Below are 283,028 nucleotides of genomic sequence, written 5' to 3' on the forward strand. Positions count from 1 at the left end.
GGACACCTTCCGGTTTCGAGTCTGCTTCCTTACCCACTAGGCCACCATGGTGGAAAACTGTAGATTTCTATGCTCTTCTTGTTCCCACTTTTGTAATGATTTATTTAGTTAGTAAATGATTCTCTGTCTGCTGTGATTGTTGGTCTAATACAGTGGGGGGCAAAAGGTATTTGGCAGCCACAGATTGTGCTAATTGTCTCAATTAAAAAGATGAGAAAGCTCTGTAGGTACACTCGGAGGTACACTTCACACACACACCTATGGAGGACCTGGAGGAAACCAACATGTGGAGAGTCTGCAGGGATTCAAACTCACAACCTTGGAAGTGTGAGGCCACGCCACTCCACCCAGCCAATATCAATCAAGTAAAAAAATTATATTAAATGTCAGTTCACCTGATATATGAATATAAATCTAAGGGATCATATTTGTTTTACAGCCATGTATTTATTTAAAGCAAATATGTTGCTCCCTTTGAGTAATTTACTGCATAAATATACCATTCCTACTATATGTACAAACTTTATGTAAATCTTTACATATTATTAATGCTTTTAAATTAAACATGGGCTATATGTGCAAGGACATTTCCACTATCACACTTGAAAAAAATGTGCTTACAAGAGTAGAAAATATCATCAGTGAAAAATTAAGGGCTAAATGTGCACACGAGTCACTGACCCTGTTCATAAAAAGACTACAAATATTAGTTCATCTTTTGTACACCTCTATATTACATAAAAAACACATGTTGGATCAAACTTCATAGACTAAAAATGTCTAAAAATATATAAATTAATATGCACAGTTCCACACTATTTGGAGGTGCATCTACTCTCCATATGGCTTAGAAGAAGTCGTGTTAATTACAGGTACAGTCTATTGGTGCTGTAATTCTCATGGCCGAGACCTGTTATGGTTCAACAGAAAAAAAACAAAACAAAACAAAAAAACACTAAAATACAGGACATTTAAAAAGACGAAGGACAAAACAATTGAACCAGTGTCCCTTCATGGGGTGGTATGTGTCCAGTTTGAACCCACAAACTTGCAGTTAGAAGAGGTTGTTGAATTCATTCAGGACGAACTCAACGATCTGGTTCTGGCAGACCATGTACATGGCGATGTTGGCCGACTCCACCTCCGGCCTGAGCAGCGTCGGGCCGAACACGATGGCGATGTTTTGCACCGTCATCCTGTTCTCCTCTCCATGCTCGATCACCCTGGTGGAGAGTAAAAGAGGAGGAGAGGAGGAACTTATGTATAAGAAACTAGAGCAAAAACAGACAGGAGGAGGGAGGGAGTTTCTCAACAACACAATATGCCCTGCGTCCACAGGGTCCGGTTTTAGAACCAATATTAATTCTAAATAACATAAATGAGTGTAAATGTTCAGCCCACGTTCTGAGGTTATTATCATAGTACGTACTTGCGCAAGTGCTTGAAAAGTGCTTCCATAGTTTTTATATTGGCAGTGGGCAGGGACTGAACCAGCTCAGTCATGTAGCCGAGTCTCTTTTCAGGATTAGGAATTTCTGAGGGAAGAGAACACACAGGTCACGCATCACAGCGTCTGTCACCAACACTAATGTGTTTTTTCTAGCAATGCTAACGGCTTCACTTTGTTTTAGTTCGGTAAGACAATTAGTTGAGACCTGCATGAGTATTTATTTCTGACAACCTTGAAAGCAAACATGCTAGGTCCTCTTTACACAGGTCTCAGCACCAGAGAAAAGGCCTTCATACGAAGGAAAGTCCATAATGTGGTTATGATGAAAGCCAGACTGAGGTGGCCTTACTGATGCCAGCGATGAAGTTGTTAAAGCGACTGAAGGGGAAGAGCGGTTCCTGGAGCTCCCTGAAGAAGAGTTTTAGAGCACCTGTGATCACATGGATGTCCCAGTGACCCTCCTCTAAGTCCAGGTCCTCTGTGGGCACAGAACAATGGCCGGTCTGTCAGAGCCAGACACCAGCCTGTACTTTTTGTGAAATGCCATGGTGGTCCCTTATATACTACAATTTATATTGCCATACATTGGTAAATATATTTCAATATATGAGAAACTTCCCAATACAGGGAGTGCAGAATTATTAGGCAAGTTGTATTTTTGAGGAATAATTTTATTATTGAACAACAACCCCAATGAACCCAAAAAACTCATTAATATCAAAGCTGAATGTTTTTGGAAGTAGTTTTTAGTTAGTTTTTATTTGTAGCTATTTTAGGGGGATATCTGTGTGTGCAGGTGACTATTACTGTGCATAATTATTAGGCAACTTTACAAAAAACAAATTTATACCCATTTCAATTATTTATTTTTACCAGTGAAACCAATATAACATCTCCACATTCACAAATATACATTTCTGACATTCAAAAACAAAACAAAAACAAATCAGCGACCAATATAGCCACCTTTCTTTGCAAGGACACTCAAAAGCCTGCCATACATGCATTCTGTCAGTGTTTTGATCTGTTCACCATCAACATTGTGTGCAGCAGCAACCCAGCCTCCCAGACACTGTTCAGAGAGGTGTACTGTTTTCCCTCCTTGTAAATCTCACATTTGATGATGGACCACAGGTTCTCAATGGGGTTCAGATCAGGTGAACAAGGAGGCCATGTCATTAGTTTTTCTTCTTTTATACCCTTTCTTGCCAGCCACGCTGTGGAGTACTTGGACGAGTGTGATGGAGCATTGTCCTGCATGAAAATCATGTTTTTCTTCCTGTACCACTGCTTGAAGAAGGTGTCTTCCAGAAACTGGCATTAGGACTAGGAGTTGAGCTTGACTCCATCCTCAACCCGAAAAGGCCCCACATGATACCAGACCAAACCAGTACTCCACCTCCACCTTGCTGGCGTCTGAGTCGGACTGGAGCTCTCTGCCCTTTACCAATCCAGCCACGGGCCCATCCATCTGGCCCATCAAGACTCACTCTCATTTCATCAGTCCATAAAACCTTAGAAAAATCAGTCTTGAGATATTTCTTGGCCCAGTCTTGACGTTTCAGCTTGTGTGTCTTGGTCAGTGGTGGTCGTCTTTCAGCCTTTCTTGCCTTGGCCATGTCTCTGAGTATTGCACACCTTGTGCTTTTGGGCACTCCAGTGATGTTGCAGCTCTGAAATATGGCCAAACTGGTGGCAAGTGGCATCTTGGCAGCTGCACGCTTGACTTTTCTCAGTTCATGGGCAGTTATTCTGCGCCTCGGTTTTTCCACACGCTTCTTGCGACCCTGTTGACTATTTTGAATGAAATGCTTGATTGTTCGATGATCACGCTTCAGAAGCTTTGCAATTTTAAGAGTGCTGCATCCCTCTGCAAGATATCTCACTATTTTTGACTTTTCTGAGCCTGTCAAGTCCTTCTTTTGACCCATTTTGCCAAAGGAAAGGAAGTTGCCTAATAATTATGCACACCTGATATAGGGTGTTGATGTCATTAGACCACACCCCTTCTCATTACAGAGATGCACATCACCTAATATGCTTAATTGGTAGTAGGCTTTCGAGCCTATTCAGCTTGGAGTAAGACAACATGCATGAAGAGGATGATGTGGACAAAATACTCATTTGCCTAATAATTCTGCACTCCCTGTATATTTCCAATGCCTTTTTTAAAATATATAACATTTTCAGTATATATACAGTAATAATATATTAAATAGTGTAACAATGTATTTATTCAATATATGAAAACAGCAATATTTGCAATATTTTCATATATTGTCATTTATCCTATTTCATGTCTTATATATATATATTGCTTACATATAAAATATAGTATTATAGAATATATCAACATATATTACTATGTACAATTAACAATTTATGAATACACACAAAATATAGTGTCACATAATATATTGAGAAATATATTTTTGTTGCATATGGGGTCAACTGTACCATGGTCTGCTTTGAAGCGGAGCTTCTGAATGGTCGCCAGATTCCCGCTGACCCTGTAAATCCCATCGATCCCCAAACCTGTTTAATCCAACAGAGGAATCCACTGTCAGTTCTTTGAAAGTCATCAGTAAATCCAGCACTGGAGAAACCCCCACCTCTTTTCTCCACAGTCTGGATGCACTTCTCCACAAAGCTGGGCACATTGGAGTGTTCCTGGGCACATAACGAGGCCAAATGGCAGCCAAACACATTCTCTGGAGAAACAAGGACGGTAAGTGAAATTCAACCCTGAACTGCAGTGCCACGGTCCACAAGTACAATTACAGGGAATATATCACAATTTATACAACTGCACACATATTTAATTTACATGCACACATCATGGACATCAGTGACCAAAGATATGATTCAAAGTTAAATACCAAATTCTTGCATTTTAATACTTAAAATGTATTGATTGTGACTCCTCCCCACAACTAATTTTTCCAATCTCTCTCATTCATGTTGATTCCTTCTCTACAACATTAGAAGATTTCACCTTTTTATATTAACACAGGCTACTCAGATACTTGTCCAATCTCTGGTCATCTCCAAACGGGTCTACTGTAACTCCCCCTTGGCTGGCCTTCCTCTTACTGCTCTCTCACACCACTCCCCTGCTACGTTCCCTCCACTGGCTTCCTGTAGCTGCCCCGCATCAGATTTAAAATCCTGATGCTGGCCTACAAAGCCAAGGAAGGGTCAGTAACCTCCTACCTCAGATCTCTCCAGCACTGCTTCACTGGTACGATTGTTGAGCAGTGGGCAGCCATGACAGGCGCCCGGGGGAGCAGTGTGTGGGGACGGTCCCTCTTCCTCTTACTGCTACTCAACCTCCCCAGCCGAGCAAAGTACTGTCCCCACACCCTGCTCCCTGGGTGCCTGTCATGGCTGCCCACTGCTCACCAAGGGTGATGCAGAGGACACATTTCGTTGTGTGCACCGTGTGATGTCCTGCAGTGTTTGACAATGACAATAAGTTCACTTTCACTTTCAGAGGTAGGTCGAAAATGTAAAGATTATTGTGATCTTTTAACATTAAAATGCAACATGTTTAATTTTCTTGTCGCTCAAAATACTGTATATCACAAACGCCATATAAGCTATTCAAAGCCAGGTAGGCCACCCTTGAAATGGTAGTAGCCTAGTGGGTAACACACTCGCCTATGAACCAGAAGGCCCAGTTTCAAACCCCACTTACTACCCTTGTGTCCTTGAGCAAGACACTTAACCCTAAGTTGCTCCAAGTCGCTCTGGATAAGGGCGTCTGATAAATGCTGTAAATGTAAATGTTGAAATCTGATTGGCCACGCCCCCACCAGAGCTGTTAGTTTGTTAAATTAGACTCTTGGGGAAGGAAACACTTGTTTGTGATATTTGGTGTTTAATGATTAGTAATTTTTTTTACATAGCATAACAGTAAAAACAATATATGCTGTGTTATCTTCATTTTATATGTTAAAAAACGGTTTGGGTTCTGAGTTATTAATCTAGTGGTATTTACAGATCAGGTCCTATGCCATTGAAGTCCACTAGGAGAGAATGTAAACTTCTTAACACAACTGCTTAATTTAAAACATTATTTTAAATGAAGGCCTTTTTCAAAAGGACACTATCTATTAATGAATAAAATGCACTTTACTCAGACCAACTTATTGATCACTTACTATCTGTGTAAGTGATAAAAGCATCTGCCAAATGCTTAACTACACCTAAATAACAAATGTCAAGAGATTATATTGTGATTGGTCACATTAATTACATTTAGTACTGAAGATAAAATAATTCTGAGCCACTAAGGCAACATATAAATGTTTACTCTATGAATAATATGTGATTTAACTGATCAGCACCTTTGATGTAGCCCTTTTCCTTCACTGACTGCAATGTGGGTCTCTTGAGGAGGAATTTCTTCAGCTTGCTGCGGACTTTCTTCTGTTCGGCATCTGAGGTAGAGCTGCTGAGTTGGGTCACCGAGACTGGAGAGAAACACGGGACATTACAGATGCAGGATTAATATTCTTCTGTTTATATATTCTTCTATTTTAAACATGCGAGTAAAACAATAAGGTGAGAGCCTGGCCAACACTAGGTGACGGGCTTTGTCCATACCAGAAACTCTCTTCTTCTCCCCTAGGTTCAGGAGTCTGTCATCCTTCTCTGGCTTCTCATTTATTTCCTCTTCCTCTTCAGGCTGCTGCTGCTGCTGCTGCTGCTGCTGCTCCGGCTCCTGTAACCGTGAGAGACGCTGCTGAGGGGTTGCTACGGATCCCATTTTTTTTCTTTTGGAGCTAATTTACATTCCGATCATTATCATCATCAGTAAATGGGAGTGAGCACAACATCTCTGCTCTCACTGGTTGGACCAAATTTTCATGCTTGTGTATTTCATTTGCATTTCAAAATGGAGACCGAAAGGCCAGGGTGGCAAAAATATATTTTTCAATCCAGTTTTTATTCAAATTATTCAAATGCTGACACCAGAGGGAGGGGGGGGGGGGGGGGGGGGGGGGGGTACCTACCAGCTGCTTGATTGTGTCCATGATGACTGTATACCAGTCCTGGATGATGCTCTCAGTGTCGTACTGCATTAGGAAATCTGCTCCATTTCGGCTTTTAAGCTACAGAAAAAAAAGTATAAAATCTAATAGAAACAAACTTTGCCAGCCTGCCATGACCTGAAAGAGTTAAAAGCACCTCAACGTACCTCCACGACATTCTTCTTGCTGGATTTTTCCTTGGCAGCCCAGCCAATCACTGCCCCCCTCAGGTCCACCGTGAACTCGGGAACGATCTGATTACTGCGGCTCTGTGGAGAGGAACACACAGGCTCTCTCACAGCCACCATTGTGAGGTGCAGAATGGAGACAGTGTGGCCTGGCAAACTGAACTGGGTGGTCGCCAGCGCCCCCCGGCCACTGAGGACGGATCTCTAGACTCTCACCATCCCTCACGCCTGTCCCACGCCTGTCCTGCCTGTCCAACGTTGTCAAAAAACAACGACACCAAATGCTATTTAATCCACTAAATCGTCAGGTGTTTTCTCCCTAAACTATCACAGCAAAACCGCGTTCCTGTCGTTCCAGACCTCACCTTTACTGACAACGAGATGCCTACTGATTCTAAGAAAAAGAATTCTATTTTAATTCCATAAAGGTTCTCCACAGTTCCCAGTCCTATTTATTTAGCTCTGTCAACAAGAACGATTCTTTCTGTGCTGCACCGAGCTGTGGAGATAACATGATGTGTTCTTACAGAAGATCCAGTCGCAGTCGATCTCGGGTCTTTGTGAAACGTCAGAATTCCACCATGCAGCACGGTCCATGACTGGGCCCAGTTTTTCCTGGGGGAGCCAAAAGCCGTCAGAAAAAAACGAACCAGAGACCAGCACACACACGGAACAGACATGACGTTAACAGGAATACACAGCACTTACCGAACTTTTTTACCATTCTCAGACACCTTTGTTTTGTTCAGAATCCCTGCTTTCTCCAAAGTCAGTGTCTAAAAAAAAAAGTTAAAGATTTAAAAGTTAAAAATTATGTGGTGTTGAGGGGTCAAGAGCTATTGATGAGTTCCTTCAGCTGCCCAAATTTGATCTTTATTGATTAAAACCAAATCAAGTGACATTAGGCCAGCAGAAACATGTCAATGAAGGGAACACTGTGAACCGTCATCACTGTGTACATCACCGAGCTACACCAGCCACCACCATCCATCACCTTCTCAAACCAGCACACCTAAACCACCATCAGACAGACAGACAGCCATCAATCTTATCTAAAAGGGCGTCCTGCCCATTCTAAAGAAGATTGGACACTGCAGCCAAAGTATGTATTTTATGTTCCCCACACCAATCCCCAAACACATCGGTTGAACATATTTTGGAACCCACAATGATTGGAGGATTTTCTGGGTTCTCACTAGATGCACGTTTCTCCTGTTTTGGAAGGAAGAAGAAGGCAGCAGCAGATATGAGGACAATGGTGCTTGGGTGGACAGTTTGTTTGTCTGGATTGTGCTTATGCTGGATTGTTATTATGCTTACATGGGGCTGCATCTCTGGAGAGTTGGACACATCGCTTCCGTAGTCCGAGAAGTTCCCCCTCTGGAAGGACTGGGACTTCTGGAGCAAACGGTGAACAAACAGATCAGTTCCCAGGTGGAGGAAATGTGCTCTCAAAAAAATGAGGTGAAATATGGAACTCCAAAAACCTCAACTACTACTTTCTGTCCATCAACCAGACATACCAACCAATCAGTTTCTACCTACCATTAGCTGAGAAGAAACAGTTTGGTATAAAAATGATAGTTGCACCAATGTTCACCCTGTTCGGCTTATTGCCAAATAACATGTGGGAGAATAAATAAGTTGCAGAAACGTACGTCCTCCTGTACAGGTCCCATGCTGTGCCTCCAGTTCTTGAGCACTTCTACTCCATTGTTCTCCGTCGAGCTCCCGTTCCTCTCAGAGCACAGCTCAGCACTATTCACCTGGAGAGAGTTACACTTTCAGCATAAGCTTTTTTTTTTAGGAGGTGCTGTGCTGTAATGACACAAACCACACAATAAAGACACCACACACCACTGCAGAAAATGAATAATGAAGGAAACATTATAACACATAACAACAAAGCCTCAGCCGCAACACACCTCCGGCAAATTCCACTGTGACCGGGAGCCGTCTCTCAGGTAGTAATACGTCTGACCCCGATCGTCCAGAGACTTAATCCACTGTCAACACAGCACGGTTTCATATGAATTCAGACGAAGAGTCATGCGTGCTTTCTCACCTGATCTGGGTTTAGGGTGGTGTACCTGCTCATGGGTGTGTTCACTGGTGAAGATCCACATGCCCTCCTGGTCGATAGTCAGATTCCAGCCTGGAGGCGTGCTGCGGTCCAGGGTGGCGCGAGGAATGACCGCCCGGGTAATGTGGCCCAGGCTGTAGTCCGACTGGCCGGGAGGAGAGATTCTGGAGGAGAAATCTTCCTCAGCTGGATAGTCTTCCTCAGGCAGAGGGGGCTGTGAATAGTGAGGAGTAAGTTGACGGGTGACATTCTTCAAGGCATTTTATAAATAATTTGAAAAAAGCTGCATATTTCTCCCCATCCATACTTCTCTCCTGTTCACAACACAGTGCACATTTACATTTAATTTGCATATTAATAGACATATATTTTAAAAATGAATAGAAGTGATGAGTAGTGAACACCTGGATTTTGACAGGGTTCTCATACCGGTTCATCCAGGCTGGTGCCCTTGCTTCGTGGGGAGTTGGCCACACCCTCTGGAGGTTCCCAGGACGACTCTCCAGAGGCGTGGTTGTAGAAATATGGCATCCCAGTATTTTCATCCAGTAGCTTCTCCCAGTCGGATGTGCGCCAGGCTGGGGGCGAGGAGGTCAGTGGTGGAGATGCGATGTAGGGGGGTGAAGACAAAGGCTCCTCCACAGAGCCCTGGGCCTCCATCGGTGGGTGTGTCCAGGTGGTGCGCCCTGTGGCTGGATGGTAGTAGAAATCCTGGCCACTCTTGGGCTCAGTGTGAAGCTCCCATCCTCCTGTGTCCTGCTGGGAAGGTTCTGAGGGGGGCGCGGCCGGGGACTTGGAGATGCTTCGACGGAAGGCACCAATGTTCACGTACACGGGATTATCATCCTCAGCCTAACAATCAGGGGACAATCAGGTTAATGGTAGAACCTCCTTCACAAATGCATTTAATATGAAACAATTAATAATCTATTATTGATAATAAGATAAAAAAATGAGACAGGATAAATAGGGATAAGGGTCTAATCATTCACCGTGCACACACCTAATATTACATATTCATTGGCTTGACATCAACCCATTAAAACTAATTTTGTGTTCCTAAAACCCTTCTTGAACCCTGTTTGAATATATCCTGCCCCATATCTGTAATATACCACGCCTCTAATATATCCAGTCCTGTCAACACAATACCCGCATAGAGGCACACTGTGCCAAAGGACAGAGTGAATAAGAGGAAATACAATATTTCCAGTCCTTTTGTGTATGATACAGTATGACCAAAGCACAATAAATACTGGACGCCACAACTAAATACGACAATAAATAACCTTCGATATAATATTTAACATAAAGTCTGCATATAGACCATAATAAGCGCAACACAGCCATTTCATCAATCAGAGTAATCTTTCATAAAAACCTTGCAAAAAAGTTTATATCAAAGCAAACAGGTGCGCACACACGCACAACCTACAAACCATTTCCTGCCTGCCCGGTGTACGAAGTGGAAAAAGAACACACAGCTGCTTTTAGTTTAAATGCAAAACATAGACTTTCAGCCAGTGCATATATTTAGGTGTCTTTTTTAAAACACATTTGCCTGTGGGAGTGTGTGTGCATGTGTGTGTTGAGTTTCTCTTCCGGTGTACTCAGAATTCAGGAAATAGAATAATTTGAGCTGTCAACCCACCATGCATCTAAATAGATCTGAACACACAAACAGAATGATAGATATCTGAATAAGATGAGTCCAGTTAGCATCAGCAACTTGTGAGTGAGACTAGAGGGTCTAAAAAAAATAACATCACCGCTTTGAAAATAACCATATTAATCAGTTATTACATGGTTGTAAAAACATGAAAAGTATTCAACATTTTGGCCACTGCAGATCATTTATTATTCCCCTTTTGTTTTTGTCTTCTAACTGAAGGTAAGACAGGTGACACGGGTGGCACAGTGGTGAGGATTTGCGGCCCCTTGAGACTTCGTTATAAATGCAGATTAAAGAACAACACACAGGACCTGCATGCTCGATCTGAACAGGGAGCTGCCAGCGCCATGTTCCTAATGAAGCCATAATAATAAGTACAGGAAGTAAATCAGGCTCCAGTCTAGCTTTACCCTGTGCAGGGTTTCAGACGAGGCAGTGTGGAACAGTCCCAGGCCATCTAGGGTCAATGTTTAACATTCTAGCATCGGCCGCGGTGTTGCCATACACATCCTGCCCATCACAGCACTACACCCACACGTGCCGAAGCCCAGGTGAAGCACCGCGTGCTGTAATAAACACTAAAACGTAACATTGAGTGGCTGGACAGTAATAACACTAAAATCTTCTAGACCCACCTGGACGTCCACAGGGTTACAAGGCGTGAGTGGTGGCCTGCTGCGCCACCGCCGGGTCCCTGAGTGGTAATCCCCCATGCCTCATCAGAACAGCTGATACAAGATCAGCCCAAACTCTACCTCTCCGATATCATAATTATATCAGACTCGAGCAGAACAAGGCAGAATCTCTCTCTCACACTCCCTCCCTCCCTCCCTCCCTCACATCCTCACTCACACTGCTGTCACCGGTGAAGGCTCAACAACGGACAAAAGATGACAAGACAACAGGCAGTGTGAGAGGGAGGGTCAGAGAGGGCGAGCGAGCGAGCCAGGCGGGGAGGGAGGGTAGAGAGTAGAAAACAAGCCCTCACTCACTTTCGCTCACTTCCTGCCAACTACGAAAGAGGAAATGTTGCCATAGAAACAACAGTTCAGAGAATGCCCTTTATCTGACCAGTGGCAAATTCAATTAATTGTTCAGGTCACAGCTGAACTCTGAGGACAGTTCCTCTTCTATTTGGTTTGGAAAGTAAAAACTTCATAACCCTCTCAGCTCACAGCACAGCCTCAGGCATGTGTCAGGAACCCGACAAAAGTGATCCTCAGGCTGACTGGTGACCAAGCAGATCTGACTATGTAGATTTATTACTCGCTTTTACCCCCAAACATTAACAATGCAACGTCACATTAATGCTGTAATGTAATGTTGAATTAATGCTTCAACATTTTGAATATACATTTCAAATTATCTTTTTACATTATTAATAATTCAGAATTCAACATGTTGAATGCTTCAACATGTGTAATTAAGAAAGTGAAAGTGGTGACACAATGGTGACATAATGAAATGTGTCCTCTGCTTTTAACCATCACCCTTAGTGAGCAGTGGGCAGCCATGACAGGCGCCAGGAGAGCAGTGTGTGGGGACGGTGCACCTCAGTTGCACCTTAGTGGATCGTAATTCGAACCTGGCAACCTTCTGATTACGGGGCCACTTCCTTAATCACTAGGCCACCACTGCCCCCCCAAGAAGAATCCAACATGTTGAATCAAAAAGAATCCTACATGTTCAATTCAGAAGAATCCAACATGTTCAATTCAGAAGAATCAATTCAGAATTCAACATGTTCAATTTAGAATCCAACATGCTGAATTATCGGTTCAACATGTGTAATTCAGAAAGTGAAAGTGATTGTGAAACAAAGCACAGCATATTGTGCACAGTACAAAATGTGTCTTCTGCTTTTAGCCATCACCCTTAGAGAGCAGTGGGCAGCCAACATGCAAAACCTCTACATGAACGCAGCAAAATTAACGCTGTATTATGTCAGTTCTACATCACGTTACATTAAAGTTGCAACATGTTAAATTAACAATTCAACATCAGGAATGCTGCCCTTTCTGACCTCTCTATTTACCTGGGCATCATGCTACATTGTGTATTTTGCACAATTTAATGGGTGGTAGTAGCCTAGTGGGTAACACACTTGCTTATGAACCCTGAGAGTCTCCTGGGGCACTTTCCCTGTAACTACTGATTCTAAAATGCTCTGGATTAGGGGTGCTGATAAATGCTGTAAAGTTACAATTGTACTGGACTGTAACATTTAACATTAACACTGCAATATGTCCATATGATTATGTATTTATAAAAGTCATATGAATAAATACTAAAAATGTCACTAACAAAACTTCAAACAAGCAAAAATATTCTACATGCAAGTGAAACATCAGTAAAAAACACAAAACACACACACACTATCAGTAAGCAACACTTCCTGTTACAGCTTGTTTTAGATATTGGGGGACTTGTTGGCACCTGTCAATCAGTCTCAGTTAAATAAAATACAAATCTTCTTGCTTGCGTGTAATCAAGCAAGACTGATAAAGAGAGTTATTAATGAACATAGAACAGAAAAATTCAAATGCACCTCAATTTGACCAGTCCTTCTATTCCTGTTTACCCCATGATCAGAGCTTTGACTATCTCACTTTTTCATCTGGCATGAGGCTTTTTTCAGGCCATGTTCAGGGAAGGTGAGCCAGGATTGATGAGCTCGGGCCCACAAAGTTCCTGGAGCAAACCACGAGTAAGGTGCTGAGCATGCTAGGATAGAAGGGTGTTTTGGTATTCAAATCTACAGAGAAAACAATAGTTTTGCAGTTCACTGCAGTCAGATGGTTTATTTCATCATGTTAGAAGTTTAATGATTGTACAAAAGTTTATGGTCACCTTGTTTTATTCAATTTTACAAAAGACTTGTCTAGTCTGAATTTGGTCAATTTTACAGCTGTTTAAAGCGACAGGCAGCATCATTCCACTGATAATGAGCCCTTCTACATGTATCTATTTCCAGCTACAAGCATGCCACAGTTATAGTTTAATGGACAAAATGCTTGTAATCTATAAAAAATCTTTTCTCGTCTGCATGGTCTTCTGACGTTCCTGGAAACCCCTGGCCACAGCTCACACTGAACTACATCTGTGACCTGGCATGAACATCTCAGAGTAACCCAGCGCTGACCAGGGCAGGATGGGTTCACCTTGCAGAGCCTTGGTTCCTCTCAAGGTTTCATGCTTTTTCAGGGACTTTTTTTTTCTTGTCACTGTCACCTTTGGCTGTTAACCAGGGGCCTCCAGCTGCTGTTCTACTATGTTTCGTGTTGATGTGTAGCACAAATAAATCTTACCACAGCAGCCACTTTATAAAATAGGTTTCTTGCTGTTTGGAATACATAAGCGTTTACGTACATTACACAGACGATAAAGGCTTGCTTCTCCAGAACATATTAAAGTATAAAACATTACAACCACAACAGTGTAATGTGTGTGTGTGATATATATACACACACACACACACACACACACACACACATACATGACAACATTCAGCAAGTCTGTAACATTAGCCAGTACTTGAGGTCATTAATGAAAGAAAAAAAAAATCCCCCTCTGACACCCCTGGGCCGCAGCGTATTACTGTGAAAAAAAAGATCTTCACGCCAAACTCCATTCAGTGCGATTTGAAAAGCTGCTTCTCTGTTTTCTGTTGCATTTGCATTCACTAGACAAATAGTGTCTGTGTGTGTATGTATGTGTGTGTGTGTGTGTGTGTGCGTGTGCGTGTGGAAAGACAGGCGTTCCTTGTGTTTAATATGGTGAATAAATAAGGAAGTTCACTCACTACAGTGCAAAACTAGCAGCTGCAAATGCAAATGTGCTTATTATTTAACCCCATTAACCACCAAACAGAAAAGAGGCTATACACACACACACACACACACACACACACAGAGCCCATTGAGAGGGTCTGGCCCTGCCCATGGTGTTACATCACCAGACGTGGTTTGGAATCTTAGATTAGCCCAGGAGCACGGGAATCCTCTAGACCAACCAGGACGGGCTGAGGACTGCAAGCCGTGACTTGGTTTCTTCAGGAGCCTTGAGGAGCCTGCGCCCAGAGTTCTCCATGGTTGGAGGTACATTGCACAGGTCCAGTTCTACAGACCACAGACCTTTACATTTGGTCACTGTGTGTGTGTGATGCATTCTGTCTCCATCATCATCATCATCATCATCTTTTTCTGATGAGGGGAACCTGCCTCTGTCTCCTTCTGCCACCAGCGCTAATTAGAGAACAAACGCTGTGGGCAGCATCACATGACCATTGATGTGATGAACTGCAAGATCCTATTGAGTATATATAATGGCGGTCTGTGTCTGCGTCTGTGTGTGTGTCAATACAAGACTGACAACCCCCCATCGTTGCTACACACAGCACAGCTGCAGAGAAAGAAAAAGGCCTGTTGGCCCCAGTGGTAGAACCTGCCGGAGCGGTTCTGCAACATTCTGAGCAGGCAGTACTACTGTATGTGCGGTGACTGTACCAGGTACAACCATCATTCCGATAGCATAACCGATAACATTATTATTATTATTCTCACTCACACTCCATCCCGGAACACTGGGCACATTATTATTATTATTATTATTATTATTATTATTATAGAAGAGCGTGAGTGGATGTGTGAACAGAGGCCGTTGCGGCTCATGGAGCTCCAGTCTGGTCATGTGTTCTAACTGCGAGATCTTCAGCCTCCTGCCTGAGTCAGACACACAAGCTACACGATCTTCTCACCAACCACCCAGATGCCAGCTGGATGGCAGCCCAAAGCCCAAACCTGCGAAGATGACGAAGAACCGGATGCAAATCCACACAACTCATACCACCGGTGGACTTGCGTTTAACCCACAAAGCAAAAAGTACTGTTGCTACGGCTACCACTCATAGAAACTTTATCCATTTCTATTTAACGTCCATTGCACCTGTGATAATGGATGATATGCATGGAAAACACACGCACAGAAGGTGTATCATGTGCTGCAACATGGCACAGGCATGACATGGGCTGCATTAGCATGAGATGACCTACATTCTCGGCCCAGGACACGGTGCCCACCCTGCTGAATGGCATGGTGCAAAGCAGCGGTCACCATGGAAACCAGGACCCCACCGGGCACGGGTCCAGCGCGCTCCGGGATTCCCACAGAGGCACTTTCTTTAAAACTAGTTTTCTTCAAAACCAAAGCCTCCATCGCGGTCCGCTCCTTATCACTCAGGTTAAACACGCAAACACAGAAACTTCCCAAAGTCCATAAACCCGGGCGCTCCGGACCGTACCTTCACACGCCGGGTCTCCGCGCTGCCCCCGCGCCACACTCCTCCTCCTCCTGGCGACCAGGCAGGTGGTGCAGGTCGGGAATCCGTCCTTTGGGAGTGGCTGCTGACGCGAGTTAACCCTCACCCAGCTGTCCACGCGGGAGAGAGGAGAGGAAAACGCGGACCCCGCCCACCCTCCATCACGACCCCGCCCACTCCCGACACGACCCCGCCCACCAGGCGCGCAGGACATTAACATGCAGGCCAGCACATCGCAATGAACCTGCACAACTTCTTCTCTTCTTTTAGTGGCCTTTGTTCTCTTTTTAATCATATTTGCATCTCTACACTTTTCGGAAACACACACACACAAACACACACATGAAGACGGCTGGGTTCCCGCTGTAAATGTCTAATGTCCGGTTTAAACTGTGTGTAGAACATCAGTAGAACAGGAAACAGCGTCACCGTGTGTCACCATGTGGTACCACATGAACCTGACAGGAACCGTCCTAATTCATCAAGTGTGTAAAGGAGTCTCCCAAAGCAGAATGAGAGGATGGAGGACTCCAGCGTACCTGTTCCTTCGCTGGCGGTTCTCCTGCTGGATGCTGCAGGGTGGAGGCGTCCTCAGGATGAGGACAGGGCAGCTCCGGCATGTAGCTGTTCAGCCCTGGAATTGGCTCATAGATCCAGTCGTCTAGGAGATCCATCAGGTTCTGCTTAATTGTGAGTGGAGGTCCCTCATCATTGCCCTGTTTGAAGAGGTGTGGCTTCTGAGAGTTGGCAGGACCTGCTGCCGGCTTTGTCACGACAGAATACGTTTCTGTGACAGGTGACCCTGGATGAAGGGTCCTGGTGTGATCCTCCTCATCCCACTCTGGAGGAAGCGGGAACCCTGTGAATTCCAAGGACCCAGACATGTCCACATTATCGTAGACGTTTTCTGTGTTGTAACCTTGAGTTGGAAACAGCGTCACGTCCTGGCCTTCAGGCTGACCCGCGTTGTCTTTGGCCATCTCCAGGCTGGTGAACTCTGAAGGAGGGTCCAGTGACACAGTTCTTATCCCAGAACCCAGCTCTTTCACGTACCTCGCCGGGATGTAGAAGGCCTTGGTTTCTGGGTCTCTACGGACATGCCACCAGTGGTCATTGGTCCTGGCCACCAGGATGTAACATTCGTTGGGTTTAATGGTGACCTGCTGGCCATCCTTGGTGGTGTAGTTGTATTCGAAAAGCACTTGGACGAGCTCGCCAGAGGACATTGTTACCCTTGGTCCCCTCCCAACCGTCCGTCAAAAGGCTCTTCTACTGCGGGCCTGAGGTCATGACGGCACCTGGACCTGAGGAACACAGTTCAAAAATATATATATATAAAAAAAAAAAATTACATGCAAATTAATTTGATATAAAGTGTGTGTGCCATAAACTAGAATGATCAGAAGTAATTGTTTGCTTCAGACACTGGAGGTACTGGGTTGAGTTCACATCCCTTCAACAATCACCAGGCACAGAATTTCAATATGAAACAAAAAATTAATTCTAATAATAAAAGAGATTTAGATCAGGGTGCTGTGATAATGTAGATGACGAGGAGAGCTCGAGCTACATGAGATGCTCGAGCTGATAAGAACATTGCTTCTTTTCTTTTATGAATTGTGGTCACAGGCCTCCCATTTTTATAAAAGCCTCTTTGTATCTGCTGTAGCAGAGAATGAACTCTGCATACAGCGTTAAGTTTAATATTCCTGCGTCCATCCTTCCTGCTTTTTCGGAGAAGGTCTGCAGGGTATCCAGAGACAAACGTGGGACGAGCAGAGGAATGTGGAGAGACCAGGGCAGCGACTTCACTGCCGAGGCCTAAACCAGGACACACTGGAACGTACAGGTGCTGGTGAGCCTTGGCTTCTGAGAACAGTGGAGGCCTGGCGGAGGAACTCAGCGCAGCTGGTGCTGTTTGCAGTGGAACGCCCAGACAAACCCACAGAACAGGAAAGCCTGCATCAGCACGCAGCTCATGCTGTAATCTCAGTTTGCCATATAAGGTCCTGGTTGCTATGGCACCGCAGCAAATGTTCACTTCCCATATATTGTGTTCAAAACAATGCAATAAAAAAAGTGATCAAGAGTGATCAAGAGAAACATTTTACCATTGTCATGCAGAAGACATTTTATTTTAGAGTTGCCATGATGTTATCTGTCCCACAACACACACTGAACATGTAAACTATTATATATATTTTTTAATGCAAATGGTGAAATCCACATTTTGCATTTTCTAATGATATGGCCTCCCAGCCATTTGTTACTGAGGGTATAAAATTGCATCTATATACACATAACAGTCAATAATTAATTCAAGTTGAAGTTGTAAATCCAACTTTCTGGCCTCTGACCCAGTGTAAAAGATAAAAGTTACTGTGGGACTACATTAAAAAGTATAGTTTTCCATATCCATACCTTTTAATAATGAGGCTTGAAGGAAACCCTGACAGTTCTGCGGTTCTCCTCCTGCTCTCACGTCTTCATGTCTTCTCCTTTGTAAACAGAGTGCTGAGGGTATTACACACGTTCTCTCAAACCAGACTTCTCTCTTACTTCCTGTTTTACTGGGTCAGGCAGGCGGGTGACAGAACGGAGAGAGTGACAGGCCGGCAGGAGGTGCGGCCGACGGGCGGATCGGGAAACTTTATTTTAAAAAAATGAACTCTGCATCTATGGAAAGCTGTGATTATGAGCCACATGTAGTGAGGGAATTATTTGGACACACAGGAAACATTTCAACAGGTTGGTTTGCTTAAAAAGCACATAAAAAAAAAAAAAGAAGTCAGCTGTTCCATCAAATCATTTCCTTTTTTTTTTCTTTTAAACTAAAAATGCACCTTTTTAAGCAACAGCAGTTATTGGCTGCAGTTCATGTCACCATTTACACACCAGTGCTGTTCAAATGCAGACTTTTTCCATTCCAGTCCAGAAATTCCATGCCAGGAATAACCGGTTTGGTGCAGACATCACAATTTCCATGGACCAGAGACAGACACCAGACCTGGAATTCTGTATTAGCCAGTGATCCCACAGCGGTTTATTAAAACTACTACTAATAATAAAGAACTAAACCATAACTTCAAAAAAGGGCGTGACCGACACTCCACCCTGCAATTTACGGGGCATTATATTCTGCTGGTGCTTCCCTCCCACAAACATTTCACACCCACAGTGAGCAAATCCACTATATGCATTTATAGTCATTTACTGTTATTTTATTCTCACCCAAAAAATGTAAACAAAGAAAAAGAGAAACTTCCTTCACAAATTCATGCAGATTTGTTTAATTAACAAAAAATCTTTTGGACATAAGTTTAACAGAAAAGAAAAAACAAAAAAACAAAAACCCATACACACACAAAATTAAAACCAAAGGATTATGAAGAGAAACAATAAGGGAATAAATGGATGTTAAAAGGCTGTAAACCGAATGTTCCTCTTCCTTATGTGTAATATATATAAAAATCAATTCATTATAATAGGGCAGTTTTTGTTAAGACCAAGACACAATAACTACTCTGAAAATGCAAACGATTAAATAACAATCATAAAAATGCCTGTAGCTACTCAAGACCTCTCCAAAACAAAGCTTTTTCATGTGCGCTAAACAGAAAATGACCTGTGTTTGTAAAATTTTTCACTCAGCTTTAAAATGAAGAATCAAGCTTTTTATAAATCCTCAGTTTATGGGAAAGTGCCGCATAAATATATTTGCATGTGATCCTTTGGTTCGAGTCCATGAAAAGGTCTCCAGTACAGAAGACTGTAGCGCCCCCTACTGAGAACATAAATCTAGAGATGAAGAAATTCATGCTACTTGTAAAGAAATGAAACAATGTGCTTCCCCCCCTCAACTTCTGACCCTGAGATCTTTTTACAGAAAACTGCGTCAATCATCATCTTCGGGTAAAAGAAAATGTCCATACACAGATCAAAATCAATAATCATTCATTAAACCTTCTCTATGGTTTTTACACTCCTTTGTCAGACCTTTTTCAGATTCTGCGTGATTCCCATCCTGGAATAACATAGATTCTGTAACAGGTCAGAGATCAGGGTGGCCAGTTTTACTTTATTCCAGGATGAGCAGCAACACAGATTTAATAGAGCAGGAACTCCTGTATAAATAAAGGCGTTTCTATTTTAAAAAATTCCTGCACTGACACGCACCGCTCCTCGATCCCACCAGCTTTATGATCATCGCTGGAACTCGTCCTCATCCTGCCAATATGCTACACTGGTTTCAAAGCACCGAACGATATGAAAGCTTAACAAAGTTACAAAAAGGTCACATAGTTACAAGTGTGCAGTTTATAAGGGAACATAAATCAGAAAGATCATTGTTACATGAGATTCGATTAGTTTAGATGAGTTTTTGGCACACAGAGCTACAATCAACATGAACAGTGTTTGTAAGATGAACTGAAAAGGGTAAAAAAGGCACCAATGTGAAGATCTGTTTAAGTGCTAATTAGTTTCTCTGACAATCCCTTCAATTTAAAGGTGATTACCGCAGTTCAACCCTAATTGCCATTACACCTCACGGCAGGGTCACATGAAACTGCGAAATACAGTGATCGATGTCACGTGAATAGCTGCTGTTAGAACAGGAACACAGAAACACACACCACTGTGCGTGAGAAGAGTGTGTTGGTGCGTGAGGGACAAGAACACTGTAGCGTTGGGTTCTGTGCATCTTGGCTGAATTGTGTTTATCTTCAGGTAGGAAGTAAACACTTTGGATCCACATGGGGGCAGATGTTCAAATATATATTTACATGTAAATAAAGTGCAGCATGTCAGGAAAGAGCAATTCCAGGTGTTCCAGGAATTCAGCAGCTAGAACCGAAAGAACAGTCAAGAGCATTCGTTTCCATGGCAAGAGAAAAGCTGAGTGAAGCTCAGCATTGTGCAAACTCTCCTGTTCAAGGACTGTGTGTGTGTGTGTGTGTGTGTGTGTGTGTGTGTAAGAGCACTTGGGATGGGCCATGAATCTCCTGGTAACATCAGAAAGGAGCTTCAGGAACAGTGATGGTGCTCCGCGGCGCTGATCTTCTCAGTCCTGCAGCTCCCTCTCCAGATACCTCTGCATCCGTGCACAGCGTGGACAGGTGGGGCAAGCGGCCTTACAGGCGGAGTGGAACACGGACTTGCACTCCTTACACCTGATAACAGGAGACGCAGAACACTAACGTCAGAACACGTCTGTAGTCTGAGGAAGAAGAACAGGGGTTCCGCTGCGGAAAAACCTTCTGTACATCAAACCAGATCATAATAAAGCAAAAAACTGGATTTAAAGCGTCCAGGAACTGTGTTGGGTACAGAGAGGACAGAGAAGCTTGGACATCCTACTCCAGGAGGAGGGACTGTTCTGAGTTTCAGATTAGGTTCAGATTCCACTTTCTCCCATTTCAGAAATGCCAGAGGAACTGAGAAAATACACGGAACCTGGTGGTGGTGTCAAACTGAAAGGGGAAGATGATGTTGTTGGCGTTGCAGATCTGGCAGATGAAGCCCCGCTGGGTGCAGAGGTCACAGTGGTGCACGTGAGTGGAGGACAGCTGAATGAGTGACAGCAGGAAGGTCTCGTACTGTCCATCTGCTATCTGTGGTGGATAATAAATAACAGATAATAAGGAACAGAAGTGACACAGAGGGATAGTTGTGACCCCTGAGATGCCCCTTTGAAATGATAATATTCCACAAGTTACTAAATAAAGGATTTTTTGTTGGTGCTGGTGCATTAATGACCATTTTAAGACACAGATTCCATCAAAAAAAAAAATTGGAGTAGATAAAACAGCAACATACATTATTTCCCATATTTAGACCATAATGTCTCTCCTTTACATTTACAGCATTTACCAGACGCCCTTATCCAGAGCGACTTACAATCAGTAGTTACAGGGACAGTCTCCCTGGAGCAACTTAGGGTTAAGTGTCTTGCTCAGGGACACAATGGCAGTAAGTGGGATTCGAACCCGGGTCTTCTGGTTCATAGGCGAGTGTGTTACCCACTAGGCTACTACCACCCCATCCTTACTAGGCTACCTTGATCACCTGATAACTAGATGTTCACATTCAGCACTGAATAACCTTTACATCTGAGAATTCAGCTTGAAAAATGTGGGTGAATATATTTTTTCTAATTATCCATCCCAAGCAAACTTCTTACCTGCTGTAGGTCCATCACACTGTACAAGTGAGCAGAATCCAGCAGGTAGGTCCTCTGGTCCAGTCTAATTGACAAGAACACACACACATCAACACACAGCGAAACCACACACACACACACACCATCTTCATAAGAACACACGCACACACCGAGGCTGGATTTTCCTGAGGACTCCACTGCGACATATCAGTAAATAGTCTCCGAGGAGGCGGAGTCTCTGCCGGAGCTCTCTCACTGTCGCCATGGTTTCTGTATGGTCAAACAGGTCAGGGTTCAGGAGGTCGAGGTTCAACAGTGGCTCGTGGCGAACCTGAGCCAGCAGCTTCATGGCCTGACGAGAGACCTACACATGATGTATGGTTGAGGATTAAATTGGGGGAAATCAGAACTGTATTTATTTTAAACCAAGTATTCATGTTATATTCATTCCTCTTTAGAGAATATTTAGATTAACTTGTGACATTCTTATTGTATTACTCATGTATAGAAACTACAACAGAGTGAATAAAAAGATTGTATTCATAGTTGGGGGTGAACCAGAATCGATCACTTCATTGATGGTAACATGGAAGCACGTTGTAAGTCGCTCTGGATAAGGGCGTCTGCCAAATGCCTTAAATGTAAATGTCACATGTTCAAAAAGTAGGCGTAGTTAACCCGCTTTCTATTCCTATTGGTTGCGCGTTAATGTGTCACAACAGCAGAGGTCAAAGTTCACCAATATTCAACTTTGACCACAGCGTCTACAGAAAGTCGTGAAGCAGAACCAGGTCACAGTAGCAGAAAACCTGAATCCACGGGAGAAGCAAAAGCGCGTTCTAACCTCTCGCGGTGTCAGGTCCCAGTTGTGCACCATGCGGGAGGGGATGGCAGTGAGGTCGCCACGGTGACAGGAGTCACAGTAGTACAGGGCTGAGAACTCGCAGAGGCGGGCCTTCCTCCGAGAAAACCCGATCTGCTTGGTGCAGCCTACACAGCGCCAAACCGAGGCGAGGCGAGAATAAATAAATGAATACATAAATAATATAAAAACCATAAAAGCATCCTGGCAAATATACTGTCTCGCTACGAATGTTTCAAAGGCAGAAGGAAATGTTTAGAAATGCTTAGTTAATGCCTTCAAACGCATTAATGTTCAATAGAACAGTGGAAATAACTTTTCCCACCTTTAATGTGACCTATAACCTGTACTATTCAACAGAAAGCTACCTAATGTAGAATGTAGAATAAGCTGGTTGCATAAGTGTGCACGCCCTCAAATCTGCTATTTTCATTCTTTCTTACGAGGACCTGACTGGGTGAGAGACGTTTTCTGAACATCTGCTGACCACCGACCTGCACACTTGAAGCTTTGGGTGTCCAGCCCCTTCTCGGTGGGGACGGTGAAGAGGTGTGGCATCAGTTCTCCCTCCCCCTTCAGTCGGTGCTGCACCAGCCGCTGGACACTTCCACCGTCCCTGGCCCCTCCCGAGCCCCCCTGTACGCCCTCGTCCTCCTCCGTCTGCAGATAGGAGTCCAGCGCCCCACGGATCAGCCCCCTCCAGGCCCGCGCCTCGTCCCCGTTCTCTGCTCTGAGGACCGTTGTCTCGCGGCCGGTCAGCACTTTGAAGAAGGCGGGGCCACCCAGTAGGGTGTCGGGCACCACGTCCCGCACGCTGTGGATGGGGTGTGAAAAGAGTGGGATCTTGTGGCCGTCCTGCCATCGGAAGCCTCTCAGCGCCTCCAGAGAGAGGGACAACAGCAGGGGGGTCCAGCCATCACCCAGCTGCTCGTCTCGCGGAGCCTGGTACACCAATGCCTCTTTGATGGCCTCAGGCTCTGGCGAGGCAGGGCGTGTCCAGTCCAGCGGCGAGGGTGGTGGGAGGAGCTCGGGCTTGCTTTCGGGGGCCGAGGGAGCGGGGACGGGTGGCAGAACTGGACACTTGGCGCTGGGAACCTGAAGCACCTCCCACTGCTCGTTGCAAGTCGATGGGAGGCGGCACTTGCCCACGGCTTCCGCGATTCGCTCCACCCAGTCCTCAGCCTCCCCGCGAGACGCGGCCCGCAGGTAGAGCTTCTTGCCGGGGAAACAGATGTGGAAGCGTCCGTCGGCCAGCAGCCGGACGTCCTCGCAGCGCAGCAGCGAGCAGTTCTCGCAGCAGGAGCGCTCCTCCTCGTTCAGGTAGAGGCGCAGCTCGTAGGGTGACAGCTCGCAGTAATGTCCCCTCCACATGCCCATCGCGCTGCGCGACTCCAGCTGCCCCATCATCAGCAGCCCGCGAAATGGGTTGGGCTGGCCTGAAACCCCAGACACATCTTTCAGACAGAAAATCATGCCAGTAGCCGTCGTTGATTATAGTGAAGTGATGGTGCACACAGTGAAATTTGTCCTCTGCTTTTAACCCAAATCACCCTGAGTGAGCAGTGGGCGGCCATGACAGGCGCCCGGGGAGCAGTGTGTGGGGACGGTGCTTTGCTCAGTGGCACCTTGGCAGAACGGGATTCGAACCGGCAACCTTCGGATTATGGGGCCATTTTTTTTTTACTCTGCAGACACTGTGAGATCCAGATGCTCTTCCAAAATACAATATTAACTGTATTTTATCTTAAGTATTAATTTTCCTTCCAAAGCTCTGTTATTTATATTCATATATTGAAGTCTTTGTCAATGTTAACAGACTCATATTAGCTATACTGCAGCAGGCCACTAGAGGGCGACAGTGATATTTTCAGATTCTTATTTGTGAGTCATTTCCATGCATGTGCTGCAATTAGTGAACTGACAAGCAGATTACTGACAGACAGAAGGCTTGCTTGTTTATCAAATGAAATAAAACACGTCTCCATTTTCACTAGGCTATTCCAGATTCGGTATTTTTAAATTTACGGAGAGCTCCCACTCTCAGAACACGCCCGCTGGCGAGCACAGAATTCAGCCACCTAGCGCCATAGACGTCCATTCACTTTCCATCAGGGGGCCGGAAGTGGAACTTCATGCACCACATGCACCTCAGCGTGACTCAACAAGGCTGAGGTTAGTGTCACAAGGTCCTGAGCTACTTCCTGAGGAACTTGCCACCCCTCTGACCATCACATTCTCAAGCAGGCAGCAGAGGACACCACTAAGGTTTTAATGTAGTCCTGCTACACTAACTGTGGCAATAATTGAACGAATTTATCCCAAATTGAGATTTCATCAGCCTTGTACGGCAGAAAGAAACGCAGAACTTTCCGAACCACGGTGACCAGCATTAAACAAATGAAAGACCACACCACACAGAGCTGGACCGATCCCTCACCACGCTGGCGGCCGTGTGACACCGAGGGAGGTGACCGCAGGGACTCTGAGTCAGGGCTCCCATTCATGTCAGCGGCGGTGCCAACGGAGGACGTCTCAGTCTCGCTCAGTTCCGGCTTGGTGAAGTCGTCTTCTGAAATCCACGAGGGGGAGTTCTGAAAGCGGCAGAGGGGTCATGGTCACACGTGTCCCGGGCAGGGAATGGCATCGGCGGCTGTGCGTGCGTGACAGTAACTCACCGGCAGTCCTGCGCTCAGGGACACGCCCGCGTCGCCAGACGCCTGTCTCCCCGCTGTGAACCGCTGCCGGGGCTCGCTGCACTCAGACCGGTGCGGGCAGGTCTTCGGAGTTGCCGCAGCAGTGACCTGCGAGTCAGAGGTCAAGGTCGAGGACAGGGTCACCGAGGTCTAAAGCAGGTTCGGGCGCGTCCGTCCTCACAGTCGCTGGCTGGTCGCTGGCATCAGAAGATCTTTGCTCCACCTGCGGCACGGTGTCCTTTGCATAGGTGAAGGTCAGCAGCACACCGGTGTGATCACGTGGATCAGAAGGCACATCGGCCGTGGACTCGGCGGCCGCAGGGTCGCCGTGTTTCCGTCCCCTCGGCTTGGGGCTGGGGGCCCGTCGCGCGGGGCTCTTCGGGCGCATGTGCTGCCTCACCACCTCCACCGCGGTGTCCAGAGGCGCCGGCGCGGCGGGTTCTGCGGCGGGTGGGAGCAGGAGGCGCGTGTCGATGGAGGGAGGGTCTAAGGCGGGGGGTGGCGGGAGGTGTGTGTGGTTATCTGCGAGAAGCGGCGGTGAGCAAGTGGGGTGCGTTTCGCCCTCCGAGCTCTCAGACAGGAGATCTTCTCTCACCGAGTCCTGGATGATCTCTCTGTGGAGTATAAAAGTTAAAGTTAAAGTGTAGTGATTGTCACATGTGATACACAGCAGCACAGCACACGGTGCACACAGTGAAATTTGTCCTCTGCATTTAACCCATCACCCTGAGTGAACAGTGGGCAGCCATGACAGGCGCCCGGGGAGCAGTGTGTGGGGACGGTGCTTTGCTCAGTGGCACCACAGTGGTACCTTGGCGGATCGGGATTCGAACCGGCAACCTTCTGATTACAGGGCCACTTCCTTAACCGCTAGGCCACCACTGCCCCTAATTGTTTAATAAAACAATTAAAACCGGTAAAGCTGCTCCAGAATGCTGTGTTTGTGTGTGGACACTCACTTCCTGTCCTCACCCCCTCCGCTTCCCTCAGGGTGACCGGCCCAGTCCCTATCGTGGCCCTGCAGGAGGCTGTCTGAGCTCAGGCTGGAGGACAGCGCCGAGGAGCCGGTGGTCTCCAGGCTCAAGCTGGAGGAGTTCAGGTACGGCCTGCCCGCAATGTCTCCGCCTTTGGCCGCGTCCGAGCCGCCCGAGGACTGCGACGCCGTGTCCCAGGACTCCTTGCGCCTGTCCGTGGCGAGGCCGGCCGGGTCGCGGCCTTCGTCCGCGAGCGGCGCCGCAGGGCACAGGCCAGCCAGCACCAGCGGGGTGGTGGTCCACTCGTTCAACATGGCGGACTTGTAGGAGAGCTGGAAGGACAGGGAGGCCAGACCCTGCAGGAGGCTGAGCAGCACCTCGCGCTCCTCGGGGTCCAGGAGCAGAGCGCAGGCCTGGTAGAAGCCGCCCAGCTTGGAGCTCTCGCGCAGCAGCGAGGTCAGGTAGCACTCCAGCAGGCCGTCGTTCAGCGCCAGCCGCAGCCACGCCCGGCACCGGCCCACGCCGGAGTTCACGAAGCTCAGGCTCTCCAGCTCCTGGATCACGTTCCTGGGGTACAGTCGCGGCACGCAAATCAATGAGATCTCGGCAAGAAAAAAAAAAAAAAAAAAATCAAAAGTTCGAACCTTGACCCACCGGTGGGTGACGGACTTCAGCAGGCCCCAGAAGTCTGGCTGCGGGAGGCCCGCCCCTTTCCGGCCGCGGCCGCCGACCTCTGACCTCACATGCTTGCTCTTGATGCCGTGGATGAAGACCGCCTCCAGGGCACAGCACAGGCGGTTGGCCTCGGTGTCCTCGCTGGTCACCATGGCGTCCGTGGTCACATAACGCTTGTGGAGGCCTTTCAGCGACTGGGCAAGTTCCTCCTTGATCCACTACGGCAAGAAGTTCGAGACAGAAGTTACGTCATCTTACGCGGGGACCGTCCAGCCTTACTGTCTTCTGCTGATTAACAGGAAGACGCGCAGAGGAAAAAGCCCAGTGACGCGTGAAGACGCGTCACCTGATGTCAGCTGACCGGGCCAAAGTGAACACAGCCATGCAGGCGCATCGATAAAGTTCTAAAAGGTCCTACAGTGCTGGAACCAGGAAAAGGATTTCGTATTGCGGACTGGGCTCACGTACTCAAAAAAAAACAAGAAGAACTGATTACGGAAAAAGTTCCGATCGGTCGAATTCTGATGTACATCTTCTCGCCCTTTTAACGCGTTCAACGTGAAATCAATAAGATTGATCGGGTGAGTCAGCGAGAGGGACCTTTACCTGCTTGACGTCTCTCGCCTCTCGGCCCGTCTCGATGGCGAGCATGATGCCTTCACGGAGCTGCACGGTCCCTCATGTCACTCTGTGAAAAACAGAAGAGCGTCTGACTCAATATCCTGCACCGCAACGCCGGTGAAGTCAGAGCGTCGTCACGTCACGGAAGTGCCTGGCAAACTATTCGCTCCACACTGGAATGAGGGCCCGAGGCGGCGGCCAGAACTTCCTCCTGCCTGGAAGTCATGACCGTCACACCGAGGACCTCGACACCCCCACCCGGCAGCCACAGCCACCAAACACGGGCCGGCACCAGGTCCACTGCGGGGAACCGGGTCCGTGTTTCACCGCAACACTTCCACGGTCTTCACGATCACCATAAACTCGTCAATAGAAGGACAAGAATCCAGGTCCAGGTCGCTCTGCAGGTTTTGCCAAGATGAAACACGGCAATTTTATTATTTCTTTTTAAAATAAATAATTACCAGCCAACCAATAACCAAACCCGCACAGTTAGAGTCACGCAACGACCGGCGGTGTGACGCGGGGCGAGCAGATCCGCCCGAGGAGGTTCTATCCCACCAGGCGGGTCCCACAACATGCAACCTGGCAAAAAACATGTAAAAAAAATGCCCTTTTTCACCTCCAGAATCCCAGAACGGCTGCGATTGTTGTGACGATTTCTGCTGATCACAGCGCAGCTCCGGCTGACGGTCAGGAGCGTCGCGTAAACAAAGTGAGCGGACGGACGGCGAGTTCGGTGCGGACTCCTTACCCCAGTCCGCCTCGCTCCTGTCGGCCCGGTTCCGTTTCCGGGAGTAGGGGAGGCGAAGCCGTCCGCGACGCCGAATCACGAGGGCCGGGATCGGCCGGCCGCTCCGGGATCCTCCGGTCCACCTATAAACCCCTCAGCCGCCAGAGGCGCGGGGCATCTTGGGAGGAGCCGGTCGCCTGTTGGAGGGCGTCCGTGCTGCGCAGAGGCTGCGCAGAGGCTGCGCAGAGGCTGCGCAGAGGCTGCGCAGAGGCTGCGCAGAGGCTGCGCAGAGGCTGCGCAGAGGCTGCGCAGAATCCGACCAAGTTCGTTCCGGCGACAGTAACGCCCACTCAGGCATGCTGAGGGTGACGTTCCACGCTGCTTTCCCACGGGCGAGGCTGCGTGACAATGCAGGAATTGCGGTAGTAGCCTAGTTGGTAACACACTCGCCTATGAACCAGAAGACCCAGGTTCAAATTACTTCCACTTACTTCCATCGTGTCCCTGAGCAAGACACTTAACCCTGAGTGTCACCAGGGCGGACTGTCCCTGTAACTACTGTCTGTAAGTCGCTCTGGAGTCTGGTAAATGCTGTAAATGTAGATTGAAGGCGTCGTTCAACGATTGAGTGAACAGCCAGAGATATTAAGCCCATCGTCAGGTCGGTGGATGGGCTGCAGGACGGGGGGGGGGGGGGGGGTGTTTCTGTTATTTAATTTGTTATTAATTTCTCAGCCACATACATGTTGAAATTGGAAGTCGAGCTTTATTGTCAATTCAGATATATACGTGTTAGACAAAACTAAATAGTGTTTCTCAGGAACCTGGTGCTACATTTGAACGATTAGACAAGGGGACATACTGACACAAAGTGACCGTGTGGGCACACAGACAAACTTTTAACTGCCATAAATGTAAATTATCTCAAGTTGTTTAATTTATTGTGTTTACTTATTTTCTTCATTTTATAAACATTGTTTCGTTTATGGGTAGGAACCAAGTTATATTCCGTGTTGCACACAGTCACATTTAAGTGACGCAAAAGGGTTAAGAAGCTAGAAGATGCCGTAAATTAAAGAAGGCATAAATACGTTGTTAAAGGTGAAAGTAAGCTGTGAAGAAGAGAAAGAAAAAGTTGGAAGTGTTTCGTGTTAGTAGCCTAGTAGTGGTGGTAGTAGCCTAGTGGGTAACACACTCGCCTATGAACCAGAAGACCCGGGTTCGAATCTGAGCAAGACACTTAACCCTAAATTGCTCCAGGGGGGACTGTCCCTGTAATACTGATTGTAAGTCGCTCTGGATAAGGGCGTCTGATAAATGCTGTAAAGTAAAGTAAAAGTGTTAAGTTTTGTTCTAAAGCAAATTTATTCCCTCACGGTTACGTGCAGCCAGCGAGGTACGTTTAACTGTAACTTTCTGTTTTATTGTGCATTTGTCAATTTTAGTTTAAATGTTTATTTGTTATATTTACATTGATCATTCTGTACATTTATGTAATGACAGTTTGACGGTGGATTTATGGTGGATTTTATGGTGGATTGGCGGAGAAGTTTAACAAAGGAATAAATCCATCTGTGACTGATGAACCGCGGTGTCGTGTATTATCTGGAGGGAGTAAAACAAACTTGCTGCATAAAGTGCAAAAAGGGGACACGGGCAGTGCAAGAGTAACACTGTAACACAACAATGACACAGAAAGCGAAGGTGAAGTGCAAATACTGCAAAGTGTAACAGTGCATTAATAGATAATATTACCATGTAACAGAGGTAGTGTGTGTGTGAGAGTGTGTCAGACCAGAGTGGAAAGTTCCTGAGTGTTCAGGCGTCTGATGGCCTGCGGGATGAAGCTGTTGCAGAGTCTGGCAGTGAGGGCCCGAAGGCTTCGGTACCTTTTTATGGATGGTAGGGGGTGAAGAGTGCATGTGAGAGTGCACGGTTCGAATCCCAAGGTGCCACTGAGCAAAGCGTCGTCCACTGAATGAGACAGAGTGCCGGAAATCATCACAAAATGGGTGGAAGACCAGGGCCAGGGCCTTTCCTCTGCCAAAGGATGAGAATTACACCTCGTGTTACACCTTATTACACCTCGCACTGCACCTCGTATACTCCGAGCCTCCAGTACTTCTCGCCTGATCCCTCCATTGCTGAAGGTAAAAGGAAGACGCTCATCTAGACTCTTCTCCGTCTTGGCCCCTCGGTGGTGGAATGAACTTCCCCTCGAGGTCAGAACAGCTCAGTCACTGAGCACCTTCAAACGACAGCTCAAGACCTTCCTCTTTAAAGAATATTTAGATTAAATTGTAATTTTCTTGTTGTCGAACTTTGTGTACAGAATCTACAACAGAGTGAATAAAATAGATGTATTCATAGTTGGGGTCCTAGTGAACCGGAATTGATCTCTTCATCGATGGTAACTTGAAAGCATGTTGTAAGTCGCTCTGGATAAGGGCGTCTGCCAAATGCCGTAAAATGTAAATATCACTATGAAGCTCCATTGACATTGCACAGCAACCTCTTTTGACTCTCTAGTATTCCAGAAAATCTGTTAATTTTTTGGTGTCAAAAAGACTTGGACTGCTCCATTCCGACCACAGTCAGACGGTCAAGTGGAGCGACTGGACTGAAACAGAATCAGCTCCAAAACACCCGAATGCTGGCACTGGGAAACCTTGATGATTTCGTATGCAGTCGTGGCTTACAGGGCCACAAGACACAGTGCGACTCACTTCATCGCTAATTTTATGATATCTTGCCAGGAGCTGGTTGAAGCAGTGGACCTCGTGGACCTTGACACAGCCCCGACTGCCCTGAGCATGTTCAGTACCACCATCAGAGGCTGGTGCTCACCATCAGATCACCATGGATTCGTTCCACTGACAACATTTAAGATAGTGGGGGTGGTACACCTCCAATTCCGGGACTGAGACCTCCGGACAAGTCAATGGGTGACTTAGAGAGCCCGTTAATTTGCAGACATTTCTAGACTAGACCAACATTAAAGAATTTATGAAGGAATAGGCATTTTTAATAATACATTTATGCTTGTTAAATACTGTACAGTTATAGTATCATGTTATGGCTGTTGAAGGTAAGGTTTTGTCTTAAAACAGAATATTCATGATTGTGTGCGTTCTACCCCAGTATATATCCTGGAGGGTGGACCAATCCAATTTCACTTATTTCACTTTAACAAATGCAGTATTAACTGCTGCTCTTGTAATGGACTGTGGAGAACAAGTTGCCCTGAAAAGGGACCCTTTAAGTTTAATGGGTGCAGCGTGTTTTAAAGAAAAGCTGAAAAGAGTAAGCAAAAAAGTAAGCACAGCCTTTTAAGTGTACCTGAAATATTTATGTTTCTTTTCTTAAGATCAAGGGCCCTAGTCATCTGGTGTTTTTATTCAATCCATTCATTTATTATAATTTCTAACTTTTTTTTATGCATTTTGGATTTTATGTTGTTATTGTTCTGTGTTTCACTGCTCAAATAAACCTACTGTTGAAATTATAAACTGATCATTTTTTGTTATTGGGCAAACTCACAAAATCAGCACCCACTGTATATATAATAAAGGGGTCATAAAAGTACTAAATAATCATTGTTCCAATGATTATTTTCTGGCAGGATTATTTTTCTGTGTGAGAAATACAATGTGTGGTGGGAGTGCGTGACAAAAGGCTGAAAAGAGTGACCGTCATACTCAGTGCATGGCACTTGAGAATGTAATCACGAATTTGACTGCTGATGAACTGGAAAGCTTGACATTTGTTGAAAATTAAAAGAATAAATCATATCTATAGATAAAAAACAGGTGTACATAGGGTGGTAGTAGCCTGGTGGGTTAGACACTGTACTATGAACCAGAAGACCCAGGTTCAAACCCTACTTACTACCATTGTGTCCCTGAGCAAGTGGTGGCCTAGCGAGTAAGGAAGCGGACCTGTAATTGGCAAGTTGCGGGATTAAATCCCGACCCGCCAAGGTGCCGCTTGATCAAGGTACTGTCCCCACTCACTGCTCCCCGGGCGCTTTAATGGCTGCCCACTGCTCACTAAGGGTGATGATTAAATGCAGAGGACACATTTTGTTGTGTCACAGTGTGCTGTGCTGAAGCACTTCACAATGACAATCAATACATTTTTTACAAGTAAGCAAGTAAGCACTTCCCTTCAGGCTGAGGAGGTGGAACCCGCATCACTCCACTGCATGTGCCATGATGTCATATTCCCTCTAGGGGGCGCCATTCGACAGAAAATAAAACAGCCTTTCCGTAACCACTGGAGAAACTGCACCCTAAAAGTGAAGTGATTGTCACATGTGATACACAGCTGCACAGCACACGATGCACACAGTGAAATTTGTCCTCTGCATTTAACCCATCACCCTGAGTGAGCAGTGGGCAGCCATGACAGGCGCCCGGGGAGCAGTGTGTGGGGACGGTGCTTTCCTCAGTGGCACCTCAGGGGCACCTTGGCGGATCGGGATTCGAACCGGAAACCTTCTGATTACGGGGCCGCTCCCTTAACCGCTAGGCCACCACTGCCCCCACCACTACACTGCAGAGGCCAAACACCGGCGGTCAACACATGTGCACTACAAACCGTGAAGCAGGAAACTCTGGGCTGTTTCGTGACATTATGGGGGGAACCCAGACACCCTGAGATGAGCAGTGAACAATCGTCCGTCCAGCAGCCCCGTAAACTCCGGGAGGGAATGTTTTTGTAATGGCTGAGAACAGGATGGGAGTCTGGCAGGACAGTTAAACACCGACCAAAACGGGCGGCCAAAAAATCACTTAGACTGATAAATATTGAGTATAAGTTTCTGTCCCTTCCAGCCGTTTCTCTCCTCTCCTGCTCCGCTTTTCACCTCATCCTGCTGCAGAACCATTACAGACGTAGCCGACATCCGGACAAAATAATGCTGGGCGGGTTCTGGTCGGAGAACTTGCTGGACCGTGTCCCTGTGAACTGCGCCAGGGGGAGACAGACACGGCGAGAAGCACCGGGCCCTCCTGCTGGGTGACATTCTCAAGACGTTAATTCCTAAAGTGGGAGCTGTTTAACGGAGCGTCGCGTAACACAAACAGAGATACATACTGTATACACTGGAACCCGGTTCCACAGCCTCGCCGCTCGAAAATGGCTGTATATCACCACCAGAAATATTTATGCTGCCTTACTGGGAGCGATGAGCACATCCTTGGAAGAATTCCGCCCTGTTGCTTTACCCAGGAAAAGCGCTGTAACGCCTGAACCTGGCTGTTCTTACTGTGTTCTTTCATGTTCACGTGCCACCAGACTTTCTGGTCACTATCTCGCAGCTCCTGCTGGACAGGATGGATGCTGGTCTACTGACTGCACTGTGGGATAAGAGCAGGAACCCGTGACATCATGGAGAGAAGTGGCAAGTTCACTTCTGTTTCAGCGCGGCACACAGGCCTGAGGTTCGTTGTGTGCACCGTATGCCGTGCAGGGTGGTAGTAGCCTAGTGGGTAACACGCTCGCCTATGAACCAGAAGACCCGGGTTCAAATCCCGCTTACTACCATTGTGTCCCTGAGCAAGACACTTAACCCTAAGTTGCTCCAGGGGGGGACTGTCCCTGTAACTACTGATTGTAAGTCTCTCTGGATAAGGGCGTCTGATAAATGGTGTAAATGTAAATGCATCACTTCACTTTCAATAGTCCCTAAAATTCATGGTCTTGACCCACCAGTCAGTTGAAAAAGTTCTATTTTTTAAAGCAGCTCCAAGGCTGCTTAAGGCAAAACAGCTTCTTTTAGCCCTAAATAATGGTCGTTATCATTTCAAGTGAGAAATGAATAAAATCAAAGGAACACAAATGAGCACCATCTGCATGAAATGAATGTCCAAGTCCCAAACAAGCCTCTCCTATTCTGCTGAATTTTTGGAAGATGACCGTACTGTATGGGTTGTGCAAGAGGTGAAAAACAGGAGAATTAATTCTGCAGCCTTATCTGCTGTCAGGAGAGAGATGAACGTCCAGAAATTTCATGTAATGTTTATTCAGAGGTTCGGCGGGATGAGGGCTGTCAGAGTTCACGAATCTGAACAGGCCAAAGACATTCATTTTACACACAGTCATGACTTCATTGCATAGCTGCTCCACAATCATATTTTGATGAATTTAACAATTTTAAAAATTCTTCTCCGTGTCATGTTCTCCCTTCTTTATAATGGATAACTGACTCCACCGCCCAGAGGGAAGAATTAAGTCGAACAGCATTTTTTTCTTCTCAAAGGTCATGCTTTTCACAGCTGAAAAAAGTGCAGGGTGAGCCGTGGTGCATGGTAAGGGCCGACTCGGAAACTGCCCATCTAGGGATGTCTGGGTACCTTCACTGTCTTGGAAGGGGACTGGCTTCCACGTATAAATGAAGACCTGAGTTCCAGTCAGAAAAGAATTTGTTTGCAACGTTGGAATAAGAACTTCAGAACTAGGACTGGAAACCCATGTTCTACTCTACACGGATCCTGTAGACAACAACAGACAAGTTTACTGACATCACAATAACGTTTAAAAATTTGAATAAGATGCTTAACACAAAGGGTGTCTGGTTAATTTAGTTATGCTTATGTTGAACGGAAGACAGGAAATTAAATCTAAAGGTCTATTCTAGGGTTGTAGTAGCCTAGTGTGTAACACACTCGTCTATGAACCAGAAGACCCAGGTTCAAATCCCGCTTACTACCCTGAGCAAGACACTTAACCCTAAATTGCTCCAGGGGGACTGTCCCCTGTAACTACTGATTATAAGTCGCTCTGGATAAGGGCGTCTGATAAATGCCATAAATGTAAATGTAAATTCTGAGCAGTGATTTCTGCAGAAAAGTGCCCGGTCAGGCATGTAGCTGTGCCTGATTGAACGGCAGACATGACCTTTTCTGTAGTCTGTGTAGATCGGGCAGAATGTTGTGTGATGTGGGTTTATGATTTTTCCCACCAGACAGAGATCGTCGCTCCAGTATGCGTGAAAGACTGTTGCCCAGTGTGTTAGACGATCAGCGTTTCTCTGTTTTCCTTAGATACACGCATCCACCCACAAATCTCCGAGCTCGGACCCTCCCCAGCGCCGGAGGGGACACAGCTGCTGGTCAACAGGGATCTCCATACGCACATACACCGTGACCACTGTAAGTCCCAAAACCAACTTGATGAAACAAGCCATGTTTTTTATGTTTGTACCAGTGAAAGTTGCTATGGCAACAAACGTAGAATAGCATGAATCTGCAAGGTCAGAGGTCATCCTGACACTGGCGATTAATCAACAAAAGCCTGTTTCCTTTCGCTTGGTTTATCTGGCTGTCGGGGTATAAAATTAGCCATTGCTTATGTTAGGACTCTCCGCTGTGCTCTTCCCCTTCAGATCAGCGTTCTGGAGAGAACTGCCTGTTTGCTTGAAGGGGAGAAGCTGGCTGATGTTCACGGCTGTTTCTGGTCATCTGGGCTGGATGTGTTGCTCTGGTCAGAACTTCCCATCCTGGGAAAGATTGAACTTATCTTTTTTGGTAGGAATTCAGGAATGTTCCAGCACTGACGGCAAAGCTCAACAAACCAATGGGTCATTCAAAATCAGAGAAATTATTCCAAAAGTCTGTGGCTGTATATATACGTTATTCTCTTCCTGATATTTAATGCTGATTAATGGTCACATTCTCTGAGGAAGTAATTACTGAAGCACAGGGACGTGGTTCCATTCCAAACATCTGAACAATTTCCAACAGCAACATTTCCCCCCAGACTCACAGTGCTGCTCATGGAGGGCGCTGCAGCCTTACAAATGCCTGTAAAACAACGTCCTGCAATCAGTGGGAACACGGCCTTAAGAAAATGGAAAAAGTTCTGGCCTACGACCCACAACAACATGATACAGCTGGCGCTGTTCAGATGATCTTACTGGAGCTGAGATAAGTGTGAGATATGTGATACGGGGGTAAATTAAAAAAATTAGGTTTACTCATGTTCCCGTCACAATCTATGTTACTGAAAAACTCAGAAATCTGAACTCATGTCATTTTAGGGGCAACAAAGACCTGTTTTTTTTTTTTTTTTTTTTTTAGCACAGTTTGCTTGTCCAACCTCTTCTGACTTGACAAATGCCTTCTCTTGTAGGGGGAGTTGCACATGGTCTGTCCCACGATAGCAATGATTACTAGAACAAAAAATATATGCCAGGCAACAGGAACATGATACTCATTTCATCGTGGAACATTTTCATTTAGATTGATTATTTAAATGAATGTGTGCAATTCACAAGCTAATGTGGAAGCTGCAGATACCGTGGTCAAAATTTCTCAGTCCCAGAACATCCTCTGAAATGGACTTGTACAACCTTCCTAATCCTCAGATCTCCTTTTGCAGATTCGTTTGCTTACATCCAGAGGCCTTCAAAGAAGCTACACCATTCATACTGAGCGGATTCAGAAGGAGGACCCACCTACCACAGTCAAGAAATCCATTCTCCACCAATCTAAATGGAAACATTAAGTATTGTCACATGGAATCAAAAGATAAGAGCACAGAAGGAAGGGTGGGCCAGCTTTCTGAGAGGGTCTGGATGACGTCCATCCCATGCCCTCCAGATTCAGTCTCCTCTGCTGTTCCACATGAGAATGTGCAACTGGAACACAGAGCGCATGGATGGGAAAGATAAAATGGTGACCTCACTCAGTTGCTGATCTTCATGACAATTTACTGGTTCACGGGTGCTGATGTTCACCAGCCGACTATAAAAACATTAGTGCGGCTCCATCTCCTGTGGTTTCACACAGATGAAGCTTCAGGTCCCTGCACTGAAGGATGGTACTCTATTTGGAGAGAATACAGGCTCCACAGAGCTCACTGGGTCATCCCATGTTTGAGTGCAGGCGGAGACAGTGGACTTTTTTTTGGAGGTAGGACACCTCGGGTTGATCAAATGGTTCATTTATGTGTGTAGGAGAAAGTTATTTATTTATTTAATGAATTGCAATTCTGCAAAAGGGGAGGGGCTTAACATTAGAGGCACACAGAGGGAGATACTGATCAGAGGTCAAAGGGTCAGGTAGCTTGGTCTCATGTACCAATTAAAAATAAATATTTCTACTGGCCTTTTGTCTCTTTTTTGACAAACCCCTTCAGCTGTCCCATCACAGTAAGATATGTCTTCTTCCTTACAGACCAGAGAGAATTATCTTTAGCCTCTTGTAAATAACGATGAAAGATCATGTTACGATGATCGAAACTCATGTTGTGAACAGAGTGAAAACCACCAAACAGAAATCTGACCAGAAGTCTCACTACAGAACGCGTCTAAGGCGGACCGTCGCCCTGCCTGGGGGAGGAGGGACTTCTGCTTCATGTTGTCTGGGGCTCTCAGCATCTCTCCAGGCTTTTGCTGCTTAAAAGCCTTTGTCTGTTTAGACGGTGGCGAGTTTCCGCCGGTGTCTGGAAGGGTGTTGCGACAGACTGGGCCGGTGAATGAGGATTAAACACGAGATTCTACGCACCTCAAAGAGTCTTCATGTCTGATATCGGACATGTCCAGCTTTGTGGATATCCGGCTGTTCGCGCTGCTGCTTGTCACTGCTGTGTACCTGGTGAGATCTCAAGGAAAGAATGGCAAGTAGAAGTTTTTTGTCATCAGAGGGACATCGGGGCCAGACGGTATTTGGATGGATGTCAGTGGCAGAGTGTTATGTAAAGTCTCTGGGGAAAATGCTGCCTGTACATACTGGCGCAGAGCTGAATTGTTAACGGAATTTTGTGCTGTACCGCTTCCAACCACCAGGTGGCCCTCCGTGTGTAGAAGTTTCCAATTCGGTGGAGACGATTGTGTATTAGAAATAAAGAAATATAGAAGTACATAATTGTGGTTCTCACCGTTCATTTTTATATCAGATTTTAAATAATTATAATGTAAGTAATTTTGGGTTTTTTTGGTTTATTTTTTTATCTGGTCATTGCCTCCTGTTTTCTGAATATTTTTTACTCAAATATGAATGAATATGTTACATATTAAAATATAATTGTTACTGAGATGATGGTATACACATTTTAGCTGCATTCTAACTTTTCTTCTGCTGAAAAGATCTTGTGAAAAGAAAAGTGTGTTTGATGTGCTCTCCACTGACCACAATTCATAAGTCATCTATGATTTGATGACAATGAGTATTAATTTTTCTACCAGTTAGTATTGTTCTATAGGCTCTTTGTGGGTTCATAGTGAGATCTGACCACAAGCAACTTTAGAATTGTCAGTTAAGAAGTGCCTCTGAAAAAAACAGTGCCTCTGATTTCTCATGTTCTTTTTGTTTTTGATTAATTACAGTTCAGTACACAATAATTAACCGATTCATGCATTGAAAACATACAGTGGATTTAGACATTATTTAAATTTGTAGCAGCTATCACAAATCAACCCACACACAGACTGCTTTATTGATGAATAATCGACAGGAGCTGTCTATGGTGCTGAGGGAATGTCTGTATCAGTAGAAATTTTATTTAATTTTGGTTTTGTTAAAGACATTTAAGACATTCATATAGATGGGATCATCTTCTGTCAGGTTCCGGTCCGGAAGGGGGTATTCCACATCCGAGGTTCGGGTCGGAGTTTCGTGTTGTTTCCAGATTGTCTGCCTGTATAAAGCTGCCCTGTTCATTTCTGTTTGCCGCCAGGTCGTTGTTTGGCGATGTTTCCCCTGTCATGTACTCCATGTAATAAATGCCTGTCTCGTGACATTGTGCATGTGTGTCCTCCTTTCTCGCCATGTCCAGCCATTGTGACATGTTCAGATGCCTAAATTGTAATAAAATATTAATAGTAATAAAAAATAACAAAGTATTTGAAGCCTGTGTAACTCCTGTACCAGGCCAGAGAAAATGGAGGATTGTCACATTTGCCCAGGGACAAACAAAATGGCACAAAACCGTTCCATTCTGAGATGGATGAGCATGCACAACACCATGACATCTTTATATTTGAGCCAGAATTCCCAGTAGCCCTTGTACCAATATACTAAACAGCTATTTTTAATGAAGTTATACTGTAACGTGGGATGTTTCCACCTGGATGGCCCTCATGCAGCCATTGATGCTTTCTGATCCTGCATCCCGAAACCAGTTATTTAGATGCTGGGTGGTGGAACCGGTTAACGTTTTTACTTAACAGTCCTCTTCTCATTACAGGCACCCATGATGCTTTTTTTGGTTTGGAATGTTTTTTTTTGTTTGTTTTTTTTTTACAGCATTTATCAGACGCCCTTATCCAGAACGACTTACAATCAGTAGTTACAGGGACAGTCCCCCCTGGAGACACACAGGGTTAAGTGTCTTGCTCAGGGTTACCCACTAGGCTACAATCACCCCGTTGAATGTTGAGCAGAATAGTCTGCTGCAAACCAGCTAATTCACAGTAACATTTCAACCATTTATCAAATCCAATATAGAGTAGTTGATCTTTACCATGACGCCACCACTTCACTAAAGATAAGTTGCTTTGGCCTGTATTTGGATAGGAGCTCTTAGGGGTCATATTGTGGCTAGAGGGAATGGTTTTGACCTTCAGATGAGATGCCTGCAGATGTCATCTCACCTCATAGCTGGTGTGTGTTTACTATGACAGTCCTGCAGTAACACAATCTTATCTTTTTTTATTTAGGTCAGCTTGATGCACAGGTGGGTGTATGTTAATTTCTACATTTAATTATGTCTCCAATGAACAAGAACAAAAAGGCCCTATTTGTTCCTCTATTGTGTGCAGGGGCCAGTCCATCCTGGACCCAAGGGAGAGCGGGTAAGAGATGCTTTCCGTGATCCATATGCCCAAGCATTTCATATGAAGCAGTCACATGATCTTCATTTAATAATAATTAAAATAACTGTCCATTAAACCCACATGATTCGTTATGTCAGCCATCTCAGTCATGCAGACAGCTTCAGGGTTGTGATATTCTGGACCATCATTAAAAAGGTCATGTGTGTGTAGATGTTTTGTGTGTTTCTCGTGAGATTTCCTTCTGGGTGTGGGGACATTTGACCCTGTGGTCTTGTTTTATAGATCAGTGGGTCATTGGGTTTCATCTCCCTCTGCATCATGTGAACAGAGCTGAAATGTGCTCAGTGCTGCACTGTATGTGGCTCTGCAGGATCAGATGTGAAAGCTGGTCTTTAGGAGATCCTCACTTCAGTTCTGTGAGGGTTCAGTGAGGTTCTTCTGCGATGAAATATTTCAGGTCTGATCCCTGATGTTCCTAATCAACCTCACTCAGCCGCAGCTGGTCATGTGACCTTGTCACCATAAAACAGGTTGCATGATGTTTGAGTGAGTGATGATGTTGTCACACCCAGGAGTCTTCTCAGATTGGAAAAAAACACATAGACTTGTGCCCAATTTTCCAGGGTCCACCAGGGCCTCGTGGTAGAGATGGTCTTGATGGACAACCTGGACTTCCGGGACCTCCTGGCCCGCCTGGATCTCCTGGCCTAGGTGGTGTAAGTACATCAGAATGAATCTGGTTCCTTTTGTGGTTTCAAATCTTTGTAATGGTCAACATTACAGTCTTAATTATCTGTCAAACCTTTTATTTTCAGAACTTTGCTGCACAGTTTGCACAGGAATTCTTCACAGGATCAAATGACAAAGTAAATACATTTATTCTCGTCATCTTTCATTTCAGTCTTTTATCCATCTAACACTGCTGTCCACCCTTTGTTTTCTTCTGGTGGTGCATTGTGAGTAAATGATTCCGTTGTGTGAAATTAATAAATGTGAAAAAAAAAAGTGCGGTTAGCAAGAACGTGATAAGCCATGAAGAACATCTACAGCATGTGTAGCAAGAATTTCAATTAATTTCAGTGATTGGGCATCATGTCCTTTACTGCAATGAGTTCCATGTCTCTGGTTTCCTAGGGAACTGGTGGTAAAACTGGGTCTGGCGGTCATGGTTTCCCTGGCCCCCCTGGTCCCCGAGGACCTCCTGGACCCCCTGGAAATAATGTAAGTCTAACCTGTGTGAATTCGAAAAAAAAATCTTTTATTTTTTAGTTTGTAAGTTTAGGTTCTACAGTAATTGGTTGGATGCACGTAGTTCCATAGCCCATCAGATCCATTTAGATCCATGATGATGGTTGGATGGTTGTATTCTTGGATTGTGGTAGGTTATCTGATTATTTTAATATTTCACGAATGGTTGTATGGTCTATTGAATGGACTCCTCAGGGCCGCCCTGGTCCTCCTGGTTACAGTGGCGCTCCAGGAGAGCCTGGACAGCCCGGTCCTGTTGTGAGTAAAACCTCTTGCCTGTTCATTTCTTTAAATATCTGAAGACTTTTCAAGAAGGTGCCAGGCTGCTCATGTGTCTTTGCTTGTAGGGGACCCCTGGTTCTCGTGGCCCACCTGGTTCTCCTGGAAAAGATGGCGAAGATGTACGTTTAAATGTTTTTGTATCGGTCCTGTTGACTTTTAATTCAGCTTCAAAAGACCGCAAATGTGCGTTCAGTATAGGTCCCGGAGTTTCACTCAGATATTTTACTTCCATTTTTTAGGGGGAACCTGGTAAAGCAGGTCGCCCTGGTGACCGAGGTTCTCCTGGTTTTCAGGTGAGTCTTCTCTCAGTTACAAGTAATGTCCATTGACCCTCAAGTGGAATTTTCAGTTGACCTGTGCTTTTCACCCTAGGGCACTCGAGGTAACCCTGGACTCCCTGGTGTCCCTGGGATGAAGGGACACGCTGTGAGTATTGCCACATTGGCTCTTCTCCGAAGGTTGTGACTTTTTCAAATGTCACTGGACGATTACAGGGTTTTAACGGCCGACCTGGAGCTAAAGGAGACACTGGGCGTGCAGGACCGAAGGTGAGCTCTGAAGCTTCATATGTTTACTCAGAAACCCATCACTGACTCGACTGAACCAGTGGATTTAACTCCTTAACTCCTGCTCAGGGTGAGCCTGGACCCCCTGGAGAAAACGGGAGACCTGGTACCATGGTGAGCGCCTTGGTTCTTATCAGATTTTACACCTCAATGATCTGAATAAAAGTCTCTTTTGTTATCCACACCTTCAGGGTCCTCAAGGTCTTCCGGGCGAGCGGGGTCGATCTGGTCCCCCTGGTGGCCCAGTAAGTTGCTCTGTTATGAATCACTTTTAATAATCAACCCTAGCCTCCCTGAAAAAATCATTTGTGTCAAAACATGACATAAGTGTCCTGCTCCCAAAATGAAGATGGAGGAATGAGTGATGCATGAGATGTTTAGATCGTTTATGAAAATCCCCATCACCACATCACATGCACAGAACCAGCAGTAGACACCTATGCAGATGATACTCGTCACCTGTAGGAGCAGAGAAGCAGCACCATCTGGGAATGGTAACAGGGGTTGAAGTGCCCCAGCTGTGTCATGTCTAGATGCTTTCAAATGTGGCTCATGGAACCAAACCAGAATTTGGTGAGTGGGTTAGAGGACCTTCCAGCTGGTGTTTGTCCATGCTGAACTTCATCTAAACAATTCTGACAATCGTGAAAATGAAACTGAGACTGTTTATTAGCTATGTGAATGAAGTTGTTGTACGAAGACAAGTTAACTGAATATTCCTTTGTTTCTTGTGAAAGTGATTAATTAGTGAGAGTAGCGGTTTCTTTGGCCATGAGCAGAACGTCAGTAAACGTTTACTAGCTGCTGCTGGTTCACAAACAAAATTCCTAATCTTCCAGCATGTCACTGATCACTTGTGGAACACTGTCCAGTTCTTCCATGTAAATGGTTGTGGAGACATGGACTGATTCCCACAGGCTTCTGTGCTGAAGTCCTTAGTAACATGCTTATATGTCTGGTCTTCTTCTATTGTGGTCTGACATCTCTGCCTGTCTGGGCCATTTTTTATGACTGTTCCCATGAAGAAATAAAAAATACATGATCAAGGGATTGTGAGGCTTTATGCTATACTTTCTTCTCCCTCTCTTAATAGGGTATTCATGGTAATGATGGCGCTCCTGGGCCTGTGGGACCCCCAGTAAGTCCAGAATATACAATATATACATCAACAAACCTGCATTGTGCAGCTACCAGAATCTTGCTATTAACACAATAAGAAATCTAAATACTCTTTCTGATGCTTGATTTCATGTTGTTTCTGTCTTTTTCAGGGATCCACTGGCCCCAGGGGTCTCCCTGGATTCCCAGGTGGTCCGGGACCTAGTGTAAGTCAAGCATACAAGCTCATCCCCAGGTCTGAGCACACAGCATTTCTTCATTGCCATGTTTCACAATGTAGGGACAGCCAGGTACAAAAGGTGGTCGTGGACCTGAGGGACCGCAAGGAACCCGTGGTGAGCCTGGTCACATGGGACCTGCTGGTCTTCCTGGGATTGCTGTACGTTTTCAGGACTAGAGACAAGTTACATGCACTTACAGAAGCAAGAAAAGAAAAAAAAATTTGTTTTTTTTTAACGCCTGCTTACCTCTGCCACGCTAAAGGGCAAACCTGGTTCTGATGGTGTACCAGGAGAAAAGGGTCCGTCTGTAAGTAAGGGTTGAAAACCAATCAAAAAGTCAATGCAGTGTTTTTTATAAAATATAAATAACATTGATCATCATTATTATAGGGTCCTCCTGGTGTTTCTGGTGGTCCTGGTTTTCCTGGTGATGTTGGTCCCCCAGGAACTGCTGGTCCAGTTGGTGGCCCTGGACCCAAGGGTAACAATGTGAGTGCTAAACAAGCTTTGGATCCTAATACAATTAAATACTATAATAGAAATTATGTCATTGTGATACAAAGCAAGCACAGCACATGGTAACACACAACGAAATGTGTCCTCTGTGTTTAACCCATCACCATTTGTGAGCAGTGGGCAGCCATGGAAGGTGCCCAGAGAGCAGTGTGTGGGGACGGTACCTTGTAAAGGTGACCTCAGTGGTAACTTGATAATTTGGGATTTGAACGCAACCCTTTGATTACAAGCCCACTTTTACATTTATGGGATTTTAGCAGATGTTCTTTCAGTAGTTACAGGGACAGTCACCTTGGAGACACTTGATCAGAGACACAATGGTAGTAAGTGGGGTTTTGAACCTGGAACTTTGTGTAGTATCTAGTAGCCTAGTGGGTAACACACTCGCGTATGAACCAGAAGACCCAGGTTCAAATCCCACTTACTACCATTGTGTCCCTGAGCAAGACACTTAACCCTAAGTTGCTCCAGGAGGACTGTCCCTGTAACTACTGATTGTAAGTCGCTCTGGATAATGGCGTCTGATAAATGCTGTATATGTAAATGTCCTATTAGGATGTAAAGTAGGGGGCTCAGGACAATCCGCTGTGGAGAGCCAGTGCTTAGTAAAATATGTGAAAATACTCAATCTGTTCTGTCCACTGTGCACAAATTAATGCCTGTGTGTTCCAGGTGTCTCAGAGTTAGTGGACATATCATCCTCAGTGGAACGATTCAGTTTTAGTGGGTCTAGTGAAGGCAGTATAATGGATTGACATTTATATTAATACGACATGCGTGTATGATTTAATATTGTTTGTCTCAGGGTGATGTGGGCCTACCAGGGCCTAAAGGAGAATCAGGTGTTAAGGGAGAACCTGTGAGTACATCTTACTCTGCAGTAATGTTTCCTGCACTGTACACTGTACGATGACCTGTTCAGACAGAGCACAATGTTCCTCTACTTATCAATTTTCTCAGGGGACCAGTGGACCGATGGGACACCCTGGGCCTTCAGGGGAGACAGGAAAACCCGGTCCACGTGGAGAAACCGGAGGCCCTGGAGCACTTGGTTTCCCTGGACCACTTGTATGTATCTCCAGAAGTTCTTGAGAACTCCAAAAATCAAATGAAATGTTTAGATGCTCATGAATGTTATATCGCTCTTTCAGGGCTTCCCCGGAATACCTGGGCCACCAGGTCCAAATGGCGGTCCTGGTCTGAAGGTAAGCTCAGGATTTTATAAGCACTCACTTGTTGCAGGCAATGTAGCTGTTTGCTGTCTTTTCTGTTCCTCTCCTCAGGGCTGTAGTTTAGACAGAGCTGTCTCAGGTCCTGAAGTTGTGTGGTGGCTACTGAGCTTAGTAGATATTTCTATGAACCTTCTAACAGAACTTCTTTAAGCATGAATAACATTAGCAGTGACCAGAATCCTCTACAAGGTCAGTTCTATCTAATAGCTCTTTATGGTAAAAGAAATAGAGAGCGAGCAAGAGAGAAAGAGAGAGAATAATCTATTATCTACACCTACTTAATCAGCAAATCTTTGGTGCTTCACTATTGTCAGGGTCCTACTGGAGAGACGGGCAGTCATGGTCCTGCAGGACCGAGAGGTCCGACTGGTGAACCAGGCCCTCATGGAGGTCCAGGGCTCCCTGGAGCAAAGGTGAGGCTTTGTTCTTCTCCTTTACATTGCTGCATGCTGTTCCCAGTTTCACCTGCTTTATGTTTTTGCTGTTGAAGGGAATCCCTGGCAACCCAGGTAGTGCAGGTCATGATGGAAAAGTCGGTGCCCCTGTGAGTAAAAAAACCTTTACCTGGATTGCATGAACATTTCTATCATTAACAAATACAAGATGGGAAGTAAAGATAAAAAATGTACAGGAACACTATGAAGAACCTTTTCTCTGTAATGCGCTAGGGACTGCCTGGGAAAGATGGCAGCCCTGGACCTCCGGGCCCTGCTGGATCCAGAGGCCATCCTGGACTGATGGGGCTACCTGGGCAGAAAGGAGAGACTGTAGGACTTCACATGAAGCATTGATTCATGTTTGATTCATCGATGAATGTAGACTAATTTGAGTTTCTCCAACATTCGCAGGGTGAATCTGGGAAGAACGGTGAAAAGGGAACTCAAGGCCCCTCTGGGGGTAACGTAAGCAGCGCATTTAAAAAAATCTTTTGTGTTGTTATCATTGTTAGAATTTCTTTCAATTATTTTATACCAGGTGTTAAGATTTGAACAATGCATTTTTTTTCCTTCGACTTAAGGGTCCTCCTGGTAGAAACGGGGCACCTGGACCTCCTGGTACTCCTGGCCCACCTGTATGTACCATATATTACATTCATCCTTCTCATCAACAAACGCATAAGAAATGTATAGAAATATGAATAAAGATGTAGAAATGATCAAATGAATCTTTACTGTAGGGAGCTGCAGGAGAAAAAGGAATCCAAGGACCTCCTGGACAACCTGGAAATCAGGTGTGGAACATCACTGAATCCATTCAGAGAAACATGTACTTGCCCCACCATACTTTACTGACCCTCTTCTAATGCAGGGGTCACCTGGAGGTCACGGGGCTGCTGGAATACCTGGGAAACCTGGTGAAGTGGTGAGCTGTAAGACTGGGTGGGTGGTATTGTGATTACATAGCTGATGATGACCACTAATCATCTTTTTGAACAGGGTCTTCCTGGTGATGGCGGCCCCTCTGGACCAACTGGTCCCAGAGTGAGTGAAAATAGAAATTATTACTCAATGACATTTCAGTTTTTTGCTGTTGCTCTAGTGAGAACTGATGAACTTTTGCTATTAGGGTGATGTAGGTGTCCCTGGTGAGATTGGAGCTCCTGGACTTGATGGACTCCCTGGACCTCGTGGACCCCCTGGTGCCTCTGGTAACTCAGGTCCCAAGGTAGAGTTCTGGTTCATATAAGTTGGTTCAACAGAGTTGCTCGAGTTAATCAAGATGATGCACACTGGCTTGATTTTCATCTTCAGGGTACAGCTGGTGAGCCTGGTGCTCCTGGCACTGCAGGAGCTGCAGGTCTCCAGGGACTGCCTGGAGAGAGAGGCCAGGATGGTTTACCTGGGCCTAAGGGAGAAAAGGCGAGTCCCTCAATCTTCAACATGTTGTGATTGATTAAATAGAAATAAGTTTAGCATTTAAAGTATGTTTGGTTTTGTCAGCCATGTGTTTACAGAAACTAGAACATTAGAATGTAGTAACCATTGTTATGAAATCCCATTAGGGCGGCATTGGACCTAAAGGTGAAGATGGTGCACCTGGCAAGGAGGGCCTTCCTGGTCTTACTGGACCCCCTGGAGTATCTGGCCCTCCAGGTGGACCTGGTGAGAAGGTACGAATATTAGTGCACAGCAGGATACTAAGTTCTCTCAACTCCTGAGCTACTTTTCCACCTGTAGATTTGGATTCTTTTGTTGTCAGGGAGAAGTTGGTCTTCCAGGTCCTGCTGGTCCTTCTGGTGGCCGTGGAACTCCTGTAAGCACATAATTCATCCTACCTCTTTAGCCCTCAGTGTTCTATGGAGGAGCTATTATGCTTTCCTGTGACACCTCACCTAAATTGGGCACAAGTAGATCTTACAAATGTTCTGTAAAATTTTATAACTCATCTCTAGGAATACGCACATCGTGGGCATCAATGTCATTGATATTGTCTTTCCATGATTCCCTTGAACTGTGTCTTTTCTGGTGAAGGGGAAGGCATTTTGGTATTTGGTATCTCTACAAAGTGTATTTGTAGAGATATTTATTCTTTGTACCCTTTAGGGTGAACGCGGGGAGCCTGGATCTGCTGGACCTCCCGGCTTCCCTGGAACCACTGTGAGCATCCCACATTTCTAGTTAATTTAGTCAGACAATATGTCTGCAATATGTCTGAACAGTCTGCAGTTACAGAATAACATTTCTGAACTAACCCTCCAGGGTAATAATGGCTTGCCTGGCGAAAAAGGAGAGAATGGAGAAACTGGACCAAAGGGTGAGCCCGGAATCCCAGGACCTGATGGTCCTGCTGGTGGCCCAGGAGCTCAGGTACTTACATGGCACTGTTCTTTGACCACTTAACACATCTCTCTTCTTAGCTAATTCATGCCACATATTTTCTCATTTAGGGTGCCCATGGTCCTCCTGGACCAAAAGGTGCAGCAGGGACACCCGGACCTGCTGTAAGAACCGTGCTTTTCTGCAAAAGATTTTCTGAGTTGGGTATCAGAGCTTGGGATTGACGCTTTAAATATATGTTGACAGGGTAATACTGGTCTCCCTGGATCTGTTGGTCATCTTGGACCTCCTGGACCTGCTGTAAGTCTTCTAATTCCTGTTGGCTAGAAAGATTTCCTCTCTGTTAAAAGCTTAAATCTGGAAAAATCATCATCAGTGCCATGTCACAGGAGGACGAGGACCCAGGCACAGAGTTTTACCGTTTTTATTTTCTAAATAGGACAAACAAACATAAAAGAAACAAGCTTTGGGACATGGGGAGTGGAAACGTGAAGTTGAAGGTTCACACTCCTATAGGGACACTCAACACACCACCACCTAAAAAAACAAACATTTGACTCATATGTCCTTTTACAAAATCAAGACAAAACCCAAGACCAAGATTTACTATCTGAGTGGTTGCCTGCAAAAAGCATCGCCCCTCAATTGGCGGTTCGGTGTTTATTACGGGAACCGAGAGCACTGATGCAGGCATACTGAAACAGGGAGGACGTCAGGTGCGGGGAATCAAGGCAGCATGAGCCCCAGGAAATGTCTTGTAATGTGTAGCTATCCTTTGGATATCTTTATTAATTGCACTTTTACATTATTTATGTTTCAGGGTCCCGTTGGTCTGTCAGGCCTACCGGGTCCATCAGGAAAACTGGGACTGAGGGGTCTTCCAGGTGAAAGAGGTGTACCTGGTAGTCCTGGAGAAGTTGGTCTTAATGGACCTCCAGGACCTAAAGGAGAGAGGGGTGCTCCTGGAAAAGATGGGTCTAGGGTGAGTTCCACAGGTTATAAGAAGCATCTGCAGAATCATAAGTTCACAGATATCTGCTCAAGAGAACTTTGTACATGAAGATTTTAGCATAGGTTTAACAAGCAAAATTCTGCAGGGTATTCCAGGTTCACTTGGACCTGGGGGTCTGATTGGATCAAGAGGTGATATTGGTCCAACTGGTATGAGAGGAGAACCAGGAACACAAGGAGAGCCAGGACCAGCTGTGAGAATTCAAACTCCCCCATTTACATTTACAGCATTTATCAGACACCCTTATCCAGAGCGACTTACAATCAGTTTTTACAGGGACAGTCTCCCTGGAGCAACTTAGGGTTAAGTGTCTTGCTCAGGGACACAAAGGCAGTAAGTGGGATTCGAACCTGGGTCTTCAGGTTCATAGGCGAGTGTGTTACCCACTAGGCTACTACCAGGCCTCAGGCCTCCCCCCTCAGAATGGCCTAATGACATTCCTGGCCAAGTCATTGGATAGCATGTACCTTCTGCTGCATTTTAGGGACTACGAGGACCACGTGGACCTGTTGGTGTCATGGGAGAGCGAGGCCCTGCTGGTCCAGCCGGAGCTCCTGGACTTTCAGGTTCTCCTGGTCAACCAGGCCAAGAGGTGAAGAATTAAATATTGCAATAAAATATTTGACAAGGAATTTTACATTATAGGAAGTTTAGATTAAAATCAGAAAAACAGAAACTGTCTTCAACTGAAATGCAGAGATTGCTCCATAACATATGCAGTGTTGTAAACTTGTAGGGATCTCCAGGACATGAGGGTGCTCCTGGTCCAAATGGCCTCCCTGGTCCTAAGGTATGACCGTTTAACCACCAAAACGAACACACAGCACACTGAACAACAATCTTTTTTTCATGATTTTGTCTGTGTGAAGGGAGATCGTGGTGAACCAGGTAATCCAGGTGGCCCTGGTGCCCCAGGCCATCCAGGTCCTCCAGGTCCACTTGGACCACCAGGCAAGACAGGAAATCGCGGGGAACCAGTAAGATCACAGACCATGACATACTTTACCGTAATATTTTAAAATATTAGCATTTTGTATTAAATGGAAGCAGCAATGTGTTTGTTTTTTCCTCTCTTGTCTAGGGTTCTGCTGGAGCTCCTGGTTCTCTTGGTCATCCTGGACCCAATGGTGGCCCTGTATGTCCTCTACCCTAGAATGTGACAGCTCCCTTTCCATTAACTTCAGTAACTAGTTCTCATTCATTCATTTTAGGGGCCAGCTGGTCTCCCTGGTGATAAGGGTGAGACAGGAGAAACCGGGGAAATGGGTCATAATGGATTCAAAGGATTCCCAGGCATTTCTGGCATGATGGGACAAGTGGTACGCTAACTGCAGCATATGCATACAAACCTACTTTTGTCTCTATCTTTGTACTTATTAGTCATGAATAATTCCAACCATCTCCACACAGGGCATACCTGGAGAGGTAGGACCTGCTGGTGCTACAGGTCCTTCTGGGCCCAGAGTAAGTGGATTGAAATGCTTATTACATGAGCCATGCTGAACAACATAATCCTCTTTGCTCATTAATGCGTGTATCTGGTGTATCTGTTGGGCAGGGTCCTCCTGGAAGCAATGGTTCTCCTGGTAAGGATGGTATGAATGGTTTGCCTGGTCCTATTGGTCCTCCTGGACAACGTGGACGTAAAGGAGGCACAGGACCTCCTGTGAGTGTTATACCTTTATTTGCATTCATTCTTATTGCTACAAGTACCATTCCTAGTATCCGATGGCTGGTAAATGTGGTCTGAAGGTAGGTTTCCAGGACAAAACCTGTACACACCCGTTCTCACAGAGGTATTGTTGCAAGACCAGGTAGATAACATTTATATGGACTGATCTTGGTAATTATTCTAATTTTAGGGTTCTCCTGGTCTTCCTGGACCCCCTGGACCACCCGGCCCTGCAGGAAGCCATTATTATCCTCCAGGTCCTATTCCCTTCCCAGACCAGACCAAGGGTGTTGTAGATCCTGATCCTTATCCAATGTACTACAGAGATGATGCTAATGTAAAGTCTGAGTCTAGTACAAGCATGGAACCAAGCCTGCAGGCCATAAACCAGCGAATTCAGACAATCCGCAGGCCAAATGGGACCAGGTCTAACCCTGCACTCATGTGTCGTTTCCTCAAAAAGTACCAGTCCAAGATCCAGAATGGTGAGTTCTTGTTCACCAGTTCTCTTCTCCTGTTCACAAATGATTGCAAAGGTCTGATGTATCTTTGTGAAATCTTTTCTGTGTTAGGTTTTTATTGGATTGACCCCAACCAGGGTTCTCCTCTTGATGCCATCAAGGTTCACTGCAACATGGAGACTGGTGAGACCTGCCTCTACCCTACCCAGCCCAGCATTCCTCTGAAGAACTGGTACATCAGCAAGAAGAGCAACGAGAAGAAGCACGTCTGGTTTGGCGAGTCCATGTCTGGGGGCTTCCAGGCAAGTGAAATGATCTGCATGTCGTTGTAACACAGATCACAACCTGCACCAGAATTCTTGCCTTGTATTACTTTGTCATCTTTTCCCTCTTCGCTCTGTAGTTCCAATACGGAGGTGATGGTTCTGATCCAGAAAGTGTCAACATCCAACTGAACTTCATGCGTCTGATATCCAAGAGGGCACACCAGAACATCACCTACCACTGCAAGAACAGCATTGCCTACATGGACCAGGCCTCTGGCAACCTGAAAAAGGCCCTTCTACTGCAGGGCTCCAACGACATCGAGATCAGAGCCGAGGGCAACAGCCGCTTCACGTACAGCGTTGGCGAGGATGGCTGCTCGGTCAGTTTCATCCGCTCTCTCTCAAATCAACATGCTGAAACTGGAAACTTCTCATGGACACAATCAACTTCAGGAATTGTCTTCTACTGATTTAGCCTCTTTAACTTTTCGTTATTATTTTGCTTATTTTTTTGATCATGTTCATGTTTCTTTTTATGCTCATCTCTGCAGTCACACACTGGCACATGGGGGAAGACCGTCATATTCTACAAGACAACGAAAACCTCTCGACTGCCTATCCTCGACTTTGCTCCTGGGGATGTGGGCACTCCCGAGCAGGAGTTTGGCCTGGAAGTTGGCCCTGTTTGCTTCCTGTAGAGAAATGTTTGGACATTTATTTGGACTTTTTTTTGGATCAACCCACCGCTTCATTGAGGAGCACTACCAAGACACCACCAAGTTCTGCTGGCAAAAAGAAAATAATATATACCAGCAAATCCCAGACATTGATTAAAAAAACTGATGTAATAAATGAAGAGGGTTTGTTTTAATTTGGTTTTAATAAGTGGCAAACATGCAAATGTGTTCTGTACTGTTTTCTTGTGATAAATAAATTTGAAAAATGATGGTCAAGTGAGTTATTTAACCATGAATACAAAACATTTGAAGATGCACTGAATTATTAATCCGCACAACAGGAAGAGTTTATGTTTCCCCCTATTCTTTATGCACAGGTTAGACTCTGCGGCCATTTACATTGGTAGATTCTCACTGAAGGCATCAAATCTATGAATGAACGCATGTGGAGTTATGTACTTAACAAAAAAAGGGGAAATAACTGAGAACATGTTTTATATTCTAGTTTCTTCAAAATAGCCGCCCTTTGCTCTGATTATTGCTTTGTACACTCTTGGCATTCTCTCGATGAGCTTCAAGAGGTCGTCACCTGAAATGGTTTTCACTTCACGGGCGTGCCTTATCAGGGTTAATTAGTGGAATTTTGTGCTTTATCAATGGGGTTGGGACCATCAGTTGTGTTGTGCAGAGGTCAGGTTATTACACAGCCGACAGCCGTATTAGACAACTGTCAGAATTCATATTATGGCAAGAACCAATCAGCTAACTAAACAAAAACAACTGAACAACTGTTAAGAGGAGACTGCACGAATCAGGCCTTCATTATCAAATAACTGCCAGGAAATCACTGCTAAGGAGAGGCAGCGAGCACAAGAGATTTGTTTGAGTCAAGAAACACAAGGAATGGAAATTAGACCAGTGGAAATCTCTGCTTTGGTCTGATGAGTCCAAATTTGAGATCTTTGGTTCCAATCGGCGTGTCTTTGTGAGACACAGAAAAGGTCTGGATTAACACTAGAACTCCCAGGTAGGCCAAATGGCCCCTTGATTTGAAACTATGAACTCAATCACGATAGTTGGCTCCCATTTATTTGTAAATAGGTGGCTCATTGGAATGTATCACTCCCCATCCCCCCGTAAAAAAAACGCGTAAAAAACATTTGGCCCCATGTAAAAATAACCAAGCCAAATGGCCCCTCTCTGGTAGAGCTAGTCTGGAGTTAGGATAGATAGTCTAGGATAGATAGTCGGATAGATAGTCTAGTTTGATTGATTGATTGATTGATTCCACATGCCTGGTTCCCACTGTGAAGCATGGAGGAGGAGGTGTGATGGTGTGGGGGTGTTTTACTGGTGAAACTGTTGGGGATTTATTCAAAATTGAAGGCATACTGAACCAGCATGGCTACCACAGCATCCTGCAGCGACATGCCTTGCCATCCGGTAGTTGGACGAACATTTATTTTGCAACAGGACAATTACCCCAAACACACCTCTAGGCAGTGTAAATGCTATTTGACCAAGAAGGAGAATGATGGAGTGCTGCGGCAGATGACCTGGCCTCCACAGTCACCGGACCTGAACCCAATCGAGATGGTTTCGGGTGAGCTGGACCGCAGAGTGAAGGCAAAGGGGCCAACAAGTGCTAAACACCTCTGGGAACTCCTTCAAGATTGTTGGAAAACCATTTCAGGTGACGACCTCTTGAAGCTCATCGAGAGAATGCCAAGAGTGTGCAAAGCAGTAATCAGAGCAAAGGGTGGATATTACACTGCCATCACTGAATTCATTACATCCATCACTATCTGTTAACCGGCTGCCAGACCAGACTACAATGCATCATTCACTCTGCCAAAACAGTCCAAAAACCATAGTACAGCTCTCAAATTATCCCTCTCACCCTGTTCACAAACTCATTCAGACTCTCCCATGTCCCATCAGGACGCGTCAAGGACAGTTTCTTCCCCATTGCAGTTCACGTCATCAGTAATGCCTGGAATGTTCCCTGACTCCTACCCCTCACCCTGACCTGAGATTTTGCACATCTATACAATTATGCCATGTCTCATATTTACATTTGCAGTATTTCTCAGACACCCTTATCCAGAGCACCTTACAGTCAGTAGTCACATGGACAGTCCCCCCCTGGAGACACTCAGGGTTACCTTGCTCAGGGACACAATTGTAGTACGTGGGGTTTGAACCTGGGACTCTGTGGTCTTCTGCTTCAGAGGTGAGTGTGTTTATTGTAAATCCACCCTGTACACCATCCAGCTCATCCACATTCCTGTCACCATCTTCCTGTTATTGTATATTACACCAGCAAACTACTCCTGCCACGTGTTATAAAGGTAAAAAACATTCATATCCTGCTGGCTCTTTACACTCCTTAAATCTCATATATCTACCTATATCTACCTATACATGTAAACACCATTCTGATTCTGATAAGGAATGCAGCATAATGATGTACTCAGACATAAATTTTAACACAAAGTTATTTGGTGGAAATAAACACACACACACATTCATTAATAACTGTGTAGTGCAGCAATATACACATCAGGCTGTCTAGTGGATCTGAGAATTGAACTACAAAAGGTAATGGAAACAAACTCAACAATGATCAGCTGATTGGATGTCCAATAAAATGAACATCAATGTTTCTGTTTAGTCTACCAGCCTGCTAAGCATAATGGCGATGTCATGATCCTGAATTTTCAGGGTGCTCTGGGTCCGAGTTCCGGGCCGGAGTTTTAGTGGGCAGTCATGAAAGGCACCCAGGGAGCAGTGTGTGGGGATGGTACCTTAATCAAGGGGACCTGAGTGGCACCTTGGCAGATCGGGATTTAAGCTCGCAACCTTCCGATTACTGGCCTGCCTCCTTACCTGCAAGTATACCACTGCCCCTGTGTTCTTTGTGCGTTTTCATAATTTCCTGATTGTGTCCCTTTTACGTTTAGAATAAATGGATCCTTTCAATGTCCCTGTCCTGCCCGGTTACTGTGTATTTTATGGTGCCTTGATTGACCACTGTACCTTTTAAAAAAGACACTTCAGAGAAATTAAACCCTTACTTTAATTACGTGTTTTTAATTCATTATGAACATGACTTCAAATGATTTTTGTTGGTCTAAAATTTTTTGTTGAGATGTGTGCTTCTCAGTTTACTTTGCCAGAGAAATTGCAGTTGATTTAATTTCTAATACAATCAAAAACTTACATCAAATATTGTCCTGTAAGAGCACAGAGCTTTCAATTTCAACAAATCCCAAAGCAGTATTTTAAACCATAGTCGCTTCATATACACATGTACTATTATGTATCCTAAAATCCTGCAGAAGCACTCTTCCAAAAGATTAATCTAAAAGATTATTTCAATCCCATTTTTTTTTAGTTGTACAATTGCCTCCATTTCTTCCTGCCCTGCACCGAGTTGTGTTTTCCCCCCAAGAACATCCCATAGAACTGCTGAATTGAAATGTGAGGAAATTGACAATGTGCAGCTTGATTTATCCATCCCTTCACAGGTGCCAGTATAACCAGGTTAAAAAATCTTCCTTAAGTTTTTATCTGCCCTGGTTTATAAGACAGTCCTTCCAGCCCCCTAGTGGCTGGCCCCTCCCTCAGCCTTGAAGGAGGAACATCTCAGAAACGATCTGGCGCTCCCAGCATCTTCTCTAATCTTTGGTATACAAGAGCTTGGGTCACTTGTTCATTTGGACCGTGGGGCTGTCCGTTAGGGTCTGGATTTACACGGGCTGGATTTTTACATGATTACCACTTGAGGAAATTCTGGATCCTCCTTGCTGCAAGGAGTCTTCATGTCTAATATTTAGACATGCTCAGCTCAGTGGATGTTCGAGTAGGGCTGTTGCTTGCCACAGCGGCTCTTCTGGCAAGGGCACAAGGCAGGGTGGATGATGGTGAGTATGACTTTCATTGAATTGAGAGGATGAGGGGAACTGCATGTTGCTGTTTATTAATTTATAATTTTATATAATGCATTCCCATAAAAGGACAATGCTCCAATGACAATGACCTGATTTAGGACATTGAAAGCTATTGTTCTACTAAGAGCCTTGGTAGTTTTAAGTATTTTACTTGCTCGAAATCTTGTTTATTTTGTACATAACTAGACTGAGTAATGAAGTCTGGAAACAACAGTTGTGTAGCGCCACTGTCAGGTTGAGTTTAAAATTGCAACCCCAACCATTGACATCCCAGAAATAATGTTACTTTTCTCTGGTTTGCTTATTTTTTAAAAACTTGATGGGAAGATTTTGAAGAGTTAATTGAAGCATGATTGTATTATTATTGCAGGATGGGAACTGGAACACTTCAGAGAAATCTAACCATTAATTTTATTATGTATTTTTCATTAAGAACATGACTTCAAATGTTTTTTGTGGGTCTACACGGGACTCCAAAATTTTCGTTGAGATGTGTGCTTCTCAGTTTACTTTGACTGAGAAATTGCAGTTGATTTAATTTCTAATGCAATCATATCCTTACATCAAATATTGTCCTGTAAGGGCACAGAGCTTTCAATTGCACAAATCACAAAGCAGTATTTTAAACCATAGTCGCTTCATATACTCATGTACTATTATATATCATAAATTCCTGCAGAAGCACACTTCCAGAGCTATGTTGAAAAGATTATTTCACCTGAGCTTAACAGTTTATTATTTTCCATCAGGTTTGTGCCATTACTCAATTCATTACCCAGTCGCCAAATCACAGTGGTCTAAATAAAATAGGGATTGCTCAAAACTGCTCCTTCTGTTTTTGGACTTTTGCAACGCTCTACAAGAAATGTCTGTCAGTTTGTTTTCAGCTCATATTTAATAATATATATTATTAATATATATATATTACTGTATTGTAGTATACTCAGTGAGAACACAGGCTGCGTATGCAGTTGAGGTGTATGGTTTTCTTGTTATGTAGCACCACCGTGTGGTTGAGATTTGTGGTGCTTGACTAATTAGCGTCAGCCTTTATAATAAAAAAAAACTGTACATTCTTATTTTTTATCTTTTTACGTGAATAACTATATTTCATTGTGATGACAGAAATAAGAAAGTCCTTTACCACAGATGCTGAAGTACAAGCTGTCATAATTTCAGCAGGATTACTGTACTTATTTTCTACTACTGCTGGTGACTTTCAGGCACTCTGGGTAGCTGCACAATGGATGGACAGACCTTTAACGACAAAGATGTGTGGAAACCAGAGCCCTGTCAGATCTGCGTGTGTGACAGTGGGTCTGTGGTGTGTGATGACATCTACTGCGAAGATCTAAATGACTGCCTCAACCCACAGATGCCGGAAGGGGAATGCTGCCCCATCTGCTTTGACGGTATCCTGGCCTCCTTCTGTTCTCTGCACAGCACTTTGTGCCAATAGAAAACGACTGTGCTGCTTTACTGATTTGATCTTATTAAATTCAAAACATACATAAGCACAATTTTGATTAACATTCTTAAATAAACTGCATAATCTTATTAATGTTCTTTCTGTTGATCTTGTAGATATTGACCCTACAGAGGTTAGTAGCTTCATAAAAATTTTTGCCTAATGTGCGCGTTGCTTGCATCATGCATGCATTGGGTATAAAAATTAATAATTGTATTATGTATATGACTAAACAAAAGAACATGGAGTTTATAACAAAATGTATGGTGTTTGTGTAAAAGTGAATTGAAAAAGAATGTTGCTGAAGTCCAAGAACATACTCTAAAACATAGTCAAAGTCCATTCCTTTCAATTGCAGGAACCAGATCAGAAAGTGCCTTCTGGACCGAAGGGTGATCCGGTAAAGAATTTTATTTTATTCCAGACTTTCATTCAGTTATTTTTTTTCGGTCAGTACAAAATGAATTCATAATGCATTTTGTGGAACAGAAGTCTTCATGATGATGAAAGAGATAACAAATGCCTCAAGTTGTTGTTTATGCTGCAAACAATGCAAGATTTGCTTAACAACTGTCCATTTTACAACTAACTGAATATTACACATGTGGAACCCACAATCCATAATATATTCCATATATTTTTACCAAGAAGATATTCAACAGAGACGACATTTTCAGTTGTTGGTCCATCCTCTCTAAAGGGATGAAGAATAGTGGCTTCATCCTCAACCTTAAGAAGACTGCAGCAAGACATCACTGCAGAAAGTGCAGCACGAGCGGCAGCCAATCAAATCAATATGTACAACTTTCCCGAATTCCGAACGGTTTGGCCAATCAGTGGGGTTTATTGCCGCGGCGAATGAGAAACAATGTTGGGTTGGCACCCCTGTGTTCCTTGCACGGCAAACATGCCCATTTTGAAATACTGATGTGACATGTAGGCGAGTGTGTGCGAGTGTACACAAACAGGGTTTTATTAAAAAACATTAAATAACAAAAGCAGACAGACTGACAATGCTGAATAAACAGACACAGATGAATCCGTCACCCTCAGAGCCCAGAGCCAGATTCAGAGTAAACACAGATGAGATGAACTTGTGACGGTCCTCGCATAGACCTGGTGGTGCAGCTGATCAGGACAGACAGACAGGTGGGTGCAGGTGATGACAGACAGGCTGAATCTGTGATAGAACAGTAAACAAAACGTTTACATCATTTTAATGCATTAAATTAATATAGCTGAGCTGCAGGTGGCATTCTAGAAAGCCACAGGAGATGTCCTGCTGGATCTGGCCACCATCAACACTGCTGGACAAGAAGCAGGTGGCACTTAATGATGAAGTATGTGAGAACTAAACACTGGACAGGGTGCCTTTAGATTTTGCTGTAGCTTTGTATGGACTGTACTGACATGTAAATCTTTAAACCTACATACTTGTTTTGTTGCGTTTAATCTCAATACTTAAGGACTGAAGCCCAGGGATTTTCTTTTCTTTGTGGTCTACAGAGAGGCAGGTCAGGTTCTCAAATGGTTCAACCATGAGGACCCATGACAGGAAAAATTCTGAAGCCGATAAAAGCCATTTGTAAGCGTGACTGGTAACTATCATACATTGTTAATGCCTAGCTGGGGCAGTGGTGGCCTAGCGGTTAAGGAAGCGGCCCCGTAATCAGAAGGTTGCCGGTTCGAATCCCGATCCGCCAAGGTACCACTGAGGTGCCACTGAGCAAAGCACCGTCCCCACACACTGCTCCCCGGGCGCCGGTCATGGCTGCCCACTGCTCACTCAGGGTGATGGGTTAAATGCAGAGGACAAATTTCACTGTGTGCACCGTGTGCTGTGCTGCTGTGTATCACATGTGACAATCACTTCACTTTACTTTAAAATTGTTTAGGGTCCACCAGGTCCTCCAGGAAGGAATGGCATCCCTGGACAACCAGGACTACCTGGTCCACCTGGACAACCTGGACAACCTGGACCTCCTGGCATTGGTAATGTGAGTAATTCCTTTCTTTTGTTTTTGCATTTTGAAATAATGTTATATTTTCAACTCTGTTGGAATGCACATATTAAACCGACTATATACCAGGTTTCCTTGTAAATGGAAGTTTTGTGGAAGAATACAAGGTGGTATTAGGTGATATTATCACCATCATTATCATCATATCTTCACACCTATATTAAATGATGTATATTATCCACATGTCATTAATCTTGAATTTAATGTTAAAACTTTACAGAAACTCATAAGTCCTTCCCAGTCCTGCAGTAATTTCCATCGTTTGATGTGGGTTCAGGTGTACCAACAATATAAACTTCTGCATGGCAGTATAGGGTGAATTAAACTGACCCATAAACTGACCCACAATTAAACTGACCCATAATGTCATGAATCAGTCCTGATTGATGGAAGCCCTGGATTTTTCTTATTTAAATACTTTTTCAATTTTTTACATAATGTTTCAAATGTTGTATTACAGAACTTTTCTCCTCAGTACGGTGGTGTAGATGTTAAGGTAAAGTACTGGCTCTTTTCAATATTCCTGCTGCAAATTTTTCGTGCATTTGTAATGAGTATATAGCCATTTTCAACTAAAGTCGCACCTCATTGTCTCTTTTTACTACTTCCTGTTGGTTTTAAGGCTTTGAACTGACCATTTAGAATAAATGTTGAGATTGATTCAGAAATATGCAGTGATGAATTGCTGTACATTATTCAACCCACCACTGTACACTTGATAATTTTTTATCATCACACAGGGAACCGTGACCATTGTTGGAGGCTTTCCGGGTCCCCCTGGTGCATCAGGTGCCCCTGGACCCCCTGGTCTCTCTGTAAGTTATATTTTCACTTCTTGACAAAATATTTGCATGAGCTTAAATTCAATTTTTTTGTTTTTTCGCATTCAGGGTTCGCCGGGACCTGCTGGTTACCCAGGATCCCCTGGTGAGCCTGGAGAACCTGGCCCTGCTGTGAGTAACTGTATGCAACTGTTAAAATCTCAAGGAACATTTATTTTCGGTGATTCCTGATATTGGGCTGCTGTATTTACTTGCAGGGTGCTGTTGGTCCCATGGGACCCCCTGGTCCTCTTGGTAAAAATGGAGAAGAGGTAATTTTCTTATTGTGCTTGTATTTGTACTTATCTTTCTTTCTTTGTGGAAGAGGTATATAGCTGGATTCTGTGCACTTCATGTTTGTGTTCCATAGGGAGGGCCTGGTAGAGATGGACACAATGGTGAGCCTGGTTTACCCGGGCCACAGGTGAGTCCTAAGTACATATGGCAAGCTGTAGATATTTGATTTAATAAAGAAGTAACAATGAAAATAAGAATGCATTGTTCTCCTCTTACCCCAGGGTGCTCGAGGATTTCCCGGGATGCCTGGAGTGGCTGGCATGAAGGGCCACAGGGTCAGTATGGAAGGTCAAAATCCTCCCTAGGTTATTTAATGAAGCCTTTAATTGCCTGATGATTTTTCTGTTCTTGTAGGGTTTTGATGGATTAGATGGACCAACTGGAGATCGAGGTCCTGCAGGGCTTAAGGTACATTCTTATGAGCATTGGTTCTGTCAGTATTTTCATTCAGATTTTTAATTGTTGTTTTGCTCTTGACCTGTGAGTTTTTTTTTAAAACCTGTGTTTTTTTTCTGTAAAAAACTGTGTGTGTGTAACTGTTGTGTTTCTTTTAACCTGTGTGCAACTGTGTTGTTTTGTTGACCTGTGTATAGCTGCAGTTTTACATTACATTTACATTTAAGGCATTTCGCATTAATTTTGCTGTTAACCTGTGTGAAACTATGTTGTTTTTCTGTTAACCTGGGTGGGTGTAACTGTGTCATTTTGCTATTGACCCCTATGTGTGTGTGGGTGTGAGAGACTGTGTCATTTTGCTATTGACCTTTGTATGTGTGACTATATTGTTTTGCTATAAAATGTGTGTAACTGATGTGTTTCTGTTAACTTATGTGCAACTGTGTCATTTTGTTGACCTGTGTATAACTGTAGTTTTGCTGTTAACCTGTGTGTACTTTTGTGCAGGGTGAGCCCGGCTTCCCTGGTGAGAATGGCATTCCTGGTCCAATGGTTAGTGTTCCAGGTGAAGGGCCTTTGTTGATGTTCTGGCTCTAATTTGTTACACTCAATCTGTGACATGTCTTCTTCAGGGACCTCGGGGTCCTGCTGGAGAGAAAGGTTTTCCTGGACCTTCTGGTCCCGCTGTAAGTACCTGTCAGGAACTCCTCACACTGTCAACACACAACAAAAGATCAAAAGACAACTGACCAAATGAGGATGGAACACGGCTAGGATACATTCATACTGATCAAAACATATGGAAACAGTAAGGGCAATCAGGAAACACAAGACCAGGCAAACATGAGAACCGGGACACATCTGGATCATGGCAGTACCTTAGAAAGTGTCAGTGCTCTGATACCACATGTAGGTAAATGTAAACAATGTCATTTTTTATCTATATAGCATGTTTCTTGTCTTGATTGTCCTATTTTCAAATGGCTAACAGGGTAACCGTGGAAACAATGGCCCCCCTGGTTCACCTGGACCTCATGTAAGTGAGACACTCTAAATAACAATAATTTATTTAATTAAAGTTTGACTTTTTTACTTTCTTAATTTCCTCCTAAGGGAAATGCTGGTTCCTCTGGACCCTCTGGGTTCCCTGGTGGTCCAGGACCTAATGTAAGTTTAAAAAGACACATTAACACACCTACAAACATAAAACGCACCTGCCACAATTGTGTAATATTTTGCCATTCCTGTACCAGGGAGAGCCAGGTTCCAAAGGAGAACGTGGGCCTGCAGGAGCTCCAGGGAGCTCTGGTGAACCTGGTAAACCTGGACCTGCTGGTCTGCCTGGGAATTCTGTGAGTGCTATCCCAGCACAGCCTCAGACTTCTTATCTTCAGAGATTATAACTCATGCACTACCCTTGTATCCACATAGGGAAAACCTGGAGCTAACGGTATCCCTGGACCCCGAGGAGAACCTGTGAGTAGAATGTGGATTCATGAGCTTCTGAAGCACTTTACTTTAAAGTTGTCATTTTTGTTCTTCTCTACTGTCTCAGATATAAAATATTAAATGACATAAAAGTTGCTTTGTTGGTTGGTTGGTTAATATTGATAGGGAAGTCCAGGTATAGCTGGCGGACCTGGCTTCTCTGGAGCACGTGGTCCACCAGGCCCTGCTGGTGCTATGGGTGCACCTGGTCCAAATGGGAATGTTGTAAGTAACCACATGATATAAGGATAGTTTTTCCTCAGTTACATTGTATACAATTACATATTATCTCAAATAGCATGGTTATTTTAGAGATGTACCACTTACATATATATACAATTGTAGGGGAGTGGTGGTCCCCCTGGTGCTAGAGGAGACCCTGGCCCTAGAGGAGAACCAGTAAGTACAGATTTGTCCGTCTGTCCCATGTAGAATACCTAATGTCTAAGTCCTCCAAATGCTTAAATCTACAAAGGGTAAAGCTGGAGGGATGGGACCACCTGGAGCCCAAGGTAAAGATGGACCCCGAGGACCCCGTGGAGCCGCTGGTCTCCCTGGAAAGGATGGACCTCCTGGTTCCCTAGTGAGCTGTTTTCTTAATGTTTACTATCTACTTGTGAATAGACTTCCATTCCATACTTAATTTATTATTCACATAATTTATTTAACTATTCTTTAGGGTCCAACTGGCATGCGTGGTCCCCCAGGTGGTGATGGGCCAATGGGTGAAAAGGTAAATTAACTTTTAATACAATTTAAATTATATTTTCAACTGTATTGTGAGATCTCTACAAAATCATAATTCATCTTCATAAAACAGGAAATCAAGTTAAATAAGGCAGTATCTAACTAAATATGTAACTCTGAATTTTTTCTTCATTTATTCTGTCCCTAGGGTCCCCCGGGAGAGAGTGGTGGACCTGGGCCCGGTGGAGAAAAAGGTGCCACCGGTGAGCCTGGTCATCCAGGAGAGCCTGGACAAGCAGGAGGCAAGGTGAGGCCTGTTGCTGAAGTCTTGTCCTGCTCAACACTCCTTTCTTGTCCAGCTCTTGTCGGGCCGTCTCCCTGTCTATCTGTCAGGGAAAGTGAAAGTATTATGACACACAACAGCACAGCACACAATGCACACAGTATAATGTGATCTCTGCATTTAACCCATCCCCTGATGGTGTAGTGGCATTTGAATCGGCAACCTTCTGATTATGGGTTCCCTTCCTTTCCCGCTCGGCCACCACTGCCCCATAACAGTATTTTCAGCATGTCTCTGTCTCCCTGCTTATTCAGGGTATCCCCGGCAGCCCTGGAGCCCCAGGCCATGATGGAAAAGTCGGCCCTTATGTGAGTTGGCATGTACAATTCCTAATTCCTAAATCCTGACTACTTTCTGGATTTAGTAATAAAGACTGCTGGTGTTTCAGGGACCTCCTGGACACAGTGGTCGTCCTGGAGCCCCTGGGCCTGCTGGAGCCAGAGGCCATCCTGGACTAATGGGATTCCCTGGACTAAAGGGAGATGGTGTAAGTTAGAGGAAATACCCTGTTTAGACTTTTCCTTGTGTAATACATACAATCATGCAATTAATAATTAGCTTTTCTTTTGTATACATGCTTTTTTGAGATGAACTGGAAGAGTGCATGGTATCTTGTGATTTTCGCATATGATGTTGTTAACATTCTGGAGAAGAAATCAGCAAAATTTTGAAAATATTGTTCTCTTCATAGGGTGATAATGGGAGGCCTGGTGATAGAGGACCTGCAGGTCCTTCAGGTAAAGAAGTAAGTATTGCATTGTTGATGGAATTTCAGCTTAGTGTGGTGGGTCAACACTTTGACGTAATTCAAAAAAATATTTGCCTTGTTACTTCATCATCACAGGGTCCTCCTGGCAAAGCTGGTGGAGTTGGTGGTCCTGGTAACCCTGGTCCCCCTGTGAGTATCTTTTTTGTTGTTTTACAAAAAAATACAACCAGTAGTTACAGGAGACCCCCTGGGACACAATGGTAATGAGTGGAGTTTGAATCTGGGACTTTGTGGTCTTCTGGTTCATACGCAAGTGACTTAACATCTAGTCTACTAAACCCCTATCATTATTAAAATATAACAATGTCATTATGTAAGTACTTGTATGTTAATTGTTAATACTGTTACATACTGTACAGTCTCAGCCACTTCCTGCTTTTCATTCAGGGCTCAACTGGGGAGCGAGGAGTGCCAGGACTTCCAGGCCAGCCTGGAGGACAGGTAGATACATGCACACAAAAGGAAACACACTCTTTAATTCACACATATACAAATTTCGTATTTATTTTTTACCTTGTTTTTTTGGTCAGGGTCCTCCTGGACTCCCTGGTCCCCCAGGTGAACGGGGCAGCCGCGGTGAACAGGTAGATCCATTTAGTCATTCTGTTGCTGGTGTGTAACGTGAGGGCGCATGAAGGGCATTTTTTCTTGTGTACATGGTGGAAATGTCATACGATCAAGTCAAGGTTATTTTACCTCTAGTCTGTTTTTATCTGAATAGGGTCAACCTGGAGAGGCTGGTGGTCCTGGACCTGTTGGCTCTAGAGTAAGATAACCCCAACTTATGTTGAGCCTTACCAACTCTTCGTAATGCTCTAAACTTCTGCAGCTTTTATAAACAACCAAAACATAGAAATCTATCCCACTTTAGGGTGAACGAGGCCCTGCTGGTGAGCGTGGAGCTCCTGGCAAAACTGGACTGATTGGACCTAGTGGACTTGATGGTGGAGTTGGCCATGATGGTGCACCGGTAAAACAGGAGTGAAGAATTTTGGAAGTCAAACAAACCAGATTGTGCACGTGTAGTGTGTCCTGTCACTATATGAATATTTCCTCATGTTCTCATTCTTTATGTCCATAGGGTCCATCTGGTCCTCCTGGTCCTCCTGGCACCGCAGGACCACCAGGACTGGCAGGCATGCCTGGAGAACAGGGCAGTAATGGGTCATCTGGCCCAAAGGGAGACAGGGTAAATATTCTTTTTTAAATCCACTTTAGCCATTCCTGTATTACTGAACCTCACAATTTGACTAAAGAAGGACAAAAAACACAATATTGAACATGCATTTCTCAACTAGACCATAGCTACTGAGATTCAGCTGTCATGGACTCTTTATATGAGGAATCATAATATTAAATATTTTATATACAGTTTATCTAGCTTAACTGAACAGTTTGTCTTTTGTTGTCCAGGGCGAAACTGGGCCTCAAGGTGGTGACGGCATCCCTGGTAAAGATGGCCTTGCAGGGAAAATTGGCTTCATTGGACACCCCGGCCCCTCTGGGCGGACTGGTGAAAGGGTGGGTTCATATCTCTCATGTTTGCAAGTGTCACTTAACTAAGATTCTTGCTGCAATTTGTGAATTCCTATCTCCCAGGGTGACGCTGGTCCTCCAGGGCCTCCTGGATCTGTTGGTCCATCTGGTGGACGCGTAAGTAATGCCACCCCATGGACATGGTCAAAAAAAAGACTTTTGAGAAAATACTTTGGATGTGTGCATGCATGTAAACATGCGTGCTTATGGACATGTGTGATATTTTTATCAATCTGGCAGGGTGAACGTGGTGAACCGGGTTCTCCTGGACTCCCAGGATTCCCAGGACCCCCAGTGAGTTACACAATTTCTGCATAAAATATAATTACTTTTTGCAGGTCTGATTTGTGACATATCATATTTTTTTAGGGTGCTAGTGGTCTGCCTGGCACCAAGGGAGGGCCTGGAGAGACAGGACCAGTGGGCGATGCTGGAACCCCAGGCAATGCTGGACCATCTGGTCCCCCCGGACCTCAGGTACATGTCCAAGAAACATTGGGGTTCCCCAGTTAATTTGCATTTTTGAGGGAATTTAGCTGGCTTGTTAAACAAACTTCCCTTCCAGGGTCCACCTGGTGTCACTGGAGCAAAAGGCCCCCGAGGTCCTGCCGGTATACCAGTAAGAACAAACTTATCTGTTTTTTTCCAGTTTCAGAAATGCACTTATCTGTTGTGACATTATATCATGTTTTTATCCAAAAATAGCTGATACTAGATCAATATATTGAGGGGAGACCAGAGTTCAAGAACTTTTGATATATATCTGCAACTCCATGTCACATATTCCCCCCTGGTTCTCACCCGTTCATAATAAATTCACTTATAGGAACTGCTGTGTAAACATGTGGCAGCACATGATTCAACTTTTTCTTTGCAGGGTTCTCCAGGTTTCCCTGGTGGTGTAGGCCGGGTTGGACCTCCTGGTCCTAGTGTGAGTGCCACAAATCCAAGCTCCAAGCTCTTTTAGTAAATATCTTGTAATATTGCAGCATGTAAATGCTTTTTGACGTGCCCCTGATCACCATTTCAGGGTCCCTCTGGACCAGCAGGCCCCTCTGGACCTTCTGGAAAAGAGGGATTGAAGGGTCTCCCAGGTGACAAGGGCCAACCCGGTCCCCTTGGAGCATCTGGCCACCCCGGACCTCCTGGGGGCCCTGGGGAGAAGGGTGCTCCTGGGAAAGCAGGCGACGATGTGAGTACACCAAATCTACCAGTCATATTCAAATGGTGGAATTCCAGTAGGATTCTGCACCGATGCAGTGGAGGAAATAAGTGAAAGTATTCAAGAAATTGATAATCAAAATCAAATCTAACCGTGAGACCAGTGAATTTCTAATTTCCACTAGTGTGTGTGTGTACTGAGCTTTGTCTGTATGTACAGGGATTTCCAGGCCCCATGGGGTTACCAGGAGTTCCCGGAGGTCGTGGAACACATGGTTTCCCCGGGGAACGGGGACTAAGGGGGTCTAACGGCAGGCCTGGGCCACAGGTGAGAGTGTGTAAAGACATGGAGGAGACCCTGTTGTATAGTTCATCCATCGCAATATTTCATCTTACTACAGAGTAATTGTTCAAAGGAGATGCATCTTTGACAATCTTTTAAAAGACCTCATCACCTGACTATCAAACCTCAGTTTTTCAATGGAAAAATCCAACAATACAAACCTCACATATGAAGAGCAACACGTTTTTTGTTCTTGTAGTTCACTTGTTTTACCCGATTGCTGCTTGTATTTACCTATGATTATTCATATTTTCACCCCTACAGGGAGAGCCTGGTCCAGCAGGACTCTCAGGCCCTGCTGGTGAGAAGGGACCCATAGGAGCCCGGGGTCCATCTGGACCTCCTGGTCCACCAGGTCAAGGCGGTCGTGATGTACAGTGCAGGATTTTTTTCTGTATCATACCAACATTCACGCAATCTGTGTGAATTAAAAAGGGTCTTTGATGTTTTCCTGAAAACAAAACATTCACTGCATATTAATGAATGTAATATTTTTGCAGGGACAACCTGGCCCTGAGGGTCTTCCAGGCCGAGATGGTCCCCCTGGTGGAAAGGTCCTCTTTCCTCTGCTTTCTAATGCAAAGATTGGAGAATTGGGGTAAACTTTGCATATCTGACAGTTTTCTAATTTTTCACATTAGGGTGACCGGGGAGAAAATGGACATGGTGGTCCCCCGGGGGCACCTGGTCCTCCCGGTGTCCCTGGACCTCCAGGACCTGCGGGCAAGGCTGGTGATCGTGGAGAGACTGTAGGCGTAGCACCTTTGAGAAAACATCGCCATCCGCTCATAGAACTGAAACTGCATGATGACTCTCTTACTCTCTGATTGTTTAGGGACCTCCAGGTCCTGCTGGTCCAGCGGGTACCCCTGGCATCAACGGTGGCCCTGTATGTCATATTAAAAGTAAAACTGATAGTCCAACATTGTGTTTCCAAGGCCATTCTGAATGCTGCTCTTTTGTTTTCCTCAGGGTCCTGCTGGGTCTCCCGGAGCCAAAGGTGATCGTGGAGCACCTGGATTTAGAGGTTTAAAGGGCCACAGTGGATTTCCTGGCCGTCATGGTATGCCTGGACCTTCTGTAAGTAGAACCTGCCTCTCCCCATATTAAGTGTGTAGCAGTCACCCTCAGTAGAGCATTGTTGAGATGGTGTACTGGCTGAGGTGACTGATATTCGTCTAATTAGGGGCCACCTGGAGAACAGGGACCAGCTGGAGCTGCCGGCCCTGCTGGCCCCAGAGTAAGTCATGGCACAATAAATAATCAACACTATCATTATCTGTTTGTGTTTGTTATTTTTTGGTTATTTATTGGATTGATTAAATTTCATTTCGTTAGGGCCCTGCTGGACACACTGGAAGCCCTGGTAAAGATGGCATGAACGGTTCACCTGGCCCTGTTGGTCCCCCAGGTCCCAGTGGTCACCTTGGAGATATGGGAGCTCCAGTGAGTCTTAATTTCCCTTGTCCAGTAATCTCAATATGTTGTAATGTGTAATAATATCTGACTTAATGTGAGGTCAATCTGCATTTTATCTGAATTTTTTTCCTTTGATATTTTACAGGGTCTCCCTGGTCCCCCTGGACCTCCAGGCCCCCCTGGGCCCATCATCCCTATCAACCCACCATTCCCTATTCCATCCAACGGTAAAGGTCAGACACGCTCCAGCTATGATCCCATGCCATACTATCACAGAGCTGATGACAGCGGTGTGGTAGAGGATGCAAAAATGGGCGCCATGTTGAAATCACTGAGCCTAGAGATTGAGAACCTCCGTAGCCCTGATGGTACCCAAAAGGACCCTGCCCGCATGTGTGATGACCTCAAAATGTGCCACCCAGACTGGAAGAGTGGTAAGACTTTTTGGGTTGGTTTCCAATTCATAGATTAAGCCTAGTCCTAGACTAAAATAGAATATTCTCCATTCAAAAAAATAGGACTAGGCTTCACTCATGAACTCATGACTGACCATTTGCATGGCCTTGATAAATGTCTCCTTGTTTTTAAAGTGTCACTGAAATTGTAGTTAAACTATAATAGCAAAGGTCCAAAGTTAAGTTCTAGTTAGCTAACTAATAGCCAATAACCAATATTAATCTCTTTATTATTATGTAATCTATGAATGAACAGATTTATAATTATTGGTAATAGTATTGGTAAAGTATAGTGGGTTCTCACATCTAACATGACTGGGGAAACCTTTCATTTTGTTTAGGTTTATGGCATCTTCCTATTATTTTCTGCTGCTGTAGGTCTGTATTGGGTCGACCCCAACCAGGGTTCTCCTCTTGATGCCATCAAGGTCCACTGTAACATGGAGACTGGTGAGACCTGCCTCTACCCAACCCAGCCCAGCATTCCTCTGAAAAACTGGTACAGTGGCAAGAACATTAATGAGAAGAAGCACGTCTGGTTCGGAGAATCCATGCCTGATGGCTTCCAGGTAGGACATGGGAAATCCTCTACTTCTTTAGGCGTCTAAAGATTTTGAGATTCTACCTCCTCATTGACTTGCTGCTCCTCTCTGACACCAGTTCCAGTATGGATTTAAGGATGCGGACCCAGAAGATGTTGAAATGCAGCTGAACTTCATGCAGTTGGTTTCTAGCCGGGTGTCCCAGAACATCACCTATCACTGCAAGAACAGCGTTGCCTACATGGACCAGGCCTCTGGTAACCTGAAGAAGGCCCTGCTTCTGAGAGGTTCCAACGACATTGAGATCAGAGCCGAGGGCAACAGCCGCTTCACGTACAGCGTCAGCGAGGATGGCTGCATGGTACGTTTCTTTCTTTCTTAGATCTCTGTGCTTTCTTGTGTCTGAGCCCTCTGACTTCATTGTTTCTCCTTCTTCTTCTTTTTCTTCAGTCACACACTGACACATGGGGCAAGACAGTCATCAGCTACACAACAGCAAAAGTGCCTCGCCTGCCGGTTATTGACATCGCTCCCATGGACGTGGGGGCTCCTGGTCAGGAGTTTGGAGTGGACATCGGCCCTGTGTGCTTCTTGTAAAAAAAAAATGGACATCTTCTTTTTAATCCTAACGAAATATGTTGCTGCCGCTGAAAAGAAAATCTTGAACTATTGAGTAAATCATTTCTCGTGGAGACATCAATCTATTGCATTGCAATAAAAAGGTTGTGCATTTTCTGGAAAGCCAACTGTACATTGTCATAAAATAACATGAAATTGTTGAGAAAGAAAAAAGCTTTCTGACCAGTGTAATGAAGTTGTGTATGATTGCCCTGTGTCATTTGTTCACTTTGGCTAAATTGTGTTAAAATGGTGCTAAAAAATAAATTAATTTCTAAGAGTAACAGACAACTGACACATTTAATCATAAGCTTATGCCTTTTTACCTCACTTGACTTTTTTATTATTATTATTCATTCTGGTTACATATTTCTGTGAAAAAAATTTTTTTCTATTGTAACACAGTGACTCTATTTTGTAAGACATGACTGTTCCAGACCACACCATTTTACCATAAGGTAGACTCTGCATGTAGAAATTCCACAACACTTCAGCATTTCCACAAACAGAAGACACGGAATAAGAATTTTCCCTTAATCACAGTGAGTCCAAAGCTTAAAACCAGCACTGTCCTCTGCTTCCACCCCTCAGATGGTGCAAATATTATTGAGCTTCTGATGGCATTGATGAAATTGATTAGTTGTCACAGCACCCAGTGCACACAGTGAAATGTGGTCTCTGTGTTTAACCCGTCCCCTGAGGGAGCATCAACTGCCCCTCAGGTGCCACTGAGGTGTCACTAAGCAAAGCACCGTCCCCACACTCGACTCCCTGGGCGCCTGCCGTGGCTGCCCACTGCTCACTAACGATGATGGGTTAAATGCAGAGGACACATTTTATTGTGTCACTGTGTGCAGTGCTGCTCTGTATCGCAATGACAATCACTTTCACTTTCACTTTGGTGGTTCTGGATTTGAATTGGCAACCTTTCTTTATCCTCCAGACCAACCATGGGATCAGGCTAGAACTCTTGACAGGCCCCTCCCACCTCAGCAGAGAACCAAGCGTATAAATAAATGTGAACCTCAGACATCTGGTGGTTGTGCAACATGGAGCACAGAAGAGCTGTAACTGCCCTGTTCCTGCTCCTTGTTCACTTAGATGCATCATCGGGGGGAAAACAAGGTAAGATCATATTTTGTCCTGTAACACGGCTGATCTGATTAGCAATTGAAGTCTTTTTTTTTTTTTTTGAAGATCTCTACGGGAAAATGCTGACTTTTCCAGCAGTGTCTGAATCTGCTCATGTGAAAGTGATGCCTGACCTCAGCAAGGACCTGGACGCTGTGACCGTGTGCATGCGGTTCTTCACTGATCTAAACAAACAACAGAGTCTCCTTTGCCACCCCTGACAACCCAAATGCATTCCTGCTCTTTAAGCCAGAGAACAACGTGTTTGAAGTAGACCACACTAAAGGCTTTGTGCTGTTTTATGGTCTGGAAGCTAAACTCAATCAGTGGAACTCTATCTGTGCCACATGGGAGTCTGGAAATGGAATTGCTCAAGTCTGGGTGAACGGGAACCCCAGCGCCAGGAAAGGTCTGGGTCATGGCTTGAAGATATCCGGAGCACCCAGCATTGTCCTGGGTCAAGATCAGGATTCCTACGGCGGAGGTTTTGACAAAGCGCAGTCTTTCGTGGGAATGATTACAGACGTGCACATGTGGGATTCGGTTCTCTCCTACTATGACATTGCATTATATAAGGCCAACTTACTGATGAAGAGTCCAGGCACCGTGATCAACTGGGGTGCCCTGGACTTCAGCGTTCAGGGCCATGTGGTTGTGGAGGACCAAATCAGTGCCACGAATGCTTAACTTCCCAGTCCAATTAGCAATCTTTATTAAATATAATCCCATCATACAGTTTTATCCATCAATCTGACTGCACCTTAATTGGGGATTATGTACTGTTTGTTTTGTCTTGAGAAACTGATGGAGATTCCATCGTTTCATGAACTCTGCATCATTCCTGTGCCCACTGGTAGTATCAGTGAGGCCAATTGTTTTGGGATTGTTTGACCAGTGGTCACTACCCACTTTCATGTTGTTAACATCATATTCAGTGTGTATTTGTTGTGGTGTACATAACAATAAACAACAATAAACAGCAGTATGAACTCTAGCAACTCGGTTCCTCTGGGTTTTTTCCACACTCCCTGCTCCCAGATAAGGGAAACTTTAACCCATTAGAAATGCATGTTAGAAATGCATGTCTGAGTACATGAGGACTCCCGTGAACATGAAAGTTCTTCTGGGCATTTTCTGGAAATGACAATAGTGATTTATTAATGAATTGTCATACTGTTAATTTAAAATTGGTCCCGGTTTTATGAAATCGTTTGTTGTAGTAGTTTAATTCAAAAGCCCATTTTGATTTAATTTGGTTGATACCCAATTATTGGGTATCAACCAAATTATACATTTATAGGGCCAGTACCAGTCCAGTACAGCCAGATACAGCTGAAGTGTTGTCTGTACATCTGTACATCTTCACCCTTCAGTTCTTCAGTTGAACACACCCTGTACAGAGCACACAGCAGAAACAGTGAGTAAAGTATCAGGAGTAAGGAGGACCCAAGAAGCTGAATTTGGAGACTGACGTTCCTGGTCTGAAGAATCAAACAATGCAGAGTTCTACAGAGGCAGGGTTCAGATCTTTAATCACTGTTCTTCAGGAAATCTCTTTCTGCTCATATCAGATCTGCAGGTTGAGGATGCTGGATGGTACAGATGCACAATAAATAAAAACCCATTCAGAGATATTAAGCACCTTGTACAGAATGCATTGCATTGTGAACTGCACAGTAGCATGGCGGTTAGTGACATGGACTCACACCACCATGGGTGGTGTGAGGTTCCTCCCACAATCCAAGGATTCCTCGTTCTTCGTTCTGCATTTGGATGTGATGATGAACATTTCCATGTTTCATATTTTAAAATGTTCTTGTTTTTTATTCTGATCTGTTTTAATGAAAGACTTTATTGATGAAAATGTCATTAGAAAGACATGCTTTATATATTGTTCTTGATACCGCTGTGCTATGAAAGATGAGTTTATTGCAGTTAAAAAAAGTGAAGTGATTGTCACATGTGATACACAGCAGCACAGCTCACGGTGCACACAGTGAAATTTGTCCTCTGGGCAGCCCTGACAAGCGCCCGGGGAGCAGTGTGTGGGGACGGTGCTTGGCTAAGTGGCACCTCAGTGGCGGATCTTGGCGGATCAGGATTCGAACCAGCAACCTTCTGATTACGGGGCCGCATCCTTAACCGCTAGGCCACCACTGCATTATCTGGTCTGTTTATTTGTAATCAGCAGACTTGATATCTTGCTGAAACCAGGAGTAATATCCAGGAGTAAATGAACCAAACATGTAGATATCCAGCTTACTTTTATTGAAAACTGATTCCTTCCAGAATGAAAATATTTCAGTACATCATAGTGCTTAAAAACCAGAGTACTGGGAGGAGGTGTTGGTAAGATGGAATGCGCAGTGGCACTACCTGTGTTCTATATCAGAATCTCAAAACCCAAAAACTTTATTCATCCCAAAGGAAATTGCTTCTGATGTGGTTGGGACAGTTTTTCATGGACCTTAATATTCGCATGTGTTAATTGTGTTGACCCTTTAGGGAAAGAGATGCAGAAGGTTCTATTTTTTTATCCTCTTGACATGGTGACTGCACCGTTTACCATAATGGTGCTCAGAAAATTGATGAATGTGACATGTTATATGGAGAAAAGCAAAGGAGGCTCCAATGTTGACAATGATGTTTTGACTTTCCCTGTGGAGTCTAATTCTGCTCACATGAAAGTTATCCCTGACCAATACAAGGACCTGGCAACCTGAATGCATGCTGATCAACATGTGTTTGTAGTGGACCTGGTGCATGTAGCATTGTGTTTTTTTAATTCTCACTGAGATGCACCTGACACCGTCAACAATATGAAAGTGGAGGATCCAAATCCCTCTTCAAATTATCGAATCTAATAATGTAGTTCAAAATATGCCTGATTAATTATAGATTCCTCGTAGATGGGCATCCACTGAATTCGGTAATAACACACACATTAAAAAAATCTATTTTAATCACATTTAATTAAAAAAAAGCACATTAATAAAAGTGAATAATGCCCTTCATAATAAATTAATGTAAGCTTCAGTTTTCAGAACAGAACAAATTATGATCAGAGTGCTTCACTGCAATAGAAAATCTATTATTAATTATGATATAAAGAGCAGTGGGGTTAAAAGTTGTACAGAGAGAATAAAATGTGCTGCAACCTCACAAATGCATGTGAAGGTTTTCGTCTTGTGTAGGATGGTCCACAAACTGCAACTGAGTTCCTCGCACCTCACTGTCCTGCAGATGTGGCTCCAGCTGCTGGGGTTCAGTACGGGTTGAGCTCCTCCGGGGGTGGAGTGGAATATGATTCATATCCTCCTATGTAGGCAGTGACATTGCTGCTCTGGTTGCCCCAGTCACCGCTGTCAGCTGCCAAGCTGTGGTTGAAAAACGGCTCACTGGAAACAGAGACCATCCTTAACTGTGCTGTCAACTTGTTTTTTGTGCAGAACTGCTATCCATCATGAAATGGTACCTGGACTGCATGTTTTGTGGGATTATGCTCCATGCCAGGTCATCGTCGCTGTCATAACGCCTGGGGTTGTCGAACAGATACGCCCGCGATGAGAAAGCATGTCCTGGGATGCCTGTCACACTCTAGATGAACAAATTAAGAGAAAGCAGCACGATGCAGCATCTTATTCCATCAACACAACAGCATCCAATCGGTTTACAGAAAACCTTACTATGTCCAGAGCTGGCCTGCGAACTCGGAAGAAGAAGACCACGAGAGACGTTGGTAGCAGCTCCCATACAAACAGGACCACTCCGAACACAATGTAGCCAGCATCCCCAAGAGTGGAGCGCAGGTCAGCCTGCAGCGATCACAGATAACATTTACATTTACATTTACAGCATTTATCAGACGCCCTTATCCAGAGCGACTTACAATCAGTTATTACAGGGACAGTCCCTCTGGAGACACTCGGGGTTAAGTGTCCTGCTCAGAGACATGATGGTAGCGAGTGGAGTTTGAACCTGGGAATTTGTGGTGTTCTGGTTCAGAGGCGAGTGTCTTATCAACAAGGCCACTACCAACCACCATAATATTTCAGTATTAATGATCTTCCAGTCGACTCTTTCTCAACAGAGTCAAAACAGCACAGACAGCAACAGACTATTAGAGACAGAGAGGGAAACTGAACGTTATAGAAGACTCAGCCACTCAGTAGCTGCCCTCAGAAACGGTGTAGAAAAGACGACGCTCAGTATCCTTCACTGTCTCTGGGCGCCTTTCATGGCTGCCCACTGCTCACTAAGGGTGATGGGTAAAATGCAGAGGACACATTTCATTGTGTACACCGCTTGCAGTTCTTCACAATCACTTCACTTTCACTTTTTTCTCCTGAGCTGAGCTGAGCCTCTCATCACACCCCTACTTTTGGACAAAAATATTAAATTGAACAATTTTTTTTTTTGCAAATTTGTTTTGTATTTCTTTTATAAATGCAAATTTGTTCAATTAAAAAATGAAGAATTTTAGCTCTGTCAGTTTGTACCTGAGAGCAGATTTCACGGCTGGACTGGTGGTGAAGTTAAGCGCTTTGTCATTACCTGGTCTGATACGTTGTACCAGTCATAGCCGAAGGAGTTGATCCTCAGGATGTTGGTGAGAGCGAGGACCACCAGGTTGTAGCAGGCCCGCGAGGTGTACAGCAGGATCACGATGGCCCCGATTATTGTCACCTGGCACACGGAGGTTCCCTGCAGAAAAAAAGTCTGTCGTTCAGAGAGGGACACTGGGCCACATGATGGCGCCACATCTTCATCATATTGGTCGTCAGGGTTGGTCAATGTTGTGACCCACGAGTGAGAGCTACCTTACTTCTTGTTGGAACCTGTTTATGATCCTTGTATAATAAAGGTCTGTTGCATGAGGAAGGTGAATCTTCACTCGCCCATGCATACAGCATACTCGGCACGACTAATGCAGCGTTGCTAAGCAACCCTCTGTCTATGCAAACGAGTGTGAAATCAACGTGCGCGAACCCACAGCTGCATGCATCCCACAGTGTTTAACAATAAAATACCTTCACAGATTTCCCCATTTCGCCCACCTTGGACTCCAAATAGATATTGGCGAGGGACATCTTGGCTATCTTGAAGAGATAAATGGCGAGGGACACAGCACACAGGACAAACAGCGTGTCGTTGATCGCCACCCGCACCAGAACTATTGTCTTGGTCTCTGTCTTGGTCATCTTTACCAGCAGGGCGCAGGTCAGATTCACCACGAGGAACAGAAGGCTGACGGCGAGGAACACTAGGTACAGAGGCAACCTGGGAGACACCAAAGAACGGAAGAGAAATGAACGGGTGTTCTCGGAGTTTTAATGGAGGAACGCGAGCCGGCTATGCTCGCTCCTCAGGCTTTGTGTTGATTGAACTGAGGCACCGTAGGACATTCACCCGTTTCGCATTGTGGTCAGATCCGGCCTCCCAAAAAACCTGCCGAGAATGTTGACCTTTTCTTAAAGACGCACATTTTTAGAATAACTGAAGAACCGCGAGGTGAACATCTTTCAGCGGCCCAGTCAGATTCCTCCTCTTTTGAAGTCCTGTTTTAAGCCTGTGTGGAATGCCGGAGAAGGTAGTCACCGATGATGATCGGTGCAAGGCCCCGGCAGAACCGCGTGTTTAATCCGGTTCATGTAAAGCAGTCACATGACAAGTATCTGTATCTGTACCTGTACTTGAGAAGTTCTGGTGAATACTTGGACTTTGCCTTGAAAAAAACCTGTTGAAGGACAGAAATTAAAGTTGTGGTTGGTTCATATGAGCACAGAGGAAATATTTGTACTACTATCAATGCATTTTATGATTGTGTATCAAAATAAATGTAAAATTGGAGAATAAGCATTATTCTTGCACAGACTTACATACAGCGTCTACACAACAATACAAAAGTATTTTTAACGATTACAACTGCATTTTCATGTCTGTATTGTAATTGAATGGGTGATCGTAATCACTCTGATCCTGATTAACTCAGGATTGGTTAGTTGAGTAAATCTCCAGCAAGGTCTCCTGTTTAACCAATTCTACCTTATTAACATACAAACACAGAAATAGTTAAAGAGAAAACACATTTCATGTTGCCATTTACTGCTGATCAGGAGTTCTAATGAACGTATTGATTGATTGATTCATGTTTATTTGCCCTCTACGGTCCATGCAGAAACTGCTTTTCTGCATACAGCACTGCACTCTTTAATATTCAGTCATATATTCAGTGATATGTCCTTTCTCTTCTGCGTTTGTGTGTGTGTGTGTGTGTGTGTTTCAGTGCCAACTCAACTCACTCAGCTGTCATCTAGCATTAAACAGGAAGCACCTTGATGTGAACTGTCTTGGTGGAAGTTCACTGTACCACAACACACAGGGCAGAGAACAAACCCCACTCTCACTTCTCATCAAACACGTCCCCGCCACACTCTCCAAAACTTAAAGGCCAAACTCCGCTCGGCCACGTCAGTCAGCAAGGTGTCTGCAGAGGGCCGAATTTGTACCTGGGCGAAGTAGAGGTTCATGAGGCTGAGCGTGAAGAACTGCAGGCAGACTGGGCAGCAGTAGAGGAGCCAGAATGTGAAGGGTCCCAGCGTGTTGGCTGTCACGCAGTCCCTGAAGTAGAAGGAGAAGAGGACGGCGCGCAGCGCGGCCCACAGCAGGCACAGGAAGAGGAAGACCGTCTGGTAGCTGAGGCGCTTGTGCCGGTAGCGCAGCACCAGCCACAGCTGGGCGTAGACGAAGATGAAGAGCAGCGAGTAGAAGACGGTGTAGGCCACCGTCAGGCCCAGCTTCACGTAGGGCGGCACGGCCGGACTCAGGGTCGGAGGGGGCAGGGACTCGTTGGTCCCACGGTCCCTCACCGGAGCCTCCATGAGCCCTGGCTGTGCAGGGAAGGTCCCTCCCGCTGCTGCTGGAACTCCGGCTTCCTCCTAGTAACTTCTCCTCTCCTCCCCTGGTGCGGCGGACAGCATTTTTGCCGGAGAGGCGAGGGAGGTGCGGATGGAGAGAAAGGGACAGGCCAGAAAGGGACAGTGAGGGAAGGAAGAGTGGGAGGAGAGCGAAGGAGAGAAAACAAGCTCGACACTTCCTGCTGCAGCTTTGTATGCGCCGGGGCTGGATCACATGACCTCTATTCACCAGGCAGGAAGCAGCTCAGAGTGAGGAGGGGGAGGTGCCCAGACGCTGACGCACTCGGCTCTGCCTTTAACCCCGCAGTGGAGCCTCCTGGGAAACTCTGCTCCTCTCCCTTCATCACAGTTATGAAAAATCGTGGTCAGTGCAACAAGTGATGGTTAAAACTCATTTGAAATGAGGCTGTCAAGTATTTTAAAACAGTTCAACCCATGAGACGTTTCACTGCAGCTTTTTCTCAAGAAGAACAGCATCATGGGTCAACATGGGTGGTAGTAGCCTAGCAGGTAACACACTCGCCTGTGAACCAAAATACCCAGGTTCAAACCCCACTTACTACCATTGTGTCCCTGAGCAAGACACTTAATCCTAAATTGCTCCAGGGGGGGACAGTCCCTGTAACTAATGAGTGTAAGTCGCTCTGGATAAGGGCGTCTGGTAAATGCTGTAAATGTAAATAGTCTCATAGTCTCAGCCATCAAATGTGGTGGAGTGCACAATAAACAATTCGTACGCAGCGAGTTTATTGCGGCACGATGCTTGTCATTCTGTTAACCTTTGACCTCACAAGCCCTGTTTGCGTTTCTTCTCCATTTTACATTTTAACATATTTGTTAACGTACAGAAGTGGATTTTTTTTATCTGATATTTACAATGATTTACTGCAACAAATTCATAAATGACAACCATTACATGCATAAAGAGCTAACTTTTTTAAAACATCAACTATTTATATGCACTGTCATATGCACCATAAAGCTGGATAATAAAAATGTCCACACACTTTCATGGATGGACAAACAGATGTAAAATCTGTGTTTTCCCCACATGGTCAGCCCTGGGAACCCAGTTTGCCTAATAAAGGTCATGTCAGACCCTCAACTGAAGGTTCTCAGACAAGATGGCAGGAGCATTAGAGCCGTAGGTTCTGGATCCAGCTCCTGTGAGTCCAATTCATCAAGTGGCTCCTGACGCAGGTCATCCTCACGAAATACTGACAGACATTCATGAGAAATGGCCGCGTTTGCCTCCAGTGTTGTCTCAGAACAAAAATGGAAACTGTACAAACCCAAGAATTCATCGCTAACTACAGTCCAGTTTCGGTTTCTGTTCAAACATGAAACGGATTTCAAACGCAGCGAGCAAACAGATGCTCTTCTAGCCTCTGTGATAATGTGGTCTGTTTTTTCTTATCCGTCGAGTCCTCAGTGGACAGCTACACTGCTATCTGTACCGAGATTAACCTCGTTTGACGGGTGGTCTTAACAACGGCCGGAGTTTTGCTCAAATAAGTGAAAGTGCACTTATACTTCAACAAAGCTTTTTTTTTTTTACTATTTTTAATACAGTCATAAAAACTGGGCCATCTTAAATATGTTAACAATATTATTAACAATATTATTAAACATCCTTGCATTTCCTGCACAGTGCAAAGATTACTGCAGTGCATTTATGCATGCAGTGTGTGTATATTACTGTATCTTTATCTTTGGAGTGGGATTATTGTTAATTATTTGGGTTTTGTGTGCTATGAAAGTATAGAAAAAGTAATTTCTAGTGACTATTCTAGAGGGTTTTTCCTGTTCTTTTTAAAAATTATGTAATGATGGAAGCCAAACTTGCTGCACAACAGAAACGACTGTTCTGAAGGTAATGGGACAGAATCCCACACGATGGCAGCATAAACAAAATATTACAGAAGGGCTCAGATTTCTTTTTTTTTCAAAACCTTCCTGAAATTGAATCTGCTGGGCAGAACAGAGGACTGTTGCAGGTCGGGTCCCAAGTTGCATGAGTTGAAATGAAGCATGGTGAACATTTATGTTTGGCCTGCATAAGCATGAACAATCAATGCTTGTTTTCTTCATTAACCTCAGAATGCGTAACCCATGCGGCCACCCCTGGGCCTTGTGATATTGTCCTCTACTGATGAAGGATGACAGGGAGAGCATGGGCCAAGAACCAGGTCAAGTTCCATCAGCCTGTTGGAAATCATCCAGCTGTCCAGATACAAGGACAAGGCCAGCGTTTGTTGAACAGCGTTCCTTTGAGCAAATCAGCCTTATGCAGCTTGTGAGTGAATTATGAGTGTCAGATGGAAAAAATCACCAATGGACCATGGACCACAGGGTCAGTTCCAACCCCTGCTTCTTTGGGTCTTATTATGATGAAAATTCAATAACGGTGACCATGCTGATGCAGTGGTGGTTTTGATATGGGCGATATGGGCGATATGGGCGTCATCACAGGTGTCGTTTTTTTTTTGCACACTCCCATGCTGCCCTGACAGCATGATTGTATGGCCACCGATTGGTTTTCTTTTCCCAGTTTGGTCGGAGTAAGGGCCACAGAGGGAGGGGGCTGGAGTAATAACCAGTCACAAAATAAATCACCACGCATAAGTAGCTCCTTACTGGAATTTTCTGCAGTACCCATATATCTCCGGTGTAGTTCAGTGAGGCTTACAGCCAGGAAATCTGTTCCAGAAATAAAGAACGTTTTAAATCTGTGTGTGGTTATTATCTCTGTGCCCACTCAAAATGATGAACTATTAGAAAAGGTATCAAGTGTTACCTGTCTGGCCCGACACTTTTTTCACTGGATATTTCACACTGGATATTTCATCTGAACATAGATTTATGATGAATATGGACATTTCCATGTAAAATAAATTGTATTGCAGGTGGAACAGACAATTCGAACTCTAGATTCTATCACACCCATATAAGCGGGATGTGAGCGCGGTCCTCGGTGCACCTTCTTACTGCTGCTGCTGGGCTGAAGCCTCACACCTGTCTAAAGCAGAGGAAGGTTGACTGCTTCCAAATAAAGCACATTTCATTCATAATATTGTCAATCCCAGCTCATTATGTCACAATTAATTTTTCCTGGGTTGTGCAAAATCGCAGAAAAAAAAATACAAACCAAATCTGCACACTAAAGTGTCTATACATTTACACTGGGGTGATCCTCGGGTTGGAGGATGGGTGTAGATTCTGGTCAAAAGTCCTGTATATGTTAGCCTGGTTAAATTCAGTATGGTTCAGACAACAGATTAACAGATTTTTACAATACATTTTTTTTTATTGTTTTTATTTTTACAATAAAACATATAATTCTTAATATGTGTGTGTTTGGTGGGGTGTTCACCCAGGGCACCAAACCGGCCAGGAACCGCCCGTGTGCTGATGTGATCCTAGGCCATTATTTATTGAATTATGTCCTTTAATGGTACTGATGATTAATGCAAAAGACCTGGATATACAGTAGATATTTACAGTAGCTGTTTATTCTAGTAATATTACAGTAATATGTTTATTTACAGCTGTTTATTCTAGTAATATGCGAAACGTTTCTGGAAGAATCCGAGTAGAGCTCCTTGTACGTGTTCTAGTAATCAACCCCTGATCTGTTTTTTTTTATTTTGTATTTTTTTTGGCGTGAATTCTGGATGAATTCTGGAGTAATGTCTTCACCACGTTTTTTAACGGGTGACACATATTCCGCATCTGTTTCTTCCATTCGCCCCTTCGACTGGAGATGGGAGGAAGCGGGCGGGGGACCCCCGCATTCCCAACGTTTATTTCACATCCTTCATTTTACTCTCAGCCCGTGTAACGCGTTATGAAGTGTGATGGACGCGCTATTACGTACCACAGGAGCGCGCAAAGGCGCGTTACGCCGTGAACCAGACAGCGCGCATAAAAACAACACTTTTAAAGCGAACCGTCCTGTTCTGTGATCTCAACCCCCCACCCCCGAAATAAAAAGGAACTCCTCCCCCAGCTCGGCCCCATCCTCCTGTCAACTTCCACCGAGTTCCTCTGCTGCGTAACGCGCACATTCCCAAATCCCAAATCCCAGTCCCCTGGACCGCCATGCTTCTCCCGCGGCCGGATCTGCTGCTCTGGGCCGCGTGTCTCGGCTCCGCGCTGCGCCTCGCCCGGGGCGTCGGGCGGGCCGAGATGTTCCCGTTCGGCCGGGGCGCGGGGGACCAGCGCCTGGAGCCCGGGAGCGACCGGACGCGACAGCTGGCCCTGGACCAGCCGCTCATGTTCTACAACGGAAGGTTCGACAGGATCTACGTGAGTACATTTACATTTTAGACCTACAATCGGTAGTTACAGGGACAGTCCCCCCCCCCTGGAGGGTTAAGTGTCTTGCTCAGGGACACAATGGTAGTAAGTGGGATTTGAACCTGGGTCTTCTGGTTCATAGGCCACTACCACCCTCGCTGCCATTATTCCGTCCATGCATGCTGATGACTGAATTAAAGTAGGCGGATGGAGATCAAAGCGGCTTTAACGTTATTTTCAGCAACATTCTTTCAGATTGTGTCTGGAATACGCAATTTACAGATTTATTAAGTGGAAGATCTGAGTTTTTCAATGATATAACACTGTCCCATACTGAGGTCGAACAACATCTGAAGATTCAAAAAAGATGAAACCAGGCCAAATACAATTGTGCAATTGTGCAAAATCCTGAATCACGAATCATGAGCCCTGTTTTTCTAACGTTGTGTGTGTTGGGTCGAATCCGGATGTAGTTTTGGGGCTCTTGAGGAATCTCGTGTTACATTAAACCCAAGGATAATGAAGGCCAAACACTTTTTGTGGGACGCTCCCAAATGCATTTATATTACCCCACCCCCACTCACAAATATTAGAAATAAAATGTAGGGGAGTTCCCTTCCTGTTTACAGTGCTGTGGTACGGGTTCAACCTTCACTTGGAATAATTCCATTCGCTACGGGCACATTTCATTCTGCTCGGTTCATACAGTCATCTGCCATAAATTAGTCTACAGCCTGTAAAGTCAACACCTGCCTGAACAGTCTGTGCCCTGCAGGGGAACACGGGTCCTTTCTGGGCCAGACATGAAGTTCTGTCTGAAGAAGTCATTATGAAAAATATATTCGCAGAGAAGAAACCAGGAACAAGAGACAATGTCTTCAGCGCTGTATCGTGCATTCAAAAATACCAACAATCTATCATAATGAAGAAAATTGTGCTATGGATTCAGTTTTGAGAACTCTGTAATCTTTGACATGAAGCAGAACCTGCTTCTGGAAGGCTCATCCTGTGCTTTTCCAAATAGCTTTTCCATCCTACGCTGCACCTGGAATGTGTCTCTCTAACATCAGAGGGATAGTTTTTTTTTTTTTTATTATTTACTGAATCCTGTCGTGTTCTGTAATGAATACAATTTCTTCTGCATTTCAGATCAACACCAACGGATTCATTGCCACGGCAGAGCCAGCGAAAGAGTCTGAGTACCTGGGCAGGATGCCCGCCAGTTTCGGCATGGTTGCCGCTCTGCAGGGAGACCTGGACACGAGTGATGGCGTGGGCGGGGTGTTCTTCCGTCAGGACTCCAGCCCAGCCACGCTGCAGCTGGCCAGTGACCACATCAGCAGGGCTTTCCCGCAGGATGACGAAGTGTCCCCCAGTCACACCCTGGTGGTCACCTGGGTGGACGTTGCTGCCCGTGAGAGCCCGAGCCGCGGAGATGGAGAGGTCACCAGGGTGAGGTCAACAGGGGGCGGGGGGGTAAAAAGCCTGGAACTTGACACTGAACATTTCCCGATCCTCCGTGCAGAGAAACACCTTCCAGCTGGTCGTGGCCTCTGTGGAGTCGGTGTCATACGCCATTCTGCTGTACCCCAGGGACGGCATGCAGTTCCTGTCCACAGGCCTCGCTGGCAGCAGCACGCTTATGCAGGCCGGCTTTAGCAAAGGTTTGGAGGCGTCTCACCCCCGGTTTTCAAGCACGAGCCAGTACTACCGAACCACAAACGATGATGAGGCATCAGTGCAGGAGCTGCCAGAGTGAGTATAACGTGTCGACTCGGCATGCCATGGAAGGCGTGTCTGCCATGCAGGGAGCAGACGAGCTGCAACCAAACCGTAGAAGCTTAACACTTTCACGTTCAGGAAAATTGGACGAGTGGATTTGGTTGGTTGGCGCTTATTTTTCTAACCTCTCTGCCTGAAGTAACTTTAAGTAACGGACACACAATTCTGTTTGTCAGTGCAAGATGTCTCCCCATTCAAAGCGAACGGGAGGCTTGTATAGTGACGCCTTCAGTGCAAATTTACGAGACGTAACATGATGTCCTCAGCCTCTTTTTACCCCACTTGTCTCTGTAATAGTTTTAAATATCATAGAAGGTTTTTGTCTTAACAAGTAGTCGATTAATCGTAATGATTAATCACGATTAAACCTTTACTAAATGTCACATTTCTTTGTCTATTGACAGATTATGTGTCATTTAGATTATGTGTCATTAGAACTACTTGAAACCTGTGGGATTTTGTGTTTGATTCTTGCATGTGGATTAATTAGTCCAAACCAGCGATCTCCTTACAGACCTTTAATGATATCCTGATGGATCTGCTCATTGTTGCAACATTAACATTTGCAGCATTTATCAGACGCCCTTATCCAGAGCGACTTAAAATCAATAGTTACAGGGACAGCCCCCACCCTGGAGACACTTAGGGTTAAGAGTCTTGCTCAGGGACACAATGGTAGTAATTGGGATTTAAACCTGGATCTTCCGGTTCATAGGCTAGTGTTGTTACCCACTGGACTACTACCATGATCTACTGTAGATGGTGGTCCAGAGTTTGGTTGTCATCCTGGTTGTATATCTCTGTCTTACAGGAAGACGAACTCTGGAAAACGTGGCGTGTGGGTGTACGAGATCGGGACGTACCCACATTTCACGTATGTTGTGCCAGGGGAGGTGACCGACCTGCCGCCTGAAGAACCTGACGAGTCCAGTTACTCTGGCCAGCAGCAGCAGGTGGTGGAATACCCCCCTTACCATCCCAGTCCAGAAGATGAAACAGCAGTGGAGCATTCCCTCCCCATCCAGACCGTCCAGTATCAACCACACAACCCCCAGATTCTGGACGTGGAGGAGAGCGTTATTCCGGTCAAGGGTGGGTTCTCTGACTGCTGTTCTTCGCCTGGTATCTTCTGACCCCGCCGTGACGGTTGTTCTGTCATGTGCTGCAGTCTTTTCATATGATCTGGAGACCTGCAGCAACAACAGAGACAAGTGCTCAACCTTCGCCGACTGCCGCGATTACGCCAGCGGGTACTGCTGCCACTGCCGGCCAGGTTTCTTCGGGAACGGGAAGCAGTGCATCTCTGAAGGTGGGTGATGCATGCGCTCGGTTTGGTACTTCAGTGCCGCTAAGACGATTGGTTGCGTTTCCCTCGACAGACAGGCCCCAGGTGATGAACGGGAAGGTGAGCAGCAGGGTGTTTGTGGGAAACTCGCCGTCCCCTGTGGAGCTCTCTAGCAACGACCTCCACGCCTACGTGGTGACAAATGACGGGCGGGCCTACGTGGCCATCAGCCACATCCCTGCCAGCATAGGCGCGTCACTTCTGCCCCTTCCGGCCATGGCGGGGGGAATTGGCTGGGCCTTCGCCCTGCAGCACCCCGGCTACAAGAACGGCTTCAGCATCGCCGGTATGACGCACGCTTGGCCCCACGCCCCTCCGCGTTTAATGTTCGGGGGTTATTGATGTCCAGAGCGATCGGTGTCATGCCGCGCCCCATTCACGCACATGCAGGCGGAGAGTTCACGCGCCAGGCCGAGGTCACCTTCACCCCGGGCGGCGAGAAGCTGACCATCACACAGGAGTTCCGGGGCATCGATGACCACAACCACCTGCTGGTCAGCATCAGGCTGGAGGGCAGGATTCCGGAGGTCCCACAGGGGGCAACAGTGCAGGTCGAGCCCTACTCTGAGGTTTACCACTACAGCCACGCCCGTGAGTAACAACATTGCTGTCGCCCCAGCGCTCTTTGGATCCTGCCGTCTGTCGGATGTCATTCTTGTGCCATTGTTGCGTCTCAGATATAACGTCCTCCTCCACCCGTTCCTATGTCGTCACCACGAGGGACGGCGCCACGCAGAACCGAAGCTACCAGTGGAAAGAGACCATCACCTATCAGCGCTGCGCCCATGATGACGTAAGCGCCATGCACCCGTCCCAGATGCTGCGCGTCGACACCTTCTACGTCACGTACGACGCAAACGAACAGCTGATACGCTACGGCACGCGAAACAACGTCGGCGACGTCAGTGGTGAGGATGTCCTGTACACAAAAACGACATTTTACTTTCCACAGATTCAACGTAAGGTAAGGTTCGGATGACCTGAGTAGAAATTTCCTGCTGTTAGGCGGTGAGCAGGACGAGAATCCCTGCTACACTGGGAGGCACGGCTGTGACACCAACGCGGTGTGCAACCCTGGACAAGGCCACCAGTATGCGTGCCAGTGTGGCACCGGCTTCACCGGGGACGGCCGAGTCTGTTACGGTACGCAGGATCCAGCGCCGCCCTTTTAAATTTTTACCTTTTGATTCCATTTCCCAATCATGTTAGAAGTCCGGCCTAATTTTGAGCTCCATTTCCCTCCCTCCCCTGTTCCTTCCTTCGTTTTTGCATGTGATGCCCTCATACAATCAGCTCTGCTTTTAGGAGGGTCACCAGACAAAATATTTAATCAGATTTCAATGCTGCCGCCATTTCCTCCCATCTCCGCCGCTCGCAGAAGGGGTGGATCAGTCCCTGTCGGAGGCCGAAATAGACAGGAAGTTGGAAATGGGGCCGATTCTATCTCAAACGTGTAATTATGCGACGCGATGGTATCTGCGCTGGTGGGCAGCCGCACTCAGCGCTGTGTTCTGTCTTCCTGCAGACATTGACGAATGCCGGGAGACCCCAGACACTTGTGGCCATCATGCCATCTGCAACAACCAGCCAGGAACCTTCCGCTGTGAATGTGTCCACGGCTACCAGTTTGCCAGTGACGGACAGACCTGTGTCGGTTTGTGCATATTTGGACATATTTTCTGCGGAAACGGATCCGTTTTTGGCCCCCAGAACCCTCCCCTAGCGCATTTTTAGCTCCCGTTTTAGACAACGGCGACTGAGCTGTTCTTGTTATGTCTGCCTTCATTGTTTGGTCTGTGCATTAATCAGCAGCAGGATGTTGCCGTCCTGCGGCGTGGTCCAGCATGTTCCCGCTCCGCTGATGGTCTGCTGTCTTCTCCCCCGCAGAGGGCGACCGGCCACTGGACCACTGCCAGGCGGGGACCCACGACTGTGACAGGCCGGAGCGGGCGCACTGCAGCTACACCGGGGGCTCTGGCTACGTCTGCTCCTGCCTGCCGGGCTTTGCGGGAGATGGGCGGAGATGCCAGGGTCAGTAATGTGTACATTAGGCCTGCAATCTGTGCCGATAGGATCCCACCCGACCCGACAAGTACAACTTTTTAAGAAGCTGTCTTTGCGTGCGCAATGAGCACCAAACTAAGAGGGAAGGAAATGTGCAGGGAAATTAGTAGGTTTAAAAACCTAATCTCTGTTTCACCTCCTCAGCATCCATTTTCACATCTTTCTTACGATAATTCAAAAATGCATCATCTGACAACGGTGGCCAATAATTGAAAATTGTCACGACTGAAGGGCTGACGGGGGAAGGAAGCGCAGGAGAAGGACATCTTGGAAAAAACAGGGATTTATTAACATGCAAAAAAACACGAAGGAAACTCAAATCTGGCAGGAGGGCCGAACAGAACACAAAAAAAGCTGAACATGCAGGCGTGTAGCATAAGGCCAGGAACAAAACCGACATACACAGAAGGGTGAGTCCACATTAATGCAGCAGCGTTGTCCTCCCTCCTTCCTTATAACAGCCTGTCCATGATTAGAGCCCTGTTGTCAAGCTGATTGGTGCAGTCAAATCAAATTGGAATTTCATGAAAAATTGACATTCAATAAAACTGTTTAACATGCAAAATCACCTAAAGAAATTTACAAGAAATTTACAAAATGTATCTCAGATTTAAACGATAACGAGTTGCCTCAGTTTTCTTCTTGTTAACATTGAAATGGGTCCCAAATACCTGAACTTCACACAATGGTGACTGAAACAAATTGGCAAAAAATTATTAGGAATCATGTATCTGAAATGCAATTCATTCAAATGATTAAGGTTTTAAATATTATGTTATGTTCATGGATTATTATTATTATTATACGAACTTGTTGAGATGATGAGGACCATCTTTCTGAGAAATCAGTTAAATCCAATGTACTCCATGATTTTATTCATCCACTTCCCCAAACTGGACACAGTAGTTAGTAGCTGTGAATAATAACCCCAAAAGACCAACATTCTGCAGACATTGTGGTGTGTTGCGGTGGTGCTGCAATCAGGATGCCTGACTTCGCTCTCTCTCCCCATCTGTCAGACATCGATGAATGCCAGCCTGGCCGCTGTCACAGGGATGCTGACTGCATCAACACGGTGGGCTCCTTCACCTGTCGGTGCAGAGGGGGTTTCTATGGCGATGGGTTCTACTGCTCTTCAGGTAACTTTTATGATAAACCAGGCATGGAAATCCATATTTTACATGGAACAGTACATAATGCATCTGTTTCAAGCTCAATACCGGTGCCTGCTGAAACTTATCTTCACCCAGGAATGCAATATGAGAGAAAGTGTGAGTGTGTTATAAAAATCATTTCCTGGTGTCTTTGCTTCATGTTAAATGTTTATTGGATGGAAATGTTTGTGACGAGCCTTCCCACATTATCCAGTCTCCGAATTACTTGACTGACCGGTCTAATTGTACCCTCAGAACGTGAGAAGACTCGCTGTGAGCTTCACAGAGAACAGGCCCTTAGCGCCACAGAGTCTGGCCCCAGAGGGCCACGCCCCTCTCCTGGCCAGTATGTGCCAACGTGTGACGTGGAGGGGGCATATGAGTCCATGCAGTGTCACCAGAGCATCAGCCAGTGCTGGTGTGTGGATGAAAATGGCGATGAGATCGCGAACAGCCGCACTGGCCATGGCGCCACACCCAACTGTGAGTCTGATCATTGCTGCTCATTTCTGATATCAGCAGTGAAAAATAAAACCAAATATTGAAATCCTGCCACATTTACAGGTCATTCAGGCGGTCATCAGGTGAGGCCGACACCGAGACCGGACGTCTACCCTCTGCCCCCTGGCACCAACCTCCTGTTCACCCAGAGCGGGAGGATCGAGTTCATCCCTCTGGACGGATACGACATGAAGCAGAGCGAAGTGAAGACTGCGCTGCACCTCCCAGTAAGAAATTAAAGCGCTCAAGTGTAGATGGTGCCAGACATAGCTTCCAGTTCCTAACGGTGACAAATAACCAAGTATTTGTCCAAGTTAGAAATAATTGGACAAAATGAGTGGAAAAATGACTGCTTTCAGATCTGGCCATGTTGTCTTCATCAGCTGCAGATATTTAATCGCAGGATCTGCTCAGTCCCCAGCATTTTGTGCAGACCACAGGCTGCTTTACCCACAATGCCGTGTGGTCTGTTTGCTTAAGATGTTGGCGAATTGCACAACTCCTTTGTTTACTGCGTCCCCATTCGGGGAATGGAAGCATGGAGTCATCTGTGTGGGTGGAGGGCGTTTTGTTTACTGCAGGTCTGCGTTCTCAGAGACCTCAGTCTGGGGCAACTCAAACCCCAAGGCTTCAGCCTTGCGAGGACAACGTTGTTTTAGGACGAAGCCGAAATCTGCCGCTGCTCTGACCTTTGGAAATGAGAAACATTTGTCCATGAGGAACGTTCTTGCTACAGATGTCCTCGACTGGGCTGTTTAAACAGGATGGTTATGAGGCTCGGTCATTCCAGCTCCTCCATAGAGAAATACTCATGGCACGCGCTGATGAACTGAGTGGTGACATCAAGCATAATGTCGACATAACTTCGGGAAAAAAAAACGTTTCTGACTTCTGGGAGGGGTCCAAAGCGAGCTGGGGAGAAGAAGTGGGCCCACAATCCCCTGGTGCAACACTGGAGTTGGAGCCTAATTAACTTACAGAGAACCTGGAGGGATGAACAGGTCATCCAGGTCTGGTTTTCATTAAATCTTTAGAGGCACTCACTCAGGTCTGGCCAAGAGATGATACGTGGCCTGTGGCCTCCATATCCCCAGGTTTTTGCTGCTGCCCTCCACCATCTCCAGAACAAATATCGCAGCTTTGTAAGACCTGGCTCTTGTTTCCTTGTAGGAGAAGGTGGTGGTGGGCGTGGCCTATGATTGTCGGGAGAAGATGGTGTACTGGACTGACATCAGCAGCCCCTCCATCAGCAAGGCCAGCGTGCAGGGAGGAGAGCCCATCGACGTCATCAAAACAGGCGGGTGAAACCTCACCAGTTCCTCCGGAAGAACGCATTTTTATTATGCCAGAATAATGATGGTGAAATCTCACTGTATCTTGAGTTTCCCTTGTCACAACATCATTGCCTTGAGATCTGAAGAAACTCTTATTTTCCCCAAAAAAACATTATTCCCTGGACACGTTTTTTCCTTCGTCTTCACATCAAGGCCGTGTAATTTAATTAATTAAATAAATCTGATTTCTAGGCGGTGTGAATGCTTGTTAGAACACTGTTTTTCATGATTTCCTCATAATAAAACTTTGTCTGCAGCTGTTGAAAGCAGAGGACGATTAGGATGGTGTTTCAAGGTCTTCACATATTTGCTTTTTATCTTTTTTTTTTAGATCTGGGAAGTCCTGAGGGCATCGCCCTCGACCACCTGAGTCGCACCATGTTCTGGACAGACTCCATGAAGGACCAGATCGAGGTGGCGTCTCTTGATGGATCCCAGCGCCGGGTGCTCATTAACACCGACCTTGTGAACCCCCGGGCCATCATAGCCGACCCCATCAATGGGTGGGCAGCTCTTTTTTTACAGGGGACAGATAGCTTCCTTTAGGTCTTTACATTTGTTATAAACCCTTACATTTTCAAATTCCTGCAAATAAACAAGGCTGCAAAAAATACTGACCATTGGGAGCGACCCGTCCTGCCAGAAAAAACAGGGACCAATGTTGGGAATGTTGAGTATAACCAGAAGAAAAATAGATCCTTGCCAGGTCATCTTACGGTCATTATTTTAACCTGATTTAAAAAATATGTTTTTATGAAAGCTAATTCCTACACAAACATACAGAAAAAAACACGCCTTTCTATTGTTGACTTCCTAATGCTCGTTTTGAGTAAATCCAAGAGTAGAGATCAAGCGTCATCTTACTGAGCTCCTATGTGTCTCCTGTCAGTAATCTCTACTGGGCCGACTGGAACAGGGACGCCCCCAAAATCGAGACGTCACACATGGACGGCACAAACCGAAGGCTGTTGGCCAGCAGTAACCTGGGGCTGCCCAATGGCTTGACCTTCGACCCCCAGACCTCGCTGCTGTGCTGGGCCGATGCAGGTGAGGTGTCTGAAAGCCCCCGCCAGGCTGTAAGCGTGATGAATACCCAGCTGCTGAGCCTCAGAAAACGAACTAAGCATTTCAGTCTTGAAACAGCAGGAACTTGCAATGTCTGGAGTGGTATTATTTATACAGTAATGATTTAGGAATTCTTTTCCATCATAAATTCCCGAGTATTTCACTTTTATTCAGGGACACACAAGGTGGAGTGCATGAACCCAGCTCAGAGTGACCGCAGGCAGGTAACGGAGGGCATCCAGTACCCGTTTGGCCTCACCAGCCATGGGAAGAACCTCTACTACACCGACTGGACACGGTAATGTGCTGGAAAGCTCTGATTAGTGAAACTGAAGTGATTAGTTGTCACATGTGACACAGCACAGCATCCAGTGCACACAGTGGAATGGGTCCTCTGCATTTAACCCGTCCCCTGATGGATCAGGGGGCAGCCATGACAGGCACCCGGAGAGCAGTGTGTGGGGACGGTGCTTTGTTCAATGGCACGTCTGTGGCATCTTTGTGGCTCGGGATTCGAACAGGCAACTTTCCGAAGTTAGGCAACCACTGCCCCAAATAATCAGTGGGGGGTGAAGAACAGTGCAGTTTCTGTGCTCGATGGCATTAAAAAACAACGTGAAATATTTATTCAAAGCCTACATTGCCTTTTAGACATTTTACCCAGCCACGTTCTGCTAAAGTGTCACTTCAGGGTCAAGCAAGAAGACAGGTCAAAGTTCAAATGGCCGCACATCAAACATGAGCAGACCTCCATTCTGTTCAGTCTGTTGTGGGGGAGGAATAGGAATGGAAGTGTTTTAACGCTCCGCATGTTTGCCATCAGGGAGGAACAGGGGGAGGTCAGGGGGTCTGTTTAGATGATAAGTGGCCCCAGATGCCTGTGTCTAAGTGAGGTTACCAGTACCATATCCGACATGATGGCTTATCACAGTCAAATTGAATAAATGTAATGTAATGAGATATGAATCTCGTATGAAAATGACCTTTTTCCTGCAGGAATGCAGTGATCGCTCTGGATCGTTATACTGGAAAAGAAGCGAATGAGTTCCAGCCCCAGAAACGCTCTCGCATGTACGGCATCGCCACTGCCTACGCCCACTGCCCCTCCGGTAAAGTAACGCCCTTTCCTCGTTCTTTTGATTCATTTTACTTAAATGCAAACTCACAGGGTGGCTCTTGATGTTGTTTCTTCCTGCCTTATTTAGAATGAAGTTTAGATTATAAAATCTAAAATATTGTTGTTAATACATGTATCTGTGTGTGTGTGTGTGTGTGTGTGTGTGTATATAATTTCCAGTTTTATAGGGGTAGCAGAAAAAGCCTTTTCTGCCTTATAAGGTCATATTAATGTCACCATAATGAATTCTCTGTTTAGGCCAGAACTATTGCTCTGTGAACAACGGAGGCTGCACGCATTTGTGCCTGGCGACCCCTGGTGGCCGTGCCTGCCTGTGTCCCCACAACGCCGGGGACCGGTGTGTGGAGGGGAACGGTCGGTACTGAGGGCCACACGTCTGGAGAGACTGGACCTCAATGAGACTGAATCCCACTGGACACCACAGCTAAAAAATTATTTTGTGTAATAATTCAAACAGAGAAATTATTTTAGAGCCATTAGTAACACCACACTGTTTGTACATAAAAGCGAATCTTAAATAATATCACCTGGTGCTCTGGAGTGGAAGTATAGAGATATAAAACTATTACTGTGAACGTTGCTTTATTGGCCTGCTGTGATCATACATTTACTGATGTTTTGATGTGTAACTGTCTCTGAAAATGCATTTCAGCGTCTCTGGAAGGATTTGGAATATCAGCGCTGATAACGGGTTTCAGCAGCTGCATTCGAAAAATGCCCCATACAGCTGTAATAATAAAGGATTTTTGTACAAAAGATTTCCCCTGACTTTTCCAAAGACACTAATTACAGTAATGTACAAGGCTTCTGAGAGGAGAAGACCTTCATCTGGCTGGGAGTAGACCAGCGTCTGCGGCTACAGAAAATGCATACAGTGGGAGTGGAAGGTTTATGGATAAATAAAGTGGAAAGAACAGAGCAGTAGTAAAAGTACAAATAAAAATATAGAAAAAAACAATCAAAGTAGTAAATAATTAATAGCTCTAACAGGTATAGTAAAGTGACTATAGATCAAGTGATTTGTAAGAGTGACATAGTGTCATAAATAGAAAGAGAGGCATCAGCATGAAAACCCACATTCAGTAGCAAAATACATGCCACCTGATGTTCTGAAGCCTGAATCGGCCATGCTCTGCAGATGCCACTGCAGAATCTGCTCATCCTCCCCCACCGTGGACGCGGAGCCAGAGGTGGGCGGGTGGGCCGGGTCGAGAAAGGTCAGAAACAGCCACATGGTTTCATTGTGTAATTAACACTGAGTGCAGGTGTGCCTGTGTGGCATACACCAAATCGGCCATCAATCATTTGCAAAGCACATTTTAAACTGGTCTCTCACTGAAGGTTTATGAAGCAAGATTTTCAGAACTTTGATGCCACGGCGTTTAAACAGCCACACATGACATGGTTTTTAGGAAGACTCGTGTTTGATCATTAATATCATAGTTAAAGGAGACATTTAGAATTGCCTACAGACCGCAGTTCCTCATTAATAAAATACAATACAATATAGTACAACGCCATTGTATTGTACTTATCTTGCCCTAACTGTATTTGTATAAATGAATCAGGATTAATGATTGTTATTATTGTTATGGTGGTGAAAGGCGCGTCACGATCTGCCCCAGCGTCACAGCGAAAGCGACGCGCCGTGATGAAAGCGCCTCTGTTGTCAGGAGTCCCCGCCCACGAGAGGGGGACACGATTGACGTCATCTGAGTGATTGGCGCGCGCGTGCGTCCCCTTCCAGGCGCTGCCTTGACGGACGGGCCCAGATCGCGCTCTCGACCAATGGGCGTGGCGGGCTGCGCACGGTGGGCGGTGCTTCCTGTGCTCCGTGTGTTTCGTTCGTCGCTGTCGCGAGTGGACAGCCTGCTGCCCTGCGTGCGTCTGCGGCGATATTAGGAGCAGGTATGCGTGTGCGTGTGCGTTTTGTCCGGGATTAATTGTATTATTACACGTTGAGAAAGTGCGTTTCGGCGGGTTCTGCTGCAGCCCCGGCTCCGGCTCCGGCTCCGGCTCCGGCTTTTCTCCTCGCTTGTTTTCTCCGCCTCACGCCGCCCTCACCGCCGGTTGTCTGCAGGTTTTTTTTTTTGTTGTTTTTTTTTTTTGCGCCGCGGTACCCGGGCGCCGCAGTGTTTAGCCGGTTAGCGTTAGCCAACTTGACAGCCAACTCTGGATGTGCGTAAACCAGGCGGGTCTGAGGGACGTCACACTATAAAACACACTTTCTTCTAAAACATGGATTCACAGTAATTAACTGGCGTGGAGGAAAAAAAGTGCTTCAAAGTACGAATTCAGAATGTAAATATCAGGGATATATGATGATATTATTATTGTTATTATTATTAATCTTTTATTATTATGACTGAGGCGTCTGCTCCTCCACCTAACTGGCCCCATGTGTCCCCAGCAGGGAGTCACCTGGATCCTTGGTCCACCACCTGCAATGGTGCCCCTGATGAAATGCACCCCGAGTCCCCACGCCGTCTAACCGCAGCCGCGCCGCACCGTCTGGTAGATGAGGAGGGCCGAGCAGCTGCCTTGGGTCCCACCCTGCGGTGGCCAGAGTTCCGCCAGAGATGGCCGGGCAGCAGCGGGATCATCTCTGCCTGGCCTGGGAGAAGTACATGGGATGCCGTGCGGGGGGAGCTGACCTGCAGGTGGGCATCTGTAGATGTAGACCGGTCTCTCTCTCTCTCTCTCTCTCTCTCACTCACACATTTACATTTTCAGCATTACCCAGACGCCCTTATCCAGAGCGACTTACAATCAGTAGTTACAGGGACGGTCCCCCCCCTGGAGACACTCAGGGTTAAGTGTCTTGCTCAGGGACACAATGGTAGTAAGCGGGATTTGAACCTGGGTCTTCTGGTTCATAGGCGAGTGTGTTACCCACTAGGACACACACACACACTCTGTCATTACATGAGTCCCTTCTACAGGGATTTGGTTGAATTCACTTTTACTTTTCTCCTTGCGGTGGTAATTTATTATAGGGGTCATGCCTACCAAATACAAGAGGAACCCCGAAAAAGTGTTTAAACACACAGCTGCAATTTGTTGAAACCAGCGGTGAATCTGAATTTGGCTCGTTGTTTTCCACGTGGCTCCATCATTCCCTGTGTTTTTGTTTTTTTTTATTGGGTATAAATAGTTTATTTCCTTCTGGTGTCCGGATTTATGATCCTGCTAAACATTTTGAAATGAAAAATTCAGCTTGCTCTTGAGCCGGGAGCCCAGCAACCCAAGCATGATTATGCGACTTGACAGTGGCCCTCGGTGACGTCGCGTTCAGAGAGAGACGTCTCCGGTTTTATTCAGGCCGCGGTGCAGCCAGCGTCACGGCAGCAGGAACCGGGTTTTGAGTCGGTTCTGGGATGAGATCACGCCCCGAACCCTTTAAGGTGCCACCGATCCCATGCTGAAGCTGGCGGGGGGGGATCAGATTTATCGCTGCGCCAACCGGCCGGTTACAGGAAGCCGGTTATTTTAAGTTTCTTTTCACTTCATTCTCTTGACTGGAGGCCGAGCTGGAGGTTCACACCCCCCTGCCTCTGCCGTGATGCGGCGTCACGAGACGTCTGGCGAGACGCTTTCAATCAGCTTGTTCTCCTCGCCCCGTGCCGTATTGTGGCTCTTTAAAAAATTAATACCCCGCTTTGGCGGCACCGGCCGGCGCAGCGTTGGCTGGCCTGGCTAAAGCCACATGGTTTGTCACGCTGGTGACCACGTTCTCACACAGTTCACTTCTTGTTTCGGAGATAATGTGACATGGAAGGTCGTTGACCCTTGATGCATTCCTCGTCTGTGGTGCAGTTTGGTTGACGCGTTTTTCCGTCATTAGCCCCGAACAAAGCGTCCCTGTCACCAGGGTTCACCTCCGGGGTGACACTAGTCTGGAGGATGACCTCTCCCTGCCCGGTCGCCATAGAAACCCGAATAAAACAAACCAGATGCCGGTCTTTAGTAATTACATTTGAGGAATTCGCTGTTTGGTAGACTACAACTTTTTTGGTCGACTACAACTTTTTTCCCGAAACCAAATCAGCTGCCAGATGTGTGCAGCTCATCTTTCATCGTCTTCTGAGTGAAATGTTCGTGAGATAAATGATATTAGAGATTCGGGACCAGTGCTGCTGCGTATATTGTATTGGGAAATGGGGCACTGAGCAAAGCACCGTCCCCACACGGTGCTCCCCGGGCGCCTGTCATGGCTGCCCACTGCTCACTCAGGGTGATGGGTTAAATGCAGAGGACAAATTTCACTGTGTGCACCGTGTGCTGTGCATCACAAGTGACAATCACTTCACTTTCACTTCACTTCGGAGCAAAACCGATGCAGCACAGTGACCGACCGTGTTTTGGTGCATTATGACAAAGAATGTGAACTTGGAGGTTCTGTTTCTGTGATGTTTTGCAGAATGAGTCTCGGTCTGTGGCGAGAAGGTGAGCCTCAGGCCTGCACCGCACCGCAGCGCTGGTGGTTGATAGATGTTCCACCGTCTTCTGCTCATCGATATAACACCCCGTTGTGTGATTAATTCACGAGGGCGGGATCTACTTCTGCTTCTGCCTGGTGTCTTTCTCCTGTTAAAACCGGAGTTCCCTCCTCACCCGTCCGAGGCGCCTCAAGGCGGGGATTCCGGTTTCGGACAGTGATTTTCTGTCACTCGTCGTCCGTCTCTCTGCGGCGTCTGATCTCCGCCTTCGCACGGTCACCTCAGTCACCTGCCAGTCAGGAGGAGGGATGTTGCGGCGCGGCGAGAGAATGTCTCGGTAAGCGCAGATGTTCATTCAGGACCGAGTCAGATTCGCACCACGCCCACCTTCATAACATTTCTCGCCGCTTGGCCGCTTGTGCAACAGGCTGCCTGTCCGTGTCCTGTTGCAAACGTGTTTCCTGTGGTTGAGATGGAACCTACTTCTCTATGGGCGTGCACGAGTTCCCAGTCTAACTGAGCGGGAGAACGTTAGTGTAAAAAACGATTCAAATTAAGCAGAGGATGAAGAGGAAGAAGAAGAGCAGAAATTGACCAGTGACCCCTTTTCTCCAAAAGTTTGACTGTTGTAACGAGATGAGGTGAGCAAACCTGCAATCGAGGGGAAACCGTCTGCTGGAGTTTGTGGAACGGCAGGGTGGGGGCTTTTCAGAGTCGGTCCAGCGGGGCCCGGGGACGCTGGGGACCTGTGAGAAGCGGATAAGTCCCCATTTTCCAACTGCAGGATGCAGTAGAGCGAAGGGCAGGGGGAAGTGGGCGAGCAGAGGTGTTGAAGGAAGCGGCTAGTTTATAACATGACATAAAGAGATGTGAGAAGACGATTACGTGCTGAGGTGGATGTGAAATGTCACCGAAAGCGCAGTTCTACTCTTTTAAACTTCTTATTAATATGGGCAACTGTGTTTTTTTTTTTTTTTGCATTGATAATGTATAGATATGCATTATATATGACATTTATGTATTTATGCATGTGCTGCTCACCTGTCAGTTTGGGATCGGACTAATTGACTCTGCTGAGTGAATAATTGATGTCTCTGTGACCTGGTGACTTTCTCGTTCCTGCAACTCCTTAGAGGAGTGTGTGTGTGTGTGTGTGTGTGTGTGTGTGTGTGTGTGTGTGTGTGTGTGTGTGTGTGTGTGTGTGTGTGTGTGTGAGTGAGTGTGGAACGTCTGGAAGAAGTTGCAGTAAATGTCTTTTTACTTAGAAGGTGATTCAATACAGGCCAATATTTTAATATGTGGATGGCGCTGTCAGGCGGATGGACAGACGGAGAGACAGGCGGCGCTGTCAGGCGGACGGACTGAGAGACAGTTTTTTTTATTTTTCTGTGGAGTAGCATCATGAAAAAACTTCTTTTTATGTATTTTTGTGTCTGTCACTCCGTGATGTGAGGTGCTGTGGTACTGTGTTTTTTTTTTGTTTTTTTTTCCAGCAGGAGACGTTAATCGTGCAGATGGTGATATTAATGTTTAAATCTGTACTGTGTGATATATATAAAATTCTAAATTCCTGAGTAAACCTCATGACACAGATGTTCCACCATGAGCAACCACATACACACACACACACACTCGCAATTAGATCAATAGCATAAACTGGAAAAGAGGGTTATGTAACCATGTCCAGCTTCTACATATCAGGCGGCAGTCACACCACCCTCATGGTCCATTACTGGAGTAGAAGGGAACAGGTTCGATTATGGAGTCATGTGACAGGCTGGAGCAGAGGTTGGTTGAGGTTTTCATTAATTAATATCTAATATCTGGGACTTTAAATGTTTTAATTGCAATGTTGAAAGGTCTGGGTTCCTAGCGGATAAGGAAACGGACCCGTAATCGAAGGGTTCTGGGTTCAAATCCCGAACCACTAAGGTGCCACTATGGTCCCCTTCATCAACATAACGTCCCCACAACCTGCTCCCCGGGCGCCTGTCATGGCTGCTTCACTTTCACTTCATCTGTCATAAAATGCATACGTGTTGAAGCTTATTGCATTATTTCTAGGTGTAAGATCTTTTCAGGAGACTTGAGTAGCTGTCCATGTTTCCACGTCCCCTCATTGTGCCGGATCAACATGGACCAGCAGGTTCGGCAGCTTAATGCATCAAAATAATTTAATGTACAATGATGTGAAAGTAATGCAATCTCAACCACTATACCTTTAAGACAGACCAGAAATCTGTCCGTTTTCCCCGGTCACCTCAGCCACCAGCAGCGCCCTGTCGATCACGCTGATGGAAATCCCCGGATTGACCTGGACGCTGGTTGGCTTGGTCAGTCACATGCCGTGGCCAGTCTCATGGGGTTGAACAGATGAACCAGCAGATTTATTCCTGTCCTCTCTTGTCATATTCATTCATCTTCGTGTGTTCAGATATGCTGCTTCTGCTTTGAAATGGCTGAATTATCTGTGTAAAAGTGGTTTAATATGTCTGTATCGTGGTACTCATCTTATTGAACCTGAAGATTATATGAATGGCTGCCCTGGTGGAACAGATTGTGATGAAATGCCGGGAGAGGAGAAGACCGTGAGACGTGAAGCCTGGTTCTCATGACCCCCAGATGAACAAATTAAATCTGGATCTCCACATCAACCCGTGACACTGTGTTAATCTTGATTTATGGTGTAGAGTTGATACCGACTGAGTTCAGGGTTCTTACGGTCATTAAAAACCTGAGAAAAAGGCATGGAATTGGAAAAAAAATGAATTTTTTACAAAATAAACATATAATGTCATTGAAATCTGAGTGACACACGAATGTATAATGAAGTACATAGTTCCTGTAATGTTTTTTCCTACATTTACAATTACGTTTAAAACTAGTGCAGCTGTGTAGTATCTTTGCCAGCTTTACGTACTGAACCACGTCACTTGGTACTGCGTACGTTGCTTCCAAATTCCAGCACCTCCGTAGCAGCATGTCTCCTTTTGATTATCTTTTCCCTAACCAGACGGGGCCCGTTTTACTCAGACTCGGGCTTGCGCGAACTTGGAGGAAGAAACGCTGTTAAGCGTTTTCAGGGTTTGGTTTAGGTACATTTTGTTTAGCGATATATATTTTTTAATTTGCACAGGAATGTAAAAATGTGTAAGAACCCTGTGTAGAGCGGAACGAGTCACCGATCTACGGCCAGATTAGACAGTGATTGCGTCCCTGAGCAAGACTCGTAACCCTGAGTGTCTCCAGGGGGACTGTCTCTGTAACTACTGATTGTAAATCATAATCTGTCACTGATGTGATATGTCTGTCGATCAGAGGACGGTCGGGTTTTGAAATCATGGCCCTGGCTGCAGGAAGTTGTCCATACTTGTGGTGTCGTGCTCTAAACTGGTATTAGCATGAATATCCAGTGGACATGTCTACCATTGAAGAGGTCAAGAGGCCAGGCGGGCGTGTCAGTCAGCTGTAGTTAAGGACCATCGTCATGTTGGATTTATTCTTCTCGTGTGGTAAATAAAATCCCCTGCTTACACACACACACAGCCTGATAGGAAGCTGCGCGTCTTCATGCCTTGTCTCTTTTCACATGATGACCCCTCTGCTCCAGTAAGGCAACAGCTGTGACAGGAAGTCAGGGAGGAAGGGGTAGAAGAAGGCTATTAAGGTCGAACAAGTGACGATCCTGAGCCTCGCGGATGCAGACATTAGCATTTGAGGACATGGTTGTGTCTCCTCAAGAGGTTCACCAGGACAGGGAAGCACACGTCTTTCACAGCCACTTGTATTTGTCTCCTGTCCCCAGGTCAGCCTTCAGAGTCTGGAGAGCTTCCTCTGCCTGTTCCACTGTGTGCGACACCTCCAAGAAGCAGGTTCCAAGGATGCATTAAAGTTCTGGTACGTGTAGATTGTGATGTTCATCATGATTTAATGGTTATAGGGCAGTTATTCCATCTAGATGATAATTAATCATTTATTTTGATTAATCATTATTTTGGCTGAAGGCAGGGAACTGTGTGCTAACTTCTCTCTTTCTCTCGTCACCCATTCTTGTGTCCTTTTACTTTCTGCATCGACGTCAACATCACTTCCACCCTGCAGTTCATAGACAATTTTAGTGCCTCAGAAGCGTAATTGTTAGTCCTCATCCGGAAGCTGCTTTGGATAATCGAGTGGGATGGAATCTTTTTATTCCATTTTGAGGGATTAAATGAGATGCACCAGCAGGGATTTACTGTGTCCTTCTGAACTGTCATTAAAGACCGCTAGTATTCTATCTTTAATGCATATATGTATATTTAAAAAGAAAAAAACTGCACCAGCGACTGCGTCTAAAGGCCGGAATGTGAAACTCGGGTTTTGAAAGCAGAAGCTGCTTGTTTTATGCAAATCAGCAAAGCTTAATGTCATGTTATATGACGCATTGTAATAGATTCACTGATTCTATTTTTTTTTTCAGTAGAAGTGCAATTCTGCCTGGGCTGTTTGCAGACAGGACTAACATGGCTACTTCCTGTTGTAAAGCAACACATCACACAGTGATGCGCGCCCTACCCGCATTCTCTTTGCACCTCAGAATTTTTATTTATATACGTGTGTGTGTGTGTGTGTGTGTGTGTGTGTGTGTGTGTGTGTATATATATATATATATTTTTTTTTTTTTTTCTGCAGGGTTAGCCATAATTGAAAAGAAACGACATATGATCAATGTGGACGAGCGTGTTTTAGCCCTTTTCTGCTCTGTTCATGACCACAGTCCTGTGATTATGAGCAATTTCTATTAATAACAAAGAAACGGTTAACAGTGCGGTGCTGACAGGCTGGATTTCCACCAGGCCGTGTCCTGACCCCTTCAACTGTGTCCCCCTCTGCTGAACGGGGTGTGAGGAGGACGTGTCTCGGTGTTTGTCCGCTCTGGACATTTGGGTTGAAAAGGCCAGAATGGTTCCTTGTCCACATGACACCTGCAGATAAGAGACGCGTTTGTGGACCACATGAGATTAGAGAAATGTTTATGGCTTTGTTTACGGTCGAAGCGGCCATGTGACGAAGTGGGTGAACGGGCCTATTGTCACGCTGTGGTTTTCCCGTGGAAGTGTGAAATTAAGACGAGAGGAAGCGAAATGCTTTTTCTTTAAATTCAATCATTTGTCATGTTTGTGTTAGCATCAAGACTGATCTTTTTACTACACAGTACAGTACAGTGTGTATCTGTGAGTCCTGAGAAACTGGAACTATTGATTATCCAGATGTCAGCTGGTTTTTCACAACATATAACACACACACAAACTAATCTTTAAATGAATTGTGGGGTAGGACTGCAACTAACAACTATTTTAATAGTCCTCTTGTCAATTACAGTTGTTTATCATTTATAAAATTGGACCTATTTAGCTACCATTTAGGATGTGGTTATTTAAATTATGTTGCAAATAATAAAGACAAGAAATATTTTAAATAAAGTTTGCTGCTGAAATTATAATATTTCAAACATTGTATCTAAAAAAAAAAGATTTTGGTAAGACAAGGACAGACACATTAGCAGCAGCAATAAAACAAGTTACAACATAAGGTTGTTTCAATTACAGTTTTTTATCTACATTTACAAATAAATAAAATACTATTCACTGACAAAAGTGTTTACTTATGTTTAATTGTCGATTTCTGCTGAGCGTGTTGACAAATCAGTGTACCGTGCTCTGATGCACACATGACACCATAATTAACCGTTCAACAGTGCTCATCCATCCATTTAAAAGGTTTAGATGAAAACATTTCAGCGTTTGTAATTTGTATTTTACTTTTAGCATGCTTCAGAAGTTGCGTTTTAATGAACCGCAGGCCTCCCAGTTACAGAGTCGCCGTAAGAGTGTGCTCCAGAGCTGATGAAAGCCCCCGGGCTGTGTGCAGAGGGGCGGGGCCCGAGGCCAGAAGCTGCAGATGCCCGGGGCGCCTGGTCATGAGTTCTCTGGTCAGTGTCGGTGAGTGGGGTAAGATTAGCGTGGAGCTGGTGTGACCCAGAACTGCGAGAGGCTGACCGGAGGTCAGCCCCCTTCTGTCCCCGTCCCAGCGCCATGTGACATCACAAGCTTTCATGTGATGCGCTGATCAACTCAAAATCTGGAAAGTTTCCATTCGAAATTCCGCTTTAATGGAATTTGTGCTGCAGGACAGAAAATTCGGTCATTAGTGTTTCACGTTGAGGCATGAGGACGGGGTTCTACTGCAGTTCCAGTGGAGAACCCGAGCCGTTATGTAGCTCACAGCAGACGTGTGTTTGGATTGGTACTGTGGTGCTGTATGGTTTGGGCCTGTAATAAGAGGTAGGTGATTGGTGTGTGTGTGTGTGTGTGTGTGTGTGTGTCTGTTTAAAAGCAATTAGAATTCGGATGGCGTGTTTCTTTTCTTCACAGGCGTGTGTATCGGTGTTGTGGTTTTTGAACATTATAATTGTGCTTGTATGAACATTTATACCATTATTACATGTTGATGTTACCTAAACACGAACTGTCTTGCATGCAGGCATTTTTCCGATTTGCACTTTAGTGTTTAAAGGTATTTTCCGAACGATGCAGTATATAATGATTAAATCAGGTAGAGAACCAGTTCATTAATTAAAGAAGCAGGGTTCTGGAGCGGACCATCTGTGGGAACAAGAATCTGAACTAGACCTTTCGTTTTTTTGTCATTTATTTACAGTACATGGTTATGATGTCACAGACGAGACCTTAATAAATATTGCATAGTTTTTTCCTTAACACACGCATGAGCAGCAGCCCACGTGTTCTGGTCTGTGCTTCCCTTTCTAATTCCGTTACAACAGGAAGAGGGGAGGCATGAATGAGTGAGTGGGTGAAAGTCTGTGCTGTGATTGGCCAGGCTGATGCTGATGCTATTTCACGCAGAGAGAAAAATTCAGACACGCTCATGTGGAATATTCACATTTTCATAATATTTCAGTGACGATATTTGATATAGTTTCTAGTTATAGATAGTCCTAGTCATATATAATTCATACTAGTGTTTGTTTGTTTATTTATTTATTTATTCATTTTTCTTTCCAGTTGTGACAGGCTAATTGCAAAGTTTATTTTTAGACTCCTGTATCAGTTAACAAATTTGTCCTGTGATGCGGAGAAATGACGTCCCTGTCCTCCCTGTTCCAGCTCAGACATGAGTGGGGCCAGTAACACTCTGGCACGGGAGTTCCTGACCGACGTGCTCCAGCTGTGCAGCGCCGTGGCCCAGCGGGCAGAGGAGGAGGAGGAAAGTCACATGGTGGCCCTCGGGGAGTACCTGGTCCGAGGGCGGGGCTTTCTGCTGCTCAGCACCCTGGACTCCATCATCGACCAGGTAGACAAGGGAGCTGCTTGTGTTTGTGTGTGTGTGTGTGTGTGTGTGGTTTTGTGTGTTTTATCTACTTGACCTTGTATGGCAGTGAACCTTATGAAGTAATGCGTACATGCTAAGTCCATAAGTGTCGACTTTATGACTTGAGGGGATGATGCAGGAATCATGTTGAGGCTTCCTCGGTTCTTTATTTATTCCTTAATTTCATCCCTTGTGTTGCTGAGCCCATTGATTTCCGCTCTTCTTTCTGCATGAAGCTAATTGGTTTTATGCCGTGCACTCCGTGGTAAAGCCCCTCAGAGACTACACATTAAAACACCTTTCCTCTGTGAAATGCCTACTATTACTTTCCCACTAAGGTTACAGTTATTTGCTGCAGAACACTTACTTTATCATCTGCAACAACTTCACAAGTCCTAAATAGATATTCTCCATCCGAATCACAGCGATCACAGGGCTGAACAGATTTTTTATCCAGTCTGACCTCCAGTTCCATGATCTTACAGCCTAGGATGTCTGACTGTGCCCAGGAAAACAATATCTTAAAATTTATATCAGCTGCCAAGGTGTGGGACATATTTTAATTATCTGCATGTTTCAGATTCTGAAAAAGTCCATGAATTGCTATGCTGTATCTGAGTGGTAAGGTGAAATCAACCAGCATGCTCAACATGTCTTATGCTTCTGTTATTAATAATAAACGATCTGCATTACAGATCGGTGGTGAGTCTGACTCAGTTTATCTCGACTTTATTTATAAAATGCAAAATTAAGCATAGATGGCGCTAGACTTGACTGATAATGTGATAACACAGCTGGGTATAAAGCAGTCGTTTGGGAGAACTAAAATTCCTTCAGAAGATGTTTGCATATAATAGAGCAGATGACTGTTGACCTCCCGGTGCTCTTCGTGTTTTTGAATGTGATTGACTGTTCATTTTTGTGCGGTTTCACCGTGCCTGGTGAATGTGTTGAGGACAGCGATAATTCAGATCAGAATTTAGACACCACAGAACATCCAGTTTGGTGGTTTGGTCAGTCCAGTGCTTTCTTGTACTTTCTTATTGAGAAACTCCTTTCATCGTGGCCACTCTCCCTACAATTTTTGCTCAATTGATCTGCCCTAGTCACGTTTGACCATTCTTCCTTAAATATTAGTTAAGGAAGCGCCATTTGTGGCGCTAACCTAATTCTCTGTGTGTTTCTAGAACGATGACTAATTGCTTGAAAAACTGTTTGCTTGTGTTGAGAGTCTTGCGCCTCCAGTGTCGTTTTCAGAAGCAATTGATTTGTCACAAGAAAAATGGCCGTTTCATATAAAGCCATTTGTTTGTCCACCAGAGATACAGAACGGCGCTCTTGTTTGCCACCAAAGGCCCCGAATGTTTAAAAGTGCTGAGACAGTGTCACTTGTTTTCTGGCACAGTAAGCGTACTGACTTCGCCACTTTGTTGAAGGTGATCCAGGGCAGAGCAAGGACTGCACACTGTGCCCTGATAACGCTTTTTCTCTTCTAGGTGTCTTCTGGATCAGTGGTTTCCCAGCTGTGTACGGTTTGCTGCCTATTTGCTTGTGTCAAAGATGCGTTTTTCATGTGGTTTGGACCAGCAGTACAGTGTCATTTATTGCATGCATCTGCGTGTTCGATAGACCTCGCAGTGATGCGTTGTGGGCTTGCTGGCCCATCGGCTGCTCTTGCTGCTTCGTACTCTCTTGTTTTTGCACGCTGGTTGTCGGGCAAATCTGCAGAACTCCCCCATTTCTCAAAAACAAAAACTAGACATTTCTTCGCCCCTGCATTCTGAGCCTGGTCAACCTGGTCAGCCCCCGGTGTTTGGTTTTAATTCACACTTGCGGGAGGGCTTTCTCTCCTCCCTGTCAGGAATGCTGCCCTACTCTGCGGTTTTCAGGGTGGAGCCAGCATTTAGGGTCGTGTGGCCAACGCGGATGCCACATTTGCGAAGCACACATCTCGTACTGGCTGGTTAGTTTAGATCAAGCTGCCTTTAGAGTCAGAGGAGGGAAACAAGCATTGAAGAGTCTGGAAGAGGGTTGTGGGTGAATGTTCCTGTAGATAAACTGTCTGGATCTTCCAGGAGCTGACGTGTCGGGAGGAGCTGCTTACTCTGCTGTTGTCGCTGCTCCCACTGGTCTGGAAGATTCCAGTGCAGGAGGAGAAAGCCCCAGGCTAGTCATTTTTCTTCATGACAATATCTCTGCGCTTTTAAAATTTACATTTATATTTTGTACATATAATTCTACAAATGATCTTATATAAACTAGACTTGTATAATATGGAGATGTTTGGGTCAAATATGATGCTAAGTACAGGATGAGGTTTCTGATGGACTGAAAGGTATTTAGAGTCTATTTCTATTCTTTTCACGTGTGCTTGTCCATCATTTATTTCTCTAGATTTCATCTTGCCTTCCCTGCTGGAGGTGTTTCTCAGCTGGGAAGGAAGGACTGGCTCCAATAAGGGAGGACTAGAGAAGACCAGTACGGATGCTCAGAACTCCTGGAAGTCACGGCGCTCGCGGCGGACCGCTCAGCGATACTCTGTGAGGGATGCGCGCAAGAGCCAGCTGTCCACTTCAGACTCCGACGCAAACTCTGACGACAAGGCTTCTGCCCCGGGGCCGAAGCACCGGAGGCCTCATGCCTTCACCCATCGCGTAACCGGGCCACCTCACCAACCAGACGCGCCGCAGACGTTGGTTCCTTCACCTCCGAATCCCCCGTCCGACACCATGAGCGCACTGGAACGTAACCAGCCTCACCCAAGGCTTTTCGGGCCACAGGCCCTGGACGCCGACACGCTGACTGATCCGAACGCCCTCTCTATTTTTAACCGCATGGAGAACTCCCCTTTCGACTTGTGCCACGTGCTGTTGTCTTTGCTGGAGAAGGTCTGCAAGTTTGACATGACCGTCAACCACAGTCCAGGCTTCGCAGTTATAGTCGTGCCCACGCTCACAGAGATCCTGACAGAGTTTGGGGAGTGTTGCGGTCCCGGGGGCGGCGGGCCAGGCGGAGGTGGCGGCGGCGGAGCAGATGAAGTTGCTGGAGGCTGGACGGAGGAGCCAATAGCCCTGGTCCAGCGGATGCTCCTGCGCACCATTTTACACCTGATGTTCGTGGACGTGAGCCAGAGCGAGGCGCTGCCAGACAATCTCAGGCGGAGCCTGACCGACCTGCTGAAAGCCACGCTTAAGATCCGCGGCTGCCTGGAGCGGCAGGCAGATCCTTTTGCACCTCGGCCCAAGAAGACCCTGCAGGAGGTGCAGGAGGACTTTTCCTTCTCGCGATACCGCCATCGGGCACTACTTCTCCCTGAGCTGCTCGAGGGGGTGTTACAAGTGCTTCTGGGATGCCTCCAGGCCTCGGCACCGAACCCTTTCTTCTTCAGCCAATCCCTGGAGCTGGTACATGAGTTCATCCAGCACCGTGGGTTGGAGCTCTTTGAAGCCACCGCCCTTCGCTTGGAAGGCCTGGCGGTTGCACGAGACTCCGAGATCGGCAGCGAGGCCGGCGATCGGCTCCGTAGCTTGCTAGCGAGTGTCCTCAGGATCATCAGCGCTGTGAAGAAGGCCAAGTCAGAGCAGCTGCATCAGTCTGTGTGTGCCCGGCGTCGACACCGCCGCTGCGAGTACTCCCACTTCCTGCACCACCACCGGGACCTGTCAGGACTTCCTGTCTCTGCTTTCAAGCAGGCCGCTCTTCGCAACCCTTTCGAGGACGAAGCTGAGGGCGAGGCTCGGTACCCCGAGAGGTGCTGCTGCCTGGCTGCCTGTGCCCACCAGTGTCTGCGGCTGCTGCAGCGACTCTCGCCCACCGGTCCTGCGGTTCTCCAGGTTCTGACTGGCGTTCAGGTGGTTGGGATCTGCTGTTGCATGGACCCTCGCTCCGTGATTGGACCACTGCTACAGGCATTCCAGGCACCAGGCCTCCACAGCTATCAGTCCCACATTCTAAGCGTCTTAAGCCGCCTTGTCCTGGAGCAACTTGGGGGTGGTCGACCTTCAGAGAAGGCCAAACTGGCCTCCTGCAACATTTGTACCCTCGACAGCAGCCAGCTGCCCGGCCTGGAGGAGACACTTCAGGGCTGTGGTCCTGGTGGAGAAGCATCATCTTCCTCCACATCCAGCCTGCTGTACCGATCACAGGGGATTGTACCCAGTGGTGGCGCTGAGGACATGTTGTGGAAGTGGGACGCCCTGGAGTCCTACCAAGAGCTGGTGTTTGGAGATGACTGGCTGCTGAGCCAGCAGATCGCTGGCCACGTCTGTCATCTGACGCTTTGGGGCAATGCAGTGGTTCAGTGGCAGCTCTACACCCACATCTTCAGCCCTGTGCTTCAAAGGGGGGTGGAGCTGGCACATCATGCCCAGCAGTTGGGCGTGGCCACCACCTGTGCCCAGGCATGCAGCTATCACGCGCAGTGTTTGCCTGTAGAAGTGCTGCTGGTCTACCTACAAACATTGCCTACCCTGCTCAAATCGAGGTGAGGAACGCATCCAACTCCCCCGCTGCATCCTATTAATATTCTCAAATTTTAACTTATAAAGATAGAGAATGGTGGTGTTATATTCCATTAACATCAAAACATTTCCCCTGATCAGATTGTTGATTGTTGATTCACATAGGATTGTTACCTTTATGATGATTCATATGACATTTTGAATGTATTGATCCACTCACTGTTGTTGATATGCTTTGTTTGACTTTCTTTTTAATAATTATGTGTTTTACATGGTTTAAGACTAGCACTGTTGAGCATGAATGGACATTATTTATCTCTACATATCATAGTAATGTTTACAGTTTGACATTTGCCATTGAATGTTTGTCATTAACAAATCTATTCAATCGTTCCTCCACCATTCACAGTCACGTGGTACGTGAGCTGTTCCTCAGCTGCAATGGACTGAACCAAGTAACTGAATTGATCTACCTGGACTCGACGCGCTGCTGGGCTCTCAAGGTGTTTGAAACGTTGATTTTGAGTGGATGGGACCAGCAGGTTGACAGTGCCCTGCAGGAACTGGAAAAAGCGGAGGCCGTGGAAAGAGAGGCGGTCCTTGGGCCGGTCAGGGAGCTGGGATCGCAGGGTGCTGGTGGAGGAGATGGTCCACAGAGCCTCAGCAAGTTCTACGAAGGTCTGAAGGAAGCGTGTCCTCGGCAAAGGAGGCGTGGAGCGGCTGGAGAAGCAGGAGTCGGAAGGCAGCGAGGGGAGACCCACCTCAACACCATCAACCTCTTTTTATGTGTGGCCTTCCTGTGTGTGAGCAAAGAAGCCGACTCGGACCGAGACTCCGCCAACGACTCGGAAGATACGTCAGGATACGATAGTACCGCCAGTGAGCCGCTGGGCTCCCGCCTGCCTTGCCTGTCACCTGACAGCGTAGCCCTGCCCTCCAAGGAGCAGATCCGACGGGCAGCTGATGTGTGGTCAGTGTGCCGCTGGGTCTACCTGGCTAGTCCTGTGTTTCAGAGGCAGTTCTTCAGGTTGGGCGGCCTGGATGTGTGTTCCCGCCTCATGACCATGGTCATCCAGAAGCTCACCTCCAAGACCAAAGACGCCAAGCCCAAGAAGAAGAGGGACGGCAAGGGCATGGCCAGTCCGCCTAAGCGGGACTGTTCTGTCCCTGATCAGAACGACAAGCCACTCCTGGACGAGACAACTGGGCTGCCCAGTCATCCGGACGGGGGGCTAGAGGAGGAATGGCCCTTGCAGAGCATTCGGCTCCTGGAAGCCCTGTTAGCTATCTGCCTACACAGCGCCAGTTCCGCTTTGCAGAGGACCGAACCGGATCTCTCCTTCCAGGTAAACAATTCCTGGACCTTCAGAGGAGCTCCATATCCACTTATCCACCTATTTCCCTGTGGCGTGTTGTGTGATCTGCCCCGCTCTCTCCTCTGCAGCTGCAGTCTGTAGAAGACACCCTGTGCGAGGTGCGGGATCAGCTGTCTCGCTCGGGTGTGGTGACCTCTGACCTGGCCGTGCCTCTGTTCGACTCCCTGCTGCGAGTTGCTCTGGCCGAGGTCCACTGCAGTGCGAGCACCCCGGAAGGAAAACCAGATAGGGTGAGTGGTAATTCCCTTTGTGGATATTATCCCTTAGCACATGCATTAGCTACTTTTTCCATCAGATTACGTACGCTTGCAGGATGGTTCCTGTGTCGGTTCCTGATTGAATTTGCACCGGAGTGCTGCAAATGCTGATTGCATGAGATAAGGGGGGAACAGGGGGTTCTCTTATTATTTCTATTATGTAATCTATTATCAAGATTAGTTTTTACACTTGTTGATTTATTTGTGTTTCTGTGGCTGCCTAGCTGCCTTCATTAATTTTGCATTTCTGTGATCCACACAAGTCCGTGTGGTAGAAGAGACTGGAGGCTGTAGCCTCCTCTGCTAAAGACTTTGTTGTGTGATTGCAAGGTTGCTGTTGCATTGTTAATACAATAATTATGAAATAAAAGGATGTTGAGTTCAGCCGTAGTTCCAGATGATCCTGTTGGCAGTGTTTATTGTGCCATGCATCGTATTCAGTTGTCCGGTGACTCAGTATTTTCAGATGGATATTTATGTTATTTTGATGGTGCATGAGAGCCAGGAAAGAAATTAAGGCCGGTGTGTGTGTGTGTGTGTGTGTGTGTGTGTGTGTGTGTGTTTTCTCCCCCTTGTTATTTTCTCAGTATTAGCATGTCTGCCCAGTTAAGCCTCCTGCACAGCTAAGGATTTGGACATTTATGTAATGGATTTGTTCAGAATTAAATCTGCCCCGCTGCACAGGGATGTTGGAGGAAAATCCAGATCAGCAGAGCCTCTGGAATGTGGAATATCACTTCTCAGGACCTTTATTAAAAACATTCACATTTTATTAAAGCTGTTTTTCTCCTGGTCCTGGGTGTTATTACCATGACAGAGCTTAACAAATGAAAGAAGTATTGTTATATAACCATTCCTCTAATTTCAGACATATACATGGATGTAATAAACATGGAGTGCTGAAAGGATGAGTTTGGTCGCACTATATTAATAAATATCTGTTCTTCATGAGATTTTAAAGATGTGTGTGTGCGTGTGTGTGCGTGCGTGTGTGTGTGTGTGTGTGTGTGTGGACTGAACACCTCAGGGGTTACTCCACGTCTTGGTGCCACTGGTCAGCTGATTGGGTCTTATGACCAGAATCTTGTATTGCTCACATTTTTTTCCAATTTGGAAACTGTTTGTATCAGAGCTGCTCGCATGCTTGGATTTACAAAAGGCTGTTGGTTTTGTAGAAAAAAATCATATTAGTCTTTGCATCTAAAGGGTAAGAAAGGAACACTCGGCTTTGTTGAAGTGAGTTTGCCGCTTTTGCTGCATGCCGTTTTAATTCCACGTTTTACTCTCATCGCTCTGAAGGTTCTCTTGACTTCTGTCTCATCTTGTCTACCGTCTGTCAGAAGTCACAGCTGACCGCAGCGGCGCCGTCCCTCGGGGGCGACCTGTCTGAGGACGCAGACGAGGTGCAGGTGTGCGGCGCGCGGCCACCAGGTGAGGAGGAGGAGGGCTACGAGGCCGACAGCGAGAGCAATCCCGAGGACTCCGCCCGGCAAGAGGAAGGTAGAGAGACATTAAACCTTCTGAGCAGCTGCTTCCCTTTACGCTGCATTTAAAAAGCAGAACTGGAACACCATCCTTGCTACAATGCAGCCCTTGAGGATACCAGCGGGGAGCAATAATGCAACTGGTCTCACAGATAGGGTTGGAATTAGGACGTAACATCCGTAGAAGATCAGTTGATGAGCCGGCACGTGGTCGGCGCGGCCCTAATCAGATGTTAGGGTTGGTCATTAGCGATGCTGCGAAGTTATGTAAGCCGTGCCAAAACATTATTTTTACTGAATCAGGAATCCATGAACACCCACGGTGTGTGAGGAGAGTAAATTCTCAGGTGCGGCAGTGCTGCGGTGTCCTTTCTTAAATGGCGTTCCCACGTCCTTCCGGCGGAGCAGCGGGCCGAAGTGGAATGGCAGTGCCATTTTCACGGGGTGTCACATTTCATGTAATAAAGCATCATGTTTGCTTTCAGACGTGGACATGAGAAGCGAGGCGTCAGTGGACAGCCGCCTCTCCTCAAAACTCAAAAAAAAAACTAAAAAAAAAAAAACAAAAAAAAAAACCATATAAACCAAATACTTTACACTTATTATACAAAAAGAGCTGTAAATTGTGTGTAGACTGTTAAAAGTGGATGAATATAAAGATACTTATATATATTCAGATATTCTGATGAAGTAACCCGATCGTATTTCTATGCTTTTATCTAGTGCCTGCATGTGATTTGTTAATTAAAATAATGAGTTGCTGTTTTATGGAGGAGCAGTTGTCTGGCATCACAAAGTCATGACCACACCCATGGAGGACCGTGCAGAAAATAAGTTAACAGGAAAAAAAACATGGAATTATAAAATTCTAACTGTTATAGAGTAAAATCGAAGAAAAAAAAAAAACAAATTTAAAATAATTCTACCTCACAAATGTTTATTTTTTTTATTATTAAATCTCTTGAAACAGGGTTTGCACAGCATCAGAGGTCATAAGTCATTGGGAAGATTATACAGACTGCTGCGGTTCTTAGTTCAGATCGAAGTGAGATGCGAATCGAACTTTTTTGTTTAAGATTCTATCGCTCCCAACTAAGGCCAAACAGCCTTTTCCATTCCCACTGTACTTCCAGAATGTACATGTCTGTTTAACAGAGGGCTGCTAATGGAGTCCCAGTGTGGGACTGAGGTGGGAAGGCTCTGTGCCGCGCTCCCCTCCAGCTCTGATCCATCACAGGGTCACAAGGGCCGAATTCCTGCTCCGGCTTTTCCAGAATGCCGTCATTGTTCCCCGGTTCAGGAGTAAGACCGTGGCAGACCTCTGTTTTTATGAGCCCAACCTTGTGACTCTGAGGTTTTGACAGATCTCTTGCACGTGAGAGAGATTCTCACACAAACACACACACATACAAACTTACAAACATACATGCATCCACAGTTATTAAGTTCATTGGTTTTTCCTGTAAGATTAGATTACAGGATCAGAGAAATGGATGCGTCTACTGGCGAGTCTGCTTCAGAGAAGATGTTATTTTGCCACAAGCATCCATGGAAATTCAGTTATGATGACGAGGTCGCGTTCAATTTTCATTGTAGAAAGTTTAATAACAAACAGCATGTTGAGGGTATGTGGGGAGATTTCAAAGGAAAATGCTGCTACGCTTCTATCCCTGGTATAATCATGTTATTTTGCACCATTACTATCAATGCTATACAATGTTCAGACTCTGAAGAAAGAAACCAATGGTTGACCTCATAAAACATGGATTTCTATTGTTGGAGATGGGGCTCTTTTATTCTGTAGTAGAAGCTGAGGTGGAAATTTGGTGATTCAGCTGATCCACCGCTGTGAAGGAGCGATCGATCGATCAGTTCTGTGGCCCCGGTTTTAGCCTGGAGACCGATTCAGGGGTCCATTTCTGTAATAGCCTGTAAATCACAGCCCAGCTGAGCTCCTTTTCGCCAGGGTCTAGAGTGCAGGAAGTCAGAGATGCAGTGTTCTGGGTTACCCTGCGGTTTAATTTGTGCTTCTCTTCCGTCCCGTCTGCCGCCGTGGTTGGTGCAGGGCTGAAGGTGGAGGCCGAGCCGGTGAGGGAATGTGCGGTGGGGTCTCTGACCATGGCGGAGGGCCCTGCCCGGGGCTTGCTGCTCTTCCCAGAGATTTGCACCATGGAGCTGCATCTTCTGGCCTCCGGCTCGCCCGACCTGGAAGTGCTGGCCCACGTGCTGCAGAACCTGCTGGGAGCAGTCCGCAGCAACCGCCGCAACGCAGCGCTGCTCTATGAACAGGTCAGGACTCGCATACTGACACGCTGACTTCAGCCAGGTTCACTGCAGGGCTTCTGTCGGCCCCAGTCCCCGCATCCCTGCACGATTATTATTTCATCACGTCCTCCATTCGGCAGTGGGACCAGTCTCTAGGACCAGCTTCATCCAGCTCTGACTGCCGTTGAATTTTGTATGAAGAGAGTGACTGACAGTATTTTGCCATGTCGACAGGGTGCAGTGAAAACCATTCTGGGTGGATTTCTGAACATCCTGAGTGAGGCCAGCTCCACTCATGAAGGTCTGTTTCCTGGATTCTTCTTCTTCTTCTTTATTTATTTATTTATTTATTTATTTATTTTTAATCCTTTTAAGAATGTAGAATGTAGAAGTTGCCATAAAGTGTTAGTACTCATTGTACATGAGTGGGCGTGGGCGTGGGCATGGGCGTGGACGTGACCTGGGATGGACGGCCCATTTTAATGACCCTTCCCAAATTGCAGAATCTATTAATCCCAGTAAAGAATTGAATGAGGTTTTAAAAATAAATAAATAAATAAATAACGTTTTTTTGTGAAATCCAGTGAGAGGCATCATGTATAATTTCCATCTTAATGTCTACAGAGTGCCAGACCTTTGTGGTGGAGCTGCTTGTTACCATGGTGAGCGAGCGGATCACGGCAGAAGAACTGTCTCTGCTGCTTCATATCTTCTTGGAGAAATCGCCTCCCACGGTGAGTAGGGCGAGCAGGCATGGACCCGCCTTGCCTTCTTTTTCCTCCGACTGCAGGCTCCTAGATGAAGCCATTTTTAATTACCACTCCCTGAGGGATCATGGCGAGTGATTTCATTGTGAGAGAATGGCGTTTGCTGCTGTTTTCTGGTGTCCTCTGGTTCCTCCAATCCTCACTGTGTTAACAGGCCGCCCCTCAGGACCCCCTCCCTCCTCTCCATTTAATGGAATTGTAAAGTGTGTTTTCGTCACCGCTGTGCTAATGAAGGTCCTTGGGAGCCGCATGTCAGCGTTGTTTTCAGCTCTTTTCACCCAGCATCTCCTACAGTCCACAAAATTGTGATCCGTACACCAGTTCACTTTTACCTACATGGGGAGCCCTGTATGGTCTGAAAGATATTTACATTTGCAGGATTTTACCAGAAGCCCTTATGCAGAGCGACATATCAGTCAGTGACTGTCCCCCTGGAGACCCTCAGGGTTAACTGTATTTCTCAGGGACACTATGGTAATAAGAGGGTTTGAACCTGGGACTTTGTGCTCTTCTGGTTCATAAGTATAGTAGTTATAGTAGTTGTCAATATAGTGTAGTTATATTGATTGTCAGTATAGCATACCATAGTACAGTATAGTAGTTATAGTGGTTGTCAGTGTAGTATAGTATTTGGAGTAGTTGTCAGTATACAGGGAGTGCAGAATTATTAGGCAAATGAGTATTTTGTCCACATCATCCTCTTCATGCATGTTGTCTTACTCCAAGCTGTATAGGCTCAAAAGCCTACTACCAATTAAGCATATTAGGTGATGTGCATCTCTGTAATGAGATGGGGTGTGGTCTAATGACATCAACACCCTATATCAGGTGTTCATAATTATTAGGCAACTTCCTTTCCTTTGGCAAAATGGGTCAAAAGAAGGACTTGACAGGCTCAGAAAAGTCAAAAATAGTGAGATATCTTGCAGAGGGATGCAGCACTCTTAAAATTGCAAAGCTTCTGAAGCGTGATCATCGCACAATCAAGAGTTTCATTCAAAATAGTCAACAGGGTCGCAAGAAGTGTGTGGAAAAACCAAGGCGCAAAATAACTGCCCATGAACTGAGAAAAGTCAAGCGTGCAGCTGCCAAGATGCCACTTGCCACCAGTTTGGCCATATTTCAGAGCTGCAACATCACTGGAGTGCCCAAAAGCACAAGGTGTGCAATACTCAGAGACATGGCCAAGGCAAGAAAGGCTGAAAGACGACCACCACTGAACAAGACACACAAGCTGAAACGTCAAGACTGGGCCAAGAAATATCACAAGACTGATTTTCTAAGGTTTTATGGACTGATGAAATGAGAGTGAGTCTTGATGGGCCAGATGGATGGGCCCGTGGCTGGATTGGTAAAGGGCAGAGAGCTCCAGTCCGACTGGTGGAGGTGGAGTACTGGTTTGGGCTGGTATCATCAAAGATGAGCTTGTGGGGCCTTTTCGGGTTGAGGATGGAGTCAAGCTCAACTCCCAGTCCTACTGCCAGTTTCTGGAAAACACCTTCAAGCAGTGGTACAGGAAGAAGTCTGCATCCTTCAAGAAAAACATGATTTTCATGCAGGGCAATGCTCCGTCACACGCATCCAAGTACTCCACAGCGTGGCTGGCAAGAAAGGGTATAAAAGAAGAAAAACTAATGACATGACCTCCTTGTTCACCTGATCTGAACCCCATTGAGAACCTGTGGTCCATCATCAAATGTGAGATTTACAAGGAGGGAAAACAGTACACCTCTCTGAACAGTGTCTGGGAGGCTGTGATTGCTGCTGCACGCAATGTTGATGGTGAACAGATCAAAACACTGACAGAATCCATGGATGGCAGGCTTTTGAGTGTCCTTGCAAAGAAAGGTGGCTATATTGGTCACTGATTTGTTTTTGGTTTTTTTTTTTTGAATGTCAGAAATGTATATTTGTGAATGTGAAGATGTTATATTGGTTTCACTGTTAAAAATAAATAATTGAAATGGGTATATATTTGTTTTTTGTTAAGTTGCCTAATAATTATGCACAGTAATAGTCACCTGCACACACAGATATCCCCTAAAATAGCTAAAAATAAAACAAACTAAAAACTACTTCCAAAAACATTCAGCTTTGATATTAATGAGTTTTTTGGGTTCATTGAGAACATGGTTGTTGTTATTATTCCTCAAAAATACAACTTGCCTAATAATTCTGCACTCCCTGTAGTAGTTGTCAGTGTAGTGTAGTAGTTGGAGTAGTTGTCAGTATAGTTGTCAGTGTAGTATAGTAGTTGGAGTGGTTGTCAGTGTAGTGTAGTAGTTGGAGTAGTTGTCAGTATAGTAGTTGTCAGTGTAGTGTAGTAGTTTTCAGTATAGTTGATGTAAGTGTAGTATAGTAGTTGGAGTAGTTGTTAGTGTAGTATAAACTACTACTAGTGTAGTAGTTTTCAGTATAGTTGATGTAAGTGTAGTATAGTAGTTGGAGTAGTTGTTAGTGTAGTATAGTAGTTGGAGTAGTTGTCAGTATAGTAGTCAGTGTAGTATAGTAGTTGGAGTAGTTGTCAGTATAGTTGTCAGTGTAGTGTAGTAGTTGGAGTAGTTGTTAGTATAATAGTTGTCAGTGTAGTGTAGTAGTTGGAATAGTAGTTACAGGGTGGTAGTAGCCTAGTGGGTAACACACTCGCCTATGAACCAGAAGACCCGGGTTCGAATCCCGCTTACTACCATTGTATCCCTGAGCAAGACACTACCCTGTAGCTCTGGATAAGGGCGTCTGATAAATGCTGTAAATGTAAATGTAAGTTGTCAGTGTAGTGTAGTAGTTTTCAGTATAGTTGTTGTCAGTGTAGTATAGTAGTTGTCAGTGTAGTATAGTAGTTGGAGTAGTTGTCAGTATAGTAGTCAGTGTGGTATAGTAGTTGGAGTAGTTGTCAGTGTAGTATAGTAGTTGGAGTAGTTGTCAGTGTAGTATAGTAGTTGGAGTAGTTGTCAGTGTAGTATAGTAGTTGGACTAGTTGACAGTATAGTAGTCAGTGTAGTATAGTAGTTGGAGTATTTGTCAGTATAGTTGTCAGTGTAGTATAGTAGTTGGAGTAGTTGTCAGTATAGTAGTCAGTGTGGTATAGTAGTTGGAGTAGTTGTCAGTATAGTAGTCAGTGTGGTATAGTAGTTGGAGTAGTTGTCAGTGTAGTGTAGTATAGTAGTTGGAGTAGTTGACAGTATAGTAGTCAGTGTAGTATAGTAGTTGGAGTAGTTGTCAGTATAAAAGTCAGTGTAGTATAGTAGTTGGAGTAGTTGTCAGTGTAGTATAGTAGTAATAGTGGTTGTCACTATAGTATAGTAGAGCTGCACAATTGATAAACTTTTAATCTCGATTATGATTTTGGCTGCCACGATTAATTAGATTATCGTTGCCATTAACATTTGTATAGTGGGCTCTGCTGCATATGAAGCATTTCTCAACCAATAGTCAGCCAACCACCAGGGGGTGAACAAAAAACATAGACTGTATGAGTGGCAACCTCATTGTGACAGAGTGAGACGTAATGTCAGGAGACGTAGGTGACAACATAGATATATACACTAGTACCACTATTCCACCTCCCTGGTTCCTGTTCCCAATTTCCCAATATTACGATGTAACTGATTTGGTGCTGGGATTTCTGTTAAGTGAGTGTGACCTGTGATATATTATCATGCGGCTCCCACTGACCTAGTCTAGTGTAAATGTGGACCGCTTCTCGGCTGGTTCCCAGTTCAGCACAAGTTTTGCAATAAAAATGTATTTAACCTAAAACAATGAATAATCATGATTAATAATTGTTACTACAACATTGATCAAAATAATTGTGATTATCATTTTGGACATGATCGTGCAGCCCTATAGTACAGTACAGTATAGTATGGTAGATAGAGTAGTTGTCTCTATAATATAGCATAGTAGTAATTTGTGTGTATTCTCTCTGCTCTTCTCTGTCAGGAGGTGTTACTGAAGGGCCTCCTCCAGATCGTCCAGGCCAACATGCAGATGGAACCGCTCTACTTCCTGTCCTTTCCCATGAGCCTCGGCCTGTCCGCAGCAGGAGGGTCATCTCCCAGCTCCCGGGTCAACGGTTCAGCAGGCACCAGCCGGGGCATGGGAATGCTCTGGAGGACCAAACTGTCCCCCGGGGGACGAAGAGATGGTGAGGCTGCCGAAGGCCGGCCTGGGCACCATCGTGCCTCCCCGTGGCACGCTGCCCCGCTCCACATCCCGCTGATGGGACAGAACTGCTGGCCCCACATGGCGAGTGGCTTCAGCGCGTCCCTCTGGCTGAGAGCATTAAGACCAGAGGAAGAAGATGCACCAGCTGAGAGACGTAAGAATGTCTCTGCACTTTCTGTACTGACGTTCTTCCTGAATACTGGTTGCAGCAGTCATTAATGAATGGAAGGGACAAAAAAAAAAAAAAAAGACAAAAGTTCAAAACAGCCGTCAATGTCACAATATTTCAACAAGCCCCTTTACACATAAGATGACTGACTATTGATTAATCATCACAAGATCTGCAGAATGCTTGATTTAAGCTAAAAAAAATTACAGCAAAGCTTTGAGTGTCACCACATGCTTCTCCAGAGAACCTTACAATTGGTAGTTACAGGGACAGTCCCCCAATAGACACTAAGAGTGTCTTGCTCAGGGACACAATGGTAGTAAGTGGGGTTTGAACCTGGGCCAGTGTCTTACACACCAGGCTACCACCTGCTCAGTTATGAAGATGCTAAATATGAACCGGTTGAAAGGCCTAATGGGGGGTTACTGACCCTTATTTCTGGATCCCAACCTCTGCTGTGCTCATGAAAAAGAATTACCAGTCGTGAACGTGATGCGACTCAACGTCGTTTCCAGCTTGAGTGTAAATTTAGTCTCATTGTAGTGAAAATGGGACTCTATGAAACTCTAGAATGAAGTCACGTTTTTTTTTTTTTTAGATGAAATTGTGGAGGCAAAAATAACTCAGATACCCACCAGTTCTGACAGGATGCGCTGTTTAATCATCACTTGGTGCAGATGTGTCACCAGCATTTGGGTCATGGTGTTATTAGTGCCGTGTTTTAGTGTGTCTGTGTGCCTGCCTGTTTTTTTGTCACAGGACATGACACCAATAGGTACACAGGTTTCAGTGCATGTGAGTGAAGCTTCTCACGCAAAACAATAAACTTATATGTAAATAACTAAATGCATTTCTATGTGTAGATCGGTTAACATTAAACTTATATAGAGAAATATGAAAAAACATAGTTTGAATTTATCTAACTGTATTATTCTAATAGGGCAGATTGAGGTTGTGAGTTGGGTAGTTACGAGTGCTGTGGTGCTGGTTTGTTGTCAGCTGGTCCTGGACCAGATTCTGCTGCTGCATCACCGTCTGCTTGATGGAAGAGTTTTTAATTGAGACTCTGCTCTGGTTGAACATTTCAGAGGAGAGTGCAGCAGCGTCCACCATCCCCCAGCAGGCTGCACGGCTGGTGGAGGATGGCCTTCTGCACGTCTTCTCCATGGGCTCCAAAGCCCTGATGCTGCAGATATGGGCTGACCTCTCTACAGGGGCCTTTACCTTCAGGTGGGATTGTCTGGGTTTGAATGATGTTCATGTACGAGTTGTCCAGGATTCTCAGTACGTTTTGTAACCCTGTAGGATGTGCATCGACCCCAATGATGAGATGAAAGCAGGCCTGCTGGCCCAGGCGGAGTCCGGGGAGGGGCTCTGGACTCCTGGGCGCTGGCAGCACCTCAGCCTCACCTACTCCCAGCAACCTGAGGGCAAGAAGAACATCCATGGCCGGCTGGTTCTCTGGGTGTGTGGCGTCAGGTGAGGCTCAGAAAAAGTCAGGGGAGGATCAGGAAATTAATTTAAATATATATTTTTTTAATTAGACAGATTCAAGAAACTAACTGGTCATGTCATCATGACACACGATATCCCTTCCTGCTGTACAGTAGCAGAAATTCAGTTTGTAGTTCTTTCTCTGCCACAAACAGGAAGTGTGAGGTGTCTCTAGACTACACGCTTCCCAGGAAGTCTAGCCTGTCATCTGACAGCAACAAGACCTATTGCATGCTGGGACACTGCCTACACGCCGCTGAGGAGCCGCCAAGGCAGGGTGCAAGTTGGGATATGGGCTGCGTGCTGCTGTTTAACGGTATGACCTTTAAAGTTTTCCCTTAAATGTAGAAAACTGTCACGAGTCAAGACCAATTATTAATTCAAGTTAAATAGCAGACAGAAATAATTATTTTAATTCTGAGCCTGTCATTTCCACACATGACCCTTGAAGTGAATTGCATGACCGTAACTCACTAGCTGTTCTGTTGTGGGAGAAATGCCTCGGGATTATTCAGTGTGTGTGTGTGTGTGTGTTTGCGTTCATCAGGCTCCAGGATCAACAGCGAAGAGGCTTTTTACCTGTACGCCAGCGGCCCCGACCTCACCTCCATCATGCCCTGCAAGTATGGCAAGCCGAGAGGGTCGCTCTCCAAATACGTGACTCAGGAGGGCCTGCAGTGTGAGCAGATCCGAGAGCTCCTGATGAGGAACGGCGGTGTAGACACATCTCCTCTCATCGTGAGTGGAGCTCATTTTAAAAGCTGGAGCTGTGGAACCCTCTTTCCTTTAATTATCCTGTCAGATCGGTGTTGAGAGCTCGTACTGCTGGGCTCCCACCGGCCTTTTAATGCTGCGTTTGTATTGGAAACGACACCACATGACTGTCTGTGGCATGAGTGAGAGCAATTCTTCAGTCCTTCTCAGGTTTCAGGTTATTAATTTTATCACATGTCCATCTGATTCTGTGTCTCAGGAGAATTTGGCGGTGGTGTACACTCCGAGCAGCCCAGGCACCTACACCATCTACGAACCGGTCATTCGGCTGAAAGGCCAGGCCAAGACGTTCGTGTCACAGAGACCCTTCAGCGCTAAGGAGGTGCAGAGTTCCGCTCTGGAGCCCCAGTCCCTGCGCAGCCTGCAGCCCTGCCAGCCGCAGGGTCTCCACAGCGTCCTGCACAGGATCGGCGGCACCGGCGCTTTCGTCTTCCTGTTCGCTCGGGTAGAGTATGAACATCACTTAGCAGATTAACTAATAGGAAAAATATATTACAAACAATAAAATGTCATGTTTTCCCTTTTCCAGTGTTGTAAAACCTATAATGTTTATAATATCACAATAGCAATTTTTTTTTTTTTTCCATTCCAACCACTAACTTTTTTGATTAATTTACTTGGTAAAATGATTTATTTGACGTTTTTGGTCAGATTTAAATATAGAGTACAACAGACTATTTAATAACCCCAGAAACAGTGGCCATTGGGTCGATTATAATTTGATTAATTATAATTGGATAATGAGCATGATCTTAAGAAATTGTGGCCTGGCTATGTTTGCCGCCGTATTGTCATTTGCCTTTGTCATCGTCGTCACCATTTTCTCTCTTTGCTCCCAGGCCGTGGAGTTGAGCACAAGTGAGAGAACCCAGGCTCTGGCCCTCCAGGTGCTCTTATCCCTGGTGAAGTTCAATCACCACCGCACTCATGAGATGGAGTGTTACCATGGATACTCCATGATCCACCAGGTCCTCATCAAGTCCAAGTGCATTGTGGGATATCACATCCTGAAGGTGAGGCAGCAATATTATATTGTTGCAGAATAATGTTTTAGTAGTCTTGTTCCTCAGTTTGACTTCTTGATTTCCAAACGCTTGTTCAGTGGCGTTAAACAGAGACGCATGCTGCTGTTGGGCGGTACTACGTGGGTCCAGGTCACCCACAGGCTGCCTGACACCCGACTCAGAGGCCTGTTGTGTAATTGAGCTGTGTTTGTGTGGTCTGCTGGCTTGTGAAATCGATGCATTTGTCTGGAGTAACCTGGTGAATTTTTCCATGTGCGTATCAGATATCTTTCCATGCACAGAGAGTGCCAGAGCACAGGGATCGTCTAATTTACAGGCCAGTCTGTTGTGCGGTCAGCAGTAGGTCTTGTGGTGGGCAGTCAGTCTTTGAGAGGACACTTTCACACACCTGCCTGCAGGACTGAGTGAGGGCAGGTTCATTAGTGTCCATTTACGTCTTCTAAATTCTTTACAATGAAAAACATCTGCAGAGTGAGCAGCAATGCGATACGTTGCCGTCGATTCAGAGACAGGATAGATGTCTACAAGACAACCGTAAAGTTGTCACAGGTTCAAACCCCACTTATTACCATTATGTCCCTGAGCAAGACACCTGAGTGTCTCCAGGCGGACTGTCCCTGTAACTACTGATTGTAAGGTGCTCTAGATAAGAGCGTCTGGTAAATTCTGTAAATGTAATTCAGCTAAATGCTTTACATGATATTAAAACAGTTAAATATTCTATATGACGCCTCACCTTCAGGTCCCTTCAATTTTTTTTAGTAACTACCTCAGCACGTCCACACAAGACACCATCTTTTTGAATATGTATTTCCTGAGGAATAGACTCGATGTTTCTTTATTCATTTATGACCCCTAATTGCATCAGTTACTTCCTCTGGCGTTTGGCGTGTCATGTGACTGAAACAAGCTTCGCCGCTGAAAACTGAACTAATGGACACTAATGTCATGAGCTGCTTTTTTTGTGCCTGAGCGCCGCCACTCTGTCGTTCTCAAGCTGATTATTTCTACTGTAACCTCAGGCCCAGAGTGGAGTGATGCTTTTTATTCAGCATTAACCTGCCCTTGCCCGCAACCTCTGATCAATGAAAGGAGTGGAAAATAAGTGACTCCACAAGCATACTTTGGAGTCGTATTGAAATTTTTTTCTTTATGGCGAAGAAAGTGAAAGTGAAGTGATTGTCACTGCGAAACACTGCAGCACAGCACAACGAAATGTGTCCTCTGCTTTTAACCATCACCCTTAGTGAGCAGTGGGCAGCCATGAAAGGCGCCCGGGGAGAAGTATGTGGGATCTTTACCTTGATCGGGGGGACCTCAGTGGCACCTTGGTGGTTCGGGAATTGAACTGGCAACCTTCTGAATCCGCTTCCTTACCTGCTAGACCGCCACTGCCCCACTAGATGCTCCACGACTTGTTCTGTCTTCCAGACTCTACTGGACGGCTGCTGCAGTGGCTCCATTCTGACCTTGGGGGAGGACGGACAGTTCCATCTGGACACCGAGTCAACAGTTGTGGTGCAGGACCTGACGCTCCTATCTGATGTTTTACTAGACTGGAAGATCTGGGCTAAAGCCCAGGTAAGGAAAAGCGTACACACTCAGTGGTGTGTAGTTCCTCACACACACACACTCACACACACACTCTGTTTATTTGCTGTCCCCCTTGTTCATCAGTGTGGTGTTTGGGAGACCCTCCTGACTGCTTTGGAGATCCTCATAAGGGTTCACCACCCCCAGCAGATGTTCAACATCCGCCAGCTGGTCAAGGCCCAGGTGGTCCACCGATTCCTGCTCACCTGCCAGGTGCTCCAGGTGAGAAGACCTCATACTTACTGCACTTGGATTATCTGCCCATTCAGGGTTAATAAATACCATCTGAACTCTTCCAACCTCAGGAGAATCGTGACGAGTACCTCACCGCCATACCTCAGGATGTCTGCCGCTCCTTTGTCAAAATAATCCAGGAGGTTCTGGGCTCCCCTCCCGACCTGGACCTGCTCAGGCTAGTCTACAACTTTCTGCTGGCCGTGCACCCACCCACCAACACCTACGTCTGCCACACGCCCAGCAGTTTCTTCTTCTCACTGCACATTGGTGAGGAAGCGCTGGCGTTCACCACCACTCCACACCAGAGGCGTTTTGAGATTTATTTTGTTGGGGTGGCCAGTCAGGGGCACAGAGTATATTAGGAGTGGGGGGGGGTCGATATCGAAGATTGTAGTTGCGGAGGTGGGGGGCTGGGATACAATACGTATCACAATATGATTATATCATGAAATTATAAACAAGATGCTGTGTACAATCTCTGTGGATCACGTTACATTAATATTTTAGCCAAAACAACAAATGTCAGAACTGACTTTAAGAATAAATTTGTATACAAAAAATATTGATATTTGATGTCCCTGTATTGTCCCTGTATTGATATAATATCACCACGTAAAATATTGCTGTATCGATATTTTCTAACCACAGTCCCGTGCAGTTATTTTTGTAATGGCATTGTCAGAGACTCAGATATAAATTGTCATGTCAGGCCTCGCTTCACTCATCCCTGTAGTCAGATGGTTGAAAATACATCAGTATGCAGCCCTGTGGTCTTCAGATAGAGATAATTGCTTCACTTTAAACTGAAATATCCCTTCATTTCTTATTCAATTGTGTAGATTTGACTGTCTTTTCTTTACTCTATGTGTATTTTCCAGATGGAAAGCTCTACCAGGACAAGGTTCAGTCCATGGTGTACCTCCGGCATTCCGCCAGCGGGGGCAGGTCAGCCGGGAGTTCGGTGGTCTCGCTCTCTCCCACTGTCTTTACTGAGGTGCCTCATGAAGGTATTGCACGCTGGCCCCTTCCCAACATGCTTTTTTTTTTTTTTTTTTTTTTTTTGTTAAACTGTGCACAGCGGCCCACAAGTTTAATTAGAGTGCTGAAGGGGAGTAAACGTGTCCAAAGTCCAAAAATCTTCTACATTTAAGATGTAATTCACAACTGAGTTGAGGTGGTCATTACATGTTCAGGTGTAAGTGGTTGTTATGTTGTATTATTTTTTATTTTTGGTATCTCAGGTCAGCCTGACCACCCTTCGGAGGACTCTTCCCTGCAACCAGCCTGTCAGGGGCGCTCTGCTCACTCATCCCCAGGACTCCGCACTGGCTCTCCCAAGGCGGGGGAGTTGGACGGGGATGATGCGGCGTCCCTGACCTCTCAGGTACTTGGCAGCACGGAGACCCTGAAACGTGGCGGCGATGAGCAGCTACTCAGCAGCTGCGAATCAGCAAAGACCATTTGTGATTCGCTGGATGCTGCGGACCAAGGTGACGGGGGTTTACGTCTGCCCTCCATCAGTGTTGAAGAGGAGCAGGAAGAGGGCAAAGAGGAGGAGGAGGAGGTTGAGGGCGGCCACGTTGACAGCAGCGCCACCACCGAGTCGGACGACCGCCTTGACTGGGGCAGCGAGGAGGCGCCGCGCCGCCCTGACAGCCTGAAGGGAATCCAGCCCTTCCAGAGGAGCCACAGCAACCTGGCCAGTCTGGGCCTGGCCTTCCCCGCCCAGAACGGCTCACTGGCCATCAGCCGCTGGCCCAGCGTTATCGACCGGCCGCCCATGAGCGACGACTGGGAGAGCTACACCTACTCTCCCGGCAGCGACAGGGCCCACAGCAAGGCGGAGTCGGGTAATGACAGGTAAACCACAAACATTTAATGCAATCAAGACACCGGGCTACACCAACTAACAGCAGCTTTTATTTAGCACGTACAGAGATATGTATTCAACAATATCAACCAGAAGGTTCAAACCCCATGGCCACCGTCCATGACACCATCATGGTCTCACTATTTGATTTGACTATTATTATCGATCCACAGATTATTGATGCATCTCATCAAATTTTCATCAAGTTGTCAAATACTTCAGTGAGATGAGAGTTGGGATCTCGTTCACACGGACATCGGAACCAGACATTTTTCTTGCATTTGTGGCATCAGTTGAGTGCGGACTGAACGGCACAGCTTTTTTGCTCATTGCAGCAAATCAGAGTCCACACGTGCGTCCAGCACCAGCGTTCGATCGGCTGTGCGTTCAAATGGCATCAAATAAATGTTTTCTTTAAATCACATCGAGCTTTAAACAGCGACAAGCGAATGCTAGTTAAACACAAATCAAACGCAGTTACAAAGTGTTGCGTTCAGAGGGTGTTCATTTTGGACATTCGTGTGGGTGACGTTGAACTCAAGTGGCGCTGTACTCAGATCAGGTAGTCACAGTCACTATGATATGAAAGTGAAAGTGAAGTGATTGTCACTTCTACATTGCAATACATCAATTATGAGATTAATTTCAACACTCCTAGTCTCCATGGGCACTGTTTCTCTAACTACTGACTGTAAGTCACTCTGGATGATGCTTAATAGCATGTAGACAGTGTCAATCAAGAATTATCCTCCTTTCCCTCTCGGGCCTACTACTAGCACCATCATGCACATTATCAGCACTTAATTCATGTTAAATAGCGACAGAAATATAAGTCTCATTATTTTCCATTTTACAGTACTGGACACAGCATTAATAAGGAGAATCGCACATAAAGGAGAATCGCACATTTTCTGTTCTTAACACATCGCTGCTCTCACAGGGCTGTAGCAGGCAGGTGGGCATTCGCCTCCCTCTCTTGGGAGCACCTGGGAGTATTGATGCCAACATCTCCTCCGCCATCCCGTCCATTTTCTCTCCCCTCAAACCCCCTCTGTTCTCAGCGGTTTGAAAGACTGTGTTTTTGTATGATGTGTCCAACATCAAGGGGGCCTTTTTTCTATTCTGCTCTTAATGGGTTATGCTAATTGTTGTTGCAGATTTTCCATGGCACTGGCAACATCCATTATCCCAGTCGCATCTTCTCTCACGCACTCTGTCTCTCGGCCTTTTTGTGCATGATATTTTCTGAGCACAGTCCCATCGTTCACCTGTGCCATCATGATCATTGACAACAAATTTATGGCATCAGCACAATGAAAAACACTCTGTATAAAACAACAAACCAATACTTAAAATCAATGACAGTCTAAATAGAGTGTTACCCAACATGATTCTTAAAAAATATATTTTACATTAAATAAAATTAAAAAAGCCAACAACAAATATGGTTTTCTTTTAAAATTAGTCTGCTCTGCTCCATCCACCCTGGCCAAATACGGTTTCATCTGGTCATATCTTCTTTGTTTGAGTGACCTGTGCTTTTCATAGCATCTTCTTGGCACCTCTGGCTAGAGGAGATGGAAGTATTGTATTTATAGTATTTTGGAAATATATTTCAATTAATTTTTGCATTTTATGAACAAAATAACATGATGGTTAGTAATAAAAAATATCCAGGCAGGTGAGTTATCCTCTCAGATCTGCAAACGAAATGAGACTTAAAAATTCCCTCTTCACGGGTTCTCCGATCCCAATCGAATCTATTCTCCTTTGTTGTCCGTGGCTGGTGGAACGACTTGCCATGCTCCATTCGACTAGCCGAGACTACCACCACCTTTAAGAAACATTTGAAAACTCACTTGTTTAAAAAGCATTTCCAAAGAGTCTAGCACGAACACAATCACACGCACAAAAAAAATCGTCTAGCACTTAACAATTACCTAGCATGTTCTTTTTCTTGACAAGTTAGGCTCTTAGTTTTGTAACTCTCAATTTATGGAAACTGAATGGGAATTGCTGGTGTCGTTTGGATAAAAGCGTCTGCCATGTAAGGAAAGTAAAGTTATCTGCCAAAACAGGACATCCTCCCTAGATCACAACAGTTACATTACATTAACATGAATATTTTTTTGCCATTACAGTCCACATCCATATTTAAGTGTGCAGATCTGTGATTGTCACAGAAGGTGTAAAACATCAGAATAACTACATTCCAGGGGTGGAGGCATAGTCATATCTCAATATGAAGACTTTAATGACAAATAAATTAAGTCATCATTAACATCTGGAGATAGTAATGCTGCCTGGTTCAGCATCATTACCACACAGTCCAGCTGCTGAGAAGCTTGGTTTCTGTCCATCCATTGCAGGTCCAGTACGGAGGACTGCCTGGTGCTGGTCTGCTGTGGGCTGTATGAGCTGCTCAGGGGGGTTCTGCTGGTCCTTCCTGACCTCATGTTAGAGGAGGTGATGGACAAAGTCATCCAGCCGGAGGCACTGATCGTCCTCGTCAATCACTCCTCCCCTCTCATTCAGCAGCGGGTAATAAAGGTGAGTCGCCTGCCCTACTGCACTTTGTTTTTGTCGGCTTCTTCAGGTTTATTCCAGAATTTAGAACGTAACTGGTGGTGTTTGTTAACCCGCTCTCATTTGCCCACAGCTGCTGGATGCCTACTTCAGCCGAGCCTTCAAGGAGCAGAAGGAGAAGTTCCTGAAGAACCATGGCTTCTCTTTGCTGGCCAATCAGCTGTACCTGCATCAGGGCACCTCGGGGCTCCTCGAGTGCTTCCTGGAGATGCTGTTCGGCCGGCCAGTGGGGCTGGAGGAGGAGTAAGCAAGCACCCTATTTACATACCTTATAATACCCTATAAGCACCTTTACGTACCTATAACACCCTTCCATTTCACTTAAATTAAGTCATAGTTGAAATAGTTGCTGCATGCGGCATGTGAGTGAATGAATATACTCCATCCCAGGCTGGACCTGGAGGACATGGAGAAGATCTCGCCTTTCCGGAAGCGCTGCATCATTCCTGTGCTGGGCCTAATCGAGAACTCACTGTACGACAGCACTTTGGTGCACAACACGCTGTGTGTCCTGCTGCAGCTGCTAAATGCCTGCCCTAAGCTGGCCGACATCCTGCTGGACCACGGCCTACTCTACGTTCTTTTCAACGCTCTGGCCACACTCAACGGCCTGGAGAGCAGGTGAGGCATCTCTGATCATGTAGAAATGATGGGTCATGGTGACTATGGCCACAGCATTAGACAAATGAAGTGTCCATATGGAAAGAGAAGTGTCTGCTTGCTAGTTATGTTGGAGAGGAGGAGCTAACATTTTACAGCATTTATCAGACGCCCTTATCCAGGGCGACTTACAATCAGTAGTTACAGGGACAGTCCCCCCCTGGAGAAACTTAGGGTTAAGTGTCTTGCTCAGGGACACGATGGAAGTAAGTGGGATTTGTACCGGTGTCTTCTGGTTCATACACAAGTGTGTTAGCCACTAGGCTACTACCTTTTAGTGCGCTTGAGTCCTAATACCCCTTGTCACTGGATGCCAGTAACCTCTCGGGACCATGCCCACTACCAATGTTCTCACTAGTGACAGGGATATACGTCCGTAAATGTTTCATCTGAACTTGCAGGACTTTTTGTGTGTGTGTAGCATCTCTCCCAGTGACTACCGGCTGCTGGTCTGTGATGTGCAGCAGCTGCTGGTTGCGGTGACAATCCACTCCTGCAGTTCTTCGGGCTCACAGTACTTCCGCATCATCGAGGACCTGGTCACCCTGCTGGGCGTTATGAAGACCAGCGATGTCCGGCGCACGCAGGGTACAGCAGCACGTCTCAGAGACCGGGATTCCCTCGGTCAATCACATGATTCCGATCCTGTTTGCTGAAGCTATGCTCTTATGCTTTTACCTTCAGACATGGCGGTGGCCCTACAGTTCCATGTCCTCCAATCAGCCATCGAGTTCATCAAGACCACAGCCAATCAGGATCCTCAAAAGCTGAGCACCTCCGTACATGTGCCCACGTCCCCTCACCACGCCATGTACCTGCAGCGGAAGAGTATAGCAGGTGAGCATCAACCAGAAGGTGGCTGCCGGGCTTTAGTGGGGGAGTTTGTTGGATAATTTTTTCAAAATTGGATAAGAGGACATTTTTCATGGATTCTGCCCTCTTACCCAAGGTTCAATGGGGCTGAAAGACTCCATAATCCCTCGCACCCCCCGGCAGCACTACTGCTCCTACGGCCAGATCCCCCTGTCCCCTCCTTTCAGCTTCCTGTCCCAGGACTCGCCCGTCCCCTCCCCCACCGGGACCAGATCCTTTACCTTTCCCCTGGACTCAGGTAGTCAGCAGCAGTGGAGAGGAACATCTTCACCGACCTCGGGAGGGAGATGTTCTGTCCACGTCTGCATGAAGAGATGTTAACCTGCCCAGTACCCGGGTGGATTACTGGTGCCTGAGCGTGTTCCCTCTGTCTTCACGTCTACTTTTCTCATGTTGACACTAATCACCACGAATCATTAATGTTATCGCTCTCACCCTGGAGGCTTGCAACTTTTCCCTCTCCACGGGCCATGGCTCATCTTTTTATTACATCTGCTAATGCGATGAGTCGGGACGATTCCAGGGAGACATGGAGCCGGTTTTAATTCCCGTAGCATGAAAAGTCCTTGACTCTCGCTACAGCATTTTCTCTGCATAGTGATAGTATTGAGACTCTCCCGATTATTTAGGTTGAATGTGTATATTTGTGTGTGTGTGTGTGTCAGGCCAGCGGCGGTTCTCTCTGGTCCAGTCAGACTCTCTCCTGACGCGGATGCGCTCCGTGGCAAGTGATGAACTGACTCAGATGATGCAGCGGCGGATGAGCCAGGAAAACCCCATCCGTGCAAGCGAGACCGAGTTCATCCAGAGGCTCCAGCGGCTGGTGGTGCTGGCTGTCAACCGGCTCATCTATCATGGTGCGTTCTAGCTCAATGCGCTACCTGAACCGTCCCAGGTGCTCTGGTACAGATCTAAGGATTAGCGGTTCGTTTCATCCGTTTCTCCAGACGTGAGCCAGGACTTCCTCGACTTCCTCAACTTCCCCGAGTCCCCCGAGCACAACCCTGCCACACCCGTCCCAGGCGACCAGCAGATGCTGGAGGAGAACGGTTCCACCCCGCACCCACCATTTCCCCCAACCAACATGAAAAGCTTTCAGAAGGACATCCTCAGGCTCATGATGGAGGCCATCAAGATCAGTCTGGTCAGTTTTGAGCCCACAGTAAAGAGGCTGCATGCTCGTGTGTGTGTGCTCTAGCTTGTGTTGGTGTTATGTTGGGGTGCACTTTTAAATTTGTTGCTTTAGTCATCATGGATGGGCTTATAGGAAAGTATTTTTGATGAGTGTATGCGTATATTTTGTGTCTGTGTTGTAGCAGTAAGTTTGACGTGCTTCTTCTTCTGTGTGCACATCTTGCAGGCCGGTTCTGGGCGTGGCGGTGCCCCACGGCAGCAGTGGCAGCGGGTGCTGTGGTCCTGCAGGGACACGTTCCGGGTGCAGATTGGCCGTCTGCTGGTGCATTCGCTCAGCCCTGCCCAGCCACTGTCCAACAGGAAGGAGGCGCTAGAGTTTGTGTATGAGAGCAGCCACCAGGAGATCCTCCGTGAGAGCCTGAGCCCCGGCCTGGAGGTGCGGAACCACCAAAATACCATCTAATTCGGGCATGCTGTAGTACATTTACAGTCAGTAGTGACGGGACAGTCCCCCTGGAGACACTTGTGTCTTGCTGTGCAATTGGCTCAAAAACAAAGAACCCTGCGTAGAAGTTTGGGAGGAGAGAGCTTGTATTAATTTTTTTTTTAACACATGCTGACTGATTCAAACCTTCTGTTGTGACATAAATAACCCAGAAACATCTTCTCATCCTCACAATTTCCTGTTGTTTCCATGGCAGCAATCTTTTCCTCTCTCTGTGTCCTCTCTCTCTTCAGACATAGCTCTGTGTGAGTGAGAGAGAGAGTGTGTGTGTGCGTGCACATGCAAAATCTACACCAGCAATATACTGTTAGTGTCTCAGGACGTAACATGCAGATCATCAGCGCGTTAATTCAAACATTCATGTCCCTCTTTGCAAAGCCTCTTGACAATGCAGCTGTAAAATGATGAGCAGTGAATAATTACAGATGCAGAATAATAATATTTGCATGTGTGTCCCTGTGAGACTCACAAATTCCTTGGTTCTCCAGCAGCACGGCCCAAAGCTGGCACTCTACCTGTACGAACTCCTGCACGACCACAAGGACGGGCTGACCAAGGAGGAGCAGGCGGCTGCCGGGGCGTTCATGACCTCGCTGAAGCTCTGTGGCCATCGCTGTATCTCCCCCAATGCCCCACCCAAACCAGACCTGCTCAAGGCCATCAGAGAGGTAGACACCAGTCACCTACAGTGTATCCACAGACCCTTAAAAAGTCTTAAATTGGATATTTCAGAAGGCCTTAAATATCATTAAAAATAACGTATAATACTGCAGACCTATTAAAATGTTTTACTGGCATATCATAATTTGGCGAATTTCAAATATGTGTTTTGCATTTCTGTGAATTAGTGGAACCACCAACATTTTCCATTGTGTGGGTGGGTGGGGAGCTTTTTCAGGTATGTACATTAGCAGTTTCGCTAGAGCTTTCCATCCAGCGCCCCGATGGAAAATGAATGGACGTCTATGGAGCTAGTCGGCTAAATTCTGCACTCACCAGCGAACGTGTTCTGAGAGTGGGAGTTCTCCTTCTATTTAAGATTTCTCCCATATTACTTAATCAGTGTATGAAGACATATGGGAAGAACTTAATGACAGGCTTCACACGAACAACCAACCAAATTGTCAATCAGCTAAAAAACTGAAGATAGATAATTATATATTTCTTTAGATAAAATACAATATTTTGGCCCTTGGACAAATGAAGTTTATGACTCCAATGCAGGGTATTAAATTTGTTGAAAGTGGTCTTAAAAAGGTCTTAAATTTGGCTTCCTTACGCCTGAAGATACCATGAAACTACATTTACACCAGAAGGTGGAACACTTGCAGCATAATTGCTCCATCAGTCTTCATAGCAGATAGACTGTTTTTCGATGCTCTCACATCTTCTGCTGTGAATGTTCACTTATCCATATCTGACTGTAAAAATAAAGAGCTGAAGCTGTCGACTTTAACAAGATGCTTTCGTAACTGTGTGATAATTGTTTGTCCGATTATTATTCATCTCATGTGGAGGGGGGTGGGTTTCATTAAATTAACTATGAACCCAGTGACTGATTCATGGACATGATCCTCTGCTCAGGAGCAGCTCAAATACGAGTCAGAGAAGAAGACCAGCAAAGGAGCCTGGGAAAAGAAAATGACAAACTCCCAAAAGAGGTGAGCGGGCCTGATGACTGACCTAGTCAAGGTCCCTCTGTCTACCAGAGTGACATATTTATGTTTCCCAACATGAATTTATGACTGCAGGCGTGAGTTTTTTTCTTTCAGACAGTGTCTCCTAACTCTCCATTACAGCCTCATGCAGAGACTGGACTGCAAGTCCAAGGACATCTCCAAGATCGCGGCGGACATCACCCAGAATGTATCCCTGCGTCAGGGCATGGAGAGGAAGATCGTGATCCAACACATCCGCAGCCTCTACAAGATCGACCTGAGCGCTAGCCGCCACTGGCAGGAATTGGTGCAGCAGCTAACGCATGACCGGTCAGTCAATTTCTTCCAAAATCCCAACAAGCTTTTATACAGCGACAAGCGAACACCTGTGAAGTGTCAATCAAACTCCTACTCAGAGCAACGCTGTACTCAGATCAGTCTGTCACTACCATCGCTTTTTAACTAGAATTTTTACACTGCCACCAAAAAAAATCACCAAGTAATATTATTATGATATATTCGACAATGTTCTGCACTGCATTAATGCAGTCCATCATGATGCATTGGTTATGAGATTAATTTTAACACCCCCATCATTAATATTGCCATATAGAACATAAAAAGACATACATGGGTGATGATTTTTTGTGTGTGTGTGTGTGTTCGTGTTTCAGTGCAGTGTGGTACGATCAGGCCTCCTATCCGACTTCCTGGCAGCTGGACCCGACTGAAGGCCCAAACCGTGAGCGCCGCCGCCTGCAAAGGTGCTACCTCACCATCCCCAACAAGTACCTGCTGAAAGACCGGCGCAAGCACGACGGTACCCGGTTCACCATCAACAACATGGGTCCAGCCGAAGGTGTTGCCAGTATCAGGATCCTGAACATTCCTGCTCTTCCTCCCCCAGAAACAGTCAGAGCACCGCTTTCCTTCCTGCTGGAGGACAAGAGCCACTCCTCCTTCTCGTCCACGGTGAAGGACAAGGCTACCAGCGAGCCCATCAGGTTACTGTGTGTGTGAGCGCACAGATGTGTGCATGTGTGTGTGTGTGTTCATTTTAAATAAATATACAGTGAGGCTAAAAAGTATTTGGCAGCCACCAATTGTGCAAGTTGTGCCATTTAAAAAGATGAGAGAGGTCTGTCATTTTCATCATACTTCAACAAGATGTTTAAACATTGTATGATTGTATGATTTTTAAAGATTTTATTGGTTTAATGGTGCAGAAGCATTTGCTGAATAGCAAAAGTTCCTCAATACTTTGTGATGCTTGAAATTATTGTTCTTCCTCTGTTAACCATGGTTACCTGCAAGGAAACGTGAAGTCATCATCGCATTCATGTGTGGGGCTGCTTCTTATCAAAGGGAGTGGGCTCACTCACAATATTGCATAAGAACAGTCATGAATAAAGAATGGTACCAAAAACATCCTCAAACAGCAACTTCTCCCAACCATTCAAGAACAATTTGGTGAAGAACGATGCCTGTTCCACCATGATTGAGCACCATGCCATAAGGCCAAAGTGAAAACTAAGTGGCTCAGGGAACAAAACATTGAAATTTTGGGTCCATGGCCAGGAAACTCCCTGGACCTTAATCCAACTGGATACTTGTGGTCAATCCTCAAGAGGCAGGTGGACAAACAAAAAAATAGAAATTCTGATAAACTCCAAGCACTGATTATCAAGGATCGGTCGCCATCAGTCAGGATTTGGCCCAGATGTTGATTGACAGCCTTCCAGGGTGAAAAAAGGGCCAAAATGCTTTTAACTATACTTCAATACACCACAGAAACAACTGACAAAAAGATCTTAAAAACAATGAAGCAGCAAACATGGACACAAATTCTGGTTTTCACATTCTCAAAACCTTTGGCCACAACTGTATGATGAAACTTACAGCCCTCTCTCATCTTTTTAACTTGCACAATTGCTGGCTGCCGAATACTTTTCATCTCCACAATATGTGCTGGGCAATTATTCAATTTTGTAATCATGATTAATCACAGACACTGATGTGATTAATCGTGATTAATGACATTGTTGTGGGCGACTTTTGATAATAATTTCAAAATAATTTCTTTATCTTTTTCATTGTAGCAACGAGACATTGTGTAGTAAAATTTTAGGTGCAAATTTTGAGTGCTGAAATATCTTTCAGAAAAACACAATTAAATTGAAAATAAGGGAATAAAATAAGTACCAAAATTGTCCATAACAACAAGAATGTTTTTCCACTCAATTATACACCACATTGCACTTGTTCCTTAACCAATGTTAACGTAGACATTTCCTGTCAGCTGTAGCTGTTCTCAGCTCCACGAGAGGAAGGAAAAACAAGCAGTAATACTAACACACATACACTAAGCTAGGGTGATATGATTTAAACCAGCTGTCCTGTGAAGTTAATATGTGTATTCACATATATAAATAATAAAACGACAGTAAAATGAACTGCATTAATGGACAAAAAAAATATTGTCAGGGTTATTTTAATCATGTGTACATGCGATAATATCACCTTGCCTGTCACTAATAAATATATATTTGGTTCAATTCTAGGTTCACCAGAAGGTGCATCAGTGTTGCTCCATCCAGAGAGACAGCAGGAGAACTTCTGTTGGGTGAGAATTTACACATTTTAAATTTGAAAGCACACACACACACACACAGGTCTTGTTGTTTTTCATGCCTCCGAGAGATGCTCACACTGGGGATGTGTGACCCTGCATCTGTGTGTTTGTCTGTAGGGAAGTCTGGGATGTACTTTGTAGAGGACAATGCAGCTGAGACCCACGACAGCCAGGTAAACACGCGCCTCACTGGAACAGAAAGTGGTGTGTGTGTGTGTGTGTGTGTGTGTGTTCCCGTAATTCTCATGAAGTCTAAATGGCTAAAAATGAAGAGAATGACGTCAGATTTACATTTTGTGACGTTGCAGAACCCTCATGGCGAGACTGAGCCGGCGTCGTTCTCCTGGACGTACGAGGAAATTAAGGAGGTTCACAAGCGCTGGTGGCAGCTGAGGGACAACGCCTTGGAGATCTTCCTCACCAATGGCAGGACCCTGCTGCTGGCCTTCGACAACGCCAAGGCAAGAGAGGCTCTCCGGCACTGAATCTAGAGCAACAAATCACCTGATTTACCATCGATTATCTATATCTGTCATCATGGTTGCTCCAGCGTCATTAACCAAGATTGACACTTCTGTATCTGCGCAGTTCCGTGACGACGTCTACCACAGCATCCTGTCCTCCGAGCTGCCGAACCTGCTGGAGTACGACAACATCACGGCGCTGACCCACCTGTGGGGTTCGGGCCAGATCACCAACTTCGAGTACCTCACCCACCTCAACAAGCACGCAGGACGCTCCTTCAACGACCTCATGCAGTACCCCGTCTTCCCCTTCATCCTGCGCGACTACACCAGCGAGACCCTGGACCTTCAGGACCCCTCCCTCTACAGGTCCCAGTACAAATCAACCCGCCGAAACAGTGACCGCTGTGGCTAGTATGTTCCGTTCTGTGGCCAGTATGTTCCGTTTGTGACATCTGTTCTGTCCGACAGGAACCTGGGTAAACCCATAGCGGTCCAGTCCAAGGAGAAGGAGGACCGTTACGTCGACAACTACAAGGTACCATGGCCGTGAACCTCTTGTCAAATGCGTGTGTGTGGTGGCGTAACTCTACTGGCATGTTACAGTACCTGGAAGAGGAGTACAAGAAGGGCGCCCGCGAGGATGACCCCATGCCCCCCGTACAGCCGTACCACTACGGATCCCACTACTCCAACAGCGGCACCGTGCTTCACTTCCTGGTCAGGATGCCTCCTTTCACCAAGATGTTCCTGGCCTACCAAGGTCAGCACCCAGTCATCATATATATCACACGGATATATTACCTTTATAAGAATTTTTGGATTTATTATGAATGAATAGCCATATACTGAGCGCAGCCCTATGCTCTAGTGTCCACATGGGTTTTAAAGTGATCAATGATGAGTCCTGAGGAAAATGTATTGAAAATGGTGAATCGACATGACTGGTGTCCTCTGGACCAATGTGATTTTTTTTTTTTTTTTTTTAAATTGATTTCATGAGAAGATTAGTTAAATATGCAGTCTCATTTGTAGCATAAAGTGCTACACATTTAGCAAAATGTCCATTAAGTAGGTCTTCCATGTGAGACACTAAAGTGGATGTATGCCCAGGAGGGGTGTCTCCTTCCCTTACTGTCTCTCTCTCTCTCTTCTGTCCTGCTTCACCCGCTTAGACCAGAGCTTTGATATCCCTGACCGGACCTTCCACTCGATGAACACGACATGGCGACTCTCATCCTACGAGTCTATGACGGACGTTAAGGAGCTGATCCCAGAGTTCTTCTACCTGCCGGAGTTCCTGGTTAACAGGGAGGGTGAGGATGGATCTTTCCATTTTTCCTTTTCTACGAGGCCGGTTTGAATCCTGTATCGCCTAGGTGCCACTGAGCAAAGTGCCGTACCCACACACTGCCCCCCTGGAGCCTTTCATGGCTTCACACAGCTCAGTAAGGGTGGTGGTTAAATGCAGAGGACACTTTTCATTGTGTCACCGTGTGCGGTGCTCCAATGTTTCATAGTGACAGGCACTTCACTTCATTACTTTAGCTCCTTCTGCCTGACGCTTTGCTTCTCTTCGCCCCCAACAGGCTTCGACTTCGGCGTTCGGCAGAACAGCGAGCGCGTCAACCATGTCAACCTGCCGCCGTGGGCTCGCAACGACCCGCGCCTCTTCATTCTCATCCACCGCCAGGCCCTGGAGTCAGACCAGGTCTCCCAGACCCTGTGCCAGTGGATCGATTTGGTGTTCGGCCTCAAGCAAAAGGGCAAGGCAGCGGTGCAGGCCATCAACGTCTTCCACCCTGCGGTGAGGGGACGTCCTCACGTTCAGATCAACATGTGCTGTCAGGCCTGGTGTTGTTTAAAAGTTGTTGGTTTTTTTGTGAACTCTGTAGACCTACTTTGGAATGGACGTTTCTGCGGTGGAGGACCCGGTTCAGCGGCGTGCTCTGGAGACCATGATAAAGACTTACGGCCAGACGCCCCGGCAGCTGTTCGGCGTCTCCCACATCGGCCGAGCCTCGCCCAAGCTGATGATGGAGGCGGAGCTTCCTGCTGCCATGGGCCTCCTGGTCCAGCTGGCATTCAGGGAGAACCGGGAACAGGGGAGGGAGCTTGTGTACCCGGTACTGGCCTTCAAACATTTCTGCCATTCAAATTGCTTAAAGCCAGGAAATGACTAGATGAAAATGAACGCCAGATGTGAGGTGTGTTGCGTTGCTTGTGTGGTTGTTTTATAGTAATACAATTCTCTTTAACCCAGTCAATATAGTACAAGTACCTAGTAGAATAGACAAAAAATAAATTGAAGAGACATTTTAGTATAGCATATATATTTAAAGTGAAGTGATTGTCATTGTGATACACAGCACATGGTGCAAAGAGTGAAATGTGTCCTCTGCTTTTAACCATCACCCTTGGTGGGCAGCCATGACAGGCACCCGGGGAGCAGTGTGTGGGGACGGTGCTTTGCTCAGTGGCACCTTGGCAGATCGGGATTCGAACCGGCAACCTTCTGATTACAGGGCCACTTCCTTAACCGCTAGGCCACCACTGCCCCAAAAGTATAGTATTTAGTATAATAGTAGTATAGTATAGTAGTATAGTATATTTAGTGTAATTTTCATTAGTCAACAATATTACATGATATATTTTGTTATGGTTATCCTCACATGATCAGTTGACGAAAACAAGACTAGCGGCTCGGACTGCTGCTTTATGACTAGGGTCTAATTCATGCTGTGACAGCACTTTTTTCTAGCCGGCTTCGTGAACGCGCTGTCCAGGACTTACGATTTGCGTTGCCGGCATGGAAAACACTTACGCTCGTGGAGCAACTGCTGGATCTTTATCGGTCAAAGTTCTGCCCCTTCCCTATTTCTGATTGGCCTGTTGTTGGTGTGGTTGAGAGCTGTGCGTTAGATCAGTGGGCGAAGCTGATTTTTATTTATGTATTTATTTAGTCCATACGCCAGAGATCTTGGTCCGTACACGTGGCGCCATGCTATCAGCCCTGTAGATGACAACCTGATCTTTTAAACTGTCTGTTTGGCAGAGTCCCCTGCCCTGGATCAAGGGGCTGAAGTGGGGGGAGTATGTGGGCTCTCCCAGCGCCCCGGACCCCGTGGTCTGCTTCAGCCAGCCCCACGGCGAGAGGTTCGGCTCCCTGCTGGCGCTGCCCACCCGGGCCATCTGCGGCCTCTCCCGCAACTTCTGCCTGATGATGATCTACAGCAAGGAGCAGGGTACACACACACACACACACACACACACACTCACAACAAACAGGATGTAATAAAAGCGCGCGTGTATTTTAAAGAGCAGCCGTCACCGCGAGTAACACGTTGTCTTTTTTTTCCGGCCTTGTGTGGAACTTGAATTACTCATCAGGAGTGTCGGTCATTTTCACTAATCTCTGATCGTAATCCTCAATGGCCGCAGGTGTGAGGAGCATGCACAGCACAGACATCCAGTGGTCGGCCATCTTGAGCTGGGGCTATGCTGACAACATGCTGCGGCTGAAGAGCAAGCAGAGCGAGCCGCCCATCAATTTCGTCCAGTGCTCCCAGCTGCACCAGGTACAGCCCAGCATGGCGAACTTCAACTGAGGACCTCAACAATATGCCGGAGAATTAATATTGGGTGTAAAAATAAAGATTCTTTTCAAATTTGGTCATTTCTGAATTGTCAATCATTTAAGAAATAATAATTTGTGATAGTGTGTTATGGCCATCAACATTAAAAGAAATTATATTTTACTTTGCGTGTAACAAATATAGAGGATATGAAGGTTTTTAGGTGCGTTTAACAACTGACTAGAACCTGCCATTTCAGTGTCATAGAACCGGTTTGGTGGTTCCATTGTCTGTTCTATTCAGGGTTCTTTGTCGTGCCACTGGCTGAACCAGCCTCACAGTGTTGCATGGTGGGAGATTCTCAATAGAAGTCATTGTGTTTTCAGAGGGCCATGCCAACTGATGACATCACAGTTTGAACTGTGTATTTTTATTTTTTTTTTATATTTCCAGCTAGAACCAACTTTGCTCTGAATGGGTGGAAATCTGAACGTTTTTTGTCCCTTTCTTCATCTCTGCCTCTGTCCCCAATTTCTCTGTCTGTAGGTGACCAGCTGTGCCTGGGTGCCGGACGGCTGCCAGCTGTTCACGGGCAGCAAGTGTGGAGTCATCACCGCCTACAGTAACCGCTTCACCGCTACCACAGTAGGTTGCCGTGGTAACCCCCCGCTACCCCCGCCTCCTCCCCTCCCCCTCTGCATTCTCGCTCCCTTTCTCTGCCACTGCCGCCCACCCAGCCACCCACCTACGTCCATTATGGCTCCCCGTGGAGCGGCTGGGTGCTGGAGCTCTCAGGGCCGCGTGTCGTGGCCTCATTACTCATCTGCCAGTTGCCCTAGAAACACATTTCCTGCAGGTGGGAAGCGTCTGAGAGACGGACGTGGACGGGATGAGACTGGGTCTCTCTTCTCAGTCACCGTCTGATGTGTACATCAGAATCAAATATAAATATGTATTTATGTATCTGCCTTTGTTAAGGAGCTGTAGTTGTAAATATGAAGCTGCTGGTGGTGGCCATGTCTTTGATGGACGCCTGGGTCTCCTGCCACTGGGTGTCTGTGTTTCTGGGACTGGACTGGAAACAGCTTCTTCTGCCTTCTGTCCCTTTCAGCCATCAGAGATGGAGGTCGAGTCCCAGCTGCACCTGTACGGCCACACGGACGAGGTGACAGGACTGTTCGTCTGCAAGCCCTACAGCGTCCTGATCAGCGTCAGCCGGGACGGGACGTGCATCCTGTGGGACCTCAACAGGTCGGGTGCATATGATGGATGTGTTGAAAAGGCCTGTAAGTGTTGGGACTGTGAACATGTGACCTCCTCCCCTTGTAGGTTGTGCTACGTCCAGAGCCTCACTGGACACAAAAGCCCGGTGAATGCGGTGTCGGCCAGCGAGACCACGGGGGACATCGCCACAGTGTGCGACTCGGGTGGGTGGCTTTTCATGCCAGAACTGTCGACACTTGTGACGCATGTCAAATAACAGATTTAACTGATGCAGTGGGCGGTGGCAGCGATCTGCGCCTGTGGACGGTGAACGGCGACCTGATCGGCCATGTTCACTGTCGAGAGATCATCTGCTCCGTGGCCTTCTCCAATCAGCCAGAGGGCGTGTCTGTCAATGTCATCGCCGGGGGTCTGGAGAACGGCGTGGTCAGGTCGGGTCCATCGTGTATCTCAGAAATTTGATGCGTTGTAATAATTTCATGTTTTTAATCATTTTTTTTGGTCTGTTTTTCAGGCTTTGGAGCACATGGGACCTGAAGCCTGTGAGAGAAATCACCTTCCCCAAATCCAACAAGCCCATCGTCAGGTACCTGCTGCCCCTTCCTGATCTCCTCACCCTCCTCACACGGTGGAACTAACGCTAATCCCGCCTTCCCCACCCAGCCTCACCTTCTCGTGCGACGGACACCACCTCTACACGGCCAACAGCGAGGGGACGGTGATCGCCTGGTGCCGCCGGGACCAGCAGCGCATGAAGCTGCCCATGTTCTACTCCTTCCTCAGCAGCTACGCTGCCGGCTGAGGAGCCGCCGCCCACAGGACCCGGCGACGTGACCTCCTGCACAGGAAGTGGCAGCATGCACAGACTCCGCCCTCCCGGGTTCCCCGTCGAAGCGGGTGCAGAGTGGCCTGCGGGGGGGACGGACGGACTGAAGTTATTTAGTCTCATATTTGTATATATCTATCAATATTCCGGATGGGAACAGTGGTGTGATGATGATGATGACGATGATGAACACTGAGGCCTTCGTTCCACCTTTCTTCCATCTTTCCTCCTCCTCTTGGTTTTTATCTTGTCTTGTTGGTTGTTTTTTGTGATTCAGTTCCAGTCTCCATGTAACTGTGTAATATATATTTTTTGGACTTTTGTGACGCTGCTATCGTCTGGCCAGACCAGATCAATCATTCGAAGGTTCCGCCTCCTGGACGTGGAACCTGCCTGTCATTCCGCAACACCAGGACCAGGACTCTGAAATGTGTGCGTGTTGTGCATGAGAAGTGTGCAAGGACCATCACATCTCACCCTCATTTTGTTCAGATGGAGACCCACGCGCCCCACTCCGGTATCTGGTGGAGGATCAGCCTCTGTTCTCCACCTTCAACTGTATTAGTGGCTGGAGGCGTGTGGATTACAGGCGGCTGCTGCTGGGCCTGAAGATCCTATTGACTGGGCGGCGGCTCAGTGCTGCTAATCCCTGGCGTTGGGGCTGTAATCTTTCACACGACGTGGGGTGGGGTGGGGGCACAGCAGCCCACCTGCTCTCAAATACGTTACCGCACAACCCCAGCTGATCTTCCGTTTAAAATCAGATCATTTCACATCCTGCTCCTTTTCGGGAGAACATTGGTGACCATTTCATGAGTTCTTCACTGACGCAGCCGTTCCTCTGCTGGGCCACCGCATTCATTTCACGATTCTTCACGAGGAGAAGTGATGGTTCCTAAAAGGAGCTGAATCTGCTTCGTCCAGGTTCCAGTCCTGCTTTTTACAGAAAGGGAAGCTCTTCATGTATCTCCGCCTCCTGAAGTCCCTCATTTCATGTTGTCCTGGCCTGGTCCATCTGCTGCAGGATGGATGCTGGTGGCTTTTTTTTTTTTTTTTTTGGTATGAATGGGCACCCCCACGTGATCAGTATAAACACACATATAAAATATATCTACGTATTTATGAAGCGCGTGTTCTGCGTGGTTCTTGTCGGCGTCCGCGGGCGGCGGGAGCCCCGCTGATGTCACGGTGATGTGGCGCGGAGCAGGGAAGCCTCGACGCAAAGCGCGACTGCGCCGGTGCCGTTTCGCGGCGCGGGCGGGGAGGGAGGGCGAGGTGCTCGGGCGTCCGCAGGACCACCGGCTCGGTGAACGCTCCGCCGCCGCTCCCCGCGCACCCCGTCCCCTGTCACCCGGATTACGCGGCCCGGCCCGGGGGTCTCCCCGCTGCATCCATCCCCGCTCGGGCGGAGTCGAGTCCGCCCCGCAGGTAGGTGGACGTTTCGTAAGCGGCCGCCGATGGCGGACCATCGATCGTCGTCCGCCGATATCGGGGCAGCCTTTGTGTCCCCGAGACGCCGGGCGGACGCGAGGACAGTAGAGTACAGTAGAGCCGCGCCTGGGCGCGATTCCGATTTCGAACCGAGGAATAGGGAAGAAATTCAAGGGGGGCGTGGACCTGGAGATAAATAAAATGAACGCTCATCAGTGTGTAATTAGAAGATGGGGGGGTGTGATTCCCCGGTTGAGGGGTCACGCACTTTCACCCCTGTAGGAGAGCGTAATTTTTCATTCTAACCTCAGGTTCTCCGTTCGAGTCACACTCGAGGAGGACGGGAAGACACGGACAGGTCCTGGAAGGAAATAACGCCTCTTGTGTGTGCGTGTTTGTCTCAGACCAGCCAGAAGCCACCATGAAAGACAGCATGGCCAATAACAGCACGGCCAGCATCTCGCAGGCCAGGAAGGCCGTGGAGCAGCTGAAGATGGAGGCCTGCATGGACAGGATAAAGGTAGATGCGGTTTTAATCTGAGGGATGAGTTCTGAGGTCGCCTAATATTGGGTCATGGACTCCAGTAGGCCTGAAGGTATCTGCTGTGGGACCATTTCATGAGCTCTTCACTGGCGATGACACCACACCCATCATGCCCCCAAAATTCACAACCAGAGGAAGGCAGCCGTTCCTCAGCTGGGCCACAGCGTTCATTTCACGGTTCTTCACGAGGAGAAGTGATGGTTCATAAAAGGAGCTGAATCTGATTCGTCCAGGTTCCAGTCCTGCTTTTTTCTTATGACTGCCCCGCCTAATATCGAGTCATGGACTCCAGTAGGCCTGAAGGTATCTGCTGTGGTATCGGGGGGGTTTACAATGTTTAGGTAGGTGGTACGTCCATGTGAATACTGGCCCCCGGCAGAAAATATTACGCTGTTTGTGACCGACTTGCCATAATGCATTCTGTCTTCTCCAGGTAAGAGAAAGGGATTGTTTTTTTGTCATCATGATACACTGCAGCACAGCACACGGTGACACAACGAAATGTGTCCTCTGCATTTAACCATCATCCTTGGTGAGCAGTGGGCAGCCAAGACCTTGATGGTTCACGTCCTTTCCTGCCAGGCCACTGCTGCCCTACACGCCTCTGTAAACATGGTTCATCAGACCAGGAGATCTCACCACGTGGCCGACCAGAACCTGTGGTGAAGTGTTCAGCAGTAGGCCTGCAGTAGGCCTTCACTCCACACACACATCAGTGAGGCCCTTGGACCAGTTGGGGATGTTCTGACCCATTTGTTAAGCATCTGGTCCTTAAATTCAACGGGATTTTTCCCGCTGAAGGACTGATTGCTCGTCTGCTGCTTCATGTCTCTAGCCCTCGACAGGGGTTATTATCAGCAGATCATCAGTGTTCTTCACTTCACCTACTTTACGTCCATGTTTCTGAAGCTGAAAGTCATAATTTCAAAACTGATGACCAACCGCCAGAATCACAAACGCATCAACGGTGTCGAGCGCAGAACATCTGGAGTTGCTGGTTTTTGTTTTAGCTGGTTATGGGACAGAGAATATGGAAAACATAGCACAGTGAAAGAGGGGTGAAATGTCACATTGGGTGTAGTCCGAATGACAGCAGGGTTGCTGCATCTCCACCGGGGACGTCCCCATTCCTCCTGTCTCAACAGCAAAAGATGCCCTGTAACCATTTTACTGATGATGATGGCTTCGAATCCATCATCACATAGCCTTCAGAAAGTTAAAGTTCTGATTTCTGCTGTGATAAATCATCAGCTTGGGCTTTAATTGTAATGTGCTGATGCGATGAAAGTGTCCCTTAAGCCGCCTGCTTTTGAAAGGGCTGGTATTCATCTACCTGACAGGAGCAGGATGAATCAGCAGATCCTCGTCTGATAAGTGGAATTCAGGCTAAGGTTCTAGGCGTGAATTCTAGTCCGGGATCAGACCATCCGCTGCCCAGGACTGATGTCACATGACCGGGTGGGGCTCTCACGTTCTACATGATCTCCGCGTCCTCACTGGGACAGATGAACTTGGCGGGCTGACGTGGGACACGTCCCTCCGTCCCTGGTGCCTGAGCGTGATGTGTTTCTAATTAGCAGGGCTCTCCTTCATTAGCGCGTTATGTGCTGTAATTATGGTGCCTCCGCCCTGGATGACCCCCCCCCTCGGTGACCCATGCGACACTGGAGATGTAATCATTTTCAAAAGTAACGTTATTAACTGTTCCAACCCGTTACTTATTAGACAAGAGATTTTGGAGTAATGGAGCTTTTGTTGGTGACTCTCTGTCAGGACCAGCGGTTTCCGCTCTTCTAGATGCCACTTTTTAAATAAACTATTTATATTCTGTATCAAATTCATTACTATTGACCCGTATGTCAGGTAAAGGAGCATTGCCCCAGTGGCTGATGGGACTTTGGGTCCCTTTTACTGTGTGCTGGGTGGCGGCTGGCCGCCGAGGTGATCAGCGCCCTGCTGAACTCCCGTGTTTCTCCTCCACCTGCTCCTCACATGAATAAAGAGGAACAGGTGGAAAAAACAGCAGCCTCCCCGCACTGAGAATCATTTTACGGCAAAAAATGTCGATTATTCTGAATGTGATGGTTGATTTTATGAAATTTCATTAACCAATATAAATAATATCATACAGACAAAGAAACACAACTAAACAAAACAGGAAACGATGCTCTTGTAGTAAATGTTCTGCATGTTTATGTGCAAGTCTTTGGTGACAGAAGGCCACAACTGGCCTGATGCGAGCCAGCAGTTGCGTGATGCGGGGAACTCAGACCTGCTGGACTTGAGTTTGCCTTGTGGGTAAAAGATGCCACGCTGACCTGTATTCCCCACAAAAGATGAGCATCAGACCTGGACCACAGGAAGAGTGCATTATGGGAAGAAGGCAATCCACAGCAGATAGCTTCAGAGGCCTAGAGGTGTCCATGTGGGTACTGAAATGTTTTGATTTGCGTTACCAACCAAAATGGAATCACGCACTTGTGAGAAATTGTGTTTTGGTGCCAAATTCTAAAGCTGCTGAAACTGTGAGATGATGGTGAAAAACTCTCATGGCCAGAGAACAAACATGAGGGATGTACAGGTATTATACAGGTATTATAATATTAAAACTTCACCAAGTTGGTGGCTGCCACACTGGGCAGAAAATAGTTGGTATTGGGGTATATGGGGTGTTAGTGGTGGGGGCAGTGGTGGCCTAGCAGGTAAGGAAGCAGCCCCGTAATCAGAAGGTTGCCGGTTCGAATCCCGATCCGCCAAGGTGCCACTGAGCAAAGCACCGTCCCCACACACTGCTCCCGGGCGCCTGTCATGGCTGCCCACTGCTCACTCAGGGTGATGGGTTAAATGCAGAGGACAAATTTCACTGTGTGCACCGTGTGCTCTGTTGCTGTGTATCACATGTGACAATCACTTCACTTTACTTTTTAGTGGTAGTAGCCTAGTAACACACTCGCCTATGAACCAGAAGACCCAGGTTCAAATCCCACTTACTACCATTGTGTCCCTGAGCAAGACACTTAACCCTGAATGTCTCCAGGGGGGGACTGTCCCTACTGATTGTAAGTTGCTCTGGATAAGGGCGTCTGATAAATGCTGTAAATGTAAATGTATTGAAAAGTGTCTATACTCCTCATGTGGGGATCTACTCCACATCCGGTGGTTATAATGCTGTAAATGTAAATGTAAATGTAAATGCTGTAAATGTAAATAATATTATGGCTGATGGTGTAAAGTGTGAGCTGTCAGCTAGGACGACACGTCCCATGTGTAATTAATTCTGAAGTCTACCGTTCCACTCTGATAGTTATAGCTTTTATTGATCGGGCGAACAATGCACGGTACACGGGCTGAATTTTAAAGTGCAGATGCTGGTTTAACCGTCACATTTATCCTTGTTTTTTTTAAGCCAAGTGTCTTAGCCATCCAGCGTCCTTGTCATTTTTCCTTCAGTACTTGTCCTGATTAATGGCAGACCTCTGCAGGGTTGGATCAGCACTGCTTGAGTAAGCATTGCATTACTGTGTCTGCCTGGCCTTGGGGACAATATCAGTGAGACCATTCCAAGTCCCAGAGTGGACAGCAGCACAAAGTAAAGCGGGGAGTCAGCATTATTCGTCTTAGCCAGATTTTTGCCCTTGCAGCAGGAGCTTTGTTGTGTTTTACTGCTTCATGGGTATATCATATCTCCGGTGGTAAATGTGGCGATTTGAAAACGCATAGCGGCAGCAGTGACAGATGCAGGGACGCATGGCTGAATGAGTGAATGATTGATGCTCCTGCTGGCGACGTGAAGGTCGCTGAATGTCGCCAGGAAGGTCTTGCGCCCCCCCTGTTTTTGTTTGTTTGTGTGACTCTCTGCCATAATTACAGTGGTTTACATCCATCTACTGTGAGCCGCGTGTTATCTGCCAACCGTTCCCCGCTGTCCACTGTTCCAGCAGCAGTTTGGTTAAGAAAATTAGGCATTCTGAAAATTATTGGTCATCACTGGTCACACAGTCACAGACTGAGTGTCACAATGAAACGTGTCCTCTGTTTTTAACCATCACCCTTGGTGAGCAGTGGGCAGCCATGACAGGCTGTCATCATACATCAGCTAGAGAATGGGTCAAACCATCAGGGTCTGGACAGAGGTAAAGTCTGGGTTTCCATGTTGGACCATCATGGGTTGTGTTGGGATGAAGTTTAAACCACTATTTTACCGGAATTTCTACCAGATTACCTGTCACCAACAGCCAAAGCCTTGGAGGCAGCAGGTCAGAAGAAAAAAAAAAGAAGCATTTATTAAAATCCCATTCCATTCGAAAATAAAGTGTAATATTATACTGATCTGGCGCTGTGTTGTTCTACTTTTTAAGGTGTCCAAGGCAGCAGCAGACCTGATGGCCTACTGTGATGCCCACATACGGGAGGATCCGCTCATCGTGCCCGTACCGGCCTCCGAGAACCCATTCCGGGAGAAAAAGTTCTTCTGCACCATCCTCTGAGGCTGGAGACGGGCATCGCAGCCCGGAGGAGCCGACGCCCTGGCTGTGGGCGTCCAGCTGAGCTGAGTTTACCGCCCGCTTGATGGTCAGCCCCACCGTTTTTGCAGATGGCTGAAGGTGGTTGGGGTTCGCCAGCTTTCCGAACAAGAAGCTGGCAACCTAGTGAGCGTGTTATGTCTTGTTTAATAGGTGTATTATTGCTTTTGTAATTAGAGAACAGCCTTGCTTACTGCTTTTTTTAATTCCTTTTATTTATTCTCATTTTTTTGCTAGATTGTACATGCCTCAGGAAACGGAATAACCAAAACCGAGCACAAACACGTGTTTCATCATATGATCTTAATTCGAGTAAAAAAAAGGTTGCACCATTTGAGTAATAGTTGCAATGGCGTGTAAAGGCATCGTATTATAACATCACAAATATTATATTTTATGCCTTATGATACAGTAATCAGGAACTAGTGATTTAGCTAATCTGATTCCACAGATTCTTTATCATCTCCAGAGCAGGTCCCATTTAACATTTCATGTCGAGTTATTCAACCTGAAAACCTGTTGACCGCATTTTGCCGACTACCAGCGTGCATCAGAAATAGATGAAAAAAAAAAAAATCTGGTCCCACCTTGCACATCACATCCCTACATGTTAATACTACTCTTATACTACAAGGCCTTATCATCTACTGGGCATGTTTAGTAACTATTCTTTTTTTTAGAGAGATTTTTTGTTTCTGCCTGTACTGAAATGAACACTGAGGAGGCCTTGGCAAGACCCGCATGTTCCCCCCTCTGCTTTCCTTTGCTCTGCTCTTCGAGAAAGACTGGATGTGTGCTCCGAGTGCCAAGTACTGTGACAACGGCGTATCCTCTACACTGTTATTTCACAGGCTTTTAAATATTCTATATTCTAATTTCAGAAAAAAAAAGCACAATGTTAAATGTTTCCTTTACATGGTTGTAATTTTAGACTAGCCCTCACTGATTTCTACGAACAAGTGTAATTCCGTACTTTATTCTACTCTATATGTTCACGCACAGCACTGAGTATTACTGCAGTGATATGACGTGCAATTTGCTTCTTTAACTTGCGTAATACTTATTGAATGTGTGTTATACGTTAGTTTAAGGATGAATTTTTTTATGCAATCTGGGTGATATAGTTCTTTTGCAGTCTTCGAGCTGGAGGATTTCAGAAATGCTCTGTCGATAAATTCTGTTGTTTCTTTCTTACCTTTTTCAGCTTGGTACTTTCACTTATACTTTTTAGCTTTTACATGTGAAGATCTCCTAAGCCCCCTGGAATTTTTCAACTCGAGGTACTGAGAAAGGTCATCGTACTGTTTCAGTGAGACGTTTCTGCCTCACACATGGTGACTTTCTCAGTGTTCCTGTAACTACTGGAGGCAACGGCTCCATGTGCCTCCACAATCTTGAGGTTTAGGAGTGATTTCATATCTTATTTGAGATATATTAACCTTTATATAAATATATAAGAAGTGATTTGCATGGACTGAATCCCTGTCTATAACATAGAAACTGAAGAAACCTTGTGATGAAAACATTGCCTCTTAATGGTCTGTTGGTGCTTTTTTCTGCACTTTACTCTTGTAGAAGTTTGGATGTGTAGACGTGCAGCTGTACACATGAATAAAATGAATCATTAAACACGCACAGGGATTTTAACTGCACGGAAACACAGAAAACATGGAGTGCGGAGATCGTGGAGGCTGAAACTCGGCCTCATCGTCACATTCTCTGTGATTCCAGTGAAACCGACTCCCATCCCGTGGGAATCCTGTGACCCACTGAACGAGGATCCTTCAACTGCCTTGTGAACATCTGAGGAACGTAGACACCTTGTGGCTGAAGTGGGCCATGACAATAATCATTTCTTCTCATTGGCCTTCGTTAATGTGTTCTAACTATTTACATCTTTGGCTAGTTTTTATTACCGCCATGGATATTCACAATAGGCGATTCTAAAAGGTGTTATATTTCATATAAGATGATCAACAGAATATTATGGTTCTGTGAATTTAGACCATGGACAATAATGTAGATTCAGTTTTTATGCTAATTTGATCATGTTCAATAACCTTTATTATAATTATCTGTTTTCATATTCTGCACCTGTAAAATGCGTAAATATGCAGAAAAGGCAACCACAAAACATTCTGATACTTAAAAATTATACTTTATCTCTAAAACTATATTAATAAATGAATGTTAATAATAATAAATAAATGCATAAATAAATAATCATTTATCATTTGATCATCTTTTACATTTTGAAATCGTAATTTGGAGGATTATTCTTTATCACAAATCTCATGGTAGAAAAGTTATTTCGAGCATCGCGGAATTGGCGGTATATCGTTGGCATGGTATTTTATCCGTATTGCGGATTTTCGGTGATTGTAAACCCTAGTCTTCTCTTTATGAATGTGTATCCCTATCATTTAAAAAGTCTATATTATCCAGAGGTTTCTGTTTCAAACTACTGCATCGAACATGTACGAGTTAACGCTGCCATCGCTCCGCCATATTGCCACGGGTACTTCCGCCTCCCTCCTGACTCCATTTCCCAGAAGGCCCCGTAGCCCGGCCCCTCTCCTGTCATTGGCTGCTGGCGGTGCGTCGTCATCGCAGGCAGGAGGCGGACATGAGGCGGCCGCGCCGGAGATGCTGCTGCCGCTGCTGAGGCTCCGTGTCCGGCTGAGGGAAGCGGCGCGGAGCGGCGCGGCGGCTCCTCCACTGCAGCACGTCCATGCGCAGCCTCGCGTGGATCTTGCTGCCCTGTGCGCTCGCCGTCGTGGCGCATTTGTGGCTGCGGACGGACAGAGGCGCGCCGCCGGGTCTCCAGGCTTCAGGTACGCGGCGGAGCTCCGCACTTTCTGTAAGTTTTCACGTGTTGTTAACGCACGCACGCACGCACGCACGCACGCGGTCCGCGGTCTGAGCGGAAACTCGGAGCCGGTGGATCCGCAGCTGAGCGCGGTGGGCGTCGGTGCCGGTGCACGGAGGTCATCACGTCCATAATCGCAGCACGCATCTGCACGCTGGAGTGACGTCACCAGTAACTTGTGAGGAACTCGCCCTAATTCTTCTTCTTTCACCAGATGGGCCGTCTACTCACGAGTTGCTGGTGGGGGTCCTGTCTGCCAGGCACCACCATGACCTCAGACAGGCGATAAGGGACACGTGGTCTGGGTACCTGAGGGGACACCCCGACTTCCACAGCCGGTCTGTATGAAATCGCTTTTCTGTTTTCAGAATGAATGTTTCAGGACTCACGGCTGTAATTGTTGTTTTTCTCCCCCCTGTGCAGCGCCTGCGTTCTGACCGTCCCCGGCGTTCCGCATTTATTTTTAAATGGCGCAGCCCCCAGACATCGGTTGCCACTCCAGCTTCTGAAATGGCCCTGTTTCTGTCATGCTTTCAGAGTGCTGGTGAAGTTCATCGTCGGGAAGCGTGGCTGCCCTGTGCCGGAGGAGGACCGGGAGGATCCCTACTCATGCACCCTGCTGAACCTTACGGAGTCCGGTACATTTACATTTACGGCATTTACCAGACGCCCTTATCCAGAGCGACTTACAATCAGTAGTTACAGGGACAGTCCCCCCCTGGAGACGCTCAGGGTTAAGTGTCTTGCTCAGGGACACAATGGTAGTGAGTGGGATTTGAACCTGGGCCTTCTGGTTCACAGGCAAGTGTGTTACCCTCTAGGCTACCACCTCCCCGGTACCGCAACCCACTGATTATTACTAAAAATGTCGCTCGTGACCAAGTTAATTAGACGCAATAAAAATTATCTGTGATGCACTTTTGATATCCTTAAACCGAGGAAAATGGACTAAACACCAGTTTCAACATCATTGCTGCCTGGGGGGGGGGGCGAGTCTGTTTTACTGCAGTAAAATTGACCACGTGTTGCTGTATCGACTCACTTCTTTCCAGTTTGCTTTTCTCCACCTCGCAGCATATCAGCAGAGGCAGCGTGGCGCAGTGCTTCCTGACATGAACAATTCTTCCGGAACGTTTTGGGATGTTTGCACGTCTCTTGGGTTCTGTAAATTGCGACTGGGGTTTTCTGGTGATGAAAGTAGTCGGGCGGGGCCATTTCCGTCTGGGCATGTGATTCCCCCGGAGCCGGGAGGCGCCGTCCGGCTGCTCACGGCAGCACTTAACACATCACTTCCGCTTACCAGATTTCCAGATTTAGGCTGATTTGGTTTCATCCTCTTGTGTTGATTTCCAGACGCGTTAATTGCCACGTTCCCTCCACGGGAACCGAAAAGCTTCTCGGTCCCTGTCGCTCCCAGCGCCGCGGAGGCTAATTGGCTGTAGTCTGATGCATGGGGTGGAGGCGGTCGAATTCAGCCTCCGATCTTCCATCCACCGCCTGGATAATGAACAGCTCTTTACTAATTCAGAGCCTGGCGGGGAGGCCACGCCCATCATCTCCTAACTGGTTATCTCAAAGACGTCTGGTCCCACCCAGGTGCTGACTCGGTCGATTTTCTGCTTTGGTTTCCTCAGCGCCCGGGGAGGAGATGGCCATCCTCAGCGAAGTCCCAGAATCCTCTGCTCTGCTCCCCGCCGACGTCTCCACCATCAGCCTGGACTTCAAAGTCCTCCACCCGGTGGTCATCACGCAGCTGGGCGTCTTTTCAAGCAGCCCTCGGCAGGAGTTCCGTGGGAACGTGAGCGTGAAGCTCTTCCAGGTGGACCAGGAGGTACAGGAGACCCTCGTTTTCTTTCGCTGAAATTTCCATCTTTCGTCTGAAAGTCTCCGTTTATTAATTTAATTTTGAGTCGGCGCGACCCCGCTGCGTCGCAGCTCTCTGGAAAAACAAACGTTAGCTTCAGCGGGGAGCGGCGGCCGGGTTATTACTCTGTAAATGTAAAAACAGGAAACGCTGCCACTGTGGATGCGCTGCCGCGGGCGTCACGTTCATCTCCAGGCCTTAGTGGAAAATGCCGAGGTCTCCGCCGGGCTGGCTGGTGGGTTGTGGGCAGAAAAAGGTGCATAATGGCTTCAGAAGAAATGCAAATTTGTGACACTGACGATTTCAGAGTTTCGGCTCAGGAAGTCCGTCTTGTGGGATTTCGGACGTAAACTCCGCAAAGATCGGTTTGCTGCAGTCGGGAGGAGGAATTTCTATTTTTCATTTTCCAGCAGGATGTGACTGGTGCTCATCTACATTTACATTTACAGCATTTATCAGACGCCCTTATCCAGAGCAACTTACAATCAGTAGTTACAGGGACAGTCCCCCCCTGGAGACACTCAGGGTTAAGTGTCTTGCTCAGGGACACAATGGTAGTAAGCGGGACTTGAACCTGGGTCTTCTGGTTCATAGGCGAGTGTGTTACCCCTAGGCTACTACCACCCCACATCTGCAGCCCTGTGATTTAATAGTAATAATAATAAAGTGAAGTGTTTGTCACATGTGATGCACAGCACACGGTGCACACAATTAAATTTGTCCTCTGCATTTACATTTATGCCATTTATCAGACGCCCTTATCCAGAGCACCTTACAATGAGTAGTTACAGGGGACAGTCCCCCCCTGGAGCAATTTAGGGTTAAGTGTCTTGCTCAGGGACACAATGGTAGTAAGTGGGATTTGAACCTGGGTCTTCTGGTTCATTGGCGAGTGTGTTACCCCCCTGTGGCATTTAACCCATCACCCTGAGTGAGCAGTGGGCAGCCATGACAGGCGCCCGGGGAGCATTGTGTGGGATCGGGATTCGAACCGGCAACCTCCTGATTACGGGGCCGCTTCCTTAACCGCTAGGCCACCGCTGCCCCTTTTACATCAGGAATATTCAATCTAAAGTTGTTATTTAACCATCAAAGGTTTTGGAATCTGTGCATTTTTTTTTTTTTAATTCAAATTTGAATTTTTCATTGGTCAGTTTCTCAATGTGTTACATCAATTTTGAATATTGAATCTGTTGAATTCATCTTGGTTATCAGCATAAACGATTAATCTGGAAGGATGTGAAGGTCAGAGAGTTCTTCCAGAAGTAATGCCTCAGTGGTGTGGAATAAATGTGTACAGTTCCTACTTTCGTGTGAACGGAGTGTCACCGCTGTCACTTGTGTGTAGGAGGCGGTGGTGACGGCACGCTTCAGCACGTTCAGCCCTGGGAGCAGCGCGAATGGCGTGTGGTACAAACCTGTGGAACGGTTCATTCTGCCCAAGGTGAGAGGTTCTGGTAGAACAACGAGCTGATGGAAGCGCACAATCAGCCACAACAGCCCCCAGAAAAATAGTGTCATGAAGTCCCATAGACCTCTGTGGTATCTGGTACCAAGCCATCAGAAGTTGTACGTTGTCAGGTTGGGCCTCCATGGACCAGACTCAGTTTTTCCAGCACATCCCACAGATGCTCGATTGGATTGAGGTCAGGTTTCCCAGCAGAACATCACCCAGCTTGACCTCTTCCCACAGGGCGTCCTGATGCATCTCCATTTGATAATGATCTAAAAGAATCCCACCTTTCACTTCTGTTGATGCGTGGTGCAGCCATCACGTACTATGAGGATGGGACAGTCGGACAGAATGAACCAGCGCCTCGGCACGCCAGGAACGGTCCACAAGACCTGCTGGGTTTGAGATGGGTCTTCTAGCATCACAATCTGGTCCTTGTTAAAGTCTCTCAGATCATTTTTTTCAGCACATCAGCACCTGACTGTGACCCGCTGCCTGGTAGCTCCACACGTCTACCGATACCACTGTAACCAGATCTTCAGTGTGTCTTCAATGGCGGTGTTTTTACGCCTGAACTACTGTGTGACGCAGGGCTTTGAAGGGACGCTGCTGTGGGAGAGTCAGGACGTGGCTGGTCTGACGACGATCAACGCCTCCAGGGTCCATCTGAACCGCGGCGGCGGAGTCCTCCAGCTGCGATCGGTGCGTTGCGTGCGTCTCGTGTTGTTTTCTTGAATAATGTCCCTCTGCCGACACGCTGGGGTTGTGTCTGCAGATTGAAGAGGGGACGCTGCCACACAGAAACGCCCTGGGCTTCCCCGGACTGGCCGGTGGATTCATGTTCTCCGTCTACGGTGAGGCGGAAGGTCCAAGCGGAGCGCGCGTGGTGTTAATTATCGTCTGTGGATGACTGAAGTCCCCCTGCGCGTAGACGCGGAGGCTCTGGCGGAGAAGCTGCGTGGCCGCGCGGAGAGGCTGCGGTCCCACTCGTCCCGGCTGAAAGAGGAGGACTGGGCTCTGGAAGAGGAGAGCCTCCGGCACGGGGACCTGGTGTTTGTGGACGTGGTGGACACCTACAGGAACGTCCCTTCCAAGCTGCTGCAGTTCTACAAGTGGTCAGTCGGAGGGGAGGGGAGGCGGGGCTCGCCGGGTTTGGAGCTTTTACGTAAAGCGGCGTGCTCTTGTGCTGCGGTAGGTCGGTGAGGAACGGCCAGTTCAGCCTGCTGCTGAAGACCGACGATGACTGCTACATCGACGTGGACTCGGTGCTGATAAAGATCGACAACAAGAGGCTGAGGAGAAGAAACTTCTGGTGGGGGAAGTAAGTAAGCATGTGGCATGAAGCCGGGAAGTTCTTGACCGTGGAAATAACGAGTCTTTGTTGACCCTCCCGACTCCAGCTTCCGCCAGAGCTGGGCGGTAGACCGTATTGGGAAGTGGCAGGAGCTGGAATATGCCAGTCCGGCGTACCCGGCATTTGCCTGCGGGTCGGGCTACGTGGTCTCCAGAGACCTGGTGGAATGGCTGGCCAGCAATGCGGAGAAGCTGAAAGCCTATCAGGTACGTCCCTCTGGGCAGGCAGGACATGCCACGCTTTTGACAAATGATTTCAGACAAACTAGTGTGCAGTGAAAAGGCCTCAAGGGCTGTGTGTGTGTGTGTTTGTGTGTGTGATTTATTTCAGGGGGAGGATGTAAGCATGGGCATATGGATGGCTGCCGTCGGCCCAACCCGATACCAGGTAACAGCACCCAGAACCCGTGTTCTGCAGGGCTTTACGTGATGAATGATGGGTGCGACTCTGTTTTTATGACCGTAGGAGGTCAAATATAATTTGTGGGTTGAAAGCGGTGTGTGTGTGTGTGTGTGTGTGTGTGTGTGTGTGTGCGTGTGTGGTCGGTGTGAGCACTGGGCTCTTTGGTGTGGCGTTACTCTGTGGGCGATTCATGTGTACCTTACAATTTTCCCACAGTGGCACAATTTTTACAAAAAATGTTGTGCCTTCGTTATCGAAATGTGATACACGTAGTTTAATTTCATATAGGTGATAAAACAATGAGTATTGTTGTGATAATTTCAGAATTAAAATGTAAATGTCCGCTATTATTAATTTAACATCAATGCGAGTTCCCCTAGCCTGTCCATGGTCCTGCAGTGGCTAGAAATGGCGATAGGGGAATCTTCTTCTTCTCCGTTCAGAGAGTGGCAGCTCAGAGGGTCGGATCTGGAATTCACCCCTTTATATAGTCTCAAGGAGATTTGTTGGACGCAGACACAACTTCCCGTCTGCGCCAAACATTGTGGAAACTTTAGATATAATACTAGGGGACGACTAAGACTGATTTTTCAATCAGGGGACCTTTAAGCCATTACTCAGTGCTGCTGTTGTTCTTTAGTTTTTAGACGAACAAGGGGTGTGACGGTGTGTGTTTGGTGTGTTTTCTGGTTATTGTGCAGGGTTGTATATGATGAACGGGGGGTGTGATGGTGTGTGTTGTGGTTATTGTGCAGGGTTGTATATGATGAACGAGGGGTGTGATGGTGTGTGTGTTGTGGTTATTGTGCAGGGTTGTATATGATGAACGAGGGGTGTGACGGTGTGTGTTTGGTGTGTGTTGAGGTTATTGTGCAGGGTTGTATATGATGAACGAGGGGTGTGACGGTGTGTGTTGAGGTTATTGTGCAGGGTTGTATATGATGAACGGGGGGTGTGATGGTGTGTGTTGTGGTTATTGTGCAGGGTTGTATATGATGAACGGGGGGTGTGATGGTGTGTGTTGTGGTTATTGTGCAGGGTTGTATATGATGAACGAGGGGTGTGACGGTGTGTGTTTGGTGTGTGTTGAGGTTATTGTGCAGGGTTGTATATGATGAACGAGGGGTGTGACGGTGTGTGTTTGGTGTGTGTTGAGGTTATTGTGCAGGGTTTTATATGACGAACGAGGGGTGTGATGGTGTGTGTTATGGTTATTGTGCAGGGTTGTATATGATGAACGGGGGGTGTGATGGTGTGTGTTGTGGTTATTGTGCAGGGTTGTATATGATGAACGGGGGGTGTGATGGTGTGTGTTGTGGTTATTGTGCAGGGTTGTATATGATGAACGAGGGGTGTGATGGTGTGTGTTTTCTGGTTATTGTGCAGGGTTGTATATGATGAACGAGGGGTGTGATGGTGTGTGTTGTGGTTATTGTGCAGGGTTGTATATGACGAACGAGGGGTGTGATGGTGTGTGTTGTGGTTATTGTGCAGGGTTGTATATGATGAACGAGGGGTGTGATGGTGTGTATTGTGGTTATTGTGCAGGGTTGTATATGACGAACGAGGGGTGTGATGGTGTGTGTTGTTGTTATTGTGCAGGGTTGTATATGATGAACGAGGGGTGTGATGATGTGTGTTGTGGTTATTGTGCAGGGTTGTATATGATGAACGAGGGGTGTGATGGTGTGTATTGTGGTTATTGTGCAGGGTTGTATATGACGAACGAGGGGTGTGATGGTGTGTGTTGTTGTTATTGTGCAGGGTTGTATATGATGAACAAGGGGTGTGATGGTGTGTGTTGTGGTTATTGTGCAGGGTTGTATATGATGAACGAGGGGTGTGATGGTGTGTGTTTGGTGTGTTTTCTGGTTATTGTGCAGGGTTGTATATGATGAACGGGGGGTGTGATGGTGTGTGTTGTGGTTATTGTGCAGGGTTGTATATGATGAACGGGGGGTGTGATGGTGTGTGTTGTGGTTATTGTGCAGGGTTGTATATGATGAACGAGGGGTGTGATGGTGTGTGTTGTGGTTATTGTGCAGGGTTATTTATGATGAATGAGGGGTGTGATGGTGTGTGTTTGGTGTGTTTTCTGGTTATTGTGCAGGGTTGTATATGATGAACGGGGGGTGTGATGGTGTGTGTTGTGGTTATTGTGCAGGGTTGTATATGATGAACGGGGGGTGTGATGGTGTGTGTTGTGGTTATTGTGCAGGGTTGTATATGATGAACGGGGGGTGTGATGGTGTGTGTTGTGGTTATTGTGCAGGGTTGTATATGATGAATGAGGGGTGTGATTGTGTGTGTTGTGGTTATTGTGCAGGGTTGTTTATGATGAACGAGGGGTGTGATGGTGTGTGTTTGGTGTGTTTTCTGGTTATTGTGCAGGGTTGTATATGATGAACGGGGGGTGTGATGGTGTGTGTTGTGGTTATTGTGCAGGGTTGTATATGATGAACGGGGGGTGTGATGGTGTGTGTTGTGGTTATTGTGCAGGGTTGTATATGATGAATGAGGGGTGTGATTGTGTGTGTTGTGGTTATTGTGCAGGGTTGTTTATGATGAATGAGGGGTGTGATGGTGTGTGTTTGGTGTGTTTTCTGGTTATTGTGCAGGGTTGTATATGATGAACGGGGGGTGTGATGGTGTGTGTTGTGGTTATTGTGCAGGGTTGTATATGATGAACGAGGGGTGTGATCGGTAATCTTTCTCGCGCGGTTCTCTGTAGAGGTGAGTAAATAAACTTTGACTCTGTCTTGGGTAGCTTGTTTTTAAGAAATGCTTGTGTTTTTGTTGACGTGACTAGGCGAGCTAAGTTAATGTATTAGCTTTCGCTGTCGTTATTGTTGTCAATCGGCGTCAGTTTCACCCGAACTAGGTACACGCCCACTCTTGCGTAGTCGTGAAATGGGTTATAGTCAACTCCACTACCTGTGGACCGCACCTGTAGTCACTCACAATTTGACCTGTACTTGTGGTACTACTCTCGCGCGGTAGCGTCAGCCCTTGTGTGAAGACCCACTTGGGTAAAGACCTGCGACTCGTCCTGCGCGACTCTACCGAGCAGTAAAACCAAAATACAGGTAACTTCACTCATGCTCCTCTCCTACTTCTTTTTGCTAATCATGTCCATCCAGAACATTCCGCTCATTCATTCCAGGCGCCCTCCTCGATTCAATATACACAGAACATGCAACACACATAACCTGCACACACTCTCCCAGGCCTCATCTTGCCACCCTGAGTACTTGTTCGGACTGTGGAACTGTCAGTCGGCAGTCAACAAAGCAGACTTCATTCCTGCTTTTGCTACAGAACGAAATCTCCAAGTACTCGCACTGACTGAGACCTGGATCCGCCCCCATGACTCCGCTACACCTGCAGCCCTTTCCACAGACTTCTACTTCTCTCATACCCCCCGCCCCACTGGCAGGGGAGGGGGCACAGGCTTGCTCATTTCCAAGGACTGGAAATTCACTCCCGTTTCTGATATTCAAACAACCAGTTTTGAGTTCCATGCAGTAACTATTACACACCCAGTAAAAATGTCCATAGTTGCTGTATATCGTCCTCCAGGTCCGCTGGGGAACTTTGTAGAGGAACTAGACACAACTCTCTCCTCAATTATAGATGAGGAACTGCCCCTTGTGCTACTAGGAGACTTCAACCTCGATCTCCTCAAGCCACAAACTACTGACTTCCATAACTTCATCTCTGCTTACAACTTTACACTTCTCTGCACGCCCACAACGCACAGAGCTGGAAAACAACTAGATCTCGTACTCACACGCAAATGCTCCACAGCCAACACTTCTGTCGTTCCTCTACATCTATCCGATCACTCTTTTATTCACTTCAGTCTAGCCCCCCTGGCACGCACCACACCCACCTCACACTTAACACAATTTCGCCGTAATCTCCGTACCCTCTGCCCTACTCAATTGTCTTCCGCTGTCTCCTCGGAGCTCTCCCCCCTAGACATCCTCTCTATTCAGGACACTAACCGTGCTACAGACATCCTTTTCTCCACACTAACATCTTGCCTCGAGAGACTCTGCCCTCTAACCTCAAAACCAACACGTGCGACTCCACCCTCACCGTGGATCTCTGACGAGGTTCGTCACCACAGGTCCCACCTTAGAGCAGCTGAAAGGCAGTGGAGGAAATCCAAGTGCCCGCTTCAACTTAATAAGTATCAATCTCTCCTAAAATCCTTCTCTGCTGCTGTAACTACAGCAAAGACCAGATACTTCCAGGACAAAGTAAACAACTGCAATGACTCTCGAAAACTTTTCTCGACTTTCAACCGTCTCCTGAATCCTCCACCCCCTCCCCCCTCCACTTCTCTCTCATCTGAAGACTTCGCCACCTTCTTCACAGAAAAGGTGGCTGACATTAGCAAACAATTCTCACCACCTAACCCCAGACCCCGTCCTGCTGTTACCTCTGAAACCAGGAATCTGTCTTCCTTTACTCCCCTCTTTGAATCAGACGTGTCTACACTTCTCCAGTCTAGTCACCCCACCACCTGCTCCCTGGATCCAATCCCCTCACACCTCCTTCAGTCCATACAGCCCACCATATTATCTGCTCTGACACATGTCTTAAACTCCTCACTCACAACAGGAACATTCCCCACTGCTTTCAAACAGGCTGTCATTACTCCCCTGCTCAAAAAACCCACATTAAACCCATCTCTACTGGATAGCTACCGCCCAGTCTCCAACCTTCCTTTTCTTTCAAAAATTCTTGAAAGAGCAGTCCTGGCTCAACTTTCCTCATTTCTCCACAAGCATGATCTTCTTGACCCTTTTCAGTCTGGTTTCAGGCATTCTACTGAAACCTCCCTCCTGGCAATGATGGACGACCTTCGTGCTGCAAGAGCTGCCCGCAGATCATCTGTCCTTGTCCTACTTGATCTATCTGCTGCCTTCGATACAGTTAACCACGAAATTCTTCTCACCACACTCTCTGATTTAGGAGTCACAGGAACCGTACTAGATTGGTTCACCTCTTATCTCTACAACAGGTCCTTCAAGGTATCATGGGGAGGTGAGACATCTGTCCTCTCTAGGGTAACCACAGGGGTTCCACAAGGCTCTGTCCTTGGCCCCCTTCTATTCTCAATATACACTCGCTCACTTGGTCACATCATCCAATCACATGGCTTCTCCTATCACTCTTATGCTGATGACACCCAGCTCTATCTGTCATTCCCACCAGAAGATGCTACTATAGCAACAAAAATTTCGGCCTGCCTCTCAGACATATCGGCATGGATGTCTGAGCGACACCTCCAACTCAACCTATCCAAAACTGAGATTCTGATCTTTCCGGGCAACAATTCTCCTCAGCAAAACCTTTCAATTCAAATTGGATCGCTATTGTTAACACCCACGGCATCTGCAAAAAGCCTTGGGGTTTGGATAGATAACAAACTGAGTTTGAACCATCATGTTGCTGCGATCTCCAGATCCTGCAGGTTCACTCTCTACAACATTCGCAAGATTCGGCCTTTTCTCTCACAACAGGCTACGCAGCTCCTCGTCCAGGCAATGGTCATCTCCAAACTCGACTACTGTAACTCTCTCCTGGCTGGAACCTCTGCAGTCACCATAAAACCACTCCAGATGATCCAAAATATGGCAGCCCGTCTCATTTTCAATCAGCCAAAATACACCCATGTTACACCTCTTCTTACCTCCCTCCACTGGCTCCCGGTAGCTGCTCGCATTGAGTTCAAATCCTTGATGCTGCCTACAGGGCTGTAAATGGAACTGCGCCCTCCTACATCAACACACTACTACCTAGCTACACTCCTGCACGCTCTCTCAGATCGGCAAACGAAAGGAGACTAAAAATTCCTTCTTCACGGGGTCTCCGATTCCAATCATGTCTGTTCTCCGTTGTTGTCCCTGGCTGGTGGAACAACCTGCCCTCCTCCACACGACTAGCCGAGACTATCACCACTTTTAAGAAGAAGGTGAAAACCCTCTTATTCCAAAAATATTACAGACAAATTTAACACATACACATGCATACACATTGAACAAACAAATACAAAATGTATAAATACATTATAATTTTTCTTAGTCTAGCACCCAACACTCTCCGAGCATGCTCTTCAATGACAAGTCTAAGCCTTATCAGGGCTCTTAGTTTGTATACTTGATATTCTATAGAAATCGAACGAGAATTGCTGGTGTCTTCCCATTGTAAGTCGCTTTGGATAAAAGCGTCTGCCAAATAAAGTAAAGTAAAGTGATGGTGTGTGTTTGGTGTGTGTTGTGGTTATTGTGCAGGGTTGTATATGATGAACGGGGGGTGTGATGGTGTGTGTGGTTATTGTGCAGGGTTGTATATGATGAACGGGGGGTGTGATGGTGTGTGTTGTGGTTATTGTGCAGGGTTGTATATGATGAACGAGGGGTGTGATGGTGTGTGTTTGGTGTGTTTTCTGGTTATTGTGCAGGGTTGTATATGATGAACGAGGGGTGTGATGGTGTGTGTTTGGTGTGTTTTCTGGTTATTGTGCAGGGTTGTATATGATGAACGGGGGGTGTGATGGTGTGTGTTGTGGTTATTGTGCAGGGTTGTATATGATGAACGAGGGGTGTGATGGTGTGTGTTTGATGTGTGTTGTGGTTATTGTGCTGGGTTGTTTATGATGAATGAGGGGTGTGATGGTGTGTGTTGTGGTTATTGTGCAGGGTTGTATATTGTATTTTGTCTGTTGTGTCTCCTGATTGTTATAAGTGTAAAGCCTCCTCTCTGCTCTGCTCTGGTCAGGACTCTGGTTGGCTCTGTGAGAAGGAATGTTACGTGGACATGCTGTCATCCCCGCAGCACACGGCTGAGGAGCTGCGCTCACTCTGGGACCTCAAGCGCGCCTGCGGAGACCCCTGTGGGTGTCCCTAGGGCCACCACTACGGTCCCTTGCCCCACCCCACCCACACACTTTCACAGCACCACGGGCCCCCACAGACCCAGGACGTGACTGACTGGTCTTAAAGAGACAATTATTTTTCTACGAGGACAAAAACAGGAGATTCGAAGCCAAAGATGGCAGGCAGTGAGCATGAATGTTTATCTGTGTCTCACTGGCCACGTTCTGATACGAGTTTTGTACATTTCTCTCTCTCTGCTGACTTATCTGTTCACTTCAGCATTACCAGAACAAAACAAAAGTGTGTGTTCGTGCCGCTGCACATGATTAACGTTTACTGTTCACGTTGTGGTGTCGCTTTGTGTTCACTTTAGGCGAGTGGGTGCTGAAATAGATTTTCAGCTCGACTTGCTGAATCCACACGGCCATTTTGCAGCTCGACATGCAACACGAAGACAGCAGTCGACTGAGAATGTGGACAATCTCACCAATCCCAGTGCAGAGGGTAGCAGTAGAACTACGTGTTGTGGCCCCGCCCGAGTCCCCATCTCTAGGAGAGGAAGAATGCAGCTTCTACAGTGATGTACAGTGTGTGTAACTGCTCTCGGTGTAGCTGTGGCCTTGAGTGTTCTATCCTCCTGCTCCTCCTCCTCCTCCTCTCTCAGTGCCATGGGAACGCTGTCAGATGATGAGCTGATGCTGTGAAAAATGTCCGATTTTCTTCCCTCCTCCTAATCAATAAAAAGTTTTTTCTTTTTCCCCCCCCCGCAAACACCGCAGAAGAAAGACGAGTGGAGCATGTTTGATCTTTGCTGATTGTTTTAATAAGTCCTCAAGCGAGACTGAACTCAGCGGGTGTTTTCTCCACACGCGTATTTCTAAAAGCGTGGAAGATTTTATTATTCAGAAAGGGGGGGGAAGTGTATTTGTAAGAGGCTCTTTCATGATGCATCTGCCCGGATTCTTGGAGAACCAAGAACTCCTCCTATGAAATACGCTATTTTGGACCTGCTGTTCAGGTGCCTGTGATAAAATGTGTGGGATTAAAATGTTGCATCACAGTCATTAAAATAAAAAGCCTACGTACTCAGTTCCAACCCCCCCCCCCATTATGTGACCTCCAGTCGTGTCCTGCAGAATGTGGGCTGATGGGCTGATATCTGCAGTGCTGCTCGTCTCTCTTTTTAAATCACTGCCTCTGCTGAGTTGAGGGAACCGATAGCACCACAGAGAGCTTATCTCTCAAGCTCAGAATCTCAGAACTAATAGGGCCGCCGACATGGATCTTTTACTTAAAAGCAGCAGATCTGTCACTCCCTCGCCTGACTGACACACACACACACACACACGGACAAATATATATAAATCATCCGCCGACAGTCAGCCACACGGCCCAGAAGAAGAGCAGCGGATCATTTATTCATGAGGCTGTGCATTCGAACCTGCAGAGAAGCTGGATTATTATTAGAGATTGTGCCCTGGTGAGGATTCCGCATCCTGTGCCTTCACCACAAGCTCCGATTCAGCCCACAACATGGGAAGCAAAAGCATCTCATCAGTTCCAAAAATGAGCTAAACACGTGATGAACATACTGAAAGTGAAGTGATTATCATGGTGAAAGACTGCAGCACAGCACATGGTGACACAACGACACATGTCCTCTGCTTTTAACCATCGCGCCCGGGGAGCAGTATGTGGGGACGGTGATTAGTTGAATGAATTAGTTGTGTTAATTTAACTTTTTTTTTTTTTTCCCTTTAATTGAAATAAATGAATTCAGATTTTTACTCCCTCCAGATAATACACGACACCGCGGTTCATCAGTCACAGATGGATTTATTCCTTTGTTAAACTTCTCCGCCAATCCACCATTAAATCCACCATAAATCCACCGTCAAACTGTCATTACATAAATGTACAGAATGATCAATGTAAATATAACAAATAAACATTTAAACTAAAATTGACAAATGCACAATAAAACAGAAAGTTACAGTTAAACGTACCTCGCTGGCTGCACGTAAACGTGAGGAAATAAATTTGCTTTAGAACAAAACTTAACACGAAACACTTCCAACTTTTTCTTTCTCTTCTTCACAGCTTACTTTCACCTTTAACAACTTATTTATGGCTTCTTTAATTTACGGCATCTTCTAGCTTCTTAACCCTTTTGCGTCACTTAAATGTGACTGTGTGCAACACGGAATGTAACTTGGTTCCTACCCATAAACGAAACAATGTTTATAAGAAAATAAGTAAACACAATAAATTAAACAACTTGACATAATTTACATTTATGGCAGTTAAACAGATGGTGGAAAAAAATACCCCACATGGGGATGAATGAAACTGAACGTATTTAAATTGTAGATTTTTGGGCTGATTTTATTATTGAGGAACATTCCAGTCATATTCCACAATTACAGAGTCTCTCAAGTAGCACCTTCAGATGCCACCTCCATCCAGATCATTGAGAAGATAAGCTCTCTGCATGTTTCATGTTTCTCATGCCATTGATTTCATTTCAACATGCACCATGGTTGATGCACTTTTTAGTTGTCTTCTGTCTTTTTTTTAACCTGGAGGAACCAACATGTGAGGTGTAAGACAAAAAACAAAACTGCTGCACTATTCATGACGGTCTGTTTTAAAGAGGCTGAGCTCCACCGAGCATCCAGTTCTTCCTCGACTCTTGAGTGCAGAACAAGAGTTCGGATCTACTTGCCTCGCTGATGCTGCTGACAGTGTAAAAAAAAAGAACCCTGCAGAAGAGCAGACCTCAGATAACACCAGTCAGCGCAGCTTGTTCCTTTAAATCAGGCCTGGGGGCTTTCGAAACAATAAATGATTCATGGTGACTTGATAAAAGTCGGGTGGACTTTTTACACTCCCGTCAAGGCCAGTGATGCAGTTGGATTGAATAAATGTAGAGCAAATAAATGAAGCCTGGGGTCTGTTAATTCCAGCCTGCAAATGCATCTATACATTTCTGATCCAAGGCTGCTGCGTTTTTGTAAAAAAAAAAAAAAAAAAAAAACTTTCCTGTGGAAAATCAGTTGTAAAATACATAAACACACACACAGTGTAGAAGCAGTTGGAGTCCACTGGGTTTCATGCAGTGACGCTTATGAAAGATCAATTCCTTCTCTGCTGATAATAAGGGCGTCAGATTCTCTGGTTCATTTACACTACTCACAATAAGTTAGGGATGTAGGTATTTTTTTTTATATTACTTTGATATTACTACTAATGTATGAGAAGAAACACCATTTTAATTAGTTTAATTTTTATTACACCAAAAAAATTAGACAATAACAGTGATGGCCCCAAATAACAAAATGAACGTGCAGAGACCGAGCCATGTACAGACTGGGGACTCTGTACAAACTCTGGGGACCATGTTGACCTCAGCGTACTGCTCACCTCAGCTTCTCCAGCAACGCTGATGCAACACTCATCCGTGAACAGGACATAGACCACTGCTGCATTGTCCAGGTCACGGCGGTGTCTTGGTGTCAGTGGAGTCACCTGCAACGTTTGTCTGGCATTCAAGCCAAAGCGATGCAGTCTGGTTTGTCTGGAAACCCTAGTACCCTCGCATCTGGTAAACGGGCCTGCAGCTCTGTGGCAGTTGTATAACGATGTCTGAGGTCTTTAGGTTCTGGTCATCATTGCGGTCTGTCACTCATGGGGCTCCACTCCTGGTCTGTCATGAACTCTGCCAGCAGGTCTGTGTCTTGATGCAAGTCTGCTGATGACACCAAGTTCACGAGCAACATCTGACTACCTGCCACCGACCCGAAGGCGCACCATGGCCAGGTGACGCTGCTCGTCCGTTAAGTGACGTTGTGTGTTCATGGCTGTTTGAATAATGAACTTGTAATGAAAATACCAGCTTTTTATAGCCACAGAATGTTGAAATTGATGCCACATTGAGAAAGGTTGTATAACCCTTGGTTATATAATATATAAGGCATGTACACAATGAGACCATTACATGAAAAACACAAAATGAGGTGTCTCTATCAACCCAATACAATTACCTCCCTATCCCCAAAATATCTGAAGTGAAACAAACACCGTATGTATGACATCCATTAAGTCTCTCACAATATCCCTAACTTATTGCGAGTAGTGTATTTATAATACGGCGATTCTCTAGAAATGAAATCAAAATGCTAAAACAATTCTGTAATATTTTACTTGTCCTAATATTTAAGACGGGAACGCAGATAATGTGGAACATCATTTGATTTCAATGTATTTAAAAAGCTGAATGTCTTGCAGAAATTGTTTACAAATTTCAATAAAAGTCATAGCAACTAATAGTACTGGCTATCAGTTAAACTAAACCGCACTCGTGCATCCTGTGACATTGTTGTTCCGTGCATCACACCATCTAGGTCATGTTATCTGCATATATCGGAGAACATTATTCGAGTGAAGTGTTGCACAGTTTTGACACCCATTATGCATTGAAATATTTGGTGCAATAGTTTTGTCTGAATGCCTGTAGAGTTCACAGAATTTTATAGTGGAAGTTGGTTTCAACAAGTGAGACTAGTTTTTTGTGTTCCGTGCATCACATGGCAAGTTTTCAAACTGCTTGTGTGGCTTTTTGTAATGCAGGACAACTAGTTCTGACCACTAGTTATGGGGATTGTGTTATCAAAATTGTCCAAGCAGCCATGACATTATGAATGTTATTGTATTGAGCAGGTCCCCCTGTCAAGACAAGCCTGACCCCTTGAGGCGTGGACCTCTGCAGGTATCTGCTGTGGTAGCTGGGGTATCTGGTACCATGCTGTCAGTGGTTGACGCAGTGCCTACACGGATCACTTTTCTTCTTCCAGCACGTTCCGCGGATGCTCGACTCGGCCGAGATCTGTTGTTGTGTCTCTCGAACCCTTCCTGGCCGAAAGAGGACACTGGCATCAGGGAATACCATTTCCCACCCTGCATCCTGGTGTCAGGCATTCCACCCACTTCCGGGTTCCCTCTACACCAGGATAATGAATCTCAGTTGTCATAGGGTGGTAGTAGCCTAGCTGGTAACACACTCGTCTATGAACCAGAAGACCCAGGTTCAAATCCCACTTACTACCATTGTGTCCCTGAGCAAGACCCTTAACCCTGAGTGTCTCCAGGGGGGGACTGTCCCTGTTCAAGTTCAAGTAAATCTCTTCTATATATATTGTGCAGATATACAGAGAGACGAGAAGATGTGGCTCCAGTTTACACAGTGCAACATAAAAGTAGACAACAAAAGACAGATGCGGCACATGAAATACAATATATAAATAAATAAGATACAAAATATACATTTTGGCTAGAAGTGAGTGTTAAAACGTGACCAGTGATATATACATGTTTGAATAACAGTAATGATAGTACAGTTATTGGTTTCAGTGCAACATGAAGAGGTAGTCCATATAGCAGCATGTGCATAACAGCAGCAATGAGGTGTAAAGTGCGGAGGTGCAACAGAGTTAGTCCACAGTGTGAGTGTGTGTGGGGGGAAGTATGAGTGCAGGTAGTGTGTTCAGGAGCCTGATGGCTTGTGGGAAGAAGCTATCACGCATCCTGGAGGATCGAGACCTGATGCTGCGGTAGCCTCTGCCGGATGGGAGGAGTGTAAAAAGTCCATGTGGTGGATGTGAGGGGTCAAGCACGATGCAGTGGCGGAAGAGACGCTCCGATGACGTTACCAGCTGCTTTGATGATCCTTTGAAGCTGCCTGATATCGGCAACACTACTGTTACCGAACCAGGCGGAGATGCAGCTGGTCAGGACACTCTCTATGGTGCCCCTGTAGAACGCGGTGAGGGTGGGAGCCGTCTCAGAAAGTGGAGACGCTGCTGGGCCTTTTTGGTAATGGAGGTGGTGTTGGTGGTCCAGGTGAGATCGTCTGAGATGTGGACTCCCAGGAACTTGGTGTCTTTTACAGTCCCAACCGTGGAGCCGTGGATGCTGAGTGGGGTGTGGGTGGGGCGAGTTCTCCTGAAGTCGCCGATCATTTCCTTTGTTTTGTCCACATTCAGCGACAGGCAGCCAGCTGCTGCACCTCATGCTGTCCCCTGTAACTACTGATTGTAAGTCGCTCTGGATAAGGGCGTCTGATAAATGCTGCAAATGTAAATACTCTTCTGGCTGATACGCACGTGAATCTTGCTCATGTAAATATAAACACGTAAAAGCAATTTAATAACTCATGCATGGCTGGCCTTTCGTGCCGATCTATTTCTTTTGTGAGCACATTTGGGCTGTCGAATAAGATTAAAAATGCAAATATGCAACGGAATGTCTGTATCTACAAGGCTTTGAGGATGTGGTCCGATGTTCGAGGCAGAAACACGACGCTGGGGAAAACCGAGCAATCTGCTTCTAACGTGGATCCCTGGTGGAACATCTCCACGCCGCACCGCCGTTATTAACCGCTAAAGCACCGGTTTTTATTGCATCTCGAAGCCCGCGAGCGCTGGTATTCTCAGGAAAACGGTAACAGCTACAGGGGTCAGAGGGCTCAGGCGCTGCCTCCACGTTTCTAAATGTGGCAGCCGTGAGCGTCACCAGACCCTGCGGGTGATCTCAGCTGGTCTGGGGTAGAACTCTCAGTGTTTAAATCCAATCTCAAAACCTATCTGTTTTCTCTGGCTTTTTGCTAAAGTCCTAGACCCTCATTTCACTTCATTTTGACACAATTATTTTGTCAATTATAAAGTCCAGTTTATCACAGAGTCCCCCTGTTAGACAAAGTTAAATTGACCCTAGTTAGGCTGTCCTAGTTAGGGTACCGGGCCACTGTAGCACCAATATACCACTATAACCACATATTTCAGTATTGGTCGTACAGTGCAACCGTCTGCCGCTGCTTCTGTTTGTTTTTCTCCGAGACACGGAATCAAGCACCCAGACTACTGGCAGACCCCAGTGAAGAGACCAGCAAATAAGTCCTGGTTCCTGACAACTGCTTAACAAGGACATACCATGAAACAAACCAGAGGGTCACCACAGCCACCACCACCGTTACAACTACAGCTATAGGGATCTTCAAATGGACCAGTAGCATCATTATGGACACGTAATCTAGACCATGACACTGACTACATCCTGGACTTCTCCAACCCTACAACCGTAGGACTTATTATTATATCATCCCCAACCCTGCACTGACACCATTTGCAGGCTCACTCTACCCTGGAAGGGGGTCCCTCTCTGTATCACTCCTTCCCAACGTTTCTTCCTCTCTTTTTTTCTCTCTCCTACAGTTTTTTTTTTGTGGAGTTTTTCCTTGTGTGCAGAAGGGTCAAGTGTGGGGGGTGTCAACTGTAGGGCCTGTCAAAGCCAATTGAGACATACTGTATGTGATTTTGGGCTATATAAGAAATAAATGTTGTTGTTGTTGTTGACCCTTGCAGTCCAACTGAAAATCCTTCTTTTAAATCAGGATTCACTGCAGCACGTCCGTGAATGTTCCTCAGGATGAAGATATAAACCATCAGCCAGGATCTCAAAACTCTCTCAAAACATAATTTCCAAAAAAAGGTGCATTAAAAATGCATGCCAGCTGAACAAATCCATCTAAACGCCTGTTGGGGGCTTCCTTTCCTGGACCAGCTGAAGATGTGAGGTTCATTTCAGCGTTCTAGAACAGGGTTCTTGCTCCACCTAAAGGCCTGCTGCTGTTCCTGCATTATTTAAAAAGTCTATATACACATAAATAGGATAAAATACTATAAATAGGAAATATTTGTATTATTTTGCTAAATAAAAAAATGCAAATACAAAGGCTAAAATGGGCAGAATATATTCCTGGCTAATATGCAAATAAGTTCAAAATGTACCTCTAGTATATTTGAATAAAAAAAAATAAAAAATCCAATATTTGTTACAGTGATAAACAGAGACTCTGCAGTTATAAAAATCCGCCCCATCAGGCAGCCTTGCCCATGAAGATCACATCTGGCAGCACAGCCTCCGGAGGCCGACGCTGCCTCCCTACATCAGAGCGGAGCGTCACACTCCACAGCGTCCCGCAATCAGGCCGCGACTGCAGGGACCCCAGCCGCCAGGAGGCCCCTGAATTATCAGTCGGCGGGGGTTCTCGGGGACTTCATGGTCACCACAACCATTCTCTTCACACTGTAATTCTGGTGCAGGAACTTGGAAGCTTCCACCAGCGAGATGATGTGGGGGGGAGAAACAGCCTTTCTAGCTGAACATGGCTGTGTGAATAGCCATGTTTCAAATCCCACTTACTACCATTGTGTCCCTGAGCAAGACACTTAACCCTAATTTGCTCCAGGGGGACTGTCCCCTGTAACTACTGATTGAAAAATCGCTCTGGATAAGGGCGTCTGATAAATGCTGTAAATGTAAATGAATACGAGCTTTTCTTCATCAGGAAACATGAAGCCAGCAGGCACTCTGCAATTACCTTAAAAACTGGGCTTGACATGTAAACCCGACCTCTCTGGGTGGATCGTGGATTATTTCCACGGACGAGGGTCATATGCACCCAGCCAGACTGGTCTGAGACAGGAGACATCTCCGCCAAATGTGGAAGCATCTCTGCATATTGTACAATTAAGAGAGGGATAGACAAAAAACAAAAAAAAACTTCAGAACTTCATCAATTTACTCGTGACAGACTGTTTTTGGTAAACAAAACACACCAGCGCGTGAGGGGAGGAAAGGGGGGGTGGGGTGGGGGGGTTCCCCTAGCTTCTAGCGGAGGAGAATTCAGATTTCACACCACCACCATATGTTCTTTCTTTTTTTTTTTTTTTTGCAAGAAAATAGAAATACAGAAGGCAGGGAGAGGTGCCAGTCTGCGGGCACAATCACGCAGGCACAAAAAAATCTAATCAAAACTCTGGAGTGTATAATGCTAATAAATGAGTGTTGAGGATGGTAATTAATTAATGTTTTATTCAAGCATGTGCTGGTAGTCAGTATCATTCAACTGTCTGGAAACTTTAATAAATATCTGTTAATAAGGGAAAACTAAAGAAAAAAAAAAATATATATATTTTTTATTATAAAAGTACAAACAACGTCTGGTATAAATATTAGTTGGTTGTTGAAGCTCCGCCCTCGCGGGCCGTGCTCCGCCCTCGCGCCTCGGGCTCCTTGTACATGCGGCCGAGCTGCTCCACCAGGCCCTCCAGCTCCGGGTTCCCGCCCAGCCCCTGGATGAGGCGGTAGGCGTCGGCCTCCAGGTCGCAGAGGGTCCGGCGGGTGTAGGCGAAGGAGCCCACCTTCTCCAGGTGGTCCACGCAGTAGCGCTTGATGTCCACGTTCTCGGTGCGCTGCTGCAGAATGTTCTGCACCTGCCGGCTCTCGGGCTGCGTCCAGATGGCGTGGATGGTGGGGAAGGAGAACTTGCCCTCAGTCAGGTCCTCGCAGAAGCTCTTGTTGTCGCTGTACTCGCGGGAGCTGAGGTTGCCGTAGTCGTCGCGGATCTGGAAGAACAGGCCCAGCGTGTCCAGCAGCGGCTTCAGGTCGCACTTCCAGCCGGAGAAGAGCTGCATGAGACCCACTGCCAGTCCGAACAAGCCCCCCGTCTTCTGCAGGACCATGGCCCGGTACTCCTCCTCAGTGGGACAGGTGTAGGTGTCACGCCAGTGGATGTCCAGGCCCTGGCCGCGGTGCAGCTCCAGCAGCTGCCGGGTGAAGACCTTCACCGCCTCTGGGTGATCCAGCGTCAGCACCTTCTCCAGACCCAGGAAGTAGACGTAGTTGGCAGAGTTGATGACTGAGGGGACGCCGTAGATGCTGTGAGCCACGGGGAAGCCGCGGCGGAGCTTGGAGCTGTCCTCAATGTCATCGATCAGCAGGCTGGCATTGTGCAGCATCTCAGTCACCTCGATGATGACCTGATGGAACAACAAACGACCTCATTACGGAAACCTCAAGACCACATCTTCACATTTACAGCATTTATCAGACGCCCTTACCCAGAGCGATTTACAATCAGTAGTTACAGGGACAGTCCCCCCCCTGTAGCAATATAGGATTAAGTGTCTTGCTCAGGGACACAATGGTAGTAAAGTTTGAACCTGGGTCTTCTGGTTCATAGGCGACTGTTTTACCCACTAGGCTACTACCACCAACCCACGATCTAAATAAAAAACATGTGCAGTAAAATAAGTAGATAAAATCTCCCAGTGAAGACCATGCAGGTATCGATACTTGCATTGAAAGACTACAACAATTTTAAATAGGCATTGCAGCAGGCAGCCAATCCCCCGGCTAACTGGAGGACCCGATGTTTACACAAGCATAATTCTGCAGAAGGAAGCTTGCTAGAAAATGTCTGGAAGTATTGTGGGTATAAGATGAAAAGATGGACATGCCCGTTTGCAGCAGGACAAATTTAGCATTTGAAACATTACTCTGAATTACTCGGGTGGTAGTAGCCTAGTGGGTAACACACTCGCCTATGAACCAGAAGACCCAGGTTTAAATCCCGCTTACTACCATTGTGTCCCTGAGCAAGAAATTAACCCTAAATTGCTCCAGGGGGGGACTGTCCCCTGTAACTACTGATTGTAAGTCGCTCTGGATAAGGGCGTCTGATAAATGCTGAAAATGTAATTATACGCAGAGATGACTATAATTAACTATAAGAATGGCTGTGCTCACTTCGCTCTCCATGTTTGCACCACACACACACACACACATTTTGTGGCATGAGAAGCAATGAGAATTTTCTGAGCAAAAAAAAAAAATAATAATAATAATTTTTTACATTTATGGCATTTGGCAGACGCCCTTATCCAGAGCGACTTACAACGTGCTTTCAAGTTACCATCGATGAAGAGATCAGTTCTAGTTCATTAGGACACTCAACTATGAATACAACCTTTTTATTCACTCTGTTGTAGATTCTGTACACAAGTTTGACAAGAAGGTTACACGTTAATCTAAATATTCTCTAAAGAGGAAGGTCTTGAGCTGTCTTTTGAAGTGCTCAGTGACTGAGATGCTCTGACCTCGAGGTGGAAGATCATTCCACCACCGAAGAGCCAAGACGGAGAAGAGTCTAGATGAATGTCTTCCTTTTACCTTCAGAGATGGAGGGACCAGGCGAGCAGTACTGGAGGCTCGGAGTATACGAGGTGCAGTGCGAGGTGTAATAAGGGCTGTGAGGTAGGATGGTGCTACTCCATGTTTGTAACATAATCAGTATTTTGAATCTGATGCGTGCAGCTACTGGGAGCCAGTGGAGGGAGCATAGCAGAGGGGTGGTGTGGAGAATTTTGGAAAGGTCAGTCGTGCTGGTGCATTTTGTATTAGTTGTAGAGGTCGAATGGTACTTGGTACCACCATTTCAAATACATTTAATTTATTAGTTTATTTGTTCATTTTTTTTTTTTTTTAAATCTACTTATTTTACTGCACATGTTTTTTATTTAGATCTTTATCAGGATGTCAGTTGTTACAGGGAGGAGGATCACAGGTTCATAATCCAGCAAACTGGATCAAGTCACAGTAAACTGACTACGTTACTCCAATTCAACACACGGCCAGTAGAGGGCAGCAGCTGTCCTCAGTACATTGCTCACCACCTTTTACTTTGTGTGTGTGTGTGTGTGTGTGTGTGTGTGTGTGTGTGTGTGTGTGTGTGTGTTACGCTGCCCTGCTGGGCCTCAGGTATTTCCTGTTCAGTGCAGGCCGGCAGTGGGCCAGGCCCCCAGTTCAGTGAATCTCGGCGCGTGTCCTGAGCGCCGCAGGACCAACACAGTCACAAGGGGGCGCAGTCGCCCCCCCCCCCACCTGACACCCAGATCAGGTCATGCACGGCAGGGGACATCTGATACATCTTGGCAGACCCGATTGTGCCAGAAAGCAGAGAAGCCATTAATAGCCGCTATGCTAACGGTTGTGGGACGGCCATCAGACTGCAGTCCGCAGGTCAATCCGACACACACACACACACACACACACACACACACACTTCCGCCGGGTCGCCTCGGGCCGGTGGCAGCGCTGAATGGGAACATATGGCGGCGAGGGGGGGGGCCGAGCGTACGCACTTGTTTGAATAATTAGCGGTGACGTTGGCTGGAGCTCAAGGCTCGTTCACCCGGCCCCGACCCCGCCTCTTAGGGACGGGGCCGGGACAGGACAATTCTGCCGTGTCAGCAAGTTAAACGTGTCCTCGCATGACACACCTAACATTCTGGATTAGTTGTTCCTACAAACGCGTCGTCTGGCCAAATGTCAGTTTGATACCAACTGTTACCTTCGGGGGTCACCGGGGGTCACACACTCGATTCGGCAGCACAGCCGGTGCCTATGATTAGGTCATGTGAATTTTAATAAAAAAAAAAAAAAAAAAAAAAAAAAAAAAAAAAAAACATTCTGGTTGTGACAGAAGAGCAGCTGCCGACAGGCCCCCCCTACGTCTACACGAACAGTGTACGGTTTCCCGTAGCGGTTTAGATCGCGATTGTCACGCTTATTCTGCGCTACTGCCAAATTAAACGAACTTTTATTTAAAATTTTTTTTTTTTTTTTCTACGCGGACTTGTTGTTTGCAACAATGCAGAAGCACTTCATGAAAGCGCAGCAGATGCAGTTCCTGCATTCTGGACTGCAGGGGGCTGCGGCGAGCGTCCGGCGGCGTGGCGAGGAGAGGGGCGGGGCCACGTTCAGCACAAAGACGGCCTCAGAGATCCAGGCGTCTGGCCAGGACCTGAGATGCTCGGCTGTTGATCCTCAAAACGCCAGCTTTTCCTCAAGCAGGAGACACACACACACACACACACAGCCAATGCAAAACGAGATTAGCTTCTTATTAAGGGCTGCAGAGGTGGGGTTGCGGTCTCATCATCACGACAAGCCGAGGTTCTCCTGAGAAGATGTTCCTACAGGACTTCACTTCACCACCTTCCACTGAGGTTCTGAGATGAAACATGTCCGACACGGCACACTTTCACCCAGCCTGGCATCGTGTGTAAACGTGTCCAATAATCCTGTCAACCGGAGACATTAAAAGAGCTTTTGTTCCGCAGTTTATATTGTAGTGAATTTCCTTCTGGATGGAGGCGGGGAACAGGCACAAAACATCCATTTTAAAAGGCCACAATGGCTGAGCAGAAATCACGGCAAGAAGGTCCCTACTCCACAGGGTGCGGCGAGGCTCACCAGACTCCAACCCTACCGTCAAATTCTCCATCGGGTCCAGATAATCAGCGACTTGTCCCCACCCCTTCCAGCAGAGGAGTACTTCCTGTGGGGTTAAACTCACGGTGTTCCCGCAGACCTGGAAACGAAACCAAACTCCCCTGCGGGCGGACTGGACTCTACCGGAACGTTCCAACCAGTGCTCTTGAGTAAACGCTGCAGGCCTGGCAGCCTGGTCCTGACATGGTCAACAGAAGTCCACTCAGACCTCGGTTCTGAGAAGATCCCGCCCCAGTTGTCCTGATCAACATTAACAGCTCAGAATCCTAAACTCGCAAAATTCTAAACTCCACCTGCCCGGAGCTACAGCTATAAAAATATAATAAATCATGCAGCGGGGCACCACCCTCACCTCGTTCCAGGAGAACCTCGTTCAGATGCTAATGACTGTGTGAAGCAGAGAGAGACTCCGACATAAATGGTGATCTGGGTCTCTCTCTCTCTCTCTGGTTCTGGCTGCAGACTCAGCACTGAGGCTTGTGGGAAATGTGGGACAAGCTCGCTACGAACACCGTTCACATTTTCTGAGCGACCCAGATAAGCTTCCTGTAAATCCATACACGACCCAGACTGTGTCGGCCGCATGGGAGTCGCCGGCTAATAAAACAATCAAAATGGCACATGGACTGCCGTACAAGCGAGGCTCTTTAAAAAGGGTGGTGTCCATCAGAACTGTAAAAAGATGACACGATCATCATCATCATAATCTAATACTAATAACGATCCAGTCAGTTTGCATTTCGACACGATTCACAGAACCGAAAAAGATGCAGATTGGGATTGGAAATGGTTTCCAATGAAAAGTATTGCCACTCAACCAATATTTAATCCTCACACATTTATACTGAATTTTGACAGGGTATAATAAAGTAATAAATAAAGTGGCATCATTGCATCCCTTTCACCTCCATTAAGAAAAATAAATAAAATCCCGTTCACTGACTATCAGGAGGAATATTTATTCTGGTGTATGAACTAAGCCCCACCCCACTACACAGCAGGAGGTCATGTGATCTGGAGATCAGTGAGGTATAAATCTCTCACAGTTCCCCCCCTCCGCCCCACAAAAAGCCAAAGACAACAGTAATGTGAGAGGGGGGCAGGGAGGAAGATGATAGTGAATATGCTCATCTAGAATCTCAACCAACCCAAAAAAAAAAAAAAAAAAATCCCCCCCAGACTCCGCCCCTCACCCCGTAAACAACTACACGCCCAGAACATCCCCGTAACCAGATTAGAGTCAGCCGGCGCCTAATTCTGATGAATGATTCTGATGGAGCGGTCACCATGGTTACAGCAGGCGGGTGAATATGCAGTGTGTGCGTGTGAAAGGGGCGGGGGCCTGACGGCTGACTGCATATTGTGTTTAATAAAAGGCTCCATATATAAAAAGATTATTTATTCATCGTTACATCAATCTTTAAAATAGCGCAGAATCACACCAAAAGGAAAAAACGTCCCCAAGAGTCTGCCTGTCTGCCTTCTCAAAATGAGATTACACACTGAATTTATTAAAGATTAATATCTATAGCAGGAACAGACTAAGAAACATTTAAAATATTTTATCTACATTTAATTTGACTGCTCAGTAAAACCAAATGTTACTCTAAACTCGGCTCAGTCTAAAAAACAGGAAGCGGTTCTACGGTTCTTTGTAGGAACTCTAGAACTCTTGCTGTATGCCGGGTTCTCCTGATGGAGGTCTGATCTTATCTCAGTCCCCCCCACGACTGGCAGCATGTTGATTTTGAATTCATATTTCTGCACTGCTCCAGCACGATTCCGGGATTTATTTACTCGTTATGACAGCAGAGAGACAGGAACGATGTGGGTCGCGGGTATTCACCGCCGCCACATCTGCAGGGACAGGAAGCAGGAAGCAGACGGCAGTGGGACATGCGCAGTGTGGGGGACTGGTTCAATCAGAGTTCAAATCACAATCATGAGCAGAAAAAAAAAAACCACACACACACACACACACACACACACACACACACACACACACACAAAAACAAGATCAAAGTTCTCACTACTACCAGGGTGGTAGTAGCCTAGTGGGTAAGAAGACCCGGGTTCAAATCCAATTTGCTACCATTGTGTCCCTAAGCAAGACACTTAACCCTAAGTTGCTCCAGGGGGAGGCTGTCCCTGTAACTACTGATAATGTTGTTGGTCACGAGGAAATCAAAGTCCTAAAAACATCAGTGAGGTCAGTCTGGACATGAACACACAAAACCTATGTTTTAATACGATTAAAAGTGGGGCTTAAATGGTCCAACATATGCATAACAAAGCCTAAAAATTACATCCCATGAACCAATTCATTATCTGAAAGCCAGAAAGGTCCGGAACCTTGTTCTGCTAAAAGTTTCTGTGGAGATGCAGAAAACTGTGCGGTGGCACCAGTCCAGGCGTGACCAAGAACGGCAGGTCATATTCATCATGAATATGACAGATTAGCCAAACAACCCAAAATAAAAAAAATAGAAATCACAACCACTCAAATCATCCTAATAAACATGATCGATAGTAAATAAATGCATTTTCAGAATGACCAGAGGGGGCCATTTTCTGTGCCATCAGGCAGCTGAGGGAGTTCAGTTACTGACTTTTGCTCTCGGGATGCATTTAATGAAATATTCAGCAGAGGCGCGGGCCTGTCGACCAGGAGCATCATGTGATCGGGCCGCAGCAGAACCAGAATACAGCACTTCATCGTGCATTGACAGTTCTATTCAGTCAAGGTACACGTCTGTTACGCTACTGGTCACACGATCCGAAAAAAACAGAAGAGGGGGGGGAGAAAGAAAAAAAAAAAAAAAAAAAAAAAAAAAAGACGGAAAATCCTGCAAATATATAAAAGAAAGCGATATTTGCCAGTTTGGGCAGGTGAGAAGTCAGTAGCACGGCGGGCGGCTGCATTTAGACCCTTTCTGTCCGGTAACACAACACCACTGCGCTGAAACTCGGTTTAGAAGGCACGATTCTGTAAATGGACCATGATGGGACAGTTAAGTGCCAAAATCTATTTGCATTGATTTCCCCCCCCCCCCCCCCATCCAAGTGAGATGGTGAAAAGAAATGGAGGGATGAAGAGGGAAACCTCCAATGATGCCTATAGTGCAAAACCTTCTAAAAGATGCCAGGCGCGTGAACACACACACAGTCTTCCTTGTCCAGAAAACTGATCCCCAATCTAAATTAACGTATAAAACGCACGCAGTTCAGCCAGTAAAACGGTCCTCTGCTCTAGTCGCAGGTCCCCAAACCATCACCTGTCCTCAACAAGTCCACCAGCTGAGCAGCAGATGAGGGACACCAGCAGAACATTAACAGAGAATAAGAAAGGTCATCTGAGATTTTAATATTTGTGCTCCACCAAGAGATCAGTTCAAACAAAGCTTAAAGCCATAAAAAGCATGGTGATAAATGTGATGCAGAGAAGACGAAACAAGTCCATCAATGCAAATAATGTGGAGGTGAAGGCTGCATAGATGCATGAGCTCACCTGCAGCTTGTCCTCTGGGACGTTCAGCCAGTGATTGAAGGCCTGGGACAACTTCGTCCGAACCTGCTTCCCTACGAACACGAGAGGGGAAGAAGCAGAAAGAACGTCAGCGGGTTTCACGGAGAAGTGGAAGAACGGGGGGCGCAGAACACTGGTGGTCCAGCGCTACGGTGTTTAATATTCAAGGAAAGTGACGCTTCAGAACAAAATCAAACCAATTACTGATCAAATACAGACCACACACACACACACACACACAAGATGAATCAAAACACACTGTGTGCATTATCAATATTCAGCGTCTAAAAGCAACGCACACGTTCCTTGGATTAAAGTTTGATCAGTTTTCTTCAGTCTCTGTTTCCAACTTTCACTGCCAAGCAGCAGCTCGTTTCTTTTCTGGAACGTTCAACAACGTTCTACACATTCTTCACCTCTCCTCCCAGGCAGCAGTGAGGCTTCTCGCTTTAAAAACACGCCTGGCAGCGGATTCTAAAAGCAGCTTCCTCCGTGATCTTACAAAAAAGAAAAAGCAGAGGAGCTTTAAACAGCACTGCAGCCATTGTGGCAGGAACAGCAGCCTCCACAGGAGGAGGAGGACGAAATAAAACCCCTCCGCATGAGGAAGTCCTGCATGCCAGAAGCCCCAGAGACAGAGGGGACGGACCGTTTCTTATTGTGACATTCTGTAGGAGACGCCATGTGACTGGGGTCACAATTAGTGCAGGGCTCAACACGCACAATCCTAATCTCGGGTTAACCAATACGGTTTCATGTAAACGCTCCCGGCTAGCTGAATATTGCCATAAAAATGTAACATCTTGTGTGCAGGCATGTTGATCAGAACACAATTATTCTGCCAACAGACGATGGAAGTGGCCCCGTAAATCAGAGGGTTGCCAGTTCAAAATCCCGACCCGCCAAGGTGCCACTGAGCAAGGCACCGTCCCCACTAGGGCTGAAGCGATTATTCGATTACAAAAAATAAATGATTTGCCTCGAGGCTTCGTTTAATTAGTCACCAAAGTCCATCTATTATTGTATCGCTCCCGCGGAGCTACGCAGCTGCGCAGCACCGGTGTGCAGTGTATACAGTGTAAAACAGACCCGGTTTACCATAAAAGTACTTAGTCAATACTGCAGCACCTTAACCAAAAATATCCACACGTAAACCGCACTTCTCCAAGCGGACTCGGAGCTTCTACAAGGTGTCGTATTTTTATGATGGCTAACTAACATTAGCGCTTCTTAGAAAGTACATTATTTGTAATTATCTGTTATGAGTCGATAGTGACAAGGCATGAGATCTCACTCATGTAATTCATCCCTGCCGCACACCACACACACACACACACACACACACACACACACACACACACACACGTCTCGCGTGACTGAACCAAAGAAAAAATAAATAAAAATACACTCCTGCACATTTTTACCGAGCAACTGCGATGCTTTGCACATTTTTAAGCCACGATGGTCGGTGGAGGTAATGTTTTAGGGGAGCGGCGGGAAATTCTCTGGCCGCAAAAAGGATGAGAAACGGGTGGTAATATTTCCCCTTCTGATGACAAGGGGACCGTCTGCGCGGTGAAGCAGAATGGCCAAACCGCCCTTATACACCTTTCTAGCCACTGCAGGACCGTAGACAGGCCAGGGGAACTTGTATTAAAGTTAATCTCTCTCACAAAGTCAAATTTTCATAATAGGGGACCTTTAAGAAATTATGGCATTTTTTTTTATTAAATACTAAGGTCTTGGTCTTAAAGAAAAACAGAGCCGAGAAACAAAAAGCAGCACAAAGACACACAGAACCTGCGATTCTCAGGGGAGTAAAAATAAAAAGACCACTTCTCTCCTCCCGCAGCGGACCCAGGGTGCCGAACGCGCTGTCGAGTTTCCTGTTCTATTTCTAGTGATGAGACGCTGATGAATTATTAAAACGCTGAAAGGGTCTCGGACGCTCATTCGCATGCAGGACTCACACAGCAGCCGGGAATTTATTCCTAAATACATCACAATGGGATAAATAAGCGAAACAACGAAGGCTACTGTCTACATGTAGTTTTTTTATATACACATCACAAAAAAAAAATAAATCACAGGCAAATGGAAGAAATTATTGAGTAGGTCCAAACTAGTATAAACGGTATGCGATATAAATTTGGCCAACAGGAGAGATTTTGAAGGCAGCAATATCCACATCTCACGAGCGAAACCACGGCTACTTGCAGCACGAGGGATTAGTTTTGGAGACGCTCGCTGCACTTTTGTCTGTGAAATTTCAAAATAAAAGTTCAAAATGGAATGATTTAATATACATGAATATGGTGTCTCATCTTATGATTAATCTACATGTGGAAATCTATGTGAAAGCCATAGATTATATGGTTGGGTTTTAAAATGTGGCATACACTCTCAACTGTAGACTTTGTATTTTCACTATTTATCTGCTGCAGCACAAAAGACAATGTGTTTGTGTGTGTTTCACAGACATACATGACTGTGTAGATTGGAGGAACTTCCAGCAAAGTTCTATGACTGTCTGTCAAATACAGAACTCACTGCTACATTCATCATGACCTTTACGGGAGAGATGTTCAAATGTTACCATTTCTATAATTGCTCATTTGAATGAATATTTTACATTTCACTGCTAATTTGAAATGTGTAAAACATTGAATATACAACTTCTTGCTTCAGTGCCTTTGCTATGGACATACATTACATTTAATTTCAAATATAAAATTATACACCGCAATATACACAGTCTACCATCTGTGGTTCAATTAATATTGCTATATGAATTTTGCCATAGAGCACAGCCCACAATAAAAAAAAAAACAAAAAAAAAAAACGACACAGTCGGCTCTCACAGGTCGTTCATAAACAGAATTACATATCCCCTCGTGCGGCAAAGTCCGTACAGAGACCAAGTGGAAACAGAATCATTGTGGTCTGACGCTGCACTGCCAGGATTGTGACGTTTTCCTGCTCGGCACAGCTCCTCTACAATACCGAGCTCAAAAACCAGGAATAACGCTACAGGAGACGCGGTATAACAACCAATCACAGCAGAACGGCAAAGCTGAAGTCTATTTCTAGGCACAAGATTTGCATTACAAAAAGCAACCCGATGAGTTCGAGGAGAATTGCAGGATTGAGCAAAACATTCCACACTGTTCTACTGAAGGGTCCTAAATACTGCACGCTTCCATTTTCATTACTTCATTCCACAATAAAATACGGCAACTTTCAGCATATGAAGAAGTCAACAAACCCCACGAAGAGGGGAACTCTAGACCTGAATGGTTCAGTCACCATTGTTAAATACGACATGGAAAAAGGACCACAGTGCAACACTGTATGGGCGGGGGGGGGGGTCTTCTCGTTTTCAAGAAGATTTAAATTCTGTTGGTTCAGAAAGGACACCACTGGTGGGCTGCCAGCTTCTGTTTTGGCGGTTTATTCTAATAAAAGCAATAAAACACTTTATGTATTCAAGTCTCCAGGCGTACGTTGGTTATTTTATTATTTCAATTGCTCTGAGAAAGTATTCTGGGGTTTTTTTTTTTTATTGAATGCTAACATTATTTTTAACATTTTATTTTTGTAATTTTGAGTTGGAGAGATAAACATGTTTTTTCATTGAGATGTAAAATAAAATATATAATTTGCTATAATTATTTTTCTGTAAATAGAGACTTAAATAAATGTTGGAAATAAAAAATAAAAATCGCTAGATTAATCTTTTATCATTTTGTCCAGCCCTAGTAAGAATCCACCAAATGTCCAAGAAGGACAAGCAGTGACTCACTGCCACTACTGCAAAAACCCAAAATCTGCTTCTGCTGGGATGCCTTGGGTCATAATGCTATGGCACTCGCTGCTCTTCACACACAATCCTGCAACGACTCGCGCCGCAGATTCATCACAGACTGTCACACGCGAGATCCGGAACGTTCTTACCTGGCAGCTGCAGTAAGTACTTGTAGGGCTCCAGAAGAATCCGCTCAGACGTGGCTCTCCTGTCTCCATCCATCCCCTCCCGATTCCAAAGAACGAAATCGAGAACCCACTGACGAGAGAACAGACAGAGAGAGAGAGAGAGAGAGAGAGAGAGAGAGAGAGAGGTTGGCTCAGAAGGGAATTTCGTGACAGTCAGTAGCAGCGGGTTCAGAAGACCAAGCAGCTCATGAAATAAATGGAGACGTCCAAAGCTCAGCAGGAAAACTCCGCAGCGACGCTGGGCTTCTACGGCCGAGCAGCCGCACGAAGAACATCATACCAGGCTTGGACCAGCGTGGAACCTGAGCAGCTCCCCGCAGGAGACACTGCTGCCTGCAGCGTCCGACCGGTTTTACCCTACTGCCATCAGACTGTTAAACACAAGACACCTCAGCCCACAAATGTGTGTGTATGGACGAATAAAGTGAAAGTGCTTACTTATATAATCTGTTTTATGATTATACGGAGTCCATTTTCTACAACCGGGCAATATTCTCTAATTATAAATAACGTGATTGGTAAACAATGTTGGAATTTTTGGGGTTTTTAACCTGCTTTCATTGCATCTTTGTATTGAGCCTCGTGCTCGTAATTTCACTCAGTGCACTGAATGAGCGGTTAAAGAGCGCCGTGGCCATTCTGGTTCAGTGTTCAGAGAGCGGCAGCTCAGACGGTCGGATCTGGAATTTGTCCCCTTATGTCCTCATAAGGGGAAAGGTTACCTCCCGTTTCTTGTGCTTTTTTTCCTACCCAGAGACTCTCCCGCCCCTCCCGACTCTCTCCACCTACTGTCATGGCTTCCAAACATGCACAGTTGCTCGGTGATCTGGAAGTAAAAATGGAATGTATTTTTTTTTTCTTCTCCTGTTAAGTCCTGTTAATTCTTTTCTGGAAAAACGCTGACACGACTTCCTGTTTGTGCCAAACAGGAAGGATTGATGACGTCATCGCCGTGAATGCCTGCTCACTTCTATAGGCCGCTCTCCTCCTCGGCCCGCCTCTCTCCTCCTCATTAGCATTTAAAGCTACAGACACAACCAAACGGCACGTCCTGGGAAATCTCATTGTGGGACTGGATCAAAGTTGCTGTAATTCTGCACCAAGGCTGAATTTCAGAAAGAGACTTCAGATACAGTATTAAGGGGACACTAATAACTATATAAAAATAAAATAAATAAACTATATATTTTCGAGCTACAGCAAGTGGTGCTGGACCAGGAAGATGGTGAAGGACCCCAACAATGTACAACAATGGACGGTTCTCTCTGCTGCGATCAGGGAAACGCTTCCGCTCCCTGAAGTCACAGAGAGAATGAGGAGGAGCTTCTTCCAGCTATACGAGCCCTCAACATCAACACTACAGAACAGAACACTCCAGCATTTTCACTTTACTCATTTGCACACCTTCACGCAACCTGTTACACATATTTTATGTTAAAAACAATACTGCAATACTGTGGTCTGTAGCAATCACTAAAGCATTTCACTGCATGTCATATCGTGTATGACTGTATGTGACTAATAAAATTATAATAAGGAAAGTTTAGTCTTCTCCAGCAGAACCCAAAGGTTCTTAAGGTCATGTGTCTCATGTTCTCTCACAGTTAAAGCCTGACAAAACCTGGCATTCAGGAATGGAAAAAATAAATCCATCTTTCAGAAAGACCAGGCCAAGTAAAGCAACTCGAGATCTTAACACTGCCTCCACAGGAATGCTGCATGCCCTTCACTTCTCAACATACAGAGCAGGGTCAACCTTAGGCTTCTATTCGCAAGAAAGCACCGGTGAGAAAAACACTTCTAATTTCACTATTAAAAAGGGTAGCAATTCAGCGGTCCAGTTTCTAAAAATGGTCTACTAAGACCGTGTTACGTCTGCTGACAGGATGATTAATAAAATCTATTTCAACACAAATGGCAAGGATACATTCATTAAACGTCCAGCTTCACTTTAAGTAAAATGATATCAGAACATACAGTGCAAATTAGTGAAAGATAATGAACGGTAATGAGGCCAAACTACAAATAGGATGACTCGTTAAAAGAGAGGAGGAGGTCGGCGGCCTGTAAATAGGTAATGTGCAGTAAAAAGACTCCCACCATCAGTAACACGAGGCTCCACCCACCTTCTAATCCGGGTACTTCAGCACTTCCGCGAGCGCCGGGCTGCTAGCGTTAGCACATTAGCCAACGCGTGATTACGATTATTTCTCACAGACTTAGTCCAAAAAAAGACGATTAAGGCCGAACTGGTACAATTAGTCGTCGAATTAAAAACATCTAAAATCCCAAGCGGCGTTCCCACACGACCCGAATCGCCACGTCCGCCTCGATCGATGCGCCTGGCAGAGCGGATGGGCTGTGTCACTGTGCGCATTCACTGCAAGTTAAATACGCCATGGCCTCGCTACCGAGCAAGCGCCGCTGAAGTGGGCGGGGCGGACGCTCTGCGGAACGCCCACGTCGCACACACTCATGGGAGATGTAGGTTTAAAATGCGGGACATGCGCGCAGAGGGTCTCGCGGTCCCGAATGTAAATATCCCTCATAGAAATGCACTTCCCGGCAGCCCCTGGGCGGTGGGCAACGTAATACATTTCACAACGTACACCAATGAGAATGCGACAGAGGCGGAGCCTCGGATCCGCCGACCAATGGCTGAGCAGAAGGCGCTCCGTGGGTGGACGCGTGTCTCCGTCAGTCAGATTGAGCCGAACGGGGGATCATAGAGAAAGAGAGTCCGGCTGGGGACGGAGACTTTTGTCGGAATAGCGTCTCGACGCCCGACACTTAATTTTTTCCAAATAAAACACAACAACAACAACAAGAACAACAACGGGAGGCAGATGGTGTGACCTTCGAGGACCGATGGATTTCTTCTGCACTCTTCGGGACTATTGAAGGAAATACTTTTTTTTTTTTAATCCGCATTTCCCCGTTTTGTAGCTCTGCACGGATCGAGCGTCTCAGGTACGGCTGTTCAGTTTAGCGCGGCTGGAGGTCGCTTGTGGCGATGGTGTCCCCTGCGCGGGTCGCATTGTTACCAGCCGCGGTCGGTTCTGTTCCTCACCTCCTACCTCCTCCTCCTCCCCACGCAGCCCCGCGGTCGAAACGCACACCGACGCCGTGCATTAATGTCCGCGAAAACGGCGCAGTGTGCGCGCCGCGTCCTTTGTTAGACGTGCGCGCTTCGGGACGTTGTGTCGGAATTCGCTCGCCGGAGAGCAGGAGCCCTTACGTAAGGCTTTGTGTGCTCCGCGGCGCCCGGAAAGACGATTTGCAGCACGGTTCATCATCATCATCATCATCTTCGTCATCGTCATAATAAATAGAGCCGCGGTGTCCAGCAGCAACAGGACGGACTGGCCCGGACGTGGTGGACTTTTCCGCGGGGCGCCCCGAACACCGGGATCGATTAGTTGGGAATCGATTGAAATATCAGCGATCGCGTGGCAGCCGACTTTCGGGCGAATCGGGCCACTTCGGCGCCGTCCCTCCGCGGCCGGAGGAGTGGAAATGGCCGGCCGCTCCGCCGGACCGGGCGGGCAGCACTGATTTCCACTCGGGAAGGTGACATTGCGCCCCGTCCGAGCTGTCGGAGCGCGGAGCGCCTTTTAACGCCACTTTGTTCAGCTTGACCTTGTTCCGTGAGCTGACAGCCCGTTTTTTCCCTCTCCCTCATTGTGCTGCCGCCTCAGCCGTCAGCATTTTGCAGCCGACCGACGGGGAACGGGGCTCCGCAATGAAACACCGAAAACGCCTCCGTGTTTGCCCACTTTGCGCAGCCGTTCTCCTGTCGTGAAAACCATCGACGGAGCCGCTGTGGGAAATAATGATAAAAATAAAAAATAAAAAAAAACTTGACGAGATAAACCCCCCCCGCCCTCCCGAACAACAACAACGCGCGGACATTAGGTCGGTCAGAAGTGTAAAGCACAGCAACGCGCCGATAAAAGCGAGCTGGCCGCAGTGTGTGTGTATGTGTGTGTCGTGGCTGTGTGTTTTTGGACCCGTGTGTTTAGTGTGCTTCTTCCCCTGCTGCGCTGGGCGGGTAATCTGTTTGTGCTGTGTGGCACAGAAATGGCGTCACCCAATGCTGTAGCGCAGCAGACTAGTTCCGAGTCGACTCCCGAATCGGCTCTTTGACCCTGAACCCGAGTCGCTCTGGATGTCCTCTCCTCCCGCGGAGTGACCGCGTCCACCGAGGACCGTTTGCTAAAGTGAACGTCCGCTGTTTTTTTTTTTTTTTGCGGTAACGCCGCGAACGGCCCGCGTCACCGCGCGAACCCCACCTCGGTCGCGGATTTCGGCCGCGATCTGGCAACCACAGTGAGCCGTTCGTTTGATTCCTCGAACGCGGGGCTCGCAGCCTGCAGCCCCCGCGCACGGTGGCGTGGCCGGTCGCCGGAACGCACCCGGAGCTCCACGGCCGACCCTGCGCGGGCTGGTTCTGAGGGAAGCTGCCGAGGCGCCGGGGCGAAGAGTCGTTCGCGAGCCGAAAGAGCCGGTTCGTGATTCGGCGAAAGCGGCCAGAATTTACATCATTACAGTAGACATGACGCCAACCTGCTCCTCGCCCAGCCTGCCGGTACTTTCCCCTCAACCCGCCACCATTTCATCCCTTTTATTTCATCCGTGCTGTCGGCCGACGTCCACCGGTAACTTTTACACGAAGATGTTGTGTAAAATTAGACCACGGCGTCACGTAAACGACGTGAAGAACAGCTGCCCATCGCAGGCGCGAACGGTTCTTTCTGTCGCCCGGTTGCTGCGGTACTACTCCGCTGCTGCTACAACTCCGACCTCTCACGCCGCGTCCGTTCTGTTTTTCAGCCTCAAGTCGGATAGAGGGGCGGCGGGAGTGGGGCCGCCGGGCTTCAGCTGGAGATGAAGGTGAGTTCCTCCTCGGCGGGGTGGGAGATGGAGGCACCGTCGCCGGGAACTTCTCCTGGTTTTATGTCTGATTCGATAAAGTGCTTGACGTGGCGACGATGCTAATCCGGTGTTGTATTTATGATACTGCGGTGTTAATGATGTTGATGATACGGCGGTGTTGACATTGATTTATAATCTGTCTGTGTTGATAATATTGTTAATAACACTGTTCATAATCCGTCTGTGTTAATATGGATTATAATCCGGTTGTGTTGATGATGTTGATAATTCAGATGTGTTGTTGATAATATTGTTAATATTAATATTGTTGGTAATTCTGTGGTTTTCATGATGTTGATAATCTGGTGTTGTAGGTGTTGATAATTCGGCGGTGTTAATGATGTTGATAATCTGGTGTTGTTGGTGTTGATATTATTGTTAATATTAATATTGTTGGTAATTCTGTGGTTTTCATGATGTTGATAATCTGGTGTTGTAGGTGTTGATAATATTGTTAATATTAATATTGTTGGTAATTCTGTGGTTTTCATGATGTTGATAATCTGGTGTTGTAGGTGTTGATAATTCGGCGGTGTTAATGATGTTGATAATCTGGTGTTGTTGGTGTTGATATTATTGTTAATATTAATATTGTTGGCAATTCGGTGGTTTTAATGGTGTTGAAAATATTAATGATGTTGATAATCCGGCTGTGTTGATTGTTGCTAATATTGTTAATATTAATACTGTTGATTATACGGCTGTGTTGATGATCGTTTTTATATTTTCTTATATAGTAATATTTCGAGAAATGTTTTAGTTTCATGCAGAAGCTGCATGAACGGAAGCTGAGATGATATCTTCATTACAACAGTGTGGGAAAGTTGGAGCCCTGATCTCGGTGTGAAGTGTGTGGAATGTGCCGCTTTGCTCTTGTTGCCATGGTAACTGGCATGTTAAATGTCTGAACACGTGTGAAGATGTTAGACACCCTGTTGCTTCTATGTTGTCATTGGATATGAATTAAATAATTTTTTTGAAATCAAGCATGCGTTATTGTGGGGACACACACACACCGTGACATCTTGCTGAACGCAGCAGCCATATGCTGCATGAGATGTCTGTGATATTTTTGTTGCGATGCCGTTCTGACCCTGTCTGCTTATAGTTTCTTAGGCCGTGTCTAGAACCGTGCTCCCTCCAGATCAACAGCACATGTTGAAAAGTGTATTACAAATGTTTATTAATCCTTTACAAAAGATACATCTTTTTCTCTTATAAAAGTTTTCTGCTCCTGCAGGCAGTTTAATGGGCTGCTTAATGGGACTCTGATTGGCTGATTTGTAAATGAACTGTTTTTAAGATGCATGAGGGACGGCCGCGAACGTCGGGTCGCTCTTCTGAATGTTGACTCATTCGGGTTTTATTGATGTGTACTTATCAGTAATATCTTCATATTCGCCATTATTCAAAAACGAATTACGCTACCTGCCATTTTGCTGCGCGGTAAAGTTTAAAAAATAAATTTTTTATTGGAAACCTCTCCACTTTTTTCCCACCAGATGGAAGTTTTGACTCGGGTGCAGTAGACCGAGGTACCGCAGTCGATGCATCGTCGTCATCGTTATCCTGCGTGGCGTAATGCGGTCGTGAGGTGGCTTTGGGCTCCGCCCCTTTCACCTCCACCGCTGCCGTGGCGCTGCACTAGTACGAAAGTGACCTGGACAAGGAGGGGATTGACAGCAGGATTATTTTACAGCGTGCGAGCTTGGGAAAAGCTTAATTCTGCCCCCCCTTTTCCGTGTTCCTTTGTCTGGCGAACAAGTGGCGTCATTGTTACCGATGACGGCGGGTCGATTCTCTCTCTGTTCACGGAGGAATGTAGTCGGAGTGGAAAACAGCGGCAGGTTCCGAATAGAAATAATAATAAACATGAGCAGGAATATGATTGCACAGAAAGCTCCAGTTTTAGGAATCGGGACCATCCAGGCTCAGCGGTAAAATACGGGAACCGCGAGTCTCCGCCGGTTCTACAGTTCACCCAAACAGATCGATGCGGTGAAGCGACAAGAGTAAATAATAAGAAACAGGATCGTGCCAGGACGCAGCAGAACAGCAGCGGATCCGGAACTCCCCGGGATTTCGCTTCGTCGTTGGACATTGAGGGACGCGGCGGTGTGAAAAGGGACATGGTGGCCTCTGGACGGGCGAAAAGTGCATGGACGTGGAGTGAAACCGGGAGCGAGTAGCTACCGCGTTCTCCGGACTCCCCGCGACTGCTCAGTTGTTGTGAAGTGAACGTTCCCGGCATTCCTTCTAATCCCGCCGAATCGGAATTGATGGGTGCGGGTGAGGGAGGACGTGGATGTAGGGCTTTCCGGTTATTCGCGGGGTTCGATGTCGGGGCAGAGAAAAGCAGATCTGAAGTGCAGATTAACGGAGCACCGATTACGCGGTTCTGCTCCGGTCTTCTCCACGGAACCTTGCTGTGTGTGTGTGTGTGTGTGTGGATCTTTCTGTGTTTTATTGTGCTGTTCAGTGTTGCATTACGCTGTTAACACGCCGCCGCTTTAATTAATCCCGCGGGGGACTGTTCTGGTGCGGTTCCGTCTCGTTTGTGAAGTGAAACGGGTTCCGCGATCGGACGGCATGTGTGTTTGATGAGGTGGCGGCCGAGGTAGGTGAATCGAGAACGGCCAGGAACAGCGGGGTTCCCCCGGGCCGACCGCGGCACGCTCGTAAAGCCCGTAACCAGTCCTCTAAAGCCCATCTTATTACCCAGAGTTCCACGGGTCAAGTGCCTCTCACCGATCTGCGGGAAGTGCTTCTCACTGTCTCCGGGGGAACGTGACGGAGAGTTCTGGAGAAGAGCCGGGCCGGTGTTCTGTCCGCGGACGTTCTCGCGTCTTCGTGTTCTCTCCACGTTCACAGAGCATCATCAGCGAATGTATCTGTCGAAATCCATCTTGCATCCTTCAGCGTGATGGTTCAGCTCCACCAAAGCTCACCAGAGGTGGACCACTGTGCCTCTGACTAATTTAGTCAGTTTCTTAATAAAAGAAATAGTATTCAAACACATTTTTTTAGTATTTAATCTATTGGATCAATGTAAAAGTTATTGAATCAATTTCTTTGTTTATTAGTCTTTAGGAGACTGCATTACTGTACAACAGAAATAAAATTCAGATTATTAAATAAAACAATGACTATAGTGTATTTAGGCTGCGTCGCAGATGTTGCCAGATCTGAACAAAATCTGAACAGAAACAAATATGGCTGGAATTTTGCCGTTCTGATGGGTCATGGGTAGTTTATTCGAGGAATTTTTATTTGGATTCGGGCAAACCAGATTTCGCAGCAGAGCAGAGATTTCTTCTCTAATTGTAAAGCGCTAATGACGTTACATGAGAGCATATTTATTCTGCATATTCCCATCTTGCTGCTGGTGCAAATTCGTAAACGGCGCAGAAACAGAAGCAGCTAATTGATTAGCGTTAGGCTGTTCTGGAAAAGACAGAAGACCAGACAGCACTGACCGGGCTGCTCTTCTGCTTCCTATCTGGTATATATATATATATATAGTTTGTAATATAAAAAAGGGAATATATATATATATATAAAACAAACTTTTTATATAACAAGAATCGTACAAACACAGAGAAGAAAGGAGAAGAAAGAAAACAAAATACACACACAGGCTCAGACAAACGTAATGAATAAGACATACATTGCAACAAGAGGAACCTGAACCTGAAGAACCTGAGTTTTTCCAAGTCTGATAATGCCAGTCAGCCATCCGGATGAAGGATGGAGGAGAAGGTGACTTCCATTCACTCAAAACGAGTCTGCTCGCAGCAGTTGTCCCCATCATCCAGGTCAGAAAAAAAGACGGGAGTGGATGAATAGCAGCTGAAAATGGAAACGTTCGCTTCCTTCCAGGAAAAGGCCTGTTATAGGACCAATTTTTTAGAACCAAATCTGGATAGTCCAGGTTAGACTGGATCAGCTTTTGGTTCTTGCCATTCTTCATGTTACTCTTAAGTGATCGGGGTGTGCAGAACCATGTTTCTGACCATGAAGAACAGCCATTTCATCTCGACAACATTGTGGAGTTCCAGTACGGCAGCAGTTAGGAATTCTGGACCGACGCCCTTATTTAATAAATTCAGTGCTGCGGTTTCGCCGCATTTCATACCGGTTCAGTAGCTGCCCTTTGACCCCTGCCCTTACTGTAAATCGGCGCTTGATGGAGATTTGTGATGTGAACCCCAGCAGGGTGGAGGTGGGAGTCCGGTTGGAGGGTCCCTCGGTGTATTTACCCCGTAAGCAGCTTCTGCTCTCCGCCCAATAACTCTGGGTCTGCAGTAGATGAGAGTGACGCGGTGTAATTAACCGCTGCTCTTTACCATCTTCCGGGTTCGTCAATTTGCCGCACTGTGCTCTGAACATCAGTTAGTTACGTGCTTCGCTCCCTGATCCATATACACTGCCAACGCGGCGCGGAACTGGCGCAGCAACACATCTGAAGGTGTGGAGTCTGTTCGCCTCTTTAATCTACCACTGGCACAACTCATCCTTGGCAGAAGAACGTCCTTATCCAGAACAACTTAAAACCAGTAGTTACAGGGACAGTCCCCCCTGGAGCAACTTAGGGCTAAGGGTTAGGGTTAAGTCTTGCTCAGAGACACAATGGTAGTAAGTGGGATTTTGAACCTTCTGGTCCACTGTTTCATAGTGGACTCGTTATTCTGACTGAGGACGTTCACGGACACGTCCTTTCCGTTGTCGTTATGCAGAGTTTCTATTATTCGAAGGACCCTATTTGCTCTTTAAGATGTAGCATGCACCACCTTCACCAGTTCTCCCATCAGGAAAAAAAACTGATAACCTGCATGGTGTCGGTAGTGGGCATGGTCACGGTCACGTTTGGGTGCAAGGGGTATTAGAGGAGTGTAGAGAAAGGGAGCAGATGGGCGTGCCACGCATTGACAGGAGGGGCCGAAATCCTCCAGAATGAGGATGCAGGGGGTGTGGCAGCTTCTGGGAATCGGAAATAATTACACACCAACAAAAGGTCCGACTTTGTACAGGGAGGGACATTTATATGGATACACCTTAATAAAATGGGAATGGTTGGTGACATTGAACACATTTTATAAGTGGTCAGAAACTTATAAATAACTCATGAAAGAATAAAGTTACGTTAAAACCAAGCACAATATTGTTTTTCTTGTGAAATTACCAATAAATGTAATGTGTCACATGACCCTCTTCCTATTGAAAAAACAAAAGTTGGATCCAAGATGGCCGACTTAAAAATGGCCACTATGGTCACCACTCATCTTGAAAAGTTTGCCCCCCTCACATATACTAATGTGCCACAAACAAGACGTTAATATCACAAACCATTCCCATTTTATTAAGGCGTATCCATATTAATGGCCCACTCTGAAGTTAGTTCCTCCTCTCCAACATGCAGATAGGCAGCAACTAGCAGCCACATCCTGGTCCTGCCTGTTTATTGCTGTAAAACACTTACAAAGAGAGATGTAGAGAGATTTTTTTAAAAGCTTTTCTTGTGGATTGCAAATTCTACACAAGATGTGGTTTTAGGGGTTCTGGGTTTGGTGACGAAGTGAAAGTGAAGTGATTGTCATTGTGAAACACTGCAGCACATCACACGGTGACACAACGAAATGTGTCCTCTGCTTTTAACCATCACCCTTGGTGAGCAATGGGCAGCCATGACAGGCACCCGGGGAGCAGCGTGTGGGGACGGTGCTTTGCTCAGTGGCACCTTGGGGGGGGTCGGGATTTGGCAACCTTCTGATTACGGGGCCGCTTCCTTAACCGCTAGGCCACCACTGCCCCTAAGAAGGTTCTGTTTTTTTGTAGAAAAGCAGGATACCTTGGATCAGTCATTATATAAACGTGTGTGTGTGTGTGTGTGTGTGGTTTTTATTTTTTATTTTTCCACCCTCGCTGCTGTGAGATGCCTGTGTGCTCGGGGAGTGATGGCGCCCTCGCAGAAGCAGCTTGTCGGGGCTGTTGGTGTGATGTTAATGAACATCTGCGCCGTGCCTGCTGACGGCCTGTCAGCCGGAGAGCCCCGGACGCCAGCGAGGCTCGGAGGAGACACTGGGGCCGTTTGTTCTGATCGATGCCGCGCCGCGGAGCCGATTTCAACGTGGCAGGGGGGAGACCCCCGAGCGTCACTCCCTCCAGGAACTTGGGATTCTGGTTCTGTCCTCAATCACTTGCCGAACAGAGAGTCCCGTGAATATGCATGAAGGGGGCGGTCCTTCGCGGCGCTGAGAGATGTCACCTCTGGCTTCTGGAATCCCCAGCGAGACCAGCTGATTTTATAGATTTTAGTTCTGAACATGAGGGGCAGATTAAGATTATTTAATAAAAAAGAAAAGGAACTGTGTATGTCTTAACCACAATTAATCATGATTCATTCTTAAATCGAAAGCTTGTTAAGTATTACAGAGACAGAAGCTCAGTCGTAACACCATGCATGAAAAGGGGGTGCTTCCCATTCACTGTGAATTCTTCCTGAGTTGTGGGGGTGTCGCTATGTGTTGCTTTAGGTAAAAAGTTACATTTTCATAAAATGAAGTGATTGTCACTTGTGATACACAGCAGCACAGTGAAATTTGTCCTCTGCATTTAACCATCACCCCGGGGAGCAGTGTGTGGGGACGGTGCTTTGCTCAGTGCCACCTCAGCGGCTCAGGATTCGAACCGGCAACCTTCCGATGGCCGGGTGGTAGTAGCCTAGTGGGTAACACACTCGCCTATGAACCAGGAGACCCGGGTTCGAATCCCACTTACTACCATTGTGTCCCTGAGCAAGACACTTAACCCTAAATTGCTCCAGGGAGACTGTCCCTGTAACTACTGATTGTAAGTCGCTCTGGATAAGGGCGTCTGATAAATGCTGTAAATGCTTCCTTAACCGCTAAGCCACCTCGGCCCCCTGCTTTTTTTTCCATGAACACTCCTGGTTTATTGTGCATACTAGGGGTGCATCCCGTGCCCTGCACGACCGGTGGGACTTCGGTGATTGGTCATTAACTCGCGATGTCCACGGCGAGCACCGGAGCCTGTTAAACTGTGATCGCCTCCGCCCAATCGCCAAAATGTGAAGAAAAAGACTCTCACGGGGATGCTGGGATATCCATCTTACTCGCCATTTATTATCTTCGGGTAGCTCAGCCGTACTCGGCCCAATTGAACGACTATATGTGTTCCAAGATGAAACAATATAGAGTCACGCGTTGCTCACTGTTACTGTCCTGTTCAAAAGTGGAAGTACAAGCCGGCCAGTCCCAGTGCGGAATACAACTCTACTAAATGTAGGCTGATAACCACGTAATACAGCTAATCTGTTACACACCGCAGCAGTAGCGGGTTCAAACCCCATTTACTCCCATTTAACCCCGAATGTCTCCGGGGGGGGACTGTCCCTGTCACAGCTGATTGTGAGTCGCTCCGGATAAGGGCGTCTTGTGAATGTAAATGACAACTGTCTATCGGTTATGAAAAGAAAATAACCTCTTTAACACACAAAACATGAAGCGAAACCGTAGTCCAGTTATTACGGTGCAATAAAAATTATCATTTTTTTCTTTGCCTTTAGAGAGGCCATAAAATACTGTTATAATACAATATAATATTGATGAATCTGTGAAATCCGAATAGATGTTAGCATTTTTTAGCATGCTTTGTTGACCGAGTGTTTTTTTTTTTTTTTTTTTTATTCAGCTGATTAAAAAAATGCCTCTTTGGGTATTTTGTTCCTCCCCCAGAAAGCCGTCTGTCCAGGAGTAGAAATATTGCAGTGAAGTCATCTGCTCCTGCGGCCCCTGCAGACGCTGAAAAGCGCCGCTCCCCGCGTTCGAAGCGAAATCCCAGCAGCGCACGTCACGCCGGCTGGCCAGCGATTAGCGCGAAGCAGCGCGACTCTCGAACCAGCCGCTCCGGAGGATGTTTTACTTCTAAGCCTCTGTGTGACGGAGATGATGTGCAGATCTTCACGCTCGCCTTTTGGAGCTCCCCATGAGGAGGGCTTTCCAGCTGATGCTGACAGGCGGCGCGTTGCGGGCGTGAGGTTTATGAACCCCAGATCCCACCACCAGCTCCGCCCCCGCCTTCCTCCCCTGTCCGCTAAATGGCTGCGGAGGTGTGGGTCACGTGTCCTGCTGGAGAGACGCCAGCTTGAGTTGAGGGAGACGTGAAGGCCCCTCGGGATCTGCCACAGTGCAGTCGTGTATGAATTTGATCTGTTTCATGCTGGGATGGTTGCACGATGTCCCGGTTAGTAGCAGTAGTAGTTTCAATATAAAATACGAGTTTGTTGGCTTGTATTCGCCTGGTCTGGTCATGTTTTCATGCTTGTATTGTACTCGGACTGTTAAAAGTCACTGCCCAGTTCCCGAACCCGGGACAACTCCTGCACCCATAAACCCGAACCAGAGGGTTCTGCACGGTGACCCAGAAATGAGCTGGAACCTGCTTTCATGAGTCCAGGAGTGTGTGGGGATTATATGTACATACGACATATACATTGTGAACTGTTTGGCAGAAAATGCATTGACAACGTGAGCAATATTTTTGGAGAGAATTAAAAGGCTGATTGCAAGTTGAATTATGTTATTATGATGATTCATAGGTTTCAGAATTTCTATTGCTGCAGTGCTTTCCCATTCCTGAACATTTTCTTCTATTCTTGTGGGCTTTATTGTTTATCCAGAACCTTTGGTAAAATTGTTAGGTCAATTTCACCTCTGCAAAGGAATGAAACGTTTGGTGATTAATACCCTTCTCCTCTCTTCCACACAGACGCTGGAGGAGCCGCCATATCTCACCGTGGGCACGGATGTGAGCGCCAAGTACAGAGGGGCTTTTTGTGAGGCCAAGATCAAGACGGCCAAGCGGCTGGTTAAGGCCAAGGTGGGTCCTGCTCTTCACATTCTGATGGTGGTGCGGTTGTGAAGGGGTCTTCATTCTCGTCTGAGGAATCCCTGGAATTCAAACTATTTTGAAATTCCAGATTTGGAACCCCAATTTGTGCTCCATTTTTTAAAATGACATGTCCATTTTTTTTTTAATAATTAAAATAAAAAAATTAAAATATGTAAATTTAAAAAATCCAATCACAATCGAAATGTGAACTGATTACATAAACAAAACATTAAATAAATCAATTATTATTCAGTGCTAAAAGGATCGGTGAATGGTGTGGTGTTTAGAAAAGTATTATCTATTGCCGCAAGATTTGCCCTATTACAGCAGAATTTGCACTATAATTTTTTTCCTTCATTATTCCATTCGCTAGTTTAGCTCCGTCCGTCTGTCTGTCTGTCTTGATTGTCCACATGTTTCGTTTGATGTTACTGTTATAACTCCTGCATTGACTGTGTCCCTTGTTTTTGCACTTGGCTGGTTTGTCGATGTCGCACATGTGGTACCGGAGGAACGTTGTTTCTAACCCGTACGTAGCTGAAATGATCTCCAGAGAGAGTTGTGGTCAGTGAGACCACAAGTGATCAGTCAGGCCAGAGTGAGCGAGGGTGACCTGTTGCTCTGACTGCTCACCCAAAAGCATTAAGTTGGCAGGGTTAAAGTATCACTGTGCGCCACCACATAATAATTATGCCTCATTATTTCAGTTAGCAAACTGAAAAGTAGGTCTGTATCACATGCCATTTCTACCCCTCCTCTATCTTGGTTTGAGAGCCCGCCTCCATGCTTTGATTCTACTGGTCAGACATCGAACGCGCTGCTCGTTGCATCACTTTGCTTGAAGCGCGCAAAATACTGGGTTCCAGAGTGCAGCGCCACACTTGCCGTGTTCAGTCTTCAGAACCTACAACTTAACCGAATAGATTGGTCTCTTACAAGTTGAAATTATTATTTATTTATTTATTTATTTTAATTGTTGAAATGTATTGAATTGGGCAGACAATGCATGTTTTGTGAAGTGTTGAAATGAATTGTCCGTAGATGTGTGGAGTGTTGAGACGGTGGCTTTACTAGAAGTGTCGCGTCCCCCGGAAGCGTGACAACGAAGGAGAGGGATGTGTGAGGCGGGAATACACACGTACCAGGCCGAGGTGAAATATTGTGCTTTTATTTACAGTGAGAAGTGAACAATCAACCAAAACCTAGAGTGCTGTTTGTAAGAACCAACAGGAGGAACAGCACTCCATAAAAGGAGGGACTATACAGTTTACACAACTAACAACACTGACCACCAACACCCCGAAACTCTCCTCTCTGTCCTCCTCCGGCTCCACAACAATCGGCCCCGTCTGGCGGCTGGAGTTGTCCTTAAATGCTCCGGTCTGATGAGCTGATTGGCAGACTGCTGATGAGGGAATAGGTAGGCGGAACCCTCAATCCCAACCTCCACCCAGCAAACACACACCAAACACAGAGCACCCCCAAACCACTCTACGGCCCAAAGGACGTAACAAGAAGACACACGGTGGATGTCGGCAGTGACTTGAGCTCGTCCTTCTCGAATATTTCTGCATTTTTAAGTGTTTCTTACATTCTGCTGTTCCTACTGCAGGTTAATTACTTCATCATTTTGATTGGTTCTGATCAGAGTAGCTCCACGACTGTCCTGGTACGCCACTGATGGGGGATTAACTGCATCTTGTGATTTTTGCCTAATTAATTCTAGTCTTGTGCTTTTGGTGAATGAATCTTTTTGTATGCTGGTTTAAGAACCTTGATGAAGCCAGATGGTGCCGCCTCCCTTTACTTCCTCGCCTGGTATCTGGCGCTCATGGTGTGTTTATGTGTGCAGTTTGGGCTCGGTTTCCTCTCGGACGAATGAGATTAGCCAGATATACTACAGACCAGGATCTCTGCAGAAGGAGAAAATCGATTTCTTATCACCGTGAAATCAGTGGAGACCTCGCTGTCTGGAGGTCCTCCTCGTTGGTTCAGAATGCTTTTCTCCATCTCGCTCTGCTGGGTGCTCTTCTCCCAGTTGAGCTGCGTGAGTTGTGGCCATTGCTCAGAGGCGGGTGGTGGGATGGAACGAGGGACCCTCACCTGTCCCAGGTCAGCTGCTGATTGGTCACTTGTGGTCTCACTGAACAGCTTTTAAGTGGAGCAGTAGCGGTCCTCGGAGTTGACTTAGAAGAAAAACCTATTAGGACTGTGCAGTGTAAATATGGCCAGTGGGAGCCAATGGGAATTTCACTCCTCACCCACAAAGATGATGTCATCAAGTTTTGTCAAATGCGCAAAACCACGCCTACTGTCACCTTCAGGCATTGGATTTAGTTTCAAAGAGAAGTAATACAAGTTTTACCATCTCAAAACTAAAATATGGTGAACAGATTGGAGCATGTGAAAAACCGGACACCTCAGCATGAGCAGGATGAGTCCCGCTTGTGTGACCTGCAGGACTAGGTGTTGGTGCGAGTGGGCGTGTTGGATGCCATGACGTGACCAAGCAGCTAAAAGACCCGAATAATTCTAAAAACCAAGTTGGACACAATTTCCAGGTCTTAAAACCCACAAACTCCAAGTGATTCTTCGAGTGGTAGAAATAAGGATGTCCACCAGACATCTTGTAAGAACATTCTTCAAATCCACACCGTATGGCAAAAGGGGGTTGCTTAGGGCCCAATGAAATGTGTTTTATTTTTCTTAAATTCCGTTTTTTCCATTTGAATCCTTCTGAATTCCTTGTTTTCCGTTATAAACTATGTGACCAATCACATTTAATCACCGTTCAGCAAAGGACTTGGCCAGTTTTTTTAGTGTTTGCTTTTGTAAACCATTCACATGTAAATGAAAGTGCTTCACATTTGCCCTCAACGTAAAAAAACGTACAGAATAAATAAGTCGTGCCCACTTGCATAATGAGCGGGAACCATGATAAGAAAACGCTGGCGTCTCTGATATTAGTTATTGACTGTAAGTGGTCGTCACATATGTTCTTACAAGAGTTGTTCTTCAGATTCATAAAAAAATGTTTAGGTTCCGTTCTGAACTCAGCACTTGGCACGAATTCCGTAATTTTCAGAGGGCATCGGTGTTACAGCGGGCAAGTGGTACGGATTCGGCACTGACCCGCCGCAACAGGTAACGCGCGTAGTGGGCCGCAGTGGCCAGAAACGCCAATTATACATGATTTCTTGTTTGATTCCGTATTCTGCGATTACACTATCCCTATGCATGTTGCCTTTACAAACAGTGGCGAGAAGCGGCTTTAAAAGTCATGATTAAAGTCCTTGCTTCCCGCTATGTGGAACTTTACTTTAGCGAAGGATAGCGATTTGGTAATTGTGATCTATTTGTACAATAAATATTCTATCTTCAGGACCACTTTGAAATGTGTTAACAGTTAATATTTTTTATGTGACGTCCTGCTGCAGTGCCTTTGCATTGCATTATATTGAAATTTACTGATCAAACTGTATCCCGTAATATATCCTGTCTGAGGTTCAATTTATACCGCAGCAAGAATTTAATAACATATCGCACCGCCCTAGAACCAATGGAAGAAGCTCCCAGTAGAACCTTATTGTTGCTCATATATGATTCAGATTCGTACAGAATTATTTTTCTTTATATTTGTATTACATTTTATTTATTAATTCTTTTTTTTTTTAATAAATCCTCATAGTACATCCCTGAAGATGTATGACCGGTGATGCTGCAGCTTCGATTCATACGTACGTCATCAGAATGGCTTCTGACATCGTCGTGTTTTTATGCAAATGAGGACGTTCCTGCCGACTCAGTCCATCCTATGTCATTGTCCGGTACGATTCCTGTCCGCGTTCCGGGGTTCTGATGATGTTGACGTGGTAGGATGAATGGGTGGAATAACAGGGAGTTTTAATAAAACCATGAGCGGTAACTTGGCCTGTGGGGCATTTGTCCGTGTGTCCTGAATTTATTTATTTTTTCTCCTCTTCAGAAGTGCACGTTTCGTTGACTCATCCTGTCTAATCTCGGCAGAGCTGATAATTATTTACGGTTTTTGTCAGAGACTAAATGGATCCACAGCAGCTGTCTGCGGTTCCAAAGCCCGTCCATATGGTGCTGCTTTCCATAGATCCGTGTGAGTTTCGGAACGTGTTCAAATGTTGCTGAGCACGTCTGAAGATCCCCCTGCAGAACCGAGTTCACAAATCCAGCGTGATCCAGCCTGTTCTCTTCATTCACCCCGACTCTATACAGCCACTTCTCGCTGTATGTGTACAGAATATGAATATCATCAATTATGATTTGTTCATGCAGAATTCGTGAATAATTTGCTCCATTCGCTGCGGTGAACGTCTCCCTCCGGGCTCCCTGGATCCTGAACAGAGCCAGCAGTCCGGCAGACTCGTTCTGCTGAGACTTTCACTTCTGCTCCGTCTCGGAGCTGCAGACGCTGCGGCAGGCGTCCGCCGGAGCTCGCCTCTGCCATATGGCTTCCGGATTAAAAAGATGCCAGCGGATCATCGGTAATCAGCGTTGGTTGGGGGCCGAGAATGCGCCTCAGACCTCCCATAATCCCCCCCCCCCACTCCTGCAGGACCTCCGTTATGGTGCAACTGCCGGTCTGTGTTATGCCTCTTCACTCGAGGTTCTACCAGAGAAACAACTGAAACAATTACGCCACTTTTTTAAAATGATTTTCCTTCATTTTAATGATCCGCTCCACCACGCCCCTGCTTCTCGAAGCCAAGACACACACACACACACACACACACACACACACACACACACACACACACACGCTTCTAGGAGAATAAGTAAGTGTGAAGCCGCTGGGAGGTGCTGAGAGATGATCGAACCGTAGAGAAGGTCCCCGGGCGGGACGAGGCGGACCGCCGCCACCCGTCTCGCGCTCGCTCCACGCCGGTGGTTCCGTCTGCAGCACCGAACATCGAGTGTCTGACGACTCCCTCGCTATCCGACAGACGAATGGGCTGCAGGGATCAATGCGGAGTGACCTTTGCACCAGTTACTGATCCCCCCCCCCCCCCCCCCCCCCCCCTCAACAGGTGACCTTTAAACCAGATTCGTCCACCGTAGAGGTTCACGATGAAAACATCAGAGGACCTCTGAAGGTAAGATATCAGTGTGGGTTTATTATTCTGATTGTGTGCGAGATGATCTTGCTTCTTTTTGTACGTTCTGTTGCCAAGCAGTGGCTATTTCAAGAACCAGGGAGATGCCGCGTGCATTAAAATACGCATCCCAGTAAATCATCATCAGAACCCATCACGTTGCGCCTCTCTGTGCAGGCATCCCCACAACCGCCAAACGTCTACATGGGGCGCTCCACTGGCCACTAAGACCCTGTACTGCTGCTTATTATATCTTTTAAAAAAAAAAATTATTTCAATTATGCTACATTTAAATATCTTCCCTCTAATAGACTTTAGAGAAGTACAATTGGCTCAGAATTTAAGAAATATGTTTTCATGTTTTAGGGTTATTTGGTCAACCTGCATGCATCAGGACCTGAAACTCTAAATATCCCTAGAAAAGGCAAAAACAGTCAGGCAGTATATGTAAACGGCACTCTTTTAAAATTACTTCTGGCCTTCAGGTGGGTGCTGTGGTTGAAGTGAAAAACCAAGATGGCATCTACCAGGAAGCCACAATCAACAAGCTGACCGACGCCAGCTTGTACACCGTCGGTAAGAATTCAACACGAGCAGACCTCCAGATCCTCAGCAGTGGGGTTTTTTTTTTGAAAGCAGCAGAGCCTGGTGTTGCATGTGGAACATCTTTGGACTGTTTTTATATAATGCAACCCTGGAGGGGTGTGTGTGTGAGTGAGGGACTAATACCCAGTCTCTTTCTGGTTTCAGTGTTTGATGACGGTGATGAGAAGACCCTCAGGCGTTCCTCTCTCTGTCTGAAAGGGGCGCGTCACTTTGCGGAGAGTGAGGTGGGTTTCCTTTTTTTTTAATTTTTTTTTTTATTATTATTATTATTAAATGTGTCCTGTCGAGAGGACTATCATCATCAACATAATCATCTTGCTTGCAATTTGGTACATCATTTTTACAAACTGTAAACTGCATTATTACACTTTATGTCTTCGTGTTCTTGTTCAACTGCACCGTGTGCCTTTAATTGCACCTCAGGGATAAATACAAACTGTTGTTTGCGCTCTAATCTGGTGTCTCCTGGACAGACGCTAGATAGACTCCCCCTCACCAACCCGGAGCACTTCGGCACCCCCGTCATCAGGAAAAAAGGCAACCGCGGCCGACGCTCCAATCCAGTGTGAGTGTGAAACCCAGATCCCTCCCACTGCAGACCGTCAGCCAATGGCTGTTCAAGGTTCAGAATTTTAAAAAGCCACTTCATTCCCCTCGCTGGGGAGTGTTGGGGTCGCTGGCCGCGTGTTTGGTAGGGGGTTAGGGGGTGTGGTACATCTGCCGGTGGAGTAAGTAGTCCTGTAGTGAAGCAGGAAAAATATTTGTTTGGTTTCATTTAACTGCACGTGTCGCTCTAGTAACCCTGATTGGAGAAATGTATATCTGCATATGTCATCTATTCCATAAATTAATGTGCTTGCTATGGCTGCACATATACTAAAATTGGATCGATACAGAGTAGATTAGCATGGCCCCTGCGAAAGGTTGCCGGTTCAAATCCCGATTTGCCAAGGTGCCACTGAGGTGCCACTGAGCAAAGCACCGTCCCCACACACTGCTCCCCGGGCGCCTGTCATGGCTGCCCACTGTTCACTCAGGGTGATGGGTTAAATGCAGAGGACAAATTTCACTGTGTGCACCGTGTGCTGTGTATCACATGTGACAGTCACTTCACTTTCACTTAATTAATTAGCTAATTCAAATACCCATATTTAGTCAATTAAATGTGATGTATTAAAATTCATAAAAGCTCAGTGATCGATAAAACCTGATGCCTGGTTGATCCAGAACCCAGCAGGGTCGGAGGACCACCTCTCTCGATCTTCTCCTCCCCAGCGGAGTTCCAGGTGGATGTGATATTGCTTTTCACCTGGAATATTACGGCAGCTGTCTCCCTCTCTCGGGGGAGAATCCTCCTTTTATAACCGTAGTTAAAGTGGGACTCGTTCTACGTTGGAATGGGAAAATTCCCTTAGTGGCATTCGCGGAGCCCAGAAGGGTTTTATTTTAAATATTCGGCCCGGCGTGAATAAACATGCGGGACGCTGGTGCAGGTGTGAGATTCCGAACTCTCACGAGCAAACCTCCTCACCGGCAGCCGCATCCCGATTGTTCCGGCGAGGGAACCAGGCAGAGTGGTTATGGTGGGCAGGCTGGAACACGTCTGAATAGTGCTAATCACTCGGCCACAGCAGCAGAACCATCGATTTGTTCAGATTTCACTAGTGATCACAACTCATTCACAAACAATATCCTCTGTAACGTTTCAGCTACGGTACACTTTTTGGGTCCATTTCTAAGGGGTGCAAGTTTTAATAATAATAATAAAATAATAATAATTATTATTTAATAATAATAATAATAATAATAATAATTAAAAAACACTTCCAAGTCCATGGGGGGCGGTCCCTGTAAAGAGTGAGGGGGTTATTGCTTAACCAACGTGTGAGAAAAAACGAGTTTATGAAACTTCAACCCATTCATCTCCTTTTCATCTGTTCCACAGTCAAGAGGAGGAGTCGTCTTCATCGTCCAGCGAGGAGGAGGAGAGCGACCAGCGGCAAAATGACGACCTGTTCGGGACGGTGGTCTGTGTGGAGGGTGTGGCCACAGGTGACAAAAAGAAGAGCACGTGGTACCCTGCGCTGGTGAGTCGCTGTGCTCCTGCGGTAAAATGAAGGATGGAGCTTCGTCTGTGCCGCCCCTGAAAAGGTGGCGCTTGTTGTACGTCAGTTGGGATGCCAGCCGGACTGCAGCTTGACTCCACCTCAGGCTCCTTCTTGTTGTTGTTGGCGCGGGGAGCGAACTCTCTGCTGCCCCCTCGTGGCTGATCGGTGCTGGTGCAGCGGGGAAAAACAAAGCGTCTGATTGGCTGCGGCGTTTCCTCGTGACTTTAGCCCAGCAGACAACGTTCTGATCGGCGGGTAAAGGCCCGGTGACGTAAGGCCAGTGACATGGAGCCTTTTTTTTTTTTTTTTAAGTTTTTTTTTTTAGTTCTCTTTAATTCCAGGATAAAAGACGTTTTTTATGCTCTTCAATAAAAATGGTAACAGGTAGATCATCTCTTCTTACTTTGGATTAAATGTGGGATTAGGGACCTGAAATTTTCCAGGCTCCTTGTTCTTCTCAATGGTGAGGAACATGCCTTTTGTAAACACCACTGATGTGACTGTGTGTACTTGTGTGGCTTCCCTGTCCAGCGCAGGAGAATTTCTGTTTTATTATAAGGCCTGAAGGATTTGGAATTGAAATGAATTTTCTGTCCTTCTCTTCAATAATCAGGTCATCTCTCCAGACTGCCATGAGGATGTGACGATGAAAAAAGACAGCATTTTCGTTCGCTCCTTCAAGGACGGCAAGTTGTAAGTTCAAGGAAATGTTATTTTATTGATGTAATCTCCACGTATCTCTCTTTGCAGTTGGGTACATTAGGTAGTTACGGTTGTGGACTCAGGTTCTATAATTTACAGTAGTTGAATAATTCGGTGACCTGGAAGTTATTGGATCACGCGATTGTAAATGGAGGCAGTCTGGATTCCTTCCCTTGTTGAGCAGAAGAAACGCAGATGCGTGTTTGGTTAACGCCGTATGGAAGCACCGCAGGGTGCCGGTTGTGGCGAAAAAAAAGTTATTATTTTTTTAAATGTGAGAACAGCGCTGGTACCAATACAGCCCGCCAGCTTTTACTTTTGAGTTTATTTCTTGACGGAAAGACGGAAATGCACTTTACTTTTCCCACTACCGCCCTGGAGAGGCTGGAGTTTCGTCCAATGCAGCCGTTATTCAGTGTAACTCGGTGTGAACAACTCATTACGCCTTTTACAGAGGAACGTATGTAAGTGCGTACCTGCCCTGCCGGTGTTAATTAATATTTTACTCAGCCAGGCCGCATTTGTGTCTCCATTTGGAACCAGGGTCTTCTAATATGCTGCCAGTCATATTTCATGTCCCAGGGTTGTAATATTTTATTTCTGAGTTGCATGTCTTTGTTATGAAATCAGCATGATGTCTGTGCATTTCCATCTTTCTGTGTCGCAGTAACACCGTTCTGCGGAAGGACGTGAGAGAGCTGGATGGGGCGCCGGCTCCTAAAGCCGATGCCGGCCTAAAACCAGGTGAGTGTCCAGATGTGTCCACAGTCAAAGGGTACCGTATGTTTTCTAGCCCGTCAGTGGTCACTCCTGTTTTACTTTATGCTGTGCTGACGCAAGTTAAAAAATTCACTTCCACTCAGTCTCACTTCTCTTCTGTACATAGCTGAGCCGAGCTTAGTAAACAACGTCTGTAATAATCATATTTCATCTCTGGAAAATATGAAAGCTGCCCCTGTTATTATCACCCTGCAATCACCAGTTATAGGTAAGAGGTGCACAGCTGCTAATGCTTGGTGTGTGTGTGTGTGTGTGTGTGTGTGTGTGTGTGTGTGTGTGTGTGTGTGTGTGTATCAGCTTTGGATGCAGCGTGGGGCTTCGTGCGAAACGGCACAGTGCCGGTCACTTGGAGGACCGAAGTGAAGGATGAAAGCTCCAGCAGTGAGGAGGAGGAAGGCGACGAGGAAGAGGAGCAGGAAGAAGACGCCAGTAGCGAGGAGGAGGATGAGGTAACACATCAGCCGGAGATTAGCCGGGTTTGTCTGATTGTGATAAACTTTATTGTTTTGGAGGAACAAATTCGGCCATAGTGACCACAGCAGCCAAGCTGAGCGAACAGCTTCTAATGTCACTATCATCTGGGTTCAATTTAATGTCACCAGCGATTCATGAGGTAAATATTTAATTCGAAATTGTTGAGGCGTCCGAAAGACCAGCCTCCACCCTAAACACGGAGGAGGTGCGGCACCATCAAATAAACAATCTTACCAATTCCTTATTGATGTCAGTATTGAACCAGATTACAAAATAGCCAACAGTTGATTTGTGTGGATTTCTAATTGCTGTCAATCCAACACAGACTTGCCTCATCACAAACAACTGTTTGTCAATCTATAGAATTTAGTTGCAATATTAGTTGAAATTCTTGTTTTAGTTAAGACTGAAATTCTGTGTGTGGTGCCATCTTGTGGTATGAAGTGGTATTGGCAGATGTGGGGCTACAAAATGGTACTGGATTAAATCTGCAGTTTTTTTCCCCCATTTAACCCTAAATGTGGGATTAGAGAGTCAGATGTTACCAAGTGGAGCTCCACAGGCCGCAGACAACCTTGACTTCAATGTGTTTTTTTACGGTCTTCAGGAGGAGGTGGAGCTGTTCCCAGAAGAAAGAGAGAATTTCCTTCAGCAGCTCTACAAGTTCATGGAGGACAGAGGTAAGTCGCCATCATGTCTATTCAAAGTCACAGTTTTTACAGGGACTTGCATTTTTCTCACCATCACGATTTAGCTGTGATCCAGTGTGTCCTCCTCCTCCTCCTCCTCACAGGAACCCCCATCAACAAGAGGCCGGTTCTGGGCTACAGGAACCTCAACCTGTTCAAGCTGTACCGCCTCGTGCACAAGCTGGGAGGTTTTGAAAATGTGCGCCCCTTCTCTGGAGATTCATCCGTCTCTGGCCTTTTGTTGCACAAGTAACCTGGTAACCCGGCGTCTCCCGCTCTCTCCGGCAGATTGATAGCGGCTCCGTGTGGAAGCAGGTGTACCAGGACCTGGGGATTCCGGTGCTCAACTCGGCGGCTGGATACAACGTGAAATGTGCCTACAGGAAGTACGTCTCGAGCATCAGATATATGCGCGCATGTCGTTTCGTAATCGTTGTCACGTTCACTAGTTCCTACAGTCAGAAGGCCTGAATTAAAGTGCTGGCAATGTGCACGTTGACAGTGGCCGTGGTCGTGTTTATCAGGAATGTAGGGAACGGGGGAGAAAGGGAGGAGATTGATGCTGCTCTACACCTGGGCGTGTGACATATTGACAGGAGGGGGACTAGAGGCAGAAATTTACTTGCTGTTTACTACATTAATTAAAAATTAACTAAGTTATACGGATGCAATGCCTGCGTAATGCCTGGGGCAGAGTTGCGAGAGCTGCACTCAACAGATGACTATTTGTAGATGCAGGTATTCATTTGTTTGCCTCGACACTGACCTCTGGTGGTGAGGAGTACACACTACACATTATGACGTACGGTACAGACGCAAGTACCGTACGTATCAGCACAAACGTTTACAACGCAACTGTGGAAGACAGAGGAAGTAGCTTGTGTGAGAGCTGTCAATCATGCATACAGGCTACTCGCCCTTTAAAGAAAGTTGAGTCTGATTGATTTGGTTGGTGGTGTTCCGTCATCCTGCAGGTTAAGAATTTTATTTTTTAAGACATAACTGTCCGCCATAAGTATGGCACTGTTGACTCTCTGGAGGTGGGCTTTATTCTGTGACCAAGAACAGGCGCAATTTCATATGACTTGAAGATAGTGATTGAGTCTGACAGCAAAACCAGCTTCTCCTGGTTTATTGTTCATATTATCTGTGAAATGAAGGTTTTTACGGAGATGGGCGGAGCTGACCTTCACTTTTCCTGCACAGGTATTTGTACGGCTTTGAGGAGTACTGCACCTCCACAGGGATCTCGTTTCGGATGGACCTCCCTCTGAAACCGGCGGAGAAGCCGACCCCCAAGGGAGAAGTTAAAACGGAGGGGGGAGCCAGAGCCGTTACCCTGGCAACGTCAGTCAACTCGGAGGAGCTGAAGTCTGGTGTCGATGGGGAGCCCAGCGGCGTCCAGCCCGTGGTGAAAGTGAGTCAGCAGGGTCGGCCCACGCAGCATCTCCAGTCTGTGGGGGTGAGCAGGGTCAGATGAAGATAAATCATGGGGCTTTAATGTTCTTGATGCTTCTGATAAATGCTAATGTGCCACACCTGTCCCTCCAGGAGGACTGTGCCGCTGCTGCTGTGTCATGCCCGGCTAAAGTGGACCCCAGTGCTCTGAAGAAAGAGGAGAAGAACAATGAGAACGATGATGAAGAGGAGGCGGAGATGATTGACTGTAACAGTGAAGTCTTTATTAAACACGAAGAGGAAGGGAGCGGACTGGTGGCTCCTCACTCCCAGTCTGATGCCATGGCAATGCCTGAAACCTGCAAAGAGTCCGACAACAAGGACCTGTCAGGGTAGGTGGAACAGAGACCTGGTGGTCTTCGTCTTTTGCTGTACTTGGTGACCCATGGAGATGGAGAGGTGGCCTGAGGCTGGATCTGACAGTAGGGCTGCACCATTAGCACAAAATCTTCATGTGGAGTTCCACATTATCTCTGTTCTTTCTGTTTTAGAGCCTTTGAACCATCCTCATTGTTAGGAGTTACTTTGGTATCAATACATTGAAAATCCTAAAAACAAAGGGACACACTTTCACTGTATTCGTTTTCTCTGAAAATGCAGTGATTTCTTGCAAGTATTACAGAATCAACTGTAATGTGATCATTGTTATTGTGGGAAATCCATCACTATATGATATCAGATGGATAACGACACTATTATAAATGTTATAAACACGTGAAAAGGTGAATCAGACCATGTGTACGGATGGTTCAAGGGTCCGAACTGTGCAGTTAAAAAGCACTTTTATACATGTTGGTTCGATTATCTGATGGAAATACAGGTGATGCTACACACGCTGACTGTGGGTCAGCTGGTTGATGCCACACCCACATTATATTCCCCACATCCTTGCCAATTGCTAATGCTGAAAATACCTGCCTCCTGCAATTAATGCTTTAAAAGAATACTTATGTGAATAATTGTGCAGCCCTGGTCTGAGGCCCCTCCTCCCTGTATCCCCCCTGCTGATTGGCTGAGCCCGTTTGCCTGGTCGCTAACAGCTCCGGGGTCTGAGCATAACTCCCCAGTCGCATTTCCTTTAACCTCTTGCCTGCTCTCCCTTTATTCTCACATTGTCCCTCGCCTGCCGGCTTGGTGTTGCTCCGCCTTCCCTCGTTGTGCTGTCAGCCGCTGATCTGCGACCAGTGAACCGCTCCTCTGCCCTTGATGCTCGTCGTTGTAGCTCGTGGAGGCTCGACTGGCAGCTGTGCCGTGTCTTCGGCTGCCAGAACCCGTCTCGTTCTGCCGTTAGTGTGCCGTAATTAGCAGATGAGTCGAGTGCAGCCAGCGCCTGCTGTCAGGATGTCGCGGATGAGAGGCGTGTGGTATTATCTTTGCCTTGTGTGTCTGAACAGCAGGCCAGGGGACGCCAGAACTGTTGTGTCCGTTGGGTTCAGATTATTTTACTTCCTCCTTGGGTGTGTAGTTGTTGTGACTGGCCCCGCCCCCTCCAGCAGACTGACAGCTGATCCTGTGACCCTGAGCGATGCTCGGTAGCCACGCCTGCTCCACATCTCGCTGCTGTCTAACGCGCTGCTGCTGCTGCTGCTTCTGCTGCCGCGCTTTTGCTGTGCCCACCTGTGCCAGTGTGACCTCAGCTGTGCCCTTTTCCTGTCCACTGTGGACCCATTAACCCACAACCCTCCCTGTACATAAATCCACACCAGTCAGTCCATCTCCATGTGTGTGTGTGTGTGTGTGAGACTGAGATGGATCAGCTGTTTCAGGGACTTCGTGGCAGGAGTGAGGCTGCTGGGTGGGTGGGTGGATGTTCTGTTTGGGTGGTGGTGGTGGTGGTGGTGTGAATATATACTTTTGTTTTCATTTTTTGAATTTTGTGGTGTTGTGTTGGGAGGACTAGGGCTAGGAAAGTGCTGAATTGTCTCTCTTGCAGGGCTGACAGCAGCCAGGAGGGGGAGGAAGGGGAAGAGTTTGAGTGTTACCCCCCTGGCATGAAGGTGCAGGTGAGGTATGGGCGAGGCCGCAATCAGAAGACGTACGAAGCCACTGTGAAAGAGTCAGACCTGGAGGGGGGAGAGGTGCTCTACCTGGTGCACTACTGTGGCTGGAACATCAGGTAAGGCAGGACCTGGGGATTCATGCCTGTTGCCTTTTCATGTCTGACGGTAAAGGACAAGAGGATAGGGAAGGACTAGCTGTGGGGAGTGGATTGAAGAGTAATTAAACCACACCCCCGAACGCGGGGCGCGCAGGGCGGCTCAGGGTGCTGCGTGGCCCTCTAGTGGCTGGAAGGGAGTAGCCGTCTCTGTGTTGTTTGGCGGCTCCTGCGATGTCCGCTGCTCTCTTGCCTCCCTCAGGGTCTCCTCCGCCGTGATAGGAAGGCTCATGACCCCTCCCACTCACCTGCCAGCACACTATCGTCCAGGGGAAGGAGGAGCTCAGAAACGCGCGTCTGTCTGTGGCTTCTGACCGTAAAGGGATTTTGTTGTTGTTCTCGCGCCTTCGGTAATAGAGTAATTTTTCCCATGTTTCACTTTGTTCGGTGGCTCGTCTTGTCGAAAGGAAAAGAAAGAAAAGGCCTGAGAGTTTTCGTTCTCGCCGAGGTAGTGTTGCCGTGAGCGACTGTCAGCAGGACGCATCGCAGGCAGGACCGTACCGTTGCGGTTTGGGCGACAGAGAGAGACGTTGCTCTTCATTTTCACCTGATTTAATGTTCCTGTATTCAGCCTCTGGGCTCAGTCGTGCTTGCGTTTGTCCCATCAGGTATGACGAGTGGGTAAAAGCAGACAAGATTGTGCGCCCAGCCAATAAGAACGTGCCAAAAGTAAAGCATCGTAAAAAAATAAAGGTAGGCTGTTGAGTTTCGTCTCCCTCCCCTCCACATTGAAGACTGAGCTGCGACATTCCCACGGTGGTGACTGTCATGTGTTCATTTGTTCTTTCCAGAACAAGGCAGAGCGAGACAAAACAGAGCAACTGAGCGACCATGAGGACTTATCTCCATCCAAGAACAACCGTGTGAACCGATCCTCCAAGCCTGACTCCACCATCGACCTGTCCTCTAGGATGGACGAGAGTTACGAGGAAGGAAATCAGCCGTCTCTAGAGATCAATGGTCAACAAGGTAACCCTCTTAGTTTTGTAGCTTCCAGATGATGTGGGTGCTAGTAGCCTAGTGGTTAACACACTCGCCTATGAACCAGAAGATCCAGGTTCAAACCCCACTTACTACCATTGTGTCCCTGAGCAAAACACCTTAACACTAAGTTGCTCCAGGGGGGGACTGTCCCTGTAACTACTGATTGTAAGTCACTCTGGATAAGGGTGTCTGGTAAATGCTGTAAATGTAAAGATACATGTAGGTGTAACAGTAGATGATCGAGGTTCATGCTTGTCCTTGTTTTCTATGTCACAGCCTCTGAAAGCTCCTCAGATGACAGTGAAAGGGAGGAGGATGATGAAGCCGACCCTGATGGAGACGAGAATTCCTTGCGCCATGTAGATCTCCAGAAAGGTTCCCTCACTAACTGCTGGGAGAACACAAATCCGCCTGATTGCTTCAGAATGGTGGAGGCGTCTGGGAACGGCCAAGATGTCCCGGAGATGGTGAAGCGCAAAGGGCAGTCGGAGCCTGACGGAGAACCTGTCCCTCGTAAGAGGAAATCTGAGGTTTTGGGAGAACGAACCCCAAAGAGCCAAACCAAGAGCAAGACCAGGAGTGGCAGGGCTGCGGACTGGTTGTCTGGTAGTTTGCCCAAAAAACTGGAGGAGAGGATCAGTGCCAGTATGGAGGAGGAGCAGGAGGAAGCCTCCAGCAGCAGCTCTGAGGACGAAGACTGTCCTGCTACGGAGCTCCAGGTCAGTAAGGAGCAACGAGGAAACCCAAAGACCAGAGGTTCCCCGGTCAAGAAGTACAATGGGGTGAAGGAAGCGAAGACGAAGGGTGGGCGCTCCGCGGCCTTCTGGGAGATCCCCAAAAAAAAGCCAAAGGTGCCATTAGGGAGTGTGGAGGAGAGGATGTCCAGCTGCCGTCCCAAAGGCCAGAAGGACGTGTGGTCCAGTATCCAGGCGCAGTGGCCCAAGAAGACTTTGAAGGAGCTGTTCTCTGACTCGGACCCTGAAACGCAGAGTCCTCCTCCTCCACCACCTGCTTCATCTGCACCCGAGGAGCATAACGTGGCCCTGGAGCCAGACGAGGACGAAGCAGCCGAGGAGGAGCAGCTGGACAACGACAAGTATCCCAGCAGCGGCAGCAACTCGGTCCTCAACACTCCCCCGACCACGCCCGAGTCCCCCGCCCTGAGCGGCGGCGCGGAGCCTTCGGCTTCGACTCAGCCGCCCAGCGCAGGTCCTCCCGCCCCTCCTCCAGCAGCGGCGGCCATCTTGCCCTCGGGCTCCCCCACCGCTCCCTCTCCGGCGGAGCCGCCGACGGAGGAGGGCGCCCGCAGCGAGTCGGACAGCAGCACGGTGGAGGTGGAGAGCGTGGGGGGGGAGGCCCAGGAGCTGCACCAGGAGGACCAGGAGGCCGCCTCGCCCTCGAAAGCGTTCGAGGGCAGCATCTCGTGCAACAGCAGCTGCAGCCTGGAGCTGAGCAGCGGCAGCCAGCAGGAGGGCGAGCAGAAGACCAGAGGTAGGACCAGGATGGAGCAGGCGCCTTCGGGGGAGCGCGGCCAATCTTACCTTCTGTCCTCAGCACTGTCCGGTCACAAGCGTCCAAAGGAGACCCCGGTGGCGGGCGTCCCCACGAAGAAACCCAAGAGGAGCCACAAGACGCTGGGCTTACATCCCAAGAAGAGCCGAAAAACGGGTAAGAAGGCAGAAGTATGTCGAAATTCAATTCCATTTTTGTACTTTTGTCACCTATTGTGTGCATCTGTTGGGTCAAATGTTGGGCAGTGGTGGCCTAGCAGTTAAGGAAGTGGCCCCATAATCAGAATCAATGCTCCCCGGGCGCCTGTCATGGCTGCCCACAGCTCACTCAGGGTGATGGGTTAAATTCAGAGGACAAATTTCATTGTGTGCACCGTGTGCTGTGCTGCTGTGTATCACAAGTGACAATCACTTCACTTTTTTTTTTTTTTTTTCCATAATTAAAAGTAAACATGGTCAAAGACTTTTAAGGTGTAACGTTAGTTAAAGTCAGGCCGGTTGCCAGGTTTTAGACTGAGCTGCCGATCGATGTTTATTGGTGAAACTTAATTAAAGTTAATTATAGTGAAGTTAATGTCATTGTGAAGCACAGTAAGTACAGCACACGGTGACACAAAGAAATGTGTCCTCTGCTTTTAACCATCACCCTTGGTGAGAGGGCGGCCATGACAGGCGCCCGGGGAGCAGTGTGTGGGGACGGAGACCGCTCAGTGGCACCTTGGCGGCTCGGGATTTGAACCTGCAGCCTTCTGATTACGGGTCCGCTTCTGTACCCGCTAGGCCACCACTGCCCCAAACGTTTAATTTTTTAACGTTAATCTGGTGAAATTCCCACAGCCCACAGCAGTGACAGCGAGGATCAGTCAATGAGCGAGAATGCTTCCAAAGCCACCACGTCCGACCTGAAGGCCGCCATCTCACCCAAGTGCCCCGGCCGGACGCCGCCACTGTCCGGGCACAAGTACCACAAGCACGGTGACAGCGACCACGCCCATGCCCACCACCGAGAACATCACGGACGCGGGAGCCGTGTTTACAAGTGGAGCTTTCAGATGGGTGAGTGGAACTGACATGTCGTCACGTTGTTCCCGCTGGTGTCCAGCCTTTGGTTGCTACATGTCAGCTCCTCCGGTTCTTCTTCATCCAGCTGACCTGGAGAAAATGAGCAGCTTGGAGAGGATCACCTTCCTCCAGGAGAAGCTGCAGGACATCCGGAATCACTATCTGTCCCTCAAGTCCGAGGTGGCCTCCATCGACCGGAGACGAAAGCGCTTGAAGAAGAAGGAGCGAGAAAGTGAGCGTCCTCATCATTATAATTCCCGGCGAACAGTCAATGATACGTAACTCGCGCTGCGTTATTGTTTCAAGCAGGTGCGGTGGCCGCCTCGTCCTCGTCCTCCTCTTCCTCCCCGTCCTCCAGCTCGCTGACAGCGGCGGTCATGCTGACCCTGGCGGAGCCCACCGTGTCGGGCTCGGCGCAGAACTCGGGGGTGTCGGTGGAATGCAGGTGACAGGACGTCCAGAGGAATGCAGCACTGAGCACTTAACCAGCACCTGGGCCCCGCCCTGCCCCGCCCTGGTTGCAGGGGGACAACTGACTGAACTCTTGCAAGAGCCGGGGCACTAAACAAGGAAAAACTATTTAAACAGAACAAGCACTATTTTCTATCGACAACTGTTTTTCTCGGCAAGCTAATTGCACTTAAGTGCACTTTTATGTGAAGGCAGATGTGTGGGGGGGGGGGGTCAAACTTTTTCTAGCTGTCGGTAATGTTGTTTTCAAGCAATAATTCGGTTCATTCTACGTGTTTCCCAGTGGGAACGTCCTCCACAAATCACGCGTCTTTTCCGCACCTACACCACAACTGCCCCGCCGTGTCTCCGGTTTCCAGACTGCTGGTCTTTATTTCTGGGTTGGGGAGGGAGAGCTTCTTCGCTGTGTAGCAGGACGGAGGTGTTGCTGTAGTGCCTTTTGGTTCCTCTGGTTTGGGCACTCTGAGGAAACGATGTGAAGAAAGTCCCATGTCCTCTATAAGGCCTTCATAACGCCTTTTATAAGGGTTAAATGGTGCTTGTGTCGACTCTTACTGTTAAACTCTGTCGTTTTTACTCGTCAGCTCACGTCTCACGGGCCTCTGGTAAGAGGTGAAGGAATTGGATCGATGCCTTACGAACATTGACTCGCATCCAGGTGTCATTTAATGCTTAGACGAGCCTTATGAAGACCTTATATCCAGGTCCCTTTAGCCCTTCTGTTCCCCTGCAGATGGTTCGCCATGATTGTCTTGTTTACAGAAGCCTGATGTCTCGCTTCGGCCGAGTTCATATGATGAACGCCGACGGGTCGAAAGGGAGATGTACATGATTGTAGGCGTATTTTACTACTGAAGGTCTGCTGCAGCCCCTGCAGGCGTAATATGGCAGTATTTGCAAGTGCAATGATGAGAGCTGATTTCATTCTGCTGGCAGGTGGTGAATGGAAAACCCAGTCAGTTCCACATGTAGCCTTTTTCTACTTTACTCCCCCCCCCCACCACCTTTTTTTTTTATATTCTCACCATTTCAAACACTCCCATGTTCGCCGTCCCCCGACATCTGAAGAGCACTTCTACTTCTCCAGCAGCAGCTGAGTGAAACGTTGCAGTGGAACGGTGGCCAGCGAGGACCAGTTCCTCCCCTCCACTGGCTCCGTTCGCGATGTGGAGCGTGGAAAAGGGCCCCCAACGTTGTAAATGTGCATTAATGTGACGTTCTGTAGAATACTTAAGTCTCCATGTTTTCCTTTTGTAAAGACTCCCTGTTGTATCATATAGCCTGAAGGTCTGTTCCTATAGGCACTTGTACGTAATTGTATGCCTTTGTTACACATTTGTATATCGAGATGACTATGATGATGTGTGTTTTTGCGTCAAGCTGTTTCATATCTTGCACTGTTGATACCATGTAATTTTTCTTTTCTTTCCTGTACAGGCGCTTTTACTGTTTTAACTAGTTTCTGTTTTTATTCACTCTTTCTCTCTCGCTCATTTATTCTTTCTTCTCTCTTTGTGTTTCTTTCATTTCTATTTTGTTTTCTCACTATTTCTAGGGCACATGCTGTACTTCTTATTTCTCTTTTTGTAGCGAGTGCTATCAGCCTTTTGCATTTTCCTTTCTTCCTTTCTTTTTTTATGTGGTTTAAAAAGTATTTTCAGATCTGTACATGGTTTGTAAAGTTTTATGGATCTTTACAAAAAAGAATATTGTGACAGAATGACAGAGAGACAGAACGATTATGCTTATATGAAAGCTCTATAGTATTTATTAGGCTCATCAGAGGATGGATGTGTAATTTATTGTACAAATCTAAGCAAAAAAAAAAGAAAGCCTCTGTTTGAAATAAATGCCATAGTTTGTGAGATTTTGCGAGCATGAGTGATTTATGAACTCTCCGCCGTCGGATAATTGCCGTGTTAGTTGGATTCATTCAAAATCTGCTAGTAACATAAAGACCTACAAAAAAATAAAAAAATAAATATACTGAATTTACGTTTTACGGCGCTGTGCGGAGGAAAGGTGGCGCCTGCTCGGCCCGAGGAAGATTAAAGGTCGTCTTCTGAAACCCTCCGCTGATCGATTTCTACACCTGTGATGTGGCCTGCGCCCAGCTTTAATATTCCAATTTTGACTATGAAATCACGGTTAAAAAGAAGAAGAAGAATAAAAAAAAAAAAACACCAGTCAGGCATTCGCCGAGGACGCCTACGTCGGCTGCGATCACCACGTCAGAGTCGGGCGGCCGGGGTCCTCTCCTTCCGCGTTCCTCGTCATGCGGTGTGCATGATCGTCGGCCCGGTTTCCCCGTCACCCACCTCGCCTGGTCCGGAGATGATGAGCGGCAGGAGCAGCGCGATCGCCGCCGGCGTGTGCGGCGCCTTGTTCATCGGCTACTGCATCTACTTCGACCGGAAGCGGCGGAGCGACCCCGACTTCAAGCGGCGGCTGCGCGAGCGTGAGTCGTTAGCCGGCGGCTAGCGCGGCGGCGGCGGCGGCTTTAACCGGGCCGCAACGCGAGGCGCGGCGGGTAGATCGGACCGGAACGTCGCGCTATCCGGCGGACCGGGCGGAAGTGTGGCGCGGTGGCGGCCGACGACCTACGTGTCCCCCGAGTCGACATTTTGATAAAAACCTGCGTGTCCCCTGCATGTCAAAGTCAGACGTCTGACCCCGTTTTACTGGGAAGTCCGTCATGTCTCCCTCAGGGACAGAATAGAATAAAATGCCTTTTATTGTCACCATGCGCATGTCCGGTGGGATTAAAAGCAGCTCCTTCAGTGTAGACATGCATGTAGAAAATAGTGCAGAAAAAACACAAATAAACACAATATATAGTACGATCAGGGGCAGGAATTTATCCTGTTAAATGCAGAATAAATAACGGGAGTGTGGTTTTCTATGTAGTGTGTGGGTTACGTTTCACGTTTCTCCAAGTGTTGGCAGTAATGGTGGACACGTGGTGAGTAGTGGGTGTTGGACAGTGAGAACAATGTTACTGAACAGTATACAGATACTGTACAATATTTAATGCTAATTAATATGAATATTGCACAGATTTTTTGACTGTAGTCCGTGCATGGAAAAATGCTTGTTATAACTAGAATGTGTTGTTTGATCAAAAGTGCTGTTTTTTTTTTGTTTGTTTGTTTTTGCTATTTTTTTTACATTTAGGACGGAAGAATCAGCATGTCGCCAAAGAGAAGTCTGGCTTGGCAAGAGTAAGTCTACAGTTTTCCACCAGAGGAGGTAACGCCATGATGCATTACTTTATCTTCACAATCTTGTTCTGTGTGATGCATCAGCTACCTGATCTGAAGGATGCGGAGGCCGTGCAGAAGTTTTTCCTGGAGGAGATCCAGCTGGGAGAGGAGCTCCTGGCCCAAGGTCAGTCGCCACGTACGGGATGCGGGGGTTTGGGGGGGAGGGTTGCGGAGTTGTCTCGACCCCATTAATGCTCTTTCTCCCCAGGAGACTACGAGAAAGGTGTGGATCACCTGACCAACGCCATCGCAGTGTGTGGCCAGCCGCAGCAGCTGCTGCAGGTCCTCCAGCAGACCCTGCCTCCCCCCGTCTTCCAGATGCTCCTCACCAAACTGCCCACCATCAGCCAGGTATGTGGGGTCTAACCGGGGTCCAGGGGGAATTGGCTTTAAATGCATTCTTCAAAACCCCCCAGATGCTTTTCTTAGCTTTTGGGACAAGCAAGAATGCCAGATAAACCTCTAGAACTATCCAAAGTTGAGAGCCGTGTCACGGTGGCTCTAGACTATTTCACCTCTAGAACATTATTGAATTGTTGGTTCTCTGCTGTCTATTCACCAGCTTCTCACATGTGTGTTTTCAGCGAATAGTGAGTGCGCAGAGCCTGTCAGAAGACGACATCGAATGAGACACTGGCAGTGTGTGTGTGTGTGTGTGTGTGTGTGTTGTGCGTGTGTGCGGGGGGCTTTCTTAGAGTGTGTGTGTGCGCGTCTGAAAATGGCCCAGTCATGATGGCTGCTCACTACCCTGGCGGAAACGTATGCCCTCGGAAGACACAATGTTCTATTATTTCTATTTATTTCTTTTTCCCTGCATCCTGTAGATGTGAGTTGATTTAATGTGGGTTTAATACAAGACCTTGTTTATCAATTGTGTCCTCCTCAATACACCTCATGTGAAGCAGACATCCACAGACCATCAGACCTGAGCCCTCGCAGAGCTGCATTCTGGGAATTGTTGTTGAGCATGTGCTGAGTAGACTGGGTTCCATCTAAAAAGTGTGTTTGAAGTCTGGTCTCCCTGACTAAAGTAACTAAAAAGGTTTTTTTTTTTTTTTAATGTCCTTTGTAGTCGTGATGACAAAATAAATGTGGGAAAGCTGTCGCGATGACCTTGAGTTTTGCTCTCCTGCTGCTCTTTGACACCCATTTTATTTGGGTGTTTCTGTATATATTTTGCTTCCAAACACAGTCATATTGGCCATCCTCAGTGTTTCTATGGTCATTACAAAACTGGGAAAGTCATGGAATTTGAAAAAATTTTCCAGGCCTGGAAGTTTTGGAATCTGAAAAACAAGAAAAGCCATTGAAATTTGACTGACACATGAATGTATAACGAAGAACGCAGTTCCCGTAAGACTGCGCGAGAAACCTTTTCCTATGTTTACAGCTACAATGTTTAAAGTAGCGCAGGTCTATAGTATCTTTGCTGGCTTTACGTAGTGAACCACGTCTTGTGGTGCTGCGTGTCACTTGTATATTCCAGAACTTTCTCAGCCGCGTGTCTCCTTTTAAAAGTCATGTACATTACAGATGATCTATGGCGGAACACGATTACCATTTAGCTTGGCCTTGTGCAAACTTGGAGGAAGAAACGTTGTCCTTTAAGTTGCGCTCTTCAGGGTTGGCAAGTTAAGTGTAACAATTTTCTGTTTAATTTTAATTAATTTTCACATTTGCGCAGAAATTTCAGAGAACATATGGTCATAAAAAAAATATTCTTAAAATCATGGAAATTCTTTTGTAAAAATGAATAAGAACCCTGCGTCCTGCAATCATTAAATGCAAAAATGACATGGGCTCCACCGCAACCCTGGCTTTGGCCCTGTTGCACCGTCCTCTATGATCATGGGCAGAAGTTTCAATACTTTTGGTTATGAACTGCACCATCAGTGATTCCTGGTGGGCTCCTGGGTTTTGTTCTGAGCAGCACACATGCCTTGTATCCAGTAGGTGGCAGTATTAACGCACCTTGAATGCACGACCTTGACAGTGGCTGCAGGTGAGAGGACGGTAAGCCAACAGGTTTCGTGATCTGGAGAATCGAAACTCTTTTTCTGTTTAATTTTGGACAACAGATCACCTTTTTCTTCAGAAGAATGGCCACCATCTGTTCTGCTCTTCTTTGCATCAAGGTGACCTCTGGTGAAACTTAAGGCCCAGGGGAAGTGAAATCTAAAATCTTCCAGCAGGCTTGTGTGTGCTCTGGACATGCAGAGTACGTGATTGTGGGGTTTGGCCCCTATCATCGTTAATCTGTTCAGTAGAACTAAAGAGAACTGACTGTTCCACTCCACCCAGGTGTGCTGGTGCTGGTGGTGGTGGTGGTGGAAGTGAAGGTCTGTTCTACAACCAGCCACTAGAGGGCCTCGGTTTGGACTGGGAAATTTGAACTTGCAGTACTAATAAATCATAGTATTTGGAGCAATAAAAAAACTAGATGAAATCTTAATGAGGTATGACCCCTTGTAGACAATTACAAGCATGAAATTATTAAGTATGAATAAGTGTAGGTCCTCAAAGGAATCTACATCAATCAGCCCAAAGGCGCCTGGAAGGAAGTGGAAGTGTTAGGTTTTGAGGGATCTCACAGTAACCTAAGCGAGAACATTAGCATCTACAAAACTGCAGCTCTGGTTGGACATACCAAATGTGGTCTAAACAAGAAACCTCAGTGACGAGATGAGAACTGGACCACAGAGCATTGGAAGAATGTGTCCTGGTGTGATGAGATGACAACAGGAGGCAGAATTTAATAGATCTTCCCCTGACTGCTTGGTATCAGGTTCCTCAGCAGGTGCCTTCAGAGGTCTTCTGAACTTCATGTCTTCATGGGTCAGGGTAGTTTTGGCAGCAAAATGTGGAAAATGTGGCTAGTAGTCATACATTTGTGGCTGTAATGATGGCACAGCTCATCATATATGGCACGTGCGAGCGGCCATTAACACCGAACGGGGGCAGGAGAGGCAGCTAGCAGGATGGAATTTCAGCCGGGTGAACAGATGCCTCGTTCCATTACACACGCTGGGTCCTTTATAAAGGGCCCTGTCATCTCTGGGGACAAGGTAGTTATGTAAGACCCGACCCCCGTATGACCCCTGAGTTCCAGGAGGCATCGGAGCTGCAGGAGGTTGGATGTGATGCACCGTCTGCACTGAACTTCATTAGCTCCTTCTGCTGAGGCAGAAGCTGGAGAATGGGCCTACAACGAAGGTGTATGTGGTGGCAGACATGAAGAAATCTATTAAACCAGTCTGGCACTCTGATTATTCTTCGTGTGTAGTTGTCATGCATTGTGGTCACCATGGCAACGGTCAGGGGTGACAAAGAACACGCCCCTCCCTCCTAACCCCAGTACATGTTCTGGCCTGGTTTTCAGCATGTCGGGGTTGGAGGAAAAACAGACGTCTAATTATTTTTATCCCCGTCTGCAGCTGTGATGTTTTTTTTTTTTTTGGTAATAAAAGTCAGGCTTTGGCAGGATCCTCATGGCGCTTGGGACTGCCAGGAGAGAGGAACTGGAAAATCCTTCCCTGCAACGGGAATAAAATATGAAAATTGAACAGCAGCCCAGAGAAAAGGAAAACACAGCCTTGTATTTTCCATGAACTCACGCCGTCATTCCAGCTCCTGATGGAAGGAATGTGTGCTGAAGGACCAGATGTCCTGGACGTGTCTGGGGTCCGTCTGTAGGCCCCGGAGCCAGAACCCGGCTGTGCGCGCTGGCTGTTTCCCTGGTAAATAAACACCCTGACCCGGACCCCCGCCCGACCGGACCCGGTGTGACCCCTCCCTCTGCAGCTGCTACCCCCACGCCCACTAAACCAGTCAATTAGCGGCGGAGTGAAGGGTGCGGGGGTGCAGCCGGCAGCTATTTAGCCCGCCACGCAGCGGCTACCCATCAATAGTCCCCCACATGCGGGGACAGGCGCAGGCGGAGAGCCGTGAGACTCGGCACTTCAGCTGGGTCTTCGCTGGTGCTAGAGGCTGGTTGTAGCCTAGTGGGTAACACACTCGGCTATGAACCAGAAGACCCAGGTTCAAACCCCACTTACTACCATCGTGTCCCTGAGCAAGACACTTAACCCTGAGTGTCTCCAGGGGGGGACTGTCCCTGTAACTACTGATTGTAAGTCGCTCTGGAGAAGGGCGTCTGGTAAATGCTGTAAATGTAAAAGACGTGAATGCTCTGGCCCTACCTGTTGCAATGCTCTGGCTTGCAGTAGGGGGCACTGTGGTTCCAGGCTGCAAAAACAGCACGGCTGGGTTCTTCAGACCGACAACATCGACGCAGCAGCTTCACCGGAAGGCTTAAGGTGAAGGTTTCATATGCGCGCACCAAACCAGGCGTGACAACCACGATGACATCAAGCTCATGTGTCAGCATGATAATAGATGTTTGACAGATTGAATATGGTCGTGAATGGAGCTCGGCGTCAGGAATGGCCGGGCCTTCGTCTGTGCCTCCAGCCTCCCGGGCTGCAGACGGTTAAACCACAGGAGCTCCGTCTCTTCCTGCACCCACCAGAACAATGGCGCGGTTGAAAGCGGCCAGCGTTTCAACACCCTTCCCAAGAAGCTGGCCCCCAGGAATGCGGCCCCCGGACGGGCCGGGCGATTGGTGCGCCGGACAGTTGGGGTCGTAAATAGCATCAGGCCTGCGGTGCCCGGCGATGCCATGGCGGCTGAGAGGACAGAGATCCGAGCGGCGTCGTGCCCGGCGAGGTGCTGAGGAAATGCGAGCGGGCCGTCGTAGGCCTAATAATAACGTCGTCTTCTGCTGCTGCTGCAGACGGGAGGTTGAATTACGCGGGCAGACGTACGCACCGTGCCATGCGGCGCTGGAGGAAGGGGGGGGGGGGGTCTCCGGCACGTCCTAAAAATAAAGCAGCCTGTACGTGTTCGGAGTGCTAACCGGCGTACAGATGACCCATTTTCCTGCTCGAATGGAGGGTCGGATGGAAAAAATGCGGGGGGTGGGGGGGGCGATCACGTGACTCCAGAGCAGGCTACAAATCCTGGCAGATCCCAGCGTGCCTGCGGGGTAATGCGCCGCCGCCTATTCATCCCCCAGCGGCTCCTGCGGAACGTTTAACCCTCGCCCCCCCGGCGGACCCGCGTCCACGGTGTTCCGTCACGCGGGACCCTACCTTCGTAACCGGAGCGCCTGTCTCCCCCCGAATGATGTAAAATACAAACCCAGAATATGTAATATCCTCGGGTGTTAGAACCCGCCCTCGACGTGGGTGTGTAGTGGGTTAAATTTCCGGCGTGTAGGTCGCCTGCGTTGACTTGTGTCGGATTAACCGGGCCGGGGGCAGTGGTGGCCCAGTGAGGAAGAAGCCTTGTAATCAGAAGGTTGCCGGTCCAAACTCCAGCAGATAAAGAAGCGAACCCTTAAGTAAAGGGTTCCAGGTTCGAACCCTGAACAGCCAAGGTGCCACTGAGGTCCCCTTGAGCAAACCGCCGTCCCCAGACACCGCTCCTGGGGGCGCCTTTCACGGCCGCCCACTGCTCACCAAGGGCGATGGGTCAAATGCATCACGTTCTGTGCTGCAGTGCATCACAATCACCTCACTTCCACTTTCACTTCCAGAAAACCTGCCCTGAAAACACCCAGCGCCTGCCAGGAAAATGTCAATAATGCATGAACAGCCGGGGCGGCCATGTTGCCGACAAAACATCTCGGAACAGGTAGAGCGGTGAAAAATCCGATTGTGAAGAAGAGCTGAGCATGGTTTCCTGACTGTAAGAGGATGAGCGCGTGTGGTGAAGGCCCCGCCGGCATCGGGTTCCATGTTCTCATTCAAGCGGCGAGGGATGGAGGCCCGAATGGATGAATTGGTGATTGTTAGCAGATGAATGCTGGCGTTGTGGTTTCGGGGCCATATTCCAGCAGGCGTGCCAAGGCATTGTGGGATACTTGATTGGCACACCCATGCATATTTATCCCCACACCCAGAGCCATCTGTCCCCGAGGCGGAACCCTGCCTCTTGTGTTTCATGCTTAGGACCAGGGAAACTTATGGAATGTGAGACCATGATTATCCTCCTCACATCATCTGCATCCTCAGCTCAGCTGGGTTGATGTTCTATTGTCTGACACCTCCTGAACTTCCACCTGCAGCCATACCCACTCCCACACACCCACTTACCCTATGTTGTGTGTCGAGTGTCACCAGACCATTAACTCTGGTATAGTTTTAGCTGCTTTGGATGCCCAGAACGGGACTGTCTCCACGAGGACACCACACAGCCGGGATCTTCTGAAGGGCGGGATACGTCATCAGCAGCGCCGGTGTCAGCCATTTATCTCCAGTGTCATCGGAGAACCTCGGGCACAGGGCGGATGTCGCTGACCGACTCTGTAAAGCGACTCCGCACCCTGCTGATGATGGCGGCTCTGTCCTTAGGCTGGTTCTTCGTGAACCAAAGCCAAGGAACCTTGTGTTTAAATTTTAATAATTTTAATAATTTGCACATTGAAATGGGTCCCACACACCCAAAAGAAAACAGCCCCCGGATGATTCCACCATTCCTTTCACTGAGCTGGAGGGAAGCTCCTTAATTAAAGCAAAAACGCCACGCCAGAAGGGCATTTGTATATCACCGTGCCTTTGATGTGCATCCACATTACATTTTCTTTACATGGAAGAGGGTGCCAGTGCTCCGAGAAATGACAGAAGTAAATTAACAAACCTCCGGCAGATTGAACACAACAGCCATTCATTTACCTCCACTGATCCACCAGCTGTACACACCCCGGTCTCCCCTTCCTCCTTTCTGGAACATTTCTCACGAGATCCTACAACTCGGCACTTCGTCCAACATAACCGCCTGTTCACTGGTTCCAGTCCCTTCCACAATGCTTCAATCTATTTCTCACGACGTCCTCCTCTTCATCACATGCATCATGTCCATAACATCTGGTCTCAATAGTCTTCAAAATGGCAAGAATCATTCCATTTATTAAGAAATTCCCCTCCAATCCTGCATATATTTATATTAATAGACCATTCTCTCTTCTACCTTTTCTTTCTAAAACCATAGAACATAGCATCTATCATCAGCTTTCTCACTACCTTACCAGGAACAAGCTTCAGGACCCAAATCAATCTGTTTTCAAAACTGCTGACTACATCAACAAAATTATCTTAAGCCTTAATCTTCCTGGACCTTTCAGCAGCATTTGACAGTCAACCACAAGACTCTCCTGACCATCCTTTTCGAATGTGTGGCTTGGCATTGCAGTGGATAGCTCCTTATCTGGATGATAGATCTTATCAGGTGACATTGAAGGGGACATCATCTGCACCTCACAAGCTCTCTAGTGGTGTCCCTCAGGGCTCAGCACTTGGCCCTCTCCTGTTCTCCCTTTACACAAAATCTCTAGGTGAGGTCATATCTTTGAATGTATTATCCTCTCACTGCTATGCAGATGACACCCAACTCTTCTACTCTCAGATTTGTACTATCAGATGTACACTTATCCACCAAGATCTCATCCTGGATGGCAGGACCTACCTCACATCTCTCATCACTCCTCGCTCTGCACCTTAATTTCTCAGATCCTCCAGCTCTACTCCACTTTTAGTACTAGAAAAGCATTCTCTGTCTGGTTCCTAGGTTGTGAAATGAATTTCCATTATATTTTCCCACAGCTGAGTCACTAAAGATCTTTGAACGCCATAAAAACCTTCCATTTTAGGAAATACATACCATTGTGATACACTGCAACACAGCACGCGTGCACACAACGAAATGTGCTTTTACTCTGTTATACAATATATCCTCTGTTATACAACATGTGATTGGTAATCAATTTTCATTGTTTTCTAGGTTGTATGTGCAAATGGTTTGGATGATGGAATTTTTGAGGGCGACACTAGGTGTGTGTAGCTTTATGTGTGCTATATCTAAAGCTACAATAAAAACAGAATTTACATTTACATTTACATTAAGGCATTTACCAGACACCCTTATCCAGAGCGACTTACAATCAGTAGTTACAGGGACAGTCCCCCTGGAGCAGCTTAGGGTTAAGTGTCTTGCTCAGGGACACAATGGTAGTACGTGGGATTTGAACCTGGGTCTTCTGGTTCATAGGCGAGTGTGTTACCCACTAGGCTACTACCACCACTAACAAAAAGGCTTCTTACATATATTGTTTAAAAAGGGTTATTAATCTAGTGGTATCTTCAGGTTCTAGTGACCAAATGAGGGATTTATATGATGTATATTTTAAAGTACTTATTTAAGTCGCTGTGGAAGTCAAATGCTCTAAATGGAAATGTAAAGTGCTACTGAATGTTACTGTTTTTATCACTATGCCTGAAAGTTTTGTAAAGATATTTTTTTTGTCATGATGCCCAGTTTATCATTCGTGGAAAATGTTCATGCGTGATTTGATGTGGTTGCTGGGATGGCTAAATGTTTAGGGTATGGCGTATAAAGCTCTTCTCAGAAATACTGTGCTCTGTGGCCACTTCACTTTAATGGATATTTGTCCAGACAATGTGACCAGATCTACCAGATCAATATATATTAAAAATCTGCATAAGAAGGGAACACAGATGCGGTCAGATCTTTTGAATGCTGACCAATGCATAATTATGTCAGAGACATGCTAAATTGAGTAAAATGGTAGGTCAATTTACATTTACGTAGTTACAGGGACAGTCCCACTGGAGACACTCAGGGTTAAGTGTCTTGCAAAAGTGAATAAGTTTGGGTTCTGAGAAACTAAATTGATCCAGCAGGTCCAACTGCATTGCACTGTTTGTTAAAAAAGCTTGTTTCCATTCCACTCCATCACCCGGGTAACCGAGTGGTAGGAACTCCAACCACGTTGCCAAGTAACTGGAGATTTATGATGCAGAGTGAAAGTGATAAAGGTGTGTGTGTGTGTGTGTGTGTGTGTGTGTGTGTGTGTGTGAAATTGGTGGTGAGGAGGGGTTGTTTAATCATGTTCTTTTTTTTCTCTTCATTATCACAAATGTGAATAATCTCCTGGCCAAATACCGAACACCCCCGGTCTACTTGCTTCAGAGGAGAACCACAAACATAAAAACAATGTCAAGAATGATCGTGATCCGTCCCAAACAGTGGGAGATGCTGACAAATCCTGGCACATTACAGCACGGCTCGATTCCCGCTGACAATAAAAATGGGCCAGGGGAAGGGAGGGGGTGTCTCTCACAGCTGAATTTCTAAGCTAACTGGATCAAACAGGGCCGAAAAATGCGATTATTTGTCAGGAATGCCCCCATCCCTCTCCTCCTATTGGACAGTGGAGGATTTGGGCTGGAGGTATTTGGCTGCAGACATTCTTCTGCATAAAACCTCATGCAAAAAGTTTCACACAAAATGTTTTTGGCCAATTAATGGTTTATATAACACACGTGGGCCATGCATACATGATTTATGGTTTATGTAACACTTGTGGGCCAAATCCATGCATACATGAATCACGACATCTAAGATTGCACCAAATTTAGGTCTAAATTACACCACAAATGTGTCGGTCTGGCAAAAAATCTGTATACAGAGAACAACATAGAACAGAGGTGTGTGACAAAACTCCAAAATCTCCCAGTGTCTACAGGTTCCTTCTGGGAGAATCCGTCACCCGGTCAGTTCATCAGTACCATCGTCCAAATGGGATGTTGCAACCAAGAGGCTTCCATGACTCCTGCTTCATTTAATAAAGGTGTCAAAAAGAAGCAACACAAATGTTGTCTTTATTTGACCTCATCGGTCAGGAAATACATTCCATTTGAATGTTTTTGCTGAGTCAGCGCGACCCGCCTTTGTAATATCGCTTTTATAGCGAGCAGGAAGAACGGCAGACGGCGAACCGCAAATACGCACAGTGGTGAGCGCCACCAGCCGTCGTCATGGCAACCAGTCACACTTTGTTCCCACCGAAGCTCGACGGTAACTGTGACGGCAAATGCCCCTGCCAAGAAATAGCCCCAAGTCTGCCGCCGGTGACCTTCCTGTACTCGCCGTCGCTGCCAGTCCGGGATAAGTGAGCAACGCGATATCCACGCCGCACGTCCTCTGGAGCCAAACCAGCCTGCTGACTTATGGGCCCAATAAAGGGTGTGGCCACGGGGGAAAAGGAACGGAGTGGGGGATCTTCCTGGCTTTTCCATTGGCCGGGGGAAGTGTTTCGATTGATACGGAGCGAGAGCAGGAAAAGCGAGCGGGCTTTATATAACCACACTGCACTGCCCGTCGGCGGGGTAAACGCAACCGCCAGAGTCTCCGGCTGTGGCCTTTGAGGCAGCAGTTATGGGCAGATGCCCTACTTTCATAAATCAGGGGGCGGGTGGGCGGGCGAACTGAACAAGGCTCAGATTGATGTTCCCGGCACAGCTGCAGGCATCAGCTGACTGGCCCGGCCTGGAAGCCGCCCCAGTCGGCCTCTTGATTTATCAGCTTAAACTGTGACCTTTCTGTTTCTGCTGGAACACGTTCTCCCCTCGGTTCCTCTCAAGGCCACGGTCCCCCCGCCCCTTTCAAGCAGACACACACACACACACACACACATGCCCTTCACTACTCCTGCCCAGCTGGAGACATCCAACTTCACAACTTTTCCCTGCGTACGGTAGAAGAGGAGATTTCACCAGGTTGAGTTTCCATGCGGACGAGGTTTACTCCAGATCTGCCTTCATTGAGACAATCTTCTCTGGATCCATCTGTTATTCATGAGGATCTGGTTGAAAGTGAAGCTGAAGAAAGAGCCAAGCTCATTGGTATGCCTGATCATCCCTGGCCTCGCCGCAGCGCTGTGCAGGGGATCATGGGAAATGGCAGCCGCTCCCAGAGATGGAGGGTGTGGCAAATTGCTGTGATGTGCATGCAGCCTTCCCTTCGCCGCAATTCCTAGCGTAACACAGTTGTACGTGAAATGCAGCTTCACCCTGTGATTTTCTTTGAATGTGCTTCATCTTCCTCGGGCCGTCCTTTGAAACGGAAGACAGACCACAGGAAATTCGGGAAAAGTGGAGTGTGTCAGGCTCCATTTTACAGTAATATTTCTTCTTGGCAGTAGCTCAATCAGCCAGTTTCATTTCCTGTCCATTTTTTTGACGTAATCCAATCCTAATGACTCCACACAACTTCACCCATCATATTCATTATCACCCTCATCCTAAAATAAAAACTTTTTATCCTGGTGGAAAGGGCCAATTTTGGGATGACCACACCCCAACTACAGAACATGATTTTACAGAACATACAGAATTTACAGCATTTGTCAGACGCCCTTATCCAGAGCGACTTGCAATCAGTAGTTACAGGGACAGTCTCCCCCTGGAGCAACTTAGGGTTAAGTGTCCTGCTCAGGGACACAATGGTAGTAAGTGGGATTTAAACCTGGGTCTTCTGGTCCATAGGCGAGTGTGTTACCCACTAGGCTACTACCACCCAGTTGTGCATGTTGTGCATGTGGGTGCATCGTATGGTGATGAGGTTTACTGCAGATCTGCCGTCAGTGAGACAATCTTTTTTGGATCCATCTGTTTTACAGTAAAATCGTGATCTCCAGATCTCCCATCAACTCCTGCAGGTGTGAATGACAAACAGCAAGAGATGCTCATCTTGACGATCTGGTCATCTGTGGTCCAGAGATGGAGTCGACTGTGTACTGTCTGCCATGTAAATGACAGCTGAAATGACAATAAGGCTCAACCTGAACTTGAACCTAATCTGTAGTCCAGAGCAGGGGGAAGTGAGGAGTCTCGCATGCTTCACAGCTCAAACAATCAACACCGTTTCCCCACAAGGCGTATTCGCGATGCGACATGAGCAGATGTGATGGCTCGTCTCTAGCTACTGTTTCAGCGCAAGTCCTGATGAAGTCTTTACCGGGTGGGGCTGTGAAAACGAGAGCGGGAAAGAGCCCTTCAGCAGCCCAGAAAGCCTCGTGTCGATGTCCACAGCGCTTCATTTAGAGTGAATTTCCACGTTAGACGACACGGACGTGCTTCTGCAAGTAAAGGAACAAATTACGGCGCGCAAACCGCGAAAAAAGAAAACAGTTTTAAGAAAATGGAGATGTTCCGTGGAGGGTAATTAATTCGGCCGCTCAGCAAGGCGTCTGGGGAAAGGAGCAGCCCAGCGTGTTGTAAACAGAGATAACGGCGATATACCAAGCGGGACACGCTGATGTCTCCTGCTGCGGTCTGTGTGCCCCATGGGCTGATGGGAGTTTATACACACCAGCGATCAGTGGCCACTTTGCCACACTGTCACCATGACGTGTGGACTTTCCCCAGGTACCTGGTTTGCAAGACACAAAGCAAAAGATTGAATAATTCATGAAAAGCATGTCACGCACACACCCACACACTCACCCTCTCATACACATCTTGCCTCTCAGCAACACACCTTGCACTGATAATGTTTCCCCCTTACCACATAAACGCACCGAATTCACTGCTGACCAGAGAGAAGCAGATTTGACGCTTCCCCTTTAAAAGCCTCGCGGCAGGGTCATCAGGTCACCGGGGAGGGTGGCGGGTGGGGGTTTGTTTTTCATGACTAATATCTCACCCTGTGAGTAATCTGCCTCACTGTATGAGTGTGTGAGTGCGGGCGTCTGTGTTTATTTATGTGTGTCTGTTTGTGGTTAAGGGGATGTTGTGTGTGAGTTTCCCCCGCTCTGCCTGCAAGAGTGCATGCATGTGCACCTGTATGAAGAAGTGCATGGTGTTTGTGCTTGTGCACATTTTTTTGCATTTGAGTATGAGTGTAGTGATGTGTATGCATGTGCATCTACTGAGCATCTGAGGAAGTGCACAATGTGTGTGTGCGCTGGTGTGATTTTTTTGTAGTGTGTTTTTGTGTATAGTTGTATAGTAGTGTGCATGCATGCGCTTCCACTGAGCATCTGAGGAAGTGCACGGTGTGTGTGTGTGTGTGTGTGTGTGTGTGTAGTTGTATAGTAGTAGTGTGCATGCATGTGTATCCACTAAGCATCTGAGGAAGTGCACGGTGTGTGTGTGTGTGTGTGTGTGTGTAGTTGTATAGTAGTAGTGTGCATGCATGTGCATCCACAAAGCATCTGAGGAAGTGCACGGTATGTGTGTGTGTGTAGTTGTATAGTAGTAGTGTGCATGCATGTGCATCCACAAAGCATCTGAGGAAGTGCATGGTGTGTGTGTGTGTGTAGTTGTATAGTAGTAGTGTGCATGCATGCGCTTCCACTGAGCATCTGAGGAAGTGCACGTTGTGTGTGTGTGTGTAGTTTTATAGTAGTAATGTGCATGCATGTGCATCCACTAGGCATATGAGGAAGTGCACGGTGTGTGTGTGTGTAGTTGTATAGTAGTAGTGTGCATGCATGCGCTTCCACTGAGCATCTGAGGAAGTGCACGTTGTGTGTGTGTGTGTAGTTTTATAGTAGTAATGTGCATGCATGTGCATCCACTAGGCATATGAGGAAGTGCACGGCGTGTGTGTGTGTAGTTGTATAGTAGTAGTGTGCATGCATGCGCTTCCACTGAGCATCTGAGTTTGTGTTTGTGTGTGTACGGATTGCTCTGTAAATCGATCTGGCTGCTCACTAGACCGAATAGGAAAGGACCCTGAGGGGCCGGCAGGGAGGGGGCGGGCCCTCATGCTCCGTGCACCGCAGCTCCGCCCAGCTGGAACCCCACTGCACTCAGAGACGGAGCCGCCATCTGCTCTTCAGCGTCACAGGGACAGCAGGGCAGGACTGGAGAGTGACAGGGATGGCAGCATAGGCACAGCTGATCGGCACTTCACATGACAGCTGAGGCACAGCTAACTATTGCCCTGCAGCCGTGGCAACAGTGCGGTCATCACATCATCATGGTGGATTGACCCTCAAAAACCAATCTCGCCTCAGAGGCCTTCAGGGGTCAATGGTTCTTAATTGTGATGGAAGAATCTGCAACTTCTGGAATTTTTTACTTTTGTTTATTGAAGTAACATTCTAATTTTGCAAAGTCCCGCCTTAAAACAACCACCATCCAATCATATGCCACCAACTGTAACCAGGCACAAACTTTCAGAAGAAGGGGACTTCATCAGAGCCTGCAGAAGGGGAAATACGGAAAAAACATGAAGAGTTGATGTTCTTTCAGGCAAACTTAAGACATCTGTGTATTTTAGGATCCTTGTGTGAGAATCGTGACTGGTTTCATGCTAGATGCCATGACTGGTGTGAATGCTTTGCAATGTGAACAACAGTTACCAAAGGAGGCGGGACTTGTCAGTTGTTCAACTTTTCTTAACAACTTGATGGGGTAACTGTCTGCCAGCTTAGCTCAGATCCATCAGCTCAGGAATTTCATGGTGCTTCAGTACTGCTCAAACATCTAGAGTGTTTCTGTTGTGCTGCAGTTTGATCTGGATTTTTCTGGACATTCGATCTCCTGTGAAGTCGGTGCATTTGGCTTCCCAGTTGAAAAGGCGTGGTTCAGATATCAGTGGGTCGGTGATGAGTAACAGTCATACAGGAACCATCATTATTCTCAGATAACTGTCATCAGCAGGAAATGAAAAGTAAGCTTAAAAAAGGGAAGAACCAAAACTGAAGGGTAATGATTTTAATCCTAAACAGAAGCATTTAAACCGTGTACACACATGCATATTCAACAACAACTTTTGAATGGTAGTGTGTTTTGAATGGTATTTGAATGGTATTAATACACACTCCTTGTTACAAAAGCAATGAATGAGCAAACCTAGGAGAGTGCTGAGTCAGATGGAGAGATTAACCAACCATCTGTCATCATGCATGGCAATTTGTTAAATTATGCATTCATTGTGCATGCATGCATGTGTGTGGGTGTGTCTAACCTAATCGTTGGGTCTGGCTTACCTTCGTTGCTTTATCATGCACATTTGTGTTGTGCATGTCTGCAGTATTGTCTGTCTGTGAATAGCATGTTGTGTTTTATTTACTTTGCATTGTGTGTCTGTGACTGTGGTGTGTGTGTGTGTTTATAGTACCGTGTTCCTCTTTTTCTGTTTATCTTCCTCCCATCACAGTGGCCCATTGAAACAGCCAGTGGTTGAAACTGTTTGTGTGTATGTGTGAGTGTGTGTGTGTTTTGGGGGTGGGGAAGGAAATGTGCTGGTTTGCATGTTTGCAAGATAACAAAGTCGGGTTTCCATGAGGTCATCAGCTGCTGACATGACTGGTGGTGAAAGGGGTGGGGATTTTCGTTCTGGACTTCCCTTAACACAGGTCATGTGCTTCCATCCCCGCCCTCTGCCCCAGTTACACCCTCATCCCCTTCTAAAACAGCCAAAATCCTCATCCCAGCAGAACACCAGTCAATTCAAAGCCATTCGCACAATGTAATGATTTGTTGCTGATGTGTGTGCTTGTGTGTCTGCATCCATCCAGTCCTGAATGAATGGAGTTTAGGTCGGATGGAAATGTGACCTGATTGCATCAGGAAGTGCCGATTTCCTGTTAGAGGGACATTCCAAACGTGCTGCAGGCTGCTTGTTGCAAGATTTAAACAATGTGCATGAGGCAGCATGCAAGTTATCCAAAGCAAGGTCTAACCTGCACACACTCACACACACTCGCAAGGGGGACAGAAACTGGATTTCGTGTTTTTCCCGTTTTCCAGGAAGAGGTCAATTAAAGTGTCACCTGCATGATTCCTTTCTGTGCTTCAGAGCAGAAAAACCCTGTGACACCTCTGCACTTTCGTCACCTGCACGCCAAATGAGCTTCTCTGCCACATGAAGGTGTATCTGGGTCACATGAATAATAGATGCGGATCTGAACTCGGTGCGAACCTCGCAGATATCCGCAGTGTCCCTGCCTCCCTGCTCGCCCGGCCACGCCCCTCTCTGGCCGCACCATCCAGATCAAACAGGGCGTCCTTTGTTCTTCCCCGTGTCCTTCACGCTCAGACGTGGAAAGTTCACCAGGGTTAGATAAGCGGCCAGGCCGACCTGGTGGCTGGCCCTGAGCACCGGAGGCGTGGTAAATATTTAACTTGTGTGTGTGTTGCAGTGGCAGAGGTACGGTTTAGTCAGCTGTGTGTCTTTCACCACGCCGTCGTCCCGCAGGGCTGCTTTCATCCCATTTTTTTCATCCATTCGCAAACTCTCATGGATTCTCGAAACGAGCATCAGAATTTTGTCATTCTGGGGGTGAATATAGATGTATAAGAGTATGTGGCATGAAACTGAGACAAGGGCAAACATAACCTTTTCTTCATCGCAGGAAGCTGAGTAACCGGGTCATGTGATCCGCCGGGGAGGAGGGCGGGGGTCTGAACTCTTCTCACCCGGTTGTTAAGCAACAACATTCTTCTCCCAGTGAGACGGGGAAAAAAAGAAGACAGAGGAGCGATGGAAAAAAACGGGCCCAGGAATTCAAAGGTCGCTCCCGGAGCCGTGGGGGTTGCGGGTGTCAGTAATTAGGCCACAGGATGGGGGGCGGAGCTCTGGAGGCTGGAGGAGCTGGGCGGCATGACACCGAGACTGGTCCCGGGGTGACTCAGAATGTCTCAACCAATCAGGGCACAGATGCAGGATTGCAGCAGCCATAGTCATGAAGAATCAGATTTTCATTTTTATGATACGACTGTGTGTCTCGCTGGACCTTCACAACTAGACTGTTGCCATGGTGTCAACATCCTCATAATTATGACCTGCCAATACCTTCTGACCCATTTATGGTTTTGAGTGCAGCGTGTTGGTGTCATCTAATCACTTTTTTCCTGTTCATGTGGGCTTTCGTTACAGTTACTGACCTACAGATACTGATCTCCAGACTAATATGCATAAAGGAGCGATTATGTGAACAATGATGTTCATAGCCACTTTTGTCCTTCTGACTCATCAGCGGCTATGCTGGGTATGTATGTGTGTCTTATAACTGGAAATGCTCTTGCCCTCAGTGCCAAAATTGCTGTACAATAAAAAAGTTTGTATGTGGGTGAAAGTGTCGACGTTCTCCTCCGTGACCTCCAGTAGCACTAATGATAATTTTAACAATTCGGGGCAGCAGAACCTCACCTGGCAGCAGCGATGAGGGGCAGTGAGGAGGTTTTTCCTCATTGCCTCCAATTAAGAACACAAACCTAACACACACAAAAGAAAGAAAGACGCGGCTTTGAGATGTAATTTTTATTCGTAAAGGTTGGATGCATGTCTGCCTGCTGTAAAAAGAAACCCTGGCGTCTACAGTCCACAAAATAAACAGATTCTGTGTTTTGGTGTCTGTGACGTTGTCACCCTGATATCCAGAAGCACCTGGACTGTTGTTCCTCCTCTTTATCCCTGATTATTTGTCATATTTGACAAGTGAAAGTGATCGTTTTTGTCGAAATATTGCACAAACAATACAAAAATGTATAAATACATTATAATTTTTCTTCGTCTAGCACCTAACAATCTCTGAGCATGCTCTTCATTGACAAGTCAGGGCCTTATCAGGGCTCTTAGTTTGTAAACTCAATATTCTATAGAAATCAAACGAGAATTGCTGGTGTCTTCCTCTTGTAAGTCGCTTTGGATAAAAGCGTCTGCTAAATAAAGTAAAGTAAAGTAAAGTAAAGTAAAGTAAAGTAAAGAAATGAAACAGCAGCACAGCAAACGATGACACAACGAAATGTGTCCTCTGCTTTTAACCCATGACCTTGGTGGGAAGCCATGAATGCTGCCAGGATTTCAGATTGAGATACGATCAGATTTCACCTAGTCATCTGTGATGATTTTGTTCACCCTGCCTTCAGGCCGGCACCCGGCACCACATGATTCTCTTTCAAGTTTTTCCTGCTTATTTAAAAAAAAAAACAACAGGAAGACACGGGGCTTTGAAGTGTGAGGAGACGGTGGGAGCCGAGCCGGAGCATCGTGGACGGGAGCCACATCCGCTGCTCTGGGGAGGGATCCAGCATCCCTTCTCCTGTCTGCTGGAGCAGGATGTGACAGCCGAGGCTCTCCAGCTGTTCTGACCCGAGCATGTGGAACCGAGGAGGCCGATAAGGAGCGGCGCGATAAGGGCCCTGTGACAGGCGCGCACTTTCATCTTCCTCTCTTCACAACAGAAACCAAAACACACACAACGTGTCGATGATGAAATGAAGCTTGTGGACGGCTGGGGGGTGGGGGGGTGGCTGTTTGTGACGCGCCCAACTGACATGCCACTGCTAGGCTGAATATAATAAGTGTGAATAAACACCATCTCCTGTCTGAACCTCTATAATTCTGCTCAAAGCAGCAGAGTACAGTAGAAATGTTTAAAGTACAGTAGAGTTGGGTAGAATACTGTGGGGTACAGTAGAGTTGTATAGAGGACAGTAGATTTGTGTAGAATACTGTTGAGTACAGTAGAGATGTGTACAGTACAGTGGAGTGCAGTAGAGTTGTGTAGAGTACAGTGGAGTACATTGGAATACAGTAGAGTTGTGTAGAGTACAGTAGATTTGTGTAGAATACAGTGGAGTACAGTAGAGTTGTGTAGAGTACAGTGGAATACGGTAGAGTTGTGTAGAATACAGTAGAGTGCAGTGGAATACAGTAGAGTTGTGTAGAGTACAGTAGATTTGTGTAGAATAAGGTGGAGTACAGTAGTGTTCTGTAAAGTTGTGTAGAGTACAGCGGAGCACATTGGAACCCAGTTTATCTCTGCTATTGAGTTTATAGCTGCGAGATTCGGTTGCTTCTGTTATAAGAGAAATGAAAAGCGAAAGTGTGAACTGGAGACAGTCGCTCGCACCTTATTTGCATTTGGAAGTGGAGATGTCATCACTTCACACCTGCTGGTACTGAGTTAGATTATATTTAGACATTTTAAGTCTATGAGTCTAAAAACACACTTTTCTTGTGTATGTATTTATGTTTTTTTTTTTTAATCTATGTATGTATATTGACAACTGCTAAAGAGGGACAATTTACCAAATATTTAAGCTTTTAAATGAAAAGAGACCAGAGTGACGTCCCAGGGTACCGGTTGAACCAGTTTGAATCTGGTGCTGGTGAAATGTAGCACTGTCACTCTGTCATCATGTACATATGGAACAGATTAATCCGATATTCTCTGAGATTGTAATACTTTGTAAATGTAAAAATGTAGGGAAATTGGATAAAATGCCTATAATGATGGCGTGACCAGATTTGGCAAAAATTTTATTTTGGTTGCCCTTCCTGACGCAATTCACCTCTCCCAATTCACCTGGGCTCGGGACCAAGAAATACACTGTCACGGGTGTCCCCAGTGGCTGGCTTGATGTAACATGTAATATAGGTAATATAACGTGCTCTTTTTCCATAAAAAAACATAAATAATTTAAATAATAAATTCTGTAAAGGCCATATTATGTGAACACACTTTGCTCTGAGGTCCACGTCTGATGCTCATTATTTTTGGTGTTGGATACACGTTGGACTGGAGCTGTCCACTACCCTTCTATCAGAACCAGCACGACCTTTAGGACCAGCAGGAGATTTTGTCACTGGGTCACCAGTTGGAACCTCAAAAAAAAAAATCACCTCACCTGTCAGTGGTCTCAATGCCCTGTAATCACCATTCCGGTGTCAGGGTTTTGATTTGTCTGTGAACCTGCCAGAGCGATGACTGTTTGGGCCTTTTGACAGGAAACCACAGAGCCGGCTGGTGTTGTCTTCTCATCAGAATGAAAGTGAGCGTCAACAGATCACAAAATTCTCACTTTTACATAGACAGAGGGGATTTTCCAGCACACACACACACACACAAATAAATGAATGACTGGGAGGTAAAAGTCTCCAGACGCGGCTTCTCCTTCTTCTTCGGGTCGCTGGTGTTTTTGTTGTTGCTCATGTGCCACATCTGGACCGATGCCTGACTCATTACTTACTTTTTTTTTTAATGCTCCCGTCTCCGCAGCCATGGCAACTGCTGCATGTTTGGCAGAAAGCCTTTGAAGGCAGGAGAGGGAAGCGAGGGCGGGGGGAGTCGAGCTCTCTGGAGTTGGCCTACATCCAGTGTAATCATGCTGCGGAGCTGAAATGAGGCCTTTGGCAGCACACCAGGTTTCTGAGAACAAAGATGTGAGCCTGTAATGTTGGCGGCGGGGCCCGCTTGGCATCCTGCGCCGTTTCCCAGCAGCCTCTGCCCGCCAGCCCCCGCCAAGGGAATAAAGGCGGAGGGAGCAGCTTGTTTTTCTCCGGGCTCCTCCGCTCCGCTCCAGTGACATCATGCCTGCAGCCTCCGGGCCCCAGATTCCAGCCGCCCGGCCCTCCATTTTACCTGAATCCCTCCATTTTACCTTCGTCTGGCAGCATGCGCCGCCACTTCAGATGAGAGGAAACAAACAGGAACAAAGCGGGGAGATTCATGTGTGCAGAACACAGACACCACAATGCCATAAACAGGATGTTGCCTGTCACCAGGGGTATCCTGGTAAGTGCGGGGTTGCCATGGTTACCCTTTCCTGTGAAAATTACTGCCAATCGGAGCGACGGGAGGGCGGCGGCATTACAGATTGTGTGAGCCCCCGGCGCTCAGCGGGAGGAGCGCAGAGTCACCGAGTTCAGCCGCCACCCCTGACGGAGCAGCAGATGACCTGTTATTCCCCGAAATGAGAGAAGTCTCTGGGCCGCACCGTACGACGATGCACGTTGCATCAGTCTGCAGTGAAACGGTTATATAACTGCAGAAACCGGCCTTCCCCCCCGAGACGGGGAACACAAACATGCAATAACGTTCCAGGCTGCATGATGCGGCGACCCCTCATCCGGGGTCTCTTCATAGAATTCTATTTTTTCAATTGTCTATCCTGCGCCACATCACATATATTTAGTAATATTTACTAAATGTACTGATATTTTGTGACCAGGCCCCTCAGGAGGTTTAACAGCATATTAGAAAAATGGAGAGGTGGGCTGCAGGTACGTGACTACACGTCTTGCTTCCTATTTCCAACGCCACGAGGGCCGCTGAGCATCTGCAGATTTCCGACGCCTTGCCTCAGCCCGGGCCCCAGGAGCCACTCCAGCTCATAAACATGAATAATCGTGCTCCAGGTGGAACTGGAGAAAGGAAGGGGTTACGATGTAAAGAGAGGGGTGGACATACAAGGGGTGGTCATACAAGCCGAACTATTTATACTTATTAGTGTCTATCACTTACCTTCATTTTAAAAATGCATTTATAAACGTTCAGGGCGGGTATTTTCATAAATATTTTATGGTTTAGATCGCGGCCGTTCTCTGCTTCTTCTTCTTCTAAAAAAAAAAGTTGTTTATTTTGGACTTTGTTTCGCGTTTCTTTCATAACATCTGGCAACACCACAACGCCTCGCGTCTTGGGCGTTTAACGCGTGACGCGGCGCCGGGGTTTGCGCATGCGCCTCGAGAGCCCGGGAGAGCGCTGCTGACGTCATGGGGAGAACGTTTCTGGTGACAGGAGGACGTTTAACTCTTTAGCGACTGTGAAGGTGACGTTTGAGAAAATAAATAAATAAATAAAAAATCCACGGCCGCTTCATGTTTTATTCCTGCATGCGCAAAAACAAAAAAAACAAACAAAACCCCAAAAGACCCGCTCTCGTCGACGTGGTTCCACGTCAGTAAATGATATAATCGACCCGAACCGAATTGGATGCTAAAAACCGCTCGCTCTGTTTTCGGAGCGATTAAAAAGGCAGAGGGGCGCAGCGCGCATGCGCAGCAGGGGGCTGTCGAAGAATCGAGTAAATAGAACGTGGAGTGTGTGTGTGTGTGTGTGTTGGAGAGAGAGAGAGAGAGAGAGAGATGGAGAGAGAGAGAGGGAGCGTGACGTCAGCGACGCGCGCGTCCAGTAGTAGTGCGTGAGTGCGCGCGGGAGACAGACAGACAGACTCGCGCCGCCATGAACTTCTGTTCGGAACTTTAATTTTCTCCGCCGCCGTTTTTTCCTTTCCGGAGGAGATATATATATTATTATATATATTTTTTTTATCCCCCCCCCCCCACCACCACACTTCCTTCCACCCGACCGGCAGCCGCAGCGGAGACCGGCCCAGGCGCCCTTTCTCCACCCGCCCGGAGGATTTTCCGTGAATACGCGGCCATGTCGTCCGCGGCGGTCGCGGCGTCTCGGCGACAGTCGTGCTACCTGTGCGACCTGCCCCGCATGCCGTGGGCGATGATCTGGGATTTTACCGAGCCCGTGTGCCGCGGCTGCGTGAACTACGAGGGCGCGGACCGCATCGAGTTCGTGATCGAGACGGCGCGGCAGCTGAAGCGCGCCCACGGCTTCCAGGAGGGCCGGTCCCCGGGTCCCGGGAAGCCGCCGCTCTCCGGCAAGGACCTCCAGTCCCTCGGCCACTCGTCCGGGGACGCCGGCTCCCGGCCGCCGCAGCCGCTGGACCGCTACCCGCTCTCCGACCGCCCGCCCCGGCTGGGCCCCGAGTACCAGCCCGGCCGCCAGACCAACGGCGTCCCCGTCCCGAACGGATTCCCCAAGCCGGACGAGCCGCCCGAGCTGAACCGCCAGAGCCCGAACCCGCGCCGGAGCAGCGCGGCGCCCCCGAACCTGGTGCCGCTGGCGAACGGCGTCCTCGGCCGCGCCGCCCCGCTGGGGCTCCTCCCCGGCGAGCTGGGCGCCAAGCGGCCCGCGTCCGTGTCCAGCACGGAGGACAAGCACCGGCCCGACAGCCTGACCCCGGAGGACGGCCACAAGAGCCGCGCCGACGACTGGCTGCCCAAGAACAAGACGGTGCGCGACCTCATGCTGCACCCGTTCGACGGCGGCCGCTTCAAGAAGGACCCGGCCGTGCCGCAAAGGCTCATGGGATACGAGGCCGCCGCCGCCTCGGCCGCCAAGCCAGGTGAGAGGGTGCAGGGGTGGGGGTGACGTCCATGGCCGACGGTGGCACGTGACGCGACGCTTAACCCTTTCTCCTCCTCCTCCTCCACAGAGCGGGGGAAGCATCCCCGGAGCATGAAGAGGAAGGCGTCGCCGGAGCCCGAGGAGCCCGCCGCGCTGAAGATGAACGGGGACGGCCAGCCGTGGCTGCCGACCCCCGCCGACGGCCTGAAGCTGCCCCCGGTGCCGCCGCCCGGTTTCGTCCCGCAGGCGACCACGGTGTCGCCGCACTCCCGCACCTCCCCGGAGACGGCCCAGAACGGCCAGTCCCCCATGGCGGCGCTCATCCACGCCGCGGACAACGCGGGGGGCAACAGCTCGCCCAAGGACGGCAACCAGGTCCACTCCACCACGCGCAGGAACAGCAGCTCGCCGCTGTCCCCCTCGTCCATAAGCCAGAGGAGGCTGGCGGCGAGGGACGGCTCGGGAGCGGGGACGCCGCACGTGCCCGGCCTGGACCAGGTGCACCCGCAGAGCGTCCCGGACTCCTCGGTGCCCAGCAGCATGCCCCTGTGCTGCACGCTGTGCCACGAGCGCCTGGAGGACACGCATTTTGTGCAGTGTCCCTCCGTGCCGTCCCACAAGTTCTGCTTCCCCTGCTCCCGGGAGAGCATCAAGCAGCAGGGCGCCACGGGCGAGGTGTACTGTCCCAGCGGGGAGAAGTGTCCCCTGGTCGGCTCCAACGTGCCGTGGGCCTTCATGCAGGGCGAGATCGCCACCATCCTGGCGGGGGACGTCAAAGTAAAAAAGGAGCGGGACCCTTGATCCAAAAAACGCGAACCAATAAATCTATAAATACGAATATTGCATACGTACCATCCTGGCCGAAACTAACAGACTTGTACATGTTGTACACAAAGGGAACTGAAAACCTCATAAACGTGGCTGTATCGTTCTCTCCCCCTCTTTTCAATACGTTGTGTTTCTATATTTTTGAAGATGATGATGATGATGATGATAAAAGGTATGTACTCATTATATAACAACGACCCGCGCTCCACTGTCAGTGTTCTAAACGGTTCTTTCCTCGATGTACTTTTAGGTCTGGTGGCAGTTCAGTTCCTGTTTAAACGTAGAATGTGACTAACGAAACTCGACGAGCACTTGGCGGAAAAAAAAAAAAAAAAAAAGAAACCCACCCTGAAATGCTTCTAGCTGTACGTGTATGCACTTGTTTTAAAAAAAAAAAAAAAAAAAAAAAAAAAAAGGAGAAGAAAAGAAAGGAAGAGAAAAAAAAAAAAAAAAACTTGCCAAATACAGTTTCTGATCTTGTATTAATCCTCTGGTCTGTGCGCTTTTTGTCGTGATGCCGCGGTTGGAGCGCCGCGCTGGGATATTTTGGGATGGCGGCGTGCGTTTTTCCGGGGCGGAGCTGCCCGGGGAGCGTGAAGGCTGCGGGTTCTCCTGCGTGCCGGACGATGGCGACGGTTTTGGTGACGTTCCGCGGACGGGGCTTTTCTCAGAGAGGAGTTCCTCGTTCCCGCTCACGTTCCGGCTGGGAATTCTGGAGCTGCCCGTCTTATACTCTACAGAGGATCTGGTCCTGTTCATGACGGAACACAGACAGGCCCCCGCAGCCGTTAATCACCGGCACGCCGGGGGCCCGGAGACGCGTCGCTGTCATCTTGACCCCGAGTGGCTCGCACAGAACCAAATATAGCCGTCATGCGGCAACCCTGGAACCAGGGTTCCGTCGTAAACAGGAGGCTCGCCTGTTGCCTGGTAACGTCCCCAGGCGCCAAACAGACGGCGTCTGGACACGGCCGGGAATATCGGTGCTCGGGGTGGCCATGCTTCAGCCAACACACACACACACACACACACACACACACACACAGATACACACACACAACAGTCAGCGATTCATGGATATCCGTGGGTTCACAGTTAATGAGTAACAAGCCTCCGTCGGTTTAAATAAAGGCGGAGCCGCTCCGTCCCCTCCATCCAATCAAGAGGCACGCGATCGGAACGTTTTCCCACAATCCCCCTTCCGAACCGGAAATGAATGATTGACAGGAGTTTTGGAGGGACTGGCGCAGGTTTTCCCTGTTGCGGCGGATTCGGCGCTGCGCGGAACCCACGTCCGCAGACCCTGGTTCTGTCGAAGTCGCTCCTTGGAGCCAATTCTCCCGCCGCGCCCCTCGTTTGTTGACTTGTGTGATCTCACCGGTGACCTTTGACCCGCCCCGGTCAATGTTTACCTCCGTGTTCTGCGGCTGCTCATACAACCGGGCCGGTTGTCATTTTTCCCCAGTTTGATAAATAAACGCTTCATCGTTTCCTTCCGTAAATATGCATGTGATTCTATATTTGAAGCTGTCGGTTTCCAATATGGAAGTACAGCGTGACACCGTTTCCCGGTGAAAGTAAACGTTGAATATCAGTAAGGCTGGCAGTTTGCAGGTGTAAATATTCCGGACGCGGTGTAAATATTCCTTATGGCCGGGGTCCCACAGGTCGGGCGGGGCCGTTTCATGGACAGCTTTTCTAACGAAGGGGCTGGAAAAAAGGCTCCTTGTGTTTTACTGCCTCTTTTTCTGGTTAAATGGTCTTGTGTTGCATTTTTCTGTGGACGCTTTGTTGTTCTGCAAAAGAGCCGTTCTTTCTCTTCCTCACTTTCGTTTTTTTTTTTTTCCCCCCTCTCTTTTTCATCCTCCTCTTCTGCTTTCTGGCCCGAGCTGGAATGCGGTCGGCGCTCGGATTTGCGTCCGCTCGCTTCAGCCGACAGGAAGTAGAAGGCCGGAGCGGCTCTGCGGCGGGAAAACCACATCACGGTACCGCGGGAACGAGGCCTGGACGCCGTCCCCCCGTGACGTGCGCTAAACTTAGCCCTATAAATCAAACGTGTGTGCGGGTTTGCGTTGCTGTAAGTCTCTGGTCCACATTCGCCGAGTCCCAGGACAGCTCCTGCTGCTGCTGCTGCTGCTGCTGCTTTAATTTTAGGCTTGTCAGGGAAAACAAGGTCACCGAGAATCGAGGACACGGCGGGAGGACGGCCTTTCGCTTTCATCAGTCACGGCTTCCCCTCGGACCGCAGCCCCACTTCCTGCTAAGGGCCAGGGATCCGTTCGGATGGCGGCTCCCGTTGTCCGGCCCCTGCCCTTCTTTTACCAGCCCAGATTCGGCCCGGCACGGACACTCCGGCCCGGGCTTCTCCGGCGGACGCAGCGAAGCCACAGAAACACGCAGCGGTCCGGACGTCGTTCCTTACGAAGGGCGAAACCAGGAAACGTAGAGGAGCTGCTGCTCCTTATTGTCACTGTTTGACCCAACGAGAATGATTTTGTGACAAAGCACAGAGGTGCAGGAAATTGAAGTTGAAATAAAATCCTTAAAAGTGAAATACAAACAGTGACAGACACACACGGTAACAGCACAGGCTCATAAATTATGCAAATGAAAATGTCCCCTTGCTTGATATGTGAACTTTTGTGCCTGTTCACACTAACGGACATTTTAAACAGCGGGTGTCCAAGCTTTTGCACGTCACTCTGCGTGCAAAATACAGAAGCGGAAAGTGAAATTGCCGCTAAAAATAACAGAATAAGAATCACTGGTCCCCGTCTGGCCAGAGGACAGCATCCCTGCAGAATTGTTTGTCTTCGTCACTTGCTCCGGGTGCTTCGTCTCAAGCAGGTCTGGCCTGTGAAATTGATAAAATGCTCTTTTTTTCATCTCTCTGACGTCTTCCGTCCCATTTTCACTTTTCCCGTCTTTCGTTTCTCTCTCTCTCTCTCTCTCTCTCTCTCTCTCTCTTGTGCCGCTGGCACTGTCCTCTAACGCTTTCTCACCCACCGCACTGCAATCCTGTCTCATCTTCCTTTCCCTCGATGTTTCAGAAGCTCTGTAGGACACACACACACACACACACCCCCCTTCCACCGCTGTGCTACGGTAAGAACCAGGCCTGTGAAATGGAAATAGGATCCTATACCCTCTCGCCACCCTCCCACCCAACAAAATCCGGCACATCAGAACGTTTAAGCTCCTCCACCTTCTTTCAGGTGTCTGGCCCGCGGCCAAGCGGGCGGAGAGAAGAAGATGGAGTTGGACGAGAATAAAGGCTTTTCCTCTCTCCCTTCGCCCGCCCTCCCCTGTTTCTCTGCTGGAGAACGCAGTCCAGGGCCAACAGATGCTTTAGAAGCACCGACAGCGGGTATTTTTCACCACAAAAACAAAGAGTTGTAACTTTTTTTTTTTTTTTACACCAACACAATCGCTTCCTGTTGATCACGCGGCGTTACGAATTACTAAACGTGCGTTACTCTTAGATCGTAAGTCTAGGAGTACATGACTACATTTACGGCATTTACCAGACGCCCTCATCCAGAGCGACTTACAATCAGTAGTTACAGGGACAGTCCCCCCCCTGGAGACACTCAGGGTTTAGTGTCTTGGTCAGGGACACAATGGTAGTAAGTGGGATTTGAACCTGGGTCTTCTGGTTCATAGGTTCTCTTGGTTACCCACTAGGCTACTACCACCCTACCATCTTCATAATGGCCTCATAGGACTTTTTCTGTTGTGACCAGGTCACGTAGGTCAGACTGATGTGGGAGAATCATATTGTAGGAATTTCGACATGATACGTGCGGTAATACCATGTTGGAGGGTGGGAACTGGCTGACTGACTGTGGCTGGTATTCTAAGAAAACGTCCGGCTCTGCATCCAGACCACAGTGGCAGAAAATTATACATTAATGAAGGCAATGAAGTGTGAACTGAATGTGGCCATCCACATGCTTTGATGTGATTGGCCAATGCAGTCGTAAGAACAGATTGGAGATTCCTCACGGGTTCTGCTGATTGGAACCTTGCTCTGGAGCACATTTCAGTAGACACGATTTGCCACGCTTCTTGTGATTGGAGTGGCATTCGCAGCAAAACTGATGCGCACGGAGGGAGTCGACGCTCCAGGGTTCGATACAATCAGACTAAACCCTAAAAGCGACCCACACCAATTATTCCGCGGCGTCGTGCTGACGCGGCCTTATTTTTCCCGTAAGAAATGCAAACGTTGAGCAACAACTGTTTCCAGACATTTTCATTTCTTTTAGTTAGTCTCAGAATGAAATTAAACTTCTGCTGCCCTGAGAGGATATATTATAAGCTGCTCCAGTCCCAACTGTCCCGAGGTGCGGGTCTCTGGTGAGATTCTGTCCTGGGAAGGGGGACTTGGTCGGGGGCGATTGGGTTCGGTTCGGAAGACTGCCGGCGAAATCTAACCTCGCTTGTGTTGGCTTCATTAAAATCTTTCCTAAACGGATCCTCCCCAGTCCTGTTCCCAGAGACAACGTGTTGAACCCTGGAGCCAGCAGAGGTGTGGACGTGCCGTCCCTTTATTTAGCAGCGCCTGGCCTCAGGCGCATTTCAAATCGCCGAAGAGGTGCCAGGGGCCCTGCCTCTAAGTGCAGAGGTTCGGTCCCACTCGCCTATCTTCCGGAGATAAGAGGTGAAACGCGTTGAGAGGTGGCGCCTGCGCGGAACATCCCCGCCCCGCTTGGTGCCAGTGTCAGCGTCTCTCTCCACTTGCGCCGGGGTTCGAGAGTCGCGGGCATCTATGGGCGGAACGGAGAGTTCGTGCCGGCGGTGGTCTGGCCGGCTTCCACAGCGTCCAGCCTGCAGCTGCTTCTGGAAGACTCTGCCCGTTTGCCCCGCTAAACCGCCCAGCACGACACGAATAACGATCGAGCGAGCGAGCGAGCGAGCGGCCTACAATGGCGGTCCAGACCATCAGGTCGGTGCTCGAGGGTGGAAGAGTCCAAACAGGCAGCGGTTTCGGTGGCGCAGAACCAACTCAACAGAATAAGGCAGCGCCTGGAGAGCTTCTTAGGCGTCTGAGATACACATTAGAAATGGCGGACTGCTGCCAACAGCAGTCACAGAATGGAAATCAGCCTGAGTTCACACCGTTTTGTACAGAAAGTGGAGGAATTGTGGCCTACGGGATTCCTGATTTCATTTTCACTGGTCAGGCTCTGGCCACGGCATGAAGGAACGTGGACGGATGAACCGGAATGGTTGGAAACTGCAGTCTGGGAAACAGGAAAGCCAGCAGTTGACCTCCGTGTTGGCTGTGGATGCCCACGCGATGCCTGGCAGAAGGTCCAGTCTCTTCGGAAATCCCGGCTCTGGCACGTAGGCCCGGCGGCTGTTCATTTTCCAACGTGCCGGAATAACTCGCCAGTTTAAATTCTGTTCCAGTTGCATCACTGAGCGTCTCGCTTCGCTTTTTGCCGACTTCCTGGGTTATTTAAAGTGCGAATGAACGAGGCAGCAGTGAGAGCGGGGCGTGGCCGGGTACTAATATCCCTGTGAGTGGCGCGGACAGTTGGCACGCCGCTGGCATTCCGCTCCCGGTTTCATCTGTCTGCATATAGAGCCGCGGTGCCCTGCTCAGCACGGGCTGCATCCAACAACTGCACACACACACACACACACACACACACACACTCGCTCTCTCTCTCTCTCTCTCTCTCTGTACACCTGTGCATGTGACGGCTGCCTGTCCGTCCCTCGCCCCTCAGATGGCCGTACAGCTGGTGGACACCGACACCAAAACAAATACAGAACAACACAGCGCCGAGCATGCCGTTGCCTAGGAGACCGGAATTGATCCGAGGCCATCTCGGGGTGCATCTCCGCGTAAACACCGGCCATCGTCATGGCAATGGTCCGGTTCGTTATTGAGCTGTTAGTGCTCTCCTCCGCTTGGTTGCTGGGGCTTTAATTGAGGCGATTTGATGTAGAAGCTGATCTCGGCTGCCAGGATGAATAATTGATGGACGTCAGGAAGGTCAGAGCTTCATGATCTGTTTTTTTTTTTATTGGCCTACAGTTAGAACATTCCTAACTAACCCCTCCTGGAAGACTGAGGCCTGGGGACTCACCCAGAAGGGGAGAACTTGGTCAACTGTTTCCTAAAATAAATCTTATTCAAACGACAGAAATAATTTGGGTTCAAACGGGATCAGAGAAGATCAGGCTTCCTTTGTGGAACAAATCAGAAAGACCGATGAGGTGCTTCATCTCCCGGCCTCTATTTATTCCCACCGTGTGTGGGGGGTTGGACCTCGATCTCCACACCTTGCTCCCACCATGATATCTGAGACCCCCGTCTCCTGCAGCGAACAAGGTTAATGTGTTTGGTTTGAAATGGGAGGAGAAGTTTCCAGCTCTGCTGCAGAATAATGTTGATCCTGAAACCGTAGAATGTGGCCGATGGATTTTAGTTTCCCACGAATCTTCCTCTTAGGAACCCAATACTAGGATGTGCTCACGTTTTGTTTCTTTACTCCCATTTTAATAATGATTGAAGGTGCCTCACGAGGACGGAGAACAGACGTGGCTGCTCCTGTTCCGTTTCTGAGAAAAGCTAAATGCAGCTAATCTGAGGGCATGCGGGGCACGAACATGAGACCTGCGCCAGCCTGTCCTCCAGAGCTCCGTCCAGGCCCCCGAGGGCCCTGTGTCACTTCCTGTCTGGGGGCGGTGGCCACGCCCGAGCATGCTGCAGGACCAGCCTGGAAGAGCTGAGGTGGCTTGTGGGGCGGGAGGATTTACCACCGGGAGGATTACACACGCGAATGTGTGTGTGTGTGTGTGTGAAGACTTTTTTGGGATTTCAGAGAAGATTATCCTGAAATGAAGGAGGCGCCTTCTGGCCAGGTGGCTGGTGGCCGGTGATGTGGCAGATCTTATCCTGTCCTGAAGCAAGGTTCCAGCTCTGCCATCAACAACACGGACAAACCTTAATACCTCATCCCTGGACCAATCAGAAAGCGCGGCAGTGCCCTCATGTTCCTCAGACCTGCGTGCACATCAGGAAGTGGCACGAAATTAATTAGAAGAGATGCCTGCGAATTGCACCATAAATCATCTTCATTAATGTTCACGCTTGGCATAATGTCACCACGTCCTCAGAGCAGCAGAGGAAGTTTCCAGACTTCTTCTGTCTGATTAGAACTCCATGCATGTGGGTGTGACGTGCTGGAGGTGAACGAGGTCACTGTGGACAAGAATGTTCCTGGCAACGTAACGAGGAGGTCCACAAGTCCCCTTAACGGAGCCACATTTTTGGGGGGCTTTTATTCCGCAGATCAGGTTCTCACAGTCGCTGCTTAAAAGAGCGTTTACATATTTCTGGGATTAAAGAGCCCTTTTTCCGAGAAATCCGCTCCGTTTCTTCGCCGTCCACCTCATGTGAACCCGGGCGAACTTGGTCGTGACTTCAAACACATGACTGCGGACAAAGACGCACATTACTACGCCGTGTTATTTCAGCCGTCCATGTGATCGCACTTCCATCACCAAAGGGGACCCCACAGCGCCGGCCGTATAAAGCCTCCCTCATGGTCCCGCCGGCGGACAGAGGGGGATTGTACGCGGGGGAACAAAGGCCTGTTTAGGTCCCAGCTCCCAGGAGGAGGACGAGGAGGACCATGAGCCGCAAACAAACTGCTTTTGTTGCTGGGAAGAAAAGATCACCTTGTTGGGCCACCCGTCACGGTGAGGTCATCGCTGCCTTTAACGTCCGGGGAGCCCTGCGGACAGGAATAAGAGCAGAATGCCACCTTCACGCCGCATGAAAACGGTGAATTAAGATTATTTTAGAGAATATTTCTGTGCAGGTGGGTGTGGTCTCTTCTAGCATGATGAAGCCTTCGTGCAAATGGAATTGTGGGCATCAAGACCATTTCTTATGAGCCTTTCAAGCAACAGAACAGCATTGTCAGCATCTCCACATGTTCACAGCAGTAAAAGTGTGAAGACCTTCTGAAGATCCACATCCAATATGTAATATATACAAGCATGAAATAATTATGGAAATTGACAGTTCTGATGATAAGAGATCATCATCTCCGCTCAGTACTAATGTGGTGCAGTTCGCCCACGCTGCCTATTCTCATAATGACACTTACGTAATCCATGCCATGGTACCTGCATGAATAAATCCAGTCCAAACTGCATCTGTCCATGAAGAATCTCACCAACATGATACTCAACATGCTAATATTTAAATAGAGCAGAAGAGACGGACGGATGGGAAGGAGACTGTGTTCTAGTCCGTTAACAAGGTTCTGGACCCAATAACAGACACGATGCCTGTTAGCAAAAACAGAAAGAACAGAGGCCATGTCCCTTTTCTACTGTTGTTCTGGTATTGCATAATTGTGAAATATAAACAGGCTATATTAAAAGTTACTTGTGTGTAGGGTGCGGTGGAAAAGGGGTGGTAGTAGCCTAGTGGGTAACACACTCGCGTATGAACCAGAAGACCCAGGTTCAAACCCCACTTGCTACCATTGTGTCCCTGAGCAAGACACTTAACCGTAAGTTGCTCCAGGGGGGGGGACTGTCCCTGTAACTACCGATTGTAAGTCACTCTGAATAAGGGCGTCTGATAAATGCTGTAAATGTAAAAAGGGACGTTATTTTCGGCTCTGGTCACATTGCGAGCCATTGGTGGTAGACTTGCTCGATTTGTGGAGTCTTTGGTCTCGACGCGCTGCAGCCACATCTGGACGTTGAGAGTCTGGGTGATGGTGCGTGTTATAAACAGGCTGAAGTGAGTCAAGATTAGTGTCTTCCTTCATCTCCTAAAATAGCCCAGATTCCTCCTTGCGGGAGAAAAAACACACACACACACACACACACACACACACACACACACACAATTCTATTACATTTGGATGGCTGTTTTACACCTTAATCAGTGTCACATGAAGACACTGTAGAATATTCCCAGTGAAATCAGGTGGAAGCATTTTTTTGTAATTAAAACATAATTAAAACCCGTCTTTCTCATTCAAATCAAGTCTGAAGTCCTCTTTTTCTGGCTTGCTTCCAGATATCCTGGTTTCTTGAGCCCCGTTTCGAACCGTGAGTCGGAATAAAGCCACATCCACACAGCGGCACTCAACACTCTCGTTGTCAGATTTGACTGATTCCCTCAGTCAGGGAATGTGGATCAACGTTTTTTTCCCATTACGCCATCCCATACATGCCTCGCACGAGGGAACGTGATGAGGTGAGCGATGAGAGAGCAGAAATAGCGCGAGGGAGGAGAGGGGCTGAGGGGTCCTGGACGTCCCATTACCATCAACGTCAGCCCATCGTGGCTCTCCGGCTTCTAATTAAACAATGGAGGCAGGTGGGATGGCTGTGAGGAGAGGGGACCGCAAGGGAACGCTGAGTGGCCTACTTAAAGGGAGAACCTGCGCTTGGCTCCGGCAGGACGGCGCGACATTGAGAAATGTGGGTTAACCGTACCGCAGCTGCCAAGAACACGCCCTTCTCACAGTGCCCTGAATTCTTACACAAATCTGTGTGCAAAATATTCCATGTTCATGTTCAGTTCAAGGCCGGTTCTCAGCTTAACAAGGAGGAGTTTGTCTTTGACAAATTCGGCTGCACTGAGCAGCGTTATTACATTTATTAATGATAATAATCAATTTGTATCAGATGCTTTATGCTTTGTAGAGGTGAATAATGACGTCTTTTAGGAACAGTTTTTTAGGTTTCCTTTCCCTTCCATTAGGATCAATGGATAAGGGCGTCTGATAACTGCTGTAAACGATCAACGTGCCAACGGTAACACACACGAGTAACGCAGGACAAAAATATGAATTCTATCCGACGCGTCGCCACCTCCAGTTTCCACTGGCAGTGACGGTGTCTCCGGGGCTCATTTTAACCGGCGAGGCGTACTTGAAGCAGCAGCTCAATTATTCATCTGGAGATGAGGTCTGGCGTGCCGTTCCTTATGTACGCGGTGTCCCGCCCGGGGAACGCGCCGCGCCACTTTATTTATTTATTAACGGATCCCTTTTTCCCCAAAGTGCCATTTGGCCTTGTGCAAAAGATGAAGATGAAACCAGCTCACGCAACTTCCTGTTGCAAGCAGGGCTCTAGACGCGTAAGAGGAGGACCAGTGAGCGTAACGCCGGTGCAGTGGCGGCCTAGCAGTTAAGGAAGCGGCCCCGTAATCAGAAGGTTGCCGGTTCGATTCCCGATCTGCCAAGGTGCCACTGAGGTGCCACCGAGCAAAGCACTGTCCCCACACACTGCTCCCCGGGCGCCTGTCATGGCTGCCCACTGCTCACCAAGGGTGATGGTTAAATGCAGAGGACACTTTTCACTGCGTGCACCATTTGCTGCGTATCACAATGACAATCACTTCACTTAACACAGCGATTGTGTGTTTTATAAATGATATTTGGAATAGTTTGGTTAGCGCTGAGTGTGTCGGCGTTGCATCACACAGAGAGTCCTGATGAAAGTTTGATAATACGCCACTGCGCTTTACTACTGGGTGACCGACGTTAATCCACACATCGTCCCCGCAGACGGAGACGTCACGGCTGCTGCCCTCCTGGTCGCTAATCTTGTTTACCATCAAACTTACCCCTTGACTACGTTTCAACAGACGGATGTCAAAGGTCGTCCTCCCTCCCTGCAGTAGCGTAGTGTCACATGACCACTAATCCGCCCAAAGCCCTGTCCTGACCAGCAACAGATAAAGCCCGGCGTGTGATTGGGCCGTGACGCCCCTGGAAAGAGCCACTTGTTGACCGTGATTCAGCCGGACCCGTGTCACCACGCAGAGGAGGGGGAGGAGGCGGGGCTGTCACCACTGTTTGTATGGCGGGTTTATGAGTCACTCTGAGAGTCCCTGGCCACGCCACGGTAAACATTACATCCACACACAGCCTTCAGGGGATTTACGTGTGTGTGTGTGTGTGTGTTCTGCACTAGGAGGCTTTACAGGTTTAACTTGTGTCATTCAAACACGGTGACAGAGACGTTCCTCCAGCTGAAATATTAAAATATAAACACGCATTCACACTCCAGAGATAAAGAAGCAAGTGAAGCCCAGCCGGCGTAAACCCCCAAACACTCGACCTTATCGCCATCGCCTGCTGCAGGGGTTCGTAATGGCGATGGCGAGATTTATCGCTGACTTCCTGTTTCAACTGACAGGCGCGGTGATATCTGGCCCTGACCGGGGAGATCTGTCACACCACGGCCCCCCCCAGTCCCCTCGGGTCCTATCTCCGTCCCGCAGCCGGAGGGCCAACCTGGCGAGCGAGAGGAGGAAGCGGGTTCGGGGCAAATGGAGAAGCACGTGGCGGTTAGTCGGTTAGGGGGCGAGGAACGGAATGCAGAACCATGGGAAGGCGAGGCAGTCCCGCAGAGACGCTTGGTAGACGTGTGCAGGCCTGGCTGAGAAGGGCTTCTGAAGATGGGACACCAAACATGATGAGGAAAATGCATGTGGCTGCATGTGAAAATACGGGATTTCTTATTTCATTGCACTCGCACGGCTGTCTTGCAGAGGGTTGTAAAATTTGCCAACGTTGCACATTTGCATTGAAAAGCTCCACAAATGTGCAGCGCTAGCTAGCTAGCATCCAAGCATGGATCTAAAAAAAAAAGGGGCTGTTTATTCTTTCGCCACTTCAAACGCGTTTTTCCTTCTCCTTTATGGATTGTGCTGACGTGGTGATCTGTCACGGCTCTGCCAGTTTCCTCAACCATCTGTGAACTTCAGAGAAGGTGGCTCTTCAGGCTCACGCCCTTGATCTGCTGTCGCCGCGGAGAGGCGGAAAAGTAACAAACAGGCGCTCTCTGGTCCCGGGCTCGTATTTCAGGGCCGCTGCACTGGCGTGCGAGGTCAACGTCTGTCACACGGTCCGAGATGGTCCTTTATTAGTCCCACGAGTGGGAAATTTGCATCTGCAAACAGGGTTAGACCGCCGGGAGAATTGGCCGACCAGGTTCTCCGCGTTGCAACATTTCTGCGCCTCGTTGTCTCTGTGGCATCGGAGACGGGGCTCTGGAAGATGGGACGGCAGCGGACTTTCCAGGAACGGCCCGCTGGCGTCCGCATGTGCAACCCCCGGACCAGATAATCTGGCGCTACTAGGCTAAGCGCTAATCCCGAGGTCCGGACTGAGCCGGGCTATTAACGGCGTGCCAATTATCTCCAGCGTGAGATCATGAGTGAAGATCCTGTGACACGTCTGCTGATGGGGAAACAAGCGACGTTGCATCACCGGCTTGCGGCTTTAAATAGCAACACAGTAGGCGTTACACGTTGCGTCTGTACGTTTTTGTGCATTTCATCATTTCTTTTTTTTTTTTCTTTTTTAAAGTGATTGTCACATGTGATACACAGCAGCACAGCACACGATGCACAAGGTGAAATTTGTCCTCTGCACTTAACCCATCACCCTGAGTGAGCAGTGGGCAGCCATGACAGGCGCCCGGGGAGCAGTGTGGGGGGACGGTGCTTTGCTCAGTGGCACCTTGGCGGATGTGGAATCGAACCGGCAACCTTCTGATTATGGGGCCGCTTCCTTAACCGCTAGGCCACCACTGCCCCACTGAAGTCACACGTTTACCGTCGTATTTAATGCTGAATTCTATTTTCACGTGGTATTCTGCAGAAGACAGGTTTCACCGTAGGTCCCCCGGGGGCCCTGTTGGTTTTGAAGCGAGCGAATTTCATCCGCAGGCGCCACGTGCAAAAGTTCCCAGATGCCAAACCGAGCTACTTAACATGTACGTTTTAATGCAGGCCAGTTTCGGGGGTTGCTAGTTCTGCGGAAGAGACACCGATATTCCGCATGGCCACGCCCTGTGTCAGACGCGCGTGCCTTTCAAACGGTAAATATCTGCCGTGCATATTCTGGATATTAAATGACGTGGATGTTTTTGTGATGCACGTGTCGTGTTTTAAGCGTGTAGCTGAATTTAAAGCGCCTGCAGGACTCACACTTCCTCTGTCAGCAGGTCAGTGACACAGCAATGATTCACCGTGCAGGGGGGGCGGCGCGAAGCTCCTCCCCACCGTCGGTGGGACCTGCCATCAGCATGAAGCGGCTGCAGCAGGCTTCTCCGTGCCGGGGCATGCAGGCTCTCGCCCCCCCCCCGAGGGCGCGGCGCAGGAAGGCGCCCTTCGCCGGAGGGTCCCCCGGGCCCGGCCCCGCGCGGCGCTCCTGCGAAAATGCCTGCGGCCTGTGTGTCACGCTGCTGCGTTGCGTAACGCTGCAAACGAGGTCTGTGGCAACAGTGCTGACACACTTGCTGCAGGTCACCGCGTGCGTAGGACACCCAACAGGCCGGTTTCTTCGGCCCGCTACCTCCCGGGGATTCGCCTTTAGCCACCGCGTGTTTTGACTGAGCGTCAAAATGGGGCGTTTGTGTTCCCCCTCAACCATGCCATTGTTTCGCCAAATTCCCAATGACGAGTGACGAGCATACTTCCTGCTAATGCCACCAACAGCTACGGTGACAACAGGGACATGCAGAAGGTGACAGCGTGACCGACGTGCACAGGTATGCACGGACTCGGCGGGGCGTCGCTGTGAGAAAAGGCATTTCGCCACTTTCACACCTCAGATGTGCCCAGGATGCCTGGCGGGACGCGGTAGTCAGTCAACGGTGTCCTCGGCCACACCCACCATTGTGGGGCCGAGTTGCTCAACAGATACTGGGCCCAAGCGTGATGTCACTCCGATTAACGCCGCTGCTCACGCCTACGTTCCCACTGCTGGTCCTCCAGCAGGAACCTTCTACAGTAGACCAAGGCCCAGGGATCGTAGCTTAAACCATGATCTCAGGAAAGATACTTTAAATCTTCCTGATGGGTTTAACTCACAAAATCTGTTTTCAATACATTATTCTTAACTTATTAACTATAAATAAGGGTACAGAGATCTGATACACAGCATCCCGGCACAGGTCAGGTCGGGCACCGGGCCCCAAAGAAAACCTTCACCAACAAACCTGCACTCGCGTTTCCAGCCCATCGGCCCATCATTTTCACTGATGCTGCAACTCGGGACAATGGTTCCATATTTTAAGTGGTACTGTAGGACGGTGAACCGTATTGATCCGGCACAAAAACACAATCAAAATGTGCGTTATTCCGAAATCCAATGCAGCCGGGCGCCATTTTTATAGGTTCCTTCACTGGGACCAATAAGGGCAGAAAAGAGGCAGATCCCAGGGTGCTATATGGGGGGCATGAAACCACATCTGGGCTCTGTTCCGTTCCCACCAAAATCACACAACCGCCAACAATTGACTCTTTGCTAAACTGAGCACACAAGCAAACACTCTGTGCACATCTGTAAAAAGAAATCGCAAAAATCCACGTCCGGCCGGTTTCTTCGAGATTTTCTGAGCTTGACCGAGAGAGCGTCTGAGAAGTGCATGACGCCGCAGTAAAAGGGGAAGCCTGGAAAGGAAGGATATTTGGCCGCGTATATATCTGGCCACCCCGAACTCCAACTACCACTTCCCCCTCGTGTCATATGACAGCGTCGTTAGCAGAACGTTTGTCATGCTGCGGTTTTGTAACCGGCTCTTTCTGCCCCGAGTTCCCGAGGTTCTTCTAACAGAAACACATGCCGAGCGACACATGCTTCCCATTAAACTGCTGCCGAGTCGCATCGGAGCGGAAGAAATTCATTCCGTTGAGGGAGTGTTGCGATCTGTGTGTGTCTGTGTGTGTGTGTGTGTGTCTGTGTGTGTGCAGTTTGCATTCATCGTTCATAACGGACAAAGAAGGCGCGAGGAGACGTGCCACTTCCTGTTTGGCCGGTGATGTATGATGTTGACCCCTGTTCCGCAGCTCTAATTCAAGGCCGTGGTTGTTCTTGCGTGGCTCCTGCTCGCCCCGCCTCTTGGAGGGAAAGGATTGATGTCGCCCCGCGCCCCAAAAACAAACGGGGCGAGGCGCGGAGCTCCCCCACCATGGCGGGTAAACGTGGCGGCCGGTGACAAATGGCAGCTTCGAAAACCAATCGCCGCGCTCCGGAGGAAATTGGTATAAAGTCTGCCGCACCCGGAACGGCGTGGTCATGTCGATCAATTTAAAAAGAAGGTTGAGAAAGATCGACGTGTCACCTTGCCGCTTCCAGTGGCCTGAACTGTCGCGGCGCGGAGAATAAACCAAGAGGCGGTGTGCACTCGGCAAAACGAATACTTATGTAAGCCACCGTATCGGTCTCCATGACGACCGGCTGCATTCTGGCACATGCTTCCACCCCCGGCTCCCCGAAGTGTGCTGTTTCCATGGTGACCAGTGAATCGGAGCGCCCGGCTTTGACGATGTCCCCTCGGAAATGACACCGGCCGCTGAAGCTCCGGAGAACAACAGAACGGAGGAGCTGCGGTCGCTCTGGTCACACCGCCAGGCCTCGAAATCCCAGCGCGAGGACGAGGAGGAACACACTTCCTGTTGGCACTTGGGTCGCGGGTTTCTGCCTGAACAAGTTATCATGATTGAAAAGCCAGGAAATGTGGATTCTCATTAGATTTTTTTAGATTTTAATGTACTTTAATGCATTGATTTTATATTATTTGAATTTTCCATTCAAAACCTGTCAGTATCATGATTGTAGTGTAAATCTTATCATTTGAATACAATCCGGTTACAACCCAGGTTATAGTTGCATGTATTTTATGTCATGCATTTTTGTCAAAATGTTTTGTTACGTATTTTCCTTCAAAATAAATACTAATAAATACTAAATGAAATAAAGCATTAAAAACCATAAAAGTAATTTCATTGAAATACAACACAAGGTGAGTATTTAAGAATAATTGCTCTGACCAAGAATTACATATTTTTCAAATTTTGAATAAAATAAATCCATTTTTGTCGGTGTGTGTGTATTTATACCTGCCGATGGCATGAAAGGCCTGTTCTTTCCCAACGTCCATCACGGCTGAGTAATGGTGTTGTGCTAGCAGAGAGCAGTTTGTGGTTTTGGCAGCGGCCGCTTTTTCTTTAGTGTTGTGCAACTTCCCACCCGAGCGTAACTGGCAGACGTCTCCGTATCAGCTCCGCGGCAGACGTCTCGTTTTACTGCCCCTCTCCACTCTATAAGATGAAATGGGCCTGGCTGACATTCAAGCTCCTCCATCTCGGTGGAGGTTCTGCTCCCAGCGGCTGGAGGAAACAGGCCTGGCACCCCAAAGCAGATGAAAGCGATCGGACGCGTAATCCCCCCCATGAGTCAGAAGGAAGGCAGCTGCAGGGGGGGGGGGGGGCTACCGCGGTCACCATTTCATCACGCCGCCGCCCGACTTCAAGGCACATCTGCTGACTTCTTTTTTTCTTTCTTCTTCTTCTTCTTACTCTCCTTTCTTTTCCCTTTTTTAGTTTTTTTTTTCAAACAACAGTCGCCCCTCCCTGTCATGGCTGCATCTCGACCTTCCTGTTCGGTGGCTTTGAAGCGAAAGGGCATTTTCGGTTTGACTGAGGCCGAGTGAAGAGATGGGGCCGAAAATCCCCACATTCATCCCGCTGCAGATCGGCCCGCGTCATCAAAGGCACGCTGAGCCGGATGGACTTACGGGGCCCGGCGTATCACTTTCTCTGAGCCAAGTGTTGGGGACACCGTCCCCGATCTGGGAGGACAATAACGGCGGAGGGAAGTCACTCATTCTCTCCCTCCTTCTTCAGACCATGTGAACCCTCAGAATAACATGAACAGTCAGAGCAAGACTGAGAGACCCACAAAAACCCCAAATAAACCCATATGTAAATGTCATCATACATCAAGTATTAAAACTATTTCGGAAGACTGAATCTAGCATCTTAAAATAAGACCAATGCAAGTTGTGTGTCGGAATGTTTGATCACCACAAAATCAATTCTTAATCTGCAGAAGACCCAGACAGAAAAGAAACACCCCTCAGTTTATTCACAATCATCCCCACCCAATATTCATACGTTCTATCGTATTAAATGAGAAGAAAGAAATGCAATCTCACTGTGCAGACCCAGACATGGAAACTGCACAAAATGCAGCTCAGTTCATGTGTTGCACATCCTGCCGACGTGACGTGTGACGTTCTTGAGAGTCCACCTCATGACCAGGAGGTTCAGTACAGAACGCCAAGGGTGATGAACGGTCCAACAGACTTTCTAGAACCTTTCGACTGTACAAAGAGACTCATGTGAAATGGAAAATGCACAATAAACCGCGCACTTCAGAACAGGCAGCAGCGTGTTGTGGCAAAACACAAAGCTGTTTTGGACAAAATAATCACCCGGACACAGAAGCTCTGCAGCCCTGCCGCGTGTATCAGGATGTCCCTCTCTTCTCAGCAGGGTCCGTCTCCTTTCATGTCGCCACAGTTGTCATGGCAACGACCTGCATGCAACGGCGTGACCTTTCGTAAGGGGCAGATTTGATCAGCGAAGGAGAGCGAGTTGTTTCATTCACTCTGCAAGGCAAATTCAGTACACGAATTTTGACTTGTGATTATATTGGATATACAGGGAGGGACATTTATATGGATACACCTTAATAAAATGGGAATGGTTGGTGACATTGAACACGTTTTATAAGTGGTCATAAACTTGAAAGAATACAGTTATGTTAAAACCAATTGTTTTTCTTGTGAAATTACCAATAAATTTTATGTGTCACATGACCCTCTTCCTATTGAAAAAACAAAAGCTGGATCCAAGATGGCCAACTTCAAAATGGCCACTATGGTCACCACCCATCTTGCCCCCTCACATATACTAATGTGCCACAAACAGGACGTTAATATCACCAACTATTCCCATTTTATTAAGGTGTATACATATAAATGGCCCACCCTAGGTTGGTAGCCTAGTGGGTAGCACACTCGCTCACTAACCAGAAGACCAAGGTTCAAACCCCAAATACTACCACGGAAGAAGTGAAATGATTGTCACATGTGATACACAGCAGCACAGCACATGGTGCACACAGTGAAATTTGTCCTCTGCATTTAACCCATCACCCTGAGTGAGCAGTGGGCACGACAGGTGCCCGGGGAGCAGTGTGTGGGGACGGTGCTTTGCTCAGTGGCACATCAGTGGCACCTTGGCGGATCGGGATTCAAACTGGCAACCTTATGATTACGGGGCCGCTTCCTTAACCACTAGGCCACCACTGCGTCCCTGAGCAAGACATTTAACCCTGAGTGTCCCTACAGGGACTACTGATTGCGCTCTGAATGAGGGTAATCGTCTGGTAAATTCTGTAAATGTAGAAATTCAACCCATAGATAATATTTTTTCAACTCAATGTGTTAGAATGTTAAACCTCTCCGTTAATGTTAATTGGACACCTCACATCATTATGTGGGCGAAGCCGTCTGCACAGCGACAAATCACATTGAGTAAGTGCTTTTTCTGAAGGTCCCTCGCAGGAGGAGGTATTTGACTTTCTGCTGCACTGATATCAAGGATCTGTCACGCACTTCTCCATTGGCATTCATGGCGAGATCTCGGGATCTCGGTGGGAGATGTTCGCGTTCTTGACTCCAGATTGGGATTCAGAAGGTGTCCTCAGCAAGGTCTGCTGTGTGGAGATCAATGGGCCGCCTGAATTATTAATGATTTAAAGTTTTTTTTTCTCCAGCGTCGATCGAAGAGAATCCGCCATGGTCACCGCGGTGTGGCCTCAGGATGACGAATGCCCTCGGAGAACCCGACTTCCAGCCAGACCCGTGGTGCATGAACTCACCCACCGGCTGCGCGGGGTAACGAGAGGGAGGGACATTTACCGTCTCTGACTGGCGGCCGCTTGGGAGAGAGCGAGAGCGGTGGGGCGTTCTTCGGCCCAGACTCCGCCGCGCCACCGGGAGGCTGTGAGGTCGAGACGCCTCGGCTGAAAAACGCCCCCAGCAAGCTGCTTATGTAACGTGTAAATACGTCCCCATGTGGGCCCAGACGGACCCGTACGGACCCGTACGCCGGGTAATCTGAAGGGTTGGGGTCTTCCCGTTAATGGCCGTGCCCCGGCAGCCCGGTGCGGGTAATAAAAGCGCCCCTCCCCCTCAGAAACGAATGAGTCAGCACTCCAGCCCCCGCCTCGCTACCGCACCACCCTCCGCCGTCTCCCGGCACTTAACCCTTTCCTACCGCCATCGGAGGATTACGCTCGGCGTCCAGAGCTCCCGACCTCTGACCTGCCTCTTTGTTTCATTCACTTGATGAAAGGGGAGTGGCGGGGGAAGAAAGGGGGGAATGTAGGTCACACATTCTTGCGCCGAAAGCCGCGCAGGCGAGCCACACACAATCAAAAAGGAGGATTTCCGGCATTCCGGAACGGGAGGCCGGATGGAATTTCCTCTCCCCTCGCACGAAAGGCCCGACCCCCCTCCGCTGGACCCGATGGAAAAAACGAAACTGCACTTTCACTTCTGCGAGAACGTGCAAGTCGCAGCAGAGATGATTCATCCGCTGCGAACACCGGGCACGACGTCGGCTTTCGCACCTCGGCTCCACGTGGCGAACGATCCGGTCGCGCAAGACACGTACAACGGGAACACATCGTTTTGTGGCCGAGCGTCCGGCTAGTTGGAGAAGAACGTCCAGGAGGAGATGAAAGGAAAAGTCCGACGCGGCTGCGTACAGTCGCAGCACGATAACCGCCCGGGAGTCTCAGGCTCGGGCATGTCCTGCGTTACAACGAGCAGCCGGCGGCGGCCCGGCCCCCAGCCGCACAATACATTCCTTCTCCACCGCCCACCCGGCCGTTAAGGAGGAGAAAGCAGCGGTGAAAACAGAAGCGCGATTCACAGTCCGGATAAATCTGGTCATCGCCGCCGGCTCTCCTGGAACCGGAACCTGGAAAACTCGGCTCCAGGATGAACGAGTGAGCGGTGGCGAAGGTTGCCATGAGGGGACGCCTCCGGCTCACCATTGTCCCGGGTGAATGCTGAGCCCATGCGCCACTCCATGCTAAGCAGCAGATCTGCCCGAGGTCAAGGCTCTTGCACACACAAAGGTCACTTGTGCCTCTGGGTCAGAGGTAAAGTTAAGACGATTGTGCTCCCCGCCCAACCTGCCATTCAGATAAATGGTTTCCTGCTCCCGCCCGAACGGAGCATGTGGAGCGGCTCCTCTGCAAGTTTACAAAACTCGTACAACGTAATTGATGTGACCAAAGCCAACATAAATAACAGAACAATAAAAGGACCTTCACGTGCCAGATGCAGACGTTCCTGGATCAGAATGGGATGGCTGTAGCAGGCACCTATTTTAAAGAGGGTGTCACGAGGCCCTTTCCTGCTCAAACAATGGCAGCCCGGAGGGGAAATGAGAACAAGACTTCCCTTCGCACACAAACATTTACTGCATTTATCAGACGCCCTTATCCAGAGCGACTTATAATCGGTAGTTACAGGGACAGTCCCCCCCTGTAGCAACTTAGGGTTAAGTGTCTTGCTCAGGGACACAATGGTAGTAAGCGGGATTTGAACCTGGGTCTTCTGGTTCACAGGCGAGTGTCTCAACCACTTGGCCACTACTATTTAAAACATGCCACTAGTGGATCACGACACAAATATTTCTTATGAAACCATGATTAAATTTACACCACATATCGGCTTAAATAAAATCATTGCATGGCTCTGTTTTGTATGTTTCTTTGCAGCCACAACAAGTCAGTGCCTACCACGCTTGGACTTTCACCGTAACTTCAGGGTTAAAGGTTAAGGGTCACGTCTTGGCTGCACTGCATTTTTAAGTACCACATGTTCAGATTAGTTAATAGCAGCTGGTGACGGCTGCAACAAAGGAATCCAGATCTTATACTGGTGCGTTGCTCAGCATGGTGAGACCAAGGTCAAAGGTCACACCATATCAGAGATAACAGATAAACAATACACTCACATTTTTACAGTCCCTCACTGCGGTGTACAACTTTAGGGTTGACAAATCACTGTATTTTTATGGTGAGGAGTGAATTTCATTTCATCCAACGTATGACCTAATAAATAATATACGTGTACATAAAATAAAATGTTTTTTCATAACATTGCAGAGGAAAAGTTATAGTTTAAAACACCCGAATGCGGGAGAATGGAAACTGTAAGTATGCTAACATGCAATCGTGCGCGTTCTGGCTCATTAGGTCCATTTAATGTAGTCTGTCGGCAGAACCATCTGGACCATGCGGCCTGTGCCAGCTATGATGTGACTTTTTGGCGGCCATGTTTTCCCTCCTCGGCCGCCCAGTTCAGCGTGTGTTTTGTAATCAGAGGATTAAACCTGAAACCCATCACTGCAAAAGCATCTTCCTTTCACCCTGTCGTCACGGTAATTAGCACCCACCGTGTATTTATTCGCTGTGTGTTCTATGGTTGTTGCGTCACCATGTCCAATGGCCAAAAATCATTAGGAAACAACCAGACAAGCGGCGTTTGAATTTTAATGTAGCCTCAGTTGGTCAAAACCGCGTAGGCAATACGGCTGTGGGGGTTCAAAGTTGTGTCCTCTGCTTTTAATCATCACCCTTGGTGAGCAGTGGGCAGCCATGACAGGCGCCCGGGGAGCAGTGTGTGGCGACGGTGCTTTGCTCGGTGGCACCTTGGCGGACCGGGATTCGAACCAGCAACCTTCTGATTATGGGGCCGCTTCCTTAACCGCTAGTCCATTTACTCAGGTTGAGGGGTAGCATGAGGGTATAACTGAGTGGTTTATCTAAAGAGAATACAAAACGGAAATACAAGATACCGAAACAATACGTTTCCGCGGTTACATTTCTCTGATATTATCATAATGTGACTTCACGGTTGAACGCGTAGAGATAAAGAACACTTGCAAATGCATAATAACCAGTGTCATACATACCAGTATTACACAGGCAAGGTTCCAGGAAGGACTAACGCCAGCACGCCGTGCACCTCCACATGCAACAAACTGCCGGGAATCACTGAGGGGTGGAGCCACGCCTGCCGCTGTCACAATTTAAAAAAGGCGTGTTTATGTAACATTACTTTGGAAGGTTGGGGCGGTGAGGAATCCCGGGGTCACTGCAGCAGGGCTGAACAGGACGTTTCGCCAGAGCCCCTTTAAGACCACGTGCCAGAGCTGGGTGGTGAGGGAACATGGCCGCTTTCCAGGGGACCAGCCACTCAGATATGAAATAATTGAGCAGGGGGAGATGAAAGTTGGGGCGCGGCAAAAGCGACTCCCGCTCGGGGGGGGGGCGGCTGCTCGCCGGCCTGCGACTCATTTCCTGTCTGGGCGCCTGGGCCCCACGAGAGAAACCCAATAGCCGGGCTGCAGCGGCGAAACAGGAAGTCCGTCCAGGGCACCCCGCTGCCACTGAGTCACGGCTGCTGGGGTGACGCCATCTTGCTCTGGTCTTCAGGAATCCTGCAGTGGCTGCCAGGATATCTGCTGCGCTCGTTAAACCCCGCCGAACGCGCGCCTCGTATTTCATACGGGAGGAGAAGGAATCTGCGAACAGTGGAGAAAGCTGCCGAACCCCCACCTGCACCGTGTCCTCCCATCAACGCGATCCAGATAGCGCTGCGCTATGCACAGTTTATTCGGATAAAGGGGCGTAATCTCATTACATTTACTTTTACAGAATTTACCAGACGCCCTTATCCAGAGCGACTTACAATCAGTAGTTACAGGGACAGTCCCCCCCTGGAGACACTCAGGGTTAAGTGTCTTGCTCAGGGACACAATGGTAGTAAGTGGGATTCGAACCCGGGTCTTCTGGTTCACAGGCGAGTGTGTTACCCACTAGGCTACTAGCACCGTAGCTTCATGAAATTCAAGCTGTGAATTTTTATTTTTATAGATTTATTCGATTATTTATTCGTTTTTTTGTTTGTAAGAGGCCGCGTGACCAGGACGAATTCCTGGTGGGACGTGTGTGTCGGTATAAATCAGATTGTCACCGCACCCGTCGTTCCGCGTGTTGCGGTGGCGCGGGAGCCTCCGTCTGGAAACGTGCTTGTGGCGCTACGCTGCGCGGTAAAAACACGCCTCCGCCTGCACCGGCGGGGTGTCGTGCGGGGCCACGCGTGTTTACGCAGGAGGGGGATGTTTAGGGAAGAGGTCGGAACGGTGGCGACGGACCCGCGAGGCCTACTGGGGGGGCGGAGCTCTGAGGGAGAGCGCCCCAGGTATCTTCGGGTCGTTTATTTCGTGGCTGCGAGACAGTATGGCTCCGGTAAGATGTCTACCACGCGAAGGTCGACGTAATTCATTACGACAAAAGTAACGAGGCTGGAGAGCAGTCTGGCTGGCGCCACGCCCTCTCCTCCACATTGCAATGTTTACCAAATAGTTTGCTCAAATGGAAACGAAAATAAGCCAAAGGGGCTCCTTTTGTCCTCTGAGGGTCCCCAAAACAGAACGTTTCTTCCTCACTGGTTCCTTCTGCCCGGTGTTTGTGTCTTTAAGCCTCTGAAGATGCCCCGAGGGCACCGGTGGGGGGACCATTCTGCCGTGGACCCACAGCAGGAGAGGAAATGGCAGATGTGCGCAGGATCCCAGAGGTTTGCGGTGACGAAGGTGGCCGGTTCGTCTGTCGATGCTCTGTGACCCACCCGTCCCCAGGGCCAGGTTGGGAGGGTGGGAGTGCAGGGCGGGGTTCCGTCTTTGGAGCAGGTGGCACGTTTCTCGTGTCGCCAGCAATCCCTCCCCCTCCCGGCCCCAAGGTCGCGCCGAGGTCTGATGCAATCGCACAGGTGTGGACAAGCTCGGCCAGGGACACCTGCGTCACCTGTCCCCCATTCTCCAGGATACAAATGTTCACCAACAAACTAATTAGCCTGGAGACGAAGACCGCAACAAACCGCAATTTAAAGGATGCGTGTCAACCCTAAATGGTATCGTGTCAACCCTAAATGGCATGTCTTGCACTCTGCTGACTGGTGGCAGTGATGTTCTTCTCGGGTTACTGAGGACAGTAGCAGGAACTTGTGGGGTTGCGACCAACGCCTGGCACTCGGTGCTCATTTATTCAAGCGTCTTCCTTGAAATCTGGACGTTTCCAGCGACCGTAGCGTCTGAAAATGTCGCCGTCTCCGTCTCCTCCTTCAGATTTCGAGCTTCTAAGCTTCGTTTAGGCGCTAAAGGTGAAGCGCTCACTCCACTGTGCAGTGGAGATCATCGCTGGAACCGACCCTGCATGCCTCTGTTCACATCCCTCGAAACTGACCCCCCCCCCCCCAGCGAACGCTGCCGTACAGTTGGTCACCATGGCGACCGAGACAACATGTCTGTGTTCGTGCCGTCGTCTTGTTTTATCTGCTCGGCGCTGTTTTGACTGCCGACTTGTCTCTTTATCCCCTGCAGGACCATGACCAGATTTTAGATGCTCATCAGCGTTCCTCCTTTTATATACGTGCGCGATTTGGCTTGAACACGCAAACCGCGGACGAAAACGAGCAAAGCAAACTTGACGGCCTGGTCCCACAATCCATCAAGCTTTAAATGGGGGGAGGAGAGCGGCGCTGGGCGGGCGAGGAAAGCCGGGTGTTTTTCTGCTCTTTCCATTTATAGCTCGCGCAGACGAGCCTCCTGGGAAATGGCACGCCGTGACTCATGTCTCGAGCGTTCCTGGCCTAAGCCCGCCTGCAGGCCTGCTTCCCCGCCCGTAACCCCGTCTCCGTTTCTCTCTCTCTCTCTCCACCCCCCCCCCCCGCTTCTGCACGTCTCGCCAGACACGTCCCTCCGGCAGACGTAAAAAACAGCACGGGGATGCGATAAGGGACAGTGGGGCGGGGGAAGGGACGTCGGGTCAGAGCGGCCCGAACGAGCTGAGTCAGTCACATGTGCACCGTACGCCACGCCGCGCGCGGCCTCCGTTTCCTGGAACTGTTGTTGTGCCGGTGCTGCGGCGTTGCTCCGCCCCCGTCCTGGTGCAGCTGCAGGCCGCGGGCTATTTACAGTCACATGGGCGTCCTCCCCCCACCCCCGGGCCGGCCCGCTCGGCTTTCATTCCTGTCACGACCCCCCACCCCGCCTCCCGGCCCCTCTGTGTGCTGTCAGGTCACCCGCTTGTTTGTTCAGATGGAACTGAAGAGGAAATGAAAGCTCGAGGCGGGTTTAACCCTTCGCAGGGACCATTATTTACAAGCTGCAAATGTTCATTAACGAAGAAGGAGTCGTGATTATGAAAACCCCTCTAGAAGCATCGATTTTTTGGGCTTTAAATGTGCATCACAGCCGTTGTTTCTGATGATGGTGATACGAAACGAAAACGGCAGCAGCTGCTTACTGCTAGCAGCACCGATGGGCGTTTGGTAACACCCTGGCCCATTTACACAGAAACTCCGGAAATATTTTCCCATAATTACAGAGTCGGCCACTTTCCCTCAGGCACGGGTGACGTTTTTTACAGACACTAAATGCGTTTGCTCAGTATAAAAATAAAGGTCATTTCATCATTTCATTATGAATAAATGACTCAGCAATTTATCATTCATTGCTAAGGAGGAATCTGGAAAAAGCTCCTCGGTCTGAGAGTCCTTTAACACAAATGAAAACGGAGTTTGGCACGTTTCGGAGTCAGTTATTGAAAATGTCATCGGCTCTGGTGGGTTTTTTTTTTCCGGACTTGGTCACCTCGGTGGGGTGGATGGGCCGAGTCGAGTCGTTCAGGGGAAGGAGAGTATGGGAAACATCAAACAGCTGTGCTGGGCTCCTCCAGAAGAAATCTTGCTGCGCTTAGCACGGCCCTGAGCCCCGAGCTGTTTTGTTTGGACACGTTTGAAGGTGCCTTATCACCGTGAACCTTTCTCAGAGGATGGAGGAAGACAAACACTGGAAGATTACAAGATTATGTGTGGCCTGTTTGAAGCACTTGTGAGGTGCAGTGAGGGAAGGTCTCGCAGATGGGAGGTTTTCTTTGTTGCCGGTGTCTCCTTACATGGTAGTTTTGGAACGTGGTCCTTTCTCACACAGACCTCCCACGAAAGTGCTTTTCTGTAAAAGAAAGACATTTTAGTTTTATAGAACAACTAAACATCTGGTAATGTATTTTTAATGCATTTCGAATCAAATGAAACAAGTCAATGTTAATCTTTTTTTTTTTTGTATGGTTGCTATGCAACTGATCTATTTTTGCTGTGTCATGTTCTTAATTCCACTCCATCGCTCCCCACTCGGTTCTTGTTATGCCTGGGAAACAAACCAGCTCTGTCTGGCCATCGACCAACTTAAACAAGAGAGGCCGTGGAGTGTGATCTGATTTCATCACGCAAACAGGATGAGCCGTCCCACCAATGGCCAATCAGAGGCCAGAACCAGGGATGACACTGAACTCCGGGGTCAGGGGTCGTGTGTGCAAGTCGCTGGGTTCACTCTGCTCCTGCGTGTTTGTTTAGGGATGGTTTGGGGAATTCTGGCCTTCTGAGAAACCAGCGTTCACACTTAACAGGAGATTTCAGAACTAGAGATGATGTAGGTGTTCGTAATTACAGTTTTCACTGTGACACATCTGTGGAAAGACGTTGCCAGATTTTGTGTAATAAAGCCATAAATCATTCACGCTTTCAAAAAAAAAAAAAAAAAAGTTTTTCTTGCTTTAGATACAGTGTGGGTTACTTTGTCCTACACCTCCACATTGTCCAGATGTTCTTTCAGTGTTTAGCTTTGTTCTTCAGAGTCTTGTTCTTGTTGTTAGGTCCTCAGTGGTGCAGTGGTGGCCTAGCAGTTAAGGAAGGTTGTAATCAGAAGGTTGCCGGTTCCAATCCCGATCCGCCAAGGTGCAACTGAGGTGCCACTGAGCAAAGCACCGTCCCCACACACTGCTCCCCGGGCGCCTGTCATGGCTGCCCACTGCTCACTTAATGGGTTAAATGCAGAGGACATTTAACATGGACTTTAGCTGTGTGCACCGTGTGCTGTGCTGCTGTGTATCACATGTGACAATCACTTCACTTCCATACTACTACCTTCTTCTCCAGCAACATGGAGTCTCGGGATGTTAAAAGGAAGAGTCTGTGACGTCAGAAAGTTCCTCAGAGGGATGTGGGGACATGATGTGACTGAAGTGGATTATGGGCGCTGGCGTGCTTAGCTCCTGACCTATAAATCTCGCCCGCCTGAGCAGACATTTCATTAGAAAAAGCTGAGAGGAGCTGAAAAAGCTCAGACTGCAGACTCTTCAGGTCCATCTCAGTAGGATGGTAGTAGCCTAGTGGGTAACACACTATGAACCAGAAGACCCAGTTTCAAACCCCACCTCATACTATTGTGTCTCATACTCTGAGAAAGACACTTAACCTTGAGTGAGTCCAGGGGGGCTGTCCTTGTCACTACTGATTGTAAGTCGCTCTGGATAAGGGCGTCTGATAAATTCCATAAATATAAATGGTGACCACTTAATCCTCTCCAGATCCTGCTACTTGTCATAGACTCACAGTACAAGTTGCAGTAGTTATTAGAGTAGGAAACATCCAAGAAACATCTGAACTGATCCAGGAGACCATGCCAATTGAGGCACATGGTAGCTATAACAACAGGCTAGGGATAAAGGATGGGTGAAGGGTGGTGGGGTGACATTGGTTGGCACCACAGACCCGAGTTGGGCAGCTCTGCCAGTGGATCTGTCTTTTGAGTCTTGGTGACAATGTCCATCCTAGCAGATATTCCTAGGTTGAACGACGGTACGGAGTGACCTGCCATGGGGCATTTACTCACCACCGTCACATCCCAGGTCATCTTCATTTAATGTGTTGTGTTCATCACCGTCATTCAGCTGGCAGGGTTCCTCTGTTGCAGAGCCATCGATCATATCATCTCGAGAGAAGACTTGTACCATGTGCGTCCTACAACTGACATGCCATTTAATTGCAGGTTCCTATGTAGCTCCTCCTATTTTCTTAAGCCTGTGTGGGGTAGTGGTGTCCTATTAGGTAAGGAAATGGACCCGCAATCAGAAGGTCCCCACACACACTGCTCCCCGGGCGCCTTTCACGGCTGCCCACTGCTCACCAAGGGTGATGGTTAAAAGCAGAGGACACATTTCGTTGTGTCACCGTGTGCTGTGCTGCAGTGTTTCACAATCTCTTCACTTTCACAGGATGACATTTTGCACAAACTCAGTGTCTGTTTCTTTGTGGGACACATTTGTTCAAAATATCTAACAACCTCGGCAAATGAGAATTAGTTCCAAAGATCTAAACTCAACCTCTCATGGGCAAACGTGGCTGGATTCCTGGAGCAGGGAAGTGATAAATCCGTCCTGGTTTTGATTGGACGTGTCCCGAGTGTTTGCTGAGCCCTGGAGACTTTTATTGCTCTGCTCACTTTTGCCAACACAACCGAAGAGGGATGAGGGAGCCGCGGTGAAACCGGGGCAAAGACCTTAGCGCAGCAGAAATGCGAAAGCTGGAACACATTTTTCCCCGCAGCTTGGGCTTTACAGTCCCGGGGCTGCTACGGCGCTCAGCCGCTCGAGTTTCCTTTAAAATCCGGCGTGCGAGGAGTGTGCAGCCAGCAGTTCTCCAAAGGAACGGCAGACATGTCTGCCACATTTCGAGACGTCGGGAGCCCGGTGAGAAGCGCGTGGGAGAAAGCTATCTGGATGTTTCTCGTCTCCTGGCATGTTACGGCGTAGAGCGCGTGAACTCCGGGACCTGAGAGGGCCCGGATAGACAGCAGAAGAAAGGTCCCCTTCTGACACAGACCTCCGGGGCCCGGTGTTTACCGCGTCGACTCTGGAGGCACCAAGACTGTGGTGAATCCACAGCGTCTAAAAACCGAACCCTGGGTCTGTGGCCGCCAGAACCACTTCTCATCAAAAATGACACCATAAATAAAAAATGACACCATGTCCCCTCAACAACATTTAAAAATGTTTCATTGTTAATTAAGTTACATTTACATTTACAGCATTTATCAGACGCCCTTAACCAGAGCGACTAACAATCAGTAGTTACAGGGACTGTCCCTCACTGGAGCAACTTAGGGTTAAGTGTCTTGCTCAGGGACACAATGGTAGTAAGTGGGATTTGAAACTGGGTCTTCTTGTTCATAGGCGAGTGTGTTACCCACTAGGCTACTACCATCCCTAATTAATAAATGTCACTTCACTTTATGAGCCAACATCAGGATTAGAATATGCGGACATTGAACAACCAGTATAGACCAGGCTGATTATTATATTTTAGACGCTGGTGTCACGGGGAGAGCAGAACGCTTCTATGTTTTATTCTGGATTTCATCAGAAATTTACCATGTTGCGGTCGGCGCTAAAGGCTAAAGGTCATTTATTCACTTGCACCACAGTCACCGAGATGTTCTCCTCCTCCAGAGTTTCCCGTCATTATGTGAGAGCCATTGCAAATAGGGCAATTCAATATCATTTCATGCCTGTTAGCATTCCGTGGCAGATGCTGTCTGTCACCCCTAAGAACTCAGCGGATAATAAATCAAACACAATTAATGGCGGAGTGTGTGGCCTTTTGTGAAATCCGAGAGATAATTGCTTCATGCATCAATATTAGAGGAAGGAGGGCTTTCTCACATTTCTAAATGCATTGACCTCACTGACACGAAGGAGATATGAACTTTTGGCAAAAAATTTCGTGTTTCGGAGACTTGTGACTTAATGGTAACACAACGGTGCTAATATATCTCCCGGTTATTAATACAGCAGGCATCCCATTAAGTCATGGCTCTCCTCCAGTACGTTCACCTTCAATTATTCTGCGTTTGCTGAATGCTAATATGAAATCACTCATGCCAAGAAGTTTCTCCACTAGAACCTTTGAAATCCAGAAGTCTGGTTCAACCTTTAAACAACAAACGAATAAAAGCTTCAGTTTTTTTTTTCCATCTTTGTTTCGATGTTGAGCTTAGCGTGAATTTTCATCGAACGGGCAACCAAAATCGCCACCACTCCACGATGGGTGTCCATGAGGATGCTGCTTGACCTGAGGAGACGGTTGCCGTGGCGAATGCATGAACACAGAGCTGAACTCCCAGACTAATTGCCGTCATTAGTCCCCTCATTACAGGCAGCATTGTAACGTGCAAACAGACAAATGGCTACCTGCTCAGAGTCATTAGCTGCAACCATAGAATAAACACACACACACACATGCTGACTAATGTAATCCCCTTGCATCGATTCTGAAGGAATATTTATTGCCACTGTGCATATATTCTGAGATAATATGACGAATAAATGACGGTTAAGATCTTTTTTATTGAAGTCAAAGGGGTCAGAATTTTTTTTACGGAATCTGGTGCAACAATAGCCACCAACAGACCGAGACCTGGTGAAAAAGCCTCATTATCACCGGGACACAGGCACGTGCAGTTCGTTTCTGGCCCGGGCCACGCTGGGCCAGCAGTGCCGTGCATCGCCCGCCACGCCAAGTCACGGTTCGGCCGCCTTGTCCTCCGCCGCCCAGAGCATGTCACGTCTGTGAAGGTTTCGCTCTTTCATCCTGGTTTATTTCATCTCTGCCATGCATGCGGCGCCCTCCCTGTCCCTGATTGGCCTGGTGGTGATTGATGCTGGGATACGGCGAGAGAGAGAGAGAGTGAGAAAGAAGGCCGAGTGAGAAAAGGAGCGACCAATAAATGACAAGCAGGAAGAAAACTCCGCCTTTTTACTGGCAGACGTTGCTCTTCCTGCTTCAAGGTTTCATCATTTATGTTCCACAGTTGGGCGACATGAAATGAGAATTCATAATGTCACTTGAAAAACACACACACACACACACACACCCACACACACTGGCATCTGGTTCTGCTCTCGCCTAAATGAAATATTTGCTTTATTTTTTAAACGAACTGCAGCACCCTGTAAAACGAAACAATCCTGCCATCAACCAAAAAACCATTCTGATGCAGCCATCGTTTTCCCCGCTGTGGAATATCTCAGGGCTGAGAAATGAGGCCTGAAATCTCTCACACACACACACACACACACACACAGCTTATATAAGTGAGGAGTCTCGGAGCGGCATCATCAATTTTTCATGCCGTTCATGCATGATTCACTGAGCGCGCTGCCGCTTTTAGCTGTTTACCGTCTGACTAACCTGGAAGGACCCCGTCGCCTGGTCCTCCCCACCGGCGGTGCTCCTGCAGCTTCCAGGCCTGGAGGAAATCCTGTCCTCTGCTCTCACCTGCAGTCAGTTCTTCAGCTCCACGCGCTTTTCACGCGGGCTTAGCTGCCGCGTCCCGCTCTCCGAGGAGATTAAGCAGGCCAGGGTCTGCGGGATGCAGATTGTGGAGGCCCCGTCCCTCCTCGTCCCACTTCTTCTCCTTCTTCTGGTTATTGAGGTGGAGGAGCGAACGGGCTGGAGTCTCTAAGGCCAGACTGAGTCGGCCAGGCGTGGTGGCGATACGCCACCGAGGCACGGGGGCACCAGCTCTTCAGCTTCCGTGTGCACAGGCTGAACGATTTCATTACTTTTTCTATATTTTTATCCGTTTTTTCACTCTCATCTACCTTAAATTGTTCAATCGTTCATGTTGCTCCACTAAATTGTGATTGTTTGGGTTTGTTGGAGCTGACATCAAAAATTGCTTTTTGGTGGGAGTATTGATGTCATCATCAACATTTACCACGATCTGTCACAGCGTCCCTCAGCATGTAATGCAGCTCCTGCAGAACGGTGAAGGCGTCTCATATTTACCGGATTTTCCAGATTTACTGTGCGAGGCCGAGCCAAGTCACACCCCGGGAGTCACATGAGTCAAAACAACTGGGAGAGTTCCTCAAACTGGGTGAAGGACGAAGGTTGCAGAGCAACATCCATGGAAGTCGAGCAGATGGGCCGCCTCGTCTGTATGAAATATGGAGATTCACTCGAGAACTTAAACTGGGTTGGGGTGGGAAACTGTCTTTTCAGGTTAATTACTATTAATCGAACTAATTATTAAAGGTCCTGCTTACACTGTTTGGACCATTTACTCGGTACAGTAAAAGCCCCGCCCACATCACAGATGAGTCCCAGATCTGTGCATCATGGGTACAGATAACAGTGGAACGTTATTGTTACCCATAAGTAAATTGTTACTCAAATTCACCTCAGCTTGACACATAAAAAATGAAGGATAATCAAAAATGAAAACCAGTTTACATCAATTTATAAAATTCCTGAACTACGTCCATGTTGATACGTTGACGTGATACGTCCATGTTGAGGACACATTAGTGTTTACAGTCAGGTCCATAAATATTGGGACATCGACACAATGTTAACATTTTTGGCTCTATACACCACCACAATGGATATCAAATGAAACGAACAAGATGTGCTTTAACTGCAGACTGCCAGCTTTTATTTGAGGGTATTTACATCCAAACCAGGTGAACGGTGTAGGAATTACAACATATTTGCATACGTGCCTCCCACTTGTTAAGGGACCAAAAGTAATGGGACAATTGTCTTCTCAGCTGTTCCATGGCCAGGTGTGTGTTATTCTCTCATCATCCCAATTACAATGAGCAGATAAATGGTCCAGAGTTCATTTCAAGTGTGCTATTTGCATTTGGAATCTGTTGCTGTCAACTGTCAAGATGAGATCCAAAGAGCTGTCACTATCAGTGAAGCAAGCCATCATTAGGCTGAAAAAACAAAAGAAACCTATCAGAGAGATAGCAAAAAACATTAGGCGTGGCCAAAACAACAGTTTGGAACATTCTCAAAATGAAGGAACGCACCGGTGAGCTCAGCAACACTAAAAGACCCGGAAGACCACGGAAAACAACTGTGGTGGATGACCAAAGAATCCTTTCCCTGGTGAAGAAAACACCCTTCACAACAGTTGGCCAGATCAAGAACACTCTCCAGGAGGTAGGTGTATCTGTGTCAAAGTCAACAATCAAGAGAAGACTCCACCAGTGTGAATACAGAGGGTTCACCACAAGATGTAAACCATTGGTGAGCCCCAAAAACAGGAAGGCCAAATTACAGTTTGCTAAAACATCTAAAAAAGCCTTCACAGTTCTGGAACAACATCCTATGAGACCAAGATCAACTTGTACCAGAGTGATGAGAAGAGAAGAGTATGGAGACGGAAAGGAACTGCTCATGATCCTAAGCATACCACCTCATCAGTGAAGCACGGTGCTGGAAATGTTATGGCGTGGGCATGTTTGGCTGCCAGTGGAACTGGTTCTCTTGTATTTATTGATGATGTGACTGCTGACAAAAGCAGCACGATGAATTCTGAAGTGTTTCGGGCAATATTATCTGCTCACATTCAGCCAAATGCCTCAGAACTCATTGGACGGCGCTTCACAGTGCAGATGGACAATGACCCAAAGCATACTGCAAAAGCAACCAAAGAGTTTTTGAAGGGAAAGAAGTGGACTGTTTTGCAATGGCCAAGTCAATCACCTGACCTGAATCCGATTGAGCATGCATTTCACTTGCTGAAGACAAAACTGAAGGGAAAATGCCCCAGGAACAAGCAGGAACTGAAGACTGTTGCAGTAGAGGCCTGGCAGAGCATCACCAGGGATGAAACCCAACGTCTGGTGATGTCTATGTGTTCCAGACTTCAGGCTGTAATTGACTGCAAAGGATTTGCAACCAAGTATTGAGATGTATAAGTTTGATTTATGGTTCTTATTCTGTCCCATTACTTTTGGTCCCTTAACAAGTGGGAGGCACATATGCAAACTGTTGTAATTCCTACACCGTTCACCTGATTTGGATGTAAATAAAAGCTGGCAGTCTGCAGTTAAAACACATCTTGTTCGTTTCATTTGATATCCATTGTGGTGGTGTATAGAGCCAAAAATGTTAATATTGTGTTGATGTCCCAATATTTATGGACCTGACTGTATATGGCCATGTCCCAGACCATTGACGATCATTTTATCAGACGCCCTTATCCAGAGCGACTTTTAAATCATTAGTTACAGGGACAGTCACCCCCTGGAGACACTCAGGGTTAAGGGCCTTGCTCAGGGACACAATGGTAGTAAGTGGGATTTCAACCTGGTTCTTCTGGTTCATAGGCAAGTGTGTTACCCACTAGGCTACTACTAGATCAATCAACCAGGTATAATTTATAATTGTAAGAATTATGATTGAGACAATATTCAGTTTATCAGTGATATGCAGCTAAAATATAGCGATCAATGTGTAAGGGGATATCACCATTGCAGCTGGTAAAGATGTGATCTTTACACGATTCCTTGAGGACATTCATACCTCTGATGATATCAGGTCATGAGTCCAGCGTCAACAGACAGCTATTTAAACACCAGCACAAAGGATGATGGGAGATTTTCCATTTCAAAGACTGATATGACGGCCGCGCCGATTCTAATTAACCTGAATGCAAAAACCCATTCAGATGCATCAAAGGGGACTTTCTGCTGACCTCACCGGAGTATTTCAGCTCCGCCACGGCGCCATTTGCGCCTCAATGTCTTTGTTCTCGTCACAAACTGGATGGAAAATATAATTTTCCATTCATCAAGGCTGGGTTCGCGCTTGTTTTCCCTGCCCGGGCATATTAAGTTGCTCATAATGAATACTAATATTATATCCCTAATTGCAGACCAGCACCTGAACAGATCAGACGTGAAAGGGCCCCGTCTGGATGTATTTTTAATACTCCTGTTGCCTCACGCGTCTCCATTATGAATAAAACGAGGCGGACAGAAATCTGGGTGTCGTTGGTTTTTTTTTTTTTTTCGTTTGCATGCAGACAGCGCACTTTACGAATCAAATATTACATGAGCCCATCCTCCCGAGCAGAGACGCACATGAAAACCAGGCAGGGGGTAAAAGTGTTTGTGGCAGAAGTGTACACACACAGACACACACACTCGTGGCTGCTGCCGGCTTTCATGCTGGGTTGCGGAATCACACATCAAACGGCGGCTTCATGCTTTCAGTCACCATGGCAACAATCTTTTGAAGTAAAAAAAAAAAAAGAGAGAGAAAAAGAGTGGAACGTGAGAGGAGCAGTGGGGAACGTATCCGTCTCCCCCTGACAGGTGGGTCGATGCCTGTTCCGTCATCGCCTTTTGTTATTGAGACGTCCTTGTGATCGGAATTAGCCCCGCTTCTCGGCTCCTCAGCTGTTCCGTCTCGTGATTGGGTGTGATGTCGGTCAGTCGCCATGGCGACGGTTGGTGTGGGTTACCTGGGGGGAGGCGTGTTGCCCCCTCTCTTTCAAGGGAAAACAGAGGCGAGGCAAGACAAAGAGCCCGCATGGTTCTGTCACAGCCTCAAGCTCAGAACCTCTGGCTTGGTTCGAACATTCATTTCGGTCTCTGATCCAGACCAGTCGAGTAGAGACAATGAAATGCACCTCTGTGCTCCATGAACTGCCGCTACCGAGACAACTTTTCCCCCGTCAGAATGAACGGTGTCAGGCTGAACATCGGTTCTCCTGCTCCAGGACGGAACGTCCGCGCCTGATAACCAGTTTGAAGGCAGCAGCAAATGACCCCTTAATGAATGGAAAGTTACAAGTGCAACCCGATAAGCTTCCGGGAAGCTGGGAGAGATACGGTGCTCAGTAACGCTGGCGTGGATCTGACGTTCTCTGATCTCTGATCAGGGGTGGTAGTAGCCTAGTGGGTACCACACTCGCCCATGAACCAGAAGACCCGGGTTCAAATCCAACTTACTACCATTGTGTCCCTGAGCAAGACACTTAACCCTAAGTTGCTCCAGGGGGGGGACTGTCCCTGTAACTACTGATTGTAAGTCGCTCTGGATAAGGGCGTCTGATAAATGCTGTAAATGTAAAGGATCTTTCAGAGTCCAGCCATGCAGAAGGTCTCCCCCACTGATATCTGGATTCTCCAAGGTGGTCAAACAGGCAGCAAGGCTAGTTAACTGGGAGCAGCCGGAGGTTGAGGAACACGTTCCTCTGACCCATCAATGGGCTTTTCTGTTTCAGTGAGCCTGCCCATCATCACCATGGCAACTGGGCCACAGCATGAAGGAGAGAGCGAGGAAAAGCGGACGGTGATGTCCTCGGGGCAAACCCCGTCCAGGTTTCACATTTTATTTTGCTGCTCTCCCTTATTTATTTATCTTATTTTGGGGGCAGACGCATGTGTGTGCGACACGCCTCGTGATTGGCTGACCACGGATGGGCGTGATCACTGGTGACGCGGTGGGGACAGAAGCCATTTTTATTTCACGCTCCGCAGGCCCGTTAGTTTGTTGTTCTGCCCCGCCCTGAGACACCAGAGCCTGAGGAGCCATGGTGCCGGAAAGAGGTGAAATAGAGGATGGCACTGGGCCTGTGGGCGGGGAAGAGGAGCCGCTGTCCTGTTATAGGCTCCATGAGGGGCCGTTTTCTGAAAATGATGACTAATTAGTTTTACTTACCATACATATTTGGCATGTGCTGATTCATCAAATCCACAAGGTTGAACTTATTAAAAATTGAAAGTGATTTTTGTTCATGTCATTATCTGGGTTCTATCTGAAATTGTGAAACGATGAACCACTGAGGTCTCAGCAGCTTGATCATATTACAGGCAGATCTGCTTCAGATACTACAGAAGGGTAATTCACAGAGGTGACACACACACACACACACACACACACACTCATCATGTGTCCTCTGGACTTCCCCTGAACATACGCAGGAGGAACAGATACCCAGGTATGGACGTAAAAAACAAACCGCCATCTGCAGCTGAAACCCACACACAGATCTGGAGCTTCTTCTAGCATATAAACAAGTGAAATGTCACAGTTATGGAATCTCCCGCGCATCAGACAAAATGGCATAAAAATATATTACCACATTTAGAAACGGTATCTTTTATACTTTTAATAATTGATTAGAACGTTGCAGAGGAACAATCACAAGTTAGCAGCATCTGTTCTAGAACACGTCAGTTTGGAATTTACTTTTAAAATGTAAATTCTATAAAATTTCAACCAAAGTTATTTGAAATGGTGAGTACATTTGCGTACAGTACGGGCCAAGAGTTTGTACACACCTTCTCATTCAACGTGTTTTCTTTATTTTCATGACCATTTACATTAATAGATTCTCACTGAAGGTATCAAAACTATGAATGAGCACATGTCGAGTTATGTACTTAACAAAAAGTTAAGAAAAGACCTGACCTCCACAGTCACCGGACCTGAACCCAATCCAGATGGTTTGGGGTGAGCTGGACCCCAACAAGTGCTAAACACCTCTGGGAACTCCTTCAAGACTGTTGGAAAAGCATTTCAGGTGACGACCTCTTGAAGCTCATCGAGAGAATGCCAAGAGTGTGCAAAGCAGTAATCAGAGCAAAGAAACTAGAATATAAAACATGTTTTCACTTATTTCACCTTTTTTTGTTAAGTACATAACTCCACATGTGTTCATTCATAGTTTTGATGCCTTCAGTGAGAATCTACCAACGTAAATGGTCATGAAAATAAAGAAAATACATTGAATGAGAAGGTGTGTCCGAACTTTTGGCCTGTACTGTATAGTCTACAATAGTTGTTCTTGTTCCCGTTTCTTTTTTCGATTTGTGTCCGATCTCCAGTGTTTTTGACCGTGATGATGAAATATTGCCTGTTTGTGCAGCTTCCTGGTGATAAAGCTTTTGCGGAGTCCTCGGATCAGGTCCCCAGGGGCGACACTGCGGGGCCCGGTCACGCTGCCGCTACCGTTTACAGCGCGGCGTCACGTGACGCGCGGCCGACGCAACAGGTGCGCGTCACAGGAAGCGCGCTCCCGCGCGTGGGCGGCGCCGCGCCGACACCGATACCCCCCAGCTCGGGTTTCAGGAGCGTGTGTGTGAGAGTGTGTGTGTGTGTGTGTGTGAGTGGCTTGAGGCTAGTCTTTCTTTTTTTTTTTTTTTTAAATAGGTGTGGTTTCAGGGTAAGAGAGTTCATCTTTTGTGTCACCATGAAAACATTCAGATTTTCTTTTCTTTTTTTTCATCCGGTGAGTAGTTTTTTCTTTCCGTTCCAGCTGGTTCAACTTGTTCAACAGAAAAAAAAAGAAGAAAGAAACAACAAAGAAAATGACGTGAGCTTACACCTTACAGACAAACGCAACTAGTTCCAAACGCAAGGACACACACACGGACGCCGACTGCCATGAACCCTGCATCCTGCGCCAGTTGGTCGTTCCTCGCGGCCTCGTGCTGTTGAGGGGGCCCGACGCTGCGTTTCGCAGGATCTCTGCTTCTGATTGTGTGTGGCGTGGCGCAGAGGTCAGAGGTCGCCTCCGCCAAGGACTGTCACTCCCAGACGTCCTCCTCCCATGCTCCTTTTCCTCCTGCGATTTCGCAGCACTGCGCTGCCGGAATTTATGACCGGCAGGCGGCTCGGCGTGAATAATAATTCCTAATCAAGTCGCCCTCGCGCCAGGAGAACGTTCCATAAACACAGATCCAGACTGTTTATAGCGGCGGTTCCGTCTACTGTTTCAGTTCAGCATCACCATGTTAACGATGTTCTGCCATTTGTGTTTATTTGCCTGCAATTTCCGTCCGTTCCCAAGTGCTGCCAAGGCCATGACGTAGCTGACTGTCGAACTTTATTCAGCGGTGTGTAAAGCCACGCCCCTCGCCCTCTCACCCCTCTCATCAACGGGACCCCGCGCCCCCCCAGAGAGTCCCCGGCCCCCGGGGGCCATCGCATAGCGGCAGGTTCACACAGGCTGAGGACGACAGGCCGGCACACGCAAAGGCTTCTGGGAAGCCTCCTGGCCATTGTGTTTGGCTTCAGGGATGACGGGCGCACGGGGAGAGGAAGCCGGGGTAATTACAGACGCCCCTGTCATGCTGAGCGGCACCACTTCCTGTCCCCAGGTTAATGGGTACCTGTTCGGTTCACCTCTTCGGTTCACCTATTGAAATGCCCGTCGAGAGCACCGAAGAGTCTTCCCATCATGCCCCTGTGTTAGTGCGGGCGGACTCATCTGAGCGGAGCAGATGCCTCGTCACGCCTGCCCTG

The 283,028-nt window shown here is 47.2% G+C and overlaps 13 protein-coding genes, 1 long non-coding RNA gene and 2 other non-coding genes across 31 annotated transcripts; 11 read left to right on the top strand and 5 right to left on the bottom strand.

The window, feature by feature from the left end:
* Positions 1-427: 427 nt before the first annotated feature.
* arhgap27 (Rho GTPase activating protein 27) lies at positions 428-18,378 on the bottom strand. 2 transcript variants are annotated; one of them, XM_028989981.1, is made up of 19 exons: positions 18,168-18,378; positions 16,286-17,050; positions 9,187-9,609; positions 8,765-8,971; positions 8,600-8,680; positions 8,333-8,440; positions 7,995-8,072; positions 7,842-7,886; positions 7,383-7,450; positions 7,202-7,289; positions 6,654-6,755; positions 6,469-6,567; positions 6,059-6,176; positions 5,800-5,925; positions 4,063-4,161; positions 3,908-3,985; positions 1,800-1,928; positions 1,430-1,535; positions 428-1,223 (listed from the first exon to the last, which is right to left on the bottom strand). In XM_028989981.1, exons 2-19 carry the CDS (start codon positions 16,970-16,972, stop codon positions 1,055-1,057), a joined length of 2,811 nt encoding a protein of 936 aa, XP_028845814.1. In that variant the 5' UTR covers positions 16,973-17,050; positions 18,168-18,378; the 3' UTR covers positions 428-1,054. The 2 variants fall into 2 exon arrangements, with proteins under 2 accessions (XP_028845814.1, XP_028845815.1); XM_028989982.1 differs by lacking the exon at positions 7,842-7,886.
* A 1,667-nt stretch (positions 18,379-20,045) lies between these two features.
* plekhm1 (pleckstrin homology domain containing, family M (with RUN domain) member 1) lies at positions 20,046-28,648 on the bottom strand. The gene is given in 13 exon segments (XM_028989482.1): positions 20,046-20,917; positions 21,201-21,358; positions 21,928-21,991; positions 22,077-22,270; positions 22,751-22,896; positions 23,263-24,204; positions 25,206-25,359; positions 25,444-25,582; positions 25,584-26,075; positions 26,421-27,002; positions 27,090-27,328; positions 27,717-27,798; positions 28,486-28,648. Coding segments are annotated over 12 exon segments (3,264 nt in total). The 5' UTR covers positions 27,762-27,798; positions 28,486-28,648; the 3' UTR covers positions 20,046-20,808.
* Positions 28,649-37,777: 9,129 nt separating this feature from the next.
* LOC114795714 (collagen alpha-1(I) chain-like) lies at positions 37,778-70,900 on the top strand. Its single transcript, XM_028989294.1, has 101 exons — positions 37,778-38,085; positions 40,127-40,143; positions 40,229-40,261; positions 40,867-40,959; positions 41,059-41,109; positions 41,378-41,464; positions 41,687-41,749; positions 41,839-41,892; positions 42,013-42,066; positions 42,146-42,199; positions 42,268-42,321; positions 42,409-42,453; positions 42,531-42,584; positions 43,433-43,477; positions 43,611-43,664; positions 43,739-43,837; positions 43,942-43,986; positions 44,070-44,168; positions 45,001-45,054; positions 45,156-45,263; positions 45,347-45,400; positions 45,742-45,840; positions 45,918-45,971; positions 46,096-46,194; positions 46,276-46,329; positions 46,446-46,499; positions 46,605-46,658; positions 46,736-46,789; positions 46,864-46,908; positions 46,994-47,092; positions 47,179-47,286; positions 47,430-47,537; positions 47,627-47,680; positions 47,971-48,024; positions 48,127-48,234; positions 48,315-48,368; positions 48,451-48,504; positions 49,025-49,186; positions 49,302-49,409; positions 49,701-49,808; positions 49,953-50,006; positions 50,086-50,193; positions 50,298-50,351; positions 50,428-50,535; positions 50,627-50,680; positions 50,775-50,882; positions 51,079-51,373; positions 51,461-51,651; positions 51,753-51,995; positions 52,167-52,309; positions 54,214-54,278; positions 57,469-57,657; positions 57,830-57,846; positions 58,072-58,113; positions 59,609-59,710; positions 60,195-60,230; positions 60,475-60,549; positions 60,625-60,687; positions 60,774-60,827; positions 60,926-60,979; positions 61,074-61,127; positions 61,207-61,260; positions 61,756-61,800; positions 61,881-61,934; positions 62,240-62,284; positions 62,362-62,415; positions 62,502-62,600; positions 62,680-62,724; positions 62,863-62,961; positions 63,082-63,135; positions 63,212-63,319; positions 63,416-63,469; positions 63,632-63,730; positions 64,021-64,074; positions 64,155-64,253; positions 64,458-64,511; positions 64,611-64,664; positions 64,923-64,976; positions 65,066-65,119; positions 65,257-65,301; positions 65,407-65,505; positions 65,617-65,724; positions 65,949-66,056; positions 66,135-66,188; positions 66,312-66,365; positions 66,441-66,548; positions 66,637-66,690; positions 66,949-67,002; positions 67,102-67,263; positions 67,453-67,560; positions 67,840-67,947; positions 68,076-68,129; positions 68,217-68,324; positions 68,411-68,464; positions 68,548-68,655; positions 68,762-68,815; positions 68,914-69,021; positions 69,140-69,428; positions 69,828-70,018; positions 70,110-70,352; positions 70,442-70,900. Exons 1-101 carry the CDS (start codon positions 38,004-38,006, stop codon positions 70,586-70,588), a joined length of 8,535 nt encoding a protein of 2,844 aa, XP_028845127.1. The 5' UTR covers positions 37,778-38,003; the 3' UTR covers positions 70,589-70,900.
* Positions 70,901-71,639: 739 nt separating this feature from the next.
* On the top strand, positions 71,640-72,738 carry LOC114796047 (serum amyloid P-component-like). Its single transcript, XM_028989882.1, is given in 3 exon segments — positions 71,640-71,734; positions 71,807-71,942; positions 71,944-72,738. Coding segments are annotated over 3 exon segments (696 nt in total). The 5' UTR covers positions 71,640-71,658; the 3' UTR covers positions 72,428-72,738.
* A 1,946-nt stretch (positions 72,739-74,684) lies between these two features.
* Positions 74,685-78,933, bottom strand: gpr137ba (G protein-coupled receptor 137Ba). Of its 2 annotated transcripts, none has more exons than XM_028989519.1 (7): positions 78,250-78,933; positions 77,428-77,477; positions 76,771-77,020; positions 76,295-76,444; positions 75,427-75,555; positions 75,216-75,337; positions 74,685-75,138 (listed from the first exon to the last, which is right to left on the bottom strand). In XM_028989519.1, exons 1-7 carry the CDS (start codon positions 78,619-78,621, stop codon positions 75,006-75,008), a joined length of 1,206 nt encoding a protein of 401 aa, XP_028845352.1. In that variant the 5' UTR covers positions 78,622-78,933; the 3' UTR covers positions 74,685-75,005. The 2 variants fall into 2 exon arrangements, with proteins under 2 accessions (XP_028845352.1, XP_028845353.1); XM_028989520.1 differs by having other exon boundaries at positions 76,798-77,020; positions 78,250-78,930.
* A 3,748-nt stretch (positions 78,934-82,681) lies between these two features.
* nid1a (nidogen 1a) lies at positions 82,682-94,097 on the top strand. Its single transcript, XM_028989518.1, has 20 exons — positions 82,682-82,965; positions 84,106-84,408; positions 84,482-84,711; positions 85,550-85,830; positions 85,907-86,047; positions 86,118-86,369; positions 86,474-86,674; positions 86,761-86,991; positions 87,089-87,226; positions 87,609-87,737; positions 87,971-88,114; positions 89,167-89,286; positions 89,557-89,784; positions 89,866-90,029; positions 90,973-91,099; positions 91,468-91,639; positions 92,026-92,183; positions 92,376-92,499; positions 93,198-93,310; positions 93,577-94,097. The coding sequence occupies exons 1-20, from the start codon at positions 82,759-82,761 to the stop codon at positions 93,702-93,704; spliced, it is 3,591 nt and encodes a 1,196-aa protein (XP_028845351.1). The 5' UTR covers positions 82,682-82,758; the 3' UTR covers positions 93,705-94,097.
* A 1,095-nt stretch (positions 94,098-95,192) lies between these two features.
* lyst (lysosomal trafficking regulator) lies at positions 95,193-144,259 on the top strand. Of its 8 annotated transcripts, XM_028988686.1 has the most exons (55): positions 95,193-95,247; positions 95,750-95,999; positions 101,584-101,675; positions 104,945-105,131; positions 107,225-107,315; positions 107,544-109,632; positions 110,019-110,955; positions 111,054-111,215; positions 112,583-112,742; positions 114,792-115,015; positions 115,226-115,292; positions 115,616-115,725; positions 119,701-120,079; positions 121,183-121,324; positions 121,400-121,573; positions 121,744-121,904; positions 122,136-122,326; positions 122,562-122,807; positions 123,202-123,375; positions 124,819-124,968; positions 125,065-125,202; positions 125,286-125,484; positions 126,096-126,224; positions 126,459-127,077; positions 129,457-129,637; positions 129,747-129,916; positions 130,064-130,294; positions 130,755-130,921; positions 131,018-131,170; positions 131,283-131,444; positions 131,872-132,063; positions 132,154-132,350; positions 132,567-132,776; positions 133,337-133,513; positions 134,430-134,506; positions 134,645-134,833; positions 135,178-135,323; positions 135,411-135,507; positions 137,065-137,126; positions 137,253-137,308; positions 137,444-137,596; positions 137,724-137,968; positions 138,071-138,137; positions 138,206-138,362; positions 138,775-138,915; positions 139,189-139,406; positions 139,495-139,725; positions 140,655-140,844; positions 141,041-141,177; positions 141,721-141,819; positions 142,286-142,425; positions 142,504-142,601; positions 142,673-142,829; positions 142,913-142,984; positions 143,062-144,259. In XM_028988686.1, the coding sequence occupies exons 2-55, from the start codon at positions 95,919-95,921 to the stop codon at positions 143,198-143,200; spliced, it is 11,613 nt and encodes a 3,870-aa protein (XP_028844519.1). In that variant the 5' UTR covers positions 95,193-95,247; positions 95,750-95,918; the 3' UTR covers positions 143,201-144,259. The 8 variants fall into 8 exon arrangements, 7 of the variants coding, with proteins under 7 accessions (XP_028844519.1, XP_028844512.1, XP_028844516.1 ...); XM_028988679.1 differs by lacking the exon at positions 131,283-131,444 and having other exon boundaries at positions 133,334-133,513; XM_028988683.1 differs by lacking the exon at positions 131,283-131,444 and having other exon boundaries at positions 143,062-143,200.
* Positions 144,260-144,472: 213 nt separating this feature from the next.
* gng4 (G protein subunit gamma 4) lies at positions 144,473-151,258 on the top strand. Its single transcript, XM_028989540.1, has 3 exons — positions 144,473-144,652; positions 145,060-145,175; positions 149,558-151,258. The coding sequence occupies exons 2-3, from the start codon at positions 145,077-145,079 to the stop codon at positions 149,684-149,686; spliced, it is 228 nt and encodes a 75-aa protein (XP_028845373.1). The 5' UTR covers positions 144,473-144,652; positions 145,060-145,076; the 3' UTR covers positions 149,687-151,258.
* A 236-nt stretch (positions 151,259-151,494) lies between these two features.
* Positions 151,495-166,225, top strand: b3galnt2 (beta-1,3-N-acetylgalactosaminyltransferase 2). Of its 3 annotated transcripts, XR_003750559.1 has the most exons (13): positions 151,495-152,582; positions 152,806-152,929; positions 153,129-153,229; positions 154,226-154,422; positions 155,804-155,899; positions 156,500-156,610; positions 156,684-156,762; positions 156,840-157,023; positions 157,104-157,229; positions 157,309-157,468; positions 157,593-157,649; positions 164,457-164,739; positions 164,928-166,225. XR_003750559.1 is itself a non-coding variant. In XM_028989538.1 (12 exons), the coding sequence occupies exons 1-12, from the start codon at positions 152,198-152,200 to the stop codon at positions 164,583-164,585; spliced, it is 1,749 nt and encodes a 582-aa protein (XP_028845371.1). In that variant the 5' UTR covers positions 151,495-152,197; the 3' UTR covers positions 164,586-166,225. The 3 variants fall into 3 exon arrangements, 2 of the variants coding, with proteins under 2 accessions (XP_028845371.1, XP_028845372.1); XM_028989538.1 differs by having other exon boundaries at positions 164,457-166,225; XM_028989539.1 differs by having other exon boundaries at positions 152,343-152,556; positions 164,457-166,224.
* A 7,120-nt stretch (positions 166,226-173,345) lies between these two features.
* Positions 173,346-188,254, bottom strand: ggps1 (geranylgeranyl diphosphate synthase 1). 2 transcript variants are annotated; one of them, XM_028988213.1, is made up of 4 exons: positions 187,394-188,250; positions 185,229-185,337; positions 181,257-181,327; positions 173,349-174,432 (listed from the first exon to the last, which is right to left on the bottom strand). In XM_028988213.1, exons 2-4 carry the CDS (start codon positions 185,299-185,301, stop codon positions 173,626-173,628), a joined length of 951 nt encoding a protein of 316 aa, XP_028844046.1. In that variant the 5' UTR covers positions 185,302-185,337; positions 187,394-188,250; the 3' UTR covers positions 173,349-173,625. The 2 variants fall into 2 exon arrangements, with proteins under 2 accessions (XP_028844047.1, XP_028844046.1); XM_028988214.1 differs by lacking the exon at positions 181,257-181,327 and having other exon boundaries at positions 173,346-174,432; positions 187,394-188,254.
* arid4b (AT-rich interaction domain 4B) lies at positions 187,987-219,105 on the top strand. 4 transcript variants are annotated; one of them, XM_028988209.1, is made up of 23 exons: positions 187,987-188,237; positions 190,101-190,160; positions 198,990-199,100; positions 204,173-204,238; positions 204,724-204,814; positions 204,989-205,068; positions 205,318-205,409; positions 206,790-206,931; positions 207,566-207,645; positions 208,322-208,398; positions 208,732-208,883; positions 209,516-209,588; positions 209,702-209,796; positions 209,886-209,983; positions 210,804-211,059; positions 211,149-211,387; positions 212,989-213,171; positions 213,819-213,903; positions 214,002-214,179; positions 214,471-215,862; positions 216,543-216,761; positions 216,853-216,999; positions 217,074-219,105. In XM_028988209.1, exons 2-23 carry the CDS (start codon positions 190,155-190,157, stop codon positions 217,214-217,216), a joined length of 4,005 nt encoding a protein of 1,334 aa, XP_028844042.1. In that variant the 5' UTR covers positions 187,987-188,237; positions 190,101-190,154; the 3' UTR covers positions 217,217-219,105. The 4 variants fall into 4 exon arrangements, with proteins under 4 accessions (XP_028844042.1, XP_028844043.1, XP_028844044.1 ...); XM_028988210.1 differs by having other exon boundaries at positions 217,077-219,105; XM_028988211.1 differs by having other exon boundaries at positions 210,804-211,014.
* LOC114796269 (U6 spliceosomal RNA) lies at positions 205,697-205,803 on the top strand. Its single transcript, XR_003750660.1, has one exon. It is a non-coding gene; the product is annotated as a U6 spliceosomal RNA (small nuclear RNA).
* Positions 219,106-219,480: 375 nt separating the features above from the next.
* tomm20a (translocase of outer mitochondrial membrane 20) lies at positions 219,481-221,372 on the top strand. The gene is made up of 5 exons (XM_028988215.1): positions 219,481-219,696; positions 220,413-220,459; positions 220,544-220,625; positions 220,710-220,852; positions 221,086-221,372. Exons 1-5 carry the CDS (start codon positions 219,525-219,527, stop codon positions 221,128-221,130), a joined length of 489 nt encoding a protein of 162 aa, XP_028844048.1. The 5' UTR covers positions 219,481-219,524; the 3' UTR covers positions 221,131-221,372.
* LOC114796270 (small nucleolar RNA SNORA14) lies at positions 220,895-221,030 on the top strand. Its single transcript, XR_003750661.1, has one exon. It is a non-coding gene; the product is annotated as a small nucleolar RNA SNORA14 (small nucleolar RNA).
* Positions 221,373-242,276: 20,904 nt separating the features above from the next.
* Positions 242,277-244,474, top strand: irf2bp2a (interferon regulatory factor 2 binding protein 2a). Its single transcript, XM_028989142.1, has 2 exons — positions 242,277-243,306; positions 243,397-244,474. Exons 1-2 carry the CDS (start codon positions 242,547-242,549, stop codon positions 244,107-244,109), a joined length of 1,473 nt encoding a protein of 490 aa, XP_028844975.1. The 5' UTR covers positions 242,277-242,546; the 3' UTR covers positions 244,110-244,474.
* Positions 244,475-259,121: 14,647 nt separating this feature from the next.
* LOC114795894 (uncharacterized) lies at positions 259,122-266,056 on the bottom strand. The gene is made up of 4 exons (XR_003750564.1): positions 265,987-266,056; positions 261,420-261,596; positions 260,044-261,308; positions 259,122-259,625 (listed from the first exon to the last, which is right to left on the bottom strand). It is a non-coding gene; the product is annotated as an uncharacterized LOC114795894 (long non-coding RNA).
* Positions 266,057-283,028: the final 16,972 nt, after the last annotated feature.

This window comes from Denticeps clupeoides, chromosome 8 (genome assembly GCF_900700375.1).
Source record: "Denticeps clupeoides chromosome 8, fDenClu1.1, whole genome shotgun sequence".
NCBI lineage: Eukaryota > Metazoa > Chordata > Actinopteri > Clupeiformes > Denticipitidae > Denticeps > Denticeps clupeoides.

Excerpts from the sequence above, each read along its gene's own strand:
- irf2bp2a (XM_028989142.1), top strand. The coding sequence starts at position 242,547 with ATGTCGTCCGCGGCGGTCGCGGCGTCTCGGCGACAGTCGTGCTACCTG. Across the intron at positions 243,307-243,396 it reads CGCCTCGGCCGCCAAGCCAG|AGCGGGGGAAGCATCCCCGG; the intron begins GTGAGAGGGTGC and ends CCTCCTCCACAG.
- gpr137ba (XM_028989519.1), bottom strand. The coding sequence starts at position 78,621 with ATGGAGGCTCCGGTGAGGGACCGTGGGACCAACGAGTCCCTGCCCCCT. Across the intron at positions 75,556-76,294 it reads GGTACAACGTATCAGACCAG|GCTGACCTGCGCTCCACTCT; the intron begins GTAATGACAAAG and ends TGATCGCTGCAG. Across the intron at positions 75,338-75,426 it reads GCAGGCCAGCTCTGGACATA|AGTGTGACAGGCATCCCAGG; the intron begins GTAAGGTTTTCT and ends TTGTTCATCTAG.
- ggps1 (XM_028988213.1), bottom strand. The coding sequence starts at position 185,301 with ATGGATGGAGACAGGAGAGCCACGTCTGAGCGGATTCTTCTGGAGCCC. Across the intron at positions 181,328-185,228 it reads GTACTTACTGCAGCTGCCAG|GGAAGCAGGTTCGGACGAAG; the intron begins GTAAGAACGTTC and ends TCGTGTTCGTAG. Across the intron at positions 174,433-181,256 it reads TCCCAGAGGACAAGCTGCAG|GTCATCATCGAGGTGACTGA; the intron begins GTGAGCTCATGC and ends TTGTTCCATCAG.
- arid4b (XM_028988209.1), top strand. Across the intron at positions 199,101-204,172 it reads AGCGGCTGGTTAAGGCCAAG|GTGACCTTTAAACCAGATTC; the intron begins GTGGGTCCTGCT and ends CCCCCTCAACAG. Across the intron at positions 216,762-216,852 it reads CAAGTGGAGCTTTCAGATGG|CTGACCTGGAGAAAATGAGC; the intron begins GTGAGTGGAACT and ends TTCTTCATCCAG.
- tomm20a (XM_028988215.1), top strand. The coding sequence starts at position 219,525 with ATGATCGTCGGCCCGGTTTCCCCGTCACCCACCTCGCCTGGTCCGGAG. Across the intron at positions 219,697-220,412 it reads CAAGCGGCGGCTGCGCGAGC|GACGGAAGAATCAGCATGTC; the intron begins GTGAGTCGTTAG and ends TTTTACATTTAG. Across the intron at positions 220,460-220,543 it reads AGAAGTCTGGCTTGGCAAGA|CTACCTGATCTGAAGGATGC; the intron begins GTAAGTCTACAG and ends GTGATGCATCAG.
- nid1a (XM_028989518.1), top strand. The coding sequence starts at position 82,759 with ATGCTTCTCCCGCGGCCGGATCTGCTGCTCTGGGCCGCGTGTCTCGGC. Across the intron at positions 85,831-85,906 it reads GAGCGTTATTCCGGTCAAGG|TCTTTTCATATGATCTGGAG; the intron begins GTGGGTTCTCTG and ends CATGTGCTGCAG. Across the intron at positions 93,311-93,576 it reads CTACGCCCACTGCCCCTCCG|GCCAGAACTATTGCTCTGTG; the intron begins GTAAAGTAACGC and ends TTCTCTGTTTAG.
- b3galnt2 (XM_028989538.1), top strand. The coding sequence starts at position 152,198 with ATGTACGAGTTAACGCTGCCATCGCTCCGCCATATTGCCACGGGTACT. Across the intron at positions 155,900-156,499 it reads AACGGTTCATTCTGCCCAAG|GGCTTTGAAGGGACGCTGCT; the intron begins GTGAGAGGTTCT and ends TGTGTGACGCAG. Across the intron at positions 157,469-157,592 it reads AGAAGCTGAAAGCCTATCAG|GGGGAGGATGTAAGCATGGG; the intron begins GTACGTCCCTCT and ends GATTTATTTCAG.
- arhgap27 (XM_028989981.1), bottom strand. The coding sequence starts at position 16,972 with ATGTCCTCTGGCGAGCTCGTCCAAGTGCTTTTCGAATACAACTACACC. Across the intron at positions 8,681-8,764 it reads GTGAACACACCCATGAGCAG|TGGATTAAGTCTCTGGACGA; the intron begins GTACACCACCCT and ends CTGTGTTGACAG. Across the intron at positions 6,177-6,468 it reads TGGACACAATCAAGCAGCTG|GAGCCGGAGCAGCAGCAGCA; the intron begins GTAGGTACCCCC and ends TCACGGTTACAG.
- LOC114795714 (XM_028989294.1), top strand. The coding sequence starts at position 38,004 with ATGTCCAGCTTTGTGGATATCCGGCTGTTCGCGCTGCTGCTTGTCACT. Across the intron at positions 50,007-50,085 it reads ATGGCCTCCCTGGTCCTAAG|GGAGATCGTGGTGAACCAGG; the intron begins GTATGACCGTTT and ends GTCTGTGTGAAG. Across the intron at positions 68,656-68,761 it reads ATGGTATGCCTGGACCTTCT|GGGCCACCTGGAGAACAGGG; the intron begins GTAAGTAGAACC and ends TCGTCTAATTAG.
- gng4 (XM_028989540.1), top strand. The coding sequence starts at position 145,077 with ATGAAAGACAGCATGGCCAATAACAGCACGGCCAGCATCTCGCAGGCC. Across the intron at positions 145,176-149,557 it reads CCTGCATGGACAGGATAAAG|GTGTCCAAGGCAGCAGCAGA; the intron begins GTAGATGCGGTT and ends CTACTTTTTAAG.
- lyst (XM_028988686.1), top strand. The coding sequence starts at position 95,919 with ATGGCCGGGCAGCAGCGGGATCATCTCTGCCTGGCCTGGGAGAAGTAC. Across the intron at positions 105,132-107,224 it reads TGGACTCCATCATCGACCAG|GAGCTGACGTGTCGGGAGGA; the intron begins GTAGACAAGGGA and ends TGGATCTTCCAG. Across the intron at positions 112,743-114,791 it reads CTCCGCCCGGCAAGAGGAAG|GGCTGAAGGTGGAGGCCGAG; the intron begins GTAGAGAGACAT and ends TGGTTGGTGCAG.